This window comes from Macaca thibetana, chromosome 18 (assembly GCF_024542745.1).
Source record: "Macaca thibetana thibetana isolate TM-01 chromosome 18, ASM2454274v1, whole genome shotgun sequence".
Classification (NCBI taxonomy): domain Eukaryota; kingdom Metazoa; phylum Chordata; class Mammalia; order Primates; family Cercopithecidae; genus Macaca; species Macaca thibetana.
In genome coordinates this window covers 15012248-15300605 of record NC_065595.1, presented here as the reverse complement: position 1 = coordinate 15300605, position 288358 = coordinate 15012248, and positions in this window count along the sequence as shown.

The window sequence follows — 288358 nt, the reverse complement described above, 5'->3', positions numbered from 1 at the left end:
TTCACTTAAATTCTTCACTTAAATTCCACTTAAGAAAAATCATTTACAGGCCGGGCGCGGTGGCTCAAGCCTGTAATCCCAGCACTTTGGGAGGCCGAGATGGGCGGATCACGAGGTCAGGAGATCGAGACCATCCTGGCTAACACGGTGAAACCCCGTCTCTACTAAGAAATACAAAAAATAGCCGGGCGAGGTGGCAGCGCCTGTAGTCCCAGCTATTCGGGAGGCTGAGGCCGGAGAATGGCGTAAACCCGGGAGGCGGAGCTTGCAGTGAGCTGAGATCCGGCCACTGCACTCCAGCCTGGGCTACAGAGCGAGACTCCGTCTCAAAAAAAAAAAAAAAAAAAAAAAAAAAGAAAAATCATTTACAAAATAGATTCAGAGCATGTTGTCATTCATGACATGGGTATTTTGATTTTAGACCTTGTGGATTGTCTGCCAATATGAAATAGGAGAAAGGATTGCACTTACACTTTCTCCCCTTTCCCTACCCTGACTTCTCAATTTTGTTTTTCATTGACTATTTTATATAGCTAAGTTCAATAATATTTATACAGATTTCTGTGAGAAATATACTCAAGCATGTATCTAACAGTTCTTAGTAGCAGTTCTGTGTTTAAATAGATGTACATTATTCACATTTTTCTACATCTTAATTGACGGTCTTGTTCCCATTGTAACTTTCTGCATGCTTTGTTTCTATTGCCTAGAAAATTACATCCCCATATGGCTAATGTATCTAATTTTTCAGGTCTCACATCAAATATCAAATCCTACAGAAAGCAAAAGTCCTAAAGTAGATAGCCTTAGTTAATCTAAAATATAATAAATAAATCAAGCATTGTCAAGTTATTTAACAATAAAAAATTCTCATTTTATATTTTAGAGTAATAGTTATTAGTTTTTAAAAGAAAAAGGAGAATGCAGATACTTAAAAAACCTAAAGTACCAATGTATTTGGAGGGAGAAAACAGTACTTCTGTGTTTGGAAGACAGAGATTATGAAGAAGAGATAAATTCAGGAAGTAGTTAAATGTCAGATCACACATATGCTTAAAAGCCCAGGTGAAAGCGTTGGGTTTAAGTTTTGGAAGTGCATCGATCTCATTAGAACTGTAGGTAAAGAACTCATAGGTTATTGTTTAGATATTGTTCACAAACAAAAAGTGAGTAGGGGATAAAAATGAGCAGGATGTTAAATTTTGTATTTTAATTTAATTAAATTTAACAGGAGAATGTTTCAAAACTAACATGATTCCATATCATAAATAAATGCATTCATTTTTAGAGTTTAACATCTATTGGGCAAATCAAGGTGTCTGAAGTTACTAAATTACTTTGGCAAATGCATGAGAGACTTAAAGACCTGTCTGCAGACAAATTATTGTAGCAGCAGTTTGCAGCAGTAGTTAAAAACAGTCGCTCAGGGACCAGGTGATAGCTCTGATATTTCCAGAACTCGGGGGGAAAAAAAAAAAAAAAGAGGATTTGTGGAGGGGAGACAGAGGCTTCTAAAACAGAAAAACTTTCCTCCTGTCTCTGTCCCTCTAGCTTGTGCAGAATAATGTTTGATTAAGTTGACACAAAATAGGTAAGCATGGGGATTCAGAAGCTGCCTCAGTGCAAATTCTACGTAAAATACTGTAAGGCTGAGAGACCTGGGTTCTGAGATAAACCCAAAAAGTTCATCTGAATGTATTCTTTCCAATTACATGTATATTGCAGAGTTCTTGTCTGCAATAGGTTTTTAGTAAACCCTATTATTTATCATTTTTCTTTGTAGTGTTTGTAAATGCTGATCAAATTCCTTTCTTACACTGAGCTGTCATTGCCATGTGTGTTTTTATTTTGTTTGAAAAGACTGTGTGGCCTTGTAAATACATACAGAAAATCTAGACTCACAGTCAACAAAATCCATCACGATTATAAGAAAATTGAAGCCAGAAACTTACTTATATAATATTTTTATTCCACTAAATGACCTGTTACTAAATTGTTGAAATAATTAATACATTTAAATATTTGCATTCTCATTTTAAAAATAACAAAATACCCATGTACTAAACCTAGCAGAACATGCTTCCAAGAGTACCTTTATATTTTAAATGATTTGGAAGAACAATTATTTGTCAACAAATTATGAGAATGAACAGGAATGCTAATAAAGTGAGACGATGAATTAATTTTCTTAATTTACATGCCTTATGAATTTTACATATCCACCAAATGGAGACTTGTGTTGAGTATGTCAGAAACGGTTCCAAGGGAGGAAATGTTTTTGTAATACACACACATGTGCATATACATACATAAACACACACAGACACACTCACACATCTGTATTCAAATTCTCATACCCATGAACTCTTAAATCAAATTCAGCTAAAGTTTTAGTTAAGTGAGAAGTTAAACTATCACTTATTTTTAAATAATAATGATTAAAATAAAAATGTATAGAAACACACATTATAAGCTTGTAATTTTGTTAAAATATTTGTTCTAGAAAAATCTCAAGTTTTTAAATAAAGATGTTAGTTTTATAATTCATCATCAGTTGTGGAAGCACAGAGGTGTTCACTGTATGACATTACATTCCAGACTGGTTATCACATTTATTGTCTTTGAACACTTATGACTTGCAGACCTTTGGTAGATCTTATTACTATATAATTTGGGAAAAATACTGAATACAAATGGTAACTATGGCTTCCAGTCAATTCACAAAAACTTATGATTTTGCTTATTTTTAAATTTTAGTGTACTTATAATATACATATAGACTATATGTTATATAAGTGTACATATGCAGAATACATTCTCAGTTTGCTTAAGTTTTAAACCTATGCTTTTCTTTGTGTTTAAGGGATGGGTGGGGGTGTTAAAATCTCATCTGATGGTTTTCTTTCTTCCTATTTCTTCTACAGAAAACCTAAAATGCCTTATATTATCCCACTATGGAAACCATTTAAAATTATTTACTCCAAACTGAATTAAAATACACAGGCAATTGATCTCATTTTTTAAGGGGAAATTAGTTTGACTGACCCTCTTCATCTTAGAAAGTCATCCAGGCTAGTTTAGCAAACCCCTATCTTTATAAGTAAATATTAATGAATTCATGGTTTTTGAGGTGTGATTAACTTATGTCAAGTATATTCTGACCTTTAGCTACAGATTCTCCCATAAAACTTTGTTAAGGTTTTAGTTGCTTTGAAATGATTCAGCATGGGACCTGGTCCTGCTGTATATCTCTTAACCTCCTAATAGATACTCCTGTCTACAAGATTGATTTTTTTTCCAAAAGTTATGCCACACTTATACCTGCAAAATACAGGTGTTTGCAGAGGAATGGCTGATATTTGTCAAGAATCTTGCCTTTTGTTTAGTCCTGTTTGATTTTGGCCAGAGCAATAATTCATTTTCTGATAATGTACTTTTATAAATGTTACATTTTCATTATATATTAAAACTTTACAATGAGTGCTTGTCTCAAAACCTTAACATAGGATAGCCTATGTTATTTAATGGGAAGACTCTAAGATAAAACTATTATCTTTTTTTTTTTTTTTTTTTGCTGAACTATATTAGACGAGGAAAAAGAAGATAAATAATAAATATAGTGTTTGCCTCATAATAATCACCAGGCTAAATGCTACGTATATTTATCTAATTTGTATTTTTCTATAAATTACTGTCAATGCGCATTAAATGACATTTAAGTTTTAAAAATTATATCCATTTACTTGGACATTGGACCTGAAAATTTTCAAATGTTACAATTTTTAAAAGTTAAAGAAATGAGAACCCCCTACAAGTGAGGCAAGTTATATATTTTTTCTTAAATTTCAACAGCAAATGAATTACTTTTTTTTAGTTTGTGTACCTTTGTCTAAAAATGAAAGATGTTAATTGCCTCTGTAAACTGAAGATCACCTCTAGCATTTATAAACAGGTACCAGTCTCACAGGTTTGCTGATAAAGGCCCGTGCAGAACAGGCCAACCGTTAACAGCCCCTGGCTCCTACTCGACCCTGGGTCTAATCGGCTGGTTTAGTTTGGCATTGAGGATTGCTGTGTCCACAGAGAGAGGCTTTATTTTCCCATAAACAAAAAGGATAGAAAGGAAGACCTCAAGAAGAAGACTTATAAAATTGGTGGTGCTCCTAAAGAAAAACACATTTCTTCTCTGACTGGGTGCTTGCTGTGCTAGAAAAAAATCAGCCTACTCTGATGTAGCTTCCACAAATGTATTAAATGAAAGTTTTCTTAGGCAAGTGGTCTGAGTCCTCAGACTATTAATACTGCCCCTTTAGTCCTCTCCAGTGCTGTAGAGAGTAGGTAGATAACTTATTCCCCTTAAGATTGGGAGGTAGATCTGAATGTAGATATCTGCATGCATGCATTTTTGGCCTGGACATTTTTGAGAGGAGCAAACATATTGTAGTACTGTGCAACAATACTCTAGGACACTGTGGCGGCTTGAAGATAAGGATAACCCCTAGATTGTCTCTTCTATTTGCATTGCTCTCTGCTGAGGCTGATGAAACTGGTGTCCATGAATTCAAAGAAGGGGATAGAGAGAACAAAGAGATTGGCAGTGAGAATGGGTGCAGTTCTCTTTCTAGGTGGCCAACAGCCAAGAAAATCAATGGACAACTTGAGTAGGGTTGGAAGAAGGGCTAGGAAAAACATTGCTCTTCAGCTATTAGAAAAGCTGGTAATGGGAATGGAGTTCATGTTTATCTTCACCCTAAAAGTATCCATTATATCATCAACACAAAAGATCACCATATCCTGAGATGCTAGCTGAAAATAGATGGAACTAGACAAAAGCAAAAAAGAAATACCCCCAAAACTGACAAGTCTTTTCTAATCTTCCCCTGTGCTCCCACAGAGGAAGTTAGCCTCTAGGAGAAGAAAGGAGAATACCACGTTCCAGATTTGAGTAAAATTCTCACCCCATCTCCATGCCCCCCAACAGCAAGTCATCAATAACACATCCCCATTCCGTGCTTGAAAGAGAAGGGGGAAAGGAGAAGGAAATGTTAAAATAGGATTAAAAACAAAATTTTAGAAAGTATTTTCATCTTTAGCATCATTTTCTATTGAATATCTGGAATAGTACTTTTGCTGAAAACAATTTAAAAGCTAAAGAAAATATTAAAAAGAATAGCTCCTTCAAACTAGAAAGAAAAGTGAGAATTCTAAAGAGACCAAAGCATGGACCCTGGAAACCGAATGAAGACTACAGTGGACTTTTATCATTTATACGCCGAACACAGATGTATTTTGGTCTGCATTCTGTGACCATCCATGGCACAGGGAAAGGAGACAATGCCTTAGAAACTGCCCAAGGCAGTAAGTCTAAAAGAAAAAAAAAAATCTAAGAAGCTGAGAGGCCAAAGGTTATATCAGACTACAACTACCTCCTATCCCTCAAAAAAATGTTACCAGATAACATTAAAAAACAATTACCAAGAAAAAAACCCTCCAAAATGTACATCATACATACCCATGTAAGACTCCCACATAAGACTCCAAACTGCCCATATAAGACGAACTGCCCATGTAAGACTCCAAACTGAACTGATAAGTGTGCTCTGACTATTCCAGTGACTGGTCATCGTTATACTCTTTTCTCTCCCCTTCTCCTCAGGCCTCTTTATTTATTGAGTTACAACAATATTGAAATTAGGCCAAACGGTAACCCTAAAATGACTTCTAAGTGTTCAAGTGAAAGGAGGAGTCACATGTCTGTCACTGTAACTCGAAAAGGGATGAATAAGCTTCATAAGGAAGGCATGTCAAAAGATTTTCAATTCAGATGAAATAACTTTATATTAAAAAAAAAAAAAGATGCCATCTAAGACTTGCATGGCTAGAGAGGAGAAATGAATGCTGGCTTTAAAGCTTCAATGGATAGGCTAACTCTCTTCTTAGAGGTTAATGCAGCTGGTGACCTTAAGTTGAAGGCAATAATCAATTACCATTCTGAAAATTATAGGCCTTTAAGAATGATGCTAAATTTACTCTGCCTGTGCTTTATAAATGAAACACAAAGCCTGGGTGACAGCACATCTGTTTACAGCATGGTTTATTAATTATTTTATATCCACTGTCGAGATCTACTCCTCAGGGAAAAATATTTCATTCAAAATATTATTGCTCATTAACAATGCACTTAGTCACCCAAGAACTCTAATGGAGAAGTACGAGGAGACTAATGTTGTTTTCACTGTTGCTAACACACCATCTATTCTGCAGCCGACAAATAAATGAGTAATTTTGACTTTCAAGTCATGTTAGTTAAAGAAAACATTTCATAAGATCAAAGCTGCCATAGATGGTGATTCTTCTGATGGATTTGGGAAAAGTAAACTGAAAACCTGAAAATTTCACCATTCTAGATGCCATTAAGACCATTCATAATTCACGGGAAGGGACAAAATGTAATCATGAAAAGGAGTTTGGGGCCAGGTGGGGTGGCTCACCCCTGTAATCCCAGCACTTTGTTAGGCTGTGTCGGGCAAATCAATTGAAGTAGGGAGTTAGAGACCAGCCAGACCAACATGGAAAGAAACACTGTCTCTTCTAAAAATACAAAATTAGCTGGGCCTGTTGGTGTGTGCCTATAATCCCTGCTACTCGGGAGGCTGAGGCAGGAGAATTGCTTGAACCCTGGGAGGCGGAGGTCGTGGTGAGCCAAGATCGGACCATTGCACTCCAGCCTAGGTGACAAGAGCAAAACTCTGTCTCAAAAAAAAAAAAAAAAAAAAAAAAAATTTGGAAGAAGTTTATTCCAACCCACATAGATTACTTTGAGGGTTCAAGACTTTGATGGAAGAAGTAACTACAGATATGGTAGAAATAACAAGATAATTAGAATTAGAAGTGAAGTCTGATGATGTTACTGAATTACTGCAATTACGTGATAAAACTTGAATGGATGAGAAGTTGCTTTTTAGGAGGGAGCAAACAAAGTGGTTTCTTCAGATAGAATCTACTCCTGGTGATGATGCTGTGAACATTGTTGAAATGACAACAAAGGATTTAGAATAGTAGATAAATGTAATTGATGAAACAATGGCAGGTTTTGAGATGACTGACTCTAGTGTTTCTTTATGCAACCCCTCAAGCATTTATCCTTTGAGTTGCAAACAATCCAATTACACTTTTTAAGTTATTTTTAAATGAACAATTAAATTATAACTGACTACAGTCACCCGGTTGTGCTCTCAAATAGTAGGTCTTATTCATTATTTCTAATTATTTTTGAAATTCTCCTTGTGGATGAAAGACCATTTAACAGCATCACATGCTGAAGAGAAATCTTTTGTAAAAGAGTTACTCAGTACAGCAAGCTTTGCTGTCTTATTTTAAGAAATTGCTATACCCACCCTAACCTTCAGTAACCACAAACCTGATCAGTCAGCAGCTGTCACCATGGAGGCAAAAGTCTCCACAAGCAAAAATATTATGATTCGCTGAAGGCTCAGAGGAATGTTAGCTTTCTAAGCAGTATTTTCAAATTAATGTATGTATGTTGGTAGTTTACACATAATGCTATTGCACATGTATAAACTACAGCTTAAGGTAAACATGACTTTTACATGCCCTGGGAAACCAAAAAAAAAATGTGTGTGACTTACTTTATTGTGATATTTGCTTTATTGTGGTGACCTGGAAGTAAACCCATCATATCTTTGGGTTATGCCTGTATATGACCATAAGTTAAAGTGTACCCAAGAAGAAGAAAATATTGCTGAAGATAAAAGGCAACAGGATAAATAAAATAAAAGGATCAATCTGTCAGGTAATCATAAGGATTCTAAATGTGTATGTACCAAGTAAGCAGACCTCAAAATAAATAAAGCAAAAACAGATGTGATTGAATGGATAAGTAGAGAAGTCCACAATCATAACTGGGGATTTTTGTTCTCTACAACTCATAACTAATAGAACTACTAGAAAGTAAAATGGCAAGTATCTAGAGGATATGAGCAACACCACGAAAATCTAATCAACATTTATAGAAACTCCACCTAAAAATAACAGAATATGCTTTTTGTTTTCATGTACCCATGGGATATTCCAAAAGGCATCTTGGATCCAAAAAACTAACCCTCAATAAATTTAAAATAATTTAAATCATACATGTTATTTTATCTGATCATAATTAAGTTATATTTGAAACCATGCTTTAAAGTATCATTTAATTATGGTCAGATAATATAACATGTATGATCTATAACAGAAATAAAATGAGAATCTCCATGCACTTAGAAATTAAATTATGCACTTCCAAACAATCTGTATGCCAAAGACAAATCCTTAAATAAAATCTTTAAAAAGTGACAAAACTGAATGAAAATACAACATATCAAAATATGTGTGAGGCCGGGCGCGGTGGCTCAAGCCTGTAATCCCAGCACTTTGGGAGGCCGAGACGGGCGGATCACGAGGTCAGGAGATCGAGACCATCCTGGCTAACACGGTGAAACCCCGTCTCTACTAAAAATACAAGAAAATTAGCCGGGCACCGTGGCGGGCGCCTGTAGTCCCAGCTACTCAGGAGGCTGAGGCAGGAGAATGGCGTGAACCCGGGGGGACGGAGCTTGCAGTGAGCCGAGATCGCGCCACTGCACTCCAGCCTGGGGCACAGAGCAAGACTCTGTCTCAAAAAAAAAAAAAAAAAAAAATATATATATATATATGTGTGTGTGAGATGGCTATAGTAGTGTTGAGAAAAAAAGAATTATACCATAGCATCAAATGCTCATATTGTTTAAGAGGAATATTTAAAAATAAAAAAATCTAAGTTTCTAGATCAAGAAACTAAAAAAAGAAAAGCAAAATCCCAAAGAACAGAAGTAAAGGAACAATTTATAAGAACAAAAATCAATGAAACTGAAAACAGAAGAAAATTAATAAAACAAAATTCTGTTCTTCAGAATAATACATAAAATTTATATAACTGCAGAAAGACTGAAACATTAAAGAAAAGGAAAAAGAACTACATCCCTGATATCAAGGATCAAATAGGAATATCACTACAGATCTTACAATCATTAAAGAAATAATAAGGGACTACTATGAGCAAATTCTTGTTCATAAATAAAACATCTTAGAATGAATGAATCAATTTCATGAAAACCACAAGTTACCAAAATGAAACTAAGATAAAGTAGATAATCCTATTAGGCCTATAACTATTGAAGAAATTAGATTCATAATTTAAAAGCCCTCAAAAAAGAAATCTCTAGGCTGAAGGGCCTTCACTTGGGAATCTTTTAAACATGTAAAAAATAAGAACATCAATTTTACATAATCTCTTACAGAAAATAAAAGAGGAGGAAACACTTCCAAACTCTGTTTATGAGGCGGCAACTATTGTGATCTGATCAAACAGACAGTGTTAAAAAAAAGACAAAACGAAACACACGATAAAACTCTATAGGCTACTTTCTCTCATTAACTGAAAATGAAAACAAACAAAAAAATGCTTTAAGTCTGGGAGCTGTGGCTTACGCCTGTGATACCAACACTTTGGAAGGCCGAGGCAGGAGAATTGCTTGAGCACAGAGTTAATCAGCATGGGCAACATAGCAAGACCCTGTCTCTACAAAAAAAAAAAAAAAAAAATTAGCCGGGGGTTGTGGCTCATGCCTATAGTCCTGGCTCTTTGGAAGGCTGCGGTGGGAGAATCCCCTGAGCCTAGGAGTTCAATGCTGCAGTGAGCTAGGATTCCACCAGCGCACTCCACCCTGCACTGCACTGCAACAGAGGGAGACGCTGTCCCTTAAATAAAAATAGCAGATTAAATCCAACAACATACAGAAATTATTACACAACATGACTTAGTGTGAAGTATTAGAGGCATGCAAAATTGACTCAATACTTGAATACAGCAAAAGACAAAACAAACAAAAAAATCGTATCACCTGAAGAAAAACTCACTTGTCAAGTTACCACACACATTCCTTTAAAAGCACTAAAAATGTTAAGACTAGAAGTGAATTACTTTTACTTGACAATAAATGTCTACAAAAAACCTACAGCTAACATCACACCTAATGTTGAAAGTGTGAATGGTTTTACTTCAAGATCATGAACACGGAGAGACTGTCTGCCTACAGAACTCTTGTCACTCTTACTTGACGTAGTACTGAAAGTCTAGCCACTGCAATAAGGAAAAAAAAAAAAAGCCTACTGATAGGAAAGAAAAAATGTTTTAAAATCTCAATTTTCAGATGAGTATCTTTATGAAAACTCCCAGGAAACCTACAAAAATCCTCCTACAACAAATAAATGAATTGAACATGGTTTTAGGATATCAGATCAAGATGCCAAAAGTAACCACACTTTTATTTTTTTATATTTTTATATTATTTATTTCAGCTCACTGTAACCTCCCCCTCCCAATTTCTGTTATCCTGCCTGCCAAATAGCTGAAACTATAGATGTGCACCACCATGCCTGGCTAATTTTTGTACTTTTAGTAGAGATGGAGTGTCACCATTTTGGCCAGGCTGGTCTCAAACTCCTGGCCTCGAGTGATATGCCCTCCTCAGCCTCCCAAAGTGCTGGGATTACGGGCATGAACCACCTCACCTGGCCAGCAATCACATTTTAAATGCTGCTAGTGAACTGTGTAGAAGATGAAATTAAAAGCATAAAAACATGTAAAAATACACTAAATGAAATTAAATAGTAGTCTACAATCTTAACAAAACGTATAGCATATGTATCCTTAAAATTACAAAATACTACTGAAATAAATCAAATATTGCCATTAAATAAACAGAGAGACACATCATGTCCATAGAACAAAAGACTCTACATAGCACACAAATCAATGTTCCCTAGCTTGAGCTATAAATTTAACAGAATCTCAGAGTTTTTTTAAGACATAAATAAACTTCAAAATGTATGTAGAAAAACAAAGGAATTTGTTTAGCAAAAACACTCTGTAAATAGTATGAAACTGGAGGGATTACTGTATTAAATATTATGGCTTAATACACAGCTACAGTTACCAAGACAGTGTGATATTGGAGAGGAACAGGTTCACAGATCAATAGAAGAGAACAGAGAACTTAGAAATGAACCAACAAATATACGTTCAAGTGATTTTTGATGAAAATGTGTAAGTGATCAAATGGAAGAATGACCACCAAATGGTGCTGGGACGTATGGACTTCTGTGGGCACAAATATGAACCTCAACTGAATTCTTGCACCTCGCATTCAAATAAACGAAGAATGGGTCACAAACTTCACTGTAAAATGCAAGATGTAAAACTACAAAACTTTTAGGAAAATATTATCGAGACCCAGGCTTATCAAAGATTTCTTATGTTTGACAACAAAAGTATAATCCATAAATATTAAATCAATATATAGGACCTCATCAAAATTTTCTGTTAGATCCTGTTAAGAACATAAAAGCCAGCCTACAGATTAAAAAAAATAATAATAATAATTGCAAATCACAAGTATTTTTTCCCCTTTTAAAAATCTTTTTATTTTGAAATAATTACAGACTTACAGGATGCTACAACAATAAATAGAGTCCTAGGAGCCCTCTTTTGGCTTCTCCAACGTGACTTTTTCTTAACTTTTATTTTAGGTTTGGGGTACATGTGCCAGTTTGTTATACAGGAAAATTGCACATGATAGGGGTTTGGTGTAGACTATTTTGACACTGTGGTAATAAGCACAGTACCCTCCACCATCACATAGACACTTGTTTCTGTTGTTCTCTTCTTTGTGTCCATGTGTACCCAATGTTTAGCTCCTGCTTATAAGTGAGACTATGTGGTATTTGGTTTCTGTTCCTGCATTAGTTTGCTTAGGGTATCAAGAACTAGCATCTAGTATACAAAGTACACTCAGAACTCAACAACTACAGAGCAGATATTCAAATCAGAAAATGGACAAAATTCGTAACTAAGCACTTCACCAAAGAAGATATGCAAGTGGAAAATCAGCACATGAAAGGATGTTCAGCATCACTAGCCATTAGGAAAATAAAAATTAAAATGAAAATTAAATATTACCACATACCTATCTGAGTAGCTAACATAAGTTTTAAAAAATAATAGTGACAACACTAAATGCTGGCAAGGACACAGCATAACTGGATTACTGATACATAACAATGCAAAAATAAAAAGTGCAGACACTCAAAAACAGTTTAGCAGTTTCTTATGAAATTAAATATGCAATTACCATACAACCTGGCAATTGCACTCCCAGGCATTTATCCCAGAGAAATGAAAACATATGTTCACATATACACAAATGCTCATGACAGCTTTATTTATATTAGCAAATGTTGGAAACATCTCAATGTCCTTCAAACTGTTGACTGATTTAAAAAAGTAAACAAACACAAATCAACAAACTGTGCTACATCTATGTGAAGACTTATGAAGCAATGAAAGGAAACCAACCACTGATACACACAACGACTTGGATAGATCTCAAGAGAACTATGCTGAGTGATATAAGCCAACCCCAATGAGTTACATACCGTATTATTTCTTATATACAATTCCTTTGTACATAGGTAAAAAACAGATTAGTGGTAGCCAGTGGATCATGACAGGGGAGTTGAGGTAGAAGGGTAGGAGGGACATAGTTGTGTTAATAAAAGGGTAGTATAAGGAATCTATGTAATGATAGAATTGTGATGTTGGATATAACAATCTATACCTCCAATGAAACTGCATATAACTAAACATATGGCACGCGCACACACACACACACACAGAGAGAGAGAGAGAGAGAGAAATACATGTAAAACTGAAAAATGTGAACAAGAGAGGTTAATTGCATCAATATCACTTTTCTGCTTGTGATATTGTACTCTATCAAGTTTTTACCTTTGGGGAAACTGGGTAACTTTTGCACAAGATCGCTGTATTATTTCTTACACTTGTAGGCTGATATAAATGCATTTCAAAATAAACTTTAGGCCCGGCGCAGTGTCTCACGCCTATAATCCCAGCACTTTGGGAGGGTGAGGTGGGTGGATCGCCTGAGGTCAGGAGTTCGAGACCAGCCTGACTAACATGACGAAACCCCAGCTCTACTACAAATAAAAAACTAGCTGAGCATTGGTGACAAGCACCTGTAGTCCCTGCTACTCAAGAGGCTGAGACAGAAAAATCACTTGAGCCCGGGAAGTAGAGACTGCATTGAGTCGAGATTGTGCCACTGTACTCCAGTCTAGGGGACAGAGCGAGACTCCATCTCAAAAACAAAAGAATGAACAAAAAATAATGTTTAATGAAAATGCCAGCTAGGAAAACACTAGGGAGATTTCTCAAAAAATAAAAATAAAAATGAAACTATCATATGATCCAGCAATTCCATTTCTGGGCGTATAACCAAAGAAACTGAAATCAGCATCTTGAAGGTTGACCTGAATTCCCATGTTCATTGCAGCATGATTTGCAACGCCAAGATATAAAATCAACCTAACTGTCTATTGATGGATGAAAGGATATGCAAAATGTGGTGTACAATGCAATAATATTCAGTCTTTAAGTAAAAAGGGAAGCCTGGCAAATCCAACAATGTAGATTGTTGAATCTGGATGTGATGAACCTAGAGGACATAATACTAAATGAAACATATCAGCCACAGAGGGACAAATACCACATGATTCCTCTTGTATGAGGTATCTAGAAAAGTCAAACTCAGAGCCAGAGAGTAGAATAGTAGCTGCCAGGGCCTGGGAGGAGCGGAAATGAAGAGTCTCTGTCCAATAAGTACAAACTTTCAGTTGTGCAAGGTGAAGAGCATCGGTGTACAACATTGTACTTATAGTTAACAATACTATATTGTGTATTATATAATCTGTGCTAAAATTTCGTGAAGAGGGCAGACCCTATGTTACGTATTCTTACCACCACCACAACAAAATGTAAATCTATAAATAAATATCTAATGGCAATGTACGAGAATTTCTTCTCGCATGCTTGTCGGTGCATAGTGTTTTCATACATATTTTAAAAATATTATCAATATTGTTCTTATTGTCTTAATTTGCATTCCCTTTATCTGCTGGGAAGCAGACCCTCTTTTAATACATTTGTTCATTGGCCATTAGAACTTCATTTTCTGTGAAGTTCCAGTTCATACTGTTCGCTGTATTTTAATTTGGGTTTTGTCTTTTTCTTACTGATTCATAGGAATTCTGTATGTGTTCCCAATACTTACATTTTGCTGGTTTGGGACAGTGTATATTCTCCCGTCTCTGGCTTATCTCTTTGCGTCTTTGTTGCTGTTGTGGTGGTTGTTGTAGTATAAGCACTTTGTTTTCATGTAATCAAAATTATCATAATTATTATTTATGTTGTATGCTTTAGGGGTCTTGACTTAAAAATCTGTTATACCTTAGGATTGTAAATATGATCTACCAAAAAGTGGTAACTAGAAGGAAAGGAGAACTAACTTACCATATTTAATAAACTTATTTAAAAGAATGAGGAGCAATTACATAGAAAATTGTAGATCTGACCTACTTGTGAGGAGTGAGATGCTGCGGGGAGGGGACTCAGCTTCAGGACGATCCTGGCAGATTGGCTTAATCATCTGTATTTAAGTTATGCGGCAAATACTAGAGATTTAGCATTATTCTCACACTTTCATGTATATTCTTTGTATGAATTCATTAAATATTCAGATAATTTTTGATAAGAGTATCAGATAGGATGTCACAAAATGACAACAAATAAGACTAAGGATTAAATACTGAAATCAGACTAGAGTAGTAAATGTAGACACTGACAAATTATAAAACTAATCGAGGTGTCAATAGGTGAATCTCAACTCAAAGGGAAAACGTAATTATAAAATGCTCATTTAAAGGAGTGACGGTATTTTCTTTCATTGTTTCATTTCAAAGAAATGCAATGCCTCACTAATCCAATTTTACTTGTATTACTAGAATCTTTTGTGGAAAATTTCCTCGCCACCCCCACCCTGTTTCACAGACAACTCTTCCAAGTTTGGGTCAGACTCTCTTGTGATTAGCCATTGTTCCCTGTTTATAGCTCTGTCAGAACAATTACGTATGCTTCTTTGTCACTAACCTTTCAGGTCTTTATCGGCAGGCATCTAGTGCAATGCATTCCATACTGTAGAAACTGTATACATATTTGCTGAATAATTAAGGAACAAATACTTGTATAAATAAATGACAAAGAAGCAATTGCAGCTTATTTTCCGGTGATTAAATACAATATATTCAGTAATTCAAATACATTTCAAATACATTTAACATAGCATTTGAAAAATTATTTGATCCAATGTCTCCCTACATATTTTAAAAACCTTTTTCCGTAGGAAAAAAAAGCATTCATTGGGCCTCAAAGATATGTCTCATGTTTTTGAGAGATGACTAATTAAAATAAAAGGGTGGGTATACTTGTAATTTATGTCAATAGTGCTTGAAATAACTTAGGAAAGTGCTTAGGCCACTGGGAGTCTCTTAATAATCCACTGCAGGAGTTTCAAAGCATCCATCTCTCGCTCAAGGCACAATGGTATGCCCTGATCTGCACTCACTTTGAACCAACTGCATGCCTCTAAATATTTAATTTACAAAGCTGTCAGTAGGCATTACAATTGTATGAAAAGACTAAAGGTTTCATTCATTTTTATGTAAAGCAAGATTATGAAAAGAAAAATGAGCGTAAGATTCCCAGTACACTTCTGGCAAACTGGAAGCAACAGGCTTCATTTGCAGCTAATGACTGAGTAGACGTAAAACTAAGCAAAGAAACGATGCAAGGCGCCCGAAACAGAAAGCGCACAGATGGAGCAAGCAGGTGGCGTGAACGCAGCAGGAGCTGATGATGAACAGAATACTGATGGTAGGAAAATATGACCAGATTCCATAAAAGTCAGATGTATTTCAGCAGAGGCTACTAAATTTTAGAGGACAGAATCAGAAACCCATCTGGGGCACTTATGGTTGATATAGGAAAGTTACCGGCATTGAAAACAATGCAATGCCTCTGTCTTACTGAACAAGGAATTTGGTATAAGTCACCAGGATTGAGTCATTATTTGTAATTTTGTTGTGGACCTTGAATGGAAACCTTTTTGTTAGGTAATATTTAAGAGGGTATTTTTGTATACAGCTAAAGAGATGAATATGTATTTTCTATGAAGTGCGGTAGCCTGAGGTATTTTATAAAATAAAGGGCAAAAGTAAAAGAAGTATGTCTATCTTCAACCTAATGGGTGGTAACCCTTGATGTGTCACCAAAATTTTGAATAAGTCTCCTACAAAATAAAACACATTCATACAGAAATGTGTCAAAAAAATTAAAAAACACTGAGAGCTTGCACATACTATGAAATACTGTTGTTGGAGACAGAAGTAGAAAGAGAAAATTGAACAAAATCATCCTCTTCCTTTTTGTTTAGACTACGAGATAACTTAAAACTATTTTAAGTAGTGTGTCACCAAAATGTTATTTCAAACCCTAATTAAAAAATCAGCTTAAAATGATCATGAATCACTTAAATTTAGCTTATACATTGCATAATATTAATGTACCATCCATATCACCTATGGAAACCTCTGAGGAATTGTCTAAGGCTTCAGTGGATGTAATTTACATGACACAGACTCAGCTCTTTTCATAGTTGTTCCTCCTGTTTGATCAGGAAAACAAATTGTTATGCTTTCATGCATATTCTAATTTTATATAGATTACTAAATAATATGAATCTGGTCTACAATTAGCACAGTAGAGTCAATAAATCTGTAAAAGTGATTTTACAAAAAAGTCGATTTATCAATTTCATATGAAATGCATACCTCATAGAGATTAATGCCCAGGTCTTTTGGCCTGGTAAATCAGTATGTAAAAAATACTAATATGCAAACTGAAAAATCATTCATTTGAGAAATAAATATGCAGTTCAGGAACATTCGGGATAAAGCAGAGCAAAAAACAATATGTGGTATAAATCAAAATTCCAGGTGTTGACTTAAAAATTGTGATATTTGGTACATTGTAAATTGTAAAGATTTTTTCACTGGTAAATTATTTTTTCTCTTTTTTCTTTTTTTTTTTTTTTTGAGACGGAGTCTCGCTGGCCCAGGCTGGAGGGCGGTGTCACGATCTCGGCTCACTGCAAGCTCCGCCTCCGGGTTCACGGCATTCTCCTGCCTCAGCCTCCCGAGTAGCTGGGACTACAGGCGCCCGCCACCACGCCCGGCTAATTTTTTGTATTTTCGGTAGAGACGAGGTTTCACCGTGTTAGCCAGGATGTTCTCGATCTCCTGACCTCTTGATCCGCCCGCTTCGGCCTCCCAGAGTGCTAGGTCTACAGGCATAGCCACCACGTCCAGTCTTTCATTGGTAAATTTTCTTTCTGAAATACATATTCAGAAAATCCAAGGATCAGATATTATAGTTTATGAACACAAATAAGAAAGTAATTTAAAAATAATTTTAAAGGGAAATCTAGAATTTGCTTATCTCCCTATTTCATGATATGAAGCAAAAGGCTTAATCCATTATTGTGAAATCTGGCATGCATAAACTTTAAATGATACACTCTTGGTTCTTAGGCTACTTTCAATCTAGGAATATATAAAAAATCATCATATATATTTCAAATGAAATAAATATGTATATCTAATAATATATGGAAATCAGAAAACTTGTCTTAATGTTTTCAATGTTTTATCTCATATATGTATTGATTTAACACATTTCTTCCTCATAAATATTACTACGTGAAAATGACTTTTAAAATGATCACACGCATAAATAATAATATACAATTTCCCTTTTAAAAAATTCTTGAAATGCATTTATTGGAGAAATACTACTGATAATACTGCAATGGGAAATGAATGACAAAGTTGCAGTACTGGTAATAGAAATGAAATGAAAGACAAATTAGAATTTTCAAAAGTTTTTTGCGTTTATAAAGAATTGTAGCAAGGGAAGTGTCATGAGGTGAATTGTGACCCCTAAAAAGACACATTCAAATCCTCCTTTCTGGGACTTTTAAATGTGACCTTATTTTGAAATGACATAACCTAGATAAATTGAGGTCAGACTGAAGGTAGACGGGCCCTTCATCCAATATGACTGCTTTTCCTATGAAATGAAAAGGCAGAGACCAGACACGCTGAGAGGGAAGATGGAGTGTGTGACAACAGAGCCAGGGTTTGGAGTGTTGCAACTTCAAGCCAAGAAACACCAAGAAATCGCTGGCAACCTCCAGAAGCCAGGAGTAATGCATGAGACATGTTATCCCTCTGAGCCCCCCAAGAAGAAGCAACCCTACAGACACCTGGATTTTGGATGTCTGGCCTTTGGTGCTGTGAAAGAATAATTTTTTGTTGTTTTAAGCCACTCAGTTTGTACTACTTCCTTATGACACCCTTAGCAAACTAACACAGGGGAAGAAAAGTCTCCAAAATGTCAACACTGAGTTAAAGAGTGACTAATAGAAAGTTAAAGAGGGCCAATAAAACTAGCAGAAGGAACTGTTTCTTTATGTGGACTAAACTTTATTTCTTTTAGAAATTTGGATGCTAATTTTTTCCCGTGACATGCAAGAGTCGAAAGTATCCCATTGGCATTTTTAAGAACATTTCCTTTATGTTGTAATGGCACTTTATGCACTTTTATGTCATAGAATTTACCTATTGAATGATAACTGAATATTTGTCTTTCTATTTTTTTTTTCCATTTTACTGTCAATCATTAAAGATAGAGCCTTCACACTTTCAAATTCTGAGTAAACAATACAGTGCTGAAAAATAAGTGAGTGGGTGATAGCAGGTTTATATTAATGGAATGAATGAATAAGGGAACAAAAGCCAAGCTTTGGAATAGAACTTAGGGAGTGACTAGTATATGCCCTTGGAAAGATGAGTACAGCTCCTCAAAGATACTCAGGTTCTAATCTCTGAGACCTGCAGCTAACTATGTTAAGTTGCATTGCAACAGTGACTGCAGAGGTAATTAAAATTACACACCTTAAAACAGGGAAGTTTCCTTAGATTATCCAGGTGGGATAAATCTTATCGTGTGAGACCTATGAAGCTGAGAATTTTCTCCAGTCAGAAATAGCAAAGATGCAGCAGAAGGAAAAATCAGATAAATTGGAAGCATGAGAAGGTCTTGATTCTCTGCTGCAGGTTAGGAGAAGGAGGAGAGAATGATGAAGACCCCGGGCAGATGTCAGTTGCTGAGAGGCTTTCAGATGACAGCCAGCGAGGGAATGTGAAACTCAGTCCCATAACCACAGCGAACTGAATTCTGCCAAGATAGGAATCATCCTGGAAGCACATTCTCTCCTCAGAGCTTCCAGATAATATCCCAGGCTGCTGGGCACTTTGATTTCTGCCTTTTTGTAGAGGAAGCTGAAAAACTGGATAAGTATACCTAGACCCCTGATCTACAGAAACTGTGGGAAGAAAATGTTTTTAAAATGTATTGTTTAAAACTGCTTAAATTGGTGATAATTTGCTACAGCAGCACAAGAAAACTAATACATAGAGAATATTTACATATTCAAATGAGTAAAAGTCCCAAAGAATTTAAAGAATACCATAGAAGTGAGGCAGGAGAATGTGGAAAATGAGGCAGGAGAATAGCAAAAGGAATTAAAAGTTGGATAAAGGGTGGAATGAGTAAAAGCAGAGAGGAGAAGTAAGGTGAAGGGGCAGGTGAGCAACAAGCAAGGTAAGAGGCAAAAGTTAAGCAGCCAAAACAGAAAGTAAGATTTTAAAAAATGTGGGAAAGGAAACCAAGGTCAGCAAGGTCTAGATCAAACCAGTAAGGGGCAGAGTTTTTGGGTAAGGTATGCACATTAAGGAGAAAAAGTATTCTTAATACAACACTGTGTGATAATCAGTTCATTACAGCTTATGCATCAGGACTGCATATCATGCATGCACTCAAAATTACGGGATGGAGGTGACCATCCTCCATGGTCACAAGGGCCAAAGAAAGCAACACATCTTTTAATCAAAAGGCAGACACTGGCTAGAGATTAGGCAGCCATGGGAAGAGAAGGAAAAAATAATCACATGAATAGACCCAAAGTACAGCAAACTGAGGCTGATCTCATCTCACAGAGGTCAGTCCGCTGTCCCCCTCCGAGAGTTAATACACTGCGCTTAATACACTTTTGCTGCTTTGCTTTGCTATCTGTATGTGTCACATCCAATTCTTTGTTTGGGAAAACAAGAGCCTGGACCTGCAAGGCACCATCTGGTAACAGAAGTTTGAGGACAACGTGAGAATTTCAGAGCCAGTCTCCCTGGTTTCAAATTGCAGCTCTGTAACACATTGCTTTTCACAGTTGGGGTAATTTATTTACCCTAAATCTTAGTTTTCATATCTGTAAAACAGGGAGAACTTTATTGTCTTAAAAAGTTCTTCAGCAGGTAAAATCAAAATTGATTAGTGTAAATAATGAGCTTAAAATAATGCCCAACATGTGGTAACTAACAAAAAATGAGTTATTTTTATTATTGTTATTATAATGATCATTTAGGGGCAAGAGGATTAAACACCCAGACTAGTATAATAAGCATCCAATATGTGCTTATTAAACAAGCAAAATTAATATGTTAATGAAAGAAATAAAGAAATGAGAGTAAATAGCAGTCATAAAGGTCTGAACTTCAGATTAGAAGAGTATAATGAAATTTGAAGCAAGAAAGACTTTCAAAAAATGTGACAGTAAAGACGATTAGAACCCCTCTCAGGTTTGTCAAAGATCAGATGGCTGTAGATGTGTGGTATTATTTCTGAGGACTCTGTTCTGTTCCATTGGTCTATATCTCTGTTTTGGTACCAGTACCATGCTGTTTTGGTTACTGTAGCCTTGTAGTGTAGTTTGAAGTCAGGTAGCGTGATGCCTCCAGCTTTGTTCTTTTGACGTAGGATTGTCTTGGAGATGCGGGCTCTTTTTTGGTTCCATATGAACTTTAAAGCAGTTTTTTCCAGTTCAAACCCACAGCCAATATCATACTGAATGGGCAAAAATTGGAAAAATTCTCTTTGAAAACTGGCACAAGACAGGGATGCCCTCTCTCACCACTCCTATTCAACATAGTGTTGGAAGTTCTGGCTAGGGCAATCAGGCAAGAGAAAGAAATCAAGGGTATTCAGTTAGGAAAAGAAGAAGTCAAATTGCCCCTCTTTGCAGATGACATGATTGTATATTTAGAAAATCCCATTGTCTCAGCTCAAAATCTCCTTAAGCTGATAAGCAACTTCAGCAAAGTCTCAGGATACAAAATTAATGTGCAAAAATCACAAGCATTCGTATACACCAGTAACAGACAAACAGAGAGCCAAATCATGAATGAACTTCCATTCACAATTGCTTCGAAGACAATAAAATACCTAGGAATCCAACTTACAAGGGATGTAAAGGACCTCTTCAAGGAGAACTACAAACCACTGCTCAGTGAAATCAAAGAGGACACAAACAAATGGAAGAACATACCATGCTCATGGATAGGAAGAATCAATATCGTGAAAATGGCCATACTGCCCAAGGTTATTTATAGATTCAATGCCATCCCCATCAAGCTACCAATGAGTTTCTTCACAGAATTGGAAAAAAGCTTTGTTTTAAACACATATTTTTAAGCAATAAAAGCTGCATGGAAAACTATTCCATTTCATATTTTTGAAGATATTTGTAGCCAAGATACTTTGCTGTTGTCTGTGGGCAACCTCTTTTTGAAGTCTGTAGTTAACTCTAATGTGCTCCTGTAATCTGTTGTCTGTTGACTGAAGCCCAAACCTGCTGCTCTGCTCGGCATGTTTCTTCAACTTGATGTGATGCTATTTATCACTATTCTTTGAAGTTAAGTCTCTGTCTTTGTATTCTTTCTGTGTACCCAGGGATATGTTTGCACGTGCACACACACACACACACAGAGAAAGAGAGAGAGAGGACAGAGAATGTCTACAATGTCTTTGTGAGTCTATCAGAAACCGTTTTTGTTTCATGGAAACATTATTTCCCTGATGTTTATATTAGGGCAAATAAAATAAGCACATAATATTTAAATTCTACTTTTGTTTCTGAGAACATTACACCTTGTGCCTCTAAACTGAAATGTTTGATAAAGTCTGTTTGCAAAAGAAAGTTCTCTAGTATTATTATAGTTAATTACTGTGCATATTTTATTTAGCTTTTTCAAGACTCTATTATAAATTCTTAAATTTTAATTAGGTCCTCAGAGACATTCATTTGGCTCCTTTTAAATATATTTTGTCTTTAAAATGTTACACTTAAACTAATGACCCCTTAAACCTTTATTTGTTGTTAAAAGTATTATTTATAATGTGGTTCAAAGAGTAAAATGCCAGATGGAAAGAATATTAATCCTTGCAAAACATTCTTACTCCTACATTTTTCTGGCAACAAAGAAGTTCCTTCAGTTTCTTGGAGATAAAGATGTTCTCCATATGGAAACATAGCAATTGGGAGAATAAAATATTTTACGGAAATTATCTACATAGAAAAATGTTCTATGTATGCAATAAATTACATATAACTTGCCTTAGACAAGCCCATTATACTCTAAATCAGTGTCTGAAATGCCTTTCCAATAGAAGCTCTAAGTGCAAATATTGTTGCACTTTACTTAAATCATATTCTGAGCTTTCTTATCTCTTAAATTCTATCAGAAAGTTGTTTTTATAACTATTTATGTGACACACACTTTATTAGACTTTTGAAGTATCATAGTTCACCTTCACCTTGGTCGTGTGACCTTGGGAGAATATAATGGCAATGGTCCATAACTATGTCTAGTTCTCTAGACATAGCTATGTCTAGAAATCTAGACATAGCTATGTCTAATTTATCTGGTTTTATGTATTACAAGTGTTCATTTTTCTTCTCCCGTACCAAGCTAGAATTTTTGTGCAATTTCAATACACAATATGTATAGCAGTATAAAGTGTTAATACCATGATAAAATTTAAAACAAATTATAATATGAATCTTCTAAGGAGATGGCTCTTAGGTAGCTATGTTCAAGTTAGAGCACCGCTAAAATGTATTTCCTAACAAACATATCATGAAGGATTTGAACTTGATTAAAAACAGTATTCAGTTGCTCATATAATTTTAAATTTCTTCAAAGATGTCTGGCTAAAAGAATTTAGGCAGTGCTTAAATATGCCTAGAGAAGAATAGGGGGGAAAAACCAGTCAATGTGATTCATGTTAAACTATTATTGTGCATAATTCATCCTTTGATTTAAATCTCTCACTGCCATAGCGCCAATCAGAGAAATCAAATTGGATTTCCTATTTGTCAGTTGGCTGGAATTTATTTGATTTATTATTATCTTATATTGCTATACTATTACCTGAGATGTAGATGAAGGATTATGACTGCTGGACTTGCTGGTACACTTTTTCTTTTCCATCTTATTCTATCTAGTGACCAATCTGCCTTTCAAATGTCATTCACTAGTGACCCACATTCCTTACAGTGATTTCTTCCTGAGTGACCACCGAACTATGAACAGTGAGATGCTCAGCAGAAGCTGTGACTTTGCTTTGAGACACTACTGAATTCCTTAATTTTCAACATGTTCTATCTCCAGTTAACAGAGAGTTGACCATTCCCTTTATTGGATTCTGTCTTAATTTATGTTCCCTTGGAAGTACATCTTGAGATAAAGATTGAATTGTTTATTTTGTAATATAACTTATTTTGTAGATGATCTTGGGAGACACCAGTAGGATAGTGAACAAGGTAGAAAGGGAATGGAAATGAGCAAACACAGACCATGCAGAGTTCTTCAACAAGCAACTTATTCATGTAAGTGGAGAGTGGTCTTGGTAGTGTAAAACTTGTACATTGGAGTTATTCTGCCCAACGTTTGAGGGAGGTGGAGGGAGCTGGGGTTCATACACAGGAGGAAGTCTTGTGAGTCATTGGGTATACTCGCTCCTGGGATGACATCAAATCCTGGGAACTTCAAGCTGATCTCCAGGTGGCAAAGCCAGATTGGGTTCCAGAAAAATTTATCAAGTAGTTGATGTCAGACATATGCATATCGACATGCAGAGTGTGAATGCAAATGAGTAGGACACTGTCAACTGCTACAGGTTCCACTTTGGTTTTTCTGGCATTTTCTTTCCTTTCTAAACTCTGTCGTCTGTTATAGTCACAATAACATGGTACGCCTTTGCTTGTATGTTCATCTCTCCCTGTGTATTAGCAGTCCATCCTAATAATGATCTTATCATCTGGAATATAATTGAATATTGCAATTGAGAATAAAATAAATTATCCAGATTATTTCAGTGAATATAAGTCTGGTTGATTAAGAGAGAAAAATAATTATAGATGCTGTGATATCCCCACACCAACTTCTTGTAACAATGAGATGAGTGAAACTTTAATGAAATAGTGTTATCATCAAAGACCTGCCAACCTAAAATTATCTGTTTTGCTGAATTGTCATTAAATAAATGAAGAAGCCAAAATAAAGATTTTTTTTTTTTAATACAAAGACTAAATCCCTTATTCCCTCAGAGAGTTTGTAGGTTTGGTTCCAAAAAGCCACAGTAAAGTGAATATTGCAATAAAACAAGTCACACAAATTTCTTGGTTTCCCAGTGTATATAAAAGTTATGCTTACATGATACTGTAGTCTATAAATGTGCTATAACATTATGTCTAAAAAAGCACATGCCTTAATTAAAAACTACTTTTTACCAAAAAATGCTAACAATCATCTCAGCCTTCAGAGAGTCATAAAAATGTTTTGCTGGGAAGATCTTTCCTTAATGTTGATGGCTGCTGACTGATCAGGGTGGTGGTTGCTGAAGCTTGAGATAACTGTGGCAATTTTTTAAAATAAGACAATGATGAGCTTGTTGCATTCTTTCACAAAAGATTTCTCTGTAGTACATGATGTTTTTTGATAGCATTTTACCCACAGTAGACCTTTTTTGAATGCTAGAGTAAATCTTCTTAAAAGCTGCTGCTGCTTTATCAACTAATTTTGTGTAGTATTCTAAATCCTTTGTTGTCATTTCAACAATGTTCACAGCAACTTCACTAGGAGTAGATTCTGTCTCAAGAAACAACTTTCATTGCTTATCCGTAGGTAGCAACTCTTCATCCATGAATGTTTTATCATGAAATTGCAGTAATTCAGTCACATATTCAAGCTCCACTTCTAATTGTAGTTATCTTACCATTCCCACTACATCTTCCACTGAATTACTGAACCTCTTAAAGTCATTCATGAGGGTTGGAATCAACTTCTTGTTCACGTTGATATTTTGATCTCCTCCTATGTTTCACAAATGATGTTAAGGACATCTAGAATGGTGAATTTTTTTCAGAAGCCTATCAATTTATTTTGGCCAGATTCATTAGAGGAATCACTATAGCAGCTGTAGTCTTACAGAATGTATTTCTTAAATCATAAGACTTGAAAGTCAAAATTACTCCTTGTTCCATTGGCTGCAGAATGGATGTTATATTAGCAGGCATGAAAAATAGCATGAAACTCCTTACCTTCAGAGATCCTGGGTAACCAGGTGCGTTGTCAATGAACAGTAACATTTTGAAAGAAATATTTTTTTTCTGACCAGTAGGTCTCAACAATGGGCTTAAAATATGTATTAAACCATGCTATGAACAGATATGTTATCATCCAGACCTTGTTTTTCCATTTATAGAGCACAAAGGTGATTTAGCATCATTCCTAAGGGCTCTACAATTTTTAGAATGATAATTGAGCATTGCCTTCAACTTAAGTCACAAACTGCATTAGCTCCTAACAAGAGAGTCGGTTTGTCCTGTGAAGCCTTAAAGTCAGTCATTAGCTTCTCTCTTGCTATGAAGTCCTAGATGGCATCTTCCATTACAAGACTGTTTTTGTTTTTGTTTTGAGATGGAGTCTTGTTCTGTTACCCGGGCGAGAATGCAATGATACTATCTCAGCTCACTGCAAACTCTACCTGCTGGGTTCAAGGGATTTTCCTGCCTCAGCCTCCCGAGTAGCTGGGATTGCAGACATGCACCTCCATGCCCGGCTAATTTTTGTATTTTTAGTAGAGACGGGGTTTCACCACGTTGGCCAGGCTGATCAATCTCGAACTCCTGACCTCAGGTGACCCACCCTCCTCAGTCTCCCAAAGTGCTAGGATTACAGGTGTGAGACACCACACCTGGCCAAGAGTGTTTTGTTTACACTGAAAATCTCTTATTTAATGTAGCCACCATCACCACTTATCTTGGCTAGATCTTTTGGATAACTTGCTGCAGCTTCTACGTCAGCACTTGCTGCTTCACCTTGCACATTTATGTTATGGAGGTGGCTTCTTTCCCTAACCCTTATGAACTAACCTCTGCTACACTCTCAAACTTTTCTTCTGAGCTTCCTCACTTACCCCAGCCTTCATAGAATTGAAGAGAGCTAGGTCTATGCTATAGATTAGGCTTTGGCTTAACAGAATATTATAGCTGGTCTGAACTATCTAGACCACTAAAACTTTCTCCATTACCAGTAATGAGACCATTTTGCTTTCTTATGATTCATGTGTTCACAGGAATAGATATTTTGATTATCTTCAAGAACTTTTCCTTTTCATGTGCAGCTTGGCTAACTGACACAAGAGGCCTAGCTTTCGGCCTGTCTGAGGTTTGACCTGACTTCCTCACTAAGCATAATCATTTCGAGCTTTTGTTTTAAAGTGAGAGGTGTGGGATTCTTTCACTGAAACACTTAGAGGTCATTGCAGATTTATTAATTGGCCTAATTTCAACGTTCTCGTGTCTCAGAGAATAGGGATACCCAGGGAGAGGTAGAGAGATGGGGAAATGGCTAGTTACTGGAGCAGTCAGAACACATACAACATTCATCCATTACATTTACAGTCTTATATGGGTGCTGTTTATGACCCCAGAACAATAATAATAGTAACATCAAAGATCATGGGTTATAAATTACCATAACATATATAATAATAAAAAAAGTTTGAAGTATTGCAAGAATTATCCAAATGTGACTCAGAGACATGAAATGAACACATACTTTTGGAAAACTGGCACCAATAGACTTGTTTGACATAGAACTGCTACAAATCTTCAATTTGTAAAATACACAATATCTGTAAAGCACAATAAAGCAAAGTACAATAAAATACTTCATTTTTATCTCTCTCATTTTATTAAATCTCTCTATATAAGATATATATGAAATAATATATACTTATGTACAAATTCATATAAAATATATATGCAAAATAATTATACATTTTAATAAAATAGATGTATTAAATTCCTTCTAAATATGTACATATTTAGAGACATACATATAGATAGACATAGCTCTCTCTATATATTATATATGTGTATATATAGATATATAAACGTTTATATATATGAACAAGAATATATATCGTTTCTTCTGAAGGTCTTCACTTCTCTCAGTCTTAATAGAATTGCAGAGAATTAAGGCGATGCTATGGATTAGGCATTGACTTAAAGGAATGTTGCAACTGGTCTAGATAGCTGATGAAACCAGCCTCTCTCTATATATATAGATATAGATATAGAGATTTATAGATACACACATATATTTCATGAATACGAATAACAATTGTATCTAAAATATTAATAATAACAATTTGATTTACAATGTGATGTGAAACTTCTAACTAACATTTTATTTTCTAACTATTATCCAATTTCTTGGTCTAGTTGGTAAACCCTGCTTGTCTTTTATTTTCTGTGAAAGCGAGAGCTGAACAATGAGAACACATGGACAAGAGAGGGGAACAACACACACTGGGGCCTGTTGGAGGGTGGGGTTGGGAAAGAGACCACTGGGAAAAATAGCTAATGCATGCTGGGCTAGATGATAGGCTGATAGGTGCAGCAAACCATTATGGCACACATTTTCCTGTGTAATAAACTGTACATCCTGCACGTGTACTCCAGAACTTAAAAACTGAAATTAATAAAAAACAAACAAAGAAACAAGACTTGGAATTTTTAACAATTTTGCACCCTGTTGAAATATTTTTGGCAAAATTAAAACAGCAAAATGTTTCTTCATAAAATGGATACAACATCTACCACATATAATAGGAATAAAATAAAATATATTAAGATTAGTAATTACAAAATGAAAAGAGGAACACAAGTAGTAAAGAAAAGCAATTGTTAGCAGTAAAGCCAACTAAAATGGCAGAAATAAATCCAAATGTATCAATGACGATGATTGTAAATGAATTAACCTTACCTAGTAAAGGATGGACTACTAAAATCTGGGAAAAAGACCCCAACTGTGTAAAAAGTACACTTTTTAAGAGTAACACTAAAATATGATGATTAGAAATGACTGTAAGAAATGGTGGAAAATCTTAACCACTCTAACACAAATTAAAAGAGGGTTGATGTAGTGTAGTTAAAATAGAATAAAATAAAGTTAAGGCAAAGCATGTTAATAGCAGTAAAATGGTAATTATGATATCCTTCATGATAAGCTTTGTGCTGAAATAAAAATGAATCCCAAAATTTCCACAGGTTGGAAGAACTCAGCAAAGATTTATTTCTTGCTTACTCTACAGACCCAATGTGTGTTGGCTGAGAAGATAAGTTCGCTCAGGTAGTAAGGTTCATTCTAATGAATTATGCTGCTACATTCAGCACGCGATGCCAGCATTTGTTTCAATAGTGGAAGAGAACACAGGGAATCATGCACCAGCTATAAACATTTCCACGCAGAAGTGAAATGTGTGACATTTTTCTTATTTGGTTGGCTAAAGCAAGTCATATTTAAGAAAGCGGAAAAGCACATTTTGAAATGGCTAGCAGAAGTTAATAACCAGCTATTTGATGAGCACAGTTGTCTATCACAGTTGCATATTAATAAAAAATACAGTCACGTACAGAGATAAAGCAATCATGAATATTTTTTGACATCAGATAGCATCAAAATCTATTAAGCAAATTGGACATTAATAAGCAGAAGTGAACAAAACCAGAAACATAAAGGGTGGATTTCAGTAGCTTTTCACAGAAACTAACAGATCAAATAGACAAAATTAAATATAGAAAATGTGAAAAATAACATAAACATACTATGTCATAATACAGTATAACATACAACATCACATAACAATAAAACCTTGCTCTGACACTTGCGACAAGTGCCTCGCACATTCCTTCGCCCTTCAGCCTCAAGTGATAAAAGTGGGCAGAATACAGTGAACTGAGTGTTGTGGAGTATATTGCGTTCCCCTGAAAGATATGCTCACGCCCTAATGCACAATTTCTGTGAATGTGACATGACTTGAAAGCGGCCTTTCCAGATGTAATCAAGTTAAGATGAGGTCATGATGGATTAGACTGGGCCCCAATCCAATAGGATTGCTTAAAATAGAGGCAAAGAGATGCAGATGTGCACACAGGGACAATGCCATGTAATGAGGACAGAGACTGGAGCCACGCATTCTCAAGCCAGGGATGTCAAGCATTGCCAGCCATCGCCCACAGGTAGAAGAGAGGCACAGAACAGATTTTTTGTCAGGTCCTCCAGGAGCACCAATTCTGCAGGCACCTGGATTTTAGAAGTTTAGTCTTTATAAATGTGAGGTAATAAGTTTCTGTTGTTTTCTTTCTTCTTCATTATTTTTTAAATTGTTGTGCATACATAATAGTTGTGCATATTTATTGGGTAGATGTCATATTTTGAAGCAATCATGAAATGTGTAATGTTCAAATCTGGGTAATTGAGATTATTCTTTGCCTCAAACATTTATGTTTACTTTGTGTGGGGAACATTCCAATCGTCTCTTCTATTTATTTTGAAATATATAATAAATTATTGTTGACTAATGTTGCCCTATCATGTTATCAAACACTAGATCTTACTTCTTCTATCTAACTGTATTTTTGTACCCATAAAACAAACCCTTTTCATTCCCTCTCTCTGTCTTAAGAGTTTGTACTGTTTGATGCCAGTCCTAACAAACTCAGTGTAAGGGAGATTTCTGTAAACTAGACCTGAAAGAAACACGCCACCATCCTTCACATTCTACTGACTGAGTCTTCCACCACTTCTAACTGCAGTGCAGATTGGGAAATGGCATCTAGCCACATTCTAGGGGGAAGAGGAGATGTCTTTGACAAATAACCAGTCAATTTATGTCATGAAAATTTAAAACAAAAAACAAATAGCAGAGCTCGTTTAATAACTCAACAGTAAAGGGAAAATCAAAATGTAAATTTTAAGTTATTTTATAACTATTTTATAATGAAAAAATTACAAATAACTACTTGTCTTTGGTTTCTGATTTAGAGGTATGCTACTCTTACATACATTTATTAATGAATTAGCAATAGAAATGGATTAAGCTTCCAACTCTGAAACATCATTAGAAGAGTAAATAGAAAACTAAGAATCAGAGAGCAGAAGAGAAATTGATAAAATATTTAAGACTGCAATTAGTCAAAGTAAATAATGATACATTTACAATAATCATTTAATCATTATAATAATATATATAGTAATCATTTATATATGTATGTGTGTATGTAGTTATACTTATATATGATTATACATATATATGGCTTTTTGTGTGTATATATATATATGTAAAATATAAATTGTATAATTACTTAGTTTAACTAAATAATCTTATGCATATTAAACAATCAAGAATTTTATTTCCGGCTGGGCACGGTGGCTCGTGCCTGTAATCCCAGTACTTTGGGAGACCAAGGCAGGTGGATCACTTGAGGTCAGGAGTTCGAGACCAGCCTGGCCAGCATGGTAAAATCCTGTCTATACTAAAAATACAAAAATTAGCCAGGTATGGTGGCAGGTGCCTGTAATCCCAGCTAATTGGGAGGTTTGAGCAGGAGAATTGCTTGAACTGGGGAGGCAGAGGCTGCAGTGAGCCGACATCACACCACTGCACGCCAGCCGGGGTGACAGAGCAAGACTCCATCTCAAAATATAAACAAAATAAATAAAAATTTATGAATAATTTTATTTCTTATAAAATCCTCTTTTAATCTTAAATTTTTAAATGTAAAATTAAGGTATATTTGAAGAGGTTTTACAAGGCTTATTCACAGGGGAAAATTGTTCTTTTTACTGGAAATTACAAATAATTCTACTTATAATTTGATATGGCATATTTTTACTGTAAAGTGGGCTATTGGAGAGAATGAAGTCATAGATATGTGTATACCATGCAATCACTACACTTCATTATCTGTAAATAAGTATAGGCACTGGTGCATCCGCAATCTTAAGTATTAAGCTTTTTTTTTTTTTAAATACGGAGTCTCGCTGTGTCTCCCAGGCTGGAGTGCAGTGGCGCGATCTCTGTTCACTGCAAGCTCCGCCTCCCGTGTTCCCGCCATTCTCCTGCCTCAGCCTCCCGAGTAGCTGGGACTACAGGCGCCTGCCACCGTGCCCGGCTAATTTTTTGTATTTTTAGTAGAGACGGGGTTTCACCGTGTTAGCCAGGATGGTCTCGATCTCCAGACCTCGTGATCCGCCCGCCTGGGCCTCCCAAAGTGCTGGGATTACAGGCGTGAGCCACCGCGCCCGGCAAGTATTAAGCTTTTAGAAAGACACTCATAAAATAATTGTTAACATTTAGCAATTGGATTAAGGAAAAAAGTCCACTTATCTTTGATGGTGAATTATTTTCTTTCAAAATGATAAAGTGGTTAACGTAATTTCTGAATAATAACATCAGGATATATTCCCTCTCTACTTCAATGTATCATTTTCTAGTAATCTTCATATATTGTTTTGAAGATTAGGAATGTGCATATCTGAATATGGTTGGGTTAGAAATATAAAGCATAATTCAGAGGCCCAACTGCCCTTCAAATGCACTGATTTGTGGTATTATTTAAAAGTGATCCAAATTCCTAATGGAGCATATGTAGAGTTACAATACTGAGGATAAATATATATTAAATCCTGTAAATGCCTGTTAGTTCTTACCTTACCTGAGAACTCCAAGGCTGTGGTACTTAAATATTTGCATAGGTTTGTTGTATTCCATTGGTCAGATTTTTTCTAACTTAGTAGTTCTTCTCAGTAAAGACTAAGTAACCTATAAATTTCTTAAAACCTTCATACTCAGAATTATTCTCCTTTCATTCTATCTTATTCTTATGAGTACCTTCAGTGATCAAGTAACTATCCATATTCTGATAATTCTAGTATTTATATAACTAATGTGTATACCATATTTACTCTACATTGGATACTTCTTTCAGTGCTTTATATCTATTTAATCATAATTGTTGTAATAAAATTTAAGGTAAACATTAGTATTTCCTTATTAGACATAAAAATTCTGAGGCAAAGAAGGGCTAAGTCATTTGCGCTATGGATTGTTGGTGTCAGGATATGGTTCCAAGAACCAAATTCATGATTTTGGCCATAGTACTGTACTTTCCCTCAAGGTCATGCTACTTTCTTGAGCTCCAAATCTGTACATTCAAGTGTTTACCAGGAATCTATTTTCAAGAGTCTATCAAATGTCTGTCAAAATGAGCATGTCAATATGTTCTCCCTCTCCTCTCCAAAAAAAGGTAAGTAATAAAATTCTGTACTTCTGTAGTTATTAATTAAGGCAAGAGTCGTGAATCATAGGCTCTTTTGTTTTCACTCTCTCCCAACAAAGTTTCTGAGACCAACTTTAAGGATTTCTCCAATCAATCATCTCTATTCTATTTTATTAAACTGTCAGCACTACCTCTATATAAACCAAAGGCATTTCTCTTTGACGGGGGAGGAAGGCTTTTTTCCTTTTTAAAGTTTGCATTTTATTGCATCAACAGAGCCATTTTTATATGAATATTTTACTTTCTTTTCCATTTTATGCAGTTAAACTTCACCAACCTTTTATGTCTTTTACATTTTGTATCGTAATATCCCTTTCTGCCCAAAGGTGATAATGATTTTTAAAAACATTCCTGGTTTTGATCTAATACTTTTATAACTTATAGATCTAATACTTTATGCTTAAATTGAAAAGGTTGAAATTTTACAGTCACCACAGTGAGCATATATCCTTTCTTGAACACCCTATATAATATAGGCCACTGCACGCCATGCCCTCGTATTTTACTTTCTTGTACTATTGCAGCTTAGGTTCCTTGAAAGCAAGCTGTCATAGGAAGTTTGGCACAAAAGGAAAGAGAAGGAAGCAGGTTTTGGCAGAGTGAGGTTGAGCTGTGATGCAGTCTTAAAGGAAGTTTCAGTCAACATTGTGGGGAATTTTGAGGAACGATGAACACTTTGGAAACATAACTTCTGGTGACAGTGCTTGGCTTTTAACCTACACTCATCGTGTGACCTGAAATAGAAGCTCCTCAGCCCAGTTCATCCCTGAAGGAGCTGAGAGTTGTCTGTCCACAGCACTGCCAGTAGGTGGGGTAATAAGTTTTTATTCCTCAAATGAAATCTGGGCAGCACACTAGCGTCTTCGTGGTCTGTTCCTAGTGCTGTCTAGTGTTGTTTTTGTGTAAATCTCAAGAGCAGCCCCTCTAAATCTGATGAGCCTTTCTTCTTGCAGGAAATTTAAAGTGTTCGTGGGAAAAAGTAATGCTCTTACTGCTGCACACTCTAGGGGAAACAGCTGATATTTATCATCTCATTTCCTCTGCTATCAAGTCTAATTTTTCTCCAACCGCAGCTACCACTTTTGCTTTTTCTTGGTTGCTTACCTGGAGATGTGACCCAGATTCCCATCCTTGAGAGTTCTGAGTCCTTGGCTACAGGTATTTCTTAGGTCAAAGAGGATGTTTATTTATTATTAAAATTGAATAAGGAGTTGGTAGCCGAGTGGCACCCAAGTGAATTGCTTTATGCCAACTATATTCATTCTAGTACCTATTGTTTAAAAACATCCATATTTCCTCCTAAATAGCATGGTCAATTACCCCTGCCAATACAGTGACCACTCTTCTTGCTTGGTCATCCCTTTCCATCAAGATTATGAAGTGGTCAGGAAGGATTTTTAGCTTTTATTTCAATAGATATTTTACTGTGTTTCCTACTGGAAGCATTTTCTACTAGGAAATAAGCATCTTTGCTCATAGAGCACAATGTTGGAATGAAAGAAAACACAAAATCTCCAAGCATGCTATAGCAAGTGATGGTAAACTAGGCTTCTCCCACTTCTACCTTTGTTTCCCAGATCCATGTAGTCTACATTTTGACACAACACCATGTAAAGGTACACAATTTAAAGTATATACCATATTTTTCAAGATGACACTTCAATCAAAGTATTTCTTCCAAGCTGTCACTTTAGATGTGCATTTAAAAGGCAGTTCTAACACTATGAGTGTGGTCGCTTCTGGGGTTGCAGTTTGTAATATGACTAGTGAATCCCATTTTTCTTGGGTGCATATCAATCTTTCTTCTGTTGGAGAGTGGACACTTTGTCTTACAGTGAATGCTATGTGGGTTCCCAATTACCAAGTCTAATTTAACTGCTGTCATCACTAAGTGTCCAATATCAAGAATTTAGTTTTGATCTTGATCGATGGTAAGTTAGAGAATCAGTGATGACAACAGCTAAAGCAGACTTCATAAGTGGACACCAAGAATTTCCATCATTACTACCACCATATCTACTTCATTCATATGCCCATTGTCTCACAACTGGGACAGCCGATGACAGATGTGGGGTGCTGACAAGTGGCCAAGTTATTTTTATCTATCTGGTTGTTCAGTGCTTCTTTCATGATGAATGCTTTCTACTAAGGATTAACATTAAATGGAAAGATCTTCCAACATCCTGTTTGTTACCATATATCAAGCTAACTACCTCTGGCTGAAACCTCCTTTTACCCAGTTTTCCAATTATTCTCCTTTCAGGTTCTCTGGTCAAGATATTTTCCACCGCCTATGAATTCATACAAAGAGTAAACTAAAGTCATTTCTATTTCTAAACAAAGTGCACCAGATATACTACCTTGATCTCTGTCCACTGGAAAAATGTTCCCTCAACTCTGCCTTTAGTAGTTACCTCTGAGCGAGCCTCTTGTACAGCTATCATCCATTTTTCCACTTGCACCCACATTCCAAAATGACAGGCTCATATATGAGTTGCAATTTTATTTCTCCTCTGTCAGCTAGTCTTAGAGATCCCTTAGCTTCCTAGGATGACTGATGAGAAAAGGCACTGACTCAAGAGTGGTATGTGGTATATTGCCCTGGGCTATGTCCCTTGCAGTGTGTATGTGTTCTACAGTCCTCATCATGATCAGACGTGGATATGCCATTCTCCTCTTACATTAGATTGTGACTGATCCAACAAACCTTATGACTGGGTGGGTCAGACAGAATGTGGCTCATCCTAGATATCTGGCTTTGGGGATTCTGTGTCTCATGATCAGGAGCTCCATCTCTAGCCAGTCCCAGTAACACACCAGGAGTTGTTTTTCAAAAGGTTCATAAATCTCTGCTTCAGATGGCATGAGTTTGCTCCACAAAATTAGGGGTGTACATTGTAATTCTCCTATTGAGACATGGCATAACTTACAGAATCTCTCTCTTTCTATGACTGGTATCTGTCATAGGATTGGGCCTGCTGGGAAATATGGCATAAACTGCAGGACTGGCACTATAGAATAGACTGCTGCACGACACTGTAATCTGCTAGCCATTAAACAAACTTGCTAGCTTTTTGTTTCACCAACTCTATGGCATAGAGAAGCAGTATAAAGTCCAGAACATGCTTTCTTCAGAAGCCAAAAGGGACTGACAGATGGTGCCCCTTCTTCATGGTTTCATGGTGGAAGGCACAAAATTTATATATATATATGTGTGTGTGTGTGCGTGCACACATGTGTATGACAGCACTTCCCTTCCTAATTCATATATAATGTATACATTATATGCATTATATATAATATACTTATATATACTTATATATAATATAATATATATTATGTAATATAAACTATATATTTTAATGTATAACTAATATAATACATTTATTATATAATACATTTATATTATATACTTATATAAATAATACTTTTACATTATATATAATATAAATATTAATTTATTTAATATTTTATTAATTATTTAATTATTAATTTATTTAATAATTTATTTAATATCAATTTATTAAATATTAAGTGCTGTTATGGCTTAGACAAGTGGATTTCTAAAATTTTGATGCTATAGTGAGACTGAGTTTTCATGGGGTTTCTAATGAAGTTTATATCCTACCATCAGAAAATGCCTGTGTTTCACTAAGGCTGCAATGTGCTAGTCACTTCTTGCTTACCTGATTTGATTAATATGAGATAATCAAGATAATAGACCAGAGTGATTCTCTGTGGGATTTACAGATGGTCTAGAGCTCATGAGTTTATATTATGATGGGGTGGCAAAGTTAACCTCCTCTGGGGCAAAACTTTAAGGATATATTATTGTCATTTCTATATGAAAGTGAAATGTATCTAATTTTATATTCTTATAGAAGTTAAAAAGGACACATTCGCCAGATGAATGGCTGTATACTATGCACCTGAAATTTTGTTTATATGCTTCAGAAAAGATACTGCATTTGATACAGTGGCTACAGTTACGGCTATTATTTGGTTAAGTTGACAAGAGTCCACTCACATCTTCTACGATCTGTCTGATCCTTTCAGAGTTCTGATTGGAGAATTAAATTAAAATAGACTGATTATTTAGTTATGCACCTTTTAGAGTTGAATTATATATACTTTTTAAAAATTCCTTCCTGGGATATGATAGTGTTTTTCACTTATTATGCAGAGGGGGTGAGATTTCACAGGCTATACCCTTTTTTCCTTACCGTAGAAGCTTTTACTCCACAGGACAAGGATATTACACAGCCTAGGAACTATGCCAAACATCTACTTGTCTATTTCAGTTTGGAGGATCAGGGAGTAACTACTAGAGAGTAGGCCCATCATGAAGTTACCATGGCTCTGGACTCCTATATTAGTCAGTTTTCACATTGCTATAAAAAACTACCTGAGACAGGGCAATTTATAAAGAAAAGAGGTTTAGTTGACTCACAGTCTCACTTGGCTTGGGAGGCCTCAGAAAACTTATAATCATGGTGGAAGGAGAAGGGGAAGCAAGGCACACCTTACATGGTGGCAAGAGAGAGAGAATAAGGAGGGAAGTGCCACACTTTTAAATCATCTGATCCCATGAGAATTCACTCACCATCATGAAAAGAGTAAGGGGGAAATTCGTCCCCATGATCCAATCACCTCCCATCAGGTCCTTTCCCCAATACGTAGGAATTACAATTCAACATGAGATTTGAGTGGGGACACAGAGTCATACTACATCAAGTCCATTTATTATTTTCCTATGTATGCCACCAATATTTGGGGAGGGAGCCTGATGATGATGATGATGACACTTTGAGTCTCTGGCTTTTGTTGTCAACTCTAAACCTGTGTTCAACAGTCTTCAAAATGTTTGAGTATTTCTGTTTTCCCAGTGCACAGCTAACTAAGAAAATGTCCAGAGATCCCTTTGAAGAATGTCTGGATAAATCATCATCACATACAATTGATGTGGTACTTCAGTTTCCTTCATTCTGGGCCTAGTTTTGCTTTCAGTCAGTAGGTTCTAGTTTGAAAATTGGAACAGGTCTGAAAACTGGGAAGGGAACTGCAACTTTGTATTGGGGTAATTGCTCTCCTCATGCTCAATTTTGTTTTAATTTTAAAGATTGAGGAGCCCATCTATATTGCCCCCCACAAAGAACTATCTTCTATTTTTTTCTTCATCACAGTCTACAGTTGCCTCCTGGCATGTCTGCAGATCTTTCCACTCATAGGTAATTGTGTTCACCGGGAGTTGGATGTTCCCTGTCACTCCAGGCCTCTACTATTGGAGGGAGACAATCATCCCTATTGCTAACAACCATAAACAGAATCTCCTAACATCAGCCCTTATGACAGAGCAGAACCATTCACTTTTCCAGCATATTCGTTATGTCTTTGTCGGACAATGTGTTATTTGGCCTTACATATTATATTCACTTTAATATGCCTACTTCTCTCAGCCTTTAACCTCATCTTTCACCATGTGCCATGACAATTCTTATATTTCTACATCTTGGATATGGGCCATCATATTGCCTTCCTCTAGGAATTATCCTATGCTGTGTTTCCATAATCTCCTGTGTTTCTTGTTAAATTCTGTATCTTGGGAGAGTTCATCAGATTAATAACTCTCCTTTATGTTTTTTCATATCTTTGTCTTCTTGATCACATACCTTCTGATATAATATTTTCTTACTTAAAAGCTTTTATCCATCAGACCGTAGTGAAGGATTTTAAGTAAATTTTTGAAAAATTAAGTTAAAAGTTTTTACTGACTAGTTGAGCATAAATATACCAGATTCCAAAAATGTTTACATTGTTCAAAAATTTATCTCTAGTTTGGGATTATTTCTCAACAAGTGATCATACTTTGTACTCCACATAATATTTAATACAAAATATCTATAATATGCAAGACCTTCTGTACTATGAATTTCCAGGCCCAGTGATTACTCTCTCTTTCTCAGTTGTCCCAAACATGCAACCTGTATCCGACTTATCCGGAGCTATTTACATTTCCCAAGTGCATTGTGCCTGCTTATGCTTCTTTATGTGCAAATTGATTTTCTGTACCCTGCCTGGAAAACACATGCTACCATCCGATTTTTCATTAACTCATATTCAAACTTCAAATCAAAGCTTCTATCTCTTTTACACTTTTTCCTGAAAATATTCTCTCACCTCTGTAGACTGTCATTGTCTGTCCAGTGTGATTCAAAACCACCTTCTTGAATAGGTTGCTTGTCACTATTTTCTGTCTCTCTCTCTTTACTGGTGTTTCACAAAAAATTGATCTACAGACATTTAAGAATTTATGACAAAGTTATTATTGTTTTGCAGAGAAAGAAATACATTAGAAGCAACTTAAGTAGTTTTTCATAAAGCCACATTTGGAGATAAAATGCACTATTATTCATTCTCAACTAATTTATTTCTCAATTTTGTTATTATTAAAATGCTTTTTTTCTTTATCAAGTAATCATGATAGGTGTCATTGTTCTTTTCTTTCTTTTTTCCTTCTTTTTTTTCCTTTCAAAGTCTTAACATGTCATAATAAAAGTTTGTAACATTATATAGGTCCCATTTTTTAAAAACATTTCTGTTGCACAGGACTCTGAAGTGTGTGTGTGTGTTACAATGTTATCACTATTTCCCTAGTACCATGATCAGTGCCCAGAACACTTAGTTAGTGACAAGGTATGTCAGATAAACGAGGGATTACACCTTTAGATATGCCAAACCAATTATAATTTAAGAATGTAACTGGAAAGAGAATGGAATAACTACACATACTTCCAGCACTCAGGGGCAGGAATACAGCCCGGTTGTAGGCTAAGTAGGTTTATGTGCCTAAGCATTTTAATGATCCTCTAATCTCTTGTCCAGTGATTTCATTGCTTGCTTTGCTCAGCACCATAGTGAAACCAATGCACCCATAATTAATACTCCTTGTTTTTGGACCAGCCCAATATATTCAGCGCTGCACCGCTGCTGATCTGCTTATAAACTACTGAGTTATATGAGCATTTTTTGACTTCAATCCAGCACATAATTAAGGCCCACCTCAAAACCTCCAGGAAAAGTAATAATTACGGGAAAAGGGCAGTGGAATGTTTTAGATCCAACATGCCAGTTCAAACTTAGCAGCAGATTATAACAGCAACAAATTGTGACTTTTTGGTAGCACCTGTAAAGTGGTGCCTAAAGATTGTCCTCTAATTGCTTCACTTATTGGCAGTTGGGTGAGAAACAGCGAATACAGAGCAGATAAAGTGATTAAATTACCTTTCTTTCCTTAAATAGCTATTTTCTGTGCTGCATTTGACTCCACCTACTGGAGTCCATCTATATGTCTATAAAAATAAGAAACCAAATTCTTTGGGAAAGTATAGAAAAAATGTGCAGACACCATCAATCACGAAATAGAGTGAACTCATTACCTATCCTGCACCCCCGCTGAAGCAAGGTGAAAATTCAATTTTAGAGAAAGCTAACACTTTTATTCTATCTTTAAGCAATTTCTTACCTGGCAGATCGGTAACTCTCTCTTTACTATATTTCTTGAGGTGCAAATTAATTTTTGGTTCAGGTAGTAACTCATCTTTGTGTAAGGAAATTGTAAGAGTAAGGGCTGACTGATCTCAGGAAAGCAATCGAATTGAACATAAATATACTGCATGCCAAAAATATTTGCATTGTTCAAAAATTTATCTCTAGCTCTAGAATTTTTCCCAACAGGGTGATCATACTTTGTTTCCCCACAACGTATTTCAATCCATGTATGTATTTATTTTTGGATATCAACAGGGCAAAAATATATAAATATTTTATGCACTACTCTAATTGCAAAGGCAACTGGCTAATGCAATTCTGAATTAAGCAAAATAAATATTTTATTTATACTACAATAAATTTGTGCTCCACATATTTTTCTGGTGTAATAAGACAAAGCATTTAATATCTATTCTTAATTTTGGATATGTTTAATATGTATAATTTTACGTATAACTTTGAAAAAGATATTTTCAGGATAATTTCAAAGAAAACACTTAATACCCCTTTATTCTGGGGTGAGATTTTGTGTGTATTTGTGGGTTGGACACTTTCCAGAATTGAGTATTAGCAACTAAGTAATGTTAGATATTTTAAAGTTAAACAGAAAATAATGTTTTTGTATTGTGAATTTAGAGTTATCAATATCTATGAAATATTTAGTTTGGTTAATATGAGAAAGGCCAAAAGTGAGGAATCAGATTTTTTTCAAAGCTTTGAATATTGATTTAAAAAAGATCAAGTGGAATGAAGTCAAGCCTATATTTGAATGCCCCACCCTAAAGAGACCTTCTCACCATAATAATGCTTCTTAGGGAAATGTCTGTATTTACAAAAAAAAAAAAAAAAAAAAAACCCCAAAAAACAATAAACAAGCAAACAAACAAACAAAAAAGGTATATTGACATTTTCAAGTTAGATGAAATGCCCCATCCTATGTGAGGGATGCATTTGTTTTGAGTAAATTTTAACTTGATAAAGGTCACTCACCTACTTAAAACCTTCATTTTTCTTCATTTACACTACAATAAAAGTTGAACCCCGAAGTGCTGCTTACATGATTTAATCTCACATACATTCCTTTCTCACCATCCGTCACCACACTAAACACTCCATGGTCACTAACTCCAGCCCCCTTGGCCTTCTGGCAGTTGCTCAGGGCTGTTCAAAGCTGGACTCTGGCGGGTGAACTCTTCATTAGTTCCTCTTCTGGGTATGCCCAAGTCATTTCTTCTCCCCCTGGTCTAAACGTCATCTCCACAGAGAAATAATTTTCACTAAGACCACTGCTCTCAATTATTTTCTACTATTGTTTTCTCAAAACAATCCATTCTTCACAGAACTTACTATAACTTGCACTGATAATTTATACGTTTATTTGTGTGGTGTCTGTCTCCTGCATTCACTCTCTTCTGTGATAGAAAGCCTCATATCCATTGATTTTACATTATATATGAAAAACCGAACACACAATAGTTGCTCCTTAAATATTTATCAAATACAAGTTAAAACATGTTGTTATTGATATTATGAATAACATATATCATAAAAATAACAGAAGTTTTATGTATTTTCTTAATTGGTATTTATCAATTGCCGCACATGGAGTGCTGCATACTCTCCCCAAGTGTTGCACTGAAATTTCAACCAACCATGTAAAACTTAGTTTTGTAACAATGAGTATAAGTAGTAGTATGGCAGGATCTTTAAATGAAAACAGCATGGTTGTAAGCTATAATGATGTACTGGCTTGGGTGAATAAAAAACAACATTAAGATACCACTAAGGAATAAGACCATCACTGGAACATAGATGAATTGTGTGTTTTCAATCTATGAGGCTGTAACCAAAGTAGTAAATGAATCTACTCAAATACTGGCAAAAAGTAAATATTAATAATAATCATGAATGCCCTTAGAGAAAATGTAAGAATTCAGTTGTGATTATGTTATGATTGATCATGCTTATTCACAAAGTACTGTTTTAATTTTTTAATCTTTAGAAATGTGTTGTACAATAATTTAGTATCTTACATATGCTTTAAAAATAGAATGGAAAAAATCATTGTCTAATATGATCTGTGTGCTTTCATTAAACAAGTATTCTGAGCTTCGCTGGTCTGATAAATGTTATTGGTATGTGATTTATTTTACTCTTCCAGAATCCTTCCATAAATATTAATCAAAATGAGGGCATAAAGCCTCAGGCATGAAAATTATAAATAGATAGGAGAATATACCACTTTGTCTTGTTTCCCCTAAATTGAAGTATGGAAATAATATTCATTTATTAATCATTTCTGTTAAGAATGAAATTATTTTGTTCGATGTCTTCTTAAACTTTATGTTGATCCTCCCAAGAATGCTGAAGTAACAGTAGATTCACTTTACAAATGGCAAACTAACTTAAATAAAGGTTAATAAGATTAAAAAATTTTTATAAAAGTTTTATCTATTAGAACTAGAGTGGAAAATCTTGGTTGTCTGACTATAAGCTAAGACATTTTGCCTTTTCCTTTGCTTTCTTCAAATGTCTATTTGAAACAAAGCAGGTAAGTTTCACTTCATAATCTTCTAATTATTATGTTAATTTTTTTGGGGGGAGACCGTGTCTCACTCTGTCTCCAGGCTGGAGTCCAGTGGCACGATCTCAGCTCACTGCAACCTCTGCCTCCTGGGTTCAAACAATTCTTCTGCCTCAGCCTCCAGAGTAGCTGGGACTACAGGCGTGCGCCACCACACCCAGCTAATTTTTGTATTTTTAGTAGAGACAGGGTTTCACCATGTTGGCCAGATGGTCTAAACCTCTTGACCTCGTGATCTGTCCGCCTTGGCCTCCCAAAGTGCTGGGATTACAGGCATGAGCCACGGTGCCCAGCCTATGATGTTAATAATTAATGTTAACAATTAATGTTCATTATTTTACGTTCTTTCCTCCAAATATCAATGTTCTTTACACATATGCTTCTTAAATATTACTAAATTGATGAATAGTTATGCAAAGTAATTTCTATTGATCGCTTGTGAAGACGGCACACATGCGAACATAAAAAGAAAATTTATTCAGAAATATTTTGAAAATGTCACAAATCATTAGCATATGATTCATCTGTTATTTGCTGAGGGATTCTCACAATAGCCTTAAGACAACTGGATCAGTCATGTCCTTTACACACATAAAGAAAGTGAAACTCAAAATAGTTAACTAAATGTATTTTAAGCATATATAGCAAAAATAAGATTAAAAAATACATATTTTTTCTTTTAGTAGAGCCCAAGTCAAATCTATGTCAAAACTCAAAATAGTCCTTAAACAAAATTTGAACCAGTCCCTATGAATTAATGAGATAAATGTATTACATTACTCCTAGCTACCAGATGGTCACAGAGAAGTTCCTAAAACATGAATAAACCTAAAAAAAAGGTAAATTATTTTATGGATAAAGTGGAAGAACTTATGAAGAGGAATTTTTGTTTCCACAAAGACCTTGAATCTTGAATGCCTGCCAAATGTAAAGCTAACAGTAAAGACCACTGCAATGATAAAGGTATCTTTTATGTTTTCTAGGATGATTCTTGCAGCAATCCTGTATTACTTCCACAGTCTCTCAATATGGGACAGAAATACCAAATGAATAGAATAGTGGCAAATTAAGCATTAGGGGAGAATATAATTTAGAGGCAATCTGGTGTTTCTCTCAATAGAACTATGCTTTTGGAACAATGATTTTGTTAGTCATTTACCCAAATTGATTAAAACAAAAAAACACGATTTATCATCCTTTTATTATATTTCAGAAACAAAGAAACATCTTTTCACCCAATTTCTACTGTGGCTTCATAAATGCTGAGTTAATTTTTATGTTTGCATTGCATATTAGAGATATCTAATTCAGAATTTTTCTCCCAGCTTCTTAGTTGCTAAATGCAGTATTAAACCCCTCACGAAGCAATTCAACAAATTGCTCATAGTTTGATGCCCCCATATCTCCAAATCTCTAGGCATATACCCTACTTATGCAGCGCTATTAAGAAATTTACTCCTTCCTCACTACAGTTTTACTATTGAAATGTTTCATTGTAGGCTGTAACTTCAGGAAAAGAAATTGTTTTTTGCATAAGCTAGCTGGGAAAAACTTCCACTATAGACTTCAGAGTTTACTTTCCATTGAAATAAATAGCTTTCAGATTCCAAAAGGTCTTAGATCTCTCTGTTCTTCATTGTGGATGGAAACTCTCAATATTACATATATAAATTAGTAAAAACAACAAAAATATCCTATGCAATCAAAGTGAATTGCATGATATTGTAAAAGTGAATTCTATTTTCAATATAATATCAAGAATTCTAGAGAATTTTATTAAATTAATGTTTTAGGCTATTTTCTATATATTACTAATTACACACTTAGAAAATTTTTTGATTAGAACTGAAAGATTGAAAGAGATAGTGATTTAAGACATTTTTGTGTTGCTATAAAAAAATACCTGAGGCTGAGAAATTTATAAAGAAATGAGGTTTCATTGGCTTGCTGTTCTGCAGACTGTAAAGGAGGTATGGTGCTGGCATCTTCTGAGCTTCTGGTGAGGCCACAGGGAGATTATTGTCATGGCAGAAAGTGAAGCAGGAGCAGGCACCTCACATGGTGAGATCAGGAGCAAGGGATGAATGTTGGTGACCTACCATTTTAAACAACCAGGTCTTGCGAATACTCACTCACCACCATGAGGACAGCACCAAGACATTCATGAGGGATATACCCCCGACCCAAACACCTTCAACCAGCCCCCACCTCCAACATCAGAGATTACATTTCTACATGAGATTCGGAGGGGACAAACATCTAAACTATTTTAATGGAGTAAGATGCGTTAAATAGTATAAACCAAGAGCTCAGGATTAGCAATCATAGAGTTGTTCTACTCTCTTTTTTATACAATCTGCAAATGCACAAACACACACACACATAGCCATAAACATAAGTACACACATACACATGCCTATATACACCAAAGGGCTTTCAGCAAAACAAATGTTTATGCATTTAGGTTAGGCTTTGTAAAATTTTGTCCAGGCTTCATTCAATTATTCAAAAGCTATTTGATATTGCCAACCTTTACAAAGTTCTAGAAGTTTAGTTAAATGTTAAAAAATCTTGAATAAATGACTCCATTTGCCCACATCAGATAAGAAATTCATAGGTTAATTGATTAATATAAAACCAAAATGATATAAACAGGCATATTTTCCTGAATCATTGAGTTCCTCATCTATGAAAAAGGATGGATATTCATCTCATAGAATGCGTGAGAATTAAATCAATGTGCTTATGCAAAATGTTTGAATGATGGACACACAGGCAGGTATTGCTAATATAGTATTATAAAGATATTTTTTGTAAGCTGAGGTAAGGACAATATTTTGAATCTATTGACCTTCAGTGCCTAAATTAATGTTTGACCATGTCAACCAATATGAGTTACTTTGGGGGTGAGATCATTTAATTTTTGACTCACATATTTGAGATCAGTCAGTGTGACAATTGATCATAACTGCATGATATTATCCTAGGAAGCATTGTAAGGTGTTGTGGCATATATTCCTACTTACCTATTCATCTTTATTGACCAAATTCTGGTTTTGTTCTGTGTGGCACTGTTCTCAAAAAAGAAAAAAATCTGAATTATCAGCCTCTCTTGCTGCTATGGATACCCTTGGGATAGATTACTTGTGGACAGAAATTTTCTGGGGAGCACTGGCAGATAATTTGCTTTTCCGATACAGGCATTTTCTCTTTCACCCACCAGTTTTCCTTCCTTCAGTCTGCAAAGTAGACATGGCTAGAGTTAGGCCAGCCATTGTTCTCTGAGAAAGTGAGAAAGTAGCATACATCAGAAAAGGCCAAATGCTATAAATGTTGGAACAGAAAGATATAAAGGCTATCAGGACACTGGTGCTAACAAGCAGCCCACACCAGACCTGTGTGCTATGCCTTACTATGTGAGTAAAAAGTAACCAATTTTAATTAAGCCATTTAAAACTGGATTTTCCTTACAGGAACAAAATAGAATCCTTATTAACAGAGGTTCTTTTGCTCCTATAAACTTTCCTTGTGTTGTTCCTAACACTCAGAAGCTATATTTAAAATAATAATGTTGCAACTGAAGTTATTTTGTCTCCCAAATAATATTTAAATTATGGTCACTAAAATTTTGTATTTAACAATCAATATTTGTTCATCTGTTTTGTCATAGAAATCTATCCTGAGCACTGAAATTAATCTTCCAAAATAAAGCCTTCCAGACAAGATAGATACTGAGAGTTAATTAATAGCATCATATTTAATAGATGATAGGACCCAAGATACTTCTGGTACATTGAAATAATTTTCTGGATTGTTTTTTCCTGTGAATTCACCTGTTTTCAACTCTGTGTCCACTTACTGTTTGTGAAGCAGTTCTTCAACCTTTGCAACATTTGATCTTCCCACATTCCTGTTACAATAATAATATATAAATCTTATTATAATCACTTTTTTTATAGTGCCGAAGCAAAAGTTACACCAAAGTCAAGCAGGAAAGATTTTTACTAAAGGCTGTTGCAATAGGGGAGAGAATCTATAACTCAGTCTGGTTCAATATTGATGAAATAAAAGGTTGTAGAGGTTTTTTTTGTTTTAATTATACTTTAAGTTCTAGAGTGCATGTGCACAAGGTGCGGGTTTGTTACATATGTATACATGTGCCATGTTGGTGTGCTGCACCCATTAAATCGTCATTTACATTAGGTCTATCTCCTAATGCTATCCCTCCCCCCTCCCCTCACCCGACAACAGGTGATGTTCCCCTTCCTGTGTCCAAGTGTTCTCTTGTTCAGTTCCCACCTATGAGTGAGAACATGCAGTGTTTGGTTTTCTGTCCTTGCGATAGTTTGCTGAGAATGATGGTTTCCAGCTTTATCCATGTCCCTACAAAAGACATGAACTCATCCTTTTTTATGGCTGCATAGTATTCCATGGTGTATATGTGCCACATTTTCTTAATCCAGTCTACTATTGATGGACATTTGGGTTGGTTCCAAGTCTTTGCTATTGTAAATAGCGCCACAATAAACATACATGTGCATGTGTCTTTATAGCAGCATGATTTATAATCTTTTGGGTATATACCCAGTAATGGCTGGATCAAATGGTATTTCTAGTTCTAGATCCTTGAGGAATTGCCACACTGTCTTCCACAATGGTTGAACTAGTTTACAGTCCCACCAACAGTGTAAAAGTGTTCCTCTTTCTGCACGTTCTCTCCAGCACCTGTTGTTTCCTGACTTTTTAATGATTGTCATTCTAACTGGTGTGATATGGTACCTCATTGTGGTTTTGATTTGCATTTCTCTAATGACCAGTGATGAGCATTTTTTCATGTGTCTGTTGGCTGTATGAATGTCTTCTTTTGAGAAGTGTCTGTTCATATCCTTCACCCACTTTTTGACAGGATTGTTTGTTTTTTTTTCTTGTGAATTTGTTTGAGTTCTTTGTAGATTCTGGATATTAACCCTTTGTCAGATGAGTAGATTGCAAAAATTTTCTCCCATTCTGTAGGTTGCCCGTTCACGCTGATGGTAGTTTCTTTTGCTGTGCAGAAGCTGTTTAGTTTAATTAGATCCCATTTGTCAGTTTTGGCTTTTGTTGCCATTGCTTTTGGTGTTTTAGACATGAAGTCGTTGCCCATGCCTATGTCCTGAATGGTATTGCCTAGGTTTTCTTCTAGGGTTTTCATGGTTTGAGGTCTAATGTTTAAGTCTTTAATCCATCTTGAATTAATTTTTGTATAAGGTGTAAGGAAGGAATCCAGTTTCAGTTTTCTACATATGGCTAGCCAGTTTTCGCAGCACCATTTATTAAATAGGGAATCCTTTCCCCACACATCTACAACCATCTGATCTTTGACAAACCTGACAAAAAGTTGTAGAGTTTTTAAGAGCTGGGGTCAGAGAGATCGTAGACTGTCTGTGTTTGCTCACTGGCTTTCCCCAGAGGAAAAGTAAACTCTCCTATCTTCATGACAAGAGGTAGTTTTACAACTTGTAGCAGGACTCCCAGCTGAAGTTAGGCTCTACCCTCCCACAGAAACTGGGACTTAGGGGGCCTATTTCCTTGATAATTACATTCCAAAAGGATGATTCCCAGGTACATGAGAAAGATATTTCTGGATATCAAAATTGGCAAGAAGCTTTAAAGATTTACATATCAAAAGAGAAGGGATTTTACAATTACAAGTTCTCTAAAGTAAATGCTCTTAAGAAAAAGGAGGTCAGGGTCCTAGAGTCTTAGGAAGCCTGTCTAAAGTTTAGTCAACCTGATAGGAATGTTAAGGTCTTCTTGGTCAATGAAAGAAGGAGATAAGTTTTGAACTTTTCTTCTTTTTCTTTTTTTTCCACACAATCAGAAACAGTAAGTTAGGGTTGAAACACAGGTCTTTAGAAGCTGTAATCCATCCTAGGTCAACTTTTCTGCCTGCCTTTCTTCTTTCTATTTCCCCTCCTGCTTTGCTCTACTAATTCTGCATTTTCTTATTCATTTTATTCTATGATATAATTTCTCTTTCTAGAAATATGTTTTAATTTTTAAAACAAAATAAAATTTTCCAGTGATTCCCAAGTTAATTAATAACCACTAGTAATATACTGGTATGTATATTTCCAGAATTTTTTCAATAAATATATTTATATAAAGGTGCTTATGCTTGTGTACGCATATAGCCATAAAATATACCAATATACTGCATAAGTTACACATGTATAAATGTATAGTGATCAACCTGTATAAAAAGTTCACATATTAAGCTTGATGAATTACTTTTACCCCTTTCCCAGTATTGATAAAATCTTAAAACCTTAAAATGAACTATAATTTATAACCTTTTCAATGTTTTATTTTAATGCTTGCATACATGAGAGCTTTACATGTATTTTAAACTTCACAATATATTATAATGAATTACTATGTTTTACTGTCAATACTAATTTATCGTGGCTCACATATTTACCTTTCCAGAGGTCCTGTCTATATTTCCATGTTTCCAAATGGATTAATTTTTCTTCTTTTTTAAGGTTCGTTTAGTGAAGGAATGTTGAAAACAAATTTCCATAGCTTTTGTTCATTTGAAATATCTTTTTTTTTAGTTTTACTTTTGAAACTGATGTTTGGAGATATTTTATTTCAGCAATTTAAATATGCTGCTTTTAACTTCTGAATTTCATTGTTTCTATAGGAAAGTCCTTTGTTAGATTTAGTGTTGCTCCCTTAGAAAGAACTTGTCTTTTCTTACTCTGGTTTATTTTAGAGTGCATTATTATTATTATTATTATCATCATCATTATCATTATTATTATTATATTTGAAGCAACATCTCACTCTGTCACTCAGGCTGGAGTTCAGTGATGCAATCTCAGCTCACTGCAACTTCCACCTCCTGGGTTCAAGAGATTTTTGTGTCGCAGCCGCTGAGTAGCTGGGATTACAGGCATTTGCCACCATGCCCAGCTAATTTTTGTATTTTTAGTAGAGACGGCATTTCACCATGTTGGCCAGGCTGGTCTTGAATTCCTGGCCTCAAGTGGTTGGCCCGCCACAGTCTGGGATTACAGGAGTGAGTCACTGAGCCTGGCCTAGAGTATATTCTTTTCTATGTCTTTCAATAGTTTTATTCAGATGTTTCTGCTTGTAGAGTTCCTTGAACTTATCCTTCTTTGGGACATACATTCACAGAGTTTCTTGAATCTATGATTTATTTTATGAATGTCGCAAAGATTTTAGCCATATATCTATCAATACTCCTTCTGCCTCAATTTTGTTTTTGTCCTCTCCTTCAAGGCCTCCAATTATGCGTATATCAATGCTATTTTTCTTTTTTTCTCATTATTCCTCAGTTTGTTCATTTTTTATTGATTTATCTTTCAGATCACCAGTTTTATGTTTTGTTGTGCCCAGTCTGCTGTTGCAGCTATCCATTCAATTCTTAATTCTGATATATATATATATATATAGATAAATAGATACATACATACATAAACACACATATTTAAAGTTACATATAAAGTTACATATATATTCTTAATTCTGAGATATATGTGTATATATACACACACACATAAAGTTACATATGTAGTTAGCTTATTTATATATATGTGATATTCTTCTGTCCTAGAATGACTACTTAATTCTTTTATATAAATTGAAATTGTCTGATAAACTTTATCATTAATCTACAATGCCTGTGCTTTTACTCTATTTTTTAAAACTTAATAACCATATTTTAAATGCCTTGCCTTTTAAATTTGAAGTCTGAATTATCTGTTAACTCCTATTCATTGGTAGTTTTCTTGATTATTTGTTACTTGCTCTTATGTCTTTGTGCATCTAGTTTTTTCGTATGTTATTTTAGACATTCACATTGAAAACCATAGGATGGGATTCTGATCACTAAATTAATTATTAAGCTGAGTCATATCTAGGTTTAAGTTTTCTAAGTCTCAGTCTAGTTTAGCTAATTTACGTGCCTAGGACTTGGCCTTGTTAGAATTTGGCCTGCAAGTATGGTGCGTCTCTACCTCTTCAGCGTTGAAAGATTATGGGAAATTACATTGTGATCTTCAGAGTTTTTAGAATTAGGTGCTTTATTGTAACTCCATATGCAATTATATGACTTGTTAAATAATTTGAGGAGAGATCAATTGTATTCAAGGTAGTTTTCTTCTCTCTGAGGGGTCCTTTCTTTTTTTGCTTCCTTTATACATGTTCATCTAAAGTTTCCAGCTACCTGTTAGAATCCTTTATCTTCAGTCTTCTGTGTCATCCTAGAACTCGGAAAGTATTCCTCAGAGATAACTTGCTGTGTATATTATATGCAACATGATGTTAATTAGTCATTCTAGTTCAGTGGTTCTCAGCTATAGTTATGTTGCCCCCAATGGGACAATTAATAATGTCCGAAGATATTTTTGTTTTTCATACTGTGAGTGTAGAATCCAGCATTTGCTAATTAGCATCATACAAGGCACAGAACATCCTGTAAAACAGATAATAAGTAATTATCTGACCCAACTTTTTCCCTGGGTCGAGACTGATTCTTAGCCCTTGTCCATGATAGACAAATACTGAGGGTTTTGGAAGACAGGGGACAGCTGACTATTATCAACTCACCCTGGAATAGTTATCTTTGCTCTAAAATGTTCATGTAGCTAGTCTTCATTGCTTCCATAGCCTTCTGATGCTTTGAAATAGTATTTTATTTCATAACTTCTATCATTTTCTATTCCTGGAGGAAATTCTCTGCAATACCCCAGTGTGCCAAAGGATCATGGCTATCCACCACAGTGCCACACAATACAAATGCAATACAGGTTTATTTTGGATAGAACTTGCATAATGGAAGTGAAGTGTATGGAGTTCCCCCCAGATCTCATTGCCTCACAACTTAGGCTAATGAATGATAGTTGCATGTGCCATTGACAAACATTCTATATAGGGTGATCTTGCCATTTCATGGTCTAAATCTTTATATTGATAGGAAGCCAGAAAATCACTCAAACCACTTAAAAATATAAGAATGATTAGAGAAGAGGTGTCAACAGACAAGAGAGCCTCCATCATCTAAGAAGTAGATTAGCCTTTTTCCTGCATTGATCTAACTCAAACCTGGCTGAGCCAGCTGTTGGCAATGTTACCACAATGGGATGGGATAAACTTCAATGATATTATTCTCTTATCAATCTATTCTTTTTCCCTAGATGAATAATTTAAACTGAGTCTATTTTACATCAGTTATAGTGGTTTCTGCAATAATGTCTAGGAATGAGATATTAATATGGCCTTGTGCGCCTTCTGAGCTCTACATCTTTACTTCTAGAAAGCTGTCAATCTCTGTTTGTATCTGCCATCTGCATTATTGATAGGAAACATTTTTTAGAAGCAATCTGGGCAATTGTAGGGTTCCCCTGATTAGTTTATCTTCTCTTAAACATCACTGACCTCTATTTTCTGCTGTCCAATGTCTAGAAACCTTTGTTTTATATATTTTTCCTGATTTTGAGTTGATTAAAATGGGAGGATAAATCCATTCCTTATAACTTCATCATGGCCTATAGTGGAAGTGTTTGATCCAATGTCTTTGAAGCCATAACTCTGTTACCCTTTTTTCACTTAATGTCTTCCTTTTATTTTATTTCTAGCTCTTAGGTATTTTAAAATCAATTTAAGTAATTTGTGTTTTTTTTTAAAAAGTCTACATTTTTGTGTTGTTCAAACATCTTGAACTAATGTTGACAGAGAATGTCATGACCAGTTACTCTGAGCATGTGTGTGACACAGATGTAATTCAGAAGCCAATTTGATTCATTCCTGTCAGTAATTTGATGCCCAACTTTCACTCACAAAACTTGAAGATGCAATTGGAGGAAAAAAAAATCACATGATTATATCAATAGGTTTGGGATAACTATTTGGCAAAGTCGAATCCATTTGTGATAAAAACTCTCAGCAAACTAGGAATGGGGAGAACTTCTTCAACTTGATAAAACACATCTACAAATCACATACACATACTACTGTACATAATGGTGAGAAAGCTGAAGCTTTCTAGCTAAGATCAGAAACAAGACAAGAATGTCTCCTCTCACCACAACATTTCAACATCAATCTGGATATCCTCGCTAACACCATAAGATAAGAAAAGGCAATAAATGTATACAGATTGGGGAAGAAGAAATAAAACTTTGTTCATAGATAACAGGATCATCTATGTATAAAATCTGAACGTTTTGACCATAAAAATTCCTGGAACTAACAAGAAATTATTATAACAAAGTTGCAGGATACATTGTTAGCATTAACAAGTCAATCACCTTCCTATATAGCAGTAATAAAACAAGTAGCTTTGAAATTAAAAACACAATACCATTTGCATTATACCCCTAAAAGAATGAAGTTCTTAGGTATACATCTATCTGCTATCTATCTATCTATCTATCTATCTATCTGTCTATCTGTATCACCTATTAGACCTATGTGAGAAAAACTGTGAAACTCTGATAAAAGTTGTAAAAGAAGAACTAAAAAAATCAAGAGATATTGCATGACCATGGATAGAAAGACTAAATATTGCCAAGATATCAGCTCTTTTCAAATTAATCTATAGATTCAATGCCTTCCCAATCAAAATCACAGGAAGTTATTTTGTGGCTATTGACAAACTGACTATAAAATTTATATGTTAGGACAAAGATCCAGATTAACCAACTCAATATTAAAGGAAAAGAACAAAGATGAAGGACTGACACTACCCAATTTGAAGACTTACTATAAAGCTACAGTAATCAAGACACTGTGGTGTTTTCAAAATGATAGACATATAGAACAATGGAACAGAATAAATAACCCACAAATAGATTCACATAGATATAATGAACAGATCTTTGACAAAGAAGCAAAGGCACTATAGTGGAGCAAAGAGAGCTTTTTCTGCAAATGATGCTGGGACAAATGAACTTCCACATGCATGAAATGAACCTAGACACAGATTTACATCTTCCCAAAAATTAACCCCAAATAAAACATACACCTAAATGTAGAACACAAAACTATTAAACTCCTAGAAGATACCACAGGAAAAGACTAGATGACCTTGAGCTAGGTGGTGACATTTTAGATACAACAGAAATCATGATCTAAGAAAGAAATAATTGATAACCTAAACTTCATGACAATTAAACACTTCTACTTTGCAAGAAAAGTCAAGATAATGAGAAAGACAAGATTCAGACTAGAAGAATATATTTGCAAAAGACGTATCCGATAAAGGATTGTTGTCTGTAATATACAAAGAAGCCTTAAAGCTCATCAATAAGAAAACAAACAACCTGATTTAAAAAATAGGCAAAAGCCCTGAACAGACATGCAATGGACTGAATGTCTGAATCCCTCCCCACTGCCCCCAAATCTGCATGTTGAAAACCTAATCTGAATGTGATGGTATATGGAGGCAGGGTCTTTGTTGTGAGGGTGGAGCCCTCGTGAATAGGACTAGTACACTTAAGAGGCCAGAAAACTGCATAGCTTTCTTTCCCCTGTGATAAGATACAATGAAAATCAGCAGCCTGAAAGCTAGAAAAGGGCTCTCACCAAAGCCGAACCAGGTTGGCACTCTAAGATTGTTGAGCTTTCAGCCTCAAGATCTGTGAGAAATAAATTTCTGTTATTTACAAGTTACTGTGCCTGTAGTCCTTTATTGCAGAGTCCTGAACTGACTATACCTCACCAAAGATGATATACAGATGGCAAGTAAGGATATGAAAAGATGTTCGACATCACATGTCATTAGAGAATTTCAAATTAAAAAAACGACAATAAGATACCACTACCCATATGACTGAATGGTCAAAATCCAAAACACTGGCAATATCAAATGCTGGCAAGGATGTGGAGCAACAGGAACTGCAGGTAGGAATGTAAAATGGTACTGCTACTTTGGAAGTCAGTTTGGCAGTTTCTTATAAAACAAAACATACTCTTATCATATGATCCAGCAATAACACTCCTTGGTATTTACCAAAATACACGAAAACACATGTCCATGCAAAAACCTGCACATGAGTGTGTATAGCAGCTTTTTTCAGAACTGCCAAAACTTGGAAGTAACCAAATGTCCTTTAGTGGGTGAACAGATACATAAATGTGGTTCATCCAAACAATGGAACATTATTTTGTACTTAAAAAAGCGGTGGAGAAAGCTATCAAGTCACAAAAATACATGGAGGAAACTAAAGGGTATATTACTAAGAGAAAGAACTTTATTTGAACAGGACACATACTGTATGATTCCAACGATATAACATTTAGGAAAAGACAAAACTATGCAGAAAGTAAAAACTATGTATCGATGGTTGCCAGAGGTTAAACGGAGGAGGGATGAGTAGATAGAACACAGAGGATTTTCAGGGCAATGAAAGTATTCAGTATAATACAACAATAGTGGATATATGTCCTGATACATTTGTTAAAATCCATAGAATGTACAACACCAAAAGTGAACCCTAACATAAACTAAGGACTTCGGGTAATGATGATATGTCAATGTAGGTTCATCGATTGTGAGAAATGGATCACTATGGAAAGGGATATCATAGAGGGGAGGTTGTGTATGTGTGGGGCAGGAGTTTATATGGAATCTCCCCATATTATTATTATTATTTGAATTTTGCTTTGAAACGAACACTGCTTTAAAAATAAATTTTATTAATTAAAAAATAACACCACATGCGAATTTTAAAAACACTAGAACTCTATTAGAACTGCTTTATATTAGATCATGCTTTTTAACATCCACTGTTAAAACAGCATTTCATATTTTAGGGTAGAATTTAATTGTTTTTAATAGCTGAGAGCCTTTTAGATTTTAGTCTGGTAAATATGGTGAACAATCACATTGAGAAGATCTATTTAGAGTTTAAAATTAGGTATGAATTTAAAGTATTTGAGATTGATTTTCTTAATTCACCAGTAAAATGTCTTTGAAAGTATTTCCAAACAAGGAATCCTCAGGAGATTTTGAGCAATTGCAGCAAAATGAGATTAAGTGTCTCTTAAGTCAATATTTTGCAGGACAGCTGGCACATACATGTATTGCGTTATGTTATTTCTAAGAATTGTGTCAAATTTCAGGCTTTACCCTACAAAGTATAAAGTACTAATACCAAAAATTTATTTGAACTTTTGTTATTTTTTATTCTAGATAATTGTTTCATAGATATAGCCCAAGTGATACATGCCTATACAAATAAGTATGTGTGTATGCAAACATATAGAAAACTCCCATAAATCTAGTATGCATATGTTTGAGGTAAGAATATATTGACAGAGGATTTTTATTCCTCTAAATTAGAAGAATCACGTACACATCACAAAGCTTAGAGCCTTTGAAATGCCACATTTGTGTTTTATTATTCCATTTGTTACCCAAAACTAGATATTTTAGAAAATGCTTGTTATATCAGTTTTTGTAGTCATAAAACCTCTAGCAAATTATCTTAGAGTCATTACAAATTTTATCTTAAATTATTCTTTGAATGACACAGATGACTTCTTAGTTAGAAAAAGAAAAAAGTACTTACAGTTTGTTTAAATCCCCTTATTGAGAAATTGTAGGTTTATCTCTCTATGGAAACTCTTACAAAAGGAACGGCAACAGAATGTCATTTAAGCTATATTTTGCTAAATGTGTGTTTGTTGGAGGATTGAGGGCAAAGGTTTTCCTTATCTGAATTAATTGTTTTTTAAACTCTCTTTTATTTTAAGCCTCACTATCACACTCAGATCTAAGAAGAAAAAAATCAAAATACTTAGGAGACTATGAAGCCTAACATTATTAAAGCTGACTTCCCTAGGTCAACTCTCAATTTTTTGTTCCTATTCCCGTTTGTAACTCCATTTAGATACTGATACACTCATATCTTGTGAAAAGTACTAATACCAAAAATTTATTTGAACTTTTGTTATTTTTTATTCTAGATAATTGTTTCATAGATATAGCCCAAGTGATACATGCCTATACAAATAAGTATGTGTATATGCAAATGTATAGAAAATTCCCATAAATCTAAGAATCTTGCTGTAAGAACTTGAAAACTTTCCCCCTCTGTGTTAAGGACTCTTCTTTCATTATTTCTTCATGGAATGTTCCATGGACAATGTTTTATAGATGCTCATCACCTCAAGTTCATTTTTGTTGAGCCCTAAATATTTCTTGCCGTTTCATTTATTCTGAATATTAAGTCTTTATTTGCAATATGTAATGGTCAGCGACCAGATGTTGCCTGAGTATACTGCTAATCATAGACAGGAAACTGAATTTCTCCCTTTCCCATTAAGTCCACAATTATTCTATATGTGTTCTCTTTTGGATTGATACTATGAGACAGTTTTGAATTTTTTTTAATTATGTAGACATTTATTGAAAGTGACTATAATGATGAGTATATCTCTCCTTACTTTTCCTTTTTCCCTTTATCTTCCCATTTAATAGTCCACAAATTCCTGTCATTTTTACTTCTTAAATGCGCCTCACATCATTTTCTTGAGTCAAGTCTCATTGTTACTAAGTTAGCTTAATGTTATATAATTTTCACTTCAAGAATTGCAAGTCTTTCTCCTCTACCCCTTCTGGTTGATTCACAATATTGTGACTAGAATTATATTTCTGAAATACAATTCCAATCTGTCATTATTCTAATTAAAATTCTTTGAATAGTTGTCATGGCAGACAGAACAAAATTTCAAACCCAAAGTAAGATACCCAAGGTATTTCACTCTCTTGTCATAAAATAATATTTTATATTTAATTGCATGGGTGCTTTTTCACATTTGTCACAATAAGATTTAGGAGAGTTTACTCTGTGTCTCCTCTAGACACAGTGAATGATCAGTGACTTCAGATATTATTTTCTCTTAGAAGGATGTCATGAATTTTTGTACATATGTCTGTCAAGTGCTTACACTTTATACTGTTAACATTTATTTACATGTTGGTTTTTCTTAGAGATACATTGGTCTTTCTAATTCTGAATGGCCTAGCTTCATAAACAATGTTTTAGAAGTGCTGTTTCCTTTTATGTAAAATATCAGATATTTATGTCATTCATAATATTCTCTGAGATCTCAACCCTTGTTTGCAATGTCTAATAAACCAGAGACATCTCAAAATTACGTATCAAATGAACTTATGCTGAGTGGGGATCTTAAACTCTATCCTTCAGACTAAAAGTGTTCAATAATGAATAAAGTATTATCTACGTGTATTTTTAAAGATGCTATTAGTATCATCAGTATCAATATCAAACATACATAAAATGCTTGCCTTATTTGTACAAGATACCTCAATTTAGTTGAATTAGTCTGAATATCTAGATTTATTGTAGTTTAAATTGGCAAGACATCTGCGACATTTAATTCTACTTGCATATTAATCTGCCAAATTCAAATATGAAAAGTGAATTTCACCTCTGTATGTGTTAACTCAATGTCTGCAGAGTCTCATTCATGAATGCCCAAAAAGACAAATTGTTCTCATCTATCAAATAGGATTTTGGCAAGGAACTGGTAGTAAAACCAAAAGAACTGCCAAAGTTTGGACTTTGCAGAACTTTATGCCTTCTTCAGACTTTATTGTAATCTGTCACCATGTGTTATTTTGAATGTGTTTCCTTTAAAACTGGCTTGGATTCATATTGGCAGGTAAAACAACATTTATTATTGTTATACTTTATATTTTATTAAAATGAGTGAGAAATCCAAAAGAGGCACCAGTGTTGAGAATTCATTTTCAAAGGTGAAACTTATTAGGAATGTTCCTTTGGCCCAGGGCTTAATCAGTGTGCTCATATACCAAACGTTATTATGCGTGGATTAGGAGCTTATCCCAATTATGCGTGGATTGGGTAGTCTTTTTCAATAATTCGCCAACTATCCAGCTAATACTCTTGAATACTGAATATTCTATATAACAAAGATCACTAATTTCTTTTTTTTTTTTTTTTTTTTTTTTTTTTTTTTGAGATGGAGTCTTGCTGTGTCTCCCAGGCTGGAGTGCAGTGGCGTGATCTCGGCTCACTGCAAGCTCTGCCTCCTGGGTTCACGCCATTCTCCCGCCTCAGCCTCCCAAGTAGCTGAGACTACAGGCGCCCGCCACCACGCCCGGCTAGTTTTTTTTTTTTTTTTTTTTTTTTTTTGTATTTTTTAGTAGAGACGGGGTTTCACCATGTTAGCCAGGATAGTCTCAATCTCCTGACCTCATGATCCACCCGCCTCGGCCTCCCAAAGTGCTGGGATTACAGGCTTGAGCCACCGTGCCCGGCCAAGATCACTAATTTCATATGCTTTATATCATTTAATATTCACAACATCTTAGAGGAGATACAATACAGTTGTGAAAACCTCACTTTTTATGCTTACAAATAGAGACATATGCTTAATTATCTATCTTAGTAAATAAAAAACTTGGACCAAATCTTGATAGAGTTTTTCTTACTTAACATTATAGTTGTGGTGGTTGATATTGACCGTCAACTTGATTGGATGGAAGGATGCCAAGTATAGTTCCTGGGTGTGTCTCTGATGGTGTTGCCAAAGGAGATTAACATTTGAGTCAATGGACTGAGAGAGGCAGACCCACCCTCCATCTGGGTGGGAACCATCTAATCAGCTGTCAGCAGAACTAGAATAAAGCAGACAAGAGAGGATGGAAGAGCAGGTCTGCTGAGTCTTCGGCCTTCATCTTTCTCCCATGCTGGATGCTTCCTGCTCTTGAACATCGGACTCCAAGTTCTTCAGCTTTTGGACTCTTTGCCAGAGACTCTCAGGTCTTCAGCCACAGATTGAAAGGCTGCAACGTCCGCTTCCCTACTTAAGATATTTTGGGACTCAAGCTGGCTTCCTGACTCTTCAGCTCGCAAACGGCCTATTGTGGGACTTCATTTTGCGATCCTGTGAGTCAACATTTTTAGTAAACTCCCCCTCATCTGCACATCAAGCATATTGGTTTTGTCCCTCTAGAGAACCCTGACTAATACAGTTGGTATGTTCTAAGTCTTAGTTGTACTGAACTAAATAAATGATTGATAATAAAAGGGAAGAAGCAAACTTAAGTCACAGGCTTTCACTATGTTAGAGCAAGTATCAATGTATCACAAATACTTAGACTTTTGAATTACAACATCCCAATACAAGTATCCGACAGCTAACTACACAATTTCAAATTGCATCTAGGAAGTATGTAATTGTGAGCAGTAATTTCTAAATAATGTGCATAGTTAGGAAGACAAATCCCTTAATTCGTGAAGCTTTTAGTTTAGGAATTACCAAACTTTGTTGATGGATATGATGGAGATGTACCGGACAAAATGGCAGCAAAAACAGCAGGGTGTATATTTAATGTCACGGTTAAGTAGCAGCAGATCAGGCCTTGGCTACTGAGTACATGCTTTCAAAGCCGTGAATATTCTGGGCACTCAGCTAATCTTTAGTGTCCAAAAAACAATATTTATAACACACAGAACATTTCCGATTTTCATCTAATTGTGTACATAAATGTAAGCCCAAACTGGTCCTCGCCCTACTTAAATATATTTTGCATGACTTCCCATGTGCAAATATAGCAAGGCACAAAAAATTTGTTTGCTTCTTGATTGAGAGAAGCTGACTGCCTCTCTTGGGAAATACTCTTGTTCATTGTAGAAAAGGAAAGGCTTGGGCTGCAAAAGAACCGGCTGCATGATTTTTTTTCTGACATTTTGTCTTTATATAACTTTTGTTCTAAAATAATCATTAAAGTTATAGTACAGTTTTAGATTGAGTAAAAATTGGTGAAGCTGCTACAGAGACCTCATGTACTTCATACTCAATACACTCCATTATTATTAACACCTTAAATTAGCATGGATACATTTAGTAAAATTAATGAACCAATATTGATATATTACCATAAACTTAAGTTCATATTTCACTCTCATTCCCTTAGTTTTCACCTAATGTTCTTTTTCTATTCCAGAATGTCATGAAGGGTACCACGTTACATTTAGTCATCTCTCCTGAGGCCCCTCTTAGATGTGACAGTTTCTCAGACTGTCTTTGTTTGTGATGCCCTTGACAGTTTCAGAGGTTCTGGTTAGATATTTTGTAAACTGTCCCTCATCTGCAATTTTGCCAAAAGTTTTTCCATATGATTGTGCTTGCATGATGAGTCTTTCTGAGGAATTATATGGAAAAGCTTCATTTTAATCATATTAAATGAAGGGCACATATCATGAACATGATGTAGATGTTAAAGTTTACCATGATCAGCTGGCTGAGAGATTGTTTGTTAGGTTTCTTTTCTTTCTTTATTTTTTTTATTCCCATTTACCAATGTACTCATTGGAAGGAAGTCACAGTGTACAGCACACATTTAAGAGTAGAAAGTTATGCTCCGTCTTTTTGAGAAATGAATAACTCGTAATTTTTTTGAGATTCTTTTATGTGGAAAGTTTGTCTATTCTACACCATATATGTGTGTGTGTGTGTGTGTGTGTGTGTGTGTGTGTGTATCTCTGCAGAGACTCAGATATTTATTTTTGCTTCATGTTTTAATTGAATGTTGTCTTTTTTGATGCTCATTATTCTTTCAGCTTTTTCAATGTGGAGACACTTTCAGTTGGCTCCTATGTCTCATTTATATGCCTCCATCAATGTGTTTTTTGAGGGTAGGGGACGGTTCTTCCTTATATTATCACAAGATGCCCCAGGCTCATTTTGTATATTTCCTGCCTATTCAATGATTCGGTCATTTCTTCGTGGAGCTTTAGTCTCTTTTTTTCAGAGAATCGTAACCAAGTCATGACCCCAAGGTACCCTTAAGGCTACTGGGGTGACATTGCTTCCACATTTCCTAAGCTGATAGACTATGGATACATACATACATACATATGTGTATGATTATGTGGTTTGTGAACTAACTCATGTATATACTCATGTCTACAATAAGTATTTCTGTAATTATCTGTATCTATATTAAGCATATCATGATTTTATGCTATTTCTCCAAGTCTAACCCATTATCATATAGATTATTCTCACTCCTTTCTTTGCTTCTCTGTATATGCCCACTCCAACAGCAGAAAACATCGTTCTTAGCACACATATCCAATTACTTAATTTATTCTAATACACATGATGTAAAACAATATCCAAATTGTTCGCTTGTGCCTCCATCAAAAATAACTTTATCAACTATAATACAGTACTAGTGTGCTGTTTTCTTTTGCCTTTGGTCTTAGCATCTCCACCCATTTCCAAAGTTGCTTGGCTGAGCATTTTCCTGCCCTCCCCTCTACCATCCTCCTCTCACCTTCTTAAGTACAGTTGTTTCATGTATAGTCACTTATCACTTAATGATAGAGATACAGTCTGAGAAATTTGTCTTTAGGTTATTTTATCATTGTACAAATGTCATAGAGTGTACTTACACAAACCTACATATGATAGCCTCCACCTAGGCTGTATGATATAGCTGTGGCATATAGGTTGGAAACCTATATAACATTTTACTCTACTGAATACCCTAGGTGATTGTAACACAAGTAATTGTGTATCTAAAAATATCTAAATATAGAAAAAGTAAAGTATGTATACTGTATTACAGTCTTATAGGAACACCATTATATATGTGGCACCTTATTGACTGAAACATTGTAATGCAGCGTATTAATCTGTTCTCATGCTGCTAATAAGGACATACCTGAGACTGGGTAATTAATAAAGGAAAGAAGTTTAAGTTGACTCACAGTTGCACATGGCTGGGGAGGCCTCATAATCATGGTAGAAGGCGGAGGAGAAGCAAAGTAATGTCTTTTACATGGTGGTGGACTACAGGCGCCCACCCACCACGCCCAGCTAATTTTTTGTATTTTCAGTAGAGACGGGGTTTCACAGTGTTAGCCAGGATGGTCTCAATCTCCTGACTTCGTGATCCACCCCCCTCGGCCTCACAAAGTGCTGGGATTACAGGCGTGAGCCACTGCACCCGGCTGCATATTTTAAATTATTGTAAAAATAACTACATAATATCCTTAATTTTGCTTCTTGGCCAGCAAAATCAAAATATTCACCATTTGATGCTTTAAGAAAAAGTTTATCGAATCCTGCTTTAAATATCTGAGGATTCCCATTTCTCTAATATATTTACTAAGTAACTTGGGACAGAATGCTTTGGTTGGAGTACAAAGATTAGAAAACTGATTGGCCTAACATGTTCCATTGTTTTGCAGAGTCTTTCCTTCTGAGGCATGGCTCTTCCTCTAGTTGATGGCTAGAGTTACTTCACCCAAACTCAAGAAACTGTACAAGTAATTATAATATTTATTGAAGCAACTCTGTATAATTGATGCTAAATTTCTTTTGATAATATACTTTGAGCAGTATCTTCATTAGCTAATAGTTATCTACACAGCCCCTTGGGATGCTATGTTCTATTTAACATTTCTATATTCTCTGCAAGGGAGGTTCCTTGGCTGCTCTTCCAACCTTACTACCTATAATACTTGTACCTGCCATGCTTCTGAGGTTGAACATTAGAGCAGAAGCCATTTTTCCAGATCCCGAAATCCCTTTTCTAAAAAGAAGCCCATTTCCATACTAAATTTTGCTATCATGTGGCACCAGCAAACATACTAGCATCCATCAGTTCCAGCATAGAGAGCACAACCACATCTGAGACTCTCTCGAATGCTTGTGTCTCTATTGCTTTGGTCTTTGATCCAAGGCTTTTGATGATCCTTCATTATCTGCCATGGTAATCCAAGTATTTCTAATTCATTTGGTGTGGGATACTGTTTACTCCAATATTCTAAGAGTTATCCTTGCAGTGTGTTAACACCATTTCCTGGGGTTCTTGCCAAGACATCAAATGTTATATCCTAACAGATTACTTCCGTATTCATAAACTATCTTATATAACTCTGTTTTTGCCTACTCACCAAGAATCTGCAATACACGTTGGTTATCTCTTGCCAGTTCATTGATATGTAGTTCCTTTCCTTCATTAGCTAGATCAAGTCAGTTTATTTGGTGACTCGATCCTAGTTATTGACATGATGGTAAGAGTTGAGTTGGTATTATACTCAAAAGAAGGCTTTCGTGGTCTTTTAAGACAGAGGTCTATACATCATTTTTAAGGAAAGGGGTAGCACCATGTTTTACAGAAGAGTGGACCAACTTCATGGCAAAGAGTATTCAGATGAATCGGAGGTTTCAAGATATTTAAGGATATCAACACAAATATTCCCATATAAAGGCTAGGGTTCCTACCATTCCTTCCTCACATTCCTTGAAAATACTTTTTGGAACTGGGAATAAAACCTTCTCTGGATTCTCACCTTCTCCGTCCTCTGACTGGAAATGAAATTTTCTTTATATTCACCAACACGGGCCTGTGACTGTTTATTAATGTGTAATCATTATCAACATTTAATGCCTTTCTCCAGTGTGACTCCCCTCCACCCCAGCAGTCATCTAAGTCCATGGACTTTAGCATTACTATCCCTCACACTTCTCAAATGCCTGAGATATTGCACTCACCAATGCAGTTTTCTTACCTTTAGCATGCAATATCCGTGAGAAGTTACCACTTCTATGGACGCAGTCAGCGGTTATTTGGTGCTCCTCCTAACAACCTAACGCAGAAAATGTATCCTCATTTCCATCTGGATAACAGATAGCAGGAGATACACTGCAAAATTCCATTTCAGAATCTACTTCCTGTTAGTGGGAAACACTAAGTTTCCTAAAAAGCATACTTGGATGAAAATTTGTATTAAGTAAATTAATTGTTGGCAGCTCTCAGGAAGAACCCACGTTAGGAGGTTAAGAAGGAAAATTGAGCAGAAGAAGAAACTGAATTGTGGATGTGAGATAGCCCTTTGGAGTTGTCTGTAGAGACAAAGGAAGCAGGCATACCTATACTTGCCAACGAGAAGTTTCTCCAAGTAAGGGGGTGAAAGTTTCGGTGAAGTAACTCCTTTTTCATCAAGGACAATTCCAGGAAAAGTGTGACTCCACTATGAGTCAGAGTCCTCAGCCATCACCTTTGCCAGCTATGGTTCAAGAGAAGCACCGAGGCAATGTACTACTGTTCTAACTGATCGCCATGCCTCACAAATATTTCATTTAAGTCATTAGTAAGGAGATACTACAAAAAAAAAAACAAACTTAATAAGACAATGGTGTTTGAAATAAAGATGCTCATCATTGGACAAATCTCCTAATGCTATCATTTTCAACTACTTTTAAGCATAAACTCTGTTTTCCAAGAAACCCTAATGTGGAATGTGTGTTCATAAATATAATGCGTTTCTTTTCAAGTTGCACATTGGTCAGTACCACGATGATCTACCATTTGTCCCACTACAAGGAATACTGAAACAGTGCTTCATGTTTGGAATAATTTGAATAAATTTTGCAAAACAATTTAAGTATACAAAGAAAATAACAACAAGGTGAAGGCATACCTTGACAATAGGCTTTATTTTTCCAAGATACATGAAACTTTTAATCTTTTAATGGTCACATACTTTGACTTGTGTCAATCTCTGTGGGTATGAATGAGGGACTAGAATGCCCAAGCTCAAATGTTATTGTTTGACAGAGAGATGTACTTATGACTAAAATGTGTGATGAATATATCTAGGGCTTTTTTTTTTTTTTTTTTTTGCTTACAGAATGTTGTAAGCATCTTATTTTATTAGCAAGATATCTAGTAACGTATTTGAAAGTACTAATTCATCTTCTGGAGAATCCATTTTGTCATAGGAAGTTCACAATCACACACACACAAACACACACACATGCAAACACACACACATGCAAACACACAGTCTATTCCACTTCGAAGTAGTTATAGCTTACTAAAAACATTTTATTATGCTTTTACAGCATTAACCTCCATGGTATTTTGTTCTTTGTTTCCAGTTCTATATTGTGCAATTATAAAAAAATAAACTGAGTACATTCTTAGGTCTTTTGGTTAGATCTTTTATCCAATTGAGTTGATTTTTATGCTTGGGGTAAGAGCAGGGTATAATTTTATTATTCTGCGTGTAGAAATAGTTTTTCCAACACCATTTATTAAAGAGACAGTCATTTCTCTCTCTTGTTCCCTGGTGTCCTTGTCAAAATTATTTGACTGTATATGTTTGAATTATTTCTGAAATCTCTGCTCTGTTCCATTTGTCTGTGTTTCTGTTTTGTATGCCACACCATAGTGTTTTTATTACTATAGCTTTGTAATATAATTTCAAATCAGGAAGTGTGATGCCTCCAACTTTGCTTTACTTTCTCAGAATTTCTTTGGTTATCAGGGCCTTTTGTGGTTCCATATGAGTTTTAGAACCTGAAACCACAGAACTCCTAACAGATAATGTAGGAAAAAATTCCTTGACATTTGCCTTGGAAATAACTTTTTGGCTATTATACCAAAATCTCAGGCTACAAAACCAAAAATAAGTAAATGGTACTATATCAAACTAAGGAGCTTCTGTACAGCAAAGGGAACAATCAACAAAATAAAATGGCTACCCATGTATTAGAAAAAAATGTTTGCAAGCCATCTACCTGATAAAGGGTTAATAGGATTAATATCCAAGATTCACAAGGAATTCCTACAAGTCCCTAGTAAAAAGTCAAATAACCTGAACAATAAATGGGCAAAGGACCTGAACAGATGTTTCTCCAAAGAAGAGGTAAAATTGGCCAGTGGGTATATTAAAAGGTACTCCAACCTCATTAGTCCCCAGGGAAATGCAAACCAAACCACTATAATAAATCAGTTCACACCCATTAGGATGGCTATTATCAAAAGTTAAGATATAACAAATATTGCTGAGGTTGTGGAAAAAAGGGAACTCTTGTATGCTGTTGACAGAAATGTAGATTGAGGCAACTGTTGTGAAAACCAGTATGGAGGTTCTGAAAGAAATTAAAAATAGAACTATTATGTGACCCAGCATCTCTCCTTTGAGCATATACCAAAAGTAAGTGAAATCAGGAAATCCTGCTGTTTCTTACAAAATGGATGAACCTGGAGGACATAATGCTAAATGAAATAAGACAGAGAAAAAATTACACGATCTTACTTTGCGTCTAAGAGAATCAAATATACACAGAGAGAATAAAAGAGTGGTGATCAGAAGGATGCAAAAGGGGAGATGTGGGTCAGAAAATACAAAGTAGTAGATGTGTAACATGAACATGTTTATGTATCTGATATGCAACATGAAGACTGTAGTTAATAAAATTATACTGTTTGGGATTTTTGCTAAATGAATAAATGCAGTTGTTACTGCCACACACACACACACAAAGGATAACTATGTGAGATGATAGACATGTTTATTTGCATCACTATGGTAACCATTCTGCTATTTATATTTATCCCATAACATCATGTTATATACTTTAAATATACACAAGAACATTTTTTGAAAGAATAAATCTATAATCTTCTTAAGTATTGAGTCAACTAACCAAGTTTTTATTTTTTCCTAATGCGACATAGTTTCTTAATTGTTTTCTATTCTGTACACCATCTTGTGAACACTGTAGTTTGGTATTTTTTGTGTAGTCATTGAAAGACTTCAAAAGTGAAACTTTATGGACAAGAATTTATCTTGGTTATGCTTGAGAAATGTTGCATACATGTCATTCCTTTCAGAGTGTCAACATGAGCATATTTAGTATTATGCAGTACATATTTTGTGAAATATGCCTCTCAAAATATAATGCCAAACTAATATATTACGCATTAGTAATTAATATTGGTCTTACAGTAGCTAAAACTTTTGAAGATATTTACTTTAATTGAAAATTTCTGATCCCATAAAAGGTGTTAAATTTTTCAGATCTTTGAAATTTTTCCTCCATGGTTAAGTAGAATATTTTATTTGGAGGGCATTCAGAAAGGTTACAGCCTTGTCAACATTTTTTTATTTTGAGTCTTACTTCTTGTATGTTATTATTTCTTCTTGTTTTTATTCTTTTCTATGGTTTCAAATGTGATTTTTTTTTTTTTTTTTTCTGTTGTTTGTTTGAGATGGAGTCTCGCTCTTGTCACTCAGTCTGGAGTGCAGTGGTGTGATCTCTGCTCACTGCAACCTCTGCTTCCTGGGTTCAAGCGATTCTCCTGCCTCAGTCTCCTGAGCAGCTGGGACTACAGGTGTGCACCACCGCGCCCGGCTGATTATTTTGTATTTTTGGTAGAGACAGGGTTTCATCATGTTGGTCAGACTGGTCTCAAACTCCTGACCTCAAATGATCTGCCCACCTCAGCCCCCACAAAGTGCTGGGATTATAGGCGTGAGCCACTGTGCCTGGCAATTCTTGTCTTTTTATTCAAGTTGTAAATAACATTTTTATAGAAGTTGGTCAAAGCACAATACCTTTTTAAATTTTTATTGTAATTGACACATTATTGCTGGGTATATTTATTGGGTACGAAATGGTGTTTTAATTTTTAATACAATGTGGAATGATTAAATCAAGATAGTTAACATAGCCATCACCTCAAATATTTACCTTTTTGTGATGATGACATTGGAAACACTGTCTTAACACTGTTGAAATGTGAAGACCCCATTTATTAACTGTAATTACAGGACCTTTGGGCACACCTTTCTAGAGACCACGCTTCAGGTTGCCACATGCATATTGATCAACAATATTTGAGTTTGGTTATGCAACTGATAAATGTCATACACTTACAAATGTATAGTCCATGAGCCTCAATCTTCTGATCAAAATGTCAAAACAGACATCAATATTTGTACTGAAGTTCTTATGAATTCTTTATGCATGCCGTTTTATAGATGTGGAAACAGTATTAAAATGACCTTATCAAAATAGGTTTTTATCATATGTTATTGGTACATATATGCTGATTTCTTGTAAACAGAGTGGTCCAAAGATCTCATCTACATTATCAAATAATAAAATTCAACTACAAGTGTAACTCAGTATTTCTTAGCTCAGATATTTAAGAAAAAGCTTAATTACTAATAAATTAATTAATTTACTTTAGTTCAATTGTCTACTTTTGACCAGTTACATGTGAAAGAAGGAAAGAGTCACATAACAACAGGACCTTCCAGGATGAGAACAGAAATAGATTCTTTAAGGGAGTTAGCAGGGGAAGAAGAGCATGTCCAATAGAGTGGTTTTAATCAATATATTTGGCATTTTGTATTTTAGCTTCAATAGCCTCTGAAATTATTAACAATTAAATTGAAATTTTAAAAAGTTGATGAATAATAATTGTACATACTTATGTGGAACGTGTGATATTTTTATACATGCATAAAATGTGTGATGATCAAATCAGGGCAATTGGGATATTCATTACCTCAAGCAGTTATGATTTATTTGTGTTGGGAACACTTCATATCTCCTCTTTTAGCTACTTTGAAATATACAATAAATTATTGTTAATGATAGTTACCTTACTGTGCTATTAAATACTAGAGCTTTTTTCTTCTAACTGTATATCTGTATCCATTAACCAATCTCTCTTTACCACCCACCCTTCCCAGCCTCAGGTATTATTAATTAATGCTGGTTACCCTTGCCAGACTCAAGTAACCATCATTCCATTCTCTACTTTCATGATATCAACCATTTTAAGCTCCCACCTATGAGTGACAGCATGAAATATTTGTCTTTCTGTGCTTGGCTTATTTCACTTAACGTAATGATCTCCAGTTCCATCCATGCTGTTGAAAGTGATAGGATTTTATTCTATTTTATGACTGAATAATATCCTATTGTATATATGTATATACAATGACAATATTAGAGATAGATATATATCACATTTTCCTTATCCACTCATCTGTTAATGGGCATTTAGATGGATTCCATGTCTTGGCTACTGTGAATAGTGCTGCAATAAACATAGAGATGCAATTTTCCTGGTTATAAACTGATTTCCTTTCTTTTGAATACCAAGTGGCAGAATAGCTGGATCACATGGTAGCTTTCTTTTAGTTTTTTAAGAAACTCTCATATTCTTTTTCATAATAGGTGTACTAACTTACATTCCCACCAGCTGTATATAAGAGTTCTCTTTTCTCCACATCCTCACCAGCATTTGATACTTTTTGTCTTTGAATAACTGGCCATTCTATCTGAGGTGAGATGCAATCTCATTGTAGTTTTAACTTACATTTCTTTGATGATTCTTGATATTGAAAATTCGTTCACATACCTGTTGGCCATTTGGATATCTTCTTTTGACAAATGTCTATTAAAATCCTTTGCCCATTTCTCAGTGTTTTTTTTTTCTTCCATTTTTTTTTGAGTTGCTTGAGTTCTTTGCATATTCTGGATATTGGTCCCTTGTCAATTGAATATTTTGCAACTATTCTGTCCCATTCTACAGGTCATCTCTTCATTATATTAATAATTTATTTTGCTGTGCAGAAGTATTTTATTTTCATATAGTCCCATTTCTCTGTTTTATTGGTCTGTGCTTTTGAAGTTTTAGCCATAAAAACTTCACCTGGACCAATGTCCTGAGGCATTTCCCCTGGGTTTTTGTCTAGTAGTTTTATAGTTTGTGGTCATATATCCAAGTCTTTAATCTATTTTGATCTGATTTTTGTATGTGGTGAGAGGTTGGAGTCTAGTTTCATTCTTTGGTATATTATATCCAGTTTTTTTCCAGCACAATTTATTGATGAATCTCTCCATTTTCTAATGTATATTCTTGATGCTTTTGTCAAAAATCAGTTGTCTTTAAATATATGAATTTATTTATATCTTCTCTATTCCGCTCCATTGATCTATGTGTTCATTTTTATATCAATACCATGATGTTTTGGCTACTATAGATTTGTAGTATGTTTCCAGGTCAGATAGTGTGATGCCTCCAACTTTGCTCTGATTCCGTATTAACTCTGGCCTGATGGTAAGTGCTGCATATGACGTAGTCTGAACATTGGTATATTTTCTTGTTAGGTAACATTGTCACTGCATAGGAATTTTAAGGTGTAATAACTTGAAAATTTGATGGGTCACATTTTGGGGGTTACTTATTCAGAAAAAGGAAACAGAGTCATGGCTATCATGACTCATCTGACTCATCTGACTATGACTAATAGACCATAATGTATTTTCATTTGAGGTATTAACATAAAGAATTATAGAGATTGCCAAGAATGGAGGATTTTTAATCTACACCATAAGTGGAAAATATGTTCAATGAAACCTGCATTTTTTAGGCACTTTCAGAGTAGGATCTCCACTTATATGTTTCTACTGCATCAAACCATAGATTGAATCTAGAAATCATAAAACAGGATTTCCTACTCATTTTCCCATTCTTCTCTGACAAAGCATGTAAACTAATGTGTGTGGAACTGCAAGATTCAAGACACAAAAATTAAAGAGCCCTTAATCATGAGGTCACTCCGGAAAATTGAAGATCCCTGTCACTAAAGCTGTCCGTGATCTCAGAAACAGTTTAAGTATATTCCAGGACTTTAGTACAAAGCCTTTAAATATTGAATTAAGTTTATATTCAAGCTTGACTTTTATAGGTTGAACTCCCTCCCACTAAAACAAAACAAAACACAAAAACACATTATAATCTTTAGTTCCTGTGAGTGTGAACCTATTTGGAAACAGATCCTACAGATGTAATAAAATTAAGGTGAGGTCACTGAGGTGGGTCCTCGTCTAATATGACTGTTGTCTATTTAAGAAGACCATGTGAAGACAGAGACCCCTAGATAGACAACACATGTGACGACAGAGGCAAGGATTGTAGTGATGCAGCTGCAAACAACGGAATGCCAAGGATTGATGGCCAAAACCATGAGGTAGGAAGAGACAAGGAAGGATTCTACCCAGAGCTTCAGAGGGAGCATACACTGCCCACACCTTGATTTCAGAGTCACAGCCTCCAATACTGTGAGAGAACATATTACTGCTGTTTTTAATCTACCCAATTTTTGATACTGTTTTTACAATAATCCTAGAAAACTAATGTGGACTTTTATGCAGCAGGTGTTCCAAAAATTACACTTAGCAATGACTTATTCTATTTTTATAATTCTGTGAGTTAGTTCAAAACAACAGATGATGAATTTGAGTGTCAGAGAGGGAAAGTAATGCTCAGTTACTATCAAACCATAGTACATGAGAAAATGGAAATCCCTAGAAACTCTGTCCAATACCCAGGTTCTTACTTATTAATGACATGGTGTCTACAAAACAAACAAATAAAAAAAGATGTTAATAATTAAAGAGAACATTTAAATTCTCAGATTTAAATATATATATTAATTTTATAAAAGTGTATCTATATACTTTTCATATACATTTTCAACTTATAATTTACATAGTTATATTTTTTCTTTTGTCTTTCAGACATAATAATTCTTACCGTGTACTAAATTCCCTGAAATTACACCAATTTTATTTGCTTGTTAGTTTTTGTAAATATATTTGTGTTAGCCATATTTGGCCAAAACAAAGAAAAATCTACATGTTTATTTCTGAAGCAGAGCTCTCTGGATGTACTATCATATGATACTTCCCACACATCCTTTGCTATTTCCTCCCCATCCAAGACTTCTTTAAAACATGAGATAATAAGGAAGAGGAGGAGAAAGAGTAGGATAATCTTGATGGTGATAATGAATTTGAGCACTTAGTAGGCACCAGGCATTGTGCTAAGTACTTTTTATACATTTTCCCTTTAATTCTTTTTTTTTTTTTTTTTTTTTTTTTGAGACGGAGTCTCGCTGTGTCGCCCAGGCTGGAGTGCAGTGGCCGGATCTCAGCTCACTGCAAGCTCCGCCTCCCGGGTTTTTACGCCATTCTCCTGCCTCAGCCTCCCGAGTAGCCGGGACTACAGGCGCCCGCCACCTCGACCGGCTAGTTTTTTTTTTCATATTTTTTAGTAGAGACGGGGTTTCACCGTGTTAGCCAGGATGGTCTCGAACTCCTGACCTCGTGATCCGCCCGTCTCGGCCTCCCAAAGTGCTGGGATTACAGGCTTGAGCCACGGCGCCCGGCCTTTCCCTTTAATTCTTAACACAACATTGGGAAGAAGCTAATAGCTTTCAGCTCGTCTTACATAAAGGGAAAGCAGTATCAAAGCTACTGAATGGTAAAGTCAAAGCTCAAACTCAGGTCCAAGGCCTTGTCTTCACTATAAGTTTATTACCTATACTTCATATGACTATGTTGCAAATGAGCATGGGAGAGCAAGGCGGTGGACATAAGAAGTGAGCTCCAAACTTGTTTTCAGGTTTAGACATGTACATAGGTACGGCAGAAATGGGTACACTGCGGATGGGCCTGTAGGATGTGCTTGTAGAATTTTAATGACAGTAACCTAAATTGCATTGAGCCATGTCATAAGAAAGAGATCTACGGTTAAACATTATATTAACAGATTAAATTATCACAGAAATTTTCACTTTAATATTTGAAATCATCCCAATTTTAACAGCTTTTACCTTGTTAGCAGCTTTCCATTATGAGAGGCACTGAATTACATTTATATAGTTTACTTTTTCATTGTTTAATATTTTAACTCAGAAAAAAGTTGGTTTTTCTATAAACAACGAGACAGTTACAAATATACAAACAACTCTTCCACAATTATCTTCCACAAGTTAGATAATTCCACGATTATCTATTTTATTAGATAATGAATGTTATGAACATGTTCAAGCTATCACTGAGACTTAAATTATGTTAATGGAAAATTAACATTAGCTGTGTGGACAATAACTTACATTTTTATTCTCTTGAATATTTGCTGAAATTTTAAGGAAAATAGATTATTAGCTTATTTGGAGATACTCACATTGGCCTATCTTTACAAAATAATACAAATAACAAAGAGGAAGCAAAAGCATCTTATCGTGCAGCCAGTGCTCAACATAATTTTATAGTCAGCATTCCAAGTACTTTGATTATGTGGATTTTGCTGCTTTTTTGCTTGCTGCACTCTACTTCAGCATAAAACAAAAGATAATGTATTCTGTCAAAAAATGAAATAATGTTAGTAGGTAATAGAGTCTGAAATGTTTACAAACCTATAAATGAAGAATGCACCATTAATATGAATGAATGTAATGAAATGCTTTCATGATAATTGCTACATGAGTAGAATAGCACAAGCTAGCTATTTTTAGTGTATTAGTTTCAGGTTGCATAATCATGGAAAAACAATTAGTGCTTACAAGTACTAATTTTCATGCTACAAAGAAGGTTCTTTTACAGTCTTTCCATGTCAACATAAGGGCAATTATCACAGGTTCCTATGGTTCCTTTGAACTCTGGACAGATTTTGTATCATAACATATCTAATTTAGCTATTTTGAAAAGTAGACCAGTCAATTTAGAAAAAAGTACCTAATCAAGCTGTCAAGTCAGATGGATCCCTTTGTAGTCTATGTTAATCATATGTCATGATTCTAGATAAATTCCACAATATCACATGAAATTTTTCAAATAATAAGTTTTGCTGGAGTAATAGGAAATCTTACACGGCCAGGGACAATAAAACTATAATCCTCCTCTGGTGGTCAGGCTGAGCCACCATTCTGGGGATCATTCTTAAAAGAAGAAGCTGTTTTCCTAGTTGCAGGGAGTGATATCAGTCTTCAGCTGACAGCTGCTATAGGGATTATCTAAATTGTAGAGGGCAACCCCACTCACTGTCATACCTTCCTGGAACTGCTGACATTCAATGAGTAGTAACGACAGGACTGGGGGTGCCACACAGTCACAGGAATTACCAGAGGAATCCAGCTTCTGAGTGTTTGGAGATCTTGGCAACTATGGGAATATTGTTCCCTTCTATGCATGTGGAAAACTGAGCCTGGGTACATCTCCAACATCTAGATAAAGATGCACCCCTCGTTCCAAAAAGCTGATTGTTCAGTCAATGCACAGTGAGTGTTAAGGATAATTTTCAGGCATCGCACAATGTGATACACATGTAATTTTCAAATTGAAGCAATGTGTTTATTCACCAAAAGAATTAGAAAAATAAGCTAGGGATAAATATATGAAGAAATTCAAGTTCACACATTTAAGCATAAATAAATAGATAATAACTGATCAATAGGTAAAACATTTACTATTTATTAGAAACCTAAGAATTAAAAAGTAATAAAAATGTACAAGAAATGTATGAGATGAATAAGATGATTTCTATAATAATAAATTTGTGTATAAATATTCATTCATATATAATGCAATAGGTTAATAATTGATGCCTTCCCATCAAGTATGAAGAACAGCTTATGGAATTTTCTAGAATCTCTAGGAACCTAAATGGAATACTTTTCTGAAAATGTAATACATATTTTAAGACTATCTTCTCACTGTATCTTCTCTAATATATGACCTAATAGTCAATTATATAGTATCATTTATTCATTAATGGAACACATTATTTTAATATTATAGAGCATCTTCAATGTGTAGGTGAAAATCATAAAAATACATTCAGGAGTGACATCAGTAACATGGCAGAATAGGAGAACCTCCACTCATATCCCCCCATAACAACAATAATTTGTCAACTATCAGTGGATAGAAATGTCTTTGTGGTGGCTTTAAGATACAGAAAAGAGATTGCAAAACACCAGTGGAGTACAAGATCAAGTAGGGCCATTTTGAGACATCAGGCTTGCACCCAAGTTGCAGATTTATTGACAGTGGTTCTAGCTACAGACATAGAGATAACACTCTCGTTATTTGGACTTGGCCACAGCTCCATTTGTTCTGGCTCCTCTATGAGCACTGTCTACTAAGGGACTTTGGAGGAGCCTTGCCTGCTTGTCTCTTGGATAACAGGCTGGCTGACTGCAGTTCCAACTTTAAATCCTGAAGCATCTCTGTGACCTAGCTTCAACCATGATCAGCTCAGTCCACAGGCAAATGTACCCACACACAGGAGACAAACTCATCTGTACTCACAGAGGCAGGCCTGTAGACCTGAAAACACCCTATCAATTAGGTTCAGCCATTTTTAGCCTTGGTCTAGAACCAGTTCTGCCAATTCAAAGACCTGCCCAGTATCCCACTGGGAGCCCATCCAGGGATCTGGTAGGAACCATACTCATCCACACCTTTGGTAACAGTTCCACCTTTTGAAGAGCCAACTACAGGCCTTGATGAGGACGCTTTTCCCAGTGCCAGCCCTACTGGTCAAGTCATGGAGGCAGCCCTTTTCACCCAGAAGCCAGACAAGATCCTCAGCCTCCCCAGTCCCTGGTAGCAGGCCTGTCAATCTTAGATCACACTATGGACCCAGCAGCATCTGTGTGACCCCACTCCAGCCCTACTTTACTGCAATCCCGGAGGCAATCCCATTAGCCCAGGCACTGGAGAGAAGAAGGTATTTACCTGCAAAAAGCAGTCTATAAATACTGGAAGAGGTAATTGTTCCTTCATTTGCACAGACATCAACATATCTACATAGAGCATGAAGAATCAGTAAAACACAACTCTTATCAAAGGAAATTAATAATCTTCAGGAACTAAACCTGAAGAAAATGAAAATCTATGAATTAAACATAATTCAAAATAATCATTTTAAAGAACTTCAGTGAGCTGCAAGAGAAGACATAAACAACAAATAAAACCAGAACATTAATGCATAAAAATAAGAAATTTAATAAATAATAGAAACCATAAAAAGATTCAAACAGAAATCCTGAAGTAGATGAATACAATGACTGAACAGAAAAACTGATCTGAGCTTCATCAGAAAACTCAATCATGCAGAATATTCAATGAATTCAATAACATGTCCTTTGAAATTAGCCAGTTAGATGAACAAAAAGAAAAATAATAAAAAGTGTAAAGAAATCATATAGGACCACTGGGACATCATCTGGTGAACAAATATATGTATTATGAGAGATTCAGAAGTCAAATACAGAAGGGAGCATATTGAAGGAAATAATGGCTGAAAACTTCTCAAATATTGGAAAATGTATGAACCTCCAGATTTCTAAAGCTTGAAAGCCCCTAAGCAAAATTCAGCCAAAGAGATTAACCAAAGACATATTAAAATCAAATTGTCAAAAATAAAGAATAATGATATAATTTTGAAAAAAGCAAGAGAAAAACAACTTGTCACATACCAGCAACCCCTTCTGCCTGCAAAAAATATCACTGGATTTTTCAACAGAAACCTCGCAGACCAAAAAGTTTTGAGAGAAGAAAACTACCAATAAAAGATACTATACCCAGCAAAGTTTTCCTTCAGACACAGACAGGAAAGATATTCCCAGAATAACAAGGGCTTAGATTTGTCTTATAAGAAATGCTAAAGGGAGTTCTTCAAGTTGAAACAAAAGGTTGATAAGTAACAACATGAAAACTTATGAAAATACAAGACTCACTGACAAAGGTATATATATAGTCAAATTCACAGTGCTTTAATGATGTACTGTGGAGAATAAATCACTTTTAACTATAGTAAAAATGTTAAAAGACCAAATATTTAAAATAACCGTAGCTATGATATTATTGGATATTATTAATGGATATACAATATAAAAAGATGTCAAGTGTAACATAAATAGCATAAAATGTCAGAGAACAACTAAAATGCAGAGCATGTGTATGTGACTGAATTTAAGTCATTATCATTAAAATAAACTGTTATAACATGAAGAGATTTTATGTAAACTTCATGGTAAGCACAAAGAAAAAAAATACCTTTAGTACATACACAAAAGATAGAGTGAAAGTAATCAAAGCATATCATTACACAAAATCAACAAGTAACAAAATAATACAGCAAGAGAAGAGGAAAGGAAGAGAGAAACTACAAAACAGTAAATAATTAACAAAATAGCAAAAGTAACTTCCTATCTATCAATAATTATATTAAAATTAAATGAATTAAATTCTCCAATCAAAAGACACAGAGTGGCTGAAAAAACAAACAAAACAACTACCAAGATCCAACATTATTCTGCCTATAAAATACTCACTTTAGCTTTATGAATACATACAGGCTGAAAATGAAAAGATAGAAAAATATTTCTCTAATCAATAACCAAAAGATAGCAGGAGTGGCTATGACTGTTTAGCATGAAATAGATTTTTAGTCAAAATCTGACACAAGAGATAAAGAAGGTCTATATATAATGACAAAGTGGTCAGTACATCAGGAAGACATAACAATTTTAACAACATATGGTGCACCAAATTCGAGCACCTAGAGATATAAAGCCAATACTCACAGAAATGAAGGAATAAATAGTAATATAGTAGTAAATGACTTTAATCCTCTGCATTAGTCCATTTTCACTCTGCTAATAAAGACATATCCCAGACTGGGTCATTTATAAAGGAAAGAGGTTTAATTGGCTCACAGTTCAGCCTGACTGGAGAGGCCTCAGGAAACTTACAATCATGGTGAATGAGGAAGCAAACAGTTCCTTCTTCACATGGTGGCAGCAAGAAGTAGTTCCCAGTGAAGTGGGGGGAAACCCCTTATAAAACCATCAGTTATTGGGAGAACTCACTCACTATCATGAGAACAGTATGGAGGTAACTGTCCCCATGATTCAATTACTCCCCACAGGGTCCCTCCAACAACATGTGGGGATTATGAGAACTACAGTCCAAGTTGTGATTTGGGTAGGGACACAGCTAAATCATATCACCAACCCACTTTCAACAGGATTATCTAGACAGAAAATCAATAAGAAAACAGCACAGTTGAATAGCACTATAGAACAAATGGACATAATAGCCTTATACATAATATTCCATACAATAGCAGAAAATACATATTCTTCTCAAGCACACATGAGACATTCTCCAGGATATCATATGTTAGAAAACAAAACAATCTTAACTAATTTAGGAAGATTTAAGTAATATCAAGTATCATTTCTGACATTAATGACAATCAGAAATAGACTATAGAGGGAAAGTTAAAAAAATCACAGATATGCAGAAAATTAATACACTTCTGAACAACCAGTGAGTCAAAGGAGACATAAAAAGAGTTGAGTTTGTTCTCAAAGTTAGCAGAAAGAAAGAAATAATAAAGACTAAAAAATAAATAAAAGAGAGATTTAAAAGACAATGGAAAAGTTCAACAAAATTTAGAGTTAGTTTGTTGAAAAGATAAAAACAATGAAAAAACCTTTAGCTAAATTCACTGAGAAAAACAGAGAGGAGTCAAATGAAATTGCACGTGAAAGGGGAGACATTAATACATTTCTGTGATACCTCAGAAATACAAAAGATCATAAGAGACAACCATCAGCAGTCATATGCCAACATATTGGACAACTTAGAATAAATGCATAAAGTGTTAAAAACATGCAACCTACCAAGAATGAATTATAAAGAAACAGAAAACCTGGAAAAAAAAAAAAAAGAAAAAACTATAATGGGTTAGGAGATGAAGCAGTCATCAACAACCTCCCAACAAAGAAAAGCCTGTGACTTCACAGCTTCACTGGTGTATTTTAACAAACATTTAAAGAAAAATTAATGGCAATCCATCTCAAACTCTTTCACAAAATTGAAGAGGAGGAAACATTTACAAATAATTGTATGTGGCCAGCATTAACCCTATAGTAAATCCAGGTAAAATACTGCCAAAAAGAAAATCACAAGCCAATATTCCTGTTGAATATAGATGCAAAAATTGTTAGCAAAATATTATCAAGCTGAATTTAACACCACATTAAAAGGATCATATACCATGATCAAATGGGATTTATCTCTGATATGCAAGACTATTTCAACATATGCAAATTTATAAACATGATATAGCACATTAATAAAATGAAAGATAAAATCATATGATCAGTTGAATAGATGTAGAAAGAGCCTTTGACAAAATTCATAATAAAACAAATTCACAACCTTTCAGAATTAAAAAACAACTCTCAACAAATTAAGTAGAAAAGGAATATATCTCAACATAATAAATATCATGTATGTCAAGTCCATAGCTAACATCATACTCAATGGTGAAAAGTTGAGACATTTTCTTCTACTATCAGAAGTGAAACAAGGATCTCCTCTCTCCTCACTTCTGTTTAATATAATAACTAGAAGTCCTAAACAGGGCAATTAGGCAAGGAAAATAAAGGCATCTGTATTGGAAAGGAAGAAGTAAAAGGTCTCTATTTGTAATAACATCATAATATAATGATATTATGTACAGGAACCCTAAAGACTCTACCAACAAACTGTGAGAAGTAATAACAGAAATTCAGTCAAGTTGCTGGATACAAAGTTAGCATACGAAAGTCAGTTGACTTTCTACACACTAAGTAGGAACTATTTGGAAAAGGAGTTAAGAAAACTTTCCCATTTAAATAACATCCAAAAGAATAAAATACTTAGGAATAAATTGAACTAAGGAGGTAAAGTTTGAACAGTGAAAACGATAAGACATTGACAAATGAAATTAAAGAAGACACAAATGAATGGAAAGATATTCTGAGTTCATGGATTGAAAGAATTAGCATTATTAAAATGTCCATACTACCTAATGTGACCTACAGAATCAATGCTATCCCTTTAAAAATTCCAGTGACATTTTCATAGAAATAGAAAAAAAAAATAAACATTAAATTTAAAAGACTCCAAAAGACCCCAAATAACCCAAGCAATCTTGAATAAGAACAAAGCTGGAGGCATCACACTTACTGATTTGAAAGTATATTTCAAATGTATATTAATAAAAACAGCATGACAGTGGCATAAAATCAGACACATGGAACATGAAACAGACCAATGGAACAGAGTGGACAGCCCAGACATAAACCCATACATTTATGGTCACCTCTTCTTTGAAAAGGATGCCTATAATACACAGTAAGAAAGGTTAGTCTCTTCAATAAATTGTCTTGGGACAAATAGACATCCGAAATACAAAAGAATAAAACTGGCTCTTTATCTTACACCATAAAACTTGAAACAGATTAAGGACTTACATATTAAGATCAAAAAATGTAAAACTCCCTGGAGCAAACAGGAGAAAACTCCTTGATGTTTTTCTTGGCTATGATTTTTTTTCTCTCTCTCTCTCTCTCTCTTTTTTTTTTTTTTTTTAAGATATGACACCAAAAACACAGGCAAGAGCATCACATCTTAGTCTTTTGGCTAAGATTATGTGTAGTGAACGCACAGGCAACAAAAGTAAAAATAGACAAATGGGATTACATTTAAGTAAAAAGCTTCTGCAGAACAAAGGAAACAATTGATAGGGTAAAAAAATAATCTTTGGCCAGGCGCGGTGGCTCATGCCTGTAATCCCAGCACTTTGAGGGGCCAAGGCGGGCAGATCACAACGTCAGGAGATTGAGACCATCCTGGTTAACACAGTGAAATCCTGTCTCTACTAAAAATACAAAAAATTAGCCGGGCGTGGTAGCACGAGCCTGTAGTCCCAGCTACACGGGAGGTTGAGACAGGAGAATCGCTTGAACCCAGGAGGTGGTGATTGCAGTGAGCCGAGATCATGCCACTGAACTCCAGCCTGGAGGACAGAGAGAGACTCTGTCTCAAAACAATAATAATAATACTAATACAAAATAAGATCTACAAAATGGGGAAAATGTTTTCAAACCATGTTTCTGATAAGGAGCTAATATCCAAAATACACTTACAAAACTGAATTCAATAGCATAAAAACAAATAACCTGATTAAAAATTCAGTAAAGACCTGAATAGCTATTTCTTCAAAGAAAATATACAAATGGTCAATAGGTATATAAAAGGTACTCAATATCACTAATCATCAGGGAAATGCAAATCAAAACCACAATGAGTTATCTTCTCATACCTTTTAGGATGGCTAATATTAAACAACAAGAGATAACAAGTGTTTATGGGGGTGTGGAGAAAAGAGAATGTTTGAACACTCTTGGTTGAAATATAAGTTGGTAGAACCATTATGCAAAACAGTATGAATATTTATCAGTATAAAAATAGAACTATCATATCATCCAGCAATCCCACCTCTGGGGATCCCGCCATTATCTGTCTGTCTGTCTGTCTGTCTGTCTGTCTATCTATCTATCTATCTATCTATCTATCATCTATCTATACTGGAATATTTTTCAGCCATAAAAATAAGGAAGTCCTGCTATTTGCAACAACCTGGGTGAATGTGGAGAACATTATGCTAAATGCAATATGCTAAAGACGGACACAGAAAGACAAATATTGTATGACCTCACTTATATATGGAATCTGAAAAAGCCATACTCATAACAGCAAAGAGTAGAATGTTGGTTACCAAGGGCAAAAAGGGTAGGAATGAGGGGAGTGAGAAAATGTCAATCAAAGCGTAAGAATGTTATAACATACATCAATTATAGAGTTCTAATGAACTCTGTGATAACTATGGTTAATAATACAGTATTGTATACTAGATGTTTGCTAAGAGAGTACATCTTGTGTTCTCATCACACACAAAAACAGTGGTTCCTATGTGAAGTTATATATGTGTTCATTAGCTTGATTGTGGTAATCATTTCACAATGTATACATATATCAAATCATTATATTGTACACCTTAAATATATACAGATTGTATTTGTCAGTTATACCACAATAAAGCTGAGGAAAAATAAATTATGGATCAGCTCCATATTTGACATCATCTGACTTAGCTCTGGACTGCATGATGCACTATTACATGTATCAATTCTAAGCTCTCATTTGTATTTATTTATTCATTTTTTTTTTTTAGAGAGACAGGGTCTTGCTATCTTGACAAGGCAGGTCTTGAACTCCTAGACTCAAACTATCCTTCTGCCGCAGCCTCCCAAACTGCTGCAATTACAGGCATGAGCCACTGCATCTGGCCTCTAAGCTTCTGCTTTTAAAGGTCTTGTTCTCCAAACATGTATTTGGTCTTCTCTTGACAGTGGGAAAAAAAAAAATCTATCTTAAATGGCACTCAAAATAAGTTGTGATTTAAATGAGGGAGAAGGGAGTAATGGTAGTATATCAAAATAAGTGACCTTGGCCCAGGGACCATGGTCTTTACAAAAAGTTCTCCCAACATTGTGTGACCTTGGACAGCAGGGAATTATAAGCTGCTGGTCTTTGTTTGGCTACTGTATAAAGCACTTCTGTTCATGTCTGGCTTAGTGAGTAGTAAATACAACCCCAAAGGAAAGAAACCAGGCTTTACATTGCGAAGTACACATTAGACATTTTTTCCCCAACAATAATACATGAAGAAAAGAAATATTATGCATGCCATTGTTTTCAAATAGAAAAATTATATCTATTGGGATTACTCTATTCTATCTATTCCTTAGGATTGTTCAAAAAGAAAATGTACTCCTCTTTAAGTATTAACCAGGGAAATGATTTCTTACTGCCTTGTTACTATAGGAAACTATATTTTCAGCAGGAGAGAAATGGGATTGCTTTCATTACTTTAATGGTATGACAGTTTTCCCAATGCAGAAAAGAATTTACTCTAGCGGCTTAAAAAGGCACTCACATGTAATGAGAAATTTTTGTCATATTGCAAATGCATATGATATTGGCCTACCTTTCAAAAACATGTGAAACTTTCTGCAGCTGTTTTATATAAAGTATTATGACACTGGGTAGTTTAACTTTTGAGATATTTCATCCATAAAAAACTTTTTTGAGACAGACTTATAGATAACCCAACTGTATTTATTCATATTTACTGTTTGCTTTTGTTGAATGCACAAATGATTTACCCAACTGTGTAATGACGTTCATTTCAATTTTATGGAACTATACATTTTCTTTTTGACTGGGATGGATGAGTTGTACAAAGTCTGAAATTTATGTGCAATGAAGTAAAATGCAAGCAATGAAAATGTTATGATACTTAACTACTAGGGAAATATTTGATTGGGGGCAGGTATCTTTTCTATGTTTGTAGCCTCTCTTTTCTTTTTTTGATGTTGTTTTTATTAGAACACAGTAGCAATGAAAAAGTAAATTGTAAACATTCATCACCTAAGCATAGCATTTATTGATTTTCTCATATACAGCAGTTTGCATACTTTGTGATATATGTAGGAAACCAAGAAAAATGAAAGCTTATAACTGTTTACTGATTATGGATCTCCATGAATGTTTTTGAAAGCAGCAACAACAACAACACCTCCATAACACTGTACATTATTATGAAAATACTCACTTAACTTGCCCAAGATGCACAGCCTATGGCTAAAAGAGACAAATGATTCTGTGCATTCAACATGTGTATGTCTTTACTTACTGATAAGCCTCCATGTCTATCTCATATTTACATTCAGACTGCTATTCTAAATTCAGAGTAAATAATCATTGGTTTCAGAAGGTGACAATTATCTCCCAGTGTTTTAATTTCCCATAACATAAGTAGATATTTGGTGAGATTAGCTGTATAAGTTTTATTCGATTACATCAACAGTTGAAGCCGTAATATAGCAATGCAAATGTGCTAATGACAGTCTTTTGCTTACAAATTGATTTAGATGAATACATGATCTGGCTCCACAAAAACGGATTTCCATTTAGATTTGAAAATCTAGTTAATTACTGTGTATCATGGATGCAGAATAGAATTAATAAATGTAAGTATCGATCAGTGGGTGATTGAGATTAAGGTTGAAACACTACATAAAAGTTAGTTTCCACCACTTGTTAGCTAACGGTGTCAAATATGATAATTATCTTTTACATTGTAGTGTGAGAAAATATCTATTTAATATTTTCAAATAATGTAATTAGATCTTCTTAAGAGTACATATGTCTAATGCTCTTGGAATCTACGTCAATGATGTTGAATAGTGATAGTTTAAGTCTTCTAAAGTTCATAAATTCAACTGACAATAGGAGACTAATGATCAGTGCAGAAAGTAGTCACTAAGAAGTAGAAGCTTTAGGTTGATGTAAAAGTAATTGTGGGTTTTGCCATTAAAAGTAATCACAATCTAATACTCAGTTTTCAATTTGAAATTCATCATTTCTTGTCCGATCTTGGGCAAGTCCCTTTCTTCATTTTGCCTCTACTTTATACTTTACAAAAAGATAAAATGTTTTGTCTGCTTCATAATGTTGTAATTCTTAGTAGGGGTACTTTGGAGAAAGAAATACTGCCTAAATGGAAAAAATAATACTATCAATAAAAATATATAAATGCAATAAGCACACTTAACTAAGGGTAAAAATCTAGTGCATTACTTAAATGAAGTCTAAAACTAAGCTAATTTAAGTTCTGGCCACCTTTTTCAAGCAGATGCTACAACATGCATAAAATGTGAAGGCTCTCATTTATATTTGAATATATTATCTGAAAAGTCAATGTCCAGTCCTATGCTACTTATTTCGTTGCTTGTTTTCCAGGAAATTTAATTTTCTATAGCAAAGTCAAACTTAAGAAAAATCACCAAACACCTAAAATAGCTATTGGCCATCCTGTCTCTAAAATTATCCATTTTTTCTTTTATTACTTTAATTTTTTGTTACTACAGGTAATTTAGCAAACTATTGTTTTCAGTTTTCACTATTTTTTCTTTTTATAATCTGAAGCAAGGAAGAAAGAGTTGAGCAAAAAGGACTTGGGAATTATGACAACTGAAAAAGCTCATCTCAATGATAGCAGGAATGACAGTTTGACAGTCTGCTATCAAAAAATAAGACAGAAGAGCTATACATTTTTTTTTTTTATACTATGGTGAGCTTTCCTACTGATGACCCTGAATCAACAACAAAAACAAAGAATGAAACCATTTTTGATGTTCCCTGGCTAAGAAATCAGTAGTTTCTAATCTGTTTTTTGGTTTGTTTGTTTGTTTTGAGACATCACGCTTCTTGCCCAGGCTGGAGTGCAGTGATGCCATTTTGGCTCACCACAACCTCTACCTCCTGGGTTCCAGCAATTCTTGTGCCTTAGCCTCCTGAGTAGCTGAGATTAAAGGCTCCCCACCACCACACCCAGCTAGTTTTTGTATTTTCAGTAGAGACAGGGTTTTGTCATGTTGGCCAGGTTGGTCTTGAACTCCTGACCTCAGGTGATCCGCCCTTCTCAGCCTCCGAACATGCTGGGATTACAGGCATGAGCCACCGCATCGGGCCTATAGTCCATGTTTAAATGGTGTCATAAAACCATGTAAAATTTATTTCTAAATTTTATTTTATTTTAAGTTCTGGGATACGTGTGCAGGACGGGCAGGTTTGTTACATAGGTAAACTTGTGCCATGGTGGTTTGCTGCACCTATCAACCCATCGTCGAGGTATTAAGCCCTGCATGCTCTCCCTCCCTGCACCCCACCCCCCAACCGGCCCCCTGAAAAGCCCTGGTGTGTGTGGTTCCCCTCCTTGTGTCCATGAGTTCTCATTGTTCAACTTGCACTTATGAGTGAGAACATGCAGTGTTTGGAAACCATAGGAAATTAAACCAGGGAAGGATGTGAGATCTTACCTAAGACAACAAGTCCTCATTCTGTGGATGAGAAACTAAAGCAGTTAGAGATTCATGATTTGCCCAAGGTTACAAATAAAGGTTTAAAATGGATAAATTTTACTGATGGGGTATATTTTAGTATCTATAAAACTTTTAAACATGAAATCATTTAAACCTTAGCAATGAAGGGTGTGTGTGTGTGTGTGTGTGTGTGTGTGTGTGTGTAGCTATACTTATATATCCATACTTATTTATATACCAACGTATGCACTGCTCCAGCAACTATATATGAGAAACATATGTCTTAGTTGTTAAGTCTAACATTCCTCCAATATTTCTACAATATTTTTAAAACTCAGAGTTGAGCATGAACATATTTGTGCTATTAGGATTCACCCTAAAGTTACAAGTCTTCATCTGGGAAATAAACCTGATTAAGTCCAGAATAATTTAATCCTTGATGTTGGATTGGGAGTGCAGAAGTGTCATTTTTTTTTATTCCTTATTTCTGACAAATACACAATATAACAGATGAAATTCACTTATGTGAATGTGTTATGTATAGGTTAAAAAGCAAGTCAGAAAGACAGAGGTAGAAAGCAGTGAGTTATCTTAGACTTTCAAACCATGAATAGCCATTTATTATATTACAGTTTTCAAAATGTGATCCATGAGTCATTACATGAGAATTGCCACAATCATTTAATGCAGTGATTCTCATACAATGATATAATTGCAATGCGATGGAAGATGACATAGGTTTGGCACCTGTGTGGGGAGGAAAGAAGGAAGGAAGAATGAGTAAGAATTTCACATTGCAGTCCAGTTCTGAGAACACTGGATCCAGGCAATGAAAATCCCGCTCCCACCCCTCACACACCTATTTATGAAAAGTCTAATTAGGCTTTGTAATATTTCTGAGACGAAGTAGTATTTAGGAAGAAAACTGAACAATAAATAGAAATTCTGTAGGAGAAAAGAAATGAGAGTTTCAAGAACTAGCATATGCGAAGACTTGGAGGTGAGACAGAAAGCTCAGCATATATAAAGTACTAAAAGGTGTTCAATCTATTGACCATAAAGTTAGGAGTAGCTGTGGATGCCAGAAAATTAAGTCAATTTACAAAAGAAAGTGATTTATAAGCCTGGGTAAGGAGTTAGTTTTTGAGAAAGGAATTTTCTAAAATGGCAAAGATTAAACATATTTAAATACTTATAGGAAGAAGCTGATAAAAAGAACTTGATTAATAAAAAATGGGAATAGACAACTGACAGAAACACCCTTGTTAGGAGTAGTATTGGCACTTACCTTATATTCTCTATTAAGTAGAGCGTATCTTGTCCTTACATATCTCCTCTCCTCATAGCCAAACTTCATGAGAGAGTTATCTTGGTTCCCTGAATTGTTTTCCACCCATGCATCTGATACCTCACCCCATTACAATTTGCTGTTATCTCTATGCCCATCACTAAACTTGATCTAACAAAAATAATCAATGATCCCCTATAAATAAATTCAATGGATAGTCCACATTACATACTTACTCAATTTTCAGTGACTTTTACTTATGTTGATCATTACCATCTTTTCAATAATTCTCTTCATAATCTCTGCACATCTGCGTGAAAAGATGCATTAGTAAGCTCCTAATTTGACTATGTGCCTTCCTTCTCTCTTCCAGTAACAATTATTATTATTTCCAGGCAACTATTATCAATTGCTTGGATTTCTTTTATGTCTCCCTAGTGCATTCCTGAATTAGGCACTGACCTCTATGAAATAGCTAGTTATCTTTTTTTAAAAAAATGTAATGCTGCTCTTGTCACCCCCCTGATTAGCCTAACATATTCAAATATTTTTTCTACTAATTGAATTGTGTTAGGATAATTAGATATGCATGAGTTTTCTAAAGGGCCACCATGCGTATGTACATTAGACAAAGGACTAAAGTTCTGCCAACCTTAAAGTTTTAGAAGAAAGAATAAAATAGTTCTCCATAACTACCAAAATATGTGTAAGCAAGAGTGGCTCTTTCAATTCCGGAGCTTGTCCCATATCTCATTCTAATAAAAAGGATGCCACCCCTGATCTCTGCATATTTCCTTCCATATGTTCTTGCCAACACCAAATCTAGCAGCTTGAAAAGTGCTGAGGATTAAAAAAGAAACAGACTATTTTCTTAACTTTTATGCTTCTATATCATGACACTCTCGTGTCTTTTTTTTTTATCTGTACCTTCTCATTAGGCTTGAGTTGAAAAGCAATTTATGTTACTGAAATGCAAGAGTATAAATGAAGATAATTTTTCTGTGTGTTTAATGCTCTATCCCTAATAACTGAGACAGTCCCTGGAACACACTAAATTTTCTGTGTTAAAAGCCTTCAATAAATGAAGAAAACTAGAATCTGTGCTGCCAGATTCTCTTTTGACAGTCTTCACCAACATATTGCAGAATGAAATCACCAGACAGAAGTAGGCATTTGAAATGAAAGTTGTTATACAGTGGGACCAAGTGAGGTTGTTAATTTCCAGTGATGGTCATCTGAAATGATGTGGGAACATACACCATAAAAAAAAAAGAGGAAGAGGAAGGTGTATTAATAAGATATAAAGAAACAAACACAGAAAATGGCTGACTCCTCTTAACTGTGTGGCAGCAGAGAAGACCCAGGATGGCCTCTGCTACGTACAATCTTTTTGTTTACTACCTGATGAACCACATGTTTGTGGAGTCCCGTGGTCATCCATCCTGCATTCACTTCCTATGTCTCACCAATAAATTGTGGCATATTATTTAGTGACCAAAATGCCCAACTAACAGATCAAATCTTATAAATTTGTAGTAAATCATAATAGATGAGTGTCTCCTTAAAGTAAAATGGAGGTTAAAAATATGACTGAAAATACCTTCCACCTCTGCAGATGAAATTGAAATTAGCAGATAGTCTGGAAGCACGTGCTAGTGGAGACAGCGTATGGAGGATAAGTCAATGAGTGAAATGGGTAAATAATTGAATTCAGGACAAAATCTTCTGGATTTCTTGCTCAATTCTGATACTTTCTGGAAGTAAAGCCTTGGGGAATTCACTTAGTCTCCTTGAGTTTGGTTCTCACATTTGCAAAATAAGGATAAAAAATATCTTGCCTATCTCTCCGAGGCATTGAGAAGATCAGGTTTCATAATATCCGTGAAATGGCTTTCTAAAATGTATAGCCATCTTTCAATCATCATTTTACTTAAAACTATTATCATAAAACTCTATTCCATGTCCACTGGTACTTCTTAAATGAAACTGTGTCTTTTGTTTTTTAACACAAATTACAAGGTGAGTTTTACCTTTGCGTTCAGTGGTAACTGAAGCAGCTTCTCCCCTGGAGTCTGCAAAGTCAAAGCAGAGCATAAGGCACTGCAAGTACAGGTCTGAAGCCTGACTAAAGATCAGGGAACTACACAGAGTCTAGTTCAAGCTAAAACTGCCCTTGATCACTTTCTCTGGGGAGAAAAAGGAAAAAAAAAAAAAAGAAGAAAAGAAAAAAAAAAGGAACAAGAAAAGACTCTGCTGCCTAGAATGGAAGTCTTGATATAATAATGTCTGAGTCTGGCTCTTTGAAAGGAGTTTAATCACTCCTTCCTTAAGGAGGGGGAAGGAGGAGGGCCTGTCACCTCAGTCCCTGAAGAGAGAGGTCAAAAATCTGCTTCTGCTTTTTGCCACAATTAGTCCCAGTGAATGCTCCTGCAAGATATCCTGAGGATGGAAAGGTCTTTACACAGAATAAAAAAATTGTTCTTATTGTTACACCTGTGTCTTCCAAGCAGAGAGAAGGCATGTCTGCTACAGTGTACAGTGTTGGTGTGACTAGAGAACACATGTACAAAAGGAGTAGATACAATAATCTTAGTGTCTGGTTACAGAGGCAATGTATTTGGATGTTTGCTTGGCATTTTAGAAATATTTCTATGGTATCATTGTCATAAAGCCTGAATTAAATACCGTGGTTCACCTGAAATTTGGGGCCCAGGGTGAATTAACATAAAAATATGAATCCAGTAACTCAAATGTTTCTTTTCCAGCAGATATAGAATTAGGAACAATGATTTGGCTTGGGAAAAATAAGAACCTACCACCTTTCCTCAACATACAACAAATCAAAGCAAACAGTTTACTTCCTTTTTTTTTTTTTTTTACTTGTCATGGACTCCAAGCAAAAGCAAGGAAAGGAGGAATTGTTTGGTTTTGGGTGGTTTCACACTTCAAAATTCTCAGTGATTTACCACATCTTAATGCAATCATTCAGTGCCACTAAACAATACAGAGCCCTGCTGTGTGTGAAAATGTGATGAGGAATGGCACCTACAGCAGTATGCACAGTCACAAAAGTCACATAGTTTAATATTACAAAGATGTGGGAGACAATATGTTTATGTCTTTTTACTTTTTTTTTTTGTCTGTCACCCAGTGCAGTGGCAGGATCTTGACTCACTGCAAGCTCCACCTCCTGGGTTCTCGCCATTCTCTTGCCTCAACCTCCCTGGTAGCTGGGACTACAGGAGTCCGCTACCATGCCTGGCTAATTTTTTTTGTATTTTTAGTAGAGATGGGTTTCACCATGTTAACCAGGATGGTCTCGATCTCCTGACCTCATGATCCATCCACCTCGGCCTCCCACAGTGCTGGGATTACAGGCATGAGCCACCGCACCCGGTGTCCTTTTACTTTTTATATGAGAAAAAAATGAGAACCAGTAAAACCTAATGTTGTACAAGGTTGCAAAACTGACTAATGTTGAAATTGGGATGAGAACCTGTTTCCCAATTTCTAGATCTATGAAATTTCCAGTTTGTATTATCACTTCCCTGTTTTTCCTCAGGAATAGTTCTAAACTAATGCTTCCAGATAGGATGAACTCATTGCTCTATAAATATATGATATTCATCTACAAGAATAAAACCATTGTGGGAGTATATGTTTCATACTTTGCCTATATTGATAGGTCCAGAGCAGAGAGTGAAACACTAATTTGATGCTTTCAAAAACATTTTAATGCTAAAGTTCCCCTTCTGATTTGTAGAAGATAGCCTTGAAATTCTACAAACATGCCAGTAACAGTGACTCTCCTCTGCGCTGTTTTTTCTACATACTCACTCGTTGTATCATTTTATTAAAAAGCTGATAAAAACATTTTAAAAGAAAAATCATCATAAAGTGGAGTTACAAAACCAAATAATGCTTCATGCTGTAGTATGATAGGATTAGAAGAAAAATATCAATACTAAAATGAACACCAACTGCTTGTGCCCAATCATTAAAACTAATTTTAAAAAATCAACCTATGAATAAGAATAATACATGTTTCCATAGATAGAGGCCAAGAAACAAACACAATTACAATTACTTATATGTATCATTGTTATTTAAGAGTTTGTTTGGGTTCTCATTTTCAGGGATAAACATCCAAAAATACTGAAAAGGAAGGAAAAAGAGAATGAAAGACAAGTATTTGTGTAACTGCAAATATTTGAATTTCAGTAAGCTTTCAAATACTCTTTACTTAAATGAAAATCCATCCAGTAGGGAAATACAGTATTTGTTTAAGATTTTATTCTGATATAAATGTATCCTGAATTGTTCAGATACGGGGATACACAACAATAGTAGACTGAATAATGTCTCCTCACCCCACCCTCGAAAACATGCTATTCACATCCTAATCCCTAGAAATTGCGAATGCTACCTTATTTAGAAAAAGAAAATTTGCAGATGTGGTTAATAATTTTGAGATGGAGAGATTACTGTAGGTTGTAGGGATGGGTCCAATATGCAATAATAAGAGTCCTTACGAGAGGAAGGCAGGGGGAAATCTGACTATGGAAGAGAAGAAAACAATGCAACCACAAAAGTAGAGACTGCAGGAATATGGCCAAGAACCAAGCAATGCTGGCAGCCACGAGAGGTTGAGAGAGGTTCAGAGCTTCCAGAAGGAACCAGCCTTATTGACACCTTGATTTTCACACTATAAGACCGATTTCAGTCATCTGGCCTCTACAATTGCAAGAGAAAAGTGTTTATTGGTTTAAGTTGCTATGTTTATGATAATTTCTTACACTAGCAATAGGAAACTAACATAACAGCAATAGAGAATTCATTAAGACAAATATTGGTGACACCTAATTTGAAAAAAAAAAGTTAAACAATGTCCTTACATGGGAACTTTGGAGTATGACATGTCTTTGGAAAGATTATTATCTGAATATGATCATTGTATTAGTTCATTTTCACGCTGCTGATAAAGACGTACCCAAGACTGGGTAATTTATACAGGAAAAAGGGTTTAATTGACTTATGGTTCTGCGTGGCTGGGGAAGCCTCACAATTATGGCAGAAGGCAAGGAGGAGCAAGTCACCTCTTAAGTGGATGGCAGCAAGCAAAGAAAGAGCTTTTGCTAGGAAAGTCCCCCTTCTAGAACTGTCAGACCTCATGATACTCACTTATCACAAGAACAGCACATAAAAGACTTACCCCGTGATTCAATTACCTCCTACCAGATCCCTCCCACAACACATGGGAATCCAAGATGAGATTTGAGTGGGGACACAGCCAAAACATATTCCAGTTCTGGCCCCTCCCAAATCTCTTGTCCTCACATTTCAAAACCAATCATGCCTTCACAACAGTCCCCTAAAGTCTTACCCCACTTCAATATTCACTCAAAAATCCACAGCCCAAAGTCTCATGTGAACCAAGGCAAGTCCTATCTTCCTATGGACTTGTAAAATCAAAACAAGTTAGTTACTTCCTACATATGACAGGAATATAGGCATTGGGTAAATACAGCCATTCCAAATGGGAGAAACTGGCCAAAACAAAGGGGCTACAGGCCCCATGCAAGTCAGAAATCCAGCAGGGGAGTCAAATCTTAAAACTCCAAAATGATCTCCTTTGATTCCATGTCTCATATCCAGGTCATACTGATAGAAGAGGTAGGCTCCCATGGCCTTGGGCAGCTCCACACCTGTGGCTTTGCAGGGTATAGCCCTGCTTCTGGCTGCTTTCATGGGTTGGTGTTGAGTACCTGTGACTTTTCCAGGCAGATGGTGCAAGCTGTCAGGGGATCTACTATTCTGGGGTCTGGAGTATGGTGGCCTTCTTATCATATCTCCACTAGGCAGTGCCCAGTAGGGACTCTGAGTGGGAGCTCTGATCCCACGTTTCCCTTCCACACTGCCCTAGCAGAGGTTCTCCATGAGGGCCCTTCCCCTGCATCAGACATCTGCCTGGACATCCCGGCTTTTCTACACATCCTCTGAAATCTAGGCAGAAGTTCCCAAATCTCAATTCTTGACTTCTGTGCACCCACAGGCTCAACACCATATGGATGCTGCCAAGACTTGGGGCTTCCACCTTCTGTAGCAACAGCCTGAGCTGTACCTTTGCCCTTTCAGCCATGGCTAGAGTGGCTGACACAAAGGGTGCCAAGTCCCTAGACTGCAAACAGCAGGAGGTCCCTGGGCCTAGCACATGAAACTATTGTTTCCTCCTAAGCCTCTGGGCCTGTGATGAGAGGGGCTGCTTCAAAGGTCTCTGACATGTCCTGGAGACATTTCCTCCATTGTCTTGGGGACTAACATTCGGCTCCTCATTACTTACGCAAATTTCTGCAGCTGGTTTGAATTTCTCCACAGAGAAAGGAATTTTCTTTTTTATCACATTGTCAGGCTGCAAATTTTCCAAACTTTATGTTCTGTTTCCTTTTTAAAACTGAGTGTCTTTCACAGCATCTAAGTCACCTTTTGAATGCTTAACTGCTTAGAAGTTTCTTCTGCCAGATACCCTAAGTCATCTCTTTCAAGTTCAAAGTTCCACTAATCTCTAGTGCAGGGGCAAGATGCCACCAGTCTCTGCTAAAACCTAACAAGAATCAACTTTGCTCCAGCTCCCAAAACGTTCCTTATCTCCATCTGAGACCACCTCAGTCTAGATTTCATTGTCTATATCACTGTCAGCATTTTGTTCAAAGTCATTCAACAAGTCTCTAGGAAGTTCCAAACTTTCTCACATTTTCCTGTCTTCTTCTAAACCCTTGAAACTGCCCCAACCTCTGCCTGTTATCCAGTTCCAAAGTCGCTTCCATATTTTTGGTATGTTCTCAGCAGTTCCCCACTCTACTGATACCAATTTACTGTATTAGTCTGTTTTTATGCTGCTGATAAAGACATACCATAGGCTGGGTAATTTATACAGGAAAAAAGGCTTAAAGGACTTACAGTTCCACATGGCTGGGGAAGCCTCACAATCACGGTGGAAAGTAAAGAGGAACAAGTCATGTCTTACATGACAGGCAGCAGGCAAAGAGAGAGCTTGTGCAGGGAAACTCCCCCTTATAGAACCATCAGAGATTGTGGGACTTATCCACTATTACGAGAACAGCACAGGAAAGACCTGCTCCCATGATTCAATTACCTCCTGCCAGGTCCCTACCACAACATAGGAATTCAAAATGAGATTTGTATAGGAACACAGCAAAACCATATAAACCATCTTGCTTTTCTATGGTTTAATTCATTAGAAATAGGGAAGAATAAGTTCCGGGACTCTATTACGCAATAAGGTAACTATAACTAATAGTGTATTTTATATCACAAAATAGCTAGAAGACAAGATTTTAAATGTCATCATCACAAAGATAAAATCAATGTTAAAGTGATGGATGTGCTACTTACCCTGATCTGATCATTTTACAATGTATAAAAGTATTGAAAATTCACACTGTAACCCATAAATATGTATGATTATAGTGTATTAATTATAAATAAAGCGTTAAAATATATCATCCAGCTTGTGTTAGGCTTCTTGTTTCCAAGTAGAATTTAGTCCCAACTTAAATAGCTTTCATTTGAGCTATTTTTTTCTTCCTAATATTATCTCTATATCCTGCTTTCCTGTAAAATATATTATGGTGCTCATTTAAAATTAAGCCACTACTTAAAATTATTTATTGTGCTAAGTTTGCATATGGACATTTTGATAGTTATAATATGAGCGCCTAACAGTGAATTCTTACAGACTACACTGTCATGAACAAGTCTTACCAGGCTTGGAAGAGAAGAAAAATGAAAGCAAGTGAGATCCCCCAAGCACTTGCTCTCACATCTGCCCCTGAAACATCATTTCTATCTATTTACATGGCATTTCTACCTGGTGATGAAAGTCAAATGCTGCCCAAGATGAGAAAATCTCTAGGGAGCAGTAATGTGAATTGGAATAAAGGTGAAGCTATTTACAAGAATACAAATGTGAAGTTATCTGCTCATTTAATTTTATAGACTCATTCAAAAATAGCCCTTGAAAACAGAACAGGATACTAAATCAAAAGAAAGGTTTTATAGACTTAATTAGGCAAAGTATAAAATTTGAAAGCTAAAACTCTGGAAATGAACTCAAGCTTCACCAGTCTTTTGCTTCCCTTATTTATGTATTGTGGCAGATATACACAAAACTGTGCTCCAACAAGTCAAGCCATTGTATCATAACCATGCTTGAGGGTGGATGGAGTCAGTGACACGCTTCTGGTCAACAGAATATTGGCATACCTCAGAGAAATTGCAATAGTTCTAGACTACTGCAATAAAGCAAATGTTGCAGTAAAGTGAGCCACACAATTTTTTTGGCTTCCCAGTGCATATAAAAATTATTGATACATTTATAATACACTGTAGTATATTAAGTGTGCAATAGCATGATGTCTATATATATACACACACATCCTGTATATAGAGTTATATACATCATATATAAAGCAATAAAGTATTTTTAAGTTGTATATATAGACATATATGAGTATTTTAAAGCTATATGTGAGTATTTTAAAATTAATGTGTATATATATAGATATCTATAGACATCAATCTCTCTACATATATGTCTATATATATACACACACAGAGCTTAATTTAAAAATACTTGATATGTATATATATGTATAAGTTGCATATATATGAAGTATATATATATATGCTGTATATGTCTCTTTATATAAAGGGTATGTATAGTAGGTTTCATCTCAAGAAACCACCTTTTTTGCTCATGTATAGGGTGTAACTCCATTCATTCAAGTTGGATCATGACATTACAACAATTCAGTCACATAATCAGACTCCACTTCCAATTCTCTTGCTATTTACATCACATCTACAGTTACATCCTCCGCTGAAGTCTTGAACTCCTCAAAGTCATCCAGTAGGGTTGGAATTAAGTTTGTACAAACTCCTGTTAATATTGATATTTTGACCTCCTCCCATGAATTGCTAATGTTTTAAATAACATCTAGAATGATAAAAAATTAGTAGATTTTTAATTTACTTGGCCCAGATCCATCAGAATAGTCACTGTCTATGTCAGCTATAGGCTTATGAAATGCATTTCTTGAATAACAAAAATTGAAAGTAAGAATTACTCCTTGATCCATAGATGCATAATAGATGTTGTGTTAGCAGGCATGAAAACAACATGAATTTTCTTGATATCTCTGTTGGAGTTTTTGGGTGACCAGGTGCATTTTCAATGAACAGTAACATTTTGAATGAATTTTTTTTTCCTGAGCAGTAGATCTCAGCAATCATCTTAAAATATTCAGTAAATCATACTATAAATAGATGTGCTATCATCCAGGCTTTGTTGTTCTATTTAGAGAGCACAGGCTGAGCAGAGTTAGCCTGAATTTTAGAACACTAGGATTTTTGGAATGGTGAATGAGCATCGGCTTCAATTTAAAATCACCACCTACCCTGGCCTGTAACAAGAGAAACGCCTATCATTTGAAACTTTGAAGCCAGAAATTGATTTATCCTCTCTTGTTATGAACATCCTAGATGACATATTCTTCCCATATAAGGCTGTTTTTGTTTATTTGTTTGTTTCTTTGTTTTTGCAATGAAAATCTTTTGTTTAGTGTAACCACTAAGAACATACAACATTGACTGATTAAGTTTGACCTGTATCAATTATCTTATGTAGAGCTTCTGGATAATTTTCTACAGCTTCTACATCAGCACCTTCTGCTTCACTTTGCACTTTTATGTTATGGATATGGCTTCTTAAACCTCATGAACCAACCTCTGCTAGCTTTTGATTCTTCTTCTGCAGCTTTCTTATGTCTCTCAGTCTTCATAGAATTGAAGAGAGTTAGGGCTATGATCTGGATTAGGATTTGGCATAAGGGAATGTTGTGGCTGAACTGATCATCCATCTAGACCACTAAAACGTTCTCCATGTCAACAATAACACTGTTTCACTTTCTTATCACTCTTATGTTTGCTGAAACAAATGACTAATAGTTACTGAGTTTTACTATGCAAAGTCTTTTTGCATGTATTAACTGGTAAAGACTGTGTAAAGCTGATTATAGACTTTATAGTTTATGTGGTACGTAGCTCACTTTTAATTTTTTTCAAGAACTTTTTCTTTGCCTTCACAACTTGCTAATCTTTTGATGCAAGAAGCCTAGCTTTCAACCTATCTTCACACTTGACATGTCTTTCTCACGAAATATTATCATTTCTGGCTTTTGAAGTAAAGTGAGAGAAGTGTATCTCTTTCTTTCATTTAGACTGTTACACGCCATTGCAAGGTTGTTAACTGGCCTAATTTCAATGTCGTTGTGTCTCAGGGAATAGGAGGGCCCGACAAGGGGGAGAGAGGAAGGAACATCCTGTCGATGGAGCAGTAAGAACATATAATATTGGCCGGGCGCGGTGGCTCAAGCCTGTAATCCCAGCACTTTGGGAGGCCGAGGCGGGTGGATCACGAGGTCAGGAGATCAAGACTATCCTGGCTAACATGGTGAAACCCCGTCTCTACTAAAAATACAAAAAAAACTAGCCGGGCGTGGTGGCGGGCGCCTGTAGTCTCAGCTACTTGGGAGGCTGAGGCGGGAGAATGGCGTGAACCCGGGAGGCGGAGCTTGCAGTGAGCCGAGATCACGCCACTGCACTCCAGCCTGGGAGACACAGCGAGACTCCGTCTCAAAAAAAAAAAAAAAAAAAAAAAGAACATATAATATTGACTAAGTTTGACATTTTATATGGTTGTGATTCATGGTGTTCCAAAACAATTATAATGGGTAACACCAAAGATCACTGATCACAGATTATTATAACAGATATAATCACAATGAAAAGTTTAAAATAGTCTAAGAATTAACACAATGTGACACAGAGATGAGGCGTGAGCACATGCTGTTGGAAAAACAATGCCCAAAGACTTGCTTGATGTAGGGTTGCCATAAACTTTCAATTTGTAAAAAATGCAGTATCTGTGAAGCACAATAAAGCAAAGCACAATAAAATGAGGTATGCTTGTATAGCAAAAGTGATGAGGTGGCACTCTCAAGATTGTGTTACTTTACAGAAGACTGAACCTTACAGGAGTGAAGAGAGTCTCTTGCTATATTTGAAGAAGTTAGGTGCCACATGATGTGAGAATATTTGGGAGTTCCACATGGCAAAGCACTCAGAGTGGGGAATGTCTCTTAGAGCTGACAGTAATCTCTGCATGAGATTAATGCAGCAAGAAAATAGGACCTCAGTCTCAGAGCTACAAAAGAATGAATTCTGCCAACTGTGGAGATAGAAAGAGAACCTCAGGCCCTGGGAAGAAACACAGCAGGCTGTCACCTTGGTTGAGGCCATGGAAGATCCTAGAGGACTCATCCAAGCTGTGTTGTGACTACTGTCCCACAGAAACTAGATAATAAGTGTTAAGCTGCTCAATTTGGGATAATTCATTGAGCAACAATAGAAAATTAATATATCTATAAATTATGTAAATCGGCTCTATACAGTCTTTATCAAATAATGGATGTAAAAAGACTTGTGCACAGTAAAACTTAGTTATCAGTATACTTATTGAAAAATACAGGATTAAAGCCATGCCAAAGCTATAATTCTATATATTAGTTTACATATATAAAGATGCTTTATCAACATCAAGTTTTGAGAAATTTGTGAAACCTCCTAATTTGTAAATCAACATCAACAATCTAATCAAAATAAAGATTTGGAAGAAAATCACTTTGTCACTATCAGTCAATATGTCTGAATTCTACTCTTTTACATGTTGATATATTTAGTCTTGAGACCGAAATTATATTTTTCAATGGAAATAGTTTAATATAAATTATTTTAACAGATACACTCTAACCCTAATAGATGCTTTTTAGTTAATTATCTGGGGAAAAAAGCTAATGGAACAAGCTAGATTTTCTAGATATGAACGCATACTTTGATACTCCTTTGCAATGGTGGCATAAACACAACTTGTTGTGTGGATTTTGATGTCAAGACCAGGCTTACATCTAAGCTGTACTCTTGCTTTTTATTTGACCTTGAAGTCACTTAATCTGTCCTGGGACCTTAGCTTCTTAAACTTCAAAATGAAAGCATCCCTCATCATTATTGTTGATGTCCATGAAGATATTTTCTAAAATGTAACTTCTTATAAAATATTACTTATCATTTAATATTTTTTATTTTACTGCTATTTAATGAATGTGAAAATGACAAGGAAAAGAGATCAGTCTTTGATGTATCATTTTCTACAATCTCAATTATGTAGAGTCTTGTGCTATGATAAAACGTCTTTTCTTAAAAGAAGTTTAATTTTAAAGTCTTTTTTTATACATTTTGTCTTTCTGACAGTTGCTTCTGCAATTCTCACAGCCCTTATTTCTATATTTTCAAGAGAGAAAATCCATCAAGGTGATCAGAAAAAATGTCAAACATCGTCAGAATGTTGAGTTAAATTATCAGCACATTTCAGATTTCTGACTATGCCACTGTCACAAGAAAGCAAGTAATGGCAAACTGTTATCAAATTACTGATCAGGATTTAATAGAAATTAATTGTACTTGAAATACAGATTTGTGATATACCATCCCAGCTTTTATAGCTTCTATAAAGCAGCATTGCATGTAATGTAGCATTTTATGTAATATAACATGTATTACAAATTAGTAGATTTTGAAACCAGGGCTTCTCTTTTGTCTTTCCAGATGTTCTTTTTTTTTTTTTCCCCCAACAGCTTTACTGAGATATCTTTGACATAGAAAATTGCATATATTCAAGGTGTATTAAGTGATCTTGTGATATATGCATACGCTATGAAAAGATCACAACAATCAAATTACCATGTCCATTACCGCTAACAGTTAGCATTTTGTACATTTACATATGTGTATTGATAATATTGATAATGTGTATTTGATAATATTAAATATAGATAATACTTAATTTACGATCTATTCTCTAGTAAATTTCGAGTATACAATAGAATTTCGTTAACCCTCATTACCAGACTGTTCACTACATTTTCAGAACTTATTCATCTTGCATAACTGACAGTTTGAACCTTTTGACCAGTATCACCCCATTCTCCCTCACCCAGTCCCGTACCTCAGTTTGTATGAGTGATCAAATCATCATAGGAATTATTCAGTTTAACTGAATTAAGCATGGAAGAAGATATTTATACCTTTTGTACCAAAGAGACTGATAATTAAGCAATTTCTATCTAAAAATATTATATTTCTTTTTTACACAGAGAAACATGTAATCTAAATGTCAAGAAATGTGCCTCTTTTTGTTTGTTTATCCCACGATCCTCATTACTTAGCACAAAACTTGACTTGTGATATGATTTAGTAGGGCTCTGTGACATAGTATATTAGGTTGGTGCAAAAGTAGTTGTGGTTTGTACCATTAAAATAGATGGCAAAAACCACAATTACATTTGCACAAACCTAGATTTAGAAACATAGACTTTGTCATCAGATGACATGGGTTTAGCTGTATGATTTGCAGCAACCTACTTATATTCTTTAGGCCTCAAATTTATCAAATATAAGAGATAAGTAATATTATATTCCTTGTATATTATTATGAGGATTAAATAAGATAATGTCTTATTTAAGACATTATCTTAAATAAGAAAGTGCCTACTCTGCACCTTGTACATAGTTATCTGTAAATAATTTTTACTATTATAATGCTAGTTAGCATCAACAAAATGCATAATTCTTTTAATTTATATAGGCCTTGTATTAGTTATGATTAGGTACAGAATTATTTTTAACAGTGGCTTATAGAAGAAAGGATTGTTTGTTCACTTTTATTTTCTTTGACCAACCCTTCGGAGGTAGACTATCCAGAACTGCATGGTGCTCCCTAATGTTTCGACTCGGATACCTTTTGTGCAGGCTTCATTCCTCAAATCAATGTTTTGTTTAGGATGGCTATAAATATTTTTGTAAATACTTATTTAATTTTTTTTTAATTGAATAAATATCTAGGAATGTGATTGCTGGGTCATATGATATGTTTATATTTAAGTTTATAATAATATTCTAATAAAAACCAAAAGATAACACTTCATATATTCTAGGATGGCTAAAATTTAAAAGACAGACAATAGCAAGTATTAGTGAGGTTATGGAGAAATTGGAACCTTACTATATTGCTGGTAGGAATGTAAAATGGTGCTGCTATTTTAGAAAGTCTGACAGTTTCTCAAAATTTTATACATAAAGCTACATATGATTCATCAAATTAACTCTTAGAGTTATATCTGAGAGAAGTGAAAGCATATGTTTACCTAAGGACTTGTACATTAATAGTTTTAGCCACATTATTCAGAATAACTAGCAAGTAAAATCAAGGTACTGTTATCATTCTTCACAGAACTAGGAAAAACGATCCTAAAATTCATATGGAACAAAATAGACCACATCTCCAAGGCAAGAAGAACAAATCTGGAGGCATCATGTTATCCGACTTCAAACTATACTACAAGGCAATAGTTGCCAAAACAACATGGTCCTGGTATAAAAATAGGTACGTAGACCAATAAAACAGAATAAAGAACCCAGAAAGAAACACAAATGCTTACAGTCAACTGATCTTTGACAAAAACATAAAGTGGGGAAAGGACACCCTATTAAACAAATGGTGCTGGGATAATTGTCAAGCCACATGTAGAAAAACAAAACTGGATCCTCATCTCTCACCTTACACAAAAATCAACTCAAAATGGATCAAATACTTAAATGTAAGATCTGACACCATAAACATTCTACAAGATAACATTAAAAAAAAACTCTTGTAGACATTGGTTTAAGCAAAAAGTTTATGACGGTGAACCCAAAAGCAAATGTAACAAAAACAAAAATAAATAGATGAGACCTAATTAAACTAAAAAAGCTTCACACAGCAAAAGAAATAAACAGCAGAGTAAACAACCCTCAGAGCAGGAGAAAATATTCATAAACTATGCATGCAACAAAGGACTAATATCCAGAATCTACAAGGAACTAAAACAAATCAGCAAGAAAAAAGCAAATAATCTGATCCAAAAGTGGGCAAAGAAAATGAATAGAGAATTCTCAAAAGAAGATATACAAATGTCCAACAAATATATGAAAATTCTCAACGTCATTAATTGTTAGGGAAATGCAAATTAAAACCACAGTGAGATACTACTTTACTTCTGCAAGAATGGCCATAATTGAAAAACCAAAAAATAATAGACAACATGGATGTGGTGAAAAGAGTACGTTTTTACACTGTTGCTGGGAAGGTAAACTAGTGCAACCTTTATGGAAAACAGTACGGAAATTCCTTAAAGAACTAAAAGTGGAACTCCTATCTCATCCAGCAATCCCACTTCTGAGTGTCTACCTGCAGCAAAACAAAGTCATTATATGAAAAAGACACTTGTGTACAAATGCTTAAGGATTTTATGTCAGAATCTTGTTCTGCCACCCAAGCTACTAGAGTACAGTGGCACAATCTCGGTCACTGTAACCTCTACCTCCTGGGTTCAAGCGATTTGTAATTGTAAAAATTTGGAACCAGCCTCAATGCCCATCAACCAACAAGTGAATAAAGAAAGTGCGATACTACTCAGCCATAAAAAGAAGTGAAATAATAGCATTCACAGCAACCTGGATGGAGGTGGAGACCATTATTCTGAGTGAAGTAACTCAGGAATGGAAAACCAAATGTTGTATGTTCTCACTTATAAGTGGGAGCTAAGTTATGAGGACTCAAAGGCGTAAGAATGATATACTAAAATTTAGGGAATTGGCGGAAAGGGTGGGAGAGGGGTGAGGGATAAAGACTACACATTGAGTAGAGTGAAAAGTACCCAGGTGCACCAAAATCTCAGAAATCACCACTTAAGAACTTTTTCATGTAACCACAAATTACCTGTTCCTCCAAAACTATTGAAATGAAATTTAAAAAACAAACACAGAGCCTCAAAAATAAAAATTAAAATTAAAACAGCATGCCAGTTCCTCAAAAACTTAAAAACAGAATTACCATACAATCCAGCAATTCAATTTCTGAATATAGACTAGAAAGAATTTCAAAAGAATATCTGTATACCAGTGTTCACACCAGAATTATTTGCAATAGCTAAAATGTGTAAGTAACCCGTGTCTATCATACACAGATGAATTTATTAGAACAATGTGATATATACTTACAAAAGAAGGATATTCTGGCCAAGAGCAGTGGCTCATGCCTGTAATCCCAGCACTTTGGGAGACCGAGGCTGATGGATCATTTGAGGTCAGGAGTTCAAGACCAGCCTGGCCAACATAGTGAAACCCCGTATCTCCTAATATACAAAACTTAGCCTAATGTGGTGGTGCATGCCTATAGTCCCAACTACTCAGGAGACTGAGGTGGGAGAATCGCTTGAACCCAGGAGGTAGAGGTTACAGTGAGCCAAGATTGTGCCACTGTACTCTAGCTTGGGTGGCAGAACAAGATTCACGATTTCCTCTAAAAAAGGAAAATCTGACATATGCTAAGACATGAATTAACCTCAAGGACATTACACTTAAGTGAAATAGGCCAGCCATAAAAAGGCAAATACTATATGATTCAACATACATAATGTTCTGGAAGATTCAAAGTAATAGAAACAGAAAGACTGGTCATTCCCAACATTTAGGAGAAGGAGGAAATAGATGAAAGGAGCTCTGGAAATGGATAATGGTGATGATTAGACAACATTATGAACTTATCACTGAACTGTACAATTAATAATGGTTAAGATGCCACATATTCTGTTATGTGTTTTAGCAAACAATAAATGTTAGAATACATATTTAAGCAACTTATGCACTAAAGAAGTAATAATAATGAGCATTTAAAATATTTAATTTATACTATGTATTATACTATTAGTATACATGCACACACACGTACATACAAATAATGTAGTGTTAGAAGTTAGTTGATTTTTATTGATAGGATCTAAGATTGTGGAAACATAGATAAATACTAAAAAAGCCTATTTTGATTCCAATGATGTAGTAAAATACCCCACAATTAATTTACAAGAAAAACTTGTAAAGATATAAATATAATGCCGAATAAAATTTGTAGAGAGTTTTGAATATCAGTTAAGCTGAGTAGTTAACAATTAGAGAGAGAATAAACATTTTTAAATGGAAACCATTTTTAAGTATTTTGTAAACATTCCAAAGTAGCAGCATGTAGATTTAATAAATACAGATTGATTGTCACATATTGGAGTGACCTTCCTCAGATAACCTTTTTCCTATCTCTGACTGCAAAATCTCAATTATGCATTGCACTTTATGTGATTGTTGAGAAAATTATTTCTTATTAAGCAATGCTGTGTATAAACTATAGTCATACAAACTATGAAGATATCAAAAAGCCTTATATTTAAGCAATATTATTAATTATAATGTATTTTATTTTATTTCTTTACCAAAAATTATAATGCAATAAGTATCTTGTCCAAATTTCTAGGGAATGCTATGCTGAATTAGATGAACTCAGTGCTTGTTCCTCATGGTGCTTCATTGAACCCACTGGCATGTGTATAAGTTGTTGAACTAGATTGTATTTATTTCTTGGATTGTTTTAATTTTTGCTTCATTTTGTAAAAGGATCAACAATTCATAAATTTTGAATAATGTTAATACATTTTATTTTTTATTTTTTAAATATTTTCCTAGAATCTATTATTATTATTTTGTCCCTTAAGTTCTTTACCAAGTAAAGATGTGGGTTTCTTTTCCCCCACACAGAAACAAAATCATGCAGGCTTTAGCTCCTAAATGCTTTGCCTTAAAATCTTTCTCAATAATTCAGGAGAAAAAAATAGCCCTGTAAGTACCATTCATTCTGTTAAAGGCTGGTGAGACAAAGAGTATTCAGGTATTATTTTACTTTCAGATGAAAAATAACATGCAAAATGTTTTCTTCAGGTTTGCATAATTCCATTACAATTCAAATTTTTAAAAAAACTTAAAGGTATGGAGATATAGTCAGTGCACTTAAGTCTCATTCTTCTTATATTTATCATAGTCAGTTAAAGAGTCATAAATACTATCTTGGACACAGTACTGATGTTAGCAAAGTGAATGACGGGAATAGCTTAGAACTCAAGATACAGAAACTACATTAAAGACTATTAGGAGCAAATGTTCAATCTTTTACGTGAGGAAAAGTTTAAGTTGAAGATGATGCATGACTTTGTTTGGAACATATAAAAAATTATGAATTTGAACTATATTACTCAAGTCTTAATATTCCTGTTTCAAAACTCTTTTCATACATATCGTATTTTCTCCCAAGTATCAGCTGTATATTCCTTCATTGTCTTATAACAGAATCATATTTGGGAATGTCAATTATTATTTAGCACCTGTTGTAGGGACAAAGAAGTCTGTGTTGAGTTTTGGATTCAATAGATCTGAAAGACAACCACCTGGTTCCATTCATTCAGTTATTTCACTGCCTTAAGCAATCTACTTGAGAGTGTTTATATCTACTATAATCAAAATTTCAAACTTCTCATTATAGTATTTTCATAGGCATAAATAAGTTAAACTATATACACTACTTAAGGGAATTTGAGTTGCTTATATTCATTTTAAAGTAGCCTGAAACTTAAGTAAATTATTAATTTAAATATTAAATATTAAACAGAAATTTTACTAAAATATTTAGGACCTGCTTTAGTCCATTGTGCTGCTACAACAAAATGCCTGAAGCTGGGTAAAGAAGAGAAATTTATTTTCTCACAGATCTGGAGACTGGGAAGTCCCAGATCGAGGTGCCAGCAGGTTCAGTTGTCTGGTGAGGGCTGAAGTTTCCAGAGAGGAGGAAGGGTGTATATTTGCATTGTCAATGACAGATGGGCAAGTGGGCTCAACTCTGTGTGAAGCCCCTTTTATAAAGACCTAACTCGATTCACGAGGAATGGATGAATAGCGTAATTACCTGTTAAAGGCCCCACCTCTTAACACCATCACTTCACAAGTGTAACATTAAGTAAGATACGGTTCCAATTATGCTTTACATGTGTCCACTCCATCTGGGGACACTTTGTGAGGAAGCCATGTGACTCTTTCCTTATTGTGTTTCCTTAATGTGTTTCCGTTCCCTTATTGTCATAATTTTTTGCTCTGTGGAAGATGGAATAGTTAGCTTCTTAGACTTGCCATTGTAAAGTTTCTTTGTCACCTACAGAAAGCTGCCACAAACCTGACACATTGAACGTCTAGCAGGTCAGTTCAAATGCATCCCAGAAATAAACATTTCTTTACCAATCCTCCCTCTTCTGGCTCCCAAATTTTAAGAAAATTCGCAATTAAAAAACTTTAAAAAATAACATTTGTATAGACCCTATAGACCAACAAATATTAAAAAGATAATACATCGATATTACACTTTGCTACTACAGTTGAACAAATTCACTGAAAAACATTACTAAGCAAGAACAGACACAAATATTAGATTATTTTACTTTATATATCTATTAAATAAATCAAATCTTTAAGTGAAAACCTTCCCATAATCATAGTTTTCCAAATATTAAAGAAGTAACTCTTAAAAAAAAAAAAACAATTTTAAGGAAAATGCAGTTTTTCTAACTTGTTTTAAGAGGACCACAAGTATTGAAAATAATCCTAATGAAGATATTAAAAATAAAAAGCAGAGCACATTTCTTTCATTTAAAAGGAAGCAAAGAAACAATTTTTTGAAAAAGCAAATCAAATCCAACAATAAATATAGAAAGAAGAATAAAGCAAGACTGAGCGGGGATTATTCCAGGAATGCAAGGTTGGTTTAAGTTCCAAAAATCAGAAAAATGCTAAATGCTCATCATCACAGACATAGAAAAAAAAAGTTTAAAAATGTTAAAAATCACCACTTCTCTCTTAAAAAAAAAATAGAAAACTAAAATTAAGAGGGACACTCCTTTATGAGATAAAAGGGCATACGTAATATTTAATATTAAAATATTAAAAGCTTCCTTCTAAGAGTGTGAATAAGACAATGGTTTCTGCATTATTGCTCATATTTTCCAGGGTGCTGAAAACCCTAACCAGTTCCAGAGAAAGCAAATACAATTAAATATATAAGGAATTGTGTCTAAAGAAATAAAATCATTATTTACAACTCACATGATTACATATACAGAATACTCAATAGTAGCTACAGAATAACTTTTAGAATTACTAAGTGAATTAAAAGTGTTGAATACAGGCCAATACTTATTAAAAAACCTATTTCTACAAATAAGAAATAAGGAAAAATTATAATATCAACAACACAAAAATCAGAGATACAAGAGGTCTAAAGGAAACTATAAAGTATTTATGAAAAAAATAAAGAAGGCCTGTATTCATACTTTATAATACTTGATAATGTGAAAATGTCTATTCTCTGTCCACAGATTTATAGATTTAAAACAATCAAAAATCAAAATCTATGAGGTGTTTTTGAGTGTGTGTGTACACAAACTATACTAATGCTTTTCTATAATTTTCTAGTTATTTAATACTGTAAATACTGTGTAACAAACTACCACAAAGCTGATGTTCTACATGTCATGGTTTGGATTGTAAGGACTTTCAATAGGACATAACTGTTTGATTCTATTGTGACAGGGTCAAAAGTAACCCCAAGCCCACACACAATCAATGGCAAGATGAAATAGTGTACAGATCTTGCTGAGAGAAATGTGTAAGAATACTTAACCACTTTTAAATCACAGAAGCTCAAACTGTGGCCATGTGTTTAACATTTCTCCCTTATACAAAATGCACTCTCTTCTCCTACGGCCCCCAAACCTTCACTCTCTTATATAATTAAATACAGGATTTTATTATTTAAATCGAGTTGATGTAGACTCTCCAGGGGTGCTTCCTCACATACAATTCCTGTTTATGTAAAAAGAAATTAAGTGAATTGATTCCTGTTTATGTGAAACAAATTAGGTGAATTTTTTCCCTTCATGCAATCAACATATAATGACAAGAGAGAGACTTGAAAATTACAACAGGTATTCTGAATCCAAAAGGAAGAATATGAAGGTACATAGCAATCATGGATCTGTGGTAATTCAGAAATCTACTTCATTTGATATTGCAGTTTCTTGATTGGGACACAGTACTACTCCCCATGGCTCTTATCTCTGTCTCATGAGTTACTCTTAATTTTACTAATAAGTGGTCTATGTTTACAGCAGCTGAGTATTATTCTCAGTCAGTTTACTTCCTGTGGAAATAAACCAAGGTTACAAAGACCTCTTTTCATTTTAAACTATCTCTGCATTTTGCATCTAATCTGATATAATGGCTTTAAAATGTCAGTTGGTTTCCTGTGTATCAAATTCATCCAATTAGACAAAAATCAAACCACTTGTTTTAAGATAGTAACTTCTCTAGCTTTACTTGTAAGACGTGATATCTTGGGACCATAAAATCTTCCTTTGTAAAAGCATTTCATATTGGAATGGAAGCATGATTTGACAAATCTTAACCCATTTATGCCCAGTTTTCCATTACTGGAATACCAAGCTTGTGGAAGTTATTTATATTCTGCTGCTCAAGGTAATTTCCAAGGTCTGATTTTTCACCAAAAAAAAAATTTGCAACCTCTAGCATAAATCGGTTAATGACCCACTTGTGCAGCAGAGTCTAAGAGGCATTCACTTTGTATTTTTAGAAGCCTTCCTAAGCAAATTCTTGTATCATTTTTGTGATCTGATGAAAGGATCTTATAGCCACATCCTTGAAACTTGTATTCTCAGGCTATGGATTACTAGTTGAGCCTTCGATTTGATTTCTGGCATGTATTCATTTATAACTTTAAGAGTCTTTTTCTGTTAGAAACTAGGAATATGCAACAATTTTGTTTTCAAACCCAGTATGTCTTGGGGCCTTTATATAATGGCTCAAAATTCTGCCAAAAACAGAACAGTTTTTTCTTTATCTCATTATTTTCTTGTAATTCATCATAAATGTCAAGAAAGAGTATGGAACTTGCAATATTATGCCTGCAAACATCCCTGGGCAACCCTCAGAGATCATTAGTTACTCTTTCTATGTTCCTGATTACATGTTGCTTCCTTCTTGCCTGTAATAACATTTTCCTCACTGCTTTTACATTTCCCTTTAATAATCCCCTTGAAGCTCTTCCACCATTCAGTGACAGTCTCCCAGGGCCCTTTTCAGCTTCTCCCTTACCCACCAGGAGGAACGAAATAAATATCCCACTCTGTATGAGGAATGTCAGCGCACTTGTGGCCATGTTTATTCTGCAGTACATGGCAATGATACAAGCACAAGAGAGAAAGCCCTACCATAAAGCACATATGGAATGTCAGTTGAATCATACCACTTTTGCTAATATCTCTTTTGCTGATTCCAAAGTCAAGGGGCAGGAAAGTGCACCCTTCCATCAATAGGAAGAAGTGAAATGTTGTAAGGTAAAGATCAAGACGGATTCATATTTGTGGTCAACTACGCTGTCTATCATCACCAGGCTGTATTTGAGAGTTAATTTGATTGTGTTTCCAAGTATATGGCCAAGGTTCTACTTCATGTGAAGGGAAATGTTTTGGCAAAGTTCAAGCAAGTCCACAGAGGTTTTGATAAAAGAGCTCCCAATCCTAAAATATAATTAGTTTCTTTTCCTCTGCCTTCACATTAAAGACTATTCAAAATGTCCTTTCATAGTAACAAGGCAGCAGACCTAGCAGGCATTTCAGTACCTGCCTGTGTTGAATAGGAAAGTCTTTGGGTCAGATTCCAGAGTGGGATGCCTCTGGCTTTTAATTGAATCTGGGTCCTGTCCTGCTATTTTTTTTAATCAAATATACCTACTCTGTTGCACGAGAAAATTGAGACGGAAGGAGAGACCCTGGGAGGGAGCAACAGTTCTTTAAAATGGGTTTTCATAGTTCAACTTTACTTTTTTAAGGTTTCATATTAATTCAACTATCATGTCATCTTAAGTAGAAAAAAATTTTATCCATAAAGTGAGGTTTCCTTTTGCCAGAGGGATGCAAGAATAGAAACAGAACAATTTGTAGTGATTGTTTTTTAAACTTAAGAGATGTATATTTGGACATATACATAGTACCCAAATATATACCATGATGTCCAGGAGAAAAAAAACTTTGAAATTATATGTATATTGTACATATAATCATATGTATATTGTACATATAATTATGGAGTTTTTCAATTAGGAAATAGAAAATCACACTCCTAGAAAGCTTTCAATTTAAACCAATTATGTACTATAGTATATCTAGTTTCTTAAAGTACCTTTAATTGTTAATATGCTACCATTAGTCCTTAAGCATGTAATTAATATTCTACTAGCAGCTTAATGTTATTTGGCATTTGTTACTAATGAATAGATGTTTAATTAAAGTCAAGTTATTCCATGGCAACCACACAGCTGACATTTTCTAATTTCTCTACGAATAGACTCAGCTTTCCGTATCCTACCAGGAGCCCTTAATCTTTATTGTGACAGCCATTAAATTTATACCAATATAGGGTAAGTGGCATTATAGCTTATTTTATTAGCAGTATTTTTGTTGTATAAGTAAAATATTTCAAATATTAAATATTTTAGATTATAAATTATTTCTTTTAACCCTGAGAAGTAATGAATATCATTTGTGCTATTTTTTTCTCTTAATTCATAAACCAGAGCTACCCTAAAGAAAGAAAAACTGAATTCTATAGTTATAAATGAATAAAAGTATGTCAAGATTATATCATCACTTCTAAAAACAAATTTAGAAGCTAAAATAATATACCACAGAAAAAACATTCACTTGAATCTGACACAAATAAATCTGTGAATAAATAATTCCTGAAAATGTTCTTCTCACAAAGGAGAAATATCAGTTACCTGTCAAAGGGCAGGGCTGACCTTTGTGTGGTCATAGAATTTTCATATTCTATGAGTATAACTGACATAAGTTGAAAATCTAGAGGAATAGGAATGCAATGATTTCAAGCTTTTATGTTTATCCTTACTTTCTTTCAATTTATTCTTCATTTCATGATGGATATTATTATTTATAAATGTCTAGTATTAAGACTGACATGAAATATGAAAACTTCTTGGGGGCATAGACATTTTTAAATGATAGTCACTATCATTACTATTTTAGTCATTACAGGAATTTTGCATCAAAGGAGGCATGCTGGTTTCCCGATATATTTTACCTATTCTTTAACCCTTGTAACTTTACCTATTCTTTAACCCTTGTTACAACTGGGAACGCCACATTCCCAGATGTAACAGAATAATTATACACATATAATTTATTCTGATCAAGAAGCAAATAGAATAAAATTACAAGTCAGTCCCAAGGTTTTTTTCATTATTCCTGAATGAAAATTAGAAACATCATGATGTATTCCACAAACAGGCATGGTTACAATGTGTAAATTAAAGATAAATATAAAAATTTAAAGGATTTAATATGTTCTATTTTTAAAGTCTGCACTTTTACCCCATCTCCAAAAAACCACACCCAGAAAACAACAAAATTCTTCCAGATCTAAAACTTAAAAGAAATGGGTCGGGAAGAGGATATGTAACTCTGAAAACATTAGTAGATCTTCTAAAATAAATTGTCCTTGAAAATACTTTCTTCTGGCTTTTGTACAGTGTTATTATCTCTTGTAGTCCTAACTGACTTGTTTATGATCACACGATGATAATTTTCAAGTTCTAGATAGTTTTTCTCAGAATTTACTTTAGTATCTACCATTTTTTACATTTTGATGCATCAGTTAAACATTGTATCATCCTACTGCATGCCAAAAGTGGTAATCATTAAGGACATTGCACAAAGTCCGTTGTAAGAGATTAAAAACACAAAACATTAATATGTATTTGTTATCTACATATCATGTAAAACTTTCTTTATATATATAGAAAATAATAAGTGAGTGGAGTTATCTGGATTTTTACCAAGGACATTTTAATAAGAAAGAAAGTTCTGAGGGTGGATTTTCAAGATAGGTGCAAGAAACGACATAGAAAACCCTTCGTTATTTAGTTCAGCACACATTCACATAAACACTCACAAATAACTTTTTCTGCATTATTTCAATATTTTTGAAAGTAAATAATTTCTTTCCCATATCTTCTTTATTAAACTATAATCCAAAGTAGTAAAATTCATTTTAAAATAGCCAAACAATATAAAGAAAGGAATACTTTTTCTTGCATCAATTACTATTGGATTTTTAAAAACATAACCCCCTGCAGGACCATGTCACTTCAATCCAGGATAAGACGTGTGTGTGTGTGTGTGTGTGTGTGTGTGTGTATGCAGGTGGTTGTGCATGTGTGCATATAGTGTATATGTATATGTACTTCGCAAGGGTATGTTTATATATATCAGAATAGTCCCTAAAAGGATGTGAGATAATAGGCAACTGAACTAGTGAACTAGGGCAGTCGCACCAAAGACAAGTGCCCTGAAGAAAACTTTATACATCCTCATCCTTTAAATGATCTTTGGAATACCATTAAAGACAAAAAGATAATATTGAGCTATAATAATGTTCACAATAAAAGCCCCAATAGTTCTCTTATAGAATCAGAATTATGTATATTGTTTCTGGGGATAGATATCTGTTTTCATATCATAGAACTCATTACGTGATTTCAAACGAATGTTCTTTATAGTCATTTAAATGCATGAAAAGCAAATTCATACCTCTAGGTAGATGTTACAAATCTTGAGACATGATGAAAATGCCAATAATTTTCTCTCACACAATGATAATAAGGGAAGAAAGGTGATTCTTGGAAGATAAGTGCCACTTTGGCACCTAAGTTTAACTTGGGTGCCAGAAAGCAGAAGAAAATATCTAGAACATTCTATTAAAATATCTACTTTTCCCACCAATCTTCAGGAATGCATATTTTTGTCTTAAGTAGTCTGTATTCTTCTGTCTTCCTTTTATGTATTTGTCTAATACGATCAAGGTCAATTGCCACCTGCACAACATGATATAGTTATCAGTAAGTTTTTGGAGCCTGGTGTAGCAAAGGCACTGGCAGTTTGGGGAGTAGAGTTCCTATGAAGAACGCCACATTCCCAGATGGCTAAGAGCATTTGAAACATGTGTCCACATTCAGCAGAATTTTAGGCCTATTAAAGTTTTCAAAGGACTGCTGTAAAAGTATTTGCTTTAAATCATGTAGAAATACTGCAAGTCTGTGCAAATCATTTCTCTATAAAAGAGATACGTTATAGTGATAGTGTGAATACAATGGAAAATTTTTAAGACAATTTTTTACATAGTTTTCCACAGTATCACAATTTATACCATTTTAGATATTATTTAACTCTCCTCCAAACAGGTTAGCAAACACACAATCCCTTGAAGTATTGTCCTCTAGCCAGCAAAGTTAAATACTTCATCTTCACACAGGATGAATATTATGCTTAAAAGTCGACTCAGAAAGCATTTCAATGACAAAGATTTACCCAGCGTCTTCTCCAGTTAAAATGGTATCTGCTTGTTATAAACATTGCATTGTATAATCCTTAAAATCTTTCTCACTCCCTCCTTCCTCTCCTCCTTCTTTCTCTGTTTTCTTTTCTCTCTCTCTTCCTCTCTCCTCCCTTCTTTTCTTTCTCACTTTTTAAAATATTAACTAACACAAAACAACTATCACTACTCTAGTTGTTCCCAAAGTGTAGCTTTCTGAATGTTTGAGTTAAGAAGTTATGTAGAATCAGGCTTAACAAGATTTAATGAAGGGAAAAATATTATTTTCTCTAAGACTAGATTTTGTAAAGTTACTTTTCCATATATACTTCTAATCATATTCTTATGTTTTATTAAAAAAGAACATTCTTCCAGAAAAAAAGTCCAAGATTTTCCAGGAAAGGAGTTCTTACAGTATATTGTAATTCTACTGTCATTTTATATTTCTAAAATAATGTCTTGTTAACTTCTTAACAAGGGACAGGCATTTATTAAAAAAGAGAGTTCTGGATATATGATTCACACAAAGAGATTGAGATTTACTTCTGATATTTAGAAAGTGGCAGAGCAATGTAAATAAAATATGCCTATGAACTTAGTGTTTTGCTAAAAAGTTTTTGCCAAAGATGCTAAAGTTAACCTTCCATATGAGGCCGTATTGGAGCTTTTCACATGTTGGAGTGGTGAGAAACCACAGATCAAAGGTTTTCCTCACTATTACATTCTGGGCTGCCATTTTATAGCAAACATTTGGTAATGTTCTTTTGCACGGAAGTTCAAAAAGGTATATGTCTTCAGTTTTATGTAATGAAGAAGAAAAAAATGCAATATGTATTGCAATAATATATACTCATTTGTAAACATTTGTCATCAGAGTGAATGTGGATGGCAGTGGCACTTCACTGACTTCACAGTTTCATAAATCTGCTTTATTTGTGGTGTGGTCTAGAAATTGGAATTTTACAGCTTTCCAGATGATTGTGATGTACAGCCAATGCTGAACCCACTGGTAAAATATACGTAGAATTTACTTGAACGTGAGAGCCACAAAAACAACTCGTACAATTTAGAGTTTATTGATGACCCTAATGAGATAAGTTTTGCTATATCAATGATACATTTATCTAAAATGATGAACATCTCTCAAAGATATTTTTTGGAAATCTTCCCTTGATTTATTTGACAATATGCATCTGCATGTTAAAACTGTTCAATAAAGTCTATATGTTTATATGTAAAAATATGTGGGTTTTTTTCTTTTTTTTTTTCCGACAGTCTCACTCTGTCACCCAGGATGGAGTGCAGTGGTGTGAGCTCAGCTCACTGCAACTTCTGCCTCCCTGGTTCAAGCAATTCTCTTGCATCAGCCTCTCAAGCAGCTTGGATTACAGGTGCCCACTACTATGCCCAGCTGATTTTTTGTATTTTTAGTAGAAATGGAGTTTCACCATGTTGGCCAGGCTGGTCTTGAACTCCTGACCTCATGATTGACCTGCCTTGGCCTCCCAGAGTGCTGGCATTACAGGCATGAGTCACCGTGCACAGCTGTAAAAATATGTTTGATTATCATGTGATTATACACAGATGTGTCAGCATAAAGCTGGCAAGAATATCAGAAAATTGCAGAGAACACATTTTCCAACATGTCCAGCATTTCTGGTTTCCCTGACTATATCCCCAGTTATGGAGAAAAGCAGAGATGCCTTCATACCTTTGCAAACCCTCCTTAGGTAGTGTTGTTGAGAATTATAAAGAAAATCTATAGCATTAATGGAAAATACATGTTTTTCAGGAAGTAAGTTTCTGTGAAAAACATTTCTTCAGTTACATTTTGTCTTCTTGCCTCCACTAATATAAAAGTAAGCAATATATTTGCAGTTCCTCATTTTATATGCACCTAATTTATTTTCTGGCATTTACTTTGTCTGAATTAATGATGCTTTTAGGGATTCACTTTCCAGTTTAAGCTATATGATAACCACAAATTCATGTAAAATATACAGTTATATAAAAGTCTTATTTTATAGATTGCAATATGAAAGTTTCTTTGATTTTCAAATTTGCAGTTTAGATAAATCTATGTTACATCACTGACATACTTTATATGTATGTGTGTATATGTGTGCACATGTATGTATGTATATATTACACATATATTTAGTTAATTTATATATAGTTAAAGTATATACATATACTGTAAGAATATATATGAACACATTGCAAACAATTTTAAAATTATATATATATATGACAATTCCCACTTTATTTTAGCAATGATAATTTCTTCAGGAATTAACATCATGTGGTTAATTGTCTCTTCAATATGGCTATGTTCCTAAGAAAATGTAAGAAACAATCTGGTACTTTATGATGCACATGTGTATCCTTTCTCCATAGATAAAGGACAAGGACTAAAATAGATTGCACACTGAGATTCTAGCTTAAAATAAGTAATAGTGTTCAATAATTGATTTTTACTTTGGATTTGAGCCTCAACCATTGAAAATTAACTTATCAGGGAAAGAAAATATGTATTCAAATTAAAATAACATACTTTTGTAATGAGCAGGTCGCAGTCATTTCATAGTATTATTTGCTTATTTCCTTGTACATTAGTATTGCATCATGAGTACCTTCCTGGTTTATATTTTGATTTTTTACCTACTCTCCTTTTATAAATGCAAAGTAGCCTATCAGAAGTTCCCACTTTACAAAGAAAAGATTTGTTTGAAATTACTCACAAATAGTTTAACAAGCTAATCTGCTGGTTGGTCAATAGGTTGCTTAGTTTGCTGTTGCCTTATTTTTCTTCTGCTTAGTGCACTATTCATGATGTATGCTAAATGCTAACCTATTTAAGAGATTTGATTAAGCAATTTTTCTTTGGAAAAGTTAAGTTCTGATCCAAAAACTGAACTTAGAGATTGCAAAACTTAATTCTGTCAAAATGAAAATGATTTTTTTGGTGGGGGGTTGGTGGTGGTGGGAAAGGGGAAGGGCCAGGCCTTGAAGTCAGACAGACACACTCAAACTCTGACCCAGGAATCTTGGCAAGTTTTATAGCAACTTATTCCTCATTTCCTCACCAGTGAATCAGGAATAATATCTGCTTTGTGGACTTTTTGTGAGATTGGGGATAATTGAATGATCTTATACTTGTTCAATTATCAAAAAGATAGCTATTAATATGATGTTAATATGCATCATTAATAGTATGTTTTACGAGAATGTACACATAAGCTGTAAAATTGCTATTTGAATATGAAAACTTATGGTTTGTGAATTTATATCTATGTATATTTCGTTTAGCTAATAATCCTTATTACAATTAAGTTTATAGATTTGTATCTCTATTTATTTTGCTTATCCTGTTACCCTTCCTAGAAGTATAATCTTACAGTTATTTAAAATAATGTATTATATAGAATATCACTATTTTAAAAATAATTCTTGGACAGATCATTGAGATCTTAAAGTATTCTTTAAACATTATTCAACCTTCATTCATGTAATATAAATTATATTCATATAATATAAATTGGAAGATTTTACCAATTTACATAGCCAAATGTTTATATTTTGTTATTAAACAACTACATATTGAGCATTTATATATGAAGAGTTTCATTCTAAAAATTTTTATATAAATTGGGAGGCAGATATTGAACAGCCAATAACAAAATTATTTCATTGGAACTAGGTAAATGCTAAGAATGTAATGCAGAATGCTATTAGAACTTTATAATAGAAGATCTGACAATTTGGGGAGTATAGATAGGCTTTTTTCAGAACAGTGTTTATGAATTGAGCTCTGAATAATTCATAGGAATCGATGAGGTGAAATGTGACTGTCTTGAGAGGGGAAGTTCTAGGCAGAGGGAAAAGATGGACTTGAGGTAGAAAAATGAAAAGATTGAAGAGTTTCAAGGTATTGTAGTTGAGAAGCAGAGTGAAGTCTAGAGTTTACGAGAAGGGATTGTTGATTTTTCAGGCAGAGGAAATGTAGACTCTTGTAATACTAGGGATTTCTTTTTTCTTTATCTCTATTGCAATGCTGAGCATTGGATTATTTTAGGCAGGAAGATGAGGAATCAATGAAAACTGAAAGGATATTTTAGGTATAGTCAGAAGTAGAAAGATACCAGAAATATTTAAAAATAAAGTTGATAGGTTTTAATGAGCAAAAAAAAAAAAAAATTGGTGAGCTGACAAAGAGAGAAACACACTTGTGAAAAGCCAGTCTATACACTAAGGCTCTGTCTACTACTCCCTAGGTGTGAACCATCCCTTGGGTGTAGAGCTACATCCATAGGTGCTATCATCTCCCTTCAGATGAAAAACCCAGGAGAAAGCCCCGAGCATGTTCTGGAAACAGGTTCCAGGCTGTCTGGACAGCTGGTAGCTGAAGCATGGTCTGAAAGTGGGTTTATGGCAGGTCCTCAGGGGGCATTTGCCTTTAGCCCACAGATGCTTTGCCCTGTGATGGGTGCAGAGCCACACAAAGCACCCCAACGTGAGGTGCATTGAAGCATGGTGCAAGTGGGGTTCTACTTTCATCTGGGCTATTTTAGTCATTCTTTGATAGGATAGTGATATCACACTATGGGTTTGTATGACATTCCACAGAAGAGGTTGAGACATTTTCCAGGTTCATTGGTCTTTTTGATATTCTCCTTTGAGAAGTAGCTATTCAAGGTTTTGCACTTTTTTTTCTAAGGGAATGCCTGATTTTTAATGAAATTATGCAAGTTTTTAATGTATTCTGGATATAAGCCCTTTGTTGGTTATTAAAAATACCTTTTTCCACTCTGTGGCTTTTCTTATTCTCTTAATGGTGCCATTTTAATGCAATCCAATTTAATGCAATTTGGAGCAACTGAGGGATTATCAGCTCTCACTAGCGTTTTTCTCAACAAAATTTTGAAAGATCCTTTTACTTATGAAATTGTATTTCTTTTCATATGGTTATTGAGAGCTTGCTTTTGATTTACCTTCGATACAAAAAGATCATATGGAAATTACATGCCTTAGATGAATATTATTTGAACAATCAAGTTTAACATATTCCTCCACCAGCTTTTTCCAGCAATTCCTCCATATGGTGTTGAATTGCTCTGAGTTTCTCTTAGGTGATAATGATTCCGCTTGTATCCATGTGCACTGCTTGCCAGTCTCAGCCTATGAATACCACATTCCTCTTCCACACATCACACACACATATTGATTTATGCATGTTTGTACACTCAAACACATGCTCACATCCACACAAACTCAAGCACACACTCATGCTCATACACAAACTCATACGTTGTGCACACATGCTCACTCACACATGTCAACACACTCATACATATACATATACTCACACTTTCAAAAATGTATGCACATATAATTTTTCCCTCATTTAGATCAACTGAGGGATGATTGACTCTTGGTAATATTTTTCTCTTAACAAAATTTTGAAAGATCCCTTTACTTATAAAATCATACTAATTTTGAAAGTTGTTTCCATATAAAAATCTTTCCCATCATCCACTCTCTTGTTTATGCTGACATTGTCAGAGAAGAATGTCATTGTCATTATGACTAAAGAATTGGCTCTTTTTAAAAATATCCTTGCTGAGAGGCACAGAATATTATTTGGACGTTAACTGGAAGTTGAGACAACTCTTACATTTTCAATGTGTTAGAAATGGGTAAAATTTAATTCTGAAGGCCATTCAAGTTATATTATGGGTTAGATTACTTTCTGTCCTGTCCTGCCTGGGAATTGAATAACATTTTGAAACATGTTTTATAAAGAAAAATGGGTCATAATTTCCAAAAAAGTAAATTAAAATTAGACTATTTAATATAGAAATATATCTGTCCAAAAATAAACTCACTATGGTCTCAGAAGTATTCATTAAATAGTTAGTAAGCCGATTGTTTTGTCATCCAACCTGGAGATTAAGGGTCAAGGTGGTATTTAAATTGCAAACAACCATTTCTTATGAGTCCAAATGATGATGAAGGGAAGTAATGATGCAGAAGGTGAAAGGGATATGAAAACATGGCATACGCTTTCTGAACTTGAGAAAAGACAGATTCCAATTTCCCACTCTTAAGATATCCGCTGTGTTCATATCTCTGCATGGCCTCTTGAATTTACTATACGGATTTCATGACAGGTATAAACTGCAAGGTTAAACAGGGGCAACAATTTGGCCTGTATTTCATGGTAGATTGTTCCTAGAATGTTTGCCTTTGTTCTGTTGTTTGCCTCTGCTTAAGAGCTGGGCCTTTGAGGTTCACCAAGATATGCCCTGGAGTCTGTTGTCCTTCCAACTTATCACCTGACAGCACTGATTGTACAGTGTAATTATAAGTCAAAGGTAGCTTTTGGGATATGTGCTCTAATGAAGGAACCATCTAAAATTAGGACTTAAATAATAAAGGGTTCAGGGACATGGAGGCTGGTATTTGTTGTGCATTTTAATTGCAGAACTTTGCAGCTAATTGGAGGCTAACTAAACCCCTTGGACACGTTTCAAGTCATGTCAGTGGGCTCTTTTTTTTTTTTTTTTTTTTTTTTCTCCCCAAGGAAACTGATAGGACATACAGCTTAGTGCTGCTTTTTTCTATCTTAATTACCACATTGAATTGTGCTAATATAGATTTACTATGGAGACATGTTCTATGATTATAACCAAGCAAACATTGTTGGCATTTGTTTTCACTCTATGAGCATCAGACTGTAATTCAACATTTTAAAATAAGTTTTGATTTAAAGGTAAATTCAAAATATTTTAAAAGAAGTAAAATACTATTTAAGTATGCACTTGGTTCAAAATTACAGAATATTGACACTATTTTAAACTCTATAAATTAAAACTCACAAGTTACTTCAGTTTTATTTGCGTTTTTGTCAGGTTTCAATATTCAGTTGATTCTAAGCCATGATATAATAAATTCAGCTTATAAAGACATACTCCAGACAGACTGCACAAAATTTTTAAGTAATAGAGATAAGAAATAAAGAAACAAATAAGAAAGCTAAAAAAAAGAAAAAAAGAAAAAAGTTTAACTCGCAGGAGCATTGCAAATTTATCTATAAAATAGAGTTTCAGTGAAGAAATTGTATAAGTTTCTTTTGCCACAGTTGAAATTCCTGAGGCATTTTGTAAAATAATTTGCAAAGCAGATCACTAAACTTTATGAGTTTGATGCATGTAAAACAAAAGCAACAGATTTTCTTGGGTGAAAACTTTAATTATAAGATTAATTTATATCTTAGGATTGAAGAATATTTTAGACTGATTTTGTGTAAAAATGTTCAAAATTTTTAACTCATAAGTGTTTTTCACTTATAATACTTTGTGTCCATTGTAAAAGAAAGATGTTTTAGCTTTGAATTTGAGTAAGACAATTGTTGAACTGAATGAGGTCATCCTTCTTGATATAGTTAACTAGTGTAGAATTGTGACATTTCATTGGCAATGTCACAAAGGCAAGGAACTTAAAACTGTGCCTTTCCTTTTTTTGCTTAGTTCTTTGTGCCACCTTGCTTGGAGGTAGGCAAGCAATGACTTTCCTTTCAGAAGCCATAAATCCTGAGAATCTGACATTATAGCCATTACTTTTTCTAAGCCCCTAATTCTCTTTCTTCACTTCCAAAGAGTGACAAGAAAGAAGTTATACATGAAATTAAGATCTATAAACACACCAATTCTTACCTTATGAGGCTATCTTATCTTCTGTTATTAATTATATTAAACATTATATTTTAGCGATGTTTTAAAATAGCAGAACGAAATCGTGATCTTATAACAGTTAGGTATAAGCAGAACAGGTTATTAAGAAAGATTAAGCTCTAATTGTTTTTAAAAGCACCTGAAAATTCCATTATGGGCTCAATCAAAATTAATGCTGATCCATTTCTAATCATCTTAGTCATTAAATTAATACAAGCAAAATAGCTACAACAAAAATGGACATATGGAAAGAAAATTATTTCAGAAAAAAAGATATACCAGTGATCAAATACTATCTCATGTGTTTGAAAAATTGTTTAGTCACTACTCTTTGACTTCTTCATAAAAAAAAAAAAAAAGTGTTTAAAAAAAACACCACGTGGACTTGAACATTCTAATGAGGTGATAATGTAAAGCTTCTGGCTGAAAGTACCCACTCCACATATGTGAGTGTCTTTTTCTCTTCTAGATAATATAGTAGATATTCTGTAAAAAAGGAAATAACTTCAGACACAAGAGGATATTTGAGAAGTTCATTTTTGTGAGCCATTTTTCTTAAGACCATACCTTAAAAATTGTTCATAAAAGGCCACATAATATCTTTTACTTTTAAATTTATCCAGTCAAGGATTACTCCCACTTCAGTGGCTAACAGCCTTTGTGAGTCTCCTTGTACATAGATGAATCCTCTCGTGCTAAATTTCTCTAGTCTCTCCACAATTGATTTAGAGAAAAGATGCCATCATTTTCTGCTCAAAAGCACTTGACACATTTAAAAAAATATTATTCAAACACTTCTAAGCTATCTACAATTCAAGCTCAACAATATTTTTAAAAATCAGAGAATAACAGTTTCAGGCAAAACTAAAACTAAAACTAAAACTAAACGTGGCGTCCGTCCTGATTTCAAAGATTTCTAAATATCTGTGATATTTTATACAAGAGCCCAAGTCTAGAGAAGGAAAATGAGGTGTACACACACACACACATGCACACATGCATTTAAGAGTTATAGGTGGTGATGGCTTCCCAATGCCAACATATCTAAATAAAAAGTAAGAAAAAAATCACTTTGACATTTTGGATATTTTGTTTGCTGAACAGAAATGTAACATAAAGAGATGGACATATAAATTTTTTAATCAAACACATCTCGGTTTGATTTTTGGCTTTTTTATATTTAGAAATATGTCTCACATTGCCTATTTAAGAGTACTACTCGTATAATTACATGGGACTTTGTAAATTTGACTACCAGATACCCAAATAGCTGACAATTTATCCTGGTCTTCTGGGTACTGTGCTTCTGATCACTGGGAGCTGAAGTTGTGGTCCCTTTTTTCTTTGCTTTATTTTGATTCAATATACAATCATCTGACAAAAGAGATCCTTTGTTTTTCTTGCATTTGAAGTGGTTTGCGGGCAATAGAGGGCAGGAGCTTCCTGTCTGAGAGCTTGCTTGGGAGCAAGGAGGTGTTGGATTGGGGAAATCTCACTGCTCTCCTTACAATGTGGGAGTGCCTACAGAATAATACATTGCTTTCCTTTTCCATCCTTCTGACTTCTATACCTCTACAATCGCCACCTCTAAATAATCAAACTCATCATTTCTAATAGTGTATTACAGGCATTTATGTGCTTATTTGTTTATTTTTAATTGAATATATATTTGTTTAAGAGTTTGTGTTTTTGATAAAGGACAACTTACTTTTGCCTATAAAAAGTTATTTCCTCTTAAAATTTCCTACCCAATTTGAAATAATATAGTTGGTTTCTTAACATTTTGTGTTTTAAGGGATGGTACACTATTTCTTTGCCTATCCAAAGTTAGTCTCTATATTGCATGTCAGTATAGTTCCTACTTTTAATCTTTTCCTTCTGCTAACAAAAATATGATGAGCATAGCTCTACCTTAAAAATTCTGTACCTATCCTTAATAATATGTCTAACTAGGTCATATTATTTAAATTACATATTTAATTTTTTCAGTAGTTATAAGTTCCAAATAAAGACACTTATATTTTAAGAGAAATATTAAAATTATTGCAAAATATTCCTATTTTGGTGACAGAAAATAAGTGTTCTAAAGTCATACAAAATATTTTCTTTTATTGTTTTCTTTTATTTTATTTATTTTTTATTTTTTGAGATGGAGTCTCGCTCTGTCTCCCAGGCTGGAGTGCAGTGGCGCGATCTCAGCCACTCCAACCTCTGCCTCCCGGGTTCACGCCATTCTCCTGCCTCAGCCTCCCAAGTAGTTGGCACTACAGGAGCCCACCAGCATGCCCGGCTAATTTTTTGTATTTTTAGTAGAGTCGTGGTTTCACCGTGTTAACCAGATGGACTCGATCTCCTGACCTCGTGATCTACTCACCTCAGCCTCCCAAAGTGAAAATATTTTCTATATATATAACCAAAGTGATGTTTTATAATGCAGGCTTTTCTATACACTCACTGTCATTTATTTGAAACTGTAATTTAAAATTCATGATTGGGCACTGGTTGAGTTTAATGCCAAGAAATGTCAAACAATCTCTCATAGTGCTTAAAACTGCATTTAATTTTATGTGGGACATTTTGATAATCCCCAAGGAGCTTTGATTCTTCCCCTGATATTAGTATTTTGGAACCAAATATGAGTGCATTCTTTACTGTGCATTGGAATCAAATATGAGTGTATTCTTTACTGTGAATTCTTAGAGTTACTTTAAATTCACCCTGTATGAATTAGTTACTTTTACCCTTCTTGCTCTTCTCAGTGTTTTGTAACTCATGCACCCCTCTGTTGTTTCCTCCAGGAGACAGACAATCCCTCTTAGTCCTGCAACTTTCTTTTCAAAAGCTCATCAATATGTTAAGCAACAGATCAAAATCCATCTCTATGGGGCATTCTTTCCTGATCCACTGAAATTACAACCACATCCAAAAGTGATTTCTCCGTCCTTTAAACTCATAACATTGTATTGAGTGTTGCCCTTAATGATATGTATCATGTTTAGAATATTTTCCAACTGTCCTTCAGCCCTTAATGGGCCATTTCTTATTTAACACATTTCTTACCCAGTGCTTTGGCTTCATACATTGTCAAGAACCGTTGGTTGTAATAAATCGTAATAGGATTAAAACACAGGTTTTAAGGCATTTTGAAAACTTTTTGATAAATATTTATTAATCATTTTCTACATCAATACACACAAGTGTACATCAATTATCTTTACTTAGTATGCAAAATCATTTAATAGCAGATCAACTATGAGATGAACATAAGACTCTTAATAAGTCAAAAAATAACAGATGCTAGCGAGGTTGTGGAGAGCAAGGAACATTTACACACTGTGGTGGGAGTGTAAATTAGTTCAGCCATTGTGGAAGACGGTGTGGCAATTCTTTAAAGACCTAAAAGAAACAATATGATTTGACCCAGTATCCCATTTCTGGGAAGATACTCAAAAGAATATAAATCATTCTATTATAAAGACACATGCAGTGCTATTCACAACAGCAAAGACATGGAATCAACCTAAATGTCCATCCACGATAGACTGGATAAAGAAAATGTGGTACATATATACCATGGGATACTATGTGGCCATAGAAGGAAACAAGATTGCATCTTTGCAGGGAGATGGATGGAGCTGGAGGTCATTATCCTCAGCAAACTAATGCAGGAACAGAAAACCAAATACCACATGTTCTCACTTATAAGTTGGAGCTAAATGATGAGAACACATGGACACAGGGAGGAAACACACACACTGGGGCCTTTAGGAGGTTGGAGGGTAAGAGAGGGGGTAGAAGGATGGAAAGGAAAAATAACTAATGGATGCTAGGCTTAATACCTGGGTGATGAAATAATCTGTAAAACAAACCCCCATGACACAAGTTTACCTATGTAACAAACCTCAACATGCACCCTCAAACTTAAAAGTTAAAAAAAAAGTGCTTTATTATCAGATTTAGATAATTATAAAGTAGAGAGATTATCCCACATCTTATTTGCTATGTAGAATATTCCAAATAAACTGACATATGGCTTAGAAATCTGAGGACAGATAAAGTGATACCATATCAACATTTTCAGTCTAGAACCTACAGCCTAAAATTTATAGACTATAAGTCAAGTCAAAAACTCCTGGGAAAGTTATACAGATTTAACATAATGAAAAATTAAGTTGACTTTAAAATTAAACTGTATATTTGATCAAGATCTAGTGACAAAGAGGAAGAAGGATAGAAGCTAAGACACAAAAAACAATTCTGGTATGTAAATTTTTGCTTATGAGATTCTGGGCAGCAGAGTTTCAGACAAATACTAAATCAGATAACTCCAATAGGGCACTCCAGCACTGAGGGAATTGTTATAGATAGTACAAAAATAGATGGCCGGGCAAGGTGGCTCGCTCCTATAATCCCAGCACTTTGGAAGGCCGAGGCGGGTAGATCATTTGAAATCAGGAGTTCAAGACCAGCTTGGCCAACATGGTGAAACCCCATCTCTACGAAAAATATAAAAATTAGCTGAGTGTGGTGGCACATGCCTGTAATCCCAGCTACTCTGGAGGCTGATGTAGGAGAATCGCTTGAATCTGGGAGACGGAGGTTGCAGTGAGCTGAAATCCTGTCACTGCACTCCAACCTGGGAGACGGAGACTCCATTGCAAACAACAGCAACAACAACAAAACAGCAACAAAAGTAGAAACTGAGTTTTCATTTACACAAAAACAACTAGAAATTTTATAATATTTTGTTTTAGAACAAAAAGTTCTATCATTTAAATGAAAAAAGAGGCAAGATTAATGTTGTTGCAGCTGGCAAATGTAATAGTCATTTTATCCATGCGTGGTACCATATATTAAATATTCACAACACAAATCACACTCCGGGACTTCATAAGAGGTAAAAAATTAAATTTAATTATATTTCAAAATAGTTTACACATTTTAGTAGGACAGACAGTGTTATGGATTTTCAAACCCATAGTCAACACTGACACGCTATGGGCACAGTGAAGAGCCAACTTGATATTTCTGTGTAATTATGTCAATGAATTATGTATATCAATTATTTTTAAAAGTTACAGGGCTAGAATTGAAGCCTGTGGAGTGAAGGAAAAATATATCAAAATATATCAGCTTGAATATTAACCTACTTTCATGAAAGTAATAGATTGTTTCTAGGCCAGTTCCTTAAGTAGGTGATAACACTAGTTCAACTCGAGAAGTATCACACTGTGTGATGACAGCTCTCACAAGTGCTCTGTGTGCCTTTCTCCTGAAAAAGCTACATAAACATATAAAATTATTACAGTTTCTGCTAATTGCTCAAGCTTTCAAAAATCTATTTATTACTAGTATGCTGATATTTTTCAGTTGTGTCTTAGGCATGTTTCATGATGTATTAGGTTATCTGGCAAGTAGAAGTGTGTATCTTCTCTGTTCACCAGATGTTTTAACTGAAGCATGAGGCATTGAATATTACAGCTCTCACTCATTTATAAAATAATGCCAGTGGAATGCTGGGAGGAAATCTGGAAAACGTGTATCTTTTTTTTTCTGCACTCTCTAAATTTTGATTTACTTTATTAAAAATTTAATTAGTATTAAGTAAATGTTTTAAATGATAGAAATATTCGGTTAATAAAAATGTCACCATAAATCAAAAAGAAATATTTATGTAATTTCCTACATTTGCTCAATGGAGATATACTAGTTACCTATCTTATAACTGTGTTATTGTCTCTTCCAAAGGAATATAAATGGTTCTTGGGTGTAGAGTTAGATAAAAAGGTTGAGGTTGGTGAAATAAGATTAGTTATATCTTGTAAACGATAAAACTCAAAGCATAAGAACCAAGAAGGTACCAACAGATTCACATAGTATCTACTTATCCACACATCTATCTGTCTATCTATCTTTATATTTAGAGAACAAAAGGAACATATGCTTTGTTACTTGGGATTACCTTTATTTTGAAAGGGTACTTATTTATAAGCCAACAATGTCATTGTTCCATAGTTTACATTTGATCCATCATGGCCTCTTAATAGTTTCATGTTTATTGGTTGATTTGAACCTTCTACCTGCTCCCCTTGTACTGTTAGTTTAGAGGGAGTAACAGACCTACAGTTACTAGCCCCCAGGTCCTGCACCGTGGTTTGCCTGGAGTGCACCCTGCCTGCACCGCACCCTGCCTGCACCATTGGAAGAAGTCCCTTTATCAGTCACTCTTCAAATCACCTAAACTGAGGATGCCACTTGTTTCCTTCCGGGCTGCTCAAGGACGCAGGGAATCATCAGAGGCTTTCCCTCGGAGGGGTGACTTAATCTGACATATAAACACTTCTGCTGTTGTGCTGAGAATAGATGGGGGAGTGGATTGAAGGATCAAAGGTTTAACTACATTAGTTAGGAGGCTGTTACCATAACCTGGAGTCACTTAGCATAACTGCAGAGGTCATGCGATATTGTCAGATTCTGGGTATTTATTTGCGAGGGCTGCAACAGGGTTTTTAAAAAAATGTAGAGGTAAGGAGTATGGAAAAAATACAATCAGTGAGGACACCAAAATTTTTTTATCTGAGAACATGGAGGCATCCAATTTCAAGCAGTTGGAATGGGTGAAATTATAAAAGCCAGGTTTGAGTACAAAATTTTGAGCTAACTATAAGACATAGTATGTTGGAAATGACTCTATTACATTCAAGAAGAGATTCTATGTATCACATTCCTGTCCGAATAGTCAACTGCTGAAACATAAGGAAAAATGCACATGAAATATGTTGATTAGTAATAGAAGAGGCGACATCTGTACTCTAATGATGACTTCTCCCATTTTTAAAAGAGGTGCAAGCATATGGAGTAGCCATAAGTTATCTATTAAATTGAGTAGATTGCATATAAAATTGATAAAACAAAACTAATAATTTTCTGTTGGTCTTAACCCTGACATAGTCTCAATATTTAAAAAGTGCTGTGACAGAATATTCATGATGAATTTTTGTGTGATTTTTCATTATTAACAGTAAGAATTAGATTTTAACTCCTCTGAGATTTTAGAAACATCTGTGTTAACTTTTCTACATGGCTTGCTTTTGAACTCACACAAGAGGCAACCACAGGAACATTCTGAACATTAAAACATTCAGAATGGCATGTCACCCAGCACTGCAGGGACAGTGTATTTCAAAGGAATTACGCTGAATGAAAAAAGGCAATTTCATAAGGAAATTCTTATGATTGAATTTATGTAGCATTTCTGAAATGACAAGATTATATTTCTGGAGAACAGATTAACAGCTGCCAGGGTTTAGAAAATGGGGCCCTCCATTCTACCTCTCTTTGTTGGCTTCACGGTCTTAGGCTCATTTTCTTCCACATAATGGGCAGCATGACTACTGATATCTTTGTAGGGGCACCGTTCACGATTTCAACACCAGAGAAATTATCCCTTCCCTTGGTGCTTAAGAAAGATTTACCACTACAATGGCCCCATGTGAGTCACAGTTGCGCATCGCAACTAGTTAAGTGTGGCTTCCAGAAAGATGACGGGTTGACAGTACCTTCTAGAACCATATGTTTAACATATGGGCAAGATCCTGGGCCAAAGATTCTGTTTCTAAGACTACAGAGAAATGCTGGGCAGGGAAAATAATAGAAGCAATATGTGAGCATTTATTTAACTTCGTATCTACAAGTGTAAAATCTAGAGTCAGATTAGCTTGCTCCCTGCCGTGGTTTCAGTGCTTCCCATCCAAGTGAGCTTGGGTCAATTAATTACATTCTCTGCCTCAAAGTTTATTATTCTAAAATTGAAATAGGGATAGAGTTTCTAGGTGTAAACCACATTGAATGGTGCCTGGTACTCATAAATTGTGAAAAAATTGTTAGCTTTTGTTATTATAAGCACAGCTCCAATTTGTCCTACACACTGTTGAATACTGATTAAAATATGAATGTCCCATGCCACAATTTTATTTGCATGACTCAAACAAAAACAGAAAAAAAAACCCTATAAACTTAATTTAAGTACATGTAAAAATATTCAAATTCAATGGAATTCATATAAATGTTTACTTTCAAACAAATAGATTCTTTCTTTATTTGTCCAAGCATAAAAGATATATTAAGGGAAAATAATCTTAACTAATATCCAATAAGATAAAAAGTTTGTTATGACACATTTGTAGATGAGAAACATCCAGTAAGACAGTTTGTTATAAATTTTAAAGAGTATTAATCTATAATTATGTTATAGCAGTGATTATAAGCAATTCTATAAAATTATAAATCCAGTATGATCCAAAGTACCAAAAAATATAAATAGAAAAAGCATATGATGGGAAATATTTCAAAATGTTAACTTGCTTGCTTGCTACTTTCATCTGAGGAAACAATGACATTTTCACTATACTTATATTTTATAGTTTCAAATTTTTTATAAGTATACATTGTTTAATATAAAGACATATATAAAAAATTAAATCTGAAATGTTTTCTCACAACCTACAGGATGTCAGACATTTTAATATAATTTACTAGTACTTTATTCCATAATCCAGATATTTCATGAAAGACTTTTACTTCGATCATTCATTAGAGAATAATAATTATTCCAGGTATCTTATGCAGGGCAGAAATGAATACAGGGAGTTGTCTAAAGAAATCATCAGGAAGGGTTTGCAGGAGCCAGCTCTTCGTGACACACCAGAGAAGCCACGGCCCGAGGCTGCCACTGAAGTAGATGATAAGAAGCAGCAGCAGGGTGGGGACAACTGCCTCTTATGTCCAGAGGATGGTTGTCCATAATTTCAATTCAAAATCAGAGAGCCACAGCCATCCCTGCTGCAACTCAGCACTCAGAGAGATGCTGAAGGGGTCCTGATGTACTTTTCTGGGTCATTGAAGGAATGTTTGTTTACATTTTTCTTCCAAAAGCTTGCTATATTGCAGTTAAGTTTTACATTATAATTTTAATGATAGCCTTTATATAAGCAAACTCATGAGTATTATTCCAGTATAGATCTATATACAGAGAAAATCACAGCATATTACAGTCAATATCAGAAATTGGAATATACTACATGTACAATAGAATGGAGATTCCATCAAGTAATTGTGTCTTAAATTACAAGAGTTAGTGCAAAATAAAAAAAAAAGTAGTTACATCATTGATTCAGTTCAAAAGTTAATAAATTAGCTCTTCTTTGAAATATAGTGTATTAATAATTTTTCTCAAATATTCCTTTACCTTTAATATATATGTAGATTTTGTCATATTCTGCCTCTCTCTTCTGCAATTTTCTCTGTCTGTATTAGCTTCATTCTCTTCATGGAATACACCAGGAAAAACATAGGGAGCTTTTAATTTTCTCAGTATTTCAAAATGGACTTATTTTTCATCCTTAATATCCCCATTACTTCTCACAGTATTCCCTTCTACTTCAGGTAGCCTTATCACATTCAGTATATTCTTAGCTTTTCCCATATATGCAGTGTCATTCTATGTATAGTGCCTTTTCCAGAAAGTAAACCTGACCCTAAGGAAGCCGAATCCTCACCTTCCACACTAAACTTGCATGGTGTCACATACTAATTGAAAGACTACCTGCCCTCCATCAAAATGCAGCATTTCTTCAACACCTTCCTAACTTTGGACTGAAAGCAATATGGCGAACAGTCCACTGATTTTCGTGATTGATTTGGCTGGTTGATCAAGTGTAAAGGTGGCTGTCTCCTTCTCCCTTCATCACTTCATGTGTACACATGAGGTCAAAAGAAAGGAAAGCTTTTCCATAAACAAGTTCTGTTCCTCAGTCACTGGTCTTGACAACTTCTATCTCTTTCCAAAGCCTCCGAATATATTCTCATCAATCATGAATTGGCATAAATGGATTCCTATTTCATCTTACATATAATTTCAAAGATATTTTAAATTACCTATATACCTTTATCTTCACTTTCTTCCTTCAGGGAGGCACAACTCTGCTGCCTTATATTATAAAATAAGATAGGCTAATTTCTGATTTTTAATGTGGTGCCTAGGAATAGCAACATTCAAAACTGATTTATTAACATCTTCCTTCAAAAGTTCCACAATAAAATTCATGGATATTTATACATACTTAAATAACTACTAAGATAAATGAACTTTCAACCATTCTTTGTATGTTTACTCATAAAAGTATTTTAGTCTACTAGCAGTTCTATCAACTGCATTTATATGTAGCATCATTGAATCTGGTTTCTAAAAATTGCTTTTGTTTCAATAACATTGTCATTTCCATCCCACAAATAGTTGGATTATTTTCTGATAAATTTTATATGACCTCATTTCAATACTGTAAACTTTTTAAGTCTAAAATACAGTTGTGTTCAGATCATTTATATAGGTCAATAACAACAAAAATGTGTATTGACTGCCTACCAGGCACTATTCTAGGTACTGATTTTATATTTATTTAAAAGTATTTTCCAGACTGTAGCAATGTTGATAAATTACTTTTATAATGTAAAATATTCTTACGCTATTCTCATAGTTCCTAGGCATTATGAAAGTAGTGTCATATGTCATTATTGCATTGATTAATTTTATTTTTTCTTTACTTCTCATCTTTATGTCACTATTATAAATTAGAAATTGGCAGTTAATTGATGTCACCCTACTTTTTCACAGGAGATTTTCATTCCACTAAATAGATGCTAAATCTATACAGCCAAGAATTATTTCTACATTGTTCTATTTATTATAGCTTGTGCAGAATTTTAATTACTACACAGAATGCAGATTTTCCCAAGGGCATCCACTGTGGAAAATGTTTTAAATGTAATCACAATAAATCTTCTTATCCCTTATTACTTAAAACATCCATCATTAACACTTCAGGTTTCCCTGAAATACTATTCCTTCCAAATCTCATTTTAGAAAAGTCATGCATGAAGAGAACAATAATAAATTGAGCCCCCCAAAAATTTAGTTAAAAGTTATGAAGACACTTTCATAGTCTGCCACTTACCATTGTCCCTGCAAGCCAAGGACATTTTTTATTATTTTACAGTTACCTAATTTATAGTTTATAATATAGGAAAGTTCATTTATTCTCTAACTATATGAGCCTTAACTATCTTGGAGATTTTTCTTTTGATTCGCCCCAGAAATTAAATACATTTCAGGGAGAATGAAGAATGAAATAGAGAAATAAAGGGAGTCTGAAAATTCAGAAAATAAAAGTATAGTTTGGGCAAAGCAACTCTAACAATATTATCATGAGTCATCTATCTTTTAAAATAACAATGATAACTCATGGTAAAGTTCTATTTTTTTCTCATAAGGCTACTTTGAAATACAAACACAGGCAGAAATAGTAACAGAAATAAGCAGTAATGGAATGTACCCATTTTATTAAATGCTAATGACAAATATGCTTACAACGGGGAGATGTACGCTGTAAAAAAAAGTGGTCATTTTCTAAGATTATTAGATTTAAAGTTTCTAAAAGCCATCCTAACATCTATAACTGCATTAAATATTAAATTTTAAGATTTTTCCTGACTATGGAAAAGATGTGCAGAATCTATCCAGAACATGTAGTATTACAGGGTTAATGACCTTGAGTGGGAGGGCAACCAACATCCACAAGTTTGTCATTAAAGACAAATACTTTCAGGTTTTAAAAAATAAATTATTCTTCCTTTTCTTATTTATTAGCTATCTTTTGCAAAAACTACAAGTCATCTGATGAATTAGTTAATTTCTTTTAATGAGGTCTATACAATAATCTGCGAAAGACAAAACCCCATGATGCACCGTGACATACTAAGCAGAAATGATATTCTTCATGACAGCAATCTAGTAATCAAGCCTTGGAAGGCTTTAGCTTGGAAATTTGTTTGATTTCTTCTGGTTATGAACATTTTCAATTAAATATAAAGATGTTTTTGCTTCACATGGTGGTTTTAAATTGGCATTTCATCATTTTATATATTACTGGTACTGGCTCTGGGTTATTTAGCATTTATTAATAATTTCCATTTTGACCTTTCCCAAGTTTTGCTATTTATTAGGTATTTTTGCAGTATTGCAGAGATGACTGAGCAGAATTGGGGAATTTTTTTTTATCCCTTTTAAAAACTCCATACTTTAAATTATTTTTACATTGACCTTTAGAGTTGGGATATAGCTAAGATTTGAAAGTTCTGTTCAAAAAACTACCCTGCTGAAACATCCGGCTACCCCAAAAGTTCAAAACAGATTGATGCCAGCCAAATGCTGAAAGCAAAGAAAAACTGGAAGGGAGTGGTGAGAATGAAGAAAGGAAGGGAGAGATGTCAGGAGGCAGAAGGCTGTTTGGATATTCACCATGACTATTTAACTTGTAAATCATTACTGACAGTGAGGAGCAGGCAACATACTGGGTGTAAATAAATTCCGTTTGATGGAAAGTGATTTCTGAACACGTCTGGATATATTTGGAGAAGAGACATTTTATTTTTCCATTTCCATTAAATATTATCCATTCCCCCTTGAATGAATAATTCTATTTTCATTTAGTTAATTTCATAAAACAGTTCAACTTTGTTACAGGTTAAAATCTGAGGGATCTTCAAGTTTTAAAGATGCAGTCACTGATTGTTTTATGTTTGATGTTTGGTTCAGACTTTGAGTCCTAATGTCAGAACTCACATTATAGCTCAAAGAGTCAAAGTTGTCTAACATGACGTCAGAAATACTGTAATTACTTTACTTCAGTGGACAATAAAAGCCACAAACAGGACCAATTGCTTTGTGTTCTGCTGAATTTTAGAAAATAGTCAAATAACACTTGTTTCCATTTGAAAATTTTCTTGATTGCTAACTTTTTACCAAAGCCTTGACAACTGCAAGATACTGTTCATTACCTGTGTTTTCTAATATTCAACAGCATTTCCTTTTTCTTTATTAAAGTGTCATCCAATGAAAGAGATAAAAACTCCTTTTTTAATCAGGCAACAAAGTGTAGTTGATTACATACAACAAAATGGTTTCATGTTTATAGAACTCTTTAAAATAAAAAGCCACCATTGACTGAGATAAACTATAGTGTATGTTTACACTGTGTGTAAGTAAATACATGTGTGTCAATAAAGTTGCTTATAACATGATGGCTGGTACCGAAGAATTCAACTTTTGTCAAAAAGCTGTATTTTAATTTTAATCCAATTTACACTCTTTCTTCCCCACCCTTAAATTATGAAGAGTATATCTGTAGTTAAAGTTAGAAATAAGGCGTTGAACCGTGACTGATTATAAAGGCAAAACTATGAAACATACAGGCAGTAGCTTTTGGAAAACTTGTAACTATTTATTTATATTGATCCTGGGTTTCAAAATGGAATCCTTACTTTTATAGAGTATTCTGCCAGGTATGGTGCTAGGTACTAAGGAAGACACAGATATGAATCACTTGAGTTACATGTGGCACTTCTGTTATTAAAACTGCCTCAGAGCCACAGTCATTGTCCAGCAATATTTTCTCATTATGAAAGGACTTAATGTTGGGTATCAACTTTGGGAATATAATGTGTGGAGGAAGGGAAGAGTCATATCTATTTCCGTGCATTAAGTGTCATAATGTTAGAACTGGAATCTAATGTTCTTTGCCATCACAGTTGTGTCTTCTATTTTAGAAATAATTTACTAGGGTGAAATTCACAGAACGTAAAAGTAACCATTTTAAAATGAACGATTAAGTGTCATTTAGCATGTTCACAATATTGTGCAATGACTATCTCTCTCTAGTTGAAATGTATTTCCATAACACTTAGTAAAACTCTTTTAGAATTTTCTCCCCATCCTCCCTCTCTATACTCTAACAACGCCCAATCTGAGTTATGTCTCCTGGGATTTATATTTCATATACATAGAATCTTACAACATGCGTCCTGTTTGTGTCTGGCTTCTTTCACTAAACATAATGCATTGGAGAATTTTCTGCCTAAGAACACACCTATTCATTGCTAAATAATGCTCATCCTCAAAATATTTGAGTGAACAGAAGATATTGGTTCAGATAAAACTGGGCTAAATCCTTAAATTTTTAATTATAATACTTGAAATATACTGTACATTATTCCACTTTTCTGGGCCTTGTATTAATTCACACAATCTAGGAATAAATACAGGATAAATTTGAGCAATAAATGATTTAGTGTAGAAGTAACACTAAAATTTGAGTGTTAACAATAAAATTTGAGTAATAAATGACTTAAAACATAACAGGTCCTTAGCTGACATCTGTTCCACTAGCAGAATGTCTGTTGTAGCAGAAATAAAATTGTCGTACCCTCTTCACAATTCCATGATTTCATTGATATTTCCTGAAAAATATGTGTGTTAATACCTATTTCTATATAAATAAGTAAATGATAATATCACTTTTTTGATTTGTCAATTTTATTATTATTTTGATTTCTTATCTATGAAGATACCCTTACATTTTTACTTCTTAAATTTTAGTAAAAAGTTAGATTGATGAAATTTCCCTTTTAAAAATCACATATCTGTGTTTGGTTTGCGGTCCACTTTGTCCGAATTGTAATAATTTTGTTCATTCTAATTCATAAGATTTATGTTAATAGTGATAAAGTTCTTCCTTGGAAGACATTGTTTCCTAAGGACAGAAATTTTAACAAAGTAAAGCTACATTGGGTCACAAGGCAATTTCTGATTTACATAGAGATAATTATTCAAAATTACACATACAGTAAAACTGCTTTTAGCCAAGCTAAAGAAAACGTCTACTTTATAGGCTTATTACACAAAGGAGAGCAGGGTTTTACTTTTATTAAGGGCAGACCTGATCTTTGGTCTTGAGTACGAATGTGGTCAAGTCTCAGCCTCAATGTTATTCACCATATTCCAGAAGTAAAAACTCTAAATATAGACTGTGATAGCAAAGAACAAACTACTTAATTATCTGTCCGTATCAAATGGAGCTTATCACTAACTATAAAGCAAGAAGAGAGCTTAAAAAAAAAAATCAGCAACTGCTTTTTGGAAATTGTGAATAAGTCTCCCTCTCTCCCCACCCCCCCATGTCCAGGTATTAGTTCTCATGGTTGATTTTGTTTTTGTTGGATGCTTCCCTTGTTAATTTTTATGTGTATTGCTTCTTTTATCTAATCACTGCATCTATTTTAATTCATTTACTAGTTGATGACCCTTCTATTTGTAGAAATTTTAGCTGTTCTATCTATATGTTCCACATGCCAATTTTTTAAATAAGTTTTATCTGAAATTTGTCAGAAGCTCATGAGAAAGAAAATATCTCATTTTATACCATTGTATATGATTTTATTATTATCCTCCCTTAAGGAAGATCTCTCTCACATACACGTGTACACACACACACACATATCTCGGAAAGAGCAAAATTGAGATGCATTACTGATTAGTAAACTAGAAAGTGAAATGCAATTTCTCTATTAGCATGGTTCCATACTATCAGTGCTCAAGGTATCTTTCCTATAAAATGTCATTCCTCTGGGATGAATGACCGCCCATAATCCAATTATATTTCAAAGTCACAGTTTCTTTTAAAGTATTTAATAGGTTGATTTTTAAAGCTGAGGAGTAGTTATGGAAAATGTTTACTGTTAGCCTTTACTCAAACTACACAGCTCGAGATTTAGTTTCTAAAATAAAAGTAACATCATGTAATTTTACTGTATAAAGTTAGTAATATAAATAAAGTGTGTGATAAATCTTCCATATGTATGCTCCACATGCGTGCATATTAGAATATGTTAATTTTCTCCCCTAGAAGAATATTTTATATATTCTACATCATGCTTCGTTAAATTATGTGTAATGATAAAGTATATGTACATTTTATAAATTACACTTCAAAGGAAGATTATACTAAAACTCAAATGTCTGCATGCTTATTATGCAGTCATCACCTATCCAACATGTATTTAAAGGTTAGTTTTCTAATATAATTCCACAGCTAGGAGTTTAAGGTCATCGTAATGCTAGGGTTGGAAAAAATAAGTCTTCTGGTCTTGACAGATGCAAAGAGAAGAGAAAGGAAAAAGCTAATTTATATCTTATATAAATACACATTAAAATAAATGGTTTGGGGGATGGCATACAAGAAACAAAATCAGTTTTGATGCACCAAGTTAAGAGAAAAAAAATTCAAAAAGAATGCAGCTGTCATTTTGAATTATAGCCAAATAATGTTCTCTTCTCACTTTGAAAAAAACTACCAAAGCAAGAAGAGTGTGATGTGAGTCTGAAATGGCGAGAATTCGAGGTGAGAATTACCAAAGTTCCATAAAAATGGGGTTATCTAACATTTTAAAGCATGTGCAAAGGGCTATCTTAATATCAGAACTTGAAGAAAAATACTGCTACTGTATTCTAATTTTCCTTAAATTATGGATTCTAGATTTTAATTTCCAGGGCATTGTACAGCTGCATCCATTACTGAGCCTTATTATAATTATGAGAGGAAAAAAATGCACTGTCAACAATTTTCTGTATGTGATGAGGCACTTATATACTGATGTCTGGTTACCTTCTGCTTGTGAACCTTGTTGTGGAGGGCCTCTTGCAGACAGCACCAACCAAATGCAATCCACAGTAATTACTATAATTCAGCGGAGATATGTAGTCACTTGAGGCTGACCGTTTTACCCCCACAATCAACCTTCTGCAACTCAAGGAAAACACAAACATGGCCGGGCTCCGACAAATTAGGCATGAACAAATGTTTCACATTAACTGAGTTAAAGGGCCTTGCTGAAAATTACAAGGGCTGCTTAGGAAAGCAACGAGTCCCATTATGGAAGTAATAGGTCTCAAAGCAGGCAGCTTGTTAGAGATTCATCTATAGTTGTAGGATGTAGACACCTTAGTGAAAGCGCCTCTGACCTGGACACTTTTAGACTCTGGGATGGGGATGGAAACACAGTCCTCTCTGGGAGATGTCATCAAAATCAGAAGCTGGAGACAGCTCTCCTGAAATGTAACTAGAAAGTACTATGCTGCTTTTGCACTATCTCAAGCAATTTTACCATGAAAAATGTGAAAGAAAACAACCCTAGACTTCACTCTGAATTTAAAATCTCTCCATCTTCCTGGCAATACCTGATTTGAATTCATAGACTGCACATTACAGGCCATGTGTGGACATTTACACCTGCAACAGGAATTATTTCCACATAACGATAAATAGGCCTGAGATATGAGTACTTCCAAATCAATGTCTTTATGGAATGTATTATTTCAATATGCATTTTCCTCTCCTCCCTCTTCACTGGGATGTGGGTTAGAGGTTCCTATTCTTCAAACATGAATGAGGCTGGGCAGTACTCCATTTACCTCTTTTTTCCCCCTGCTTTAGTGATAATGTAATTCATTGGAAATGCTGCTTCAACTATGCTTTGTAATATTTTCTAACGGCTTACTTTACTCTGAAAGAGTGCACAGATTTATTCAAGTTCATTCTGTAGTGAAAAAAATAAAATTGAAGTTGAGAGAGCAGAATAAAAGATATGGATAACATTCCCGCATAAATACGTTGTTGATAAAGGGGTTTAACAGAAAATGGAGTCAGCAGGGGCCTGGACCGTGCACCACCATTATAAAATATAAGGCAACTCACCACCACCACCCTGCGTTTTGCAGGTATCCATTAAGGGAATCTTTTTGTGTAAATAAATGGCCGGTAAATTCAAACTTTTTACTTTTTATTTTTTGTAGTTTGACTTTAAAAGGTTCCTGTTTGATATCTTCTATCTTGTACTAACCATGTATTTGTAATGGTGACTAAATTTTTAAAAATGGTAAAATGGAGAAAAAAAGAATTGATTATATAATTGATCACAATTTTATCAGTTCCTCATTGGATATAGGTTATATAGTCTATACTTGAGAATCTCTCTCTTTTTTTTCTTTTGATCTGTGTACCATCTTAGGTGAGCAAAACCACCCAGTTTCTCTTCCTTCTCTCAACTGTTTGTAAAGAAAAATTCTTCATATGAAGAGATTCATGAACTGCATTGAATTTATGTGTCAGAGTTTGAATAGTGTTCATAAATATAGTTGATGTAAATACACAACGTAGCTATAAGTTTAAATAAACAACCCACAACTAAACTGATAACTATAAAATATACTAATAGTAATTTCTTATTAGAAATCAAACATAAGAGTAATTAAAAATTGTGACATACTCAAAGCACACTGGTGATGCTCAAATACTAAAATTGCCACTGTCCTGAGCCTGAATTTGTAGGAAGAAAAATCCAACTTTCTTAATAGAATATTGAAGTTGAAAAGTATCTGGTAACATACCAATTTCTACTATAAAACACTTGTTTAGAGTCTAACCAGTTAGTAGCCTTTATTGGTACGTAAAATTGTAACTCTATGGAATTGTACATTGTTAAATGCTAAGAATTAGGGAAGGGATTTGCACTTTAGATGACTTTTGGGTCATCTTTGAGACACGCAATATACTTTCAGAATCAATGTACGTCCAAACCATGGAATCTTGGGATAATTGTTGTAACTTTGAAGCAATTATCCAATAATGGTTGTTTCTACTTATCGCGTCTATTTAAAAAAATGCAAAAACAGTTGGTTTTGTTACACTATTAGATCTCCCTAAGATGGGTTATTTCTTTAATTCAGGTGTGCTTTCATTCCCCTTTGTGAAACATTGCCGTTTATTTTATAAGTAATAAACATTTTCTGTTAAAGTTAACTGTGTATACTTTAGGCTCGTTACTGTTATTGCCAGATTCATTATCAAACTGGTTATTGTTCGTTTGTAAAATTATTTAATTGTACATTTCCCAGCTCCATAACCAGCAACCATTCTGAATTTTCCATTGTTTTGTTTTTGTTTTTCATTTCTGAAAGATTTTTGTAGATGTCTGGCATTCTACAAAAATAATATACATATTTACAGTTTTAGTTTCCTATTTGCAATATTTGAAGCAATTATTTCACAGTTTTATATTTGTAATTATATTTTAGATAACATTTCAATAGAAGTTAAATCAATGGGCATTAATATCTTATTCCTGACTTTATATTCCATTATTTATAATTATCTTCTTTGCTGTTATGTATTTTATAACTTATTGAGGAAATATTTATTAATTTCTGTATTTTAGTGAGGTTGCTAAACATCTTAAAAGGTTGTTTGAGAGATAATACATGCATTTCAGAACTTTCTGTAATATTTTTTTCTAACATTTTAACGTGGTAAAACACATCAGTGAAGTTTAAATTTTGAACTATTCTCACATGCATGGAATGACGATAACAAGATTAATTTTGGAGAAATGATGAGCTCATTTTCATTTGCATGTGGGACATTTGGATATGTCAGCCAGAGAACCTAATTTTTGTGCAGGAGGAGAAAGTGTGTAGTTAGGAAAAATGGGCATATGTTAAAATTAGACCTACAGTAAACTTATAAATATGTCATTTATGTACATATATTCGTATAATTTCAACATGCTATTTATATTTAGATCATTTCTATGTTTTAAACTCTACTATTCCAAGGAAAAATTCAGAAATCACACAATTTTATTCTCTCTTATCACTGGAGTAAATGTATGCAATTTAGATTCCACTGCCTCAGCTCCACCTGCATCGGTCTTTCATTCAAAGATGAAGACTTTAAGTAAGAGTGGGGGAGCATTAGTTGGAGCAGTAGTAGTTTCAGCAATATGGTCTGAGAACACTTCTCTTTAAATCCATTTTAATCTCTTCCCTGGAGAGATTTCTCTTCTTGTACCCCAGGAGCCCCTCCTCCCCACACAGTGAGTACATTAAGGTAAATATGGTTCATAGAGAAATCCTGTGTCTAGTGAATTTTTTCTTGCAATAAATGATAATGATGATGATGATGAATTTTTTAAAGCTAAACTTGCTCAGTTTCTATCTATCTAAAGTTATCTTGCTCTTTCTCTTATTCTCTAAGGATTTCTCTAGCCTGCACCCTATAAAGAGTGTGTGACTACTCACCTTTTTCATTTTTATTTTGGCTGCCACTCTTTGGCGTGTAACAGATTTTAGTTAAACTCCCATTGATGCAGATAGGCAGGCCAGCCCCAAAGTTGGGGCTTAGCCCAGGAGGATGCTTAGCTTTTCCCAGGAAAGAGTTCAAGGGTGAGCTGATGTTAAACAGCAATCTTTCATTGAACCAGAGCTACTCCTTGCAGAGCAGGGCTAACTCATAGGCGATGCACACAGAGCAGCACTTGTGCACTTGTGGGCTGTTGGCAACTGTATTTACATGCACTTATCTCCACTGTTACTTACATGCAAATTAAAGGGTGGGTTAATGCAAATTAAAGAGCAGGATATTCAGAATTTTCTAGGAAAAGGGCAGTAATTTCTGGGTTTATAAACTGTCATGATGTTGGCGGAAGTGTCTCTTGCTAATGAGCAATGAGGGCAGCTAGGGGTCATTTTTGTTGCCATCTGTTTGGTTTGACCATGTTTTTCACTTCATCCTGTCAGGACCAGGAAATAATAAGTTCTGCCAGCCTCCCACCTCATTCCCCCTTCAGAGATTAGATACTCCTCCTTGAACTTAAGGGGGCTGCAGAACAGCAGAGGTCTATCTTCTCTAATTTTTTTTCTTCTGGGTTTATAGCATAGCCCCTGCTTAGAATTGCAGGAGTAAAAATCTCTGGATACCTGATTTAAGGGACCCAGTGGTAGGATATTTTCATTCTCCAGGTCAGAAAAAGGGATGGATTGGAAGCTTCCTGCTAGCCTGTCTTTATATGAAATTGTTGCAGTGTGGAAGACCAAAATATTACAAGGAGTTAAACAAGCAAGAGTCAAAAATTAGTAGTAAAAAGACAGCTCTCAAAGGTCCTAGGAAGGACCTAGGAAGGGTCCTAGGAAGGGTAAAACCCAGGTGACATTTGTGAAAGCGCTTTTGATAGTGGGCCAGATGTAGTTGGGGTGAGTGCCCTGGTTATATCTATGTAACAAGGTGGCTTGCTTATAGATCTTTTGAATGTTAACCTCAATTTGTCTAGAGTTACTCACATAAATGCAGCAGGTCTTATTAATAACTGCACAGACTCCACCCAGTTCAGCTAGTAAACAGTCCAATGCCAGTCTGTTGTCAAGGACTACATTTACTAAAGAATCTAAGGACCCTTGAAGTTAATTTAATGCTTAATCTGTGTTGGTGGCCAATAACATTAGAACTTTTGTCAAATTTCTTAGGGTTGACTCGTGGCAGGTAAAGCCACTAGGGGATGCTGGTCTTATTGATGCCATAATTCCTACCAGAATTAATCTTATTACTCGTTTATTTTTATTTCTGGGTATTATGGGGTTATAGATGGTGACTCCCAGAGAGGCGATGGTGGCCAAGGTATATTTACCCCATTTCAAGTTTTTAATATGCAAGGGATGGCAACTCTTAAAGAAATAGGTGGCTCTTGAGGGAGTCAGGAGTGGGTACAGAGTGGAACTTCTTCACACTCATGACTGCAAACAAAAATGAGCCCAGCTACACAAACTGAGGCCCTATGGAATGTGGTATCTCTCTGCTGATGCCAATTTGGCTTTCTATAGATATTTTTCCCTTGTCCAATGGGGGTGGTTGAACAACCTTTGTTTTCTAGAAGAGGGAAGTATTCCCACCTTCCCAAATCAGGCAGTTGTTCTCTGGTGCATGTTTTGATCCAGGAGAATGCACCATGTACAATTTCCTTGCATATAAGTAGGATTTTATGTATTTCCCTGTGGTCTTGGGAATTTATCCACTAGGGTTGGATTAGAATTTTGCAAGGAAGCTTTCTCTTTTGTGTATTCACACAATGATAAATATAAAAGATAGTATCATTACTGCACTAAAGATATAGATACCCGACTTCCTAGGTCCAGATAATAGTGGTGGTGGGGATAAGGTGGAGTCCTTTCAGTGGGAGAGACTTCGTCTTAACAAATAGGGGTCTAGGTAATTTGGGATCACTGTGATTAATGAGAAGGTCTGGAGAGATGGTCATGAGATTTTCCAGATATGCCAGAAAGTGGAACTCTCTATTTTGGAGATAGAGATGTGCCAGATGTGCCAGAAGGTTGATGATAGATCCAACATCCATGAAGATGATTCCCTTTATGAATGCTATAAATTTTGAAATATTTATTATGAAGTCTTTTTCCCCTCCTACACTGTATTAGGTTAATTGGAGAGCAAGAGGATTAGTAGGGGCAGCGTGGTGTCTGGTTGGGCCTTAGAGTGGCTTCTATGCTCAAAGAGGACAAAAGAGGTATTTCCCTGGAGGAGGCAGTTTGCCAAAACAGTAGAAAAGGAGAAGAGAAAAATTAATGCTCCCGTACCCACACACATCATGTTATTTATCTGTGCACTTGAGAAAAAACAGCTTTAAATCTTCTAGGGATTCGCACGTGTAGGTCCTGATATCATCCCGTCATGCCTGTAGGGACTCATAAGAAACTGTTTTACCCCCAGACAGGTGTACCCATCTAGTGATTCCCTAAAATCTAACAGTAGTGGGGGTATCTAACAATACTGTATTAGTCCATACTCATGCTGCTAATAAAGACATACCCAAGACTGGGTAATTTATAAAGCAATGAGGTTTAATTGACTCACAGTTCAGCATGGATGCAGAGGCCTTAGGAAAATTACAATCATGTCAGAAGGGGAAGCATGCATGTCCTTCTTCACATTGCAGCAGCAAGGATAAGTGACGAAGTGCTGACCAGAAGGGGGAAAAGCCCCTTGTGAAACCATCAGATCTTATGAGAACTCACTTACTCTCACAAGAACAGCATGGAGGCAACTGCCCCTGATTCAATTGCTGCCCATCAGGCCCCTCCCACTACCCATGGGGATTATGGGCACTACAGACGAGATTTGTGTGGGGAAGCAGCCAAATAATATCAAATATCTTGCAAGAGCCTTTCCAATTTGGTTGTAATTGATCCTCAAGGGATTTTTCTTTCCATGCTTTATTAAGGCAAATTCTTGTGGAAGGAGCCGACACTTTATTTCCATAGTCTTGAAGGGCCTTTTGAGCCTGGCCTAAATTTTAAAAGTGGGTAGAGTGAGGCATGTCAGAATGCCTATTTCTATCATAATCTGAATTAGTTTTTCAGGGTTTCATAGCTAATTAAATGTTATAGGTGTATTAGTCCTTTCTCATGCTGCTAATAAAGACATATCCAAGACTGGGAATTTATGAAAGAAAGAGGTTTAATTAACTCACAGTTCCACATGGCTGGGGAGGCCTCAGAAAACTTATGATCATGATGGAATGCATATTTCAACAGGATGGCAGGAGGGAGAATGAGTGCCCAGCGAATGGGGAAGCCCCTTATAAAACAGTCAGATCTCGTGAGAACTCATTCACTATCACAAGAACAACACGGAGGAAACAGCCCCATGATTCAATTATTTTCACTTGTTCCTTCCAACGACACATGGGGACTATGGGAACTATAATTCAAGATGAGATTTGGGTAAGGATACAGCAAAACTATATCACTAGAGCAGATGAATATGGGGGGGAAATAGGCATTCATTAGCCTTTAAAACCTTTTAAAGCAACATAAGTGCTAAAACCAAAAGCCAAAAATAAGGTTACATATCAAGAGAAACTAAGAGTATAGAATCAAGTAATATTGAAAAAACATTGCTTTTATATAAGATAAGATAAAATATTTCAGCATCAGGCCATAACAACAGTTATAGCTGAAGGAGAAAAAAACTATAGAAGCTGACCATAATGCTGAAGGAGAGAATTATTATCTCAGACCTTCTACAAAGGGAAAAATTCTGAAAGCCACAAGACATAACAGTTGAACTTTTAGATATGAATCAGAGAAATGTTAAAAGAAACAGATTATAGAATTGAAAACCAAATGATGTGTTAAAAAACCTGTTTTCATATAAAGACTATTGTTTTTTTTTTTGGAGATGGAGTTTCACTTTTGTGAAGGCTGGAGTACAATGGCGTGATCTCGGCTCACTGAAACCTCTGCCTCCTGGGTTCAAGCAATTCTCCTGCCTCAGCCTCCCAAGTAGCTGGGATTACAGGCACCCACCACCATGCCCTACTAATTTTTTTTTTAGTTTTAGTAGAGATGGGGATTCATCATGTTGGCCAGGCTAGTGTCAAACTCCTGACCTCAGGTGATCCATCTGTCTCAGCCTCCCAAAGTCCTGGTATTACAGGAGTGAACCACCATGCCTGACCCCCAAACTATTCTTTAGAAAGAATATTATAAACAATTTTCTTTTAATTACATTGATTTCCCTCAGATCCCCTTCATAGACCTTACTATCATGTACACTATCATGTATATATATGTACATGTGTGTATATATACATATTCACATAATAGATGTAGCCATAAAAATTACCCAAATAAAGTGAACATACAAGATAATTGGATTCAAGTTATGCACAGAATTGGTACGTGTCAACTTGGCTAAACTTTGTTTTCCCCAATAGGTGTGGGAGACAGGGAAAAGCAGAGAAGGGGATCCCATAGTAACAAATAAACAGGGGGAGGGGAAAACCACATTGCTTAAGGGGAGGCCTTGATGGCCCTGAGCCATCAAAGAATCTATCCAATAGCAGAGACACTCAGAAAAATTGTTTGGGCCACTTGTCTGCTGCTGCAGGAAGGTGTCCTTCAGGTCAGGAGTTCAGGACCCCCAGTAAATGCAGCTCATTGAGGGCAAGTGAAAGAAGGTTAGCTCTAGTAATGTTGGGCAGAGTTTTTTTTTTTCTTACTAAGGATGGTTAGGACATTCTCATTGCCAGTGGCTCTCTGACTCACAGTAGGCACACTGATTCTGGTCCAGGGGGCAGTGAGTTCGAGGCTTTCAACTGGGCAACCAGGACATAGATCTCAAGACACTTCCTCAGTACAGGTAACCTGGATATGGGGAAGGGGCCTAAAGCAGCTGCTAGCAATTGCTCTTTTGGCTATTTCTCTGCTTCCTCAACTCTGTCTCTTGTTCTAAACTCCACAGGTGATGTTTCAGGGTGGGCTGATAGGGGTTTGAGGACTCACTGCTGTGTTTTATAGCTTCCTCCTAATGTCAGGGGCAGATTGAGTCATAAAATGCATGCCTGGGAGACCTTGCCCTTCCATGTTGTTTGGGTCTGCATTAGTATATTTCCTGAGTACCCCCACCAAATGGCCTTGAAACAGAGTGAGATTTTTGGCCCTCCCCTGAGTTATTTCTCTACTATTTTCATAATTAATCTCATACTTACTATAATATATATTTTCTATTTAAAAAGTTGCTGTGTGTTTTTTGCACTCAAATCTTGGGAAATCCCCTTGGTTATCCCATTGAGGGTCCATATCTGGAAGTGCATCTCCCCCCATGTGATAACTGGCAAGGCCTTTGTTATGTGTAGCCACTCCATCTGCAGATTCCTGAGTGGCACTCAGAATTCTCCTCTTCTCCTCCACAGCACAGCAAGTAGGTGGCAATCATTGCAAGTCATGCCGAGTTAAATCTAAGAACATATCAACTTAACCAACTCCTCTATAAACTTCCCTGCATTCTCTGAAAACCTGCCAAATTTGTCCATGAAAAACCCCGAATCAGATATAGAAAATGGCACATGTGCTCTAAGTTTTCATCTCCAGCTACCTCCCACAATGTACAAGATTTGATTTGAGGTGCGATATGGAGCTCCATGCATGGGTGGTACAGTTGGGCTTTCTTCCTCAGGCAACGGGGGTATAGTCTGTGGTTATTTGGATAAAAGGGAAACGTGCCTAATGACCCTGGGGTGGAATCTTGGATTAGATAACTGGGAGTACTCCCCCTTAGAACGGGGTGAGTGAGGGTCTCTGAGGAGGATATAGGTCTTCTAGGAAGAGCGCCATGGGAGGATCCCTTAGAAACAGCTTCTCAGCACCTGAAAGTAACATGAAGCAGTAAAAGGCAATACAAGGTTTACATAAGGGACCTCTACTCATTTCCCTTCTTTATTACAGAATAAGTTCAATTGCAAAACACTATTATGATGTAAAGAACCATTTTTAGGTCTAATTTTTGGTCTCCCACTTTGTATTACACTGAAAAGGTGTTGGGATAGAAAATGGGTTTCTTTTTCTTTAAGCAGATTTGAATTTGCTCCAGTTGCCTAAAAGACACTCTAGTGGCAAGTCCTCTGGAATGCTCTCCATTGTCCCCATGTCTAACAGGAATCTTTATTTTTAAGGTCTAACAAGAGGAAAAGCAACTGGGCTCTTGTCATTTTTTTTCTGTTTAGATGTTTACCTCCCGTAGAGAAGGTATAAGTACAGGTAGCAAAGTGTTAGACCAACGGAGTATGAGATACAAGCAGGCGGTAGAGTACGGTGCTCGCTGGTGAGCAAAATGCAATAAAAGGAATATTTTTACCAAGCAAAGTATAAAAGGAAAAGTGAAAATAGAGTGACAGGACCCTAGGGCAGCAAATAGAAAAAGGCAAGAGCAAAATTTCCCTGGAGTGGGCCTGGAACCTACAATGCCAGAAGGAACGCCAAGGTTGAAAACCTCAGAGCATCCAGGGGACTGCCAATGATGCCAAGTGCCAAAAAGCCTGGATTCCCCAAGTGCGGGGCAACTAGACTTCCCACACCACATGCTGAAAACCCTGGAGTATCCAGGGGCAACCAATGTTGAAAACTCTGTGGGTTTCAGCATTTTCAACCCTGAGGGGCAGGCAATAGCATACCCTAAAGGCCTGGCTGGGGCCACAGAACAATGTGATTCTGACATCCCAGAATCAACACAACAGGGGCCCTCACAACCAAATGTCCTGCTTTAAATAATTACCCAAATACAGTTAGCTCGGAGCTAAAGCAAAACAAAACAACGAAACAAAGCAAAACAAAAAACCCTGCAAACAAAGCATATATTTCAGAGCAAAAAATGAAATAAAACAAAATGACTGATGGAAGAAAATGAAATGGTATTGTAAAAAAAGACTGAGGGAAGACGAAAAAGGATCTATTATAGTTGGTCAGGTATGCTAAAGGGGACTTTGAATTGATTACCTGGCCAAAGGCCTTATTTTCTGGCTCACCCAATGTTGATGTGAGGAGGGTCAGTGGGGACACTCACCCATCTGCCGGAGCCAAATGGAGATGACTGGTCTGTAACTGGGACCCGGGCTTGGGTCAGTTTACCTGCCACAAGGGAACTCGTGTATAATCTTGCAACTAGCTGGCCAGAGTGCTGTGTCTCACATGAGATTGTACTGTGACTGTTCACCCTTCTCCCTGCTCCACTGCATGTCAGCAAGTATGACAGCTCTTAAAAGAGCCTTGGTTACTGTTTCAGCTCTGCAGGTTTAGAAGATCTTTAAAGAACTCTCGTATGTTTATTGCGGCACTATTCACAATAGCAAAGACTTGGAATCAACCCAAATGTCCATCAGTGACAGACTGGATTAAGAAAATGTGGCACATATACACCATGGAATACTATGCAGCCATAAAAAGGGATGAGTTTGTGTCCTTTGTAGGGACATGGATGCAGCTGGAAACCATCATTCTCAGCAAACTATCGCAAGAACAGAAAACCAAACACCGCATGTTCTCACTCATAGGTGGGAATTGAACAATAAGATCACTTGGACTCGGGAAGGGGAACATCACACACCAGGGCCTATTATGGGGAGGGGGGAGGGAGGAAGGATGGCATTGGGAGTTATACCTGATGTAAGTGACGAGTTGATGGGTGCTGATGAGTTAATGGGCGCAGCACACCAACATGGCACAAGTATACATATATAACAAACCTGCACGTTGTGCACATGTACCCTAGAACTTAAAGTGTAATAATAAAAAAAAATTAAAAAAATAGTTACTATATGAAAAATAAAAATAAATAAACTCACCATCTCTTGACATCTGCCAGTCAGGTTGCTGTCTCCATCTCTTGCCATCGAGCTGACTGTCATCTCACTGTCCAGCCAATCACTGTCTTGCCGACTCACTGATGGCTGTCTCGTTATCTTGTCATCTTGCCCCACCTCTCACCGTATTTGTCCCTTTAGGGTTGCCACCATGATGTAGCTGGGCAAGTGATCCCCAAAATTGGTAATTAGCCCAGGAGAATTCTTGGCTTTACCCAGGAAATAATTCAAGAGCAAGGTGGCAGTGTTAAACAGCAATCATTTATTGAGCCAGAACTGCTCCTTGCCCAGCAGAGCCAACTCATAGCCAGTGTGCCCAGAGCCACACTTATGGGCTGTTGGCCAGTTCTATGTATACCCATTTTTACCCTCTTACTTACATTCAAATTAAGGGTAGGTTAATGCCAATTAAGGGGCAGATTTTTCAGAACTTTCTAGGAAAGTGGCAGTAAGTTTCAGGTCATTGACATGGAAAAAAGAGGTAACTTCCAGGTCATTGGTGTGACATGCACATTGTCATGGCACTGGCGGGGGAGGGGAGGAAGTGTCGTATGCTAATGAGCAATTAGGGCAGCTAGGGATTGCTTTCATCACCGGCTGCTGTTTGAGTGACTTTTTTCACTACATTTTATCGGAATTAGGAAATAAGGCCTGTCAGTTTCCTACCAGCCTAATGGTAAAAAACCATTAATTTGGTCAGATAAAACTCTCTACTTAATTTGCATATTTTGACAGATTTGTAGAGAATTGTTTTGCTTTCCAGGAATTTCTTCCAATCAGGGCAGAATTATATTGTACTTGTTACTCTTGACATAAATTTGGTTAGGATTGTAATAATCTACAATTTTCCTTCCCAATAAGTTGGATTTTTTGCTGAAGTTATGTTTGGCAATTGTAAGAGAACTGCCAAGAAATGCTTTTAGAAAAAAGAGACCATATTTTTTTTAAAACAGAGTTTTTAGAAATACTAAATATACTACTAAAATCAGTGTTTCCGTATTATTTTTAAATAATAGTTATTATTATGCCACGTAACATGAACCAGTTGTTATATGTATTATACCTAAACTTATGCTTAAAACTCTAAAAAAGTCTGATTTTCTGTATCATATAAGAGAGACACTGAGGTCTGGAGGAATTAAGTGTATTACCCAAGTGCAAGTAATAATTCAGTTGTATTAATCTGATAAACAGGTCATTTACAATCTTTACTCAGATTTCTTTCCTTTCATGAGTAGCTGAGTTTACATGACAACTAATGGACACTTAATACCTAATATTAAATACTCTAATTTAAATAACATAACCAGGATTTTTTATTTGAAATATCCAAGATATAGGCTACATCATTCAGTTCTTGGAGCTATCTACATTACTTTTAATAAGCAGAGTACTGATATCACTGAGATAAGTTCCAATTGTTGTTTCTGTTTTTTCCAGGCTTACTGTCATTTTTGTTGAGCTTTTAAAAGATTTTAGTTAGGTAAGCTGATTTGTTAATTATTGTCATCCTTTAATATTTGTGTGGTTTGTATCATTCTGTTTCTTTTCTTTTCTGTCCTGGGGATTGTGTTTATTATTCCATAACATCTTTCAGCTTATTCTTTTCAAATTTTGTTCTTCTATGACATAAAAATTTTAACTTTCCTGTGAAGTCTTCGTCTTTGACAAGAGGGCAGACAAGATTTGAAACTTGGCCAGTTTTTATCGGTATCTGCCATCTCAACATAGAAATACAAAAGCAAGAAGCTTTGTTGTTGTTCGGAGTTAACTTTATTTTGTCTTTTGTCCCATAGCTTATAAATACACAAGCTGCTTACTGTGAGCTGGGGGGAAAAAAGAAAAGAAAAGAAGAGACTGGTGCTATTGGTGTAGCAGTCTTTGTGATGTGACTGACTGGAAACTGAAAAACATACATATTCTTCCTACCTCTTCAGTTGGTTAACTGGGATCTTAAAGCAGTCAATTAAATACTCTGGTCTAATATTTCTTTATAGGAAAAAATGATAGAAGCTGGCTTAGATTATTTGGAGGTCCCTTCTAGTTTAAAACACACACACATACACACTCACTCACATACACACACATCAGTTGCATTTTTGGCCTGTGGAGCTCTGTGAGGTTAAGCTGGGAACTATAGAACACAAAATACAATGTATTGGGAGCAGGACATTAACCCAGATGGAGTAGGGGGTTGAGTCTGATCCAATAAGGCAAGGACTTCAGTGACAAATCTCATGATTTAACTATAAGCGCAAGAGAATAATTAAGGGTTTTGAAATGTATATTGACAAAAAAAAAAGAGGGAAAAGGATAGTTTAATCTTTCAGCAGTGTGGTATAATTAAATGAGAAGCAACTAGATACAAAAGGAATAGTAAGGCCATTTAATTTTATATGTAAAAACCTTCATAAACTTGATATCTAATGATTTAGGGCATTTCTTTGGCAGATAATAAACCATTTTGAATAAGTGATGAGCAGTATTATCTAATCAAACAGCACCAGGCCCTTTAGAAAATCACGAGTTGTATAAGAATCTACTGTAAGGAATCTTTTTTAAGAACTGGGCTCCCACACACCCAGTTAAATCCCTTTAATAATATTTATGTGAAGAAATCTACCTCTGTGCCCTATTCTTCCACCAATAACAGGGAATTATGCTAAGACAAATCAACTGAGAAAAATGGACCAAACAGTACAGTATTGTCTCTTAGGAATGTAGACTACAAAAAGGGACTTTTGTTATTTTATTTTGGGCAATTAAACTATGGGAATATATAGCTTTTTTTTTTTTTTTTTTTTTTTTTTTGGTTCATTTACAGCAGGAAATAAATATTACCTGGATAAAACAAGACAAAATTGGGACTTAACTCAGCAGAATGTCATGCTAAAATTAAAAATTACAAATCCAGTCTCCAAAGCATTGAAAAGCTGTGCAACACTTTAATACCAGTTTTAGGTGGAGACCTGACAAAAAAAGTTTTCGCTATATAAAAAATTTATAGACATTAATAACCTCATTTCCACACTCTCTCCCAAAAGCAACACTCCCCATGTCCATAGCTAAAATCAATCCTCCTTCTTCTCCCTGTATCACTGTCCAAAATGATTTTGTGTCATGAGGCTGTCACTCCATTATTAATTGTTTCCTCTCCAGTATCATTCATTTATAAAATGGTCAGTTTCTCAAGATTACTTCAAATTTTTCTAGCCCCCTCCCACCCACAAGGGAAGCTCTACAGGTTAACAAGTTGACAAAATGTATTTTTATTTCGCTAGGTTGCAGCAAGAGAGGAGGAGGTAGGTATGAGAGCAGTCAGTGCAGAAAACTCTTATAATGTACTACATTTGTTTTACCTGACCCTCAGAGAAAAACTTGGTCTAGGTTGAGGTTATAATACAGCAGACGAGAGGCCATAAGACTTAAGAAAGAGAGAAAGAAACTCCTTTTGTTTATGATGCTAATCTTATATTTTTTTACTTTTCTGAGGCTCAGGTACACATCTGTTCTTAGGAAGAGGGAGACACACTGGATTTCTAATGCAATTTTGACCCTTCCTGCCTCATTGCTCATATTTAATCAAGAGACGCTTAGTGTCTCATAACTTTTAAAAAGTTGCAGTGCACAGAAAGAGTGTAAAAGTTCATCTCCCAAAAATGAAGAGAGGCAAGTAATTTATGAGCTGTAGCAATTATTCCCCAGATTAAAATAAACTATTATCTTCACTTGAATGGAGGAGAAATACAATTAAAATTTAGAATAACAGGAGATGGAAATAATGGTGTCATATAGCATTTCTCATCTGTATTTCAGAGCAAATATGTTTTATATAAATCACACTTGTGAGACAGCTTGACTTCACAAATAAATATAAATATAACATCAATATAAGCATAACAGTAACCACTAATTATTTTTAAATGCTTTCCTCATACATGAAAACTCAAGAAATTTTACATTAAATGCTTATTTTTTACATTATGAGAATAGAACATGTCATTATATGACATATATAATATTTATATGATATTAATTATATAGTATATATATTGCTTATACACCTAATTAAAAATGTAACTTTCATGGAAACATATTTGTCGTAAAACTATTCATTCTGATTTAAAAAAATGTTGTTGTTCACTTGAGGGAATTTATACACATATTTAAGGCTAAATAGACTAGTAGTTAGATGATGTTAGTCCCAGATTAAGCCATGTAGCTTATTTCCCATATATAAAATGAAGTAATATACATGTATACATACCTATATTTGGCAGGGATATTGTAAGAATAAAATGAGCTTTCCCCCATGAAATTATGAGTGCTGGGAAGAGATGATTGGTGTATTTGCTGCAGAATTTAAACAAGTAACATTGAGCAGAGATTTGTGACCAATCAAACATGGAAACAGGTGCATTAAGAACCATTTATCTAGTGAATTTTAAAAAGTTAATACCCTTTCACCTGCAAATCGATTTTTAGGGATACTCATATGTTCAAATAATTATTGGCTCATTAAACAACGTTGTGGTAACAGAAAAACTTTGACTAAAACCTGAATAATAATTTAAAAGAGAGTCACTAAGTCCACTGTTGTTTATTCATATAACGCCACGATACGTGGTCAGCAAAAAAAAGAAAATGTAGACCTGGGTTTACAAATGTGCATAGATTTTCCAAATATACTATTAAGTAATAAAAACAAGTTCCAAAGTAAAAGTGGGATATTTTGTGATAGATAGATAGATAGATAGATAGATAGATAGATAGATAGATAGATACCCACATATACATATATAAAGAGAACATAAATAAATATATAAAGGACATGCCTGGAAAGCATCCCAGATATGAGGTGTGAGGAGGGGCTTCTGATCTTATATGGTAAAATGATAGTTTAATCTTACTTATAATGCCTACATTTTTAACCAGAAAATGTATGCAAGGTTAACTTAAATTATAAAATGTAATTTTTTGTAAAGAGAAGTGTGTAAATATTTACTGTGCAAAATGCCAAAAGGCAAGTCAAAATAAAAAAGAAGGAAACATCTGCTCAAATGAATGAGGACAATTATTTCACTGGGGAGAAAAGCTACAAAGGGGTTTTCTGAAGAGGTGGGAAAAAGTAGTCATATTGTCATTCAAGGTAGAGTGAGAAAAACATGGCAGAAGTATAATTTTTAAAGAAAGGAGATGTCATGGCACTTGGAAAGGCTGGAAAGATCACTTGAGAAAGCACTAGCAAGACAAATTTTGGTCAAAATCATGGAATGAGCTAAATAAAGAATGTGTATCCCCACTGTATTTGTCTGCTAGGGCTACCCTAATAAAATACCACTGACTGGGTGGCTTAAACAACAGAAATTTATTTTTCACAGTTCTGGAGGTGGGGAAGTCCAAGATAAATGTGCTGGAAAGGTGGGATTTTGCTGAGGCCCCTTTCTTTGTCTTGTAGAGGTCACCTTCTTGCTGTGTCCTCATATGATCTCCCTGTGCACTCAAACTCCCTGTGTCTCCTTGTTTTTTTCATAAGGACACCAGTTCTGTTAGATTAAAGCTCCCACCTTATAACCTCGTTTAACCTTTATTTCCTTCTTAAAAGTGTTATCTGCAAAAACAGTCACAATTTCGTAGGCTACAACCCACAAAATTGGAGGGACACAATTCAGTCTATACCATTCACCTCCGGTGTTTGTTTGGTTTTGGACTTGAAATATTATTAATGTATAGAAAATATAATATAAAACAATATGGTATACTTTCTTGTAACCAACACAAAAATTAGGCATATGTTAACATCTTCTATATTTGTTTAGGTTTGTCTTTTTTAAAATAAATCATGTGTTACCGATTCAACAAAATACTTTGCTATCTAGTGTTTATCTTCATCTGAATAGAGAACCACTAGTTTGAATGTTTGTGAATTTTATGATAACATTGCCCCCATAAACAATATATGCAATTATTTTGGATTGTCTTTCAAAAGTCACATTTCTGCTATTTTCAAGAGCCTCACCTAATTTATATTCATTCATATCCATGCTTTATAAAGTCATCAACCATTAGGACACATGGGTTAATTCATTTTAACATTTTAATGTTTTAAGCATTGCAAGATATTCCAATATGTGATAAACATTTATTTATTAATTTCCCTGCCAAAATTTTTACTGTTTGCTCTTATCAATACTGCTTCTCTGGGTAAAAATTTAACAACTATCTCAGCTATTTACCACAGAACCATCATACTTGGGATGCTGGCTCTGGATTTATTTTCCTATAATGGTGTTCTCTGGAATGCAGTAGTTTAAGAAAAATGAAATGTTGATTTGTGTTATGTTGTACTAAGGCACATTGTACTCTATTAAAATTGTTGTGAGATCCATGATTAATGAGAATCATCCAGAGAGTTGTGATCAATATCTTGCTCTCAAAGGGCTATGCAATGACCACAGCAGACAGCAGTAATGGACAGCAATGTTGCCTGGATTTGCTGCAGTGTATAGGTGCTCCAGTTTCATTTCCAGCAACTTAGCCCACGGCCCAGTTAAAGTGGCCTGGAACCTGTACCTAGTATATTACAAGACATTCTAGACTCTATATGGTAAAAAAGTTTGGTGAGGTAGTTTTAAATTGTTGATGTGTGAAAGCTTGTCAATCCAACTTTAATTTTTTACATAGAACTTAACTTGTCAATGCAGTGTAAAAAATATAATTCTGTGGAATCGGCAATGGATGGAAAAATTAAAAGTGCAAAATTAAAGGGAAATGGCACACACACACACACACACACATCTGCTCTCCATGGTTATTTTGAAGATGATTATTGAAAGTAAAGACATTATTATGGGAGAGGAAGACAGAGCAGATAGGTTTAAGACTGGTGTTTAAAATCAGAACCCATTAATTTGCCATCTAATGTTCTTTATGGCTTTTGATATAATAGTATACATAACTGCTGTGTCATACCACTGAGATCTTTAATTTGGAAATACCGCCCAAGCTCCAGGTAAGAATAAACAACTCTTTAATAAAACTAAAAAAAATAAGTTCTTACGTGTAAATGTAGAGTTACTTTGGAGAGAAATACCAGCCCTTATCCATGGAATCTCTATTGTCGTGAGTTCTCAAATTGAAATACCAAAGTCATAACTTTAAAATTGATATTAAATACCTCAGAATAGCAGGAGTTATATGAAATATTACTAGCCTCCTATTAGATATGATTTTTGGTGTTCAATTCATTCATTCTCCGAATGTAGCGGCTTTGCCCCATCAGAGTGGATAAAAACCACAATTAAATGAGTCTTTAACAAACAAGAGAATTGTACTCTTTCATCATCTCATGCAAAATGAAACCTACCCCCAAAGAAGTGGAAACACTGTGTTTGATTGATTATATGATAATTATGTGACTTCCCTGTGATTATATCCCCTATCCAAACTTTAGTGAATACAGTTGGTAATGCTAGGTCTTCCTCACCTCCTGTTGGGTAAAAAGAGGCCATACAGGACACAGCAAACAATGTTTTTTCCCCAATTAATTAGCATTGTGAACATAAAAAATTTACAGCAAGTCAGAAAAGTAGTTCAAATAGAGTGCACATATATTAAGTAACAAAAAAAGCATCAATAAGTGCCATAGAGCATACGTAATAAAATTATATTACTTGATTACAATGCAATGAAATTACATATTAAAGAAAAAGTCTCCTCTGCCTAGAAATGTTTAACCATAATAAAAATGACAAGAACTCTCTGATAACAATTTTTAAGGGCAAGGAAAATTTACACTGAAGCAGAAGAATTTATATAACATTGATAATGAAAACCACTACGTATCATAATTTTGGAATATATTTAACCACTGATTACAAAAAAAGTATAAGTATAAAAATCAAATAATAAAGTAATTTTTCACTCAAAGGCCTAGAAAAGGAACAAGACACTAAATTTAAGCAGAAAATAAAAATTATAAAGGAACAATTAAGTAGAATCAATGGTGCAGAAAATCCCTTAAATGTAGGATTAATATGCTAAATGTTTGTTTTTCAAAAAATTAAAAATAGAAAAACCACTGGTTCAATTAATTAAGGAAAAAAGGGGAAAAGCACAAATATTCAGAATTTAAAAAGCAGCAAAAAGAAAAGAATCATTGAAACATAAGTAAACAAAATAATATATTATTTACAAAAACAAATCTTCACAAATACTGTTTGATTTTGCAGCCACAACAGCAAAATATGACAAACATCTATATATAAGTAGGTTATTTCTCATATTTACTTATTTCAAAAACCACGCATAAACATACTAATGCACATGCTTTTGTATCGTTGGAGCTGTGTCACTGGGTACATTCCCAGAAGTTGTATTGCTGGATGAAATGGTAAATGTATCTGTTCCATGAGGTATTTTGCAATCTCATTTCATTCTCCAGTTAAAGGAGCAGTAAATTATTGAGCATATTACTGATTACACGTCTAGTTCAAGAGAAATACAAGGGGAGCCTTAAACTTCTTGTGTGAGAAAGACAAGCATTTAAAAACACTAATGGGACATTTAAAAGGTCACAGGAGCCAATTTGAAGAGGTGTGCACTGACCAACTAAAAAAAAAAAAAAAAAAAAAAACATTTACCTTTAAATGACAGCCCTGAGATATAACCCATTGAATAAAATAAATCAATAGTTCTGTAGAATATATTTTAACTTAGGAATGAAGAGAATAGAAAGTTGCTCAAGATATACTTATTAATAAGTTTATAAGGAATGATAGAATAAAAATTCACCTTTTTACAGTCATACAATAATAGTTGATTTATCCAAAAATCATCAACAATTGCTAAAACCAAGCCAATTAATTAAACCGACCAATTAATAAAAGTTAATTGAGGAACAAATTCATCAAATTTAAAATATTATCACACAGATTACATACCAATAACAAACATAATAAGTTATGTTTACAGTAGGTAAATCTAATCACCATGACCCAAAATAAATGGATACTACCTGGCCACATTTTGCAATCTAAAAATATATATATATATATATATATAATTATTATTATTATTATTTTGAGACGGAGTCTCGCTCTGTCATCCAGGCTGGAGTGCAGTGGCCAGATCTCAGCTCACTGCAAGCTCCACCTCCCGGGTTTACACCATTCTCCTGCCTCAGCCTCCCTAGTAGCTGGGACTACAGGCGCCCGCCACCGCGCCTGGCTAGTGTTTTGCATTTTTTTTTAGTAGAGACAGGGTTTCAGCATGTTAGCCAGGATGGTCTCGATCTCCTGACCTCGTGATCTGCCCGTCTCGGCCTCCCAAAGTGCCGGGATTACAGGCTTGAGCCACCGCGCCCGGCCTATATATATATTATTTAGGGCAAAAAATTGTTTAACATGACTATATTTTAATAAGTGTTTTCAGAAAAATCCAAATTAAGAGTATTCCAAAAGAAATCTGTTTTGGATTTTTTATAAATGCCAGTGAAATAAAAAACAAAACAAAAATATAGCTTAAAATTTTGGTCGTAAGAGATAAAGGACGGGATGATGTGAACCTTGATTGGATCATGGATTTAAAAAGTAGCTATAAAGAATATTTCTAGGATAATTTGGGATATTTGACCATGCATTTTAAGTTAGCATGACAGATAACTGACAGTATTAAAGTGTAATTTCTAATGTTGAATCACTGTATGTTGTGGGTTGTAAAGGGGAGTGTACTTTTTATTAGGCAAAAATGTGCACATTGCCCATTAGGGAGAATTATGTCTACAACTCATCAGACATGTGTGATGTCTGGGAAGAGACAGAAAGAGAGAAAAGAGCTAGTGCTCAAATGTGGCAAAATAGCAATCAACATATGTAGGTTACAGGTATACGGATGTGCAACTATCTCTAGGTTTTAAATTTATTTAAATAAATATTGGGGTAGAATGGATGACATTAGTTTGTTAAAAACATATTATTCTTGGCTTTACTGGGGTTCTGTAGTTAAAACCCATAGAAGAAAACAAATTTGACAGTGACCAAAAAGTAATATTTGTAACAAATATTTTAAAATCAATGTGTCAGATGTTAAGATGGAAAGACAATTGATGATAAATATATATTAGATTTAAATATTCTTGCAAAAAGATGTACTTCAGTATAATTGTCAGCACTTTTGTATGAAATAATACATTTCTGAAGGGAAAGTACATCATTTATTAGGACGATATATGTTGTAAGTTTGCTTTTTTAAACAACATACCCCTCATAATTTGACTTATTACATGAAAAAGGTGATTAAATTCAACTTAGAATGGGAAGAAAGCATGTTTCAGCAATACTGATATTTAGAAAGAAAAAGCTGTGTCCTAGGTTTGCAAAATTAGTGTTAGGTTAAAACATTTATAATGAATTATTTCTCGGTAAGAAATAAGTAAAAGACTAACATAAAATATACTATGCCACAGATATCAATAAGAATAATGTTATATATGTATCTATGTGTGTGTGGAAAGAGAGAGAGAAAGGGAAGAAAGAAATAGTGAGAGACAGGAGACATTACAGCAGAAACAGGAAAATTCTAAAATAAGTAAGAATAAATAAGGAACGTGTTCTCAGGCTCTCAGACTGAGTCCATGATGAAACATAAAAGCATGAAATCACTACCTGTAGATAACTTTGGTTGTATGAGAAGGAGAAGAGGAGTTGGTGTGAAGAGATAAAAGACTAGCAGAAATAAAAAGTCAGATAAGATTGTGCCAAAAGAGGATTCACGGATAATGGATATTTTTGCAGGTTTCATTAAAAAGCGTAGGAAGATTAAGAGAGAAAACAGTCAGTGGATCACTGCCAGGGACTTGATAATGGATGAAGGAACATGATTTTACAGGAGAAATCACAGCATCTTGATCATTTGGTTGAGCATCTTGATCATTTGGTGAAACAAGTGAGATAAATGCCATTTGGCGAAATTCTTTAACATTCTAAATGTTCCATTGGCTGATGTTTGCAAGGGCAAGTGGCAGAGGTGACATGATAAACACAAGTAAATAAGTGTAACATAAAAGCTTTTAAATTAGGAAAGAATCTTTTAGAAATGACAAGGAAGTGATCTGACGAACATTACAAACAGGAATTTCATAGCATGGTTAGCAGAAACACATACATAATAATGGCATAAATAATAACCATAATAACCTAACAAGAACAATCATAGTAGTAGAAATAATAATTAATTATATAGTATCTTCAGTTTGTCTGACACTATTCTAATGATTTTGTACATATTCAATGCCCCAAATGTGTATTTTATAAAGATACAAAATTGAGATAATACAAATATTGTTTTCATTTCTTAAATGAAGAGACTGGACAAAGACAGGATGAGTAGCATATACAATATCACAAAGAACCCAAGTAAGCTGGTTACAGAGTTCATGATTTTTTTTTTTTTTTTTTTTTTTTTTTTTTGAGAGGGAGTCTCATTCTGTCACCCAGGCTAGAATGCAGTGGCATGATCTCCACTCACTGCAGCCTCTGTCTCTCAAGTTCAAGCGATTATCCTGCCTCAGTCTCCCCAGCAGCTGTCATTACAGGAGTGCACCACCACACCTGGCTGATTTTTGTATTTTTAGTAGAGACAGTGTTTCACCATGTTGACCAGGCTGGTCTCAAACTCCTGACCTCAAGTGATTCACCCTCGTTGGCCTCCCAAAATGCTAAGATTACAGTCATGAGCCACTGTGCCCAGCCTAGTTCATGTTATGAATTATATAATATTATGATAATCAAAGAAACACGGGGAATAAGAAAGATATGGAAATGTCAAAATAGGTAACTGGGAAGGTACCTCATCTAATTTTTTTTTTTTCAAATATCACTAAGGATCTCCATCTAACCTTACATAGTGGAGTTATATTTGTTCTGCTCAGCAACATTCTGCATAGCAAAAAACAATTTTAAAACATATTTTTTCTTGACTTTTATGAACATTGCTTTATTTATACACCACTGGCTGTTTTCTGGTCTCCTTGGCTGGCTATTTCTGTAATAACTATCCTGGAAATGACAAAGTATTTGAAATAACCATCAGAAGACCACTTATCTTCTGCATTTATACTCTCTCTCTGGTTGGCCTTCAACTGTCTATTTTACATTTTATGTGCATGCTGATAACTCCTAAAGGTGTATACCTGAGCCTGACTATATCCAAATAAACCTCAGAATTGCAAGTCCAGTGACATTTCCTAAAAGGCACCAAAAAGTCATTTCACATTTTAAAAGACCAAAATTCATAGCTTAGACATAAATGCATACATATGTATATAATATATGCACATATATATGCATGTATGCATATATGTATTATAAATGTATATATGTGTATATATATGCATATGTTACATAAAGTTCAATGTTTTTTCATCCCTAATCCTGATTCTCTTCCAATTTCTTCGACCTGTGGGTACTTGATGCTTATCACAAAAAAAAATTGGGTTAAATTTTGTTCCTCAGAAATGACTTACTTGACCACCAAATTTGATATAGCTACCCATTCATGTATCATCACAGTAACCTATTTTAAGTTATTTATGCATATTAGAAGTTATCTTGTTTGTGTATTTTCTCTTCTCTCTGATAGATTGAGAGTTTTATGAGAATCTTACCTACCTTATTAGATTCCATTCTTTATACATAGGACAGTTCCCGACTCATTATAGGCTCATTATCTAAATAGTCATAGAAATGTAACAGAAAAACCAGGCACTGTGTTTCTGATGTGATACAACATAAGGACATAGTTTATTTTATAAAGTGTTATTACAAAAAAATTATTTCAAATATAATCAGAGCTCTAGATTAACTTCCAATTTACAGAAAACAGAGCACAAGTTCACCAGTGCAATGTAGAAACAATTTTAAAAAATAGAGAAAGAAAAATTCCTGAAGAAGACTGCCTGGGATCTCTCCAAATTAAATGTTTTGTGTTTAAACAAGGAGTAAACCCTACTTGATTTAAAATGATTAAAGATAAATCTTCATTCATATTAAGCATGATAATGGTACTGTACTTGCATAGAATGAGTATTATATTCTTAGACAATGCATGCTGAATTATTTAAGGATGAAGTGTCTTATTGTATTTAATATTCTCCTAAGTATTTCATCAAATGCAAAACATACACATACACACACACACAAAGAAGAGGAAGCAAATTTGGCAAAATACCTTGGTAAATTTATGTAGAAGGAATATGAACATACATTTCCTTATTCTTTCAACTTTTCCATAGTGTTGAGATTTTTCAAAATTAAAAGTGTACTTTTGATTCACCTCTTCTAGGATGGTTTTTATAAATTCTCCCCTTCTACTCTAATTCTATTCTACTCAGAATTTGTAGATACATTTTTTGTATTTTATTCGTATTAATTGCTTAACAAAACCAAATTTAGAATATATTTTACCAGGCCGGGCGCGGTGGCTCAAGCCTGTAATCCCAGCACTTTGGGAGGCCGAGACGGGCGGATCACAAGGTCAGGAGATCGAGACCATCGTCGCTAACACGGTGAAACCCCGTCTCTACTAAAAAATGCAAAAAAACTAGCCGGGCGGGTTGGCGGGCGCCTGTAGTCCCAGCTACTCGGGAGGCTGAGGTAGGAGAATGGCGTAAACCTGGGAGGCGGAGCTTGCAGTGAGCTGAGATCCGGCCACTGCACCCCAGCCTGGGCGAGAGAGCAAGACTCCGTCTCAAAAAAAAAAAAAAAAAAAAAAAAAAAAGAATATATTTTACCATAACTATTCATTTTGGTATCTATAGATTCATTCTTAATGAGAATTAAATATGAATCAATCCCTAAAGTGCAATGAATTTTTTCAAATACGTCATGTGTCTTTATTCTTTTGCCATAGTAGAATCAAAGTATCTTCATGGATTCTTTTAACAACACACACACACACACAAACACACACCTCCCTAGGGGAAGTTATAACAGAAGCAATATAAAAATTACACAGGTACACAACAACTAGAATGACTAAAATTAAAATTACAAATATCAATTGTTGACAAGAATGTGGAACAACTGAAAATAAACTACATTGCAGTTGTAAGTGTGTGTGCATGTGTAAAGAGACATGTGTGTCTCATCCCTATAAGCATTTTTATTTTCCCCTTAGATTTACTCTATTTTATTAATATTTTTTGAGTTGGAAGTTAATATCATTTATTTGACAAAGACTATTATACAAGGAGACAGGTATCTTCACTCCAAATGTAGGATTGTGTTGAACATAACAAGAACCACTTTTATATATCAAAATACATAACAGATTCCTAAGACCAAACTGAACCAAAAGCTACAAACTTAATTCATACTACTCCTATCTTATTTTGAGGCACACATTTTTGCTTTGTGTTACTTAATTTTATTTTACTTGCCTCAACTTCCACAATAAAAACTTAAAATCCAATGATTTGTCTCTGATATGAGTAAACTGGTAAAATGGTTATATTGACCATTAATGGACTTATTGAAAATTGTTCCTGTTAACTTAATGAATGTTAACACTTGGCATATATAAATATTTTAAAACACCATAATTGCCTGTAAACTCTTAGAGTTATGTTGTATTCTAGTGAACAAATCATAATGACAAGCTCATAATTTATTATAATCTATAAAGAAGTGGCATTTTGTAAGAAAAGAGAAGCACCCAATTTACGAGGGTTTCCTTAAGCATAGGGAAGGTTTGACAATGTTTGCACCTCAGAATAGCGTTCTGTTTGGGTATCTAGTTCAAGACTTACTCTTCTTAACCTTGCAGACCAGTGGAAATGACTCCACAGTGTAGGGTGGAAGATTGATGGGATAAGAACAGGGGCACTGAAGTGACTCAGATTGTTTTATTGGGTTACGTGACTTCAAATTTCTTTTACTTCTACAAAACTTACAATTAATTCCTTGATATCTCCCTGTTGTCATTCCTTCATAAGACCTTATGAGAAGAGGTTAATAAGGAAAATTGTGTTTTCTGAAATGATTAGGTTAGCAGCATAGACAGAACAGAAATAAGTGCTCCCACTGTTCCAAAAATAGCAGCCTTAACAGCATTTCTGAAAACGTTAAAGACAAATAATTTCAGCAAATTTGGAGGACTCAAACAAGAAAATAAACATAAGTAGAGGAAGGTCATTAACTAATTTCTAACCATCTTAATTTGTTTCAATTGCATCTATATTGGAAACTTTAATAAGTCATTTACAGAGGGTAGGAATCTGTGAAATGTGTAGTCCATGGACTATCCAAAAAAAAATAGGCGTCCAGTAAATTGTTTTTGTTGTTAATATTGAAGGTGTACTTTTCAAATTACACTCCATTCATTCTGTCATAGTTAAATAAATTTTAATCTAAATGCTAACCTAATTAAAATCTTGTCTGTGTATTACATGTGTATTTTGTGTAATGTGGAATGGTAAACCCTAAAATCATTTTTGTTTTGCATTTAGAAGATATGATCCCACAGAAATAACAATATGTTTGTCTCCTAATAGAGTTTGATGTTCTTCCTTGCTTCATTTCTCCAAGAAAAGGTTGAGTGTTTCATATGGCAGGAGTAGATTTAACTGATGCATGGAAATATTTTTCTTTTTTTCAACTTTTATTTTAGATTCAGGGGCATGTGTGCAGGTTTGTTGCACAGGTATATTGCCTGATGCTAAGATTGGTGTATGATTGATCTCATCACCCAGGTAGTGAGCACAGTACCCAATAATTACTTTTCAATCCTTTCTCTCTCTCTGCTTCCTCACTCTAGTAGGCGCCAGTGTTTACTGTTGCCATCTTTATGTCCATGAGTACCCAATTCTTAGTTCTCACTTATAAGTATGAATATGAGGTATTTAGTTTTCTATTCCTGCACTAACTTGCTTAGGATAATAGACTCCATCCAGATGCATCCATGTTATAACAAAGGACATGGTTTCATTCTTTCTTATGGCTGTCTAGTATTCCATGGTGTTAAAGTACATTTTTTTCCAAATCCACCTTTGATGGGTAAATAGGTCGATTTCATGTCTTTGCTATTATAAACAGTGCTGTGATAAACATAAGATTGCATGTATCTTTTCGGTAGGACAGTTTACTTCCTTTGGATATATACCCAATAATGTAATTGCTGGATCAAATGGTAGTTCTAAGTTCTTTGAGAAATCTCCAAACTGTTTTCCACTGTGGCTGAACTAATTTACATTCCTACCAAAAGTGTATAATCGTTCCCTTTTCTCTGCAGCCTCTCCAGCATCTGTTGTTTTTTGACTTTTTAATAATAGCCAGTCTGACAGAAGACATGAGCAGACACTTCCCAATAAAAGGACATACGAGTGGCCAAAAAACATAAGAAAAAATGTTCGACATCAGTAATCATCAGAGAAGTGCAAATCAAAGTCACAAAGAATTTTCTAAAGGCTTCCTTCAATCTGCAGTGTGCAGTGTATCCTTTGATTCCATTCCAAGGCTCTCATCCTCATAGGTTTTGAAGTCAGTCAGCCAGAGAAGGAAATCTAGCTTTATAAATCTGTCCTAGTTGGCAAGAGCATGAAACCTCGGTCTGCAAGGAGCCTGAGGCACTGGGGAGGATCTGTGTGCATGATTCTTCACACAGCTGAGTTCACTTTTCTGGGCCAGATTTTTTTCACCATTTCAGGGTGGTTATGATAAAACAGGCAAGATTTGGTTGTGATTGTGAAGAGTAAGAGGCTCTTCAATCTACACTACTTTTATACTGCAACTCTAACCTTACCTTAAACACAAATTTAATTGTAAGTCTGATTATTAGGTAGAAAAATTATATTGAAAACTGAACATAGTGTCTTTATTTGAAAATGGATTATAAATCTTCTATATATGGTGGTAGAGGGGAGGAGAAATTAAACCAGTAATTAGATTTTTTAAAAAAATGACCCATTAATTAAATTCAAATGGTAATTTTGAGTACATCCGGCTAGAATCTAATGATGTCATTTGAGAAGTATTTTCCTTCTCTCCAGTAACCCTGAAGCTAAGTGTACATTTTTCTTACTGACTAGTTTTACTAACAAGGCCAAAAGGTAGTGAAAGCCTATTTCTCAATGAGAGAAAATCATCTCTGATCAATAGCTCCTCTCTGATACTCACTCTGTAATGTATATCAGAGCTTAAGCTGCAAGCAGCAAAGTATCCAGTGATACACTGCCCCCTCCTGCCGCCAACATGGCCAAGAGCCAGTAAGGCACTTAGTGAAACTCTCTGTCATCACTGCCAGGCTTTGAAGGCATTTTATGCATCTGAACATTGGGTGTCTTTTTTACTTCCCCTATAGGAAATATAGATTCACTCTGATACTGCTGCAAAAGAAAGTCATCTAAGAACCTAAGTTTTTTGCTTTTTAATCAATCAATAATACCAAAATGTATATTCAAATGCCTTTTCATGTGAATTATTCTGCTCCTAGAAGGATAGTATTAATAGAAAAAAAACCCAGAAAGATAATATTAGAATGCAATACAATTCAAAATTATCATAATATGATACCATTCTGTTGTTTTTTTCTTTACAGTGTATTACACAAAATCATAAGTAGCATTTGGTCTTGAGTGAATGGCAAAACGAGGGTTTAAATTATGAGATATTTCAAATGACCCTAGCTTCAGACAAGCTGAAGAAGATAAAATGCTTGTAAAATCCCTAGACAGTATTTATAGGGGAAAAATACAATGTAACTACTGAAAGATCATAAGTTTTTACACAAATAAAACTTTTTTGCCCACTTGCTTCTGTTCTACCCATAATAAAGCAAACTCTTGCGAGCAGTATCTAAAACTTGTTTAAATAATCACTTCTAAGTAACCAAATATGTTTAGTGTAGTAATATAAATAATTCACTGTTAGTCATTTTCACACTGCTATAAAGAAGTACCCTGAGGTTGAGTAATTTATAAAGGAAAGAGGTATAATTGACCCACAGTTCCACATGGCTGCGGAGACCTCAAGAAACTTACAGTCATAGAGGAAGGGGAAGCAGGCACCTTCATCACTAGGTTTCTGGAGAGAGAAGAGCAGGGGAAACCATCACTTACAAAAGCATTGGATGTCATGATATCTCACTCACCAACACGAGGAAAGCATGGGGAAAACTGTCCTCATGATCCAATCACCTCCCACCAGATTCCTCCCTTGACAAGTGGAGATTTGAATTTGAGATATTTGGTTTGGGGCACAGCCAAACCATATCATTCACCCACTCCTGGTATCATCGTATCAACACTGATATTTGCTTGTGAAAAAAGTCAAATCGTTTGCTATTGTTGGTTTTTGTAGAAATATTGAGTTTCCTGATTATTAATATCTAGTATATTGGTTTAATTTCGTAAATGTTCTCATAAATTTTACAATTAGAACATTGGTCATGAAGTAAAATGGAAGACTATATTTGACTCTGAATAGAAATAAGCCACTATATCATACTACTCTTTCTGGTCCCCAGCAATGCAAGAATATCTACCTTGGGACTCAGTGGACATTGAAAAATGTTTTCATTCTTCAATATTCTACTTGAAATGTCAACAATTGTTCAACCTTAACCAGCAGGTTTCATGGCTAATCAGTGACTTTTACTCTCGATTCAAATAGCAACTTTAAAATATAATGCTTGCTATGTATACATCTATCCAGTCACCTCCTATGTCTGTGATTTGTGATGAATTTAGTGGAATATTATTTCCTCTCCTAATATTTATACAGTGTAAAATTTAAAATAGTTGTGACCAGCAAAATATTTTGTAAATTCAATAGCTATTACATTATTTTATAAATTGTGTTAGTAAATAATTGATCGTATCAATAAAATATATATTAATCCATTCTACTGAAAATGTGTGTATTTGATGAATAACAATACTTCCCAAGAACACTATTTTACATATTGTCTCATAAACATATGCATATCCTATAGCTTGTGTGTATGCATACTTACATATACATTGTGTTTATATACACATATTTACATGTGTACATACATATGTGATTGTTGGGTTGCAGTACGTATGCATATTCAACTTTGCAAGGTAATGTCTAATTGATCTTTAATGTGCTTGTATTGTTTTACATGCTCATCAAATGTGAATAAAGGATCCCATGGGTACTCATCCTTTAAAACACTTCTTGTTATCAGATGTTAAAGTTTCTGCCCATGTAGTGAATGCAAATTTTGTTTGGCATTTTCTTGATTAGTAATGAACTTGAGAGGGTACTCACGTTTATTGGTCATTTATAATCAATTTCTATGAAATTACATTTGCACCTTTATCTACTTTTCAATTGGTTTTATCTTTTCTTGGTAGATGGAATGTTTTCATATATTCTGGGTATGAATCATTTGTAGGCAAAATGGTTTGAAAATGTTCTCTAGTTTAAAGATTGTGGTTTTTTTTATTCTTTATAATGTGTATTAATAAATATAAATTCTTAAATGTAAGATAGTTATTTATTAATATGTCCCCTTTTTCATTTTTTGCCCTTAAAACTTCATGTCCAATCCTTTGTTCCAAAAATATCCCCCTATATCTGACCCTAGAATATTTACTTTTCATCTTTTATATTTAAATTACTGAAAGCACTTTAGTCTTTTGTATGTATATTTAAAATTTCAACTCATTTAAATTGCAAATATAAAGACTCTTATACATTATTTAATTTTTGCCATAATATTATTTTCTATTTTTCTTTTTTTTTTCTCGATTTGTTTCCCTCATTTTTGGCTTTTGGTTTAATAGTGTTTTCCTTCAACATTTCTTTATTTTTCTTTAACTATTATGAAAGTTTTATGTAATATTTTTATTATTTTATGATTGCTCTAAGAATTTAAATGTTTATGTTACCTTAAAATACTTAAGTATAAATGTTATTTTCAGTATTTTCTTAGACAGTACAATGATTTGAAAATTATTAAACTCTGATTTCCCTCCCCAATGAACTTACCTTAATCCTGAACTTTAATTTTTTTCTACTAGCTTGGTTTCTTTAACCAAAAAACCTAGATTATATCTTGATTGTTTATATGTGTTGTTCATACATATGTTTGCATATGGGCTGTGTTTGCCTTTTACTTTATTTGCCATTGTCTCTGACATTTAATACTTTCTTCCTGTTTGATTAAGATTCAATTTCTAGAATCCTAGATACAGACAAATAAACAGTCAGACACTGACTCCCTTGTAGTTTACCCTTGCAACTTATTCTTTGGTTGGTTATTTCTTATCACCTACCCCCTCTCTTTCTCTCTCTCTCTCTCTATATATATATAATATATTATGTATGTAGTATTATGTGTGTAATATATATAATATATATTTTTTATATTTAATATAATATATAAATATGCAAATAAGAGTTTAAAAATGCATGCAAAACATTAAAAAATTAAATATGTATTAATTTAGTTTCTCAATGTTTTGATATACATTTTAAATTTTTATTAATATATTATCCAGGGTGGAGTTTGATTTAAAATCTAGCTTACCATTTTGCAAAAATGCAAATAAATCCAACATTTAAAAAAAAAAGGAATGACTGAAAAATCTTTCAGAGAAATACTTATTGCATAAGATGTAAATGTATTATTTGAAAAGTTTGAAGAGTAAAAGTACTTGAAAATCTTAACAAAATGTGATATATCAATATCTCCAATGATCTATATGAGCAATTAAGATGAAAATTGTAGACAGAAGAGGTACTGTAATATATAGTGTTCTGTTTCTAAATATCAGATTTATGAAAAGTAGTAGAGGCAGTTAAATGATATAAAGAAATGATGTAAAGAATATTTACGTTTCATCTTTTGTATTTAAATTACTGAAAGCACTTTAGTCTTATATTTATATTTAAAATTTCAACTCATTTAAATTGCAAATGTAAAAACTCTTATACATTATTTAATTTTTGCCATAATATTATTTTATATTTTTCTTATGATAAGAGAATAGTATGATAAGTCTTCCTGACAACACAGAAACCTAAGAAATGATTTGTTCCCCAACATAGCTTTATATACTCAGGCCATACTACACCAAATATTTTTTACTTAACACAGACTTTCATTCCTTCTATCCGTACATTGTCATATCACACATACATATTTATCTTGAAAGATTGTTGTTATACATTTATGTGACATGTCCTTGTTACTGGGCAATTAAGAATAAATAGATGTCCAAAACTTTTTCTTTCTCACCATATTTGGCTCCTATCACAGTAATTTATAAGAAGATATTAATGTGTCTTGATGTGTAATGCTGATTTCATGAATAGATACATGAATCAACCAGTAAATCCATGATTTGATACAGGACATAAAATATTTCCCTGGAAGTATAATGAAAGCTAAAAAGGGAGATTTTTGTAATAATCTATATGTTATCAAGTCAAATCAAAGGCAGTCTTATTTTTTTTTCTAAAATAGACCCCTGAATTGCCACATATGCATCAATTGGATTCAACACAAGATGCCTTTTTATTTCCTGAATGAAAAGCTTTATGTTACAGGTAGTTAAAAAATAAATAAGAATATACCATCCATAAAACATTAAAAAGTTCAGATTTTAAAAGAAATGATATGTGCTTAGTTTAGATCACCAAATATCCGTTTCCTGTTATTAGTGGGAATCACAGATCTTATTTTCATCCTAAGATATTTTGGCAAAACATATTACAGTGATAGGATTCTCCACAGTGGAGCATGGATTTGTAGAGGATATTATGAACTACAAATGACTGATCACTTCTTTAAAATCTTGGAGCTCATGTGTGATAACATGTTTTCTGTCTGAGATAATGTATTGCACTGTCTTTACAAAAGATTAACCTTATTTTGACTTCAGTGAACGCTGAACAAAACTGCTGGTAATAGTTTCTAAAATACCTTCAAAATATCGGGGGAACCCACCCCTGATAGCTAACATGGGTTCTTTTCTATTTCCCTAAGCGTCAGCTGGTCTGAGACATAAAGCGAAAGAGTATAAGAGAGAGAAATTTTAAAGTTGGGTGTCCGTGGGAGACATCACATGTCAGCAGGTTCTGTGATGCTCCCTGAGTCATAAAACCAGCAGGTTTTTATTGGCAATTTTCAAAAGGGGAGGGAGTGCACGAATAGAGTGTGGGTCACAGAGATCACGTGCTTCACAAGTAATAAAGTTTCACAAAGCAAGTGGAGGCAGGGCAAGATCACAGGACCACAGGATGGGGTGAAATTAAAATTGCTAATGAAGTTTCAGGCATGCATTGTCATTGATAACATCTTATCAGGAGACAGGGTTTGAGAGCAGACAACCTATCTGACCAAAATTTATTAGGTGGGGATTTCCTCGTCCTAATAAGCCTGGGAGCACTACAGGAGACCAGGGCTTATTTCATCCCTTCAGCTTCAACTGTAAAAGACGGCTGCCTCCAAGGGGGCCGTTTATAGACCTATCCTCAGGGCACGTTCTCTTTCTCAGGGATGTTCCTTGCTGAGAAAAAGAATTCAGTGATATTTCTCCTATTTGCTTTTGAAAGAAGAGAAACATGGCTCTGTTCCATCCGGCTCACTGGCAGTCAGAGTTTAAAGTCTTATCTCCCCTGTTCCCTGAACACTGCTGTTATCCTTTTCTTTTTTCAAGGTGCCCAGATTTCATATTGTTCAAACACACACGCTCTACAAACAATGTGTGTGCAGTTAACGCAATCGTCACGGGGTCCTGAGGCGACATACATCCTCCTCAGCTTACGAAGATGATGGGATTAAGAGATTAAAGTAAAGAGAGGCATAGGAAATCACATGGGTATTGATTGGGGAAGTGATAAGTGTCCATGAAATCTTCACAATTTATGTTCAGATTTGCAGTAAAGACAGGCGTAAGAAATTATGAAAGTATTAATTTGGGGAACTAATACATGTCCATGAAATCTTCATAATTTGTGTTCTTCTGCCATGGCTCCAGGCAGTCCCTCCATTTGGGGTCCCTGACTTCCCACAGCATCAAGTCTCTAATTGTGCTCTTGCTTGATACTGCACCCTTTTAATGACTGATAACAAAGCATTCAACATTTGTTTGAAAATCAAATGGTAACTTTACTATCTGCTTTAAAAATGTGGTGTATCTTCTGTATCTTTCGTCTATCTCCAGTGTATCTCTAGTGGGGGTGATATGGAAGTTGACAAAATCTCTAGAGGCTCTGGAGAGAAGGAATAAAAGTGTAGAATTATTCTGGACTTGAGAAAGATCCCCAAGGATGTAACATTTAGGTATCATTAACTGGCAGAGGAATGTTTATAAGTCGCGTCATCTTAGGAAATGTAGAACGACCTGAGTTTGTGACAATTAAAATAACTCTTAGTAGAGTTGAAGGCCTTTCATGATAAAGTAAATGTAAACAGTTAACAGTTTAACATATTATTTTCCCTGATTTGATTGCTATTTTGTTTTCTGAACTGCCCTATTATTGATTTCTTTACCTGACAATGGCTATTGATATTAAGGCTAAAAGATGAGGTTTTAAGAATGTCACTCACATGGATTTAAAAGAAATAGAGTTAAAAATTAAATATTTCTCACGAAAAAAAAGAAAAATTCTTTCAATTTTCTGCCCACAAAAGTGTTGCTGTCCCATGTCATTTTAATATGCAGTTAACCAGAGGATGGAAATGTTATGATTTATCATGAGAGTGTAAATAAAGCAATAAGAGCAAATCTAATTTAAGCATGAGTCACTGAGCATGCTTTTCCACCCCTGCTTGATAGCTACCCAAAATCATCCACTGAAAAATGAAAGGCAAGATGCATTAAATGTGGGAGACTGGCTTTAGAGTGTACTAAAAGCCTGTTGGGTACTTAGGGGTTCTGCAGCCTTCTCCTAAATCACTGACTTCTGGCTAAGATCTGGGAAAGGCTTATCCTGATCTTCTTAAGCATTTACACTTCCCGCTGCTCTTTGAATCTTTTAGTATAGCTGATTCATCTAACAGGCACCCTGGATTTGAAATTTATCTTTTCCATTTACAGCTGGGGTTTACTGGACAAGTTTCTTAATAAGCCATGCTACCATTTCTTCTTCTATAAAATGGAAAGTAAAATCATATCAAACTAAGAGAGTTTTTTTGATTGTTGATGAGATGACATATGTAAATCACTAGGGCAAAATTTAGTAGTAATAAAAGCTCAGTAGATATTAACCGTCACTAGTGTTAATATTAGGCATAATAATTATATGAAGCTTAAATATAAATAAAAACCGCCTTAAATAAGTGGAGTCATTAACTTTAACATATTGCTCTCATGCAGTAATGATATGAAAACATGCAGCTTGCCCTCCAGGATGTCAGTTAACTAGACTTGAGGGGTAAATATTTAAAAATTGGCCTCCTTAAATATATATAACTTTGATGACCCCACATGCTCAATAAGTCTGAGGTTACTCTTTATTTTGATAGCCCCATAAAGTAGTTCAAGTTTCCATATGACTTGTTTTATCCTTTCCCTACTCCTCTTTGTATAATAGTTTTCTTTTCAACTATTATTAACTATTATTAACATTTTTCTGATAATCTTAATTTCTAATACCAAATATTTTTCATAAAGACTTATCACAACCAAAAATAAAAAGAGAAGAAAAACAAGAAAAATTTTAAAAAGGAAAGAAAGACAATAGGTTTTTCTGTAAGAGTAATTGATTCTTTCTGAACAAACACATTTAAACTCCATAGGCATTTTAAAAAATGATAGTATGTTTCTTTCCATTACAAAAGACTGTTTTGTACGTGCAAAAAATGAATAGTAAAAACATACTTTAGACATAGGCCAATTTGTGGTGCTGGTGTTTTTCTTGTTCTTAATGAGATCCTAGGGCATAATTTTGAACTTTTCATGTTCTATGAAGGATTTTATAATGTGATATGTTGGTATTATCAAGGACACTCATGATATTAGTGTTGCTGTGTGAATAGAAAAAACAGGACAAGGAAATATTAACCACAGCTGAAACAATGTTCTCACTGAGTTGTAGGCACTAGACTATGCAATCTATAGACATCCACTTAATATGACAACTTTTTGAGCAAAGGTACTAAGTGCACTTTACACAAGATAAATTACAGGTTAAGAAACTTGTCTAAACACAGTCAGGAGTGGAACGTAGAATGTGGGCATGTGATAACCATAGTTCATTCTCAGTATGCTTATGATAGTCTATAGAGTAGCTTTCAGTGTTACTGAACAAAACACCAGAGACCTGTATAACTAACTTTTTCATGTTTTCCATCTTATTAAAATATGTACCTTTTTTACATGCCTAGATTTGATCCTACAAACATGCACATGCAAACCTTGTTACCACAAATCTGCTTCTGTTGCAGTTGTGGTTGATCAAATATTTTAGTTACTAACATAACTTAATTTGTATTTTCCTAATCATATAAATGCACTAAAAATCCTTGTTTCGCTGAATTTATTACCAGTCTTTCAATATGTTGATCTTCAAATTTTATGTAAAATGTAGGGTATGGGTTAGATTTCAAAACAAAATTTGAGATCTCGTTAAGTTTTTCAGAAAATGAATGAAAAAACCAACTGACTAATATCACTGGTAGATGTGACACATATATTAATGAAATAAGAGCTGGGACTTGTGTGGGCTGGATTGAAGATGCTGAAACAGGGAATACAGGGAAGACATGTACGCACATCTCCCTAAGACATGCCTACCAGTGAGATGTCGGCTTACCATTGCCATGGCAACACCTGGACGTTACTGCTGCTTTCAGTGGCAACAACTAGGAAGTTACAACCCCTTTTCTAGAACTTTCTGAATAACCCGCCCCTTAATTTGCATGTAATTAGAAGTGGATCTAACTATAACTGCAGAACTAAATGTCCCTAAGCTGCTACTCTCCACACACTGCCTAGGGGGTAGCCAGCTCTTCTGGAGCAGTCACAAAACTATAACACTATCCATTCAATGAAGCTGTTTTCTTCTACTCACCGGCTACCTCTTGAATTCTTTCTTGAGCAAAGCCAAGAAGCTTCTCAAGCTAAGCCCCAATTTGGGGGCTCAGTTGCCCTGTGCCATTAACGCTCATCCGGCTTTCTGTAACAGTCAACTCAGAAAAGAAACTGGGAAAATTTTCCATTCCCTGTTGTGTATTTGATGATGTGTCACAGTCTAAAATGCCTAGGATGCACTTAGCTATTTAAGAGATGCATTTCACTTTATGTACACACATTTATATTTATATTGCAATCAAGTCTACATCCTGGTGTCCTAGGAGGCCACGCTGGTCATTCTGTAGCACAGAACTTACCAGCATAAGGATTATTCTTGTATATTTGCTAAAGTAATTAATGTGTATCTCAAGAATGAATGACTACATTCTGCATTGAATGAATATGAGTAGATAGATTTGGCTTTACTTTTCTGTTTTTCACACATTTATCTCAGAGCTTGTACTATTTTTATATAGAGATAATAAACTTCCTTTTAAAGCTACTTTTTCTGGAGAAGTGATGACTTAGGGTGGCGGTCACTGAAGGGATTATGCACATTTCCCCAGAAGAATTTCAAACCCAAACCAAATTATTAAACTAGCTATGTTTAGAACTGAAATCTCCTCATTACCATTCCATACTGGAAGCATAGAATGGAGGAGACTTTACCACTTTCTAACATACATATGAGAAAAGAAAAGGAGATGAAGAAGAGTAGGATGGAGACTACCTCATTATGTGGAGAAACACGCTTGGTCATAGTTCTTAACCTTTACAAAAACAGTTTAGTGTAATAATGAAAATGTTGGCAAATGTCTATATATATATACACACATACATACATACACACACACACACACACACGTGTATATATATATATATTTGAGATGGAGTTTTGTTCTGTCACCAGGCTGGAGTACAGTGGTGCAATCTTGGCTCACTGCAACCACTGCCTCCTGGGTTCAAGTGATTCGCCTGCCTCAACCTCCCAAGTAGCTGAGACTACAGGTGCATGCCACCATGTAGTAATTTTTTCTATTTTAGTAGAGACGAGGTTTCACCATGTTGGCCAGGGTGGTCTCAATCTCCTGATCTTGTGATCTGCCTGCCTAGGACTTCCAAAGTGCTGGAATTATAGGCACGAGCCACCACGCTTGGCAAATGTATATTTTAAGGTAGTTTTTGCTCTGTAGGTCATTTAATGATGAGTGTAAGATTTGTCATGAAATAATTTAAAATGTTACTCCTCAAAACACAAGGTTATATATCATGAAATTTCATCTGCAGTTGTAAACTTCTTTGGGTGCATTGTAGTATTATTTTTCATTCTTTTCCATAGGCTTATTACTCTGTCTTGTTATTAAAAAATATCAAGGTCAAATATCCTGCCACTACATTTGCTGAATCACTCTTATGCTCTGGAAATTCAACAGAGCCCAGAAGATTTCCTTGTGTGCATATGTAGAAAATTGTGTGTGGTATATTCCTTAAAGTGTTTGAGGGAAAAAAAATTAATATTCATTAGGATATGCAATTATTTACTTTTCTATTTTTATTGTTAGTGTTAACAAGTAAAGTAAAGACTTAAGTATTTGTGATTAGTGAGTGAATAAAAATGCCTGCCTAGCTTGGTTAAAATATGTATACTGGAATTCGATTCTGGAAAACCTTATGGTGCTTAAAAGTATCCCTGAGAGTAAGTGCCCTCTAAATTTATATAGAATGAAAGATTAAGTAATTTATCCAAGGTCACATTGCTAGGAAGTGGTAGAACTCAGTTCCCAACTGAGGCAGCATAGCTTCGATGTTTATTCTGTTTACAATTATATAATGCCTAATGTGGAGAGTTTTTGTGAAGATTAAATGGGATAATGTATATAAAATAGTGGTATTTAGTTTTTGAAATAAGTAAACGACAACAAATTTCACCTCCTTACAGTTGCTTTAAAAAGTAACACCTGGCATGATAAAATGAAGGATTTAAGAAATACAGCAAATAGACTGGCCTGACCAGTGAGGAGAGAATATGTAAGAGGACATTAAATGTAGCAAGTTAAATTAAAGTTGAAAATGCTGTTGAGCCAGATAATGGAGGCTCTTAAATGCCAACCTTAAAAGCTTTCACTTTATTTTATATGCAACCTGGAGAAATATTTTTTGAGAGGTGAAGTATGATGAGTTATGTGCTTTCAAGGCAGTCACAGAAGCAATATGTAACATGATTGGATAGAATGGGCAGGGGGAGGTGGCACAGTAATCAATTCATTTAGCATGGCACTGCCTGAAGTAAGAGGTATTTACATCTATAAGAGGCAATGAATATTACAAAAAGGGAATGAATGAAATTGTATACACATGGAAAGAAGGATAATGAATGAAGAATATAGAAATGGTTAAAATTCATTGAATGCCTTTACTATTTCAATACAACATAGCCAGCATTTTCAAACAGAAAAGGCATTCAATAAATTTTAGACTTACACAGTTACGTCTTCCCAGATGGTTATGTTATATTTATAAGGTTCATTTTATTCCCATTTTACAGTTGAGGAAGCAGAATCTCCAAAAAAAAAAAATGTAATGCGCTTAGATCACACAACGTATAAGAGGCACAAATAGGCATCTAATGTTGATCTTTGAAATTTTGCTTCAAAATTTGAGATGTTTATTCCACCGCATATACCCCATGCCACACATTGTTGGGAAATGTGAAGTAGGTAAGAAATTTCAAACTTCTTTGAAAGAATGGCGGATGGCAAATCTAAACAATGTAGAAGATGTAATAGTAGGAAGCACATATTTTGATAAGACAATGGTAAACCTTGGCTTGAAGTTTTAAGTATAGAGATGGATTCACAGTTAGAAAACTGCAATGCATGCAGATAAAAATTATAGCTTTTCAAAATATACTATGCGATATGGCACCATTAAAAATTATTATCATAATTCTAAATCCAAATGATTGATTAGATCTTACATATCACTATGAGTAGGAGACACTTCACAAAGAATATTTTAATGTGCTTCATTGTGATCCTATAACATTTTCCTCCTCATCCCATATCCCAAGAAAGTACTATTGCCTACTTTGAAAAATCATTATTTTATTGCCTTCTCCATCTGTGAGGGTATATATCTAAATCCTACCAGTGTTTCTGGAACCAAATTACTAGTTGCTGTGACCTAAGGAAACAATGGGTAGTTTTTCATAAATAGACTGGTATACAAAACAACATGGAGGATATGAGATTTAATGTTGTTTCTTGATATCAAAGGAACATTGAGTTGCTACAATGCTTAGATTCCTTTTTTTCTCCCTTGTATTTTGGCTTCTGGTATCCCTTGATATTTGTATAATCCCAGGAAGACAGTGCAGAGCCGGAATACACAATTAGCATCTTGAGTTCTCCAAGGCACAAATTTTTTCTCTCATAATATCGAAATCTGATAAAAGTAAGGGAAGTGTAAAGCTAGAAACAATTTCTCATTAGATTTTCTGACAGTATGCTCCGGAAATCTGAAAGCTTCATAATGTAAATATATATTTCTCTGTGGAGCCTGACAACACATTTCTGAGAAGGGTAGACCACCCTGGCTAACTTGCAGGAAGCGCAGCTGCTAATCTCCCAGTAGTGTTCCTACAAAACATGTTCTTCAGATTCTGTATGATAACTGAAGCCATGAGGAATTGCTCATGGATTTAGACAATCTGTTCCCTAAACTACTAAATCAAACTCAGGCGTTTGAATGAGCACAACTATGAGAATCAATGAAACCTAGATTTGCAGCTCACCTTTCTAAGCAATGCAAGAATATTGTAAGGTGAGTTGCTATAAACCTATTTTTAATCATTTATAGATCCCTGGATAACTTCAGCAAATGCAGAGTGCCAGTTAGATATTATATATGGGCTAAATTTCAACATTTCTTCCCTTCATCTCTGAGTGTCTTCTGTCTTTGGTGTATCATTTATAGTTCCCCGAAGTTCTTATGAATTCTGTAATCCTGATGTTTACGCCTTAGTGTGAGCTCACAAACACATGTGTGCACATACACACACACACACACACTCATAGAATTCATTTAAAATGTGAATAATTCACTACCCATCAGACTTGAAGCTAGTCCTGAGTCCATACTTGACAAAATAAGCATATGTAAATTTAGACATTAGTTACCTGGAAAACCTATTCATTGAAATAATACTGTAGCCCCAAAGGCCTAGATCCTATTCCAATTTTGCCATTTTGGGTAGTCCATTTTATTTATTTGAGTTTTATTTTTCTTTTCAAGGTGATATTGAAAAAAAAGTAATAACATTTTTATTTGGCAGGTTATTATGAGGGTTATGTGAGACTATCTAAACAAATATTCCAAAAATTTTATACTTATTTTAGGCTTTCCTTATTATTAATATTGGCTTTCTTTATATTTTGCCTTTCTTTAGTTAAGTTTGCAGTAGCTTAGGAAAATATACTAATAAAACATAGAAATGTAAATATTATTTACATTGTAAACAAAAAATAATAAAAGTCATATGGTTAAGGTCAAGATGGATGTATTGCTACTATTAATATACCCATGAACAAAATAAATGGATATAATTTGAGTTTTTCAATTTGTAAAGCATTTCATTTGCTTTACTTTACAACTGCCATATTTTATATATTCCTAGAACTGTGTAATAAACAGTGCTTCATGGATTATGTAGTAGCTTTATTTGTTTCAGTTTTTTTCCCTTTTGTTAGTGAAGGGCACTTGCTTTGTAGGTTTTATTTTATTATTTTTAGTTGAAGATAAAATCAAAATCATTCTAATTTCTAATAATTAGGATTTAACACCATAAAATAACACATCAAACTATAAACATTTCAACGGTTAAGCCACATATTATTTTATTAATATGTTGTGACAATTGAGCTCCCATTTCCAGAAATGTAAGAATTGCAAGGGATGTAAATGAGAATTAAAAAGAAACCAACCCATAACAGATGTTAGCAAGATTTTTTCCTCCTACTTAGAACATAATAAACATATGGAATGGCCTATCAGGCACAATTGCTGAAGCAAAACACAAGGATCATTCAAGAAACAATTAGATTCTGTTCTAAAGAAATGGAATACTTAAAAAGGATGGGTCCTGATGGGCCTATAGTCCTGATGAGCAAATAGCTCCAGCTAAACCCTTTATGATGCTAACTTCATTTGAATGTAAATATCAACACAATGTACTCATATCAAGATTTGAGAGTGCTGTGAAGATTTTTCTCCCCTGCAAGAGAGGGAACTGTGTTAACAATATTCCATGTCTGTGTTGTAAAATGCCTACATGTGGTAACTTTGTTTTCATTTTCTTTAATATTAAGAAAGGTGAAGATTTCTCATTATCTTAATTTCTTTGTTTTTTGGATGATGTTTAGTGGAGCAAAGAAAATTGTTTTTTTTTTTGAGATCAAAATCAAATTTAGGAAAATTTCAAAGCACATAATATAAAATGTATTAGGAAATAAACTGGGAAAATTTATTTGAAGAGTAAATAAAAACTGTGAACATATAAGCTAGGGTACAACGTAACAGCATAAGAAAAAAGTCTAAAAACAGAAACCTTTAGAATTCAATGCCACCATTATGGTGGTGTGTCCTTCCTCAGCTAACTTTGGTGTAGCATAATTGAACATGACCTCAAGATAATTTTATTTTATTTTTTACTTTTGAAAATGGTAGTCTATTTTTATATTATATACAATTTCTTTCTTTTTTATAATTTACCATCACACTGGAGAATAAAAGGTACTCAGTTTGTCTTCTGTATCTCTCTATCAGTCATGAATGCTTGCTTATGTAGTATATATAAAAAAATTAAAAAGCTTCTAATTTCTGAAAATGAAAATAATATTTTGAGTGTTATGTTTTAGACTACATATGCCACAACCATTGTAAGATCAGCTATGTCCTCCATGAAAGGTTAAGTATTTCTTCTCTTTCCTGTCCAAAATTAACTTAAAACTTTTCAATCAATATGTATCATTTATGCATTTTTGTAGACAACAATGACAGTGACATTTTGAAAATAATATTTACAGGTAAAAGATATGTTGTTCAGGAAATAATGATAATCAATCAAAGTTACAAGTTTAATAAATGTCATTTTACATATGATTCATATGCTAAGTAGTGAGCTTCAACATAATATTACATTTTACATATTCTGAATTCTGCCTCAGTTTGCTACTCAATGAAGTTGAACCAGGGACCAACATAGAGACATTGAAAAAGCCTGAATTGTATTTTCTTAGTGAACTTAAATTGACCTACTAGGTGCTTACATACACTATTTTGGAATAAAGGGAAGAAAGTTTAGTTGTAGTATATTCAGTCAAAATTATTTCTTTATGTGTATATATCTCTACTAGAAGTTAAGCTTTTGAGGGAAGCAGCTATGACTGAATTAATTCTATATCTCTGGCACATAGCAGGTTATCATGGAATGTTTGTGGACTAGAAATTAATTGTTAATGCAAATTTGTTTAATCTATTGATATATACTACTGAAGCATGCACCATTATCTTATTAAGCTTCTACAAATTAGATGCTAACTCTAGAATGGCAAATGGTAATACTGTCCTTGAACATTTGCTTCTTACAATTTAAATCTAGTCTGAGGCTACGAAATATAACCTTTTAGGGCCTCCTTGTTTTCACCCATACAGACTGAGCAACTTGATGCCTTCAACTACTAACTGCAATGCATCAACCACGTTTATCTGTATGAATTTTGGGCTCAAGGTCAACAACTAAAACTCTCTCTCTCTCTCTTGCGCGCGCGCACACACACACACACAGACACACACACACAGAGAGAGAATAAATCGTGGAGTACTTTTTTCCAAGATTGTATCTTCAAAGTCTCCTATAGGACATAGCCATACGCTATTGTAGTGACATAATACACAATATCCTGTCTGACCTGAAACATTTCTATTTAATATATCAAAAATGGCAGGGCACGGTGGCTCATGCTGGGTTTACCAGCACTTTGGGAGGGCAAGGCAGGAGGATATCTTAAGTTCAAGATTTCAAGAACATCTTGGACAATATATTGAGAACCTACCGCGACAAAAAATAAAAGATTAGCCAGGGTGTGGTGGCATGTCCTTATGTTCCTAGCTACTCAGGAGGCTGAAGTGGGAGGATGACTTAAGCCCGGGGATGCTGAGACTGCAGTGAACTGTGATCACACCATTGCACATGTAACAGAGTGAGAACCTGTTCCAAAAGAAAAAAGGATGCAAAATTTATGCAATTTGATTGCTTATGTAAGTATATTAAGTAAATACATATTGTGTACTTAGCAGGTATGCAAATTTGGGGTCAACCATTAGTTTTAGACAATTACGTAAAGAAGATTGTCTTTTAATACATTTGGTTCTTTAATATTTTTCAAAAGTTGCATTTTTTATCTTGAATTGTAAAATTAAGATTGGTTTCTATCATTAATATTTTGTAACATTGGTTTCTATCATTAATATTTTATAACATAGTAATAAATGTAATAAGTAGCTTTGATATTTTGTATTCACAAAAACAAAGGAAGGACTATTTATTAAAATGATAAAACGGGCCTTTTAAGTTCCAAACATGAGATATTGGCATGAAACTAAAACAGCAAAATCAGCTGCGCAGATCACTCGAGTGTGTTACAGTATAAGGAAGAACTGGCCCATGGCCAATGTGTGTTAACACCGTGTCGCTGAGCAAGACAGCCTTCACTCGGCCTCAGCAGGAATACACTTTAGACAGGCTGCTTCCTGACTTCAGACCTTTCACCTCCCTTCTCTTAGAGCATTCACTGTAGAAAACTTACACACGTAAATTCTTTCTCTGCCTTTTTGAGATATAAATCTTGTTAAAGCTTCTTACAACATTGACAAGCCAGAAACATCATTCTCAAAAACCTGGGAGCAGCCCCTTTAAAGTGTAACCATTATCCAGGAAGATAGGGCTCTATCTCCCAGAGTCAGCTCTGAGGCCAGCAGCCTAACTCCAGCAGGCACCTGGCTCTAAGTTGTAAAACTGCTTCTTATTAGGAAAGTATGAGCAAGTTTGTTTCCTTTGGTTAAGGCCAATTGGCAAACATAGGTAGCCTAAGATTCCCCAACTCTAGGTCTTACAAGCTCCCCAGACTTTGTTCCATTTAATTGAGCTCAGACTGAGTTCTGACTTCTCTGTTCTGTTGAGATAGCATTGAATGAAATCTTTCTTAGCTGTTTAACTTTATACAGGGATTTTTTTTTTTTTTCCTGCTTGGACATGGAACATAAAAAGCAAACACACAATTTAGGAAAAGAATGTTTAGTGTTCTAACTTCACTAAAAAATGGTTATCCATTGAAAGGTTTTAAGGAAGATTTTGCTTTAAATAAAGTCAAGTTCAAAGTAAAATTCTAAATATGTTCATACATAAAACTATTATGAAGTTTCTATGCTTATAGTGTATATGACTTTACAATCCAAACAATATGTATACTAGGTATAAGAAGAATACAAATACAATGAAATTAATGTTTGCAATATCAATGTGATGTTGATGGGAGCTGCTGCTCCAGAAGGATGACTGCTGCCATGGAGCCGGCAGTAACAGGGAGGCGCAGCGGGGACTGCACCCTCCATGAAGCTGGTGGGAATCTTACCTCTTTCAAGTTGGGGGCGGGAGCTCCCAGGGTGTCGCTGCAGCCTCCCAAACCTCGGCTGCAGACCCCGGATTCTGCTCCTGATCCACCGAGCAGTCAGGAGCCCCACTTAGGCAGCCACCCCAACCGCAGCTGTGGATCCAAGCCTCCCTGTGCTCTTGGGGGGCTAGGAGCAGGCAGGAGCCCTGCCCTCCTGGGCGCAGCTGCAGCTGCCCAAACCATAGCTGCAGCCTCAGGCATCCCTGTGAGGTGAGGGCCCAGGAAGACCCCGTCCCCTCACAGGCTCTGAAGAGCCTGCCCCACTGTCTGACTTCCCCCTGCTGTCATCCCCCTGCTGTCAGCAGGGCCTCTGATCTGGGAGCAAGTCTGTTGATCCCAGGGACCATGTATGGCTGCTGGAGGCAGGCAGGCTCTTGGGCTGAGGTCCCTATAAGGCCCCATCTTCAGCTCAGGGAGGGTCTGAAGGCTGCAGGCCAGGATGCCAGTCCCTTGGACCAGAGTGGGGACTTGTGATGTATTTTCTGGCCCACCTATGGCTGCCCATGGACCAGTCACCAGACACTTCCTCCTCTCTGAGATCCATCAAAACGTTCTACACTCATCTAGAGCAGGGCAGCATGGCCGGGCGCGGTGGCTCAAGCCTGTAATCCCAGCACTCTGGGAGGCCGAGGCAGGCGGATCACGAGGTCAGGAGATTGAGACCATCCTGGCTAACACGGTGAAACCCCGTCTCTACTAAAAAAAAAAATACAAAAAACTAGCTGGGCGAGGTGGCGGGCGCCTGTAGTCCCAGCTATTCGGGAGGCTGAGGCAGGAGAATGGCATAAACCCGGGAGGCGGAGCTTGCAGTGAGCTGAGATCCGGCCACTGCACTCCAGCCCGGCGACAGAGCGAGACTCCGTCTCAAAAAATAAATAAATAAATAAATAAATAAATAGAGCAGGGCAGCAGATGGACAGGTGATAGGACAACCAGCTGCAGAGAGGAGCTACCCACCCTAGTATATCTTCTCTGCTGAGCATTTCGGATGTAGAAATGACCTGCCTGCAGGGAGGAGCCACCCACTCCATGGCCTCCTTGCTGCTGAGAGCTGAATACTCAATGGGACAACCTGCTTACAGACAGGAGCTACCCACTGGGGGTCTCCTCTGAGCTCTTCTAACACTCAGTAAAATCCTCTGTGTCTTCCTCACCCTTCACTTGTCTGCATACCTCATTCTTCTTGGGCACAGGACAAGAACTTGGGCAAAGGTGCCACCAGCCACAGAGGTCTTCCGGCCAGAAAAAGCAGCACTCCAAAGATCCTGTAACAATCTGACAGATTTTTTTTTTAACACTGCAATCCAACTGTCGTTTACAATATGTTTCAGAGAGTGAAAAGCACGGCAAGACAATGATTTTTCTAAATCTGGCTGCCTATGCTAACTGTATACGACTTAGAATTCTGCCACTGCCTTTCTTTTTTGGTGCCTCTACATAATATGTTGCGAGATCATTTGATCTTAATTTGACCCAAAGGCATGACATCACCACATTTGCTCTATTCTTTTCCCATAAGTACTAGAGAATCTGTATGATAATAAGCACAGTTTTACTGATATGATATTAAACCCAACTTAAAAGTCTATTGCTGAAATCCTATCGTGGTTCTCAGAAAAAGGAGAGCCAGCCTAACAGTGAGAGTTTCACTGATGCGGTGGGAGGACCCCAACTCTTTCTATCATGGACCCTTCAGGTCTGACCTTACTATTAAACTGTATCACTGTCATCCATTTTGGGAGAAGTCTTAGCTATTTATTGGTTTGTCCATTTGTTTATTTATCTATTTATTTATTTACATTAATTATCGAGAGAATTGTGTCTCTTTGGGTCCTAGCATAATTCCAATTATGAATTTATGTTTGGGGTACCAATGACCTGAAAAACTGCACTTATCCCCCAGCCCCACACACAGAAACACAGATTGTGGGTGAATAAACACCCAGAAATGGGAAAAGAAAGACACTGATCTCTTAGAAGACAAAACTGGCAGCCGGGTGCAGTGGCTTATGCCTGTAATCCCAGAATTTTGGGAGGCCAAGGCAGGTGGATCATGAGGTCAGGAGATCGAGACCATCCTGGTTAACACAGTGAAACACTGTCTCTACTAAAAAGACAAATAAAAAATGAAAAACAAAAAATTAGCCAGGTGTGGTGGTAGGCACCTGTAGTTCCAGCTACTCGGGAGGCTGAGGCAGGAGAATGGCGTGAATCTGGGAGGCGGAGCTTGCAGTGAGCTGAGATTGCACCACTGCACTCCAGCCTGGGTGACAGAGCATGACTCTGTCTCAAAAAAAAAAAAAAAAAGAAAGAAAAAAAGACACATTTGCTTAATCTCTCAAATACAGTATGAAATCTTACCAGTAAATATCTGTGTACTTTTGTTCAAGAAGAAAATGTTCAATATTTAAGAACTCTGAAGTTTCTTGCATTGATGTGTTTTTAAGTATCTAATCTACCTAAAGGATATGTGCCTTCCTAAGACTTTTTGTTGTTGCTGATTTCAAACATTTTCTTTACGTTTAGCATGCATATAGAAACATACACAAATCATAATTGTGCATATCAAATAATTTTTACATCCTGAGCACATTCATGCAACAAGCACCCAGATCAAAGCACAAAGCATACCAGTCCCCACGGAAACTCTTTCTCCCCTCCAACTAAAGCTGCCGCCTATTAACTAACCCAGGAAAATCAAAGTCTATCTACTTCTAATAACATTAATGGTTTTTTACTGTGTTTATACTTTATATAAATGAATCATACAGTATGTGTGTTTATGTCTGGTTTCATTAATGCACATTTATTTCTGTGAAATTCATTTTTTCCCTTGCTGAAGTTGCAGTTAATTTGCATTTCTGTCTGCTATTTGCTTATTTATCTGTTTTGTTTATCTGTTTGCTTATTGCCTTATTCCACTGGGACATCCACTATAGGAATCAAGTTATTCTTTTACTGATATTTATGTCTTCATTCTTCTATCAAGTGATTAGTCTTGCTATAAGATTATCAATTTTATTAATTCTTTTGAACAATCTATTTTTGTCTACAACAATGCTCTCTACTGTATGCATGTTTTCCATTTTACCGACATCTGCTCTTATTTTTGTTTATTAATCCCTTCTAGTTTCTGTGAATTTTATATGCTTAAAAACTCTAGCTTTGAGATAAAAGCCTTAATCATAAATGATGATACAAGCCTTAAAAATGGTCTGGCAGTTTCAGTCTCTCATACATTTGTGTGTGTGTGTGTGTGTGTGTATGTGTGTGTTATATGTTTTTATTTTTTCTCTAAACGCCAGTTTTGAATTTCAAAAACTTTTATATGTCACAGTCACATACATGTTCACAATTCTAATTTCTATGATGATTTCTTTTTTTATGCAATAATATTTAATGTGCTTTCTGAACAGTTGGGGATTTCTTTCTTACCTTTTTAAATTGATACAGAAAAAAAATACCCTGAATTATATCAATGTTTTGAGAGTTGTTGACTGTTGCTCCACTGGCTTAGCAAGAGGTCAGTTTTTTTTGTTTGTTTGTTTGTTTTAATGTTACAGGTACACTTAAAAATAAACTATATGCTGTCTTTATTTGGTGCAATCTCCTACCTACGCCATAGTGCATATGTGCTAATTGTGTTGTTTTCAGCTTCTCTGCCCTTATTCTCTGCATGTACCTGCTGGTTCTCTCAGTTCTTTTGAGCTAAGTTGGCTGATAATAATATTAATAATATAGCTATAACAGAGTCTGCTTAAAATAGAACTTCTTTCATGCTTTTTGTTTTTCATGTTTTAGGTTTTTGTTTTGTTTTGTTTTTCGGTCTGTCACCCAAGCTGGAATGCAATGGCTCGATCATGGCTCACTGCAGCCTTGAACACGTGGGATCAGGTGATCCTTCAGCAACAGTCTTCCCAGTACCTGGAACTACAGGTGTGTGCCACCATGCCCAGCTAATTTTTTACATTTTGTGGAGACAAGATCTTGCCATGTTTCTCAGGCCAGTCTTGAACTCCTGGGCTAAAGTGATCTTCCAGCCTTGGCCTCCCAAAGCACTGGTCTTCCCAGTACCTGGAACTACAGGTGTGTGCCACCATGCCCAGCTAATATTTTACATTTTGTGGAGACAAGATCTTGCCATGTTTCTCAGGCCAGTCTTGAACTCCTGGGCTAAAGTGATCTTCCAGCCTTGGCCTCCCAAAGCACTGGGATTACAGGCCTGACCATGCCCAGCCCATCATGCTGTTTATTTTTAACTTTCCTGTGCTTCTTCTAAGCATTATAAGGATTTTGTTTTTGTGGCTATTTAAATTAATTTGACAATTTTAGTCTTAAAACAAGTGTTTTTAACCTATTATATGAAATACAGTATTAATATAATTACTGAATACAGTATTCAGATATATATTATTCATTTTCTCATTCTTATTCATCTTCTCTTTGGTCATCTATTTTACTTCACTTTTTCTGATTGTTCTTGTTTCTTCTGTATTAGTTATTTTATATTCTATAATTTCTCTCTCTATTATTTACATATATTTCACTAATTATTAAGTGGCAGATTAAAAGTTTCTATATCAGTACTTGATTTATTACCCTTGAACAATGTTACTTTTATCATTTCCTTATTTAAATAAAAACACAGAACATTTAAAATACATTTACTTTATTGTCTCCATTTGTGCTGTTTTAGGCATTTTTTTAATCTACATGTATTTCAGTTCCCATAAGGTAGCATTATTGTTGCTTTATACAAACAATATTATTTCTACTGTAATGTCGATCTGCTGACAACAAATTCTCTTTGAATTTCTCTAAAATCTGTTTATCTTTATTTTTGAAGGACATATTTGCTGAGTATAAAATTTTTGGTTGGGAATGACTCTCTTCAGCTCCTTAAAAATACCATTCCATTATCTTCTGACATTCATTCAGGCTTTGTTTTGTTATTTGTTTTGACAAATACTATTGTTGCAACTTTAAACATAATTTGAACTTCAACTGCCCACCCCCTGCCCCTGCCACCTACCACTGCAATCTAGGATGATTCAAACTCCTTTTCTCTGTTACTAAGCATTTTATTAAGACATTCATAAGTGTGGATTGCTCTTACTTAAACTGCTTTGTGTTCAATGAGTTTTTTGATCAATAGGTTGATACTTGTTCTGTCTGTTCCTGCATTACAAGCACTTTAACACTCATTGTCTTAAAATAACCATTCTACGAGCTCATGTTTCAATGGGCTGACTGAGTGTAGGTGAAGATTTATTTAGCCAACCTCACCTGGGGTTCTCCATTTATTTCATAGTTGGATATGCAATCATTTGGATGCTAGAATATTTTATTCCAGGTGGAAACTTTGATAGCTCATCCACTCACATATAAGACGTTTGTTTCTTCCTCCTCTCTCCTCCTCCTCCTCCTCCTCTTCTTCTTCTTCTTCTTCCTCTTCCTCTTCTTCTTCCTCTTCCTCTTCTTCCTCTTCTCCTTCTCCTTTTCAAAAGCCTCTGTCACCCTGACTGAAGTTCAGTGGGGCCATCTCGGCTCACTGCAACCTCCACCTCCAGGACTCAAGCGATTCTCCCACCTCACACTCCCAAGTAGCTGGGATTACAGGTGCACTCCACCATGCCCAGCTAATTTTTTTATTTTTTGTAGAGCTGGGGTTTCGCCATGTTGGCCAGGCTGGTCGCAAACTTCTGATCTCAAGTAATCTACCCGCCTCAGCCTCCCAAAGTGCTGGGAGTACAGGTGTGAGCCACCAAGCCTGGCTGCTTGTTTCTTCTTTATGAAATCATTCTTTGCCTATTGTATCTTGTCTTCCGGGGCCTCTCTCCAGAAGGGCAGCTATAATTTTACATAGTGACTCCAGGCTCCAGAAAACTCAGAAGAGGATTCTAGTCAATTTTAAGGCTTAGGCCTAAAATGGTACAGTGTCCCCCGTCACAGCCTGTTGCATAAAGCAAGGCACAGTGCTGGCCCACATTCAATAACAGAGGACATTACACCATGCAGGAATATTAACCCATAGTTTTTTTTTTTGGGGGGGGGGCAAATTTGCAACCAGCTGTCATAAATCCTTTCTTTGGTTTTAGTACTTTTTCTGCCATTATGTATTAAAATTCAGTGTTTTCCCTTTTCTCTTGTTTATTTCCTCTGGAACAGAAATAACAGGTTTTTCTGTGTTCAATTTCTCTGACACTCTTTTCTGTATTTTCTTTTCTCTCTTTCTTTTTTGGTTTATATTTATTGGCATGTATTTCAGACGAATAGTCCTGTGTTTTTCTGTTTCTCATCCATCGTTAAATTCAACGATTAAGCTCTTAATTTCAAAAGTGGCATTTCTTCAATTCTAGGTATTCATTATATTCTTTTAAGTCTTTCAATTTTTTCCTATAATCACTATTGCTTTACCTTTTAAAATATTTTCCTTTGTGTTCTTTTACAGTTAAATAATCGTAGTTATCATAGTGTTCTGATCTGCTAACTTAATATCTGCACTCTCTGAGAGCTTAGTGTGTTTTTCATGACTCTGACCCTGGACAGGTGAGCGAATGTTAGCCATTGTCTCCTCAGGAAAGCTACACTTGCTCTGGTTTGCTTCTTAGAGGCTTCCTGTTTAGCCTTTTTTATCTCCTCATCCTTCATGTAACTATAGAGGGGGAAACAGTCATGTATTTAGAGACCATCACATCTCTGTTTTCTATTTCTAGCCCCAGGGGACCAACAAAATGTCTGCTAATTTTTCTCTGCCTAACAGCAGGCTTCTTCTGGGCCATCGCCTACCTTCTCAGCCTCCTCCACAAAGGCAGAGACAGCAAATTTCCTCAGGTAAAAACCTTCTACGAATATCAGAGATTCTCCTCTTTCTGGAATCTTGCTGTCTTTAATTATCCTGGTTTCAGCACTTCTTTGACATCTTGGACAAGACTTCTATTTTTGTTCAAATTTTCTAGTTGTCTTTTATGAAAGTATTGGTATCCCCTTATTAACTCTTTTTTTATTTTTTTAACCACAGCATTTGGGGTCACCTACTCTTGACTGCCTGCCTGTTAGTTTCCTCAAGGAGTCCTATAGTTTCCTCTATACTTTGACATGCACTCTTACAGAATAAGAATGTTTAATAGTCTGAGCCTCCCTTTAGAATAAATAGTTTTAAATTTCTTTAATTTTTGTATTTTTAAATTAACACAATTATTATACTTATTTGTGGAGTATGGAATGGTGCTTTGATACACATACATATTCTGTGAAAATTAAATCAGGATTCAGACATGCATCAAATAATAACATTTTAGTCAATGTTGGACCACATATATGACGATGGTCCCATAAGATTCTATTGGGGCTGAAAAATTCCTGTAGTCTAATGATGTCATAGTTGTCCTAATGTCATAGTGCAATGCATTACACGTTTGTGGTGATACTAGTGTAAACAAACCTGTGCTACCAGTCACGTAAAAATATAACATGTACAATTATGTACAGTAAATAGTAGTTTAAAATGATAATGGGATGACTATGCTACTGGTTAATGTATTTACTATACTAAATTTTTATCATTATTTTGGAGTGAACTCCTTCTACTTACAAAAAAAAAAAATAGTGACTGTAAAGCAGCCTCGAGGAGGCACTTCAGGAGGCATTCTGGAAGAAAGCATTATTGTCATAGATGATGACAGCTCCATGCATATTATTGCCCCTGAAGACCTTCCAGTGGGACAAGACATAGTGGCAGAAGACAGCAATTTTAATGATGCTAATCTTGTGAAGGCCTAGGCGAATGGGTGTGTTTGTGTCTTAGTTTTAAATAAAACATTTAAAAGTTAAAAAAAAGCTAATATCCAACGTTTAAAAATATGAAATAAGCTTATAAAATAAGGTTATAAGGAAAAATAATATTTTTGTACAGCTGTACAACGTGTTTTTAAAAGTTTTTTAGAGACAGTGTCTCTGTCACCCGGGCTGGAGTACAGATGAGTTGTTCACAGCTCACTGACTATAACCTGTACAATGTGTTTTTATTTTCAGTTAAGTGTTATTACAACAGAGTCAAAAGATTAAAAACTTAAATGCTTATAAAGTAAAAATGTTATAGTAAGATAAGGCTAACTTATTATTGAAGACAGAAAAAATATTTTATAATTTTAGTGTAACCTAATGCACTGTTACAAAGTCTACATTAGTGCACAGCAATACCCTAGGCTTCACATTCATGCACCACTCACTCAGTGACTCACCAAGTTGCAGCTTCCAGTCCTGCAAGCTCCACTCATTGTTAAGTTCCCTATACAGGTGCACTGTTATTTTTTTGTTTATGCCATATTTTTACTGTACCTTTGTATTAGCGTGTTTTCATATCACTATAAAGAAATACCCAAGACTGGGTAATTTATTAAAGAAAGAGGTTGAATTGACTCCCATTTCCACATTGCTGGGGAGGCCTCGGGAAACTTAGAATCATGGGGAGAGGCAAAGGGGAAGTAGGCACCTTCTTCACAGGGTGGCAGGAGGGAGTGAGTGCAAGCAGGGGAAATGCATGACCCCTATAAAACCATCAGATCGCATGAGACCTCACGCACTATCAGGAGAACAGCATGGGGGAGACTGCCCCCATGATTCAATTACTTCCACCTGGTCTCTCCGTTGACCCATGGGGATTATGGGAACTGCAATTCAAGATGAGATTTTCATTGGGGACACAGTCAAACCATATCAACCTTTTTATGCTTAGATATGTTTAAACGAATACCATTGTGTTATAATTGCCTATAGTATTAAATACAGTAACATGCTGTATGGGTTTGCGGCCTGAGAGCAATAGGTTAACCATATAGCCTAAATGTGAGGCCGGCTATGCCACAAAGGTTTGTATAAATTGTGTATGTTGTTCTCACCACTGAAATTGCTTAACCACGCATTTCTCAGAACTTATCCCTGTTGTTAAGAGATGCATGACTCGATAGTCATTTTGGTTTGAGTTGTCTGGGAATTGAGGTTATAAAAGCATAAAGGAGACACTGGAGTAATATCCATTGACATAAAAAAGATAATAAAAATATAGCAAAATAATTCAGAATCTCTCTTCCTCCAAGGTTCTGCTCAATGTTATAGTTTTCCATTTTGAAGTTGATAAAAATGAGTGTTGATATCACACTTGCCTGGAGAGGCCATTCTGCACTAGAGGTTTACCAAGGGAATTTCTATGGAGAGCTAATATATTATAGGAATAACAAAGAATGCCAAAAGAAGTTTTATTCAGTTTGAATATCTAGGTTCATTGATAATTGATTTTAATTAAGTTGATTTTGTATGTGGTTATTTTTTATGGTGAAAAAAATCATCAATTTTTGTAGATACTATTAGTCTGCTGATAATTTTGGTGTACTTTTTATGTTCCAACATGTATAAAGTTGTATAAATTATACAACTTGTATAACAACTTGTATAAGTAAACATATCTATAAGTTATACAACTTGTATAAGTAAACTTATACGTAAGTTTACAAAGTAAAATGTTATAGTAAGATAAGATTAATTTATTATTGAAGACAGAAAAAAATATTTTATAATTTTATGACCTATTTTTTAATTTTTTAACCATAGCATTTGGTGTCACATACTCTTGACTGCCTGCCTGCTTGTTTCCTCAAGGAGTCCTATAATTTCCTCTGCATTTTGACATGCACTCTTACAGAATGAGATGTTTAGTAGTCTGAGCCTCCCATTAGAATATATGTTTTAGATAAGTTTTATATATGTTTTGGATATGTTTAGATAAGTAAACTTATAGATAAGTTTACTTATGCACTTATATTAGGTATGTGACATAATTATACATAAAATTCTCTTACCTTTAACTTTAGATGTTTGCTTAAAATCTATCTTATCTCTCCTCAGTCAAAAGAAGACCATTTATCTCTTGGCCTAAATTCTTCTAAACAAATTTTTATTTCCCACAAATATCTATGGAAAAAAGATCACTCTCTTCAGTGCTTCCTGCCCAAGGAAAATGTTCCACTCCCTTTTCTAGCCCTGCCTATGGATAGTCACCAGTCAACATTGGCATCTCAAGGACAGGTTTGCTAAGATTAGAAGTGTTTATATTTTGGGAACACCGTGGCCACTTGCACATCAGAAATCTCTGCTATTAGAGAAATTGTTTGGGAATCCCTAGAATGTTAGTATGCTAGGCTATTTCTTTTTGTGTTTAAAATATATAGAACTTTCAATGGAAGAGTTTAAAAATTACTCATGTTTTGCCTATGGCATAGTACACAGATACAGCAATTATTAAAACCTCTTGGTAGATAAAGTAAAAATTATAAGTAAAACTTGCTCACCACCTCAATTATTGTTTGGTGATATTCTCTTCTTTTAAATACTTCTGTATTATACCTTTTCACTACAGATACAGGGTCCTTATCGCCTTTGTGTAGCACGTGCTTACATCAATACCTGATGTATTATGGGCATTTAATAGGTGTGTTAATGAATTAATATATAAACTGAAGAAGTATTGAAGACAGTTTTTGAACCAAAATTATGTTCAAAAGGCCTGAAAATGAGAGGATCACCTGAGCCCAGGAGTTCAAGGCTTCAGTGAGCTATAATCACACCACTTCACTCCAATCTGGGCCACTAATTTGCTTTAATTATGATTCAGGACATTCATTTTTGAAATATGTAAAGCCTTTAACCTTAATATTTTATTTCAGTGATATAACTGTTAGAGCACTGAAGGTCAAATTCTTAATCATTTCTGAACAGAGTGAGCACAACGGCTTGCAAAGGGTTATTTTCATTTTCAGTCTGGTCTGCATATTTTGTCTCAGTACAAAAAGTTTCTCTTATACACAAACTCAAATTGAAATTATATAACCTGTTCATGCTTCATTTAGTTTATGGGTTCAGTGTCTGTGCCGTTGCTTGAATGTCGGCTTGCCCTTAGATTTTATTTTTTTTATCCCTTGCATCGGTGTTGTCTCTCTTGCTTGTCACTGAGGATTGCATCTGTTTAGCTTTCTTTCTGTTCAGCGAAGATCCCTTCTGTTCTGAGCTGTAGCCTAAAGTCAGAGTCTGATTCTTGGAGCAAGTAGTTAGATTTGTTATGTTTCAATCAGCTCAAAGGTGTGTGGCCTTATGCTTGCCAGTGAGGGTGCAGAGTGGGAAGAAAAAGCAATTGCCCTTGTGAGGGTTCTCTGGTGTTTTGAAGAACAGGACAAAGCTGTTGTTTCTTGAAATCAGATAGCTCCTCTTTAGTGCCCAAGTTGCTAGGGTAAAATATCATGCAGGTGACAGCAAAGGCAGGATACTTTGCAAATTTTCATGGTTTTGAAAGTTAGGTTAACATTCTCAAAACTGGGATGAATTTGCGTTTTCATTCTTACTGATCAATTATTGTTGTTTTCCTAAGACCCCCATCCCTGCCTGTGATTATGTGGAAGCCAAAGCATTCTAGAGAAACCCATGTTTCCTTAAGGATTAAAAGATGAAATGAAGCTGAAACAAAACCAACACATACATCACATTCAGATTTTAAGCCTTCTAGTCAATTTTCCGAATAAAAATACCCCCAAACACAAAAAAAGACCAAAAACGCAATGGAAATATACTTCTAATATTTTCTATGTGGATGCACAGAATATAGAAGAAAGATCTAGTTTTGATGTAACATCATATTTGACAATATGCCTGGATAAATGTTATGCCATGGAGTAGCACATTTGAGATACTGGGTGTGCTTGCACTTCTCTTATTAGACTTAAATGATTCTACATAGGGTTTGTACAGCCGCACATGAGGCTATAATCTACATCTGCATCACATTATCTCTTTCATCTTGACATCCTCTGAATGTTCAGATTTTTACATTACTCACCTTGTCTATTTCACCAAACGCCTTCATGTACATACAGGTGCTTAATCAATGCTTCAGAATGAGAATGATTTATGGTGTTGTGGTCATTTTTTTTTTTCAGATCTTAATGACCACTAGCAGGTAAAGCTAAATCAATAAGTACTTAGCATCTGTGGAAACAGAAGGTATTTGTCTGCTAATCAGTGTGGTATTGAGGTGTTTTATATTTTAGTAAACTGTGTGATAACAAAGGTTACTGCTACTTTGGGTTGATTTATGTTATGTCAAAGAAATGCTAATTCTAGAATGTTTCTCTGATGTCCTGAAGGCCATTGCCTAGAAAGTATAAAAAGCTTAAATAATATTCTGTATTTCTCTTTTCCTTTTTCTGTAGAGATCATTTTAGGTTCGCTCTGTGATGGCTCTAGGTCATATACTGACCTGTTCTGGTGGTAGCTCTTCTCACTGTGTTAGTGTTTTCTGTTAATATCCCATGATAGCAAAGCAGTCAAGAGTTCAACTAGGTAGAACATCAATCAAAGAAGAAACTGACATGATGTCAAAGGTGACAGCCACTTTTCAGTTACATTGGTGTTCATATGATAAGATATTTAGATACATAATTTTTTATAGCAATTGTTTCTTCTTATTCTTTACATGGTGTGATATAGAAACTATTTTCTCAGGTGATTAAATTTCTTCAAAATGTGTAAAATACTTTGTGCCTGCCCATTAGAATTTCATATATCCACGTGTCATTGGGAGACATAAAATATAAAGGGTTTTATCTGTAAAAAATTATTAAGCCTTTAGTGTGTACATTGTCTATAATTATTTGTGAACACAAAGTAGCAACTGCATATAACTATACTTATAACTGGTCAATTATGGGTCAATTAGTCAAACTTAAAAGAAATTGGGTTTTTAAATTTACAAGGCAAAGTATTATATTTTTTAAACTTTTTACTTCTTAACTTTCATTAGATAACTTAGATGATTATTTTTAAAACTACAGTGAAAACACAACAAAAAACATCTGTTTGTGAAAGTTATTTATCAGGAACATTTTGGAAGAAATAGTATTGCATAGCTTCAGAAGTTTTAAACAAAATGTTTTTTGAGTTTGGAATAGAATGTGGTTATTTACTGAAATGAAATCAAATGTAGTAAACCTGAGAAAATGAAAATACAGATGTGTCTTTATCTTATTTATGTTCACATGTGTATGAATACATACACACCCACACATAAACCAATCAGAGCTAAATACTTAATAAAACATTTTTAGAGGATTGGCAACATGTATATGTATTTCTATTCCTTCCCTCTCTAGCCATATGAAAACCACATAGTGGCTCAGAATGCTTTTCCAGTATACAATTTTTTCCTTAAAGTCACTCAATAAAAGGAACAGTATAGATTGCCTCTTTTGGAAGGGTGAATTAGGTGGTTCTCTGAACTTCACACTTAACATGGAAACCATTTATTCTCCTTAACTTATGTGTGTTTCATGTGTTACAACACAGATTTCATTGTCATTATTGGTCATTTTATTAGTGGTATAAAGTTGTCTTTTATTGCATAGAAATATATATAGATATGGTAATGTAATATGAATTCATTTTGTGAATTATCAATCTCATGAAAGACACAATGATTGTGCTGCCATCTGCATTTTTAAGAGTTAATGATTTGGAAGACCCACTTTTCCTGTAAACTTTATAATCTAATACTATGTTAGATATCAACCATTATCAGTAAGATTAATCAGAATCTTTCATTTTCTTAGAAATTCTATCAGTAACCATTCATTTGGAATAAAGGTATTTTCATTTTAAAAAGCTAAGTATATTCTCAGTTTCCTAACCTGGGGAAGCATGAAGAGAGAAAGCTAATAGAATAAAAAATAATGAAAAAACACACTTTGCATTTTGCTTGCCTGTATATTTTTATTGTCTACATTATAAGTACAGGTGAATAGGTTATTAAATACTATGAACAATACATGCAAAATTCAGCCCACATATGAATAGAAACTTGACTTCCAAAGCAGATAAAGTTTTCATCTTTAAATAATTTTTAAAATTGAATCATGGAAATAAAAGAGATGATAATACAACAAGACTAAACTCTCAAAGACTTTGTATTAATAAAAAGTTCAGAGTGAGGGTTCGACATTAATTCCTGTTAGAATTTATTTATAAAAATAATTTTTGTCACAGTTTTAAAAATTGTATTGTATTGTCTACTACTAATGTAAATATTTCGTTATTCAATTTGTATTTACATTTAGCTTTCTTCATCATGTAAATGGCGAAAACTTGAAAGAAATAAAGATAATTTTAAATAAAGTAGAGCATTCGAATATTAAGTCTTGAGTATGGCAATATAAAAAATTGTTATTTATTGTCTTTAATTTTTCAGGCTCTATGTTTGTAAATAAGTTTTTAATTCTTACTGGCTCGCACTTATTTTTGGTAGAATTATAATATGGCACTTAATCTATTCCGAGGTGTTATTACAAATGAAAGTGCATATATATATCATAATGGAATTACATTTCAACTTGGAATGATTACTTAAAACAAATCATTAGACAACTTGTTCTTAGAATTTTAGCCAAGGAAGGAGCTTTCAATCAGAAGAGAGTGCAAGGAAAGACTCTGGTTTAAAAATTCCCTTGCGAAATTTGTAGGAGAGTGATTTACTTTACATGTGTTGGACGTTTCGTATACCAAATGGAACTAATAACTACTTGACTGGTTCCACAAAGATGCCATTAGAATTGGAATAATGAATATGAGCTTTTCTTATACAATAAAAACGTGTGTGTGTGTGTGTGTGTGTGTGTGTGTGTGTGTGCATGCACGCGCAGAAATCTGTAACTGAATTTTATAAAATTACCATTTGGTATCCAAAGTAGTGTTGCTAAAGAACCAAGATTAACTGATTGAACAAATAAAAATAATCAACATGATAATTCACAGTTATATTCATAACAGTGTCAAACATAAGACTTAACTTTTAATATATGTATTTTAGGTGCTCTTTTTGCACTTTATTAAAAACATAAAATTGTATGTGTGCTCATAATTTCACTGAGTCTTGGTAAATTATTTTGCCTTTAAAACAGTTGATAATAATTTATATCCATATTGCTTGAAAATATTAGATAACTTGCTATCATAAGTTTAATTTATAGAAAAGGCTGAGGTTCAGAAGTAATGTCACTAGAAACTTCAAAGTCTTTAGTTTAACCTAAGATTCTCTTGAAGGATTGGTTTATTCACCTAAAGCTGAGGATGCTTTCAAGGCCAAACATTTGCCATGGGTGATAGATCCACGGCTGTAATTTACTGGGGTAGCTTTCATTCAACCTGCTGAGAATCTGACTCCTTATTGATTGGATGACCTTTATCAAAACGACTTGAGGGTTACAGCTCTTTAGTTGTAAGACGTTGTCCTATTTACACCACTGTGTAGACAAATGAGCAGATCTCTAGCTAAGTATCCTATCCGGTTGGATTCTTCAAGCGAGAGATGTACAGGAAACTCGGTAAAGCGGAAAGGTGGGTGACACAATGAGACAGGCAACTAAGATATAAGATCACACTTCGTACTAATGCAGCTGGGAGAAATCCCTTCATATTTTTAGGCCTCTGTTTCTTTTTTGCAAAATCTAGACTTAGACTAACATGTTGCAAATGTGCCTTTTAGCTCTAAGACTTTAGATGAAGTTTAAAAAGTCTTCTGAGAGTATAAAATAGTCCAATTTTTTAAATGACCTATGTTAGATGTTTCAAAGTTATAAGAAGATATTCTTAGCACAATAGTCAACTGCCCCTATTTGATACATAGTGGGCTATTTTAAAGTGCTCTCTACCCCTTATCTCATCATTATTCATATCCCCTCTATAGTCTGAGGGTCAAAGATAATGTCTAAAGCTATTATTTCCCACTAACCTGAGAAAAAAATATGCCATATTTTCATTAAACATGAACTAAACGGTTATAAAGTAAAAGACTGTAATGTCAGTGTTCAAGGACAAAGTTTCTACTTTTGTTTTTCTTTGAAAGTGAGAGCTGTCATATTTGTCACAAACAGCCTTTGTTTTATATTCTTGTGTTGTTTCCTTTAAACTACATTATCTGTCACATTATTTCCTTCAAATGTATTGTTACAGAATTTATGAACAGATGAACTAAAATGCTTTGGATAAATTCTGCATATGTTTATATAACAGTCAATGCAAAATTATCCAAGAAGTAAGTAAAGATGAAAAAGCAATGGGCTTTTTCTTTTTACAATGTTTTAACATTAAAAGTATATGATGCTTTATAAAATATGTACCCAATATTACCTCCGTAGTTCTATGCAAAACAAAATAACTAGCAAAGGATCTAGATAAAATCTTACCATAATAAATAATTAAATTGATATGTGAAGGGTTTTTAATAATAAAAACAATAAGCCACAAACTCACAATATACATTATGTTGGATTAATATTATACTTATAAGTGTAGATTATCCATAGATGGACCTCACAAACTGTGGCCATAGTTAATGAAACCCTAGCTTCCATGAGCAGCAAAATTCATCTTTATTTTACTTCAATTAAGTGGAAAACTTCACCCCTGCACAGAGAGTAAATAGAAGAACTCTTTAACATTCATTTAATTTTATCCATTTTGCCGTTTTCTAATACAGATACATAAACATATTTGAACAAATGAAAATGTATTTTTTTTAAGATCTCAAGAAAAGCACATTCTAACACTACACTCAGTAACACATATACTGCTTTATCATATTAATCAATTCATAGTTACCATTGAAAATTATTTTAAAACTATTATTTTTTCTGCAATTCAGGAGTAAAAACAAGTGCAACGTTTAAACGTTACCATTGTATTGTGATTTTGTTTGTATTTCTGTAAATGTAAAATGACATATGTCATCAATATCGTGTTATAAAATGAAATCATGAGATTGTTTATCTCTTTGGTAAATTATTATAGCATTTATGTAAAATGAAGCAAACAAAGCAAAGTATATTTTTAGTGAGAGTAGAGTAGTTTTGCAAAGAATTTTCAGTAAAGAGATGCCAAGCTACAACGTAATTGTAGATCCAAAAAAACATATGTTTCCTCAAATTTGAGGAAGGAATAGTTAAAAGTTTTTAAAAATTACTGAGAGTAACTGTGAAGAAGATATGAGGACAATGCTGCTATTATCTGATTACTGCAGGATGAATATAGTCCAAGGTGATTAAAATGGGAATGTCATTATATAAGTATTGGAACTTTGGCCTCCTACGATACTTAGGTCATAACCTCAAATATACTGACAAGAATCCATTTTGACCTAGCAATATATTATTTTAAAAAAAAATACTCTCATTCATTCTTAGATGCAAAGTGCTAGATGACAGTAATGCAATGATAAATAATACAATGCTTCCCACCAGGAAGAAATGATAAATACACGAGGTGATGAATATGGTAAATAAAGGTAGTTATGTGGCACGTAATGGCAGGGCTACATTCTGACAACTGCCTCCTTAGGTGATTTCTTTAGTACTATTAGGTTTTATTAGGTACTGTTAGGCTTTATAAATTTTAAAATATTATCCAATCCACATATGTTCACACGAAAATGTGCCCATGAATGTTCATATTAGCATTATTCATAATAACTAAACAGTATGAAAAAGACACATGTCCATCTATGGACAAATGAACAAAACACATTATCCATACAATGAGGTATTATTCATCTACGAAAAGGAAAATAGTTCGAATATATGCAAAAACATGGAAGACCTTTGACCGAAGGCCACACACTGTGTGATTTTATTCATTTAAAATATCCAAAATAGGCAAATCTATAGCAACATAAAGTAGATTGACTAGTGATGGGAGGATGGAAAAATTGGAAAGTATGTTTGCTGTTTTTTGTTTGTTTGTTTATTTTTGGAGTAATAGAAATGTTCTGGATTTAAAAAGTAGTGATGATTACACAAAATTGTGAGTATACTAAAACAGACTGAATTGTATAATTTAAAAATGTTTGAGATGGTAACTTTAGGTTTTGTGAATTTTATCTCAAGAAAATAGTACCAGAGGCCAGGGACAGTGGCTCATGCCTGTAATTCCAGCTACTCAGGAGGCTGAAGCAGGAAAATTGCTTGAACCTGGGAGGCAGATGTTGCAATGAGCTGAGATCGTGCCACTGCATGCTAGCCTGGGCAATAGAGCAAGACTCCATTTCAAAAAAAAAAAAAGATCTAATTCAATATCTATTGTAATGCATTTTAACCATAACTAGTTTAAAACCAACAAAAAAAATCTAACATCAGATAAATTAAGTAGTTTGTTCTTGAATACTTATGCCAAGAAATGGAAAAGCTGGTTCCAAACCATTTTGCTCTGTTTTTACCACAGTACTTTATGAAATGAATATTAAGCAATTTCCTGGTAAACTGGGTTAGGACCAATATTTCATAGTAAGAGTACTTTTCAATATTTTCTTACTATACTTTTTATCAATATTTTTATAATCCAAATTGATTCGAGATCATCAAAGATTTTCTCCATGTTGTGTTTCAACATATTTTGTATTATTCTATTTCAAGTTCCTATCAGAGAGGCATCTAATATAGGCCCTTTAAATTTTGCAAAATGCATACTCAGGCCACGCTACATATTTCTTGTATGAAATAATGTAACTTTTTATTGATATATTATTTTAAGGATTTAATAGTTCTCTTAAATAATTTGCTTGTATAGGTTTTTATATAATTAATATGATCTTAAAACATTTTGGTTTTATTTACAGTAATCAAATATGTTAAGAAATTTTAAGCATTAGTATTTTAATTTTCAAAAAATATAAACAATATTAACTTGTATTATCAAAACTTAGACATACATTTCATTGTAGTATACACATTTTCAGCCAAATACATTGATTTTTTTTCGTAGAGACTCTCACTTTCAGATTCGGAACATTCACTTGACCTTGGAAATGTGTTCTTTCTCCTGTGTAGCTCTTTGTAGAATAGGATAACATTGAGTTCCCAGGAAGCAATGGTAATGTCAAAAATTACAGCCTCATAAAAGCTTTAATTCCCACCATAAAAATAATATATAAAGTAGAGAACTATGAGGGTGCCTCACATATTGCAATGTCAGGTTTAGGAGCACTACTATAAAATTTATAATACCTATCTATTTGATAGTGGGCGAGAACGCAAGAAGGTGTTGCTTAAATATAGCTAGGTTATAAACAAGTGCACGCTTTGGGGGAGGGAAGATTGGGGCATGTTTTGTGGAACAAATGAATGTTAAAGACCTGATGTTTAAAAGTCCTGTTTCCTTAAGATGGAGCTCTAAAAATTACATTTTATCATCAAAACATAATGAATTGAAATTACAAAATACAGTATGCTCTATGGATATGTGGGAGAGTGAGAGCTGTGATTCAATGAAAACACAAAAACAAAAGAATGGAAAAAATGAGTTTACCAAATATTCAACTGGATTGGCATAAACAGAAATGGAATGACTCAAGAGCATCTGCAAACTCAGGGCGCCATATGATAGATTAGGCAGAATTAGCTCTGCTTGGCCAATGTTATGTCTCAAATCCCAGGTTTTCAGCTGGATCGTGATCTACTAGGATCCCTTCCTAGCATTCTGATTCTGGCTAGAATTTATATTGCCTTTTGTGTTGCCTGGAGATATTGTCTCTGTGTTATTGGAGCACAAGACAAAATGAAGGTAGGATTGTCTTGGTGAATTAATGTGGTCTTATCTCCTCTATGTGGCTAGGATAACTGCAGCCTCACAGGTCATTCAGCAACAGCTTTTTTCCCCCTAGGGTTTTACATTTAGAAATATGTTTTTATTGATGTTTAAAATATTTTTTGTAATTTGTAAAGTATCTCTTCAGGCCAAGATAATTATAAAACTTTACAGTTTTGCTTTGGCTTGGTCCTCTGCTACTTGTGAGATTTTTCTCTTTCATACCCAGATCGTTTGTTCATTCTTTAATTAAATACTTCATCGGAAGAAATTTTCTTTTCACTCTGCATTTCCTTTATTTTCTTTACTATTTTGAATACTTTTCTCCCAAAATCATGCTTGTATTCATGTATCCACTGACCTACCCTGCCTCCTCACCTCAGCAGCAGCTCATGTACTTCAAGGAAATGACCATAACCTCTGCAATTTATTCCAGTAGTGGGTATCACTGGGGAAAAACCCAAACCCAGAACAAAAAAAAACAAACAAAAGCCTAATTTCCCTTATTTAGATTGTGTTAAGACAAGACCTATGACCCAGTTTGGTCATCTGGAAATTTCCTGAATATTTTGGAAAAGGTTTTCTTCATTTGCATAAGAGGACCTTTTATCCTCTCCTTGTGTTCATAAACAAGAGTGCTTGCCTTCCTGGCAGCTTCTGTTTACCATCCAGCAAGAATTATGGGGAATAGGATACGATGCAAGCAACAATGTAGATGCAAAGCAAAATGACACAACCAATCTGAATCTTTGATAGCTTCATTAAGCCATCTAATCAATGAAACCTAAAGTCCTAATTAATGCTATATATTCTGTTATTCAAATTAATTAATTGTGTTATTCTTAAAGCTGGGCTTGAATCTGAGTCTTTTACTATTATCTAATTCATACATGCTCATATTTATCTAATTCATACATGCTCATATTTATCTTATATAAATATGAGCATATTTAATCTAATTCATATACATGCTCATATTTATCTTATATTTCAGTATTCATTAAATATTTGACAATTAAATAGATACAATATCATACTTATTATTTCAACTACAAGACTTTGTATTTTAAAGAATCCAGTTTGCTTTTTCCCCTCCACAGTCCATGAAGAAGTTTATCTGAGCATGTGTTTTCCTCCTGTTACAGATCATGCCAAGGAACCAACAGCTTTTCAGCCATGTTATTTTTCTCTGCAGAGAGCATCCTAGAGTTGATCATCTCTAGATTTATCATATTCCATTGATTTAATATTTAATGTCACAATATTTTTCTCATCACAGTATATGAAGTAATTTCATAAACTGACAACATAAATGTATAGACAATCTCAGTGAATTACAAACCTTGCCTTCCCAGAGCTTGCAGTCTAGCAGAAGATGTTGCTATAACTTTTGCATGTCTTTATGGCATTGTTGGATGATATGCCATTTACTTTTCCCCCAGAACATCACAGAAACAAAACTCTTTCATAACCAAAATGAAAAAAAAAAAACCCTTTAAAATACCAAAGTATATCTATTGTACATTTTATGTTCTGCAAAGGCACAAGAGAAACTATAGCCTTTCCCGTCTATCAAAATCACAGAGTTAGAGCCTCTCCTGGCAGAACTAAGAATTCACAGGCTGGGCATTTGGAGACGCTCTTCGCCACGTGCACCTGGGTGTAGGTTTAATAGGCTGCTGAGTTCTTGTTTTGCACAGGAAGGCAGTCATGAAGCACATGCCATAGCAAACACCTGCTCTCTAGCCATACGAGTATTTTTGAACATGGCAAAAATAGGCAGAGAGTAGGTGCAGATACAATTATTGCTGCAGATTTGTAATTTTCAAAGGAAAATTGCAGCTTTCATTACTGCTGTCTAAATTTAGATGAATGAGAGCAGAATCAGCAAAATCAGTTTTTGATGTTATATATGTATAAATTAAGAGTTTGCATCAGAATCTGTTTGCTAGTTTTCTGCCTTTTTTCTTACTTAATATGAATATTCTAGAAGATGGAGTTTAAAGAATAAGTTATAAAAATATATAAATTATGTTTTGTTCCCCTGATATAGTTTATATAGCCATTTTATGTGTGAGAAGTAAAAGTGATATTGGGAAACAGAAGTGATACTAAAGTAATAATCTCTTCTTTTGGAATCGTGGAATGTAAGGATAGTAGACCTATTCTTACACGACTATGGGAAACAAATGAACACTGCAGAAATTCTCCCCAGAAACATTAACATGCACTGAAAATGTCGCACAGAATTTTAAGGCTTTATGGATTCTCTAGATCTATTTAGTATTTGGTTTCAGTTAAATATCTTTCCAAACCTAAAAACATAAAGTAAACAAAAAGAAAGATTTACTTAAAAAATCTAAGGGTAAATATGATTGAAACGCTATCTTGTCAGCTTATTCTAGTCAATAAAACATTCGTAGAGAATACGACTTTTTCCTTGTGCCTCATTAACTGCTTGTTGTATATTCAAATTTTCATTCCATTAGGTATAAGTACAGAAAAATTTAGCAAACAATTTATATCAACTTTAAAGTGTTTAGAACATTGCCTATGTATCGGTATACAAATTTGATAATATATGTTTGTTGTCATGTAAATGTTGTCCTTAATATAACCTTATTATTTGCTATAGAGTAGCTTAAGTAATTGAAATATACTCTGAAGAGTCCATTAATTAATCCTACTCTGTTACCATGTTTTTGAGTGCATGTAACAAGATCCAAAATATATTAGTTTAATGAAAATATTTTTTTCTTCCTCATCTACCAGGAAGTCCACATGTGGGCAGTCCAGAAGTGGTCAAGGGGCTCTACAATGTCAACAGTATCTCAAATCTTTCTTTCTGCTTAATAATCTTGGACAGGAGACTCACATCTTCATGCTTGTAATGACATAGGGCACTCTTTGTTCTGCACTGAAAGCAGGAAGAAGGGCGCGAGCAAAATGAGGTGATCTGCTTCTATGAAAAACAAATTCAGTGGTCAGAACAGTGTCATTAGGATGAGCCCAAGGCTAGGGAATATATTATTGTTAGGCAGTGCATCGCTGTCCCAAACAAGAGTATGATTCAGCCAATGAAGATGAAAGTAAGAATGGATATCCAAGGCAATTAGCAGTTTCGATAATAATTAATACTTTGTTCTATCATTTTATGAAGTCACTTTTTAGGTACCTGCTTTAGAATGCGCTTTGTCCCCCCTGGATTAGTTACTCCCCTTATTGACTTGAAAAACTTAATGAAGTAATTTCATAAATTGATAATAACAGGAGAATAATTTAGGTATGAAAGTATGGCAGGTGTGTGGAGGAATTAAGGTGGATGTAGGAGAGAGTTAATTAGAGGATATTTCACTCAGGTGGGTTTTGGTCACCAGGAATAAAGAGGCAAGGTCTCCTGAAGGCCATTGTAATGTTGCCTGTATTTGTGGTGTGCTTATATGTGCCAGTCATTGCAACTGAATGCCTTCTTTATACTTCCTTATTTAGCCCTCATAACGTTACAAATTTCTACAATAATTTTTATTTTAAGATGAAGAAAGAGCTATTCAGAGGAGTCAAGTAATTTTTTAAAGACACCTTAGCTATTAATATGTTTTGCTGAACTTTCAATTCAGTTATTTTTATTTTTTATTTCTTTATTTTTAGACAAAGTCTTGCTCTGTCACCAGGCTGGAGTACAGTGGTGCAATCTTGGCTCACTACAACCTCCACCTCCCGGGTTCAAGCGATTCTCCTGCCTCAGCCTCCCGAGTAGCTGGGACCACAGGCAGGCACCACAGCACCCAGCTAATTTTTGTATTTTTAGTAGAGACGGGGTTTCACCATGTTGGCCAATCCAGTCTCGATCTATTGACCTTGTGAACCGCCTGCCTCAGCCTCCCAAAGTGCTGGGATTACAGTCTTGAGCCACTGCACAGGGCCAACTCAGTTCTGTTTAATGTCAACACCTACACTCTTAACCATTATATAGCTCTAAGTTGTCTATGAGCTAAAATGTGAAAACATAGAACTGCTTTTAAGGGGTGGGGAATTACAAAGAGTTCACTATTGGTAGAGAATTTGGCTAAGGAAATGTAAAGAAGTTGAAGGAGAAAAGATGAGCTAGCTCATCTAATATTTTAATTCAGGAGGAGCCACTGGTGGAGCTGTGCATGGGAGTGTCATAGAGCAGTACTTCTCAAACTTCTGTGCACATACAAATCACTGGAGGAGTTTATTAAAATCTATGTTATGATTCAGGAGCTCCAGAGATAGATCTGGGACTCTGCGTTTTTGAACCTCCCCCTCCTGTGCTGTCCAAGTTAACAGAATGCTGCTGATGCCATTGATCTTAAGTAAGAAGGTCATTGATCACTCTGGAGGTTTGGAGGGTAGATTCTGAGGAAACTTTTGGAAGCTCAGTCATATATGCTGAAGAACAAGACAAATTTCAAGTTAAAAATACCAGTGAATAAAGTGTTGTGGGTGCATTGCCAGGTTAGTGAGATAAGAAGGAAAGAAATTGCAATGCATGTAAATATAAGCTGTGGAATACAGCAATGAAAGAGACTTTGACTCTGTAGAGGAAATTGAGGATAACAGCAAGTTTATGAATAGCACTTCTTTTCCAGCAACTGTATAAAATGTACTGATGTCAAAGCTTTACAAAAATCAAACGTCAAACGAGAAGAGTCAATTCCCCATTATCCTATGTAGTCTATTTTCTTCTTTGGGAGAGGATAAGAATTGTTTATGCCTATCAAAGCAAACCCTTGTTATTTATAAGAAGTACTTTCTGCACATCGACTGTAAAATGATACATTTTTATCACTACTGCTTAGAGTAGACCAATGCAGTAGTTCTAATAAATATATACAAATAAAAATTTCAGCTAGGAAATGATGGATATCACAGCTAATGTGCATGGGCTGAGCACATTTCTGAGAGGACAAATACGAAAACATTAATTTTAAACTAGCTTATTGAATCACATAATTGGATAATGGCAGAATAAATGAGGATATATGAAATAAGTCCACTAGTAAAATAACTTTTATTCTGTGTAATGTGATACAGGTAAAATAAGGCAGAAAATCAAGAACAAAAACTATCTCCTGGCCAATTTGGGCTCTGCTGCTCTTTTTGCTTATGCCAAATTTTAGAGTTTAATGAAGATAAAAAGAACATAAATGTCTCAAGAAGTGCAATTTGGCTTCAGTATTCTCATAACTTCTCTTAATTAAAATATAACCAGGTTAAAAGCAGAATTTGCTGTTTCAACAGCATTCATCCATTTATTCATTCAGAAAATATTTATTTGAATGTCTGCTATTAAAAGATACTGCTAATGGAACTGTAGTTTATATGGTAAACTAGACTGAACAAGGCCTTTACTTTCATGATGTTTATATCATAGTGTGGGAGATAGGAATTTTTTAAAGGCAAAATAAACAGAAAGATAATTTCAAATAATGTTTTTAAAAGTCTGAAAATGTGATTGAAAATAATTATGGTAAGGATCTAACAAAATTGGTGACAAGAAGAGTCTTTTTTGAAGAGCTGCTACTTTAGGTGTTATTTTAATGATTTAATAAAGAAGCGACTTTCAAAAAATCTGGAGGAAGTATGTGTTATGCAGAAGATATAGTTAGTGTGTGGGCATTGAGGTTTGAATAATCTTGGTATGATCAAGAAAGAAAGAAGGGGGACTGGATCAGGCATACTGGGAAGATACAAGGGATCTCCAGAAGACGGAAGTGAAGATACAGGGGTTAAATCCAAAAGTGCTGTGTAGAGTAGGTCAGTGAGTTTAGGCTTGATTTTGATATGATGGGAAGCAAGTAACCAATTCAAGTGGGTAACAAGTAGGTTGCAAAATATTTGAATTACCTTTTGAAATGTTCACTCTAGCTGGTGAGCAGAGAAAGGTTTGGAGGAAAGTGAGCAAGAGTAGAAGAATTAAAGTTTTGGAGTAAAGTGAGCAAGAATACAATAATTAAAACTTTCAGAGTTCAGGGTAAACTCAAGCATTCTGATGTGCACATTGGAGATGTTAAAAGCCTAATAGACTCTGAAAAGGTGATGTCAAATGGATAGTTGTTTAGGGAAGTCATGCTTAGGTAGGTATCTGAGAAACAGATATCACAAAAGTCATATGAAAATCATTGGTTGTCAAATAAAACACAAGAAATCATCAAAAGAGACTGAAAGGTAGAGGCAATGAAGAGGAGAAACGCTCCCAGATAATAGCATCACTGAATGAAACGGGACATTGCTTCAAAGAGGCAATAAGAGGGAACTAACTGCATATTGCTGCTGAAGGTTCAGCTATGGCAAAGACAAAACAGTAACCCCTGAGTTTTGCCAAGAAAAGCAACTGGGAAACCACATTAGAATAGCTTCACTAGGGCCCCATGGATGGATGTCCAAGGGGAGTGAGTTGTAGGGAGAAGGTGAGTTTAGTAAATTAGGTCATTTTTTTTTTTCTGGGAAAGTACCACTATAAAAGAAAAGACAGCATGATGGTTCCTGGAGCAGGGTGGAGGCTGGAGGGGATTTTGTTCCCCAGACAGGTGATAATAAAAGTTGTCCACAGATATTTCAGTTAACCCTTGGGTCATACACATGAAACAAAATTTCAGAGTTTTAGAGTTTCTAGGTCTTTCACAAATATTTCTAATTTCTCAATATACTGAGTAAGAAATGTTAATTATTTATTGAAAATATATAATGCCATTCTGTTTTTGGAAGCATTAAAAAATAGTAAACCAAAAATAAACATTAAACAATTTGTAAATATCTATTGAAAGTGTCACCATATTCCATTTTTCCCAGAGTCTACTACATTTTAGTGTTTCTTAAGTCTACACATGCTATTTTATTTTTATTTATATAGCTACATGTGCTAATTTATTATCTACTGATATTTCAAAACTACGTTTCTGAATCTACAATTTTCTTAAATGAACAAATAGTCTTCTCACTGGAAGGAACCTAGGAATATGATTCTGGATAGAAACATAATTAAAACTTTCTGAATGTAAAGCTTTTCTCTTTTTAAAAACATTCAAAAGGAAATCCCAAATTCATAAAAACCTATTTGCACACAAACTGAAGGCTTACCAGTATATTTGCTTTGATTATTGTAGTTTCTCCCTCATTGTCACATAATGCAATTATATTAACATTGTGTGATGCAGCTGTGTGGTCTTAAGTTTAAGCAGTTCACACATATCTACAATGATTTATTTTTCTGTAACCATGCTTGCTCAAATCAAATCATTATGTAGACTTCTGGAGACTTAACCAATAGAAGTCACTTTTGATTCACTTTATATTGTTCAGCATATGCCTTAGTAAAAGTATGTATTGAAATAAATATATGAGCATCCTCCTTGTTCTGTCATTGAGCTTATCTGGTATCCTTGTGTTCTATGCCAAGCATCCTTCCCTACTGGCTAAGCACAGTCCTCCCAGGGCTGTTGACATACACACATAAACAACTAAGGGAATAATGCTCTAATAGAGAACACTTAGGCGTCAGCTGTGAAACAAGAGAGCTATGCAGATAGCATAGTAGAGCTGTCTCTGATTTTGAAACACAGCTGTCTATAGACTTCCTTTGTTTGGAAAGTGAGTTCTATAATTAGACCCTTAATGGGACTGTCTAATTTGTAGAAGCATCACAAGTTCCAGTGATGTATGCAGACCATGGTCATGCTGTTTTACTGTCACTTACAGAAAGTTTTCAAAATGACACGATTCTTTTTAAGTTCAGGGGTACAGGTGCAGGCTTGCTACATAGGTAAACTTGTGTCTTGTGCAGTTTGTTGTACAGATTATTTCTTCACTCGAATATTAAGCTTAGCACCTATTAGTTATTTTTCCTGATCCCTTCCCTTCTCCCTCCATCAATCCTCTGAAAGACCCCAGTTTGTTGTTCCCCTCTATGTGTCCATGTATTCTCATCATTTAGCTCCCACCTATACGTGAGAACACGCTGCATTTGGTTTTCTGTTCCTGTGTTAGTTTTTTTTTTTTTTTAATCCATTTACAAATGCTACAGAAAGCTGTTCATCCAAAGGAACAATATTAACAAGAAACAGAGTAAATCTTGGTCAAAAGTAATATAGACATTTATAGAAGACCTAAATATTTCTCATTAATAAGTTCAAAAACGAAAACGAAAATGATGCTTGGCGTCTCTGTGTAAGCAATGAAAAAGACCACTTTCTACAGAGTACACACAAAGCCTTTTTAAAAATTTTTATTTATTTATTTTTTTTAGATAATGTTCATAGAGTAGGTTGTTGGTAGTCGGGCACCTGCACAAAATTGCCAAAACAAAGCTCTTATTTCTTTGAAGGGTACATTCCGCGATTCAGTATGCCAAAGGGTCAGTTAAAAATTTAAATACAACACCCAGATTACTCATGTTTTGCCAGTAGTCGACTTGTTATTACACCCATATTTGAGATATTTCACTAGCTTCCAATTACCCAGTTTCAGGGAACTGCATTCTGCTTTCAATTTTTAATGCCTAACTCCTGTGGATTTCAGCATGATATCTGTGGGTAGCAAAGTGTCAGAATATACTGACTTTAAGAGGGTACTTACAGTTTTATAAGGCAGTAAATGACATAAAGTTTCCATATGTGGGTATTTCACTGCACGTTACATTATTAAAGGTGTACCTGCTTGGTGTTCCATCTAAGAGCTCTGGGGCAATGAGGGAACATTTTTGTTTGTTTTCTTTGTTTTTGTTTGTCCTTCCTTGTGACACAGTTTGAACTGCTAACCGTTGGATAAAGTAAATTTTAATGTTTCATTGTATTATTAAGAACTGATATTCTGAAACAGATGTTGGAATGGCAGGTGACCAAAATACTGTCTTACAAAATAGCTCGTAATCTCAGTTTACATTTGTATGCCAACTTGACCTCCACTGTTCTTTAGGATCTGAGAAGAGTAATTTTTCTTGTATTCTGAAAGCCATTCCAATGAAAACCAAACAAGAAACTCTGAAGACACTGCTGTGATCAAAGCTTAGACTGTTTGTGGTTTGTTAGTACATTCAGAATATGTGAATATGCATGAATAAAGGCACATAGTAAATATAATATAGTATTTAGAGTTGCTTTTCATCATTGTTTAATGTAACAAATATTTAATACATTGGTAACAAGTGCATTCCTGGCCTTATTAGGAGAAACTCATTAATTTAATTAACATATTATCAATTCAATACATAGATATACAGAGGATATGATGTGCCAGGCATTGAACGAGGAGTTATGGGTGATGCCAAACATACTATATGAACATCACTTCTTCTCAGGAAGATTAAATATAATATTTGATTATATTTTTAAAAAACACAAAATATAATCAAAGAAAAGTAGTTCTATGTAAGAGCAGTACAAATAAAATCAAATTTCAGAAACTAGAAAGGTTCCTTCTGGCTGAGGATATCTGAATATAACGTTGCGGGAGCAAAGGCCTGAAAATGGGAGAACATGTGATACCTTTGCAGAATAAGAAGTACTCCATTATGTAACTTTACTCTGAGTATGTGAAAGAAATAGCAAGAGATAAACCTGAAAAGGCAGGATGGGAATAGATTATAAAAGGCCTATTTTATGAGACTAAAGATATGAACAATACCCTGCAGGCAATAGGAATCTATTAACTAGTGCTGAGTGGCATAATACAACTTTATCAGCGCTTTAGGAATATTAAGCCAGACTGCTGGGTAAAATGAATTTCAAGAAGGCAATAATAAAGAAGAGGTAAGAAGATCTAGTACAAATATTTCCATGTGGTTTTAGACAGAATGAGGGTGTGACCCAGCAAAGAAGCTGAAGGTACAAAGAGGGGAAAAGAGAGAAATTGTGGTAGAAGAATGTGCAGAACCTAAAATCTAAGTGTCACTATACAGTAAGGAAGAAAGAATAATTATCCTAGACCATTAAGCATGATGGCAGAATCAACAGAGTGGAAATTTCAAGAGAAGCAGAAGCAGATATAGAAGAATAGTCAAAAGTAATCTAGCGTGTTACAATTAAGGCCCTGGTAAAACATTCAAATCGTGAATAGCAGCAATGTTAAAAGCTAGCCTGAATTTTAGGAGAGATTTGGGGTTGGAATATATTAAATAATTTGAAGAAAGCAATAGTTGAATTTACACAAGGGGATTAAATTAATAAAAGTAAGTGTATGGGCCCAGCACAGTGGCACAAACCTGTAATCCCAGCACTTTGGGAGGCTGAGGCATAGGAATCACCTAGGTCCAAGAGTTCAAGACCAGCCTGGACAACATGGCAAAACCCCATCTCAAAAAAAAAAAAAAAGCCAAGCGTGGTGCGTGCTAGCCTGGGTGACAGAGTGAGACTCTGTCTTAAAAAATAGCAATAAATAAGAAGAAAGCAAGTCTATGGAAGTATAAAAGTAAATTATATATTCAGAGTCATCTCATGACCTCCACTGTGCCCTCCCTGATGTGAAATTTAACTGTGAAAGATATTCTCATGGTGGATCCATGACACTCACTCATGTCCATGCCCTTGTGTGATGTCTCCTCTTAGTGTGGGCAGGACTTGTGACTTCCTTTTGATCAACAGCATACAGCAAAGGCGTCAGGATGCATGTGATGAGGTCTACGTGGTTATCTTAAGATTGCAGTGTGAGTTTGCTGGTATTGCAGACATGGTGGCCATGTTGGAGAATCCCAGGTGACAAGGGACTGAAGGCTGCTTCTAGAATCCGTGGATAACCTCCAGACAACAACCAGCGAAGAAACAGGGTCGTGAGTCTTGCAACGTAACAAACTGAGTTCTGCTGGCAACTACATGAGCTTGGAAGACTGAGTTTGAATGCAGAACATTCTATAGATAATTGACTTGGCTTTTAAAAAATGTTAATTGCATAGGAAGAGAGGGAGAGAGACAGAGAATGAGCTTTATCTAAGTCAATATGGAGCTAAGATACAATAACTAAATTCAAAGTGTGAATCTTGTTTGAATCCTCACTGTCATGTTACAATTTTTGAGACTTTTCTGCATGTTTGTTTATGGGTTGGATATTAGGTGATATCTATGGAAGAGTATTGGTTTTTTGATGCAATAATGGCAATGATGATGTAGAAATACTCTTCGTTTTTTAGTGATGCACTTTGAAATTTGTATGGTCATAATAACATGATCTTTGGAGTTTGCTTTTGAATTTTTCATGGAAGAAAAACAGAATAAATGTTGTCTGTGTACCTGCAAAGGTGCCCATGATAAATAAAGAGTAAAATGAACAAATAAATAGTTGAGAGTAAATGTAGACTGTAGACAAAAATATATAGTATAATTATTTTTCATTAGTATGTATTGATAGCTAGATATGGATATATGGATATATGGATACATTAGGTAGATATAGGTACATATGTAGATAATATATAGACAGATAAGAATAACAATATAAATAAATTATAGGTAAACTACTGCAAAAAATATATAACTAATGACTAGCCAAGAGGATGGTTTTTAAAGGGATGATACTTTAAACTATGTCCTTGTTAAATTGTTTAAAGTCATAATATCACAAATATAGCTTAAAAATAATTTTAAAATATTAGTCTTATACAATAAAAATGTAGAAACTAATAAGGGGAAGGGCTCTGTTTTGCATGTAGAGAAAGATAAAATATGTACAGAGAAAAAATGAGTACAAGCCACTGAGTGGTACAAAAGAAAAAATGGGTGTGCTTCATATTTTAGACATATATAGTAATGAAGGGTAGGAGACAAAGTCACCAAAGTTGGAATAAAAAATTAAAGGTTCTTTAAAAAATTGGAATGCTGATCTCATATTAATTTTTGTAGTCTGAGGGAACATATTTCTGAGGAAAATGAGACACTGAGAATGAAAAGGAAAGAAATATTTCAGAGTAGGCAAAAAATTAAGAGATCAAAGACCACAGAGAAAAAGGACAGTTAAACTTCTAAAGAAGACAAGACAAGACTGGTTTTTTACCCTCTGAGACAAACAACAGAAAGAACAGTTTGATAAATAAGTAAAAGAGGAGGCTCAAATTGAAACCTACCCAATGGTCCCATAGATAATTTTGTTTGTTTGTTTGTGTTGATATACAGAGAAATTGACCTTCTGGTCTCAAAGCTTGAAACTTACATTTGTTTTATCTCCATTCCATTCTCAGTAAAGGAACCCACAGGTCTCTCCAAGAAATTATCAAAGAACTGAAAGTCACCAGATTACCACATCCAGACAATGAGATACCAGACCTCTCATTCATCATAATTGCTTCCTGACCTTTTTCTAATTTCTGTTTTCCTAACCAACCGCCTCCTTCTTTTTGATCAACTCCTATTCCTTATGCCTACCTAGTTCCTTTTTTCCCACACAGTTAAATTTCTTCCTGCTTACAAACTCCTAATTTTAGTTAGTATGAGAGATGGAGTTGAGACTGATCTCCCATCTCCTCAGCTGTAGCCTCTGATTAAAGCCTTCTTCCCTGGCAGCACTCATCATCTCAGTGATTGGCTTTCTGTACAACAAGCAGCAGGGTCTAGACCAAACCCCTGATGTTTTGGTAACAAAATCAAAGAACCTCCAAATTTTTAAAAGACAATGCATTTTGTAGATACTTTCACCTCCCCTTTCTCTATTCATTGACCCTAGTCACATTTGGTAATTTCAGAACCCTCGTGAGGCTCCTTAGATGCCCCCTGAAGTCAGTGAGTCTATAAATTTCTTATGGTTACTCCAATTATAAAAAATGGTAACTAAGGCTCTCACAACTTTAGCAGAATTCCCAGGTTTGCAAAATAAATGAATGCTGAATCGGGATTAGAATCCCAGTTTAACTCAGTAGGAGGGCCTACTGTTTTCTTGAATTATGTTTTTATTTTTTGTAGCTGTTGAAACAAGTATGTCATATGTTGTGGATTAACGTATCGACATCTATGTGGATAAATATTTCTAATAAATTGTCAAGACATTTTGTGTCTCTACTCATCCAGTTCAATATATTTTGTAAATCAAATTAGAAATATAAAAGGAGTACAGATAAGCCCATATTTAGACTCAGACCTAACTTATAGATATTCCACTCTCTCATAGCCTCAAGTCCTTCAGTCATCAATCCTGCAAAGTCTAATTTCACATCACCTTTCTTCATACTCACTAATTACGCTTAAATTCAGGCACATATTTATTATTTGAACAATTTCAATAGCTCCAAATGAACATCTCTGCCTCTAGTCTTCTCTCTTGCCGTATCTTTTCCACATTATTTTCAAAGCTACCTTAGTAAATCACTGATCAGAAATAATCTGCATGAGTGTACAGTTTTATCTGTTTTTTTTTTTTTTTTGTCTTTATGGATTCCATACCACTTGGTATAAAGCATGTACTCAATAAATTGGGCAAAAAATTCGAATACATGAAATTGAATGAATCATTTTGGTTTGATTGCTGTTGTTGTTGTTGCTGCTCAAATCTTTCAAATTATTCCTAGCTAATCTCTAAGCCCTGGCCCTAGCAGAGAAGACACTTTGTGATGTGTTCCTACCTCTTGCCTTCTTCCTGAGTGTAGTACAGCTCCCTTGGTTCTTCTACATTGGTTTAAGTAAAAAAGGTACATAGAAGTATTTGTATTTTCACCATCATATCCTGTTTCACATTTCCTCTGTTTTGTGCAGAAAATGCCACACTACCTTCTAAATTGCTTGCCTATGAGGATAATACCAACCTATTCTTCAAAGCCAGGGACTCAAATTTTTGTAAAACTTTGTCTCATCTTCAATAAGCCCATAAGCTTCACATCCCTAAGATTTGCAATAGTTTATTATGGCCCTTGCAAAATCTTATTGCACTTATGCATGTGTATACCTCTTTAAGTACCTTGATTACAGAAGCCATGTCTTTTTTTTTCATTTTTTATTTTTTTATATTTTATTTTATTTTATTTTATTTTATTTTATTTTATTTTTTGAGACAGAGTCTGGCTCTGTCACCCAGGCTGGAGTGCAGTGGAGCGATCTCGGCTCACTGCAAGCTCTGCCTCCTGGGTTCATGCCATTCTCCTATCTCAGCCCCCCGAGTAGCTGGGACTACAGGCGCCTGCCACCATGCCTGGCTAATTTTTTTTTTTTTTTTTTTTTTGTATTTTCAGTAGAGATGGGGTTTCACCGTGATAGCCAGGATGGTCTTGATCTCCTGACCTAGTGATCCACCCACCTCGGCCTCCCAAAGTGCTGGGATTACAAGTGTGAGCCAACGCGTTTTTTTTTTTTTTTTTTTTAACTTTTTTTTCCTATAGCATCTAATATAGTACTTGACATAGACAAAGGGGAGCACTTGTGAGACGCTTTATTTTTTTTAACTTTTTTTTTTAACTTTTTTTTCCTATAGCATCTAATATAGTACTTGACATAGACAAAGGGGAGCACTTGCGAGATGCTTTATGAGAATTCCACAACTTTTATTTGGGTGACTGTTACTCTGCTGATTACTAAGTCTGTGACATTGGAGAAGTTTCTTAACCACTCTGCGACTCTCTCTGTCAAACTATCATGAGGGCATTAATAGTACTGAATCTTTAGAGTTGTTGATGATTTTAAAAGACAGTGCTTAGTGACTGACATGTGTCACAGGACCCTTGGGGTGTCGCTTTTCTGCCTCAAAACCTCTATGGTCAGTAATGCCTTTGCCTGAGTTTTGCTCGCGCCCACTGAACTGGTTCCACTCACTCAGCCCAGCAGGCTGCACTCGAGGTTCATGCTACTGGCCGAGATCATATGCCTGCCAAGGGCAAGCCAGGTGCAGAGAGACAAGGGGTGTGTGAGCAAGTGAATGTGGGGTCTTGCCATTTCGCACAGCCAAACACACTGGCTGTGGCACAGAAGGCAGCTCCAGGTGCCAGCATGGGCGCCAGCTCCCTGCGAGACAGGGCTGGACCAGGTTTACCACAAGCAACTTCCATGACTGGCACTAGGGAACACGGTGGAGCCTAGAATACTGGAGACACTAGGAACTGCAGAGCCCCAAAGAGGGTGTCACAGCCCTGGCTCGGGGTCTGGGGTGTTGTCCTGGGACTGGGCTCCCCAAACGGCAGTAATGCTTCTGTCCTCTCTTTTGTCTTCATTGTCTGCAACGTGGCAAGCAAAGGGTGTGTTTCAGCCCTGTTTGTGTTACATCTCTTTCAGCCCCACCATTCTCTCATGTTCTCCTCCTGCATCTAGGAAGCATGAGGTATGCAGACAAGTGGAGGGTTAACAAGGCGAAGGGTGCTTTATTCAGTGACAGAAGAGCTCAGCGGAGACCCGCAATGCTTACCTCCTCTCCACAGACAGGTACTCCAGTTATCTACCCGAGTCTGGCTGAGTCCGGGCTTTTTTATGGGCTTTGCGGGAGGAAGTGTGTGCCGATTGGTCCATGGGTGGTCACGGTTACCGGAAAAAGCACAAGTTCTCACGCTGCTCTGCGGAACTGACGTCCCCGAACCAGGGTTTCAGGCCTCGCTGGCTTGAAGGTGGGGCTTCACTGGGGACCCACGCCTTTGCGACCAGGAGCCTGTCTGCCTCAACCTCCATTAACCTGCTTTCCACGGTGCTCATGGCACTCAAGCTGTTTGTGCTGAGGGGCGCCTGCAAGCCCGTGCCAAACCACCCTCAGTATCCCCCTTGACGTCCCTCTACTGCTGGTTGGTGGCCGAAGTCTGAAGGGGTCTGAGGCTGTAGGGTGCTGGCGTGTCAGTGCTGCCCTGAGCACGCACACACCCGGCCAGGTCGTGAAAGTGTCGGGGCTCAGCCACAACTTTGCTTTGAAATTGGAATGAGTACTGGAGTGAAGAGAGGCCAAGCAGTGGGAGCAAAATGCTACAAATTATTGTTTTTTGAGAAAATCACCCACCTAGTCTGAGAGTTTATTTTCTTATTTGTAAATTAAGGGTAACAACGCTAACTTCAGAAAATTTTTTTAAGAAGTAAATGAGAAAAGTATTTCAAAATAATCGTCGAAACAAACGTTATTTCTAAATGAAATAAATGAGATGAAATATGTAAATGAAAATGTTATTAATAAGATGATAGTGATAAATTTAATGACGTTACAAAGTTCAGAAGGCTATTGAATTGGAATATCCAGGGAAGTTGACTTACTTTAAGGAGTCAGAATGAAGGACTGCAAAAGAAGTCAGTGACAAAATTAGAGATATAAGTGCTTGTTTAAGAGGATTTAGGTATAAGACACTTAGTGTCTTCTAGTGTACATGATAGCTTTCCCCACATATTGAAATGAAATATAAGTAGAAGAGATATTGAATTTGTTGATGACTCTCCAAATGAAAGTTTAGAACTACAGAATTAAATTGTAGGAAAGCCCATTTTAGTTCAACATAATGAAGTATTTTCTAACAATTACATGTATGCACAAAAGAAATCCATTTCTTCACATGGAGCTGAGAGATTAAAAGCACCTGCTCAATTCACATAATGGGAGAAAATATTTGCAAACTACCCCTCTGACAAAGGATTAACAACCAGTATATATAAGGAGCCCAGACAACTCAATAGAAAAAAATCTAATAATCTGATTAAAAAATGGGCAAAAGATTTGAATAGACGCTTCTCAAAAGAAGACATACAAATGGTAAACAAGCATATGAAAAGGTGTTAAACGTCATTGATTATCAGAGAAATTCAAATTAAAACTACAAGGAGATGTTGTCTCACCATAGTTAAAATGGCTTTTATCCAAAAGACAGGCAATAACAAATGCTGGACTGTATGTGGAGAAAAGGGAAGCCTCTTACACTGTTGGTGGGAATATACAATAACACAACCACTATGGAGAAGAAGTGTGGAGGTTCCTCAAAAAACTAAAAATAGAGCTACCATATGATCCAGCAATCCCACTGCTGGGCATATTCCCAAAAGAAAGGAAATCAGTATATTGAAGAGATATCTGCACTCCCATGTTAGTTGCAGCACTGTTCACAAAAGTCAAGATTTGGAAGCCACCTAAGTGCCCCATTGATAGATGAATGAATAAAGAAAATGTACTTATACACAGTGGAGTACTATTTGGCCATAAAAAAGAATGAGATCCTGTCATTTGCAACAACATGGATGGAACCAAAGGTCATTACATCAAGTATAATAAGCCAGCCAACGAGAGAAAAACATTGCATGTTCTCACTTATTTATGAGATTTAGAAATCAAAATAATTAAACACATGGAGATAGAGAATAGACGGATGGTTACCAGAGGCTGGGAAGGATAGTGGAGGGTGGCGGGGAGGTTGGGATTGTTAATGGGCACAAAACATAGTTTGAAAGAGTAAGTAATACATAGTATTTGATAGCACAATGGGATGACTATAGTCAAAATAATTTAATGTATATTTAAAAATAACTAAAAGTATAATTGGATTGTGTGTAATACAAAGGTTAAATGCTTGAGGGGATGGGTGCCCCATTTTCCATGAGATGATGATTTCACATTGCATGCCCATATGAAAACATCTCATGTACCCCATAAATATAATGCCTACTATGTACACACAACATTCTACAAATTAAAAAATATATAAAGTACAAGCTGGTAACTACTAGATAGCTACTTAGAGTTTCCCATCTTCACTTCCCATTGTATATGTGATAAGGAGCATGCCTAATAGGATTGGAGAAAAGAAAATGAGGCCATACCAATTTTGAAATATCTAGCTTTGAAGTTTTTTGAAGCATGAGTTTATTTTGTTTTCTCCTCTTTCAGGAGCCATGCCAATCAAAAGAAGATTTCTTTTTCCCACTTTTAAATGAGTATTGCAATTATTATTTTCATGAATGATTAATCCCTAGCAAAAGAAAATTAAGAGGATGCAAATAAGCCTATGGAATTAAATAAAGCAAAATGTTGCTTGGTGAAGCAGCAGATGTTGAATATTTCACAGTATTACTGATTCCAGTTGTGGGGTTGTGCCAGGTCTGTGATAACTGAAGCATATTTTTTCAAGTCCCAGTGGGACATTTATCAATGTTCAAGTGGCAGACAAGCATCATTATTACGGTGTCTGGCAGGTATAGGTATTCAGAAGGGGCCTGGCATTAAAGTATTTTGTATGTATCTGCTAATTATATTTCTCTGCTCCAAGCAGCAGCATTGTCATTCTTGTAGCATTTGTCATCCTTGCGGCAGGTAGCATGGGTACAATGAAGAATAAAATATTATCTTCATGATCACATGGAGTTCTGCTGGAATTCTGGGAAAAGAATGATAAGAAAATCTATCATTTTCTTTCAAAGTGTCATTAGGAAAAAGCAAAACGAGTCAGACAAAAAAGTCTAACAAGGGAAGCAGTCTCCAATGTGTGTGTGTGTGTGTGTGTGTGTGTGTGTGTGTGTGTGTGTGTGTGTGTATGTCGGTGTATGCGTGCATTGTAATCTGTGCTTTTTATTGGTCCTTGATATTTTATACATTTTATTCATTATTTAAATTAATAAAAATGACTTACTTTAAATAAATTATATTCTTTACAAAGTATTTGCACCTATGTCATTTTATTTAATCTTAAAAAGAATGTAAGTTTAATTCTATGAGATTGAAACTCACGAAGTTTAAAAGACATGTCTAGAGACTGAGAGCTACAAAGAGTAGACCCAGAAATCCACTAACATCTTCAGGTTCTGAAGTCCAAGACACTCTTTGTCTACATTGCATCTGTGGGCCTGTTACTCAAACTTTAAATTAAAATAAATAAATAGAAAACATTAAAGGAGAAATAGAGCAATATAAAGCTTTGTGAGATGTAATTGGATTTGCCCTATGCACATCATCAATAGTCAATTTGTTTTATTAGTTCTGAAATGTGCTCTGCAATCAGTTTTATGGACCACTCTATTGGCTTTTAGATACAACAACAAAGCCAAATGTCCAAACAGCTCTCAGCAATGTAACTTCAGATTTTTCTTCATTTTCCCTCAAACGCTTTCTTCTTTCTTGTCTCAGCTAGTTAGAAAGGGGGATTTAAAAATTACAAAGTTGGATTTATTTTTAATTCTCAAACTATAAAGCATTTAAATTGCATACTACTCAAACTTTTGTCTACCAAAAAATTATTTACTTTGCACAATACGATTTGGATCATATTTACAAAACTCATGTGTTTAAAGAATAAGTGCAATTTAAAAACACCATGATTTCATTTTTAGAAAAATATATATTTGATATATTTACAGTTTGGGGATATTTTTGTAAACTTAATTGTATAACATATAAAATCTTTTTCTCTATCAATTATTTGTATTTATCACTGTTAGAATATACATTTGACAGCAACACTATATCCACGGGGACCACATTTTATTTCCTGTCTCTGTGTTAAGGTTGCTTAAAGGTGAAATAATGCCTCCTGAAGTTCAGTTAAAAAAAACAAACTAAGCATACTAGAATTATTGCATCTTTCATATTTTTATTACTTTGTTATTTATACACATATGCTAAATACGATGGGTTTGCAAAATCAGCGCATTATCCCACAAGAAAATAATCAGGCTTATCTTTTCTTCCCCATAAAACTGAATGGTAACTCCATTCACTTACCAGCTCAAAATTGTTGTACGAAATTGTTCAATAGCTACTTATTGCAGATGACATAAATTCCAGTATTCTTCACCTATCGCATAAGGCCTCCACCGTTTGACCTAGCTCCGTTGTTTCAAATGCACCTCTTCCTATTTACCCTGATGTAATTTTTGGTGTTCTGCGATAAAATACAATTGCCTGAATGTTTCATATATTTTTAATGTTTTGTGCCATGGCAAATGTTTTTCCTTTTTCTGTTAAACCTTCCCCATTTTGCATATAACTAGAAAACTATTGCTTAGTGTTAGAGAAGCTGAGTGATTCTCAACGCCCATATGCCTTTTCTCCCATAGCACTAAAATTAGTCGCTGGCACATGGCTCCCTACAAAATACTGCATTTCCCCACATCCCCTGAAGGTAAGTGTGATCTTCTGGTTAAATTCTAGTCAGCAGAATATATGAAGTTGTCTTGTAGCATCCTTCTGAACCTCTCCTTAAGTGGCAGTAGCATGTAGTTTCTGTCCATGATTGTCTCCATCCTGCTTTCCAGGACAGGGAAACTAAGTGTCGCACCAGGATCAGACTTCAGACTATGGATTCAGAAAGAACCAAGGTCATCAGGTATATGTAGTACAGAGTCACAGACCAGCCCTGATGACTTACCTTCAAAAATAATTTAACAACAAAAAATGTTCTGGTAGCATTCAGGTCAATGGGTGCAGAACTTAATCCTAACAATATATCATTTTTCAACATCAAGCTCAATTTCAACACTATGAGAATTAATAATACTGGATTGAGCCATATACAATTGCTTATTCCATAAGTCAAAAAATCATCAAATGTTTGCAATTTCCTGTGTTTCAATTTAATACTGCTAATGGAAATATTATTTAGAGTATTTTGCAAAATCCCACAGCACCTTATAGTGCTCTCATATATGATATAATTATTTCCTTACATTACTGTCTTTGAAACAATCCTGGATGTCTTCAAAGAAAACATAAGACTTATTAATCTCAAATTCTCAAATTAGAATAGAATTCCTATTATTAATAGGCATATATATATGTATATATTTTATGGAAAGAATGGATGAATTAAATTTACCATTTTTATGTTGTACTTACATCACTTTTAAAATTATTATGCTTTGAGATAGATTTCTACATATTTTCACAACTTACTAATTTCCAAATATATCGTTAATGATTACTTGCTTACACTCTAGTGGCTATGGTTTGAGAAAAAGATGAGTGGCGCTGTCTCTTTGTGGTTCATTTTCTGAGTTACTTAAGGACATACAAATCAAATCTATATGAATCAATTCCTTCTCAACCAGTGGATCAAGGATTTATTTCTATAAACATCAAGTTTCTGGCAAAAGAATGTACTTGCCAGTAAGGTCTGCAGGAAGGGAGGTTCCAGGTTCTCCACAGGTGCAAAATTTCATTCATTTCACATAATTAATGGTATCTAGAACATTGAAGTTTAATTCTTTCCTGAAATGACCCCTGAGAAATGCTGTCTTAGATTATTGAGGAGTTAGCTAAATATGGCATAATTTAAATTACTTCCATAGCTATTAGTAAAACTTTAATTTTCTATAAACTACACTTTATTCCTATGTAAACAACAATAATCCATGCTCCACCATTTACCTATAGCCAGCCAAAAGAAATTAATCCCTAGAAAGGGATGTGGACAGCATTACAAATGTTTAAACAATAATTTAATAGTATCAACCTTAGCATATTAAGCTGCAGAGAAATAGCAGACATCAGTTTGATGATGAACACAAAGTCATTTTATCATGCCCATTGGATAACCTGAAATTAAGCTGCAAGTGACATTCGGCTTTTGGATGTCTTCCTTTGAAATCATGTGTTATATTTTCAAGGAGATAAATGTGAGACTTTTCTGCTGACTCTTTCCACTATGTATCGGGTAACTGCCTTAGTTTATATAAAAATGGATACATATATTGATTTGGACAAAGTGCAGAAAGATCTTCTGAGGTGTTGTTTTTATTAACATCTTATCCTCTTCCTAACTCCTTTACTCTTTCTGCTGGTTGGCAACATGTGAGAATACTTCAGTGTTTTTTTTTAATTAATTTATTTTTTTAATTATACTTCAAGTTCTAGGGTACATGTGCACAACTTGCAGGTTTGTTACATGTGTATACATGTGCCATGTTGGTGTGCTGCACCCATTAACTCATGACTTTAGCTGATAAGAAAGTCCCTCACTGAATCATTACAATCCAACCCACCAGGAGACAGAGAGATTTTTCTACAAGCTAATTGTCACTTGGTGTTTTTGAAACTCCTTTAATAGTCACCATATTTAACATATCTTAAAAATGGTAGAAACTCAGTATTTTCTTCATCCATTCTCATATAAAACACATAGTGCCAATCTATTTGATAAAACAAACAAACAAACAAACAAAAAAACACTTTTTGGAAGTTTCAAAAAAGAATAGTGCCTTTGTATATGTGTCTCCAAAACTCACAACTGGTTTGCCTTAACTTCTTTCTTAGTCCTTTGTGATAGAGTCATCCTTCTTTTCTCTCTTTCATTTCTTTATTCTTATTTTATTTGGTAAATCAAATTGTCCCTGATTCATAGACTGATAAAAAGTCATTCAAATCTGTTTGGTTCAGTTAAGATGAGTATTGACTTAGCTCGTATTTGAGACCAGGGCATTGAATGTTTCTTGGTGTTTCCTTATGAAAAACAAACAGGCAAATGAAAACAAAAGTCTCCCCAAAACAAAAAAAATTAGAAATCCAGAAATCATAGTAACTATTGGCCAATATAACCCAACCTAGCAATGTGTGTGTGTGTTTTGCTCCAGTGCTCTGAAACATTTTTGAAGTCACACCTTAGATCTCGCAAATTATCTTCAGTCTCTACCATACACGTTTATCTGTGCTGTAGGATTTGTATCATTGATTTGTTTAAATTGCTTGTGTGCCTGCCATAGTCATTTCATTTTGGGATATATGTTGTAGAAAACCAGTTTGTTTAATTTTGGCAACAACTCTTAAAGTACAAACCTAAAAAGTGAAACAAAACACGAAACTAAAAAAAAATGACAACAAAACCATTTTCCAAAACCTAGAGTCAATATATTTTTTAACGTCTTGCTAAAAGACAATTAATAATTTCTAGGTCAGGATTTAAGAAAGTATTTTTTCAGAATGTGAGACTTCTTTGTTTGGGGAACCTTGCTTTTCTTGGGGAGAAGAGGAGGACAGGTACACAAAGGTGGTTTTCAGAGCCATGAAGAGTAGCAGACTGAATCAAAACCCTGAATTTTGGTTTGAGACCTCAAAGATTTCCGTCAGAATTGAGGATGTAAATATTAACCAGCTCTATCATGGCCTACAGTTCGGTTTCAGTCCTTCCTGATGGCCCACAAATTCTGAAATTGTATTTAGATGATCTGGGATTTCCATGGAACATAGATATTCAGAGTAAAAAGTGAAAATTCCTCTTGGAAGAAAAATAAAAATTATTATGGGGCTTAAATCATTTCTTAAGTACTTTTTTGAATATGGTACTCTGCAAAATGAGAATGAGCACAGCAATCAGTAACTGGAAAGAAATTTACAAGAATTTACTATATTGGAATAAGACATTTTTCCAAGGAGTCTTTGTTCTCTAGTGTGGTAAGTAGTATTTGGAGACATAACCTGAAATAACCTAAGTGCTAGGGACAGTTCATTGCTTTTGGGAAGTTCATTGTTTCTGACTCATTTCAAAGATCAGAGTTAGAATATTTACATGTGTGAGTATAACTATATAAATAAACATATGTATATAGTACGTAAAATACATTATTTTATATTTTAAAATATAAAATTTATTCTCGTTTGTCTAAAATATATTATAAATAGTAATATATTCACATATTTATCAATACCTTTTGATATACTCATATACTTCCTCATACAACAGATTTATTTTTATGTAGTTAGGTAGATTTTTACCTTTAGACATTTTCTCTTCATGTATCATTAGAACTTCCGTTTTAAATTTGGGACGACAAATAAATTTATGTTTCTCGCTTGTATCTAGATTCCTTTCTCCCACACATGCTGAGAATCCATGTTCACAGGAACACTAGATTAATTTACTTTACTTTTAAGTGCATAGAATTACTTTTAAACCTTTACATTTGTTTTATTTTTTATGAAACATTTAACATATTTAAATGATTTCAAATTAAACTACAAAACACAGTGTTTCAAAGTTTAGTTTCCATCTCTATCCATTTTCTCACTATTCCTCTCTTTCTCTATAGGTAATAATTTTGGATTTATGTTTTATTGTTCCATTTATAGTATAAGCAAATACCATATGTATGCATTTGTATTTGTGTGTATATTTATATTGATATATCTACACACACACATTTGTACTTATGAATATATGTCTTTCCTTAAATAATTGATATTATATTATAGAATTTTTTAAAATTTATTTCACTTTAAAGATTATCCTGGAGAGTAATCCACAGTATGATGAAGAGACTGTCTTCATTCATTTTATAGTTATGTTACACTCCATAGTGTGAATATACATAGTTTTATCCAGCAGTGCTTTTTAATGGGCAATCATATTTTTTGAGCTTTTTGTTATTAAAAATAACCCTGCAATGAATAGTCATGTTTTGTCTATTTTGTTATGCATTTCTTCTGGTATATCTCTGGAATATAGTCCTAAATGGGGGATTTCTGAGTCAGAAGGAAATGCATACGTAATTTCATTCAACACTGACAGATTATCTTCCATGTGAGCTGTACCATATCTTTGTATTGTTTTATTTTTTTACTTCACAAAAATTGTGTATATTTATGGTGCACAACATGATATTTCACACACGTATGCATTGTGGAATGGCTAAATTGAGTTGTTTAAAATATCCATTACCTCAAATGCTTATTTTTTATGTGTGGGGAGAAATCTTAAAATCTACTTTCAGCCATTTTCAATAATCAATATATTTTTATTAACTCTAGTCATCATAATAATGGAACTCTTGAGCTTATTCTTCCTATATAACTGAAATTTGGTGCCCTTTTGCGTACATTTCCCCAACCCCCCCCCCCAACACCTAGCTTCTGGTAACTATCATTTTACTTTCCGTTTCTATGAAATTCAACTTATTTTTCACACCACATGTAAGTGAGGTAATGTGGTATTGGTCTTTCTGTGTCTGGGTTATTTCACTTAGCATAATGTTCTCTGGGTTCATTCACATATTCCCAAATGGCAGAATTTTCTTTTTTCCTTTAAGGTGAAGTAGTGTTTCCTTGTGTGTATATGATATATGTTCTTTATCTCTTGATGGACACTTAGGTTGATTCCATATTTTGGTTATTGTGAATAGTACTGCAATAAATAGGGAAGTGCAGATATCTCTTTGACATACTAATTTCATATCATTATGGTTATTAATATATACCCAGTAGTGAGATTGCTGGATTATATGATGGGGGAAACCTCCATACTATTTTTTATAATGGCTGTACTAATTACATGCCCACCGAGTGTGCCAGGGTTTGCTTTTCTCTACATCCTCACCAACACTTAATTTTTTTTTCAGTAACATTCAAAATTCATTCTAACAGATATGAGGTGACCTCTCATTTTGGTTTTCATTTGCATTTTCCTGATGTTTGATATTAAGCATATTTTTTATATATCTGTTGCCATTTTTGTGTGTTCTTTTAAGAGAATCTATTCAGATTCTTTGTCCATTTTTAAATTAATTTGTTTTCTTACTATTGAATTGGTTGAATTCTTTATATATTTTGGATATTAACATCTCATCAGATGTATGGTGTGTAAATATATTCTCTCATTCTTGTTTCTTCACTCTTGATTATTCCTTTGCTGGGCAGAAGGTTTTTAGTTTGATGACTTTCATTTGTCTACATTAATTTTTGTTGCCTGTGCTTTGGGTTCATATTCAAAAAATCTTTGCCCAGAGTAATGTCATGGTGATTTTTCTCTATGTTTTCTTACAGTAGAATTACTATTTCAAGTAATGTATTTGTCTTTAATCCTGTTGAGTTGATTTTTGTATATGGTGTGAGGTGAGGATCTAATTTCATTCTCTTGCATGTGAATATCCAGTTTTCCAGCATCATTATTTTATACACTGTTCTTTCCCTATTGTGTGTTCTTGGCACTTATATCAAAGATTAATTGAATATAAATACATGGATTTATTTTTGGGTTCTCTATTTCATTCCATTGTCTATGTGTCTTTTTTTATGCCAGTGAAATGTTCTTTTGAATACTATAGCTTTTTAGTAGATTTTGAAATCAGGTAGCATAATGCCTCTGACTTTGTTCTTTTTGGTCAAGATCGCTTTAGGTATTGGTGCCTTATCTGTGAAAAATGTCATTGGAATTTTGATACAGATTGCATTGACTCTGTAGATATCTTTGAATAGTATGGACATTTTAACAATATTAACTATTCTAATCCATGAACAATGGAAATCTTTCCTTATGTGTCTTTGGCAATTCTTTTCATCAATGTTCTATAGTTTTCAACGGGGCCGTATTATTTTTTTGTTCCTAACACTATCTGATGAGAGTCCTGTTTCATCAGAATTTTGTCAACAGTGTTTACTGTCAAACTGTTGATTCTTACCCTGTAAGAAAGAAACTAAACCAAGATGTAGTTTTTATTTTTAGTTTTATGAGTAGATGAAAGATTGAAAATATTTTTCACACATTTAAGAGCCATTTCACTGTTGGTGGGAATGTAAATTAGTTCAGCCGCCATGGAAAACAGTTTGGAGGCTGTTCAAAGAGCTTAAAACGGAACTACCATTCTATCCAGGAATCTACTGGGTATGTATCCAAAAGAAAATAAATTGTTCTGTCAAAAAGACACACGCACTTGTATGTTCGTCTCAGCAAAATTCACAATAGCAAAGACGTTTAATTAACCTAGGTGCCTATAAACTAAGAATTGGATAAAGAAAATATGGTGCATATACACCATATCTTTTGCAGCAACATGGATGCAGCTGGAGGCTTCTATCCTAAACAAATTAACACAGGAACAGAAAAACAAAAGCCGCATGTTATCATTTATAAGCGGGAGCTGAACATTAGTACTCATGGACAGGAAGATGGCAACAATGGACACTGGGGACTACTGGACGGGGGAGAGTGGGGCAAAGGTTGAAAACCTACCTATTGGGTACTAGCTCACTACTGGGGCGAGGGGATAAATTGTACCCCAAACTTCTAGGTTGTTATTAGATTTACAATTTTGTGTGCATGTATTCAAGTTTGTCTACTCTTTCCCTGTTTCTTTTGGATTTGAAACATATTTAAGGTTTCCACAATCCTACACTTAAGAGAAATTCACCTGAAATTTCCTCTAGAAATTTATACGAGTAATTCATTTCAGTTTGCAGCATAAAAGATAGCTTAATATTATATTCCCCATTGTAGGTATTTTTAATAGGTCACAACACCATTTATTAAAAAGGGCATCTTTCCCTAATTAATTTTAGAATCTGCCTTACTGTAATAAATGAACCTATGTCACAATACATTTCTGACTGTCCTACACAATTTCATTGTTCAGACTTTTTATCCATAAACCAATATGAAGTAGTTTTAGTTTTAAAAGATTTATACTATGTTTTAATAACTGATTGGGCTAGTTCACCTTTTTTCTCCTTCTTAAATTTCCTGGCCAATTTTGTTTGTTCTATAAAATAAACTTTAAAATCAATGTGACCAGCTCAAGTAGATAACGTAATGTTGGCTTATTTGGGATTGTGTTTCATTAAAATATTACTTCAGAAGAATAAGCCTCTGGGCCCGGTGGCCCCCGCCTGTAACCCCAGCGCTTTGGGAGGCCGAGGCGGGCGGATCACGAGGTCAGCAGATCGAGACAATCCTGGCTAACACGGTGAAGCCTGTCTCTACTAAAAATACAAAAAAATTATCCGGGCGTGGTGGCGGCGCCTGTAGTCCCAGCTACTCTGGAGACTGAGGCAGGAGATTCGCTTGAAATCGGGAGGTGGAGGTTGCACAGAGCCCAGATCGCGCCACTGCACTCCAACCTGGCGAAAGAGCGAGACTCTGTCTCAAAACAAAAACAAAAACAAAACAAAACAAACAAAAACAAGAATAAGCAGCTTGACTATGTTAAGCCTTCCTATCCCAGAATATAAAATTGTCTCTATTCCTTCAAGGCGATTTTTTAACTTTCAGGCTAATGTTATTATTTTTCCCATGTTAATAAGGTAGACAGTCTCCAAGATGTCTATCAATTATACGTATGTATGTATCTCCCAAGTATACATACATTTCTTTTTTTGAAAGTTGAATCTCCCTTATTGTTTTTATTACATTTTTGGTAGCTATTTCCGAAAATATGATTTGTACATAAAAATTATTCCTATGATTTTTTCTGTTACTCGTTATTAATTTCTACTTTTATTTATCTTAACTCCTTCCATATAGTTCCTTTTTGTTTCCTTAATTTTTCTTTTCACAGATTCTTAAGTTGGATGTCCAGTGAAGATATTTAATGGTATAAACTTTATACTAAAAATATTTTTATACTAAAATACTTTATACTAAAAATTTATTGCATTATTTAGTATATATTTAGTATATATTATATTATTTAGCATATACTTTATACTAGAAATATATGATTATGATAACATATACCTATCTTTCCTTTTTCTGGAGTACATGTCTGGTCTTTGAGTATATGCTCTATTTTTCTATTTTCTGAAATAATTTTTATGTGATTGAAATTAACATTCCCACTTTAATTTCTTTTCTGTTAATTTTCACATTAATATTTATTTCTTTTATTCTAAGTGCTGTATTGCATTTTTTTGTTTATACATTCTCTTCCTCTGTGAATATTTTAGGTTTTACAGCTTTTATTTCTAGAAATCTTATTTAGCTTTTCCAGGGATCAGTTGATCCAATTTATCAATTATTTTTCATAATTTCAATGCCTTCTTTTATTGCTTTTCACTGATTAAAATCACAATTATATTATGACCTTTGATAATTCAATTTTAAGTCTTTTAGATGTAATTATATTGTTTATTATCTCATCCGTGAGAGTTTACTCTGAGGAGCAGAATTATGAACTTATTTAGAAAAAGAGTTTGATGATAGCAATTCGACCTTTTAAAATTGTGGGAGCTGGTCAATTACACATAGATCAGCTGTTTCTTCTGCATCTGATACTGAGCCTGATGTTGTGGCACAGGCAGTCGGGGAAAAACATATGAACAGGAAGTGAGGGAGAACGGGGAAAATTGAAATAGTCACTGGCTCTCCACATCTCTTAGTTTCTAAACTTGATGTCACAGATGACCTGTGTCAGGAGGAACTGTCACTCTGCCATAGAGCCACACTGACACCTTGCCAGAATTTGGTGGGGTAGAGCAGGGGTGTAGGAGGTAGGACCTTTCAAATAGTTGCTGCCTATGCAACACAGTGAGTACAAACATCCTCCAAAATGTGAATATGACTATTTACATTAACCTCTTAAGTGAATGGATCTTCTTCTCTACTTCCAAATGTCATGGAAATAAAGCCTGTGTCCAACAGTAATGGAAAGTTTAGAGAAGGAAATTATGGGACCCTATTTTATTTCAATCGAGTTGGCATGTTTAAAGCCACAAGAGTTACGTATGCTGTCACCTACTCATGGTGGCTTTACTTGTGCTTACTGATTTCTGTTTATTGTGAACCAATGGTTCTTGATCTTATTTTATGGGAGAGCGCTTCTCTGAAGTTGATTTTTTTTTTTTTTCCATCTTGGCATTTGTTTGGGCCACATATGTAATGTGAATTCAGGATCTGAGAGTTTAGAATTTAAGAGTAGATTTTTTTGTTGTTGTTGTTTTCTTCATGTTACCAAGATTCAAGGATAAGACAGACATATTCTCATTATTTCTTCTTTTGTTACTCCTAATTTACACACGGGGGTGCTGTTCTTTGGGGATCCTAGCTTAATGCAGACCATCGTTTTTGACCTCTGGACCTGCTCAGGCCACTGACTTTGTTTCTGAACCCAGTTTAATAAGTGCATTAAAATGCATGCTTTGGTGGCTTACACCTATAATCCTAGCACTTGGGAGGCTGAGGCAGGCAGATCACAAGGTCAAGAGATCAAGATCATCCTGGCCAACACAGTGAAACCCCATCTCTACTAAAAATACAAAAATTAGCTGGTTGTGATGGCACACACCTGTAGTCTCAGCTACTCGGGAGGCTGAGGCAGGAGACTCACTTGAAACCGGAAGGCAGAGGTTGCAGTGAGCTGAGATCGCACAACGGCACTCCAGCCTGGGAACAGAGCAAGTCCCCGTCAAAAAAAAAACAAAAAACAAACAAACAAAAAACATGCTCTAACATACAGGTATTAGCAGATATGCCAATAACAAAGACAAACAGTGCTTTATTATTTCTTTGTATTGAAATAGAATTCTTCTGGCTTCAACAAAATCTATAATGATCCCAACAGCTTATCTATCTATCTATCTGTCTATCTATCTATCTCTTTTTTTTAATTTATTTATTATTATTATACTTTAAGTTGTAGGGTACATGTGCATAACGTGCAGGTTTGTTACATATGTATACTTGTGCCATGTTGCTGTGCTGCACCCATCAACTCGTCATTTACATCAGGTATAACTCCCAATGCAATCCCTCCCCCCTCCCCCCTCCCCATGATAGGCCCCGGTGTGTGATGTTCCCCTTCCTGAGTCCAAGTGATCTCATTGTTCAGTTCCCACCTATGAGTGAGAACACGCGGTGTTTGGTTTTCTGTTCTTGTGATAGTTTGCTAAGAATGATGGTTTCCAGCTGCATCCATGTCCCTACAAAGGACACAAACTCATCCTTTTTTATGGCTGTATAGTATTCCATGGTGTATATGTGCCACATTTTCTTAATCCAATCTGTCACTGATGGACATTTGGGTTGATTCCAAGTCTTTGCTATTGTGAATAGTGCTGCAATAAACATCCGTGTGCATGTGTCTTTATAGCAGCATAATTTATAATCCTTTGGGTATATCCCCAGTAATGGGATGGCTGGGTCATATGGTACATCTAGTTCTAGATCCTTGAGGAATCGCCATACTGTTTTCCATAATGGTTGAACTAGTTTACAATCCCACCAACAGTGTAAAAGTGTTCCTATTTCTCCACATCCTCTCCAACACCTGTTGTTTCCTGACTTTTTAATGATCGCCATTCTAACTGGTGTGAGATGGTATCTCATTGTGGTTTTGATTTGCATTTCTCTAATGGCCAGTGATGATGAGCATTTTTTCATGTGTCTGTTGGCTGTATCTATTATCTATCTCTCACTCTCTCTTTCTCTCTATTATCTATCTATCTATCTATCTATCTATCATCTATCTATCTATCATCTATCTATCATTGTATATAGTTTTTTGTAACCAAAGTTTAGCTATATCCAAAAGCCACTTCCACCCAAATGCTGGGAGAAGAAAGAGAGAGAATGGTGTTACTGATGCCAAGAAGTCAAAGTCAACTAATGGACCTGAAAATCAGTGGTCCTATATAGCAGGTGTTAGAGAGACTGAGACACCAGCTGTTGCCAGCAACACTGCACAAAGCAGAAAGGGACAGAAAATAAAGTCTAAATTCTTCCCTTCTCCCTTCTCCTAACTATGCCTCCTGTTCCCCTAACCCATCCAGAAGCTCGCAGGCACAGCAGTTTGTCTCTAGTGTTTCAACTGGTCTGCATTACTGCCTTAGAGAGCAGAGCAGACTAAGGTCAAGGAATGCATCTGAGGACAAACAAGCCTAACAATTTACATAGGGCCTTACATTATTCTAGCTTGATTCCAAAAAGTAAAAGAAACTTGATTTATACTTAGAAACACAATGTGAAGGCAGTAAATTTTCAAATTATGACTTTGAAAGTTGGTATAATTATTTTTATTTTACAAATAATAATTTTAAAAAATAACAGTCGAGGTTCAAAGAAGTATCTTTCCGAAATTGGCATAGCTAGTTAATAATAGTGCCTGGAATAGAGTTTTCTCCTTTCAATGAACTGTCCTTGTTTCTTCCTTTGTCTTCTGATTAACATCACCAAGTAACTCAATGTCCATAAAACTGACATTTGGCCTCATTGCCACAGAATCACATTCAAGATAAACTGGGAGACAAGATCCCAGTCATAAATAATAATTGCATGTACTTTTCCCAGCTTCATTCTTGGGATACTCTCTGGGAAATTATGAGACCTCAAGACAAATAATGTGTGTTGTATAGATATTTACATCTACAAATGCTTTTGATCCTGACTACAAATGCAAATACCCGAAAGAAGTGAGCAGTGGCTCCTCCTAGTAATTGGGATCCCCCAAGGATTTAATTAGTGCAGCATCCAAGTTCATCTGCTTGCCACATTCCCCAGAGGTTGGTGTCTATGCTAAATTGCATAGCAAATCTGCCAGCTATTCCCAGGAAACGCTTGGCTGTGGAGAATCAGATTCTATTCCCCAGCGATATATATGTAAGGTAAGAAGAACAGGAGACTATATTTCAGTTTTTATCATGGTTTTCTTGTCCAGATAAAAAAAACCGGATAGACAGCCACTCCTTCATTCACAGGAATTGTGTATCGCCTGAAGACAATCTCACCTGTAACATTTTATCTGTGTTAATTTAATCATTCACTTATCTTCCTGATCTGGTTTTATTTGTAAGAAGTGTGATTAGATTAAATTGGGGATTTCTTTCAGCTTTGAAAGCCTGTGCTGCTAGACAGAAATGTGTTTTTAATTGGACCTCAATCTATAAATAATAATGAATAAATGCTACTGCTATTATTGCCATGATAACTAGAAATAATAATAATGTAACCTTGTCTGTACACATTACTTTCATCAATATAATCATTTTATTTTTCAACAGTGCTACATTTCAGCAAAGCTAATAGGTTGGTAAGTCTAAGGCCAAATGGGATGAAGTGATGAAATGCATTTGAACTTTACTTGCAAAAAACAATAAAAAGATGTTTCCTTTTTTTAAAAAAAAATTAAGTCCTGGGTAGATGTGCAGAATGTGCAGGTTAGTTACATAGATACACATGTACCATGGTGGTTTGCTGTACCTATCAACCCCTCATCTAGGTTGTTAGCCCTTCAGGCATTAGGTATTGGTCCTAACGCTCTTTGCCTCCACCCCTGCAACAGGCCCCAATGTGTGATGTTCCCTTCCCTGTGTCCATGTGTTCTCACTATTCAACTCCCACTTATAAGTGAGAACATACGGTGTTTGGTTTTCTGTTTATGTTTTAGTTTGCTGAGAATGATGGCTTCCAGTTTCATCCATGTCCCTGCAAAGGACATGAACTCATTCTTTTTTATGGCTGCATAGTATTCCATGGTGTGTATGTGCCACATTTTCTTTATCCAGTCTATCATTGATGGGCATTTGGGAGACATTTCTGTAACAACAGTACAAGGGAAAATGATTGACCATGAGAATGAAGAAAAGAACATTTGGTCTATATAGAAAGATATTTTTAATGATGTTTTAAAATAAAAATAAAATCCTAAGCTTCCTACTGAGTGAACAGATCCCTCTCTTGGTCCAGGGGACCCCAGATAAACCTTAAAATTTGAGTTTCCAGTCATGACAGGATGGCAGGTCACATATGCCTCATTACACCTCACCCTTTTGCAGTTTGGAGACAACAATTGACAAGAATTAATGTTAAAATGAAGATTGTGCACTAACAGAATGGACTCTTTGTGGCAATAAGATACCAAAGTATAAACAAGACCCAAGGCCATTCCAGGCAAGGGTCTAATCATGCACCCTTAACATTTAAAGAATACACTGTGTTCTGATGGCCACAAGATTTTTCTTTTTCTTTAAACAAGCACTAGCCTTGAGATAAGACACAACGAGGCAATTGCAGCTCCACCAGACACTGAGTAACTGATCCCCAGCACCAATTCCATATCCTGTAACTATAGCTTTGATGGGACAATACTAATGTCAGTAACTTTCTCCTGATTAGAAAACCACCAGCCGTGGACTGGTTCTGGCTGAGTGACTTAAGTGCCTTCATTTACATGTATTACATTTTAAAGTCACAAGACCTATAAGTTTAGGAAATAGACTTTTTATCTTATGATGGGTTACAGCCGGCAAGGTGGCCATTCTTCTCCCAGAATGATCAAAGGTGTTTTAAAGGGACTAATTGTGATACACTTATCAAAGTGTATTGATAATAAGTTTTAAAACTGTGTTTTAACACATGCTGAAAAGACTCCCACTTATGAGTGAGAATATATGTTGTTTGGTTTTCTGTTTATGTGTTGGTTTGCTGAGAATGATGGTTTCCAGCTTGATCCATGTCCCTGCAAAGGACATGAACTCATTCTTTTTTATGGCTGCATAGCATTCCTATTATAAGAATGATCAAAGGTGTTTTAAAGGGCCTAATTGTGATACACTTACATGTTAAGGCTCCACCCCAAAGTGAACATGGACATGTTACATGCATATTTGTTCAATACACATGTGTCTGGCCCATCTTCATTAATATTCATAGCTCTTTCAGCAACCTCCTGAATATGCATATTGATGAATGTGAATACGTATATGTATAACCAAGCCATTCAGCATAAAGCTCCCACCACAATCGCCTCCTTCAGAGTGCCTGTCTCTGGTCTTTGCTGGAGGCTGTGCTTCCCAGTCTGTCAGACTGACTGTCTTGCAAGCTGTAACCCTTTATAAGAAATGAAGTCTGTTTGCTAAACTTATAGTTTTTATGACTTTTTTTTTTTCTTTTAATTAGACGGAGTCTCTGTGCCCGGGTTGGAGTGCAGTGGCCGGATCTCAGCTCACTGCAAGCTCCGCCTCCCAGGTTCACGCCCTTCTCCTGCCTCAGCCTCCCGAGTGGCTGGGACTACAGGCGCCGCCACCACGCCCGGCTAGTTTTTTGTATTTTTTAGTAGAGACGGTGTTTCACCGTGTTAGCCAGGATGGTCTCCATCTCCAGACCTCTTGGCCCGCCCGCCTCGGCCTCCCAAAGTGCTGGGATTACAGGCGTGAGCCACGGCGTCTGGCATCTTGTGACTTTTATAGTTAACATGAATATATTATTACTGGCGTTCTCAGATAAATTCATGTTTGGTACTCCTGGGCCACATAGGTTTTATGTCAGTGCTTCACTTCCCAGGAAAAGTGAAGCTCCGCCCTTTCTTTTTCTGGGGTAGCTCCTGCATTTAATGAATAGCTCAGATTTACCACCATATCTTCATAGTACTTCATACCACCTATTACTGCCTGAAGATTTGTTTTTATCTATCAACTCTTTCTTATCTTGTTATCTCACTCCTCTGTAATATAAACTCAATAAAAGTAAACATTTATTTCTAAAGTTCAGAGCTGTATCCCCAGAGCATAGAGCAGTGCCTTTAATATAGCAGGAACTCATTAAATATTTGTTGAATTAATTGTTAAGCTATTAAATCTATGAGAAAAATATCATTGAAATATTTCATATTACCTTTATTTTTAAAGCTTGTTACTCAAAAAGTTATAACTATTTAAACTATTCTGAATAAACACATCATTATCAAATATTGAGGTTAAATCTTTTTTTAATCTGAAGTCAAACCAATCTCTTTTGTTGGAATGCCTAAAATCAAGTAGAACAAGCTTTCTGATATTATTGAAAATTAGTAGAACAAATTAGTAGAATATTAAAAATTATTTAGAGAAATAAGCTAGTCACAAAAAGATAAACACTATGTAATTCCACTTATAGGAGTTATCTAAAGTACTCAAATTCATAGAAATGCAAAGTAGAATGGTTATTACTAGGGGTAGAGGGAGGAGGTAGAGGGAGGGAGGAGGAACATGGGAGCTGTTTAGGGGATATAGACTCAGTTTTGCAAGATGGTAAAGTTCTGGAAATCTGTTTCATAAATATGTGAATATACAAAACACTACTAAACTGCACACTTCCCCACAGATTCACACAATACTTTCATGGACACTATTTGGAATCATGTCATTACTTACATTGCCAATGTCTTTTCAGCATGTGTTAAAACACAGTTTTAAAACTTACACTACTGGCAAGGCTGGAGATGAACATGAATTATCAGGTTAGAAATGAACTTTGTGGCCCAAGAGAACAGCACTTGCAAATGAATTTGAACACTGCTCTGGCTATTTCACATCTAAAACCAGAATTTAGCACTAGCACTGTGAAATGATTTTACTTTGAAAAACTGAAGTGGCCAAATCACCTACCAACCTAAAACATGTTAAATGGTCCTCTGTTATTTTCAGGGAAAGACTCAATACTCTGGGTTTTCCTATAAATCTGGACCCTCTGTGATCTGCTACATTTTCATCCTCATCACCCATTACCACCCAGGTTCCTCTTAGACACATTCAATATTCCACCAACATTCACAGGCCATGAGAGTTCACATTTCAAGAGCTTTTCACTATGCTCTTTACTGCAGAAATGCCTTTCAATCCTTTCTCTTGCCTTTTTAAATTATACTAAATGGACCTAGTTAATCATTTCACTGGAAGCCATCCCTGGTCTATTTGTCCCAACTCAGACATTCCCTAAAGCAAAGTTAACAATTTTTTCTGAGATCCCACAAAGACACAGCATGCTATCAATATGAATAAATGTAAGACAATATTTGCCCTGGTCAGAATCCAAAACATTAATGTTTTCTTCGCTAGTAGTCCCTCTCCAAGAGACTCCTAAGATATATTATTTCCTTTTTTTTTTTTTTTTAGACAGAGTTTCACTCTTGTCACCCCGCAATGGCACAATCTCCGCTCATTGCAACCTCTGCCTCCTGGTTTCAAGTGATTCTCCAGCCTCAGCCTCCTGAGTAGCTTGGATTGCAGGCGCCCACCACCATGCCTGGCTAATTTTTTGTTTTTTTAGTAGAGATGGGGTTTCACCATGTTGGCCAGGCTGGTTACAAACTCCTGACCTCAGGTAATCTGCCCTTCTTGGCCTCCCAAAGTGCTGGGATTACAAGTGTGAGATACTGCACCTGGCCGGAGATATATTATTTCAGTCACAGACACCAAACTTCTCTTGGGGAATGAGTGAACTTTGAGGGTGAACGTATCTCAGTACTACTTAAGAGGAAGAAGCTGAGCTTAGGAGGGCCACATCAGGGATACCAAATCTGAAGTTTGAAGTTTCTTATGTTGCTAAAATGGAAATATCTCCTCCTCCATTTCTACATCCTTTCCAATCTGCCATGGGAATATGACACTCACTAGTGCTTCGTGTATGTTTTGGGGTTTTATTTGTTATCCATAGCAGAGCATTTATGTATTTATTCCTTTGGTTATAGAGTTGTATGGCGCTTGTATTTCTTCCTTTATTGTCATTTTATTTTATTTTAGTAAGAATAATTAACCTGAGAACTATCTTCTTAAGAATAAACTATAATATTTTATCTGTAGGCACAGTACTATACAGTTGATGTCTAGACTTGTATATCTTGCATAACTGAAATTTTACACCCAATGATTGGCAACCCCTCCTTGTCCCTTCCCTAGCCTTTAGAAACCACCATCTTATTCTTTTCTTCTATGAGTCTGACTATTTTAAAAACCTCATATATGTGGAATAATGCACTATTTAAACTTCTGTGACTGGCTTATTTTACTTAGCATAATGTTCTCCAGGCTCATTCATGTTGCTACACATTCTAGAACTTCCTTCTATTTTAAGTCTGAACAATATCGCATTGTATGCTTATGTGTGTATATATGTGTGTGTATCACATTTTCTTTATCCATTCATCTGTCCATGAAAATTTACATAATTTTCACATCTTAGCTATTGTGAAGGATGCTGTGATGAATATAAGAATGCTACTATATCAGTTAAAGTCCAAATTTAAATTATTTTTAGATAAGTATCCAGATTTGGGATTGCTAGATCATATGGTAGTTCTGCTTTTATTTTAAGAAAATGCCATGGTGTTTTGCAGAGTAGCTGCACCTACTGCATTCCCACCAACAAAAGGCAAGGATTCCCATTTCTCTGCACCGTTGCAAACACTTGTTACCTTTTGTTTTGTTTTGTTTTGTTTTTGATAATAGCCATTTTGACAGGTGCGAGGTGATATTTCATTGTGGTTTAATTTGCATTCCCCTGATGATTAGTGTCATTGAGCATTTTTCAATATACCTGTTGGCTATTTATTTATATGACTTCTTGGAGAAATACCTATTGAAGTCTTTAGCCCACTACTAAGTTGAGTTATTAGGGTGATTTTTGCTCTTTGGTTGTAGGTATTCCTAATATAATTTGGAAGCTAACCCCTTACAGCCTACGTTTTGCAAATAATATATGTATTTTTTATTCTGTAAGGTACTTCTTACTCTGTTGCTTATATTCTTTGCTGTGTAGAAGCCTTTTGATATACCTTAAGGAGACAAGTAGTGTTTTTCTGTTTTTGCTTTTGTCACCTATACTTTTGGTATCATTTTCATGACATTGTCCAGAACAATATCATGATATTTCCCTATGTTTTCTTCTAGAAGTTTTAGAGTTGCAGGTCTTACACTTAGGCCTCTAATCAATTTTGAGTTGATTTTTCTGTATAGTATAGGGTTCAGTTTCATTCCTTTGCATGTAGATATCTGATTTTCTAGATACCATTTGTTAAAAACATATCCTTTGTCCATTGTGTATTTTCGTCTTGCCTGACAAAGATAATTTGACTATGTATGTGAGGATTTATTTCTAGGCTTTCTATTCTGCTCCATTGGGCTATTGGTCTACCATTATTCAGTATCACACTGTTTAATTAATGTAGCTTTTAAATTTATTTTAAGATCAGAGAATATGATGCCTCCAGCTTTGTTCTTCATTTTGAAGATTGTTCTAGCTATTCAGAGTCTGTTGTGGTTCTGTATACATTTTTTAATTTATTTTCCATTTTTGTAAAAGAAAATCCATTTTGTAAAAAAAAAAAGGACAAAAAGATTTTAAAAGGCATTGTATTGAATCTGTAGATTGTTTTGGGTGTCATGAGCATTTTAACAAAATTAAGTCTTCCAATTTGGAATGCAGAATTTCTTTGCCTTTGTTTGTGTCATCCTTAACTTATTTCATTAACGTTTTGTAGTTTTCAGTGTACAAGTCTTTCACATCTTTAGTTAAGTTTATTCCTAAGTATTTTACTATTTTTGACTCTACTGTAAGATTTATTTTTCTTTTCTCTTCAGATACTTTGTTACTAATGTACAGAAATGCAATTGATTTTGTATGTTGATATTATATTCTGGCACTTTACTAAATATGCTTGCTAGTTCTAACAAGTGTGTGTGTGTGTGTGTGTGTATGTGCAGTCCTTAGGGTTTTCTGTATAAAATATCAGGTCATTTGTAAACAGGAACAATTTTACTACCTCTTTTTTGATTTGGATGTCTTTTATTTATTTCATCTGCCTTATCTGCTTCTTGCTCTGACTAGAACTTCCACACTATGTTGAGTAAAAGTAGTAAAAGTCGACACTCTTGCATAGACTCTGATCTTGGTGAAAATGCTTTCACTTTTTCACCGCTGGGTACAATGTTAATTGTGTGCTGTTCGTTTATGTAGAGTTGATATTTTCTCTACTATTTTTTAAAATTTACTATTATTTTATTTTAAGTTCCAGGATACATGTGCAGGACATGCAGGTTTGTTACACAGGTTAATGTGTGCCATGATGGCTTGCTGCATCTGTCAACCCATCCCCTAGGTGTTAAGCCTCACATGCATTAGCTATTTATCCTCATGTTCTCCCTCCCTCCAACCTCCTGAAAAGCCCCAGTGCCAGGGCCCTTTATTCTTAGTTGCTGAGAATTATCATAAAAGTGTGTTGAATTTTTTTCAGGCGATTTTTCTGCATGTGTTGAGAAGATAATGGAGTTCTTATTTTTTGACTTATTGATATGAAAAAATTGCATTAATTTTACATTTCAAACATACTTTATATTTCCCTGATAAACTACTATTGTTCATGAAGTCACACACACACACACACACACGATAAACGACTATTGCTCATGAAGTCACACACACACACACACACACACAAACAGGAATTCACTCTACAAATATATTTCAAAAATATTTGTATTTAGTTTCATGGATAAACTGTGTGTGTTTTCTTGTAAGATCTTTGTCATATTATGTAATCAGAGTAACTCTGCAAAGTAAGTTAAGAAGCACTTTATCCTCAATTTTCTGGATATTTTTTATAGAATGATCATTACTTTATCTTTAAATGTTTGGTTTCATTTATTTCCTCCATTGTTATGATGTTTTCTAACAAATGTAGCAGCAGAAAACAATGTACGTTTATTATTTTGTCACTGTTTGTCTATGTTTCAGGACAATCAGTGCAGCCCAGCTGACTCCTGGGTCTTAATTATATCTGCAAAATATTTCACTGTTGCCATATAAGGTAATATAACCACAGGAGTTGTATTCCATCACCTTTGCTATAATCTATGAGTTAGAAACAAGTTAAATGTCCAGTTTACACACAAGGGGAAGTGGGTTATATAATGACATATACCATCAGGGTTAGTTTTATTATTCTATCTACCACGCTTGTGATCACTTTCTATTTAATTTGATTTTTATTAACTTCTTGATGTTTAAGTTTACATAATTGATTGATAATTTATTTCCCTTCTAATAGAGGCCTTTAAATCTGTAGACATCTAAGCATCACCTGAGCTATAGTTAACATGCTTAAATACACTATGATTTCATTTATATTCAGCGCAAACTATTTTCTCTATTTTTGTTCATTTTTCATGAATCAGGGATTCAGAAATGTCTTTCTTAATATTTGGGAAGCTTCAAAATATTACTCTACCCTTAATTTATAGTTTCATGTTTTGTGGTCAGATAATACCCTTTGTAATATTTTGACTATTTAAAATGTATTTAAGATTTGTTTTCTGCCCCCAAATATCATTAATCATGGTGAAAGCTTCTTGTGCACTTGAAAACCATGTGTATTCTGCAGCGGTTGTGTGGAGTGCTCTAAAAATCTTAATCAGGTCTAGTTGCTCAAGAATATCATCCAGTTGCTCAAGTTATATTGTTACTCATTTTTGTCTCTTGGATATCTGACCTTCACCTTCCCCCATCTTTCGGATGATCCCCTGGTAGAAGCCCATGGAAAGCAGTGCTGAGCAGAGTGCAACCTCTCCTCTACTCACAAGCTCCCAGGTATCATAATATTTTATGTTCACCTGCACTTGGCCTTTAAGAATTAATTAAAACTTCATTTAATTTTTTATAAATTGGTTTTATGGTTGCCAACTCTCCCACCAACAAACTGCCAAAAGTGAAACAATTTTACACAACATGTCTTTCTTTGGAGTGGTTTATCACCATTAGTAATCGTTCACCTTGTGAATTTAGCTCTTCTCCGTTTTATCCAAAAGAACAATTTTGCCCCCTTTTGGAGTGGCAGTGATCTTCTCTTGTAGTTTCTACTTCCTAAGTATAAGTGGAACTAAAAACCCTTGGGGCTTGAAAACAGGCAGAAATATTTCTGATACCCCATCCTCAATTCAGAGCCAGCTTGCCCCAATTGGCACCCCCACAGGACGGTCCTCTGTCTGAAATGGTCACTGCTCCAAAATGTGTGGTACATATAGTTCGATAGATTTTGAATCCTGAAAACGACAAAGGGAATCAATCTGGCAGAGGTTAATAAAAATGCTTCCTTATTGACTATAGTTGAGAATGATAAATAGTGAAATGTTGCAAAGTAAAGATATAAAGGGCAAACTGGAGACTTATCCTATAAAATTTAATTATTCCTTTTTATGAAAGGTGATACACAGAGGATTTGTGAGGAATGGCGACACATTTCACAGGTTATACTCCTGCCCCAAGGGGCTACCTTTGGATTTTTTACTCTTGTGGATGTTATTGGTTTTCATTAAAATAAGAGAAAGTGGTACAAAAGTTTCCAGAGGAACACCTCCTCAGTACTAAGTCAGCAACATGAGAAGCAGGATTGCTATTTGATGATTATTGATGCATATGCATATGTGAATATGTGTGAACACACCTTGTGTATAGGACAAAATGCCTTTAGGCAACACTCACTATCTAGATACAAAGCAAGCAAATACCAGGTAGCTTTAAAAATGACATACATTCCAGATTACATATTCATTTAAAATAGTTTATTTCTTCTATTGCTCTTTAGAGTACAGTGAAAATTACCATAAGTAACGTATTTTCTAAAATAGGCATGCATTTTAAATGAAAAATCATAATATATTATGAAATCTTATGAGCATATTAGGAAACAAAAAGAATTCACTGGCACAGGGGACTGAAAGAAACACAGACAGTGAACTTCTCGTTTCTTCACATCTCTAAGGACAAAATATAACAGAAAAGACTTTCTTGTTCTGTGAACCAATCCAATCCTGATTATACTTTCTATGTGCAATTTGTTTAAAAAATCTAATCATCTTCTCCTGCTCCAGATATAACCTCTCCACCCCATGTGGTTCATATTATGTAAATGGAGTCAGAAATGTAATAGCTCAAATTTGATTATAGCGGCTTGTTGCCCGTGGTACCATTAAAAGTGCAAGTTGACACATGAGCTTCTAGTTTATGGTACTGCATGTCATAAGCACATTAGTTAAAGCGGTAACAGCCCTGTTTGCTTTTATACTGCAACTGGCAAAAGACATATTTGTAGACTAGGCTAACTGTTGTAACAAAAAACTCTCAAATCTCAGTGGATTACACAGCAGAGGTTCTCACATATATCTCAGTGGGATGTAGGTGGACAACAACCAGGGAAGGCCCTCCACTCCCTAGGCTCTGCTTCTTCCCTGGGGCTCCCAGTCCTTCGCTGCATCCTTTGGCCTCCAGTGACAAATGTACTAGGGAAGACTGCACAGAAGAGTTAAGTGAGAGGTGAAGAACAGGCTTGCAAGTGGCACCACCCCTTCTGCCCTTTCATTGCACAGATCTCAGTCACATGGGCAGTCTTTGCAAGGGAATCATGAATGCTGACAGCAAGGTGCTAACTAAAATAAATACAGATATTTTTGGACAACTCATGGGGATCTATTAAAGACAATACACAGCAAAATAGAAAATAGATAACATACAATGTGACTTGGTCCTAAAGGTGTCAGGTCAATGAAGAGAACAATTATTTTTAAAGTAATTTTTTAGACTGCAAAAAGGTAGTTTTATTTTTATAAATAAGCTTATAATTTTATAAAAATTACTAGAGAGTAGTGAAGGTGGCAGGTAAATGAAAGATAGGAAAACACTTCTCTACCTTCCTTGGTCCCAGGAATAGACTGTCCAGTAATTCTAGACTCTTGTGGCAATTTATCATTTGTCAGGAGTCACCACAGAGCCACTGCAGGGATTTCGGGTATTTATATTGCTGTACCCACAGAAATAAGGATCAACTCCTTAAGCTAGTACTTTGGTGATATTAGTTAAGTGCATACTGACAAATAGTACATAGACTCTTTTTTTCTTTTTTTCTTCCAGCTTTTATTTTGTGTGTAAGTTATTTCTGGGGTTACATTATTAGTTTAACATTCTGCACACTATGAAACAATAAAGAAGAATTAAAACAGGTCATTTTCTTGTGACTCTGGTACTTTTTTTATTATTGTTTGTTTATTTATTTATTTATTTTTTGAGACGGAGTCTCGCTCTGTTGCCCAGGCTGGAGTGCAGTGGCCGGATCTTGGCTCGCTGCAAGCTCCGCCTCCCGGGTTCCCGCCATTCTCCTGCCTCAGCCTCCCGAGTAGCTGGGACTAAAGGCGCCGCCACCACGCCCGGCTAATTTTTTGTATTTTTAGTAGACACAGGGTTTCTCCATGTTAGCCACGATGGTTTCTCCTGAACTCGTTGATCCGCCTGCCTCGGCTTCCGAAAGTGCTGGGATTACAGGCGTGAGCCATCTCACCCCGCCCGGTACTAGTTAAAAGTGGTATAATGCACAAGAACATAGTTTATTTTATCAGGGCAAATACAGACCTAGATTCCAGCTTACAAAGAACACCAAGACACTGGATTGGAGAATCCTAGAGAATGCACATTTTGAAACTCAGACAGGATTTTGTAAGGGTAAAGTTATGGAAACTGATAGTATTATAACACTAAATTGCAAGCCTTGAGGGAAGTCAAAGTAGAATTAGCCTCAAGGAGGAGAAAAGAAACTGATATTACATATCTATACTTAATGCTGAACTGCAGTAGCTTTTCCACATAGATTCCTTAAGTGATTGTTAAAACACCTTACAAGTGTCATTGTCATAAATGTCATATATTCCAAAAGTTATAGATTTTTGTGAAGGATAATTCTACTTATCTCATTGTACAATAAAATTAAGAAAACACAGATAATCAAAATAAGAAAAAGACAAAATATCACAAATAATTCTACCTCATGGAGACAACTGCTCTCATCTAAGAATACATCTTTTCAACATCCTTTTCTGTATTTCAATGTGATCACATTATGTGCTATTGAGAATGATCTGGTGAACAGTGGCATTTATACTGTCACTCATTGGTTATCTACCATCTCTGGCAATTTTAGTTTAAACATGATTTAAAGCATTTTGATTTATTTTATGCATTATGTTATACAATTTGAAGTTATTTTCTTATCTTTATATAGAATAGACTATCAGAAAGGAAGGAATTGAGATCTCAATTACAAACTCACAATTTCAAAGGTTAAAAAATGAGTCAGATAGATTCTTGACTACAATGTCCCTCTTATTCCAAAATGGCATTTCCCTCTCATTTCCTGAGGCTGGAAAGAGCCCACATTTCTCAAAACCTTCGCAAGTTCCCATTACAGTAAAATGTCTATTTGGCCTCTGTTTTAATTCCATATTTAGTCATTTTGCCAGCAATCACATTGTAAGTGTCATTTGCAAATGGAGTCTCATAAATATTCCAGTTTGCACATTTTTGTGTGCAGAGCATTCACACTTGATGGTGCAGTTTCATTTTAGTTAAGGAAAATTTTATGCATTTGGGATTCTTTGGTTCCCAACATGATTAAACCCAATGCTGTAACTAAAAAACTCTTATGGCAATTTATCATTTGTTAGCTTTAAAGGAAGTTCATTACTTCATCCCATGACATTGCTTTCTTTGCAAGTTGCAGAACAGATTTTTCACTAAAAGACACTAGTCATCTCACGTTTTAGTATCCATACTACCCAAGAGATTTTTTTTTTTTTAATTCTAAATGCTGGTTTTGTGTGTGTGTGTGTGTGTGTGTGTGTGTGTGTGTGTGTGTGTGTTTTGTTTTTGTTTTCCCTTGAGGCAGACACAAGAGGGAACTTATAAAAAGACAGGGAGATAGAATCTTTATTCCTTCTTCTGAACCTTACAATTAATTTAATGTAATTTTTTAGTTTTGCCACTTGCTGTTTTCGTATTTTACTAACATAGATTAGTAGCTACAAAAGGAAACAAGGCAGTCTGCTCACCTGCTTACTAATACAAACAATGAAAATAGTTTTACTTCCCAAAGGCCTGTCATGTACTGTGATTTATTCTTGGTGCTTAAAATTAATTATGTAACTCAATGTTTACAGCTTCTTTCCTAGAAGATTGTTCATATTAATTTACAGAAGGGAAGATGAGGATCTAAAATTTAATGTAAATTATCTAGGGGTCAAGTCCTAATCAGTAGAACAGCAAGTTTCACTTTCAGGTTTGACTCACTGCAAATCTGCAATTTGTAACCAAACTGCAACCTTGTTTGACTCCAAAATACTTGACAGAGAACTGTTTAGTAGAAAGAAAATAAAAGAAATTACAATTTTAAATGAGAACTTTGTATTATTTAACATAGCAATAATTATACCTTTCTCACACTATCACAGAAAACCAAGAGCTGCCTGTCCTCAATCTGGACGCCATTATTTGTACCTCATTATTTGTACCCCAAAGAAATTGCGTGGGTTACAAATAATTTAATCTGCTGATTACCCCATTATGACATTTCCACTTCCTTTTTAATTTTTGAGAATAATGATGGCAATTAACTTTAAAATACTATTTAAAACATTTATAAGTACTCCATTATTTTACACTTCGTTTTGGAAATCACTTCAGATTTACAGAATGTTGCATATTTGTTTATAGTTTATTTTGTCTTTCGCCTAAGAGTGTCCAGTCAACACACTGTTTTCAGAAAATAGCTGCCTTATTTCTTCTTCTCAGTTTATTTATGTTATTCATTATTCTTTTTGAATACAGTAGCATTTATCTGTTTGTGTTTGTTTTCCACTCTTTTTTTCCCTCATCTTCACTGTTGATTTTATTTGTGTGTGTTTCTCTGTGTGTGTGTGTGTGTGTGTGCAATAAGTATTGCCATTTATACAGAGTTGAAATTTATAGAAAGGTCTGCTTAAATAAGTGTCCCTCCTCCATCCTTTTTCACACGTTTCCGTAAACTTCTTATTGGAAACTTAATCTCATGGGGTTCTGACTCACCCTTCCTCCGTGTCCTTTTGTACAAATGAGCATCTACCTGTGTATTTCTTATACCAGCTTTTTCTTACCAAAAAAAAAAAAGAGAGAGAGAAAGAACACGCTTAGTCTCCTTGTGCTTACAACAAAAAATACTGTAAATTAGGTGGCTTATGTACATCAGAAACACATTGCTTAGAGTTCCTCACATGGTGGAAAGGGTAAAGAGCCTTTCTTGGGCCTCTTTTATAGGGGCACTAATTCCATTTATGATTAGCTCATAAAGGCCCCACTTCTTAATACTATCGCATTGGGGATTCAATTTCAACATAAAACTTCTGGGAGGACATGAACATCCAGATGATAGCATACACTATAGATATTCTTTTGAACTTTGTGTGTTTTTAAACTCTGACTTCTCTCACTTAGCACAGGAATAATAGACTACAGGCTGTGGGCCAAATACAGCCCATGGCTCATAAGCTAAGAATAATTTTCACATTTTTAAAGATTGAAGAAAAGAAGAGAAAAAATATGGGTAAAGATTGTATATGGCTTGCAAAGCCTAAACTATTTGTTAGCTGGTCTTTGACGTCAAAGTTTTTCTAGCCTTGATTAGCATAATGTTTTTGAGGTCTGTTTATATTCTAGCATATAGCAATAATTCACTTTTGTTGCTGAATGTGATTCCATTGCATGGATATATTATATTCAGTTTATCCACTTGCTAATTGATGGGCATTTGTGTTATTTCCATTTCAGATGGATATCTGGTTCTATGAATAATGATCTCATGGCTACTCATGCATACAATGCTTTGTGTAATCGTATGTTTTCATTTCTCTCAGGGACATACCTAGTAGCAGAGTTGCTGAGTTGTATGGCAAATATATGTTCAACTTTTAAAGAAAATTTCAAACTGATTTCCAAAGGGGCTACACCGTTTTTTACTTCTACCAGTGACATATGAGGGTTCTCATTTATCTACATTCTTGCCAACATTTTTTTCTTTTTCTTTTTATTATTGCCACTCTAATGAGTATGAATTGGTATCTCATTGTGATTTTAATTAGCATTTCTCTAACACCTAATGATGATAAGCATTTTTAAGAGTACTTTTAAAGTTTAGGTTGGATGTCCTCTAATCATGGAACAGAAACAGTTCTTTACATATTTTAGACACGTCTTTCTTTAGATAAATATTTGCAAATACCTTTTTCTTCATGTGTGCCTTATCCTTTTGCTTTCACAACAGTTCCATTTGTAAAGGAAACTATTTTATGATTCTTAATTGGCTTTTATGAAGACTTGCATTTACATTCATGATGAGTATTTGTGGTTTTATTTTCTTGTAATGTCTTTGTCTTGTTTTGGTAATACTGGTCTAATAATATGAGCTTGAAAGTATTCCTTTTAATTTTTCTGGAAGAGATTGTGTATAATTGGTGTTTCTACTTTCTAGTAAGTTACTACTTTCTAGTAAGTTTGAGGTAGAATTCATAATTAAGGCACTGTGTTGAGGGATGATTCGTAACTACATATGTAATTCCATTAAATGTGGGAATATTTGGGTTGTCTGTTTATTCTTAGTTCAAACTTGGTAGAGTGTATTTTTCAAGAAATTTGTCTATTTCATGTAACTTACAAAGTCATTAATAAATTCCTTTATTCTTATAATATTTGTAGCATCTATAGAAACATCATTTATGTAATTTCTTCTAAGGTAAATTGCATCTTACTTTTTTCCTAAGAGAAGAAAATTTAGGTTTATTAATTTTATTGATTGTTCTCAAAGAACCAGCTTTTGATTTCACTGATTTATATCTATTGCTTTTTACTTCAATTCACTTACTTTAATCTTTATTATTTTCTTATTTTTTAATTTATTTTGAGTTTATTTTACTATTTCTATCCTACTTACATTAGCCAGAAATCGAAGTCAATGATCTGAGGCTTTTCTTCTTTTCTAATGTAGTTGTTTAATGCTATAACTCCCTCCACAAAACTCTGTTTCATCAGCATCCCACAATATTTAAGAGACTTTGATTTCAATTCCTGTCAGTTTAAACCACTTTCTAGTTTTTTGTTTTGTTTTGTTTTCTTCTTAAAACCATGTTATTTAGAAGTGTGTTAATCTGTTACCAAATATTTGGTGATTATCCACAGTTCTTTTTGTTATTGATTTCTAATTTAATTATCTTAGCAGTGGGCATACTATATCTGGAGTAAATACTTTCAAATGGATTGAGACTGCTTTATGGCCCTGAATTTGTCTATCATTGTGTAAGGTCTGTTTGCACAGAAAAGAATGTGTATTTTCATATTGCCAGGTATAGTTTCTATAATGTCAATAAGATCACACTGCTTGGCAATGATATTCAAATCTTCTATAATTTTACTTACTTTCTGTTCTCTTATTCTATCAATTATTGAGAGATAGGTATTGAAATGGTCAACTATAAATTGTGAAATTGTACTTTTCTCCATTTAACTGTATCTGTTTTTGCTTTATATATTTTTGAAGCTTTACCATTTGATGCATAGGCTTTTAAGATTGGCGGGTCTCTGATGAATTGACATTTTATCATTATGAAGTGACTTTCTTTAATACTAATATTATATGCTCTGCTATCTCTGTTAATTGATGCTACTATAGCCCCTCTAGGTTTTTGAATTAGTGGTAGCATCTCATATTGTTTTTCATCATTTTCCTCTATCTTATGTGCATCTTAATGTTTGAATGCATATTTCATAGCATACAGTTAAGCCTTGAACTTCTCTCATGTGGCAAGCTTTTTGATGTTGTTGTTTAGTTTTTTTCGTGTTTGTTTTGGAGACACGGTCTCACTCTGTCGCCCAGGCTAGAGTGCACCATGTCTAGCTAATTTTATTTTTTGGGGGGGGGGTAAATTTTTGTTGTTGTTTCTGTTTTTTGTTTTGTTTTAGATGGAGTTTCGCTCTTGTTAACAGGCTGGAGTGCAGTGGTGCGATCTCAGCTCACTGCACCCTCTGCCTCTTGTGTTCAAGTGATTCTCCTGCCTCAGCCTCCTAAGTAGCTGGGATTAAAGATGCCCGCTACCACACCCTACTAATTTTTGTACTTTTAGTAGAGACAGAGTTTCACAATGTTGGCCAGGCTGGTCTCGAACTCCTGACCTCAGGTGATCAGCCTGCCTCAGCCTCCCAAAATGTGGGGATTACAGGCGTGAGCCACCAAGTCCAGTTTGGGAGGGGTGGGTACTTTTTAGTAGAGACAGAGCTTCACCATACTGGCCAGACTGGTCTTAAACTCCTGGCCTCAAGTGATCCACCTACCTCAACCTCCCAAAGTGCTGGGATTACAGGTGTGAGCCACTGCTCCCAGTCAGCTTTGCATTTTATTAGGTTGGTGCAAAAGTAATTGAGGTTTTGCCATTACGATTAATAATACTTTAATAATACATTTAGAACATTTATATTTAACATGATCCTTGATATAGATGTTTTTAATCATTTTGCGCTTGTTTCGTATTTTTCCTAGTTGTGTTGTTAGTGTTTTGTTTGTTTTTTGGTTCTCATTCCAGATTTATTACTTCCATTCCAGGTTGTACCAACAATAACAGACACACTTCTTTTCTATACAACACAGAAGCCATTGTCATAGACAACAAGCAACTCTGGTGCTTTTCAAACACTGCTTTCTCTTTTAACTTCAAGGACTCGATGTTAGTTGTTAGGGCTGCATTAACAAAGTATGACACAATGGGTGGCTTAAACACGTGAAGTTTGTTGTCTCAGTTCTGGAGGCTTGAAGTGTAAGATGAAGGTCTTGACAAGGTTTTGTCTCCTGAGGGTTGGGAGGGAAGGATCTGTTCCTGACTTCTCTCCTTGCCTTACAGATGACTGTTTCCTCCTCCCAGTGTTTTCATACGGTGTTCCCTCTGTGTGAATCTATGTCCTAATCTCTTCTTATAGAGACACCAGTAATATTGATTTAGGAACCAATCTAATGACCTTACTTTAACTTAATTACATGTTAAAGACTCTGTGTTCAAATATAGTCAAATTTATATGTTGAGTACTAACCCTCAATATTCAACATGTTAATTTTTGGCAGACACAATTTAAGCTACAACAAGTTCTCTGGTTTCTATTATATTTTTTATCTTTCATAATCCTATGGTGTATCCAATGATACCCAGGAGCCAGGTGTGTGAATATGATTGAAAAGACCCATGAAAGAAAAGTAACACAATGTTGGATGTTTCTATTCAGTCAAAGCTACTGGCACAGAAGCCATTTTCACAAAGGAAAGGTAGATCATACGTCTTATTAATAATTTTTGTCTTTCTTTTTCTGAAACAACTTTATAGAGTGAGAAGCAATTCACATACCATACAATTCATCCATTTAAACTGTACCATTCAATGTGCACCTTTTCTTGGTTCATCGTTCTTTGTTTTCTAACTTCTTTGGCTTAAGCAATTTTTAATTATTCTATTTTATCTTTTAAGTGAACTAGATGTAACTTTATTTTTTTTTCTTTTAGGGTTTGCTTTAGGGTTTACAGTGTGCATACTTAACTTGTTACAGTCTACTATCAATTTGTACTATACCATTTCACAAATCATATAAGATAAAGAAGCTTTCAAATGGTATACCTCCTTTCTTTCCTTTCAGACATTCATACAATTGTTATCATATACTTTATTATTGTATATGTTATAAATCCTATATTACATTGTTTTCATCTTTATTTTAGCAACCAATTACTTTTTAAATATATTTGAATGCTAACTGAATTTCTCGTGCATTGACCTTACAAGTGATTTCTCATCATTCCTGGCTCTCATTCTTTTATGTAGATCTACATATTTATATAATGCCATTTTTTTTCTTCTTTAAGGACTCTTGTCACATTCCTTGAAATCAGTTCTGCTGGTGATGTCCAGGCACACCTTGGTTTTTGGGGATTGCTTTATCGTACTTTGCAGGTATTGCCTCTTTTATAAGCGGAAGGTTCATGGCAACCCTTCAGTGAGCAAGTCTATCAGCACCATTTTTCCAACAGCAGGAGCTCACATTGTATCTCTGTCACATTTTGGTAATTCTTGCAATATTTTAAATTTTTTCATTATTATTATTATACATAGTGTTGGAATTGTTTTGGGGCCCTCGATCTGTGACCTTATTAAAAAAATCAAAAAATCTCTAAAGGTTGTTGTGTTCTGATTGCTGCATCCACTGGTCATTCCTCCATCTCTCTCCCTCTCCTGGGGCCTTTTACATGAGACAAAACAATATTGAAAATAGGCCAGTAAATAATCCTGCAATAGCCTCTATGTGTTGAATTATTTGTTTATTTCATCTAGTTTTTAAGTGAAAGAAAGAGTCACACATCTCTCACTTTAAATAAAACACTAAAAATGATTAAGCCTATTGAGGAAGACCAATATAGGCTGAAAGCTATGCCTATCACACCAAACAGTTTGCCAGTTTTTCAATGCAAAGAAAACATTCTTGAAGAAAATTAAAAGTGGTACTTTAGTCAACAAATAATAAGAGTGTGAATACCTCGGGAGGCCGAGACGGGTGGATCACGAGGTCAGGAGATCGAGACCATTGTGGCTAACATGGTGAAACCCCGTCTCTACTAAAAATACAAAAATTAGCCAGGCGCAGTGGTGGGCGCCTGTAGTCCCAGCTACTTGGGAGGCTGAGGCAGGAGAATGGCATGAACCCAGAAGGCAGAGCTTGCAGTGAGCCGAGATGGTGCCACTGCACTCCAGCCTGGCAAAAGAGCGAGACTCAGTCTCAAAAACAAACAAACAAACAAACAAACAAACAAAGAGTGTGAATACCCTTAATGCCGAAACAAAGGAAGTTTTCATGGTTTGGATGGAAGATCAAACCAGTAAAATGGTCCCTTAAAACCAAAGCCTAATCCAGAGTAAGGCCCCAACTCTCTTCAGTCCTATGAAACTTGAGAGAGGTGAGGAAGCTGAAGAAGAAAAGATGAAGGCTAGCAGAGGTTGGTTCATAAGGTTGAAGAAAAGAAGCCATTGCCATAACATAGAAGTAAAAGGTGAAGCAAGCAGCAAGAGCTAATGTAGAGGCTGCAGAAATTAGCCAGATCTGCCTAAGACAATGTATGAAAAGTAGGTACACTACACTTTGGGAGGCCGAGACGGGCAGATCACGAGGTCAGAAGATCGAGACCATCCTGGCGAACACAGTGAAACCCCATCTCTACTAAAACTACAAAAAACTAGCCGGGCGAGGTGGCGGGCGCCTGTAGTCCCAGCTACTTGGGAGGCTGAGGCAGGAGAATGGCGTAAACCCGGCAGGCGGAGCTTGCAGTGAGCTGAGATCCGGCCACTGCACTCCAGCCTGGGCGACAGAGCGAGACTCCGTCTCAAAAAAAAAAAAAAAAAAAAAAAAAAAAAAAAAAAAAAAAAGTTGCTACACTAGACAATAGATTTTCAATAGAAACAAAACAGGCTTCCATTTAATGAAGACGCCATCTAGGACTTTCACTGATAGCAGAAGTCAATGCCTTGATTTAAGGTTTCAAAGGACAGGGAGACTCTCTTGTTAGGGGCTAATGCAATTGGTGACTTTCAGTTGAAGCCAATGCTTATTTTCTATTCTGAAAATCCGAGGGTCTTTGAGAATCATACCAAATGTGCTCCACCTGTGCTGTATGAATGGAACAACAAAGCCTGATGACAGCACATCTTTTACAGCATGATTTACTAAATATTTTAAGGTTGCTGTTGAGACCTATTCTCACAAAAAAATAAATAAATAAATAAAAAGATTCCTTTCAAAATATTAGTTCTCATGGGCAATGTACTGGGTCACCCAAGAGGTCTGAGGGAAATGTACACGAAGCTTAATGTTCCTTTCATTCCTGCTAACACAACATCCATTCAACAGCCCAAGGATCAAGGAGTTATTACTGTTTTCAAGTCTTATTATTTAAAAAGTACAATTTGTAAGGTTTTGAGAGGTTCAGTGCTTAATGGAAGAAATAACTGCACATGTGGCAGAAAAAGAAGAGCGCTAGAATGGAAACTGGAACCTTAGATGTGACTAAATTGCTGCAATCTCATGATCAAACTTTAAAGAATGAGGAGTTGCTTCTTTTGGATGAGCAATAAGGCGGTTTATTGAGATAGAATCTACTCTTGGTTAAGATGCTGTGAAAAGCTGTTGAAAGCAAAAGATGGTTTGACATTACGTTTTCTACTTTATGATGAGTTTATGGAGATATTAAATGCATTTTAACATGATATTTTTGACTTATTATGCATTTATTGGGACATAACCACATTGTAAATTGAGATTATTTGTTGAAAAAGAAATAATGACATTTTAACTTACTTTTATTTTTATTGGTAAGATTTTTGAAGTCTTGAGGGGGTGCAGTTGAAAATACCCTTTTTAATCTTCCCCTCCAAAAAAATTATAAAGCCCTTGGAGTTTATATAAAACCAATCTTAGGAAAATTGATTAAATCTGACAAATTACAACCAGAAGAAATGAACTTAATTTGCTCAGCAAACTAGGCATAAAGATGAAAGAAAAAATCAACAAAATTATATTTTTATTATATTGCCATATTGAGTCATTTTAAATCTATGACTGGATATAAATTAAATGCTTTGTGACCCATACAAACAATATGCTATTACTTTTAGATTCAATGTCTTCACATTTCTTCTCAAATGTAGAAAAAGTAGAGAAGGTACACAGAAGAGGTCAGCTGACAGGCACCTTGCCATGTACAAATTAAATTCATACAAATTAACTCATGATGAAAGAGAGAGACAGAGAAAAAGGGGGAGAGAGACAGACAGAGAAAGAAAAGGAGAGCGATCCAATTATCTCTTTCATTGTATGAATTGAATTCGTACATGGCAAGGTGCCTACCAAATTATCTCTACTATGTATTTTCTCTGCTTTTTCTAGGTTTGAGGTTACTACCAGAAGAAACGTGAAGACTTTGACGATAAAAGTAAGTAGCATATTATTTTTATGGGCCACAATGTGTTCATTTCATATCTAGTGATAGGCTTAAAATGACTCTATACAGCAATATCATAAATATAATTTTGTTGATTTTTCTTTCATCTTTATTCCTAGTTTGTTGAGTAAATTAAGTTTATTTCTTCTGGTAGTAATTTGTCAGCTTTTAATCAATTTTCATAAGATTGGTTTTATGTAAACTCCAAGGGCTTTATAACTCCAAGTTTATACTTCATATATCCAATTACCTAAATTTTAGGTAGTGTTTAGTTAATTAGAATTATAATGAAATAATTTAAAAAAATTTATGTATTTAGAAGTAAAATGTTCCTCTAAATGGAATGCTAGGCTATATTTATTATGCCATAAAATGTCTTGACATCACTGTAAATAACAGTGACTTAGTAATTAACTCCTCTGTGTGGTCCTCAGAGGAAAATAGAAATAAAGAGAAATGAGCGATCTCTTTAGTGATTTGTAACCCAATAATTTACTGGAGTTTGGTAGGATTACAAATTAATATTGTGTTTCCATTGATTTGCAGACAGAGATTCTTGTTGAAACCAAGCAACTCTGAGGTTATTTAAATATCATGTCCAAGCTTGATGATATAGGCTAAGTTGGATATTAAATGGAGGAGGCAGGCACTGTAGAGCCTATCTGGTAAAATCAGGTCACTTCGACAATGTACTTCTGTGATTAGAAATTCTTCCTTGTGATTGATAAGTCCTATTTGTTGGCTTGCTTCTGCTGGACATATTTCTGCATGCATGACTGATAAGAAAAGGATTAGAATCTCAAATACAGGCTTCACCTGATTGCTTTTGTAAACAGTAGAAATATAAGACTTACCATCTCTAGAGTTTCTCAAATGTTTAAAACATTAAAGAATACTCACTACTTGCTCCTCTCATATAGCAGTATATTTGAATTCATAATTTTTACTTCCAATGGACATTTAATTTATTGTTTGTTTTGATTTGTTTGTTTGGTTGGTTATTTTTAAATACTTGACCGTGTAATGGTATTATGTCTTCTTTTCACATTTGTCTTGTCTGGACATATTCTCTGTGTGTGTGTGTGTGTGTGTGTGTGTGCACGTGCTTGTCTCTATTAACTTTGTAATATGTTAATTATCAATATCAATTAATCACAAATACTATATCTATGGATTTTCAGGTAATGTATTCATCAGTACTAAAAAGCTATTTCAGTGAAATTACATAAGAACATTAATAGACATACATGGCTATATAATTTCAGTTCTACTTAATTAATTGCTAGGCTTTTCTATAATTCCTATCTAAGATTAAATTTTCTTCACTGTAAATACTCTGACTATTTGATTTGTAGTTTTTCAAATTTCTACCAATTTGAGTAACTTCATGAATGCCCAAAAGAAGAAACCTTTAATTGTTTCCCGATCATTTCTTTCAGTTCCATTTTATAATCTCATATTAATGAAGAATCATAGCATATCATTCATGTCAGGTGCAGAGTTTAACTAAATTGGTCCAATAATAAAGTTGGGACTACATTTTTATTTTGTCCTGTAAATCTGAGGACAATATTTAATTTAAAAAAAAAAACCCTGGAATATAATTGTGTTACATACATATATAAGTGAATTTTACAATATTTTAGTCCCAGTAAGACAATAGTAATTTATCATTAACTAATATCCACAAAGTATAGATAAATCTTCTCATCATTTATATAATTGCCAGCTAAACTTTCATTATTCATTACAAGATACACATGAATCTAACCAATGGTAAAAATCAGAATATCTCAATTCAGCTCAACTTCTTATCTCTTTTGCTCACTGAATTGGTGAGCAGTAAACTATCTTTCACTTTTAATTTAAAAATTATGGCAACTTTGAACATTTGATAAACATTTGCAGATGCTGATTCACCAAAATGTAAAACAACAACAACAACATCGTTTAGAAAAAAATTCCCCTTGACTTTTATTAGACTAGAAAGCTTTCTTGATTTTTCTGACAAAGTTTTATTAAAAAAAAATCAGTAACCTTCAGCAGACATTCACCAGGACTTGACAAAGTTTTGATTGAGGAAAGATTGATTCTCTAAAGTTTGAGTGGTCAGACATGCACTGAATTTGCTGTGGTTCATTGCTGTATCGCAGAAAGGATTTCTAGCCATTCTCGCCTAATGAGCTTATTAGTAAAAGGCTGAAGGGATCACAGATTGTCTATCAAGGAAGATTGTCAGTCACAAGCTGTTAGCGACTCTGCTGTGATTTATCCACCATGAGTAAAGAACAGAATGGTGCTAAAATGCCACTTATTATGTCCCACAGCTTGTGCAGTAACAAATAAAATATGTGGAGCAAAGGTTTAAAGGGAAAAATAAGTTCTGAAGAAGAAAATCAAAGGAAATTAGACAGAATAGTGCTTTACTACCTCCCATTTCCTTTAGTGGTAATTATAATGCAGAGGAAAAAAATCAAAGCACCTGCAGCAATAATAGCAAAAGCCAAAATGAGGCTATTAAACTACAGTTGGAAAAAAGTACATTTTAAAAAAAATTTTAAACATGCCTGCTTGACTGCTGTTAGCAACAGGTAGAATGAACTTTTCTTCTTGGAGACAGATTTTTTTTTTTTTCAAATAAAATAGCTATTTACAATTTTTCCCTATTTCCCACCCACCTGTTAATATCTTAACTCAGCTTTCAACCCAACATTTGGAAAGAAGGAAGCTGTATATCTTGAAATAAATATCTCAGAGCCAAATTAATTTGTTGATGAGTACCTCAGGATTGGTGAAAAATTGGCAATGCTGACTCTTAGGTATTTGATAATTATTTTATATCATGATTTTATTCACATTTATATAAACTAATGGTCATATAAACTAACAAATTCATGTGCATACTTATTTTCCTTGAAAATTTGTTAGTGAAAATATATAAAACTTTATAAAGAGGATGGTGATTGAATTTAATTGCCAATGCTTATTTATTACACGGAAATGTAGTTTTAGAAAGTTTTCAGTTTGTTTTGTTATTTTTTAAAGGATTATAAAACACCTTTTAAATGAAAGAACACATTTATTTGCCTCTGCTCTCTACAGCTACCCCCACCAAATTGGTTGATCTCCCATCTTAGCACAATTTGGTAGGTATGAACTCTTCTATATCTAAGTCATGTTCCTCATTCTTGGGGCAGAAGGAGTTGAAGTGACCATCTTGTGATCCATTCACACCTTTTACCAGAGGATGTTCTCCAGGGTAAGAGAAGAATCAGGAAACAAGTCTGACTTCCTGACCAACACGATAAATGCACCTCCATGAAAATAAACGCATCATGTTTCTTAGTGTCATTATCTACGCAATGTTCTTAATAAGATGTCCCTAGTCAAAAATTGCTTGTATTACTATAAATCCAGAATCTATGAATTTAAGAGACATGGTTCCCTGGAAAACATCATACAAGTGGTGTATGAAATGGAAATATTTCCTAGACTAAAATGTTCTCTGGTATGTGATGATAACCCATTTACCTCATTCTGAGACCTCATCTACTCTAGGTTGGGAAATAGATGCTTCATGCTAGAAAGAAGGACATATGAAGCTCTCCTCAATCCACTGGACTTGCACTTGCTTTTCCTGAAGTATTGACAATTTTTAGTCTTGGAATTAATAAAGCTTGATCTTATTTCTGTGAGTCATATAAATCTGATTTACTTGAGTTTGACTGGACAGATTTTTTATGTTAAATTATTTCTGAAATGTTGCCTCTATTATGTTAATCATTGGTAAAAAAAACAAAAAGAAATACAAACAAACAACATAATTCCATAGTTCCAAACACCTACTGTAATGTTCATGGAAGACAGTTTTTGCTCCATTATTCTCCTTCACCAGTCCTCAAGTCAGTTAAAATTCATTAAGTCACAGTCAAGAAAAGCATCTCAAATAGTCTCATGTCTGTACTTTTGATGATATTCTACCACCAACCTCCAAGATATGGCTGTTATCTTCTTCTTTCTTGACAATTACAGTTTAAAAGTGCTCCCTGCACTACTACAGATTCTTAGCTAACTCCTTAACCACCCCGATACTTTGCCCACACATTCTCAGAGCCTAAATGTATCAATTTTCTTCGTATTTAAAATGCAAAACAAGAAATATTAAAAGAATGAAGCTAAGTTTAGGAACTTTGGGTAAAAGTTCTTACTTATAGATGGAAAATACTCAAGTTTGATTGTATAAAAATTAAAAAGATCTGTTGAAAAAACAAATAATATCCCAAGAACAAAAAATTATTATTTTTTTGTGAGACTTATAATACATAAAATGTTAATGTTGCCATTCTGTGAAAATCTTTTTCAAATCCATAGGGCAAATAGGAAAGAGATGTGAATGGCCAAAGCACAGAGGAAAATTATCTACATGATCAATAAATGTGAAAAAAAGAAGAAATAATCTTGCCCACACATTACTATCATTAATTATAGGCTTTCTTCAAAAGATTTGGACAGCCAGAATTTGAATATGCAACTCAACTATATTCTATATTACAAAATGAATATTTCTCAATTCATCATATATGACTCAATACATATTAGGAAATGGACGTTTTCACACATTCCTGGATGTGTAATTAATAAAATCTTTTAAAGTTTAACTGGTCAAAAATTTAAATGTACATCTTTTCATCAATTGATTTTTAAAACTCTACTCCTAGGACACATAAACTTCCCAAACATAAGGCATATGTATTGCAATGTTTCTTAAAATATTTTTAACAATAATACCAAATTAGAAATGTCTTAAATATAAAGCATGTAGGCACAATTAAGTGTAAGTATAACTAAATGAATCTTTCAATCACTCCAAAAGCTGGACCCTAATGCAGCTCTTAAATGAATGATACATACGTAAGTATTCATGTGAAAACATATAAGAATACTTTGTTAATATAGAAACCACATATCAGTATGTATAGTATGAACATATGTATATTTTGTGATATAAATCCAGAAATTGCACACGTACGCACACACAGACACAAGACAGGTTTGAACATACACAATCTTGAAAACACAAACTTGAAAATACATGTCAATATTTCCAGTAGCTTTCTGAGACATGTGTATTTACTGGGACTTTTACTAACTATATATTCATTTAGTTTCTAATATTTTTAGACAGGCAGTATGTTCTGCTTTTTGTAAGATAAATAAAATGAACGTCTGAAACTAGGCCTCATAAAACTTAGAAACTAGGCCTCATATAGAAAAAATTAACACCAGGTGGCTCTGGATAGGGTCCCACCCTGCCTCGATAGGGTCCCACCCTGATAGGGTCCCACCCTGCCAATTCCGGGAAACAACCTCATGGGGTCCCACCCTGCCAATTCCGGGGGTCCCACCCTGCCTCGAAGTTCCCGGAATCAGCAACTCCAAGAAAAAACCTCATAAGGTCCTGCTCTAACCAATTAGAACAAGACACCTTGCTCAGGCCATAGCTAGACCCAATTACCACGCGCCTAAAGCTTTGTTTGAATTTCGCGCCTTAAGCTGTGTTTGAACTTGTGTTTGCCTATATAAACAACCTGTAACAAGCACTCGGAGTCCCAGGGCCAACTTAGAGCTTGGGACCCTAGCGCGCTAGTAATAAATAACTCTCTGCTGTGAATCTCGTGTCGGTGATCCTTCGCGGCAACCCCTGCCCAGGAGGGAATCGACAGTTCGGTTCCAACACATCGTTGTTACATTTTTTGGTCCTTGTTAGTTTAGCAAACTTCTCGTTTCCTTCTCCTGTTATGCTGTGGGATGCATATGATGTCTGTGGAAGAGCGGGAATAAAATGGTTAAATTACCCCAACCCCACTCACCTCTGCTCTTTCCACTGACAGTGAAAGAAACCATAGTAACCCTGTAAGAAGGCATCTGTGAACAAAGCTTTCCTGTAAATAAACACAGTAAATTAAGAATCTGTATTACAAATGCAAAGACACAGAATTCTCTGAAATCACTAAAAAGAAACCTGACCAAAAATGAATGAATGAATGAGTGAATGAGCAAACAACAAACAAAGTGAAGGGAGCTGACAGTCCTAGTACCATGCAGTTTGTGGCAACTTTATCATGAATCAGAGTAATCAAGATTGGATAAACCAAGAAAATGAAGAAAGAAAAAGAAAGAAAGGAGAGGAAAGGAGGAGAAAGAAGAGAGGAAAAAAGAAAATGACAGAGGACAAATTGAGCTTAGATTGAAGCCATTATAATTAATTCCGTTAGTTTCACTTCACTGAAGGCAGAATTAAAATATTATTGTGTTTTTGTAGGTAGTTATACCTGCATTGATTGTGAAGAAATGGTCACATTTGTGTATGTTTTAGTTACATTTGGTTGAACTATTTTCTCTATTACTATCCCTGGCCTCCATAGGGAATAAAATTTGCTGAAAGAGGGAACCACGTTTAGCTAATGGACTTCACTTTTAATACTAGAGACTGACAGTGACCAGCGGCTCTGCAGAAATGATGTTCTTGAAGATTCTAAAATAGAGAGAGTAGGTTGCATCTTTGTCATCCACCAGAGTCTTGACAGCTAATGTACTGTCAAGAGTTTCCACATAGCTCTCCAAAGAGATGCTATGACCCCGCTCGACGTTGTTAAGCTACCAGTTCCACTGGAAACAAAAAAAGCAAGAAGTAATTGCAAAGCAAGTAAACAAAAATGAGTGTTTGATGATAAAAATCAAAGTTCATCGAGGTGATTAACAAGATGATGATTCCATTTGCTGTGGAAATAAGTAATAATTAAATCATTCTTTTAAAAAAGATAAGCCATAACCTTGTGAATTCTAAAGTGCTGATAATTTGTGGCAATAAAACAGATACTTGGAATGTAGAGTATAGTGGTTAGGTCAAACTCTTTGAAGAAATATTGATCTTTTCCCACTTCAAACTATAAACATTTCTGGAACATGTGTCCTTAGTTGCATTTGGTTTTCTATTAGCTGTTAATATAGTTTATAATTCGTTTGACTTACTGCTACTGGTTTTAAACAACCCTAACATGTTTTACCTTCTTTATAATTAAAATGCATAAGTTCAGTAACTTATTAAATTAGATTTCTTGGTTCCCAGCTTCCTTCTTGTATTTACTTCTGAGATATTTTTTCTTTGTATACTGCAATGGTTTCTCATCTATTTTTGTCCTTAGAAATTAGTTCCATAGCTATTCTTCTAAAATATACAAATGTTTTCTTTATGATTTTTAAAAATACTGAAAACTGAAAATTATAGTTGATTAGTTAAATTTTTTCCCGCTAACAGAAATTGCATCACACACACACACACACACACACACACACACACACACACATATCCAGCCAAATTTTCTTTTCAAATTTAACTGGAAATAAAATTATCAAAATATTTGACCTATTAGTAAAATCTCCCACCATTGATTACTAATTGCTGTAGACTGAATTGTGCCCTAACCTAGTCCACTCTGCCAGATTCATATGTTGATATCCTAACCCAAAATGTGTGACTATATTTGAAGAATAGGGCCATAAGGAAGATAACAAAGATTAAATGAGGTCATAAGGGTGAATCCCTGATCCTAGAGGGCTGGGGTCCTTGTAGGAAAAGGAACTGACTCTAGAGATCTCCCTCTGTCCAGGAGAGTGGAGAGGTAGGACCATGTGATGGCACTGTGAGAAGGTGGCCATCCACAGCCCTAAGAGAGAGACCTCACCAGACAACAAACCTTGAGAAAATAAATGTATGTTTTTGTTTGTTTGTTTATACTTTAAGTTCTAGGGTACATGTGCACAACGTGCAGGTTTGTTACATATGTATACATGTGCCATGTTGGTGTGCTGCACCCATTAACTCGTCATTTCCATTAGGTATATCTTCTAATGCTATCCCTCCCTCCTCCCCCTACCCCATGACAGGCCCCAGTGTCTGATGTTCCCCACCCTGTGTCCAAGTGTTTTCATTGTTCAATTCCCACCTATGAGTGAGAACATGTGGTGCTTGGTTTTCAGTCCTTGCAATAGTTTGCTCAGAATGATGGTTTTCAGCTTCATTCATGTCCCTACAAAGGACATGAACTCATCCTATTTTATGGCTGCATAGTATTCCATGGTGTATATGTGCCACATTTTCTTAATCTAGTTTATCGTTGATGGACATTTGGGTTGGTTCCAAGTCTTTGCTATTGTGAATAGTGCTGCAATAAACATATGTGTGCATGTATCTTTATAGCAGCATGATTTATAATCCTTTGGGTATATACACAGTAATGGGATGGCTGGGTTAAATGGTATTTCTAGTTCTAGATCCTTGAGGAATTGCCACATTGTCTTCCACAGTGGTTGCAATAGCGAGCTTCTGCACAGCAATAGAAACTACCATCAGAGTGAACAGGCAACCTAAAGAATGGGAGAAAATTTTTACAATCTACCCATCTGACAAAGGGCTAGTATCCAGAATCTACAAAGAACTTAAGCAAATTTACAAGAAAAAAATCAAACAATCCCATCAAAAAGTGGGCAAAGGATATGAGCAGACACTTCTCAAAAGTAAACATTTATGCAGCCAACAGACACATGAAAAAATACTCATCATCACCGGCCATCAGAGAAATGCAAATCAAAACCACAATGAGATACCATCTCACACCAGTTAGAATGGCGATCATTAAAAAGTCGGGAAACAACAGGTGCTGGAGAGAACATGGAGAAACAGGAACACTTTTACACTGTTGGTGGGACTGTAAATGTATGTTTTTTAAGGCATTCTTGTCTATGCTATTTCCTTATGACAGCCCTAGTAGACTATAATGTTTCACAATTCCCTTCAGTGACTTAACAACATATATTCTATTATATACTGGAGTTTTGCTATCTGGAAACTAAAGAAAAAGCAGAGTTAGTCTTAAACCATGTGTTTCAAAAATCTGAAGGAAAACAATGCGATGCTGTAGTATTTACAGGTTCTCTGTGTCTCAATCAATTCCCTTTATGCAGTAAGAGGGAAAAGAGATGTAGATGGAAGAACTGCATTAAACCTAGTTCAAATGCAGAACTAAGACTGAGTTAGCAGTTTATTTGTATAAGTATCACATATGTCATGTGTCACAAAATACAAGATGTATTTTCAATGTTCACAATTGGAAATTGCATACAACATACAAAACATAAATTTGAGGGCAGTTTTTTAAATGTGCAGGTCTTAGGTGAAAGAGTCACAGGCCTAATACAACATTTACTATAGTAATTAATTTTAGATCTCTAAAATGAAAGGACAAGAGAGTTATCTTTTGGTTTGCCAATCTTTCCACAGCTTCTAGAATAGTGACTACCACACAAAGAGCGCTCAGTAAATATGTATCCCATTAATTAATTTGGAAATTTAGTGACTTATGTGATCACACTGATATAAAATAAAAATCAATTTGAAATATTGCATTTTCCCATTCATATTTTATAAAATTACATATAAGTATCTTCAACATAATTGTTTTTTAAAAATTACTAAGCCTACCTTTTAAGTCATCTTACCAAGTTTCCCATATTGGCTTTACTTGCATTTAAATTGTTTGAGATACAGCATTTTTGAAGATAGGTATTTTCCTGTTCCCGGAAATATTTTCTCGAATCACTAGTATCCAACTGCACAAAATCAAGATGAATTAGTTTCTCTCTCCTAAGCATTTTGTAGATGGGCATATGTGATCACAACAGTGATAACTGCATAATGCATTGCATTTTAAGTGCTTGTTAACAAGATTTCTTCACAGTGACATTCAACAGTCACTATTGTGCAGCCACATTCCAAGAATAAATATTTAAACTCTTCAAAATGTGTTTGCTGCCTGTTTAACACATTTAACAGTTGACTCTGAACATTTCAAAAACTTTATTTTTTAAAAAACAGGCATTGAATAACATTGCTTCATACAAATATAGATTTTCCAAAATATGGTTATCTTTCAAAATAAAGAGTTCAAGAGAAATTAATGATAATATGTACTTTGTTAGAATTTGAATATGTATTTCCCATGAGGAATAATTTTGTGGGAAAATCAACTGACATGCATTTATAGTATCTATTTATTGTAAAATATTAATACTTAATTCACATTAAATAATAACTTGTATTGATACTTTATATTAATACATACATATCAATCTAGTTCCACTAATTTTTATTTTCCTTTTCACTGAACTTTTTTCTCTTTTCTCTCTACAGACTTTTCATTTCTTTTTCACCTGTCTCACATTTTTATCTCCATTCTGTTCAACTTTGCTTTCTACGTCTAAGTGCACATTATGTATTTATGTTTCTATTTCTGAATAGAAACATATGAGGTTTACTATACTGATCCTCCAATGTCATAGAACATCAATATCTGATTAACTTTAATAAGTAATGAGAATTCTTCTTTAACTGGAAGTTAATCAGAGTGTGGCAAAGACAACGAATTACTCCCAGTACCCATTCTCCTCTTTACCTTTAACAATCAATGGGTTTCCAGTCGTAGTTGGTGATATGGCTTCCCAGTAACAAACCACATGCCCTTCTCTCTTACCTAGATGAGTGTAGTTCATACAACTAAGTTTAGACTGCTATGTGTGTGGAAGTGATAATTTCAACTTCTGGAACTTGTGTGATGTCCCCATTAATCACAGATTTCCTCTTTCTCCTTTCCACAGTCTAGAATGCGGAGTGGAGTGGTGAGGCCGCTTGAATATATGACATTTCGTTTAATGACAGAGGCAGACCCCAGAGAATGATGAAGCAGAGATGTAGAATAGAGACTTGGTCTCTAAATAACCACAGAGAGCAAAGTTGTTCTGCTACCCTAGAGTACTCCGACTGCATGTCTTTTGTCTGTGAGTTAACAAGAAGTATAGTTATGTCTCCTTCACGCACTTATTTCTGCAGCTTGGTTGGTATCATATACTATATATTGAAACTAAAAAAGAAATGTATATTTTATCTGAAAAATTCCAGGAAACTGATAGGATTCATTATGAGCATAGATTTTGAGGTTAGACAATTTTTGGTTTCTACTCTACTTTCGCTTTCATTGTGTATTTGTTCTTGAGTCAATTATTTAACTATCAATAGCTGTGTTTTATCTTCTCTAAAGTGTAGATGAAAAAATACCAGTTGAAGAACTCATGTTTATCTTAATATAGATACAAGTGACTACATACAGAAATATTTATAGATATGTGTGTATATATGTATATGGATTATTATAGACACATCTATTTATTTACTCTGTTAGCTGATAAGACCTAAAAGAAATGGCATCCCAGCAGCAATGAGAAAATCTAATACTCAGATTTTGATTTTTAATCTCATTCTTCAGTAGAAGGAATCAGGGCTCTGTGGAGTAACATATGGTTCTAGGGCTTCGGAATAAAGTATGCAAGATGAACCCGCAACGTACTGTAGTGCCAGAAAGTAAGGGAAGGGCTACAAAACTAACTAACTAACTAACTAACTAGACAAAAAAGCTTTCCTTTATGGAGGTATGTCAAAGGGGCACAGGCGTTAACTAAAACGTATGTTTATAAAAATGAATGAATCGTAGCTATAAGTAGCAAAGTATGTGAATCCAAGTAACATATTATTAGGTTTTGGTTTTTATTTTATTTTATGTATTTATTTTTTGAGACGAAGTCTCACTCTTGTCACCCAGGCTGGCATGCAATGGCATGATCTTGGCTCACTACAACCTCTGCCTCCTGGATTCAAGTGATTCTCCTGCCTCAGCCTCCCGAGTAGCTGGGATTACAGGTGCCTGCCACCATGCCCAGCTAATTTTTTTTACTTTTAGTAGAGATGGGGTTTCACCCTGTTGACCAGGCTGGTCTTGAACTCCTGACCTCAGGTGATCCGCCCACATAAGCCTCCCAAAGTGTTGGGATTACAGTCGTGAGCCACCATGCTCGGCCTTTTTTTTTTTTTTGCATGTTACAACAGGCAACATAAATGTGATTTCTTTCTTATGAAGCCCTTTTCTTTCAGTTATTACATTGACTATGGACATATCACCAAATACATTAGAAAGGGTTCAAATATTGCTCAAATTTCTCAGATTTTTTACATATTTTAGACAAGGAAATATTGAATATCCTAATGTTCTTGTTGAGAATCATGTTAGATCTGTATACATACTTGTGTTACTTGTGTGACATATCTAATCACAGCAAGGTGACAATACATTGGGAGTAGATATGATTCTTAAGTAGATTTTATGTATTGGGAGTAGATATGATCCTTAAGTAGATTTTATTTAGAAAAAAACAAAAGTGTCAACTTTTAGAGGCTAGAAGAATGAAATGAAGACTCATTTGCCCTGAGTGACGTAACTAAGTGATAAGTCTGTAATCTCTTGCCCAAAATTTCTAGAGCCAGATGTGTTTTGGAATTAACTTTTGGGTTGTAGAAGCTTCTGGATTGTGGAAAGGTGCACATATCAAGAAGTAACCTTAGAGGGGTCTGGAGAAGCTCCTTGTAACCAAATATGAAAACATATACATATTGTCATTAATTAGAAAGAACTACATACCAGTTTGGTTTTGCCACCAAATTATTTCAGGTAAGTTGATGTTTTTCCACACAATTAGTAATTTAAAAAAAAGACTTGGTTGTCTGAGCTTTTGGAGTTTGGAACTGTGGACACAATATTATGCTCCTGAAGGTGATTACCAATTGGGGTTCATTAGCATGAACATCTTTGAAGTTAACATAGCAGGAGGCATAGGGAGTTCTAACATATAAGTCATGTGAGAAGTGATTTTTTTTTTCATTTAATTTTTGAGAATAAAATGTCACAAAAAGAAAAACTCAAAATAGATTAATCATGGAAGTTAGCTGAGAAGATTATTCCAGACATGATGGAATGTCAGTTGGTGTCAAGGTTTACAAATTAAGTCAGAAGAGGCTAGTAAGAGCACATAGGATGCATTTGTTAGATTATAGCTTGCTCTTCCCAATGACGTTCAGCCTTTATGCTTTAACTCATTGGTAAAACGTCAACTCCTCTCAACTCCTTTGGTGGCAAACCCAAAGAAGGTAGATCCAAAATTTTATTAATTTTAGAAATAAATGAAAGATGATTAGATGAGTAACCCTTTGCACAAACTTTGCTAAGCTATTGATAAATACCAAATGGATCATCAACAAATATTGCACAGTTTATCTCACAAATTCAGGCATTAAAATGAAAACCTATTAATTTATGTATTTTAAAAATCCAATATTATAGATAGATTTTTCCATCGTGTCTGGGATTTCTGTCAGTACTGCCTCTTCCCTGCCTCCTTGCCAGGATTTCAAAAGCCTTTTTCCTCTATTATGCCATTTGTGTCCCGTATCCTTAAACTCCTCTTCTCTCCTGAATGTGCTAATGTGGGAAGTATAACATGCTTAATTATGTATTTCTTTAAAGTAAAGCAACAGAGTAAGTCTCCTACCTTTCTATTTTTTTCTCCCCTTCACAGTACATTTCTTAAACTGATGGTTCATCTTTTTTGATAGCACATCCTCCCTACTTATTTACTCCTTTTTCTGCCCTTGCAACCCCCTTAGAAAATTCCTCTTGATCACATACTCTAAATGGCCTGTGTTGCTATTTCAATCATATTGCTGGGAGTCCTGACAAAGCTGACTACACATTCTTTCTTGAAACAGTCTCTTATTGTGACATGGGTGACAAGTACCTTGGTGGTCTTGATCTAACCAGTGGCCTGTCAATAGAGTATTTTGGCTCTTTCTTTCTTTTCTTTCTTTTCTTTCTTTCTTTCTCTCTTTCTCTCTTTCTCTCTCTTTCTCTCTCTCTCTCTCTCTCTCTCCCCCCCTCTCTCTCTCTTTTTGTTTTTCTTTTTGACGGAGTCTCGCTCTGTTGCCAGGCTGGAGTGGCACCATCTCCGCTCACTGCAACCTCCGCTTCCCGGGTTCAAGCGATTCTCCTGCCTCAGCCTCCCAAGTAGAGTAGCTGGGACTACAGGCACCTGCCACCAAGCCCAGCTAATTTTTTGTATTTTTCGTAAAGATGGGGTTTCACCATTTGACCAGGGTGGTCTCGATCTCTTGACTTCGTGATCTGCCCGCCTAGGCCTCCCAAAGTGCTGGGATTAGAAGCCTGAGCCGCCACGCCCAGCCTTTGGCTGTTCTTTCTCCTCTAACAACCAAGTCTTTGCCAATTGTCTCTCTACATTCTCTGCTTTCAGCTATACCTGAAGAAGCAAAGCCCATCTATACATCAATTATTCCAAGTCATTACCTTGAGGAAGAATATCTCTTCTGAGAAGCAGAATGTTGTAGCTAATAGTCTCGTTCACATCTTTCTTTGACATCTCAGTGACTATTCAATTCATAATTTATAATTCATAATTTCCTCTTAATTATATGTATACACTAGTGCATCTTATATCTGTGTTATAGTCATGCACCCAGTTTCTGAAATTTGAAACTTCACTTAACCTCATATGTTCAACAGATCAGTTAATTTAACTTGCAATTTTCTCAAATGATCTACTTCACATTATTTCTCTGCCCAAATCTTGTTCTACATAGTATCTGATTGAGAGTAAAAATTTCACAGACAGACTACTTATTGTCCTCTCCCAGGTCATCCATTTGTCTGCTTTCTGATCATAAGCAATTGTGAGTCTCTCTGAGCTGCTGCTGCTTTTTTTTTTATGTTTGCGCATGAAAATAATACCTACAAATCCCTTTTACTCACTGCTTGGCACATAAAAATTTAGTGTTCGGTGAGATGGGGCAATTGTTATTAACTCGCCCAAGTCATTTAGAGACCATTGCTATATCTCTTTTACCAATCTATGTTGGTCAATTCTTTAAAATAAAATATTGGCTTTTCACACCCCGTCTTAAAATATTTCAATAGTTTGCAATCTCTCTTAGCATAACCACCGAGTCCAGAATGTGGCCTGCACCATGGGCTTCTGTTCACCACTCCAGCGCATTGCTCCACCCTCCTTCTTTCACTGGCCTCAGGCAACACCAGCTTTCTGGAGTTTCATCAACCTACAAAGTTGTATCCCATCTCAGGTTGTGTCAAATGTGATTTCCTTTGTTGGAAACAACTTCCCCTTTATTCTCTTAATTTAACATACAATGTGTGTGAAACATTTAGGTCTCTGTCCCCAAGAAGAATTTAGGTACCTCTTACTATGAGTTGATATAGTTGTTGTACTTTTTCATTACTGTTGTCCAGAAGAGTTATCTGCATAAGTATTAATTTAATGTTGATCACTCTTTCCTGACTAAATTTCTTTGAAGTTGGAGAACACATCTCCCTTTTTTTACTGCTATAGTTCGCAGCATAGGTTCTGAAGCATCCTAATGATTAAACAATTAATATATATCATTTAAGTATATAAATGAATGAATAAGTAAGAGTGAGAATAAATAAATGAAGAAATGCCTCACATTAAGAATAAATACATGAATGAAGAAATGTCTGAATGCTAAACAAGTAACTGCAAAAATGTCATTTCTCTGAAACTTTATTTAATCATGATTATAAGTAGTTACTTTTGCTGTCTTCCAATAATATATAAGTAGGAACATTTTTATTTGGAATGTCTTATTTAAATACAATGAGCTAGAAAGATGCTGTAATTAGCTTAGGGTTATAAAACAAGCTCCTTGGTATATATGCTTAATATATACCTGCTTCTAATTAAAAGTCTGAACTTCTTGTTTTTATGACTCAATATAATTATTTCAAATATATTTTCTATAGAAACTAGTGACCAGCTATTTTAAGAAAAAAATGAAGAACAGTTGAAAGTTCGCATTTTTATGTCTCATATTACATATATCATATTCTAATAATTCTGAAAAGAACTATTTGAATTAGTGCGTTAGTTAGCAGGATTGCAGAAGGGAAAAAGAGACCAGCATAATAGAGGTGGAGAGTACAACATTTGTCATTTATATGGCATATATTTTACTTCCTAAGGCAAATGTTAACACTTTACCTCTGTTACTGTTCAAAGTGAGCAAAAAATCCCTAGTTTTAAAAGGATTCTTACTCTGAATTTCTTTAGAGAAAAGATAATCAGTGCTTAATATAAAAATTCTTTGAGAATTCTTCACAGCAGCACCATAGAGAGTCGCTTATCTATCCCTTACAATTAGTATAAAATATTATATTCTAATTTGGAAAATATGAATATGCATAACTTACTAATTTTTCAACTATTTTATTATAAACCAGATGTTAAAATAAGCAAGGTAACTGTGCATTCTTTCTTTGTCATGAAGAGATAAAGCACATTATATAAGTATTGATATATTTGATAAAATAGACACATTTCTGCAATGTTTCTATTTAAATACATTATTAAAATTCTCTGAATTTCGCTATATTTATGAAAACATGTTATATGAGTGTAAAAAAGAATGACACATTTTTGTTTCCAGTTTTTTTCTCATTAAAATTAGAAAAGAATCATTGCCTTCTATAATTATGAAATATGTATTCTTAAGGAATTTAGCTTTATTTGTATTTTATTACAATATTCAACTTTTAATAGTTGTGTTTTACCTTCTCTGAAGTGTAGCTTATTTGCAGCAAGAACATGTAACATGAGATCTACCCTTTTAATAAATTTTGAGTGTAAAATACAGTGTTGTTAACTGTAGGCTCAATGCTATACAGTAGATCTCTAGATTTTACTCATCTTGCTTAACTGAAATCTTACGCCCATTGACTAGCAACTTCTCATTTTATCCTCTCTTCAGCTCCTGGCAACACCATTCTATTAATTCTATGAATTTGATTATTTTGTATATCTCATGAAAGAAAAATAATGCAGTATTTGATTTTCTGGTACTAGTCTATTTCACTTAGCACAATGTCCTTAAGGTTCAACCATGTTGTCACGTATCCCAGAATTTTCTTCTTCTTAAAGGCTGAGTAATATTTTCTTATATGTATATACTGCATTTTATCCATCCATTCATCCTTCCTTTAATATTTAAATTGTTTCCACATCTTGGCTATAATGAATATTGCTGCAATGAATATGAGAATGCTAATATCCCTGAAATCCTAATTTAAATTATTTGTGATAAATACCCAGAAGGGGGACTGCTGAATCATACGGTAGTTCTGTTCTTAATTTTTAGAGAAGCCGTCATACTGTTTTTCATGCTGGCTGCACCATATTGCATTTCCACAAACAATGGACAAGGGTTCCAGTTTTTTAACATTCTTTCCAGGACTTGAAGTCTTTTTTTTTTTTTTTTTTTTCGTAGCCATACCCACAGGTGTGAGGTGGTATCTCATTGAGGTTTTGATTTGCATTTCTCTGATTAGTAACATTGAGAAGTTTCAAATTTGTTGGCCATTTGTTTGTCTCTTTTAGAGACACGTCTGTTCATGTCATTAGCCCATTACTTTAATCTGGTTATTAGTTTGGGTTTTTTTTGTTTGTTTGTTTTTGCTATTGTGTTACAGAATTTTCTACTACATTGTAGAAATTAACCTCTTATCATCTGCTTGGCTTACACCTATTTGCTCCCATTCTCCAGGTGGCTTTTATTCTGTTGATTATTTCTTTTCCTTGTGGAGCTTTTTCGTTTGATAGGTTCTCATATCCTTTTTTTTTTTTTTTTTTTTTTTTGCTTTTGTTGTCTGTGCTTTTAGTGTCATATTTATAAAATTATTTCCAAGATCATCGTCATGAAGCTTTTCTTTTACGTTTCCTTCCTGAAATTTTACCATTTCAGGTCTTAAGTTTAAGCTTTAAGTTTTTACTCCATTTTGAGTTAAGCTTTGTGTATGGTTTAAGGTAAAAGTCCAATTTCATGAATTTACATATTGATATACAGTTTTTCCAACAATATTTGTTAAATAGATCATCTTCTTCCTGTTGTGTATTTGTGTCACACTTGTGAAAGGTCATTGGACAAAAAAATAAAACATACCAAAACTTACTGAAGGCAGCAAAAGTGGCACCAAGAGGGAATTTATAGTGACAAATTCCTACATTAAAAAACAGAAAGATCTCAAATAAATATGCTAACTTTATAATTTAAGAAGCAGGAAAAATAACAAACTGAGAATTAGCAAAAGGAAGGAAATAATAAATATTACAGGCCAGCTAAATTAAATAGAAGGTAGAAAAGAATTTTTAAAAATCTATAAAACTGAGTTGATTTTAAAAAAGATACAAAGTTGGCAAACCTTCAGCTGCTAGACTAAGAAAAAAGAGAAAAGATTACATTATGTAAAATCAGACATAAAACAGGAGACTGATATCATAGAAATAAAAAAAGGAACATAAGAGCTGATTATGAACTAATTATGACTAATAACCTGGATAGACCAGGTGCAATGGCTCATGTCTGTAATCCCAGCACTCTGGGAGGCAAAGGTGGGTGGATCACCTGAGGTCAGGAGTTGGAGACCAGCCTGGCCAACATGGTGAAACCCCGTCTCTACTAAACAATACAAAAATTTGCTTGGTGTGGTGGCATGCGCCTGTAATCCCAATTACTCTGAAGGCTAAGTCTGGAGAATCGCTTGAACCTGGGAGGCCGAGGTTGCGATGAGCCGAGATTGCGCCACTGCACACCAGCCTGGGCGACAGAGAGAGACTCTGTCTCAAAAAAAACCCAACCAAACAAATAAATAAGTAAATAAATAAATAAACTAGATGATCTAGAAGAAACAGATAAATTGCTAGAAATCTATGCCCTATCAAGTATCATCATGAAGAAATTTTGAAGAAACCTATAACTAGTAAAGAGATAGAATCTCTAGTTGTAAATCTCCCAACAAAAAAGAAACCCAGAACCAGATGGCTTTACTTCTGAATTCTACCAAACACTTGAAAAAGAATTAATGCCAAACATTCTCAAACTTTTCCAGAGAAGAAAAGAGGAGACACTATTTCCAAACTTATTTAATACGGTCGGCATTATCCTGATATCAAAGCCAGTTAAAGACACCACAAGAAAATAAAACTGCAGGCCAATACTTATAAGTACACATGCAAAATACTTCAACAAAGTGCTAGCAAAGCAAACAAACACAAATTAGAAGGATTATATCCTATGGACACGTGAAATGTATCTCTGATTTGAAAGGATGAACGAATATGCACAAATCAATTACTGTGATATACTACATCAAAATGATAAAAGAAAGAATTTACATGATTTTCTCAATAGATGCAGAAAAAGCTTTCAAAACATTTTCATGATAAAAACTCTCAACAAACTAGGAAAAGAAAGTACCCCAACATAATAATGCCCATTTATGAAAAGCCCACAGATAGCATCACACTCCATGGTGAAAAACCATATACATTTCCTCTAAGATTACAAACAATCCAGGCAGGTTAACTCACACCATTTCTGTTTATCACAGTAATTGAAGTCATAGCCAAGGCAATTATGAAAGAAAAATAATTAAAAGTGATCAAAATCAGCAAAAGACAAAAAGATTTCCTGTTTGCTTTCAAGGTAGGAGTTTACCAGGAGTAAAGACAGATAATTCCTAAAAACAAAATAGGTAATTCATCAAGAAGATGTAACAGTCATATATATGACTATATTTAATAAAAAAATTTTTAAGTATATGATGCCGAAATAACTAGAAAATCCAAAGGGAGAAACACTCATGTTTGGAAATTTTAAAAGTTTTCCTTCTATAAATGGTAAACAAACTAGACAAAATTCATTATAAATATGTATGACTTTACATTTATAAAACAGCAAGTATAGATTTATAATATTTATAAATGCATATGGACCATTCACTTGGATAGATAATATATTATGAAGTATACTTCTGACTACAATACAGTTAATTAGAAATTGATAACAACATTGTATAGAAAATCACAACCCATTTGGAAATTGAACCAGAGACTTCAAAATTTTATTTAAGTAAAAGATGAAATCACAAAGTGAATTTGAAAGTATATCAAATTTATGGTATTGAAAATTGAATATATAACATCATATAGAATGTAACTAAATAATTACACAAAGATGAATTTATGGGTGTAAATATAAGTATGAAAACACAAGAACATTTGGAAATGGATCATCTGGTAATATTCATTAGGGTATTTGGCTGAAAATAAAGAGCAAAACAGACTCTAAGCAAGTCAAAGAAAAGCTATAATACAAATAAGAGCAGAAGTTAAGGAAAAAATAGAACAAAAGTACCAAGAGAAAATCTCATTTGGTGTAAATTTTACTTCAATTAAAAAAAGAATTCAGAAACAAAACAATCAATCAAAAAACACAAGCAGATCTAGGAAAAAGATTGCTGACCATTTCTATACTACTATTCTCCCAGTGTTGGCTACATTACAATGTTAAGAAATATGTGCTTCTTTCATCAGATTTAAAAATAATTTGCCAAAAACACCTGAGATAGTTATTTGCTTATGAATTTACATCTACTATTAATTAAATTGTGTAAGGATGCCTTGTGATTTTATCTAATGATAACATGACACCACAAGCAGACTGTGAGTATGAAACAAACTCAACATATTTAGTGGCATTTATTATTAAATATTCAATCCAAGACTTTACAATTTTATCTTATTATATATCGAGAAGCCTTAAGTTATTTTTACTAAATGCCTTATAACAGAAAGATCCACAACGTTCAGAACAACTGTTCTTCCTGCTTTAGTAAAAACTTAAAAATAGCATGCTGAAATAAGCTTGAAACATTAAAACACTTTTTTTGTCAGCAAACAATATTCACAGACAAATAGAAAATACTGCTGAAAGTTTCAAGAATGTTAGAAAAAATAGGATATAAGCAATTAGAATGCAGTTGTTTAAAAATTTTTTAACACGTCTTTTCTTGTAGAATTTGTTAGTATTGGGGGTTTTGTTGTTGTTCTTGGGGGTTGTGTTTGGTTGTGTTTTGTTTTTTGCTGTGAACTATAGCAAGAATGACTTCTTGAGAACCACTATAAGAAATGTGAATCGGAAAAAAAAAAAAAAAAGTATTAACACAAAATCACTTCTTACATAAAAATGTGACATACAGAAAAATTGTGAAAATAGAATCCCCTAATGGAAAGGTTACTTTGGGTAGAATAGGCATTCTAGTTCTGGGTAAACTTACAAAGATAGTATCACTCCTAAAATTCCATTGTGCAGTATTATTTGTAAACTTGGTATTGTGGCAAATAAAGCTGAAACCAATTGTGAACAAATCTCTGTAAGATATAATCATAGTGATTATATTATTGCATTAGGCTGTTCGTATGTTACTATAAAGGAATATCTAGATTGGGTAATTTATAAAGGAAAGAGAGTTTAATTGGCTTACCATTCTGCATGCTGTACAGAATGCATGACATCGGCATCTGCTTCCAGTGAGGGCCTCCAGAAGCTTCTAATCCTGGCGCAAGGCAAAGTCAGAGCAGGCGCATCACATGTCAAGATGGGAGCAAGAGAGACAGGGGAAGGTCTCAGACTTTGAAATAACCAGATCTCATGTGAACTAACCGAGGAAGAACTTAAGAGTATGGAGTTAAACCATTTATGGAGGATCCACTCCCATGATCCAACCACCTCCCAGCAGGCCCTGCCTCTGACATTGTGAATCACATTTTGACATGAGAATTGGAGGGGACACAACATCAAAACAAGACTGTAAAATTATTTGGAGTATTTTAATATTTTGCATTAAGTGGAAAATGACTGTGAAAATATTTTATGAATAGTCAGAGATGCACTGAGGATTATATTGCAAAGTGTGTCTCTATATACTTGCACACATCAGAACTATGAAGATACCCTTATCTAAACTTGTGAATATCTGCTAAATGGATATTTTCCATAGGTTTGCAAATCATTAGTTGAAATTATACATAGTTTAAGATAATTTTATAGATATAATTTTAATCATTATTGCATTCAATCATTTAATATTTTTAATATCCTCATTTTTATTAAATGTCTGCTTATATATGCATTTAATGTACACATATTGGCACAACATTACATATAGGAAAGATATTTTATAATTACCAAGGAATGAGAACTATTTCATTATTATGATCATTATTATTATTAGTTTTATTACTATTGTTGTTGCTGCTAATTGAAAAATTGTCCCTATCTTTGTGATGTTAACAGATTTTAGCTCTTCTTTCTTTCAATTACATTTATCAAAGGATTCAGTAATATGATGAATAAAACACTTATGAATGCAATGAATGCATACAGTTCCATAATTTTATCAAATTATTAATTTCTCATCTTTCTTCTATTTGTGATTCTATCCAGTCTAAGGGAATGTGATAAATTTCTGACTTGCATAAGTAAGTTTATTTCAAAATCCCTACTTTCTTCTCTGTAAACATAGTGGAAATTAACTAACATCTTTTACGCTTGCTTGATACATCCTTTTTTTTTCCATTTAGAACAAATTAATTGGTTTAAAATACATTGGAAATTCTTAGCATGCTGGGACTTGAATACCATTCAGATAGTTTAAAATATTGTGTTGTACATACTTGAACTTTGGAAATATGCTATCAAATTGGAAAATGTTTGGCCAAATAATGGAACTCCATTTATCATGAGAAGATTTGCTTTGTTTTGTGTTTTGCTTTTGCTTTTAGAGACAGGGTAATAATGAATAATTTAATAGCTCTTAAAATGGTATTGAATCCTTGACTTGGTTTAAATAATTCTCATTTCTTAGAGTTGTTTTTGTAGCTCTACTCTTGGCTACATTTCTATGTAAAACTAAGCTCCAGATCATTAAAAAAGTTTTTTGATAAACCCCATGGTATAAACTAAGTATAATTTTCCCTTTGTTCTTACATGTGTACTATCTCTGACTCCTGAAAGCAATCCCTTAACTAACTGGGCAGTACAATCTTCCATGTTCAACCTCTCTGAGGTGGCAGCTACTACTGTTGCCAATTCATGGACCGTGTCATGACAGGACTGATAGATCAAAAGGTTTAAACAAAAATAATATGATAATAATGCCTTATTAGTTTAGTGCATTCTCCAGATTATTTCAGGCTTTTTGTAGAAAGTTTGTTCTTTTGAGCTGGTGCCAGGGCAGCCTCATTCCTAGGTACATAGGCATCTCAGACAGCCACCAGTTTCCTTTCACTAAACCATATGTCCATCTCTACCCAGATACCTTTCCCTCCTGAGAGAAACAAAATTAACTAAGGATACACATGCCCTCAGCCTGATGACAGTAAGAATTCAACAGCCTTCCTCCAGAGAGCACGGATTCTATGGGAAAGCTTTCTGATTCTGTCTATGTATGCTGTCATCTAATTCAATTAAATCCACAGCTTTTCACCTTTTTGCTTTAATGAAGTGTTACCCTTCACCTTTCTCCATTTCCCACACCATAAAAGCTACAGTCCAGATAATTCAAGACCTCTTGACACAAGTGCCTAACTCCAAGAGCTCCTTGATTCAGGCAGAGGACTTCTGCCCTCGGGGTATTCCCTTTTTTATGCCCCAATTGGCTTGAGTGTAACCCTCAGGCTACATTAAAAATTAAGAATAATAGAAAAAATTTATATTACAATACAGCTAAAATTAAAATATTGATTGCTGTGTAATTTATGTGTGAACACAGATCCATCCATTTGACTACATTACAAATAGAAAAGATTCATTGACTCTGTTCCTCAAATACTTTTTACGCTATATTTCTTTTAAATGCAAGAATTAAGTGCTCTGTACTTCTCATCAACATCCTTGGAGGACACTCCTGAGAATAAACAGGAGTGCTTTAGTTTGTTTATTAATTCTCTTTTTCTTAAGGGAGCTGAACCACATGATATCCATATTGCGTAGGCAGTACTTTATTTGTGAACCTTTATGAGATTTTCACTTAATAAACCTTGACATATTTTGCAGTCGGTGATATTAATAGCCACGCTGGAGCTACTTCAGTGGGTCATGTTTGATAGAACAGTGACTCCCAGTACAGGTTTGGTGACACCCTTGGGTGTCTCTAATTATCACACAGGCTCTTGTAAAATTCTACAATGACTCTCAGAAGAAAATTAATTTTAATTAGCCTCAATTTTGAAAAATACATCTCATGCAACATTTTTCATGGCCAAAGTGCCACCTAATCAAACACAGAATGCTGCAATGCTAAAACCGTATCTCTGAGATGCAATTGGACTTTGTTAATGTGGTGTGGGTTCCCACTCTGTGCAAGGTCCTGAACCAGGCCCAGAGAGCATTCAAGGATGCATTAGAAATAGTCACTGCTACTGACAACTTAAGCTCTTATGGGACACATAAGCATATAAATAACTAAATAAACCATAAAAAAACTAATTTGCAAAATACGAGTTTTGCCATGGCAGTGCTGAGGAAGGAACAATTAATTCTGATCAAGTGAATCAGATAAGGCCTTAAGGAGGAAGTCAAATAGCATCGAGATGTGAAAAGTAAATGAGATGTCAGTGAGGGTAGGGACTGTGGGAAGGATGTCTGTTACCACCACATGACCCAGAGACGTAAACAAAGCAGAGGTGAGAATTTTTGTGAATATAATTATTTTGAACTATTTTTAAAAATGTCTGTGCCCTTTACAGCTAACATGAATCATGCATAAGATAACTTGCAATCAAATACATTTCTTCGTCCCACCAAATAGTTTTAGCCAATACTCGTCTTAATCAGTGATGTTCTAACATGTATACATGAATTCTTTGGAACATGTTAATTAGTTGAGAGTTCTATTACATCAATGTCAATAAATTTACTATTGTTAGTTAATTCTTTTTTTTTATTTCAACAGTTTTTGGGAAACACGTGGTTTTTGGTTACACTGATAAGTTCTTTAGTGGTGATGTCTTAGATTTTGCTGTATCCATCACCTGAGCAGTGTACACTGTACCCAATGTGTAGTATTTTATCCCTCACCCCACTCCCACCCTTCCCCCGAGTCCCCAAAGTCCATTATATCTTCTCATGCCTTTGTGTCCTCATAGCTTAGCTCTCACCTGTAAGTGAGAACATGCAATATTTGGTTTTCCATTGCTGAGTTACTTCACTTAGAATAATGCTATCAAACTCCATCCAGGTTGCTGCAAATGCCAATATTTGACTCCTTTTTATGGCTGAGAAGTATTCTATGGTGTATATATACAACGTTTTCTTTATTCATTAGTTAGTTGATGCATATTTAGGCTGGTTTTATATTTTTGCAATTACAAATTTTGCTGTTATAAGCATGGGTGTGCAAGTGTATTTTTCATATAATGACTTCTTTTCTTTTGGGTTGATACCCAGTAGTGGGATTGCTGGATCAAATGGTACTTCTACTTTTAGTTATTTAAGGAATCTTCATACCGTTTTTCATAGTGTGGTTAATTCCTAAAATTGTGTCCTGAGTATCTGCCATATACAACGCATCATACCAGCAGCTATTTATTTTAAATGATAATATATATTCATCTGACATCTCTATCGGTCATTTTTTCTTTTTCTTCTATACTCTCACACACACCTTTAAATACAGACTGCTTTTCCTGCCAAATATTGTGCTTGCCTATGCATTCCCTTTTTCATACAAAGTATCTTATTGGGCTGAGAAACAGGCCAAGATACTTTGCAGAAGGAATGAATATTAGTAATTTATAGAGAATTTATTGATTCATATCATGCATTGTTTTATGTTAACTATTATGAAAATAGACATATTTCTGCCCACAGGGGTTTATACTCTTGCAGGACTGTTTATGCATGCAAATGTTGTAGATGCCTTGAAATCATGGGTATGTACTCCATTCCATTCTATTGTTTGCCCAAGGTCATTAAGTCAGAGACAATATGCAAGACAATCACTTTTAAACAGCCAAAGGACTGTTATGTAGAATCAGTTATATATTGATTAGACAGCAATTAAAGGGAGAGAAGTTTTAGCTCAACTGATAAATTACCAATAGAGTTTTGAATGGATAGAAAGTGGTATCTTTTGAAATAATATGTGCTAGTATAATTCACAGAGAGCATAAATAGTCGCCATCAGAGGTGCTGAAGTAACAATTTCTCTGGTTTTCTCATTGGGGAATTAGCCTTAATTACTTGAATATAAAATTCAACTAAATAGCTCATAGCTGTATGCTATATATAGTTATATAAGCAGTCTCACACTTGTTTTCATTACTTGTCTATATCATTGAAATTGCCATCCCATTTGTCTGGTTTATAAATTATTTAGACTATTCCTCTCTTAGTCAGCTTGTAGTGAGGCTAACACAAAACTCAGTTTCTAACTTAATCCCAGAATGGGATCTGTCCCTGAAACTCCCTCCTTCATTGACTTCCCTGTGGCTTCAGCCTTTTCTCATCAAGCCAGTCTTCATGCTCTAAACCACTACTTGTTATTATGCTATGTCTTGAGGGGCAAATCCAGCCTGCTCCCTGTTTATGTAAATAATACTGTATTGGAGCACAGCAATTTCCACTCATTTATGTATTGTCTATGCCACAGCTGACTACTTATAACCATATGCCCCAGAATGTAAATATTTACTGTGTAGCAATTTACAGAAAATGTTTGCTGTCTCCTGCTTTAAACCATATTTCACTGCTCCCTCCGGAAGTTCTTCTGGAATTCTCACTTCAGAATGGCATCCATTGCTAATGCTTCAATATACCCAAGAGATATTTGTAGTGGCTGTTGTTGTTATATATGAAATGTAGACAAACATGACTTCTTCCCATAACTCATCACTATATTGTGTTAACAAAACACCAGGGGTTCAGCCTAGGTCCTACTGCTCACCACACAGAAAGCCAATCATTCAGACAATGAGTATTGCCAAGGAAAAAGGCTTTAATCGGGTGCTGCAGTGAGGAGATGAGAGACCAGTTTCAAATCCATCTCCCTGACTAAAACTAGGGGTTTATACAGCAGGGAGTGGTGTAACAATGTGTAAGAAAATAAGAACTAGGATAAGCAATGAAGCAATCATGACGAATAAGATGTCTGGCATCTCATTGTCGGGATGTGATGATCTGGTGAGTTTCAGTTCTTTGATACTTTTTTGAGAGGCCTCAAGGTCCTTTCCTGATGAAAGAACTCACATAAAGCACATTAAAGTTTCATGCTTGAAGACTAAAAGGGACAATTTTTATGTGTATTAAAACACTATTTATGGGACTATTGGGTTGCTGTCATATGTATTCTTTCTCTATATCCTTCCAATCCACATCACAGAACAAGCAATAACATGACAAAGCGAATGAACATGGATATATCTGGATTCCATTTTTAGGTGGAGATATGCTTCTCTTACCCCAAGTAGTACCACCCAGTGCATTTCTAAGAGAATTATACTCACCGTGGTCAATCAAGTGCTATAGTATTATTTGAATGGTATAATAACAGAGGCAAAATTTCCCATATTATACTTTTAAGTATAAAGTCATATATTTCTGTAATAAATCTAATTTTAGAACCTAACAAAATCCTCAGAAACATACACTTTAATAAGTATGTATCTTAGATCATATGTCTTTTAAAATACACGTGCTTCAATGTCCTAATGTAAGTAATTTATCTCGTAAGTACATTGTGAGTACTTACTGAGATAAAAATATAAATTATATTTGAAAATATGGCAAGATATCTGTGTCAGGCATTGTTCTTGCAGTTTATACATTTTGTATGTAGAACATTCTCTTCTGTCATAACCACCCAACTCTGCCACAGGGCAGACATTAATTAATTGGCATGATTGTGTTCCAGTAAAACTTTATTTACAAAGACAATCATAAGATTTGGTCCTCAGTACATAAGAATTTACATATTCTGTCTCATTACATCCTCATGATGATCTTATGAAATAAGCTCTTTAGATGAGAAAACGGAAACACACATTTGTGAGGGTAAAAAAACTTACCTAATGTCACGCAGCTTATAAATAGTGTAGTTAGTATGCAAAATGAGTCATAAGTGGATTTCCCAAGAATCCAGGTCTGTATAAAGCCTGTAGTTCTGTAGAATCGGATTTCCTGAAATGCTACAAACTGGGTAGTAGCAATTTTCTCCTTGAAAGATCTTCCTTAGAAGTCTATCTAGGGAAGAATTTCCTCCTGTTCCAGTATTTATTTTTGCACTTCTGTGTGGCTGGTGGAACTGTGATATTCCATTCTGAGCATCTGCTGCTAATCTAATTTTTTTAAATTCCCAAGGTTATCCAATGTGATATTTTGTTTTTCTTTAATACAACCTTTTGCCTCACATACAGAAGACTCTGGTAGACTTAGAGGGAATATGACAACATTTTCTAATATTAACAATTTTCTTACAAAATCTAATTCGATACTGAAAGCAAGAGTGGATTCCTTCTATGTCTCATGGGTTGTAAATTGGAGATCACACATTTTGACTAAAACATTCAAATCAGGTTAATGCTTTACATGTCTTCATAGCAATTCGTGTTACAATTGAATGTTGTCGCAATATTTCCCTTTGTTGGAGGAAAAAACATATATATATATATATATATATATATATATATATATATATCTCTACATATTCATGTTTGCTTTGTACATTTTTTCATGGGTCTATCCTGTCTACATATCTCATATCTCTCTATATTGTATAAATTCTAGGCTTTCTCTTTATCCATCTTGTTGTTTAGCTTTTAGGTATGATGCAAGCCTTGCTTTAACAACTGTTTCCTACATAGACACCCTGAAACTCGCGTTTCATGCTTCTGGATTGTGTTCTCAAACACCTGTTACTTTTGTTTCTATCTAGTATTCTCTGTTCAAATTGTGTTTTGTGGTTAAATAGACTTTTAATGGATATGTCCTGGGACCTCAAGCACCATATATGTTAGTGGTCATAATAAAAAATATGACATTGCACTTCAAATGATTGATTTCAGCATAGCTACTATGATGATATCCATTCACAAGATGAAAAATATTTTAGGTAAACATACAAAAACATTTCTTTAGAGTTCCACACAATCTTTAAGTGCTATAGTTTGAAACACCATGTTGGACTCTCTTTTCTTTTTATTTCATACTATCTCCCTTAATGGTTTTGTGTCTTCTCTATATAGATCAAATATAATTTATATCCCAATGCCCTTCAAACTTATATTTGTTGTCCAGCACGCACTTCTTGATGTTCCTCAAAGGCACTTAAAAACCAACAGGTTCAAGCATAATTCAGTATCTTATCCCACTTCCCATTCAACTTATGCCAATCTTCACAACGGGTATTTCTCTCTCTCTCTCTCTCTCTCTCTCTCTCTCTCTCTCTCTCTCTCTCTCTCATCTAGGTGAAGGGAATTATCACCCCTCAGCCATAGATGTCAGAGTCATTCATGTCCACGATTGCTAACTCTCAACCTCAAATTCAATCAATCACTTAAAAAATTATTGATTTATATCTGCTGAATATCAGTTGAATAAAATACTTCTCTCTGTTCTCTTTGTCATTACTCGTTACTCTGGTTCAACCTGTCTTCATATCTGGTTTAGGTTACGGCAAAGCTATAACTATATATTCACGTATATCCCACAATTCCCCTCTTGCCTTCTTTAAAACAGTTTCCATACTCTTGTCCATTAAAAAAATTAAATTTGATAATAACCCTTTCCGATTTATATTATTCAAGTCTTTCTGTTATTCTTACAATAAAGATTAGTTTTGTAGCACAGCCTTTAAGACACGGCAAAAATATTTTTAATAACTTCCATTTACTTCATGAAAATGTTTTTATAATAGAAAATTACAATAGAAATATGCCCAAAAAATTATTCTGAAAGATTTCAAATGCTTCTATTTTATCAAAGTAGTTTTGGCATCTATAATTAAAAAAAAAAAATTTAAAAAGTTAGCATTGGGTGAGTGGGGTTAAGTTTATAAAACCTGCATTTTAAGTATAATG